This window comes from Phyllostomus hastatus, unplaced genomic scaffold (genome assembly GCF_019186645.2).
Source record: "Phyllostomus hastatus isolate PE091 unplaced genomic scaffold, TTU_PhHast_1.1 phas_scaffold_385, whole genome shotgun sequence".
In the NCBI taxonomy this organism is placed as follows: domain Eukaryota; kingdom Metazoa; phylum Chordata; class Mammalia; order Chiroptera; family Phyllostomidae; genus Phyllostomus; species Phyllostomus hastatus.
In genome coordinates this window covers 14,715,368-14,999,044 of record NW_025334026.1, presented here as the reverse complement: position 1 = coordinate 14,999,044, position 283,677 = coordinate 14,715,368, and the positions used below count along the sequence as shown (strand labels likewise).

At 51.8% G+C, this 283,677-nt stretch overlaps 3 protein-coding genes and 1 pseudogene across 4 annotated transcripts; 2 read left to right on the top strand and 2 right to left on the bottom strand.

Moving 5' to 3' along the window:
- Window positions 1-6,587: 6,587 nt before the first annotated feature.
- Window positions 6,588-11,862, bottom strand: IFT22 (intraflagellar transport 22). Its single transcript, XM_045819539.1, has 5 exons — window positions 11,746-11,862; window positions 8,596-8,672; window positions 8,377-8,466; window positions 7,906-8,108; window positions 6,588-7,090 (listed from the first exon to the last, which is right to left on the bottom strand). The coding sequence occupies exons 1-5, from the start codon at window positions 11,782-11,784 to the stop codon at window positions 6,942-6,944; spliced, it is 558 nt and encodes a 185-aa protein (XP_045675495.1). The 5' UTR covers window positions 11,785-11,862; the 3' UTR covers window positions 6,588-6,941.
- A 38,280-nt stretch (window positions 11,863-50,142) lies between these two features.
- On the top strand, window positions 50,143-226,360 carry COL26A1 (collagen type XXVI alpha 1 chain). 2 transcript variants are annotated; one of them, XM_045819488.1, is made up of 13 exons: window positions 50,143-50,437; window positions 91,871-91,993; window positions 122,743-122,840; window positions 203,296-203,357; window positions 210,672-210,825; window positions 213,095-213,193; window positions 213,784-213,936; window positions 215,935-216,018; window positions 217,698-217,750; window positions 220,951-220,986; window positions 222,200-222,247; window positions 223,987-224,071; window positions 224,788-226,360. In XM_045819488.1, the coding sequence occupies exons 1-13, from the start codon at window positions 50,280-50,282 to the stop codon at window positions 224,946-224,948; spliced, it is 1,314 nt and encodes a 437-aa protein (XP_045675444.1). In that variant the 5' UTR covers window positions 50,143-50,279; the 3' UTR covers window positions 224,949-226,360. The 2 variants fall into 2 exon arrangements, with proteins under 2 accessions (XP_045675444.1, XP_045675443.1); XM_045819487.1 differs by having other exon boundaries at window positions 215,908-216,018.
- Window positions 226,361-234,597: 8,237 nt separating this feature from the next.
- LOC123806300 lies at window positions 234,598-235,191 on the top strand (annotated as a pseudogene).
- Window positions 235,192-268,127: 32,936 nt separating this feature from the next.
- MYL10 (myosin light chain 10) lies at window positions 268,128-278,121 on the bottom strand. The gene is made up of 8 exons (XM_045819572.1): window positions 278,109-278,121; window positions 275,690-275,731; window positions 275,346-275,438; window positions 274,748-274,823; window positions 273,735-273,839; window positions 271,035-271,113; window positions 268,585-268,633; window positions 268,128-268,286 (listed from the first exon to the last, which is right to left on the bottom strand). The coding sequence occupies exons 1-8, from the start codon at window positions 278,109-278,111 to the stop codon at window positions 268,188-268,190; spliced, it is 546 nt and encodes a 181-aa protein (XP_045675528.1). The 5' UTR covers window positions 278,112-278,121; the 3' UTR covers window positions 268,128-268,187.
- Window positions 278,122-283,677: the final 5,556 nt, after the last annotated feature.

Genomic DNA, 283,677 nt, shown 5'->3' with positions numbered 1-283,677 from the left:
ACATTTCCCAGGAAGCTCAGGACACAGGCCACTCCAGGTAGTACACGCCAAAACAGTAATGAGGTATTGTTGCCAAGGAGACAACCCCGGGGATTTGGGCTCTTTGAGCCCGTGAACAGAGGAGCGGAAACTGAGAAGACTCCTGGATGCAGTGGTGAAGGACAATGGGAAATTCGGTTATAAAACAGCGTTAAAGAGCACAGCCCCTCCCGTCTACACTTTTGTTTCCATGGTCGCTCAGGGCTCGCGCAAGGGTCGCACAGCCATCTGGGAAGTGCAGGCAACGTTGCCTTAAGGACTAGGGGAAATGTAGTGCTTGATGAACGGTCACTGCTCTGAGCACCTACGAAGCTTGCTGAGCAAAGGGGACAAAACCCTTTCTTGTCCACTCAAGCACAAATTTAACTTCCATAATATTTCCTGACTCTGTGCCTTTCTCTTCATGCCAGCCCCCAGTGCTGTATCATTTCCTCAACCTCCCAGTCTTGTTGGCCTTAAGTCTGTTATCTACGCTGCCACCCAATTGTCCCTGCTGCGCTTCAGGCTCTCTAGTGGCTATCACAATCAAGGCCAGGTCCCTTGGCTGGCGTGTGTACTTGACCTAACCCACTGTCTCTCACCAGTCTCCTTGTACGTAAGAACCATTCTCTAAATCAGGGGTGTTCAACCTGCAGCCTGGGGACCACATGCCGCCCAGGATGGCTATGAATGCAGCTCAACACAAAATCATAAATTTACTTAAAACATTATGAGATTTTTTGGTAATTACATGTTGCAGTATATTTAATGTGTGGCCCAAGACAACTCTTCTACCAGTGTGGCGCAGAGAAGGCGCCAGAAGTTCGGACACCCCTGCCTAAATCATTGACTTTCAACCAGTGTACCATGGCACACTGGTGTGCTACAAGAACTTTTAAAATGTTCAATACCTATTTAGTCAGGGGCACTGACCTCTTTTCCCATAGACTGTCAAATTTTAAAAAATGACAATAGCCATTGGTTTGAATGAATCAAAATTATACCTATTTTTTCTATCAGATCAGAAAAAATATTAATTTTTTTGGAATGCCACAGAATTTTGGTAATTAGTTTATGTGTGCCAATGGATGAAGAGGGTTGCAAATCGCTGCTCTAGGTGGCTCTTTATCTCACGTGACTAATGCGTTAAAGCGATTGTAACTATTTTTTTTTTAATGCAGAGCACAACTACCTGCTTTTAACAATTGCACCCTAACTAGGGTGATAAATTCCAAGAGTAGTTGGATTTGAAAAATACTCTTGAAAAGCACTTGAAATATGTTCTTTTTAAGTACAAGACCAAGTTCCTCATACTCTGATAAAATTATAATTTTCTCTGAACAAAATATTTTATTACACGATATAGTTAACTCATACGTACGTGTTTTCTAGGCCTCTGTAAAGTCACATAAAGGATTTTGAAAGGATGGTTCTTGTATAAAGTACTTATTACAAAACTCCAGTAAGACTATAAATGTAAGATAGGTGTGTTTTATTTTGCACAACATTTTGAATGTCTAAGATCTATAATTATGCCTTATCCAAAGAGCAGTAAGTGTGGCGTGGATCTGTACTGAGACTTTGGAGAAGGGAGGCATACTTTTGTTGTTGTTGTTTTGTGGGGTTTTTTTTAGTGGCTGCTTATTGTTTATTCTTGTGCATGGCTTGGATAGTAAAGAGTGGGGCTCTTTCAACTTCCTTTTTGGTGTTTTGCTATTTTGATACAAAAGAACCCAAGTGTTTCTGCTTGCTGCGGTCCGTCTAGTCTATGGGATGGGGTGGGGAGGGGGCAAGGAGGTCTAGGAGAAGGGGTGCGTGGTGGAACTCAAAGAACCTAGTGCCTCTGAAAGTCTAGTGGCTGGCAGTGGTCACTCAGGATGACAGCCCCCCACTCCCGCTGCCAACTGTGTTGGCTTTGCCAGGCTGCTTCCTTCTGGGTTCCTGAGCCAGGTCACAAGTGGTGATGCTGCTGCGGGCCTGAGTGCTCTGGGGACTCCAGCACTGTGGCCATGAGGCAGAGAGGGGAGGCATACTTTTAAAGCCTATCAAAAGCCTAGATAGGAATGAACTGTAGAGTGCAGAAAGACAGATGAGGTGTTGCTCACTTCAAAGCACTAAAAACTTTCCTTTTGAAGTGGGAATAGTTGGAAGACACGCAATTTCCATTGGCTTTTAACTTCAGTAGGAAGAATGGCCTGTATCATAAATGTAGGAAATTATTTAACTGATAAAGCAGCGAGGAAGTAACATCAAAAATATGTTATCTATTCTTAACATTCAAAAGCAGAATTTCCTCCCTCCTCATTTAATTTTTTTGGTTTTGGTTTTTAAAACGTGGAATCATTTCTTGCCAAGGAAAGAGTACATTTGTTGAGAAAGCATCAGCCATGGCCAGAATCTTCATGTAATTCTCAATAATCAGGTAGGGGAGGCTAAAGTCAAGATCAAGAAGAGCCATCATCCAGAGTAATTTTCCTGAGTGGTACAAACACAGTTACCTCCTCAGTGGGTCAAGAGTAGTGCTTTTGTATTAACTCATATATATGCCCTCAGGTACTACAAAGCTCTACTCTTAGTTATAGCAATTTAGCCTGCCTACTGACATAGCAATCATCTGGTGTTTCACAAAAAGTATAGTGATCTCCAGGAGCTTCCCTGAGCAATTTCCAGATACGGGCATTCTAGTTACAACGTAAGTGAATAAATCAAGATTGTCTTTCCAACAGATAGAGCTCCAGAATACTACTTGGTCATTTGTTTGGTTCCAAGAAATATGAAGCTAGTTCTATTAGCAACATACTTGCAAACCACTTTCAACTTCAAAAATGGTTATTTGCCATGCTGTTGTTGCTCTGGGTGTGTTGCTTAACTAGATTTAGTCTCAGAGGGTGTGACACTCTTAGATCCACTTGGTGACTCTGCCCAGTTACCACAGACAGCAGAAAGACCAGGGGTCCGGTTCTGTCCCTAAAGTGCTGGGTCTGGGACTAGTTATTTGTCATCCTCTTCCCCCAAACCTGCCGCTGCTTTTCCATTAATGCCTCAGTGAATGGCACCTGTATTAGGCTGAATACTACCCCTTCCTCCAAATACCTGGTCCTGATCCCTGGAACCTGTAAAGTTTACTTTTCTTGGAAAAAGTCCCTTTGTAGATGTGATTCAGGGTCTTTAGATGGAGAGATTATCCTGGATTATCCGAGCGGGCCCTGACTGCTGTTGTAAGGGTCCTTATAAGGTAGTGAAAGGGAAATTTGAGTCAGATACACAGAGAAGGTAATGTGCAGAGGGAGCAGAGATTAGAAGATTCTGGCCTTGAAATTTGTAGTGATGCCACCACGACCCAAGGAGTGACAGCAGCCACCTCCATTCTGGTGCTTTCAATCCAGCACTCATGCCGCCATCAGAAGGTTTCTCTAAAACAGAGATGTGACCATGCGAACCTGCAGTGAAAGTCTTTCAGTGGCATCTGAATGCCTGGAAGATAAACCCCTAACTCCCGAGAGACCCTTCACCATCTAACCCGTTTTCTCTTGCTGCCACTCCCCTCCCCTGCACATTCACACTCACTCCCCTCCACTCCCCTCCCCTGCACACTCACTCACTCACTGCTCTGCACATTCAACTTGAGTCATGCTGAACCTCTGACTTTCCCATATGACTAGGCTACTTTATGTGTCTGTGGCTTTCAAGTGCATTGTCACATCTATGACACAAAGAAAGAAATCTTATGGCTAACATATGCATGGCAAAAATCATTATTCAGTTAGATGCCCTGGCTGGTGTGGCTCAGTGGATTGAGTGCCGGCCTGCGAACCAAAGGGTAACCAGTTCAATTCCCAGTCAGGGCACATGGGTTGTGGGCCAGGTCCCTAGGTGGGGGTGTGTTAGAGGCACCCACACATCGATGTTTCTTTACCTCTCTTTCTCCCTTCTTTCTCTTCTCTCTAAAAATAAATAAATAAATAAATAAATAAATCTTTTAAATAATCATTGTTCAGTTAGAAAACAGTTCTGTGAAATCATAATTCAAAACTAGGATGCCAAGGCCAGCAATCTTAGGTTACCCTTCCCTTGTGGTTGAAACCACATCCCTGAAAGTCCAATTTAAACACACACATATATATATCTCAAATCATGGTTTTTAAATGCCATTAAAAATGTCCATCGATAAGAATATATTTCAGCTAGTTATTTAAAATATCTAGTATAAAATGCCACACCATCAATGGTTCTGTGAAATATTATGCAACTGTAAAAAAACAAGGCAGCTCTCTATACATTTATACAAATCTCCAAGATAAAAAAAAAGCGACTAGTTTGCCACTGTGTCCATTAATAAAACACATGTGTAAATGCACAGACTGGCTCTGACAGAATGTGGGGGGTACGGGTGGGTGTTCCTGGGAGGGGGGATGGAGCTGAGGGACACGGAAGACAGGGAGACTTCTCAGTGAATGTCCTCTTGTATCTTGCGCGTGTGTGGCCTATTAAAACTGAAGACATTTTTCTCAGTTCAAAGACTATCAAGGGTTATACTCTGGCCATTAACATCAATGAAAGCTGCCAGGTTAATTTTCTGTTGAGCTTTGGGATAATCATATAAAACCAGATAATAATAATTTAGTTTTCTTTCTGAGCTTGTATTCTACAAGATCAATTATTATTACTTAGGCTATTATGTAAAGACAATTTACCTCAGTCTGCAGTAACATTATTGTGTGTTCTTTGCCTGTGCCCCAACTGAGAGCTGGTTGGACAGAAATGTAAGGAAATTCACCTGGGCTGAAACTGTGCTGGAGGACAGCCCAGGCGGTTCCCTAAGAGTTGACTGTAGTTCAGCTTAACATTACCAGGGGGTCGTCACTGTCTCCAAATGCCACACAGCGACATTTCAGCCTCCCTCACTGTCAAGTGAAATACCCCCAACCGTATTTATTCATCTCAAGCACCTCTTCTTTCCTCTGACTCTCAGTTGAGAAGACCTACATCTAATTTTTGATCTATTTAGTGTATTTTCAGGTTAGCTATGTAGAAAATTACAAATATAAAATTATGAATTAATAATAATTCCTAAGATTATTATTAGACAAACTTGTTTGTACAAAAACTACAAACTCACCTTTGGTTTCAAAAATTAGGTGTTATTACAACATTATATTGCTTTTATTTTATTTTTTAGAGAGAGGGGGAAGGAGGGAGAAAGAGGGAAAGAAAGATCAATGTGAGAAAGAAACATTGATCATTTGCCTCTCATGCACACCCCAACCAGGGACCGAACTCATGTGTCCTGACCAGGAATTCAACCAGCAACCCTTCACTTTGCAAAACTGAGCCACACTGGTCAGGGCTATGTTGCTTTTTAAAAATTATATGAAATAATATTTAAGAACTAAATTCCCCTGAGGTCATAAATTACTTTTTAGAAGATATATATGTATTCTACTTTGTGTAGTATCCAGATATCAAGGATATCTAAATAACAGTGAAGTATTAGAAAAGTTAAATGGTATTATTCTTCAAAACATCTTAGGTGAACTGTACACCAATGTTCCTAGCAAATTACAACAGCCAAAAGGTGGAAAAGCCCCAAATGTCCATCAACAGATGAATAGATAAACAAAATGTGTTCCATACACACAATGGGATAGGACTCAGCCTTAAAAAGGAAGAAAATTCGGACACTGCTACAACATGCATGAGCCTTGAGGACACTATGCTAAGGGAAGTAAGCCAGTCACCAAAGGACAAACACTGTGTGATCAATCCCACTCATGTGAGCCACCTAGAGTGGTCAGATTCACAGAGCCAGAGAGCAGAACGGTGGCTGCCAGGGGCTGAGGGGGTGTAGAATGAAGGATTAGTGTGGAGTTTCAGTCTGCGACGATGAAAACATCGTAGGGATGGAAGGTGGTGATGGCTGCACAATAACAGTGTGAATTTACTTAATGCCACAGAATGTACACTTAAAAATGGCTAAAATGGTCAATTTTATGTTATGTACATTTTACAATTAAAAAAGGATCATGGTATTGTGAAAATTTTATAAATATCCTAAGTGTTTAGGTAAACCTTCTTGTAGGTTTATAATGAAAGTATCATTGCATTTCCTACTATTGTAATGGGGGTAGTATTTTGAAAATATTCACCTGCTATATTCTTAATACCCGCCCACCTCAAATCATGTTTTTCTCCCAGTAAGCTGAGCATGGAGAAATGACTGGACAGGTCAGCTATGGCACAGGGTAAAGTGACCCTGCCGTACAGACACAAAGAGACCAGGGATGGGTGGGGGACACAGATGGCTCGAGGACATGTGCAGGGCCAGCCCCAGCCAGGATGGGGCTGACTCAGCCTGGGACTGCTGGTTCCACGGGGACAGCCCAAGCCGGCCTTGCCAGCCTTGCGCCCGGCAGGAGATGCCAGTGGGCAGCCACTGACATCTTGACAGAGGTCAGAATGGGAACCAGAGGCCCTGCCCTTGCAACAGCTGCCCCACCCAACAAGGGCACGAACACTGTCCAGACACCCTGATACTCTGTTAGTGCATGCAGGGGAAGTGGATCATAATCTTGAATTAATTAAATATTTATTAGAGACTGAACTAACCTAAAATCATTTAAATTGCACGAGACGGAGATACAGTGGATTCCCATTATTCGTGGTCATCACGGTCTACAAAGCCACCGCAAAGACTGTATTAGTAAACACCGAAGCCCTGCTCCTGGGGAAATACGGGGCTAGGCTCAGACAGAGAAGAGATGGAATGATTCAACTCCTTCGGTGACTGGTACCTCCAAGCAGGCAAAGAAAATTTCTTCTAGAGCCACGGGAGAAGAAATATCAGTACCCGGTAAGATTTCAGACCTGCACTGGGGAAGAAGCTGACCTCACTTGGGGTGAGGAAGAGTCCAGATGAAGGCTAGTTAGGTAATAATTGACATCTCCTCACGGTCTCTGCTCTCAGACATGGAGTTGATGATGCTTTTTAAATACTTCATGAATTCCATCCGGATCTCTTCAGGGTCATCCTCAAGATTCGAGTGCACCAGCTTCAGCTTGTTCAAGGGTGGTGCTTAAAAAGGAAAATAAGGCAATTAGGCATGAACTTTTACTGGAGGCCATTTCTAGTTCCAAATGGCCACAACCTTATAGAAGCCAATTTGCTCAACTTTCTAAAGTCCAAAAATAAATTGTGTCTTGCTTGACATGATTTAACACAGGAAGGTTTCGCCACACGGCCACCTGACAACAGGATAACTCTATAAGCCACTGCCAGGTCCTCTTCGTTCTTATACCAGAAAGGAAGACATTGCTGAACATTGTGAGTTATTTTCTATGATCACACTGTCACATCTGTAATGGTGTGTGTCCCGTGCAGATTCAAGTTTTTCTTGAGAAAAGGCCAGTTAGGAAAGAGTGACCCTGGTAATATTGATGAGCAGCTAAAACCAGGTGTTTCCCCTCTTGGTGTCTACCTGCTTTTAAAGTGTCTATACCCTGGCCTGGATGGAATGGCAGACCTTCCAGTCTGGCAATTCTGATTTACATGGTGAGAAAAACAAATGCCTAGGACACACCAGATGCTCACTAACTGCACACAGATACTGCTTTCAAGGACAAAGCCACGGCTGGGTAGCTTAGCTGGTTGGAGCACCATCCTGACAAACCAAAGGTGTGAGTTCGATCTCCAGTCAGGGCACATATTAGAATCAACCAATGAATGCATAAATAAGTGGAACAACAAATTGATGTTTTTCTATCTCTCCCCCTTCCTTTCTCTCTCTAAAAATCAATTAAAAAAAAAACAAAAAACAAAGACACAGAGCAATATACAAATGCCCGGAACATTGAAGACAAAAGAAGAAAGGAGAATTGCAGTCTTCTTACACAAAGACAGGTTTCCTTTCTCACTGCCAGAGCCTGGTTTGTGGTGTGCAATTAACAGACACTGAGTATCCTGTAGGAACTGCTGTTGAACAAAGCAGGAATACCACATCTCGATTTCCTTCAGGTGGCTTGGGATGTCAGCGTTGAAGACAATCACCACCCCGTGACAGTCCTTCATCAGGGCTGGCCAGCAAGATTCAAACCTGCAAGGCAGCAAAGAATTCACAGTGAACATTAGGTGGTTCCGGTTTCTAATGGTGGACTTTAAAAATAGTATCTTACTATTGCTAACTGGTGGATGACTTCTCACTGTATTGAAACCCAATCATTAAAGTTTCAAGAGCAATGCATGTTCCAAACAATTGACCAAGCCCCTAATATATGCTAGGAAGTGTGCTAGGCCAAGGTGCCTGGTGGGAAACTGATTTTTTAAATCATTTGATGAAGAAAATCCTCTTAAAGGAAACATACTTTGGATCTCCGCCACAATCCCACAGCTCAAATTCGCACCCCGTGCCTTTGTTGTTGCTGGCAACATGTGGGTTCTCAAATTCCAGGATCCTAGAAACAGAAACAACAGCAACATCTCTTTGGAAACATTATGCTTTTGGAGTGCCATCAGCACCCAAAGCAGATGGTGGGTGACAGACAGGGACTCTCTGGGACACAGATTCATTTATCAGGGCTCACCTCACTCCTTGGGTTGGGTTGTATTCAGTGATGTCAGAAGATTCTGTCAGGAAGTTGGCCAAAACGGTTTTTCCACTCTGAAAGTGAAGGTAATAAAAAATCTTTTCTAACAAGCAGGAGAGTAAACCATAAATGAGCCCTCCAGTAGCTGGTTTGGAAGCAGATGTGATGGAGTGCAGGCCGCAGCCACCTGGGATCACTGGAGCAGAGGGCTGCTCTGGTTGGGTGGACCTCGCTGACTTGGGCTGCATGGTCTGCACAGTCTGCTCCAGGGCCCAGGAAGCAGGGATTCCAGCACTGGCTCTGCCTCGGGGGAATTTTACCTACATGGATTTCCCTGGCTACCCCTCAGTTAACTCATTCAAGAACAGCAAAAAAATTTCATGTGAGCTTTTCCTCACTTGCTCCTCTCCACATTTTTAAGAAAAACCACAGTCTGTCACAGCTCATTATGAACCCACTGAGGCCAAGAAAGGGGAAAGGAGCTCCTCTAAGTCAAAGAGAAGTTCACGGTCGGAGCTGGGCCCCAGGTGTGAGGACTCCTGGCTGGCTATGCCACACTCCCACGTAGAGCTGTTTCTCCCTCTGCGTAATACGCACTCTCATTTTTAAAAAATGAACAAACAGCCCTCCTGGTTCCTCCACCCAAACCATCCATCTGTCTATCCATCCCACACCCTCTCCAAAGGTAACAACAATGATGTTTTTCAGATTTTTTCCTACACATCTGCATCATCCATTTAATAAACACTGTATGACCACATGTAAAATTTTTTTTTCTCCACCCAAATTATTCCTCAGAAGGGGAATCTCTTATACTTAAATCCTTATTGAAAAATATCTCAAATTATGCTCTGCAATTCAGTACAGCCTCCATCGATGCCAATCTGGGAGGCTTGTGCAGGTCACCAGCTGGAGTCAGGAAATAGATAAATAAAAGAGGGGGAAGGACTTAACATTGTTTTAGTAACTTTCTCTGAGAATTTGGTCTCACAAATCATCACTTAACAATAACACAGTAAGTGGTCATGTTAGAAGTCATGAATATTTATCTACAGGGTGAATGAATAAAACAAATGGCTTGATGTTATAGGAATAGTTCCTTGAGCTGGAATACATTTCCAGGAAGAGGTTCATACTCAGACTGAAAAAGTGCTGTATCCTAAACTACTTAGGTGGTGTGCTTTGTTAGGTGACTCAAAAAGTGGCTCTAATCATAGATGACTTTGGTGTCAAAGGTACAGGTGAGGGGCTTGAATAAAACTGTCATGAAATACAAGAATGGAATAAAACAGCATTCCTAAATTAACATAAGCTTAATGTACCTTTAAACGTGTATATAGCTACACTGATACATAAAACATTATAAAAGCATACTTGTATATTTCATTTATGCCACTAAAGTTTATATATACTAGCTGGCTAAAACCAATTTTTTAAGGGGGTGGGTTCTTATGGGGAAATGAAGAAATTGCCTGTTAGGCTCATAAGACACTTATTTTGAAGTGTCTACCTTGTGCCAGGTGCTGTTGAATAAATCAGAAAGAGATGAAGTACTGATAGGTACCAGGGTAAAAATTAAGCAGAGTGATGTGATAGAATCTTTGAATTGGGTAGTCAAGGAAAGCCTAGACGAAGTTTAAACTGAGCTTTGAATGAGTCGACTGAGGCTTCCAAGCAGAGGGAACAGGTGTTTCAGAGGCACCCGGGCGGGAATGGGCACAGAATGCTGAAGGAACAGAAAGTCAGCCAAGTTTGAAGAGTACAGAGGGAGATGGAAATGTATATGCAAAAATGTATTTCGTTGTTGAAGCTGGGTGATGGGTACTAGGAATTCATAGTTCTTTCTCCCTTGTATATGTTTGAGAATTTCCATTAAAATGATATCTATGCTTGTTTTGCTTTTCCTTATTCTCTGCATATTGTTATTGTCTATTTCACTTAATAATTTGTGTCTTGGATTCTCCATGTCAACACACAGACTTGCCATGTTTTGTTTAACTGCTACACAGTCCTCCAGAGTAAGAATGGACCTTAGGTTATGTAGGCATTTTCTTACCGATGGCATCTAGGATGCTCCCAACTGTTCACTATCAACTGTTCACTATGACTCATGGGGAACATCCACAAGTATTCAGCTATTGTAGATTCTGAGAAATGTAAGTGCAGCACTAAAAGCTAAGCACACTTTAAATATTAATGATTTGATCACCAAAAAAGCTGTTATCATTTTACAGCCCCAACAGAATCCTAGAGTACTCATTTCCCTATAAGCATCCGAACACAGGGTATTAATCAATCTTCTAAATTTTTCTTATCCAATCTGATGGGTAAACAAATGTCATCTTTTTGTTTAAAGTTGCATTCCTGTGACTGTGAAGCTGGGCATCTTTCTCACACTTACTGATCAGGTGGATTTCTCTTGTGCAGAGCCTTAGCTCAATTTTCTATTGAGTTCTCTTTTCTTTCCCAGTTTCAAACTTGTGATCTAGCTATTAAGTCTTTGTAATGTATTTTGCAGATACTTTTCCCAGGCTTTAACTTCCCTGTCATTTCTTTTAATCCTTCTTCATTTTTGTGTTGTGCTTAAGAAGAACTTACCTATTTTAAGATTAAAAATGTATCTTTCTATATATTCATCTACTACAGTGGTTCTCAAAGTGTGGTCCCCGATCAAACAGCATCAGTAAAATGCAAATGCTCATTCTTTTACTACTTCCAAGTTCGTTTGTTTTTTTTTACACGTTTAGTTTTAGTCCATCTGAATTTTATTTTTTTGCATGGTGTTAAGTACACATAAAGGCTTAACCCCCCCGGCCATCGTCACACATACATTAATTGCTAATTGTTCCAAAACCAGGTTATAGTCCAGTCTTTCCTCCTGGTTTTCTCGTACCACAGACATATTCATTAGGGACAACCACGAATGCAACGTGAGATCTAAGTTCTGGCTCCAAAACGCCACTCACTATATCTTGGGCCTTGAGGCCTCAATGAAACAGGGTCAACGCCTGGAGGCTCAGCGTTCTCGGTGAGGCGGGCGGTGCACACCGCCTGGGCGGTGGGACTCCGTCCCATTTCCTGGGGGGCACCGGGAGCACCCCCGCCAACGCTCGCTGCGTCCGAAGCCACACCCGGCCCCGGCCTCACCTCGCAGGGCCCCACGAAGAGTATCTTGGCCTTCAGCATCGCGGCCCGCCGACTGCAGGTCCACCGGAGCCCACTCGAGCGTTGTCTGAGACCGCAGGGCTGTCGGGGAGGAGCAGCGGAAATCGCCGCGTGGATTGGCTGCCTTTGTTTCCATGGAGACAGGGAGCGGCCCGCGGGGGCCGACGGGAGTGAGCGGGCTCAGGCGCGAGTTCTTGGTGCTTGAAGGTGCTGGTGGGACACGGTGACCCCGGCAGGGTGGTGTGAGCTTCAGGCTGAAAGTCGCCGTGCAAGGCACAGGGACAGCGTAGGAGGGAAACAAAAACCTCTCTTCTGAGAGGACCGGGGGGGGGGGAGGGGGGAGCGAAGAAGGGGCGAGTTTGGTTTCTTTGTCGAAAGGTTGGTTGCGGGTCCTTTTTAATTTTAATTTTTTAAGATTTTTATTTATTTATTTAGTTTCTTCCTCCCTCCTTCCCTCCTCCCCCCCCCTTCTTATTTTTTTTTTTTAGAGAGAGGAGGAGGGAGGGAGAAAGAAAGGGAGAGATGACCTGGCCCTCAACCCAGGCAGGGGCCCGGATCGGAATCTAACCTGGCAGAATCCTAAAGGTTAGGCTACTGTTCGGTTAGCAAGCGGACGCTCAATGCACCGACCCGCACCAGTCAGGGCACTTTGCCGTCCTTGATCTCCCTTATTTCTCGCTGTTAACTGGACAGCTCAGACAAGCCATGCAGCTGGTGAGCTGGGGTTGGAACCAGCCCTCTGTCTCTTTTTCACTGTGGCATGATACTGGCCACGTTGAAAACGGATTTATCATATCCCTGGCCCAGTCTAGAAGAAGTCAAGGAAAAAACGATCTTCTGGTCTCTGTAAAGGGATTCATCGCTCACCTCATTTGGGCGATTTGGAAGGAACCAAAAGGATAATGCCCTGACGTGTTCAATGTCAGTGCAGTGTCTGGATGCATTGCTGTTAAATTCATTCATTAGGTCCGTCTTAATTACAGACCCAGTCCAGAATTTCGAGTGAGGCCAGGAAATTAAGCGTCTGTGTGCTAAGAGTGCTGATACAAGATATGTTAGCCCACAAAGGTGCTCGCATGACTAAAAATACTACAACTCAAGCTTTAACTTTTGGTAGGCTAGTTATATAGTTTCTGTGTTACAAAGAACTTGTGAGTGAACTATAAGGAAGAGTCTGCTTCAATATCAAGATGTCATTAATTGATTGATTGGTTAAATAAATATTTTCTGAATGCCTACTTTATACCAGGCACTCTTCTAAGTACTAGGGATGTTCCTGTAACTCTTGAATCTGCCATTCCAGTAGAGTAGATGGATATTCATTAAACAAGTAAATATTGGGTTGGCCAAAAAGTCCATTTAGTTTTTTTCTGTAAGATAAAAGGCACATTTTTTCATTTTCATAATAACTTTATTAATTTGGATATTTTGAGTATGTCAGCTATCTCCCACTATTGGATTCTAATGGGTAGAGGCCAGGGGTGCTGATAAACATAAGACATGCATAAGACACAAAGCACCACTTGGCCAAAATGTCAGTGAAACCAAGAAACTTCGCAAACCACTTTGACACATTTGACTGTCACAGCACCTTCTCCATACACTGCACAATTTTTTTTGCATTTCAGTCATGTTTTATCTTTTTGAAATAAAGCATAATATGCCAAAAATTTGTGTGTTGTCTTCCATCTTCAATATTAAAATGGCTGCACAAAAATTCACCAATTTTGATGAGTTTTTTTTGTGCACACTGATATGACAGCTGTCACAATACAATCCAACAAAATTGTTTTGAATGAAGTAAAAGACAACTAAGCGCAACTACTAGAGCCATCGTGTGGAAAAAACAAAATGAACTTTTTGGCCAACACAATAAATAACATACTCTCAGGTAGAGACAATTTTAGGTAGTGGTAAGTGCTATGAATAAAAATAAATCACCGAAGAGTTAAAGTGTGAAGGAGCCAATTTTGGATGAAAGGTTAAGGCAAGACCTTGGTGCAGAGGTGACGTTAGAGCAGAAAGCTGAGTGAAGAGAAGGCTCAGCCAAATAATGTGAAAGATCTGGAGGAAGAGCTTTCCAGCAGAACAGCATGAGTAAAAATGCTGAGGTGGAGATAAACTTGGCATGTTCCAAGATCAGCCCAGAGGGCCCATGAGGTGGGTGCAGGGAAAACAGGGAGGAATGCATGTAAGACTTTGGGAATTTATTATATGGCGGTGGGAAGCCTGTGCCAGGATTGTATTGTATTTGGCTCTGTGTAGTAGAAACTTCACCGCAGCAATTTAACCAAGTGAGGGATTTACTGTTTTCTCACCTCACAAGGAATCAAAGGATGAGCACATGAGAACTGATGCAGCTGTTCAAGGAACAAGATCCATTCTCCCTTTGTGTCCTGACATCTTTGGCATGGCTGCTTTACCTTCGTGTTTTTTGGTTTTTTTTTTGTTTTTGTTTTTGTTTTTCTTTTTAGGCAGGAACAAAGGAAAACAAATGTCAAAGGTTGTATAGCACTAGAGTCTCCCCTTTTCTCAGGAAAGCATAGTTTCCTTAGAATCCCTATTCAGTGATTTTTCCTATGTCTCATTGGTTAGAATCCGATCATGTAGCCTCCCTAACTGCAAGGGAATCTGGGACATGTAGGTTGTAGTTTTGCATGTTGCTTTCCCAAGAATGAGGGCAGGGGTGGTGAGGGGAAAGTTGACATTGGCTAGGAACCTGGTGAGCCAAAAAATCATTAAGGAGAGTTTTTGAACAGGGGGTTGTCATGAACTGATTTATGTTTTAAGCATCTTCCATTATTAAAATATTTGCTCATTTTTCACTATAGGCAGTTCACACATGGCAAAAATATTAAGCAGTTGGTTTTAGTGTGGTGTATAACTGCTGTATATCAGTAATTTTTACAAGGTTTCATCCTAAACCTCAAGTCATGTAATTAATAATTTGTTTTATTTATGACCTAATTGTCTTTTATTAGTAAAGGCTCATGGAAAAGATCTTTTATTAAGTTGGTGACTTGACCTACATTTAATTTTCCTGCAGCATATGAAATATTGTACCAGTGTGATAAAGGATGTGTAATATTTTATTGATACAGCTATCTTTCAAAAGGAATACATTTTAGGATTTTGATTTGAATCATGTACATGTTGATAATATGCACTGTTTATAATACATTTAGTGTTTCAAGAGATTTATTTAATTGCCTTTTGCCCACATATATTATGTAGTCTATTTGCAATTATTTATTTATTTATTTAAATTTTAAACTATGTTTTATTGATTATGCTATTACAGTTGTCCCATTTTTTTCTCCCCTTTATTTCCTCCTGCTCTGCACCCCCCACTCCCACCAGCATTTCCTACCCTCCACTTAGTTCATGTCCATGTGTTGTACGTATAAGTTCTTTGGCTTCTCCATTTCCTATACTATTCTCAACCTCCTCCTATTTATTTTGTACCTACTATTTTTGCTTCTTATTCCCTGCACCTTTCCCCTCCATTCTTCCCCTCCCCCTCCCCACTGATAACCCTCCATGTGATCTCTATTTCTGTGATTCTGTTCCTATTCTAGTTGTTTGCTTTGATTTTTGTTGGGTTTTTTTTAGGTTCAGTTGTTGATAGTTGTTTGTTGTCATTTTACTGTTCATAGTTTTGATCATCTTCTTCTTCTTAGATAAGTCCCTTTAATATTTCATATAATAAGGGCTTGGTGATAATGATACTCCTTTGACTTGACCTTATCTGGGAAGCACTTTATCTGCCCTTCCATTCTAAATGAAAGCTCTGCTGAGTAGAGCAATCTTGGATGTAGGTCCTTGCCTTTCATGACTTGGAATACTTCTTTCCAGCCCCTTCTTGTTTGTAGGGTTTCTTGTGAGAAATCAGCTGATAGTCTTATGGGAACTTCTTTGTAGGTATCTGTTCCCTTTTCTCTTGCTGCTTTTAAGATTTTCTTCTTACCTTTCATCTTGGGTAATGTAATTAGGATGTGCCTTGATATGTGCTTCCTTGGGTCTAGATTCTTTGGGACTCTCTGAGTTTTCTGGACTTCCTGGAAGTCTATTTCCTTTACCAGAATGGGGAAGTTCTCCTTCATTTTTTTTTCAAAGAAGTTTTCGATTTCTTGCTCTTCCTCTTCCCCTTCTGGCACCCCTATTAGATGGATATTGGAACATTTAAAGTTGTCCCAGAAATTCCTAAGCCTTTCCTCATTTTTTTGAATTCTTGTTTCTTCATTCTGTTCTGGTTGAATGTTTATTTCTTCCTTTTGGTCCAAACCATTAATTTGAGTCCCAGTTTCCTTTCCTTCACTGTTGGTTCCCCATACATTTTCCATTATTTCTCTTTGCATAGCCTTCATTTCTTCCTCTATTTTGTGACCATTCTTTTGACCATTCTTTGTGACCATGCTCATTTCTGTGAGCATCCTGATTACCAGTGTTTTGAACACTGCATCTGATAAGTTGGCTATCTCTTCATTGCTTAGTTCTATTTTTGGAGCTTTGATCTATGCTTTCATTTGGGATATATATATATATATATATATATATATATATATATATATATATATATATTTGTCTTTGCATGCCTATTATGTAGTAAAGGGCAGAGCCTTAGGTATTCACCAGGGTGGGACAACTCACGTCACTGCAGTTGTGATGCTGTATGTGAGGGAAGGATCCCAGAGGGAACAATGCCATTTGCTCAGCTCTCACCCTGCTTTCAGTCACTTCTCCCACTTACCCACAAGGAGATTGTGCTCTTCTGGTGCTGATTCCTGGATGGGTGGGTTTGTATATGGTCTAGAACCCTGTGAGTCTCTCCATTGAACTCTCCTGTGAGGCTGGGAGTTCCTACCACTGTCACACCCCCTACAGGTCTTTGTAGTCAGAGGTTTTGAGGCTTTATTTTCCCACGCTGGAAACCTGGGTTGTGGGGTCTCTCTTGCTCCCCAGTTGTTCCTCCTGGTTTATCTGCACACAAATGTGGGACTGCCTGGTCCACCAGCCGCCTCCTCGTCCTCTCTGGTCCTTTAGCTGCCACCTTGCCATGAGTCCTCTCTGTCCCTGTCCTCCCCTTCTACTGGCCTGGGTGAATGTTCCTTCTTTTACTCCTTGGTTGTTGGATTCTGTACAGAATTTTGCCTTTGCTTTTCCTTTTGCTTTTCTGGCAGTTCTGAATATTTTTTGTTTTTAAATTTGTTGTTGTCCTTCTTTTGGTTGTGCAAGGAGGCAAAGTGTATCTACCTAGACCTCCATCTTGGCCAAAAGTCTATTTGTAATTGTTTTTTTTAAAAGAGAATAGTTTTTGTAGAGAAACATTAGTGGGTGTTAATTATCTCCCCACCTGTATTTATGGGTGTTAGTTCAGCTGCTTTGCTAGCTGCAGAGCTGTATTATTAGAGTAAAAACATATTTATAAACAGTATGGGAATTAAAAAATAAAAATAAAATCATTTTCTTATAAAAAGTAGTGATCACTGGCTGCTGTGTGGAGCAGAGTGGGCAACAGTGGACATGCAAGTGCCAGTGTGGAGCATCCCCATGTAGCTTAAGAGATGAATGATGATGTTAACAGTGGAGGTTGGACTCGGGACATATTTTGAAGGTAGAGCTAGCAGAAATTGCTGATGGATTAGATGTCAGGTCTGAGGGAAAGAGGAGTTAAGGATGACTTCCGGGACATTGACTTATTTGGTTGTGTGAGTGAGTTTTTCCATTACCACACCTGGAAAGGCTAGGGGAGGAGCAGGGTTAGGAAGTGGGAGACTAAGAGTTCTGTCAGTTTTGAAATGCCTATTAGCAGTTGAGTGACAAATGGGATATAAGATTCTGTACCGTATGGGAGAGGTTAGGACTAGAGATAAATCTGAAAGAGATATCAATCAGCATATGGTGTGCCATGAAAGCCATGGACTAGACAGAATAAGTAGGGAGTAAGTGTAGGCAGAGACGATAAGTGTACATGGAGTGCCTTGGGGCACTCTGCTATTTAGAGGACAATCCAGCACAGGAGGCTGAAAGAGAACATCCAGAGAGGTGGGAGGAAAACTACAGCGATGGCATCATGCGAGTCAAGTGAAGACAGCCAGCGTTGCAGGAGAGGGAGTGACTCCTGTCATCAAAGGTTTCTAAGGGATCCAGTGAGATCAAGAAAGGTGACCCAGAATTGACCATTGAATGTGGTAACATGGAAGTTCTTGATTGCTTTTAAAATATACTTTTCACTAATATCTTTTTAATGTTAAGTTTTGAATTCTCATCCAAGGACATGTTCACTGAATTTTAGAGAGAAGGGAAGAGAGAGAAAGAGAAAGAGAAAGAGAAAGAGAAAGAGAAAAACATCGATGTGAGAAAGAAACATTGGTGGATTGCCTCTCATACACACCCCGACTGGGATGGAACCCACAACCTATGTATGTGCCCTGACTGGGGATCAAACCCACAACCTTTTGATGTATGCGAAGATGCTCCCACCTACTGAGCAATCCGACCAGGCTGGTGCAATCTCTTTTTTTCTTTTTTCTTTGGCTTCCTTACTTCACCCTTGACCTCTCCCTGTCCCTTCTTATTCCTTGAAGTTTTTGTTCCAGTGAAGAAACAAACAACAGGTAAACCCCAAACAGAGAGTCCATGCTAACAACCTTGGATGAGTGTTTCAGTTTTTTCATATACCTTATATATCCCTATGTAGAGCTATATTCAACATAGCTCTATATACATACAGATCCATAACAGTTGCCAAAACGTGACTCTTCTGATTTTGGCTGAGGCTTTAAAGGCTTGTAAAACATGTTAAGTGTCTTCCAGACTTTAGTCCATTTCTGGAGGACTTAGCACGTCACCTGGAAGTTATCAAGAGTCTTGAGGTTGATGAGGGAGAGGGAGGATTTCTTTGGAGAGTATGCTGTTTGCTCATCTTGGGTCAAGTGAGAAATGGGGCTTCAAAGAACCTTTGGCCCCTGGAATTTGGGCAGCATGAGGACAGGCTTGAGAAGCTGTAAGGAGATCTGGTCCAAGGCAAGAGAGCAGGGAAGGAAGAGGGTGCATTGGGAGTCACCAAGGATACAAGAGCTTTCCCTAGGGACCTGAGGTGGGAGAGAGTGGGCTTTGAGTCATTTTGGGTTTTGCTTGTGAGAACCCCCTGGAAGAGGTGAATTTCCCAGAGAAGGTGGACTACCGGATTTCTGGGCTTAGGGAGGACATTGCAAGCCTTTACCTGGAGGGAGTACCCTATAAGGAAGCAGTAGTCAGAGCCTGTGTCGTGAAGGTCCCAGGAACCCTTAAAAGTTCCCCAAAGATAGCAAATCAGCATGGGGCATCCTCTAATACCAGAGGGCACTAGTGCCTGATTATATCTGTACCTGTTAAATAAGACATTTTCTCTCCCTTCTCCCTCCTTCTCCTGCCTCACCCCAAACTCAGCTGTTCAATAGCCTGAAGTAGCCTGGAATGAGAGTTGGGGGAGCAGGAGTAGAAGATCAAGACTAGCAAAGAGGAAAGAAGATGGCCATGTCTCTTCCTCCTTCAGTCCTATCAGCCTGAAGCTGGCCTGGGGCTGAGGGTAGGGATGGGGCAAAGGGTGGTGGTGACTTTGTCTTTGAACAGAGTTTTGATTAGTACAGTGAACAAGACATTTTCAATAAAAGAGATTATTCTTGGAGCTGAAGGTGCTAGGGTGACTTATTGTTACCTGGGATTGACTGAAAAGCTATGGAAAGTGCCTGAGATTTCATCTAAGAGGCGGGTAAGAATGAGTCCACAGAGAATGTTTGAAGGAAACAGTTGGGGGAAAGAATAAAGCTGTTTGAGTAAATAAGTCCGTCTAGTTCATCTTCAAAGTGGTTCAGCACACACACATATACACACACACTTTTTTTGGTCATTGTTTTTACAAAAGTGGGATCATGTCCTAAATACTACTTTATACTTTGTTTTCTTTATTTAACAATACCTTGCTCCAAGTCCCTTATTGTAGTTTTATTAGAGTTTTTAAGGTTGTATGCTTTTTATAGTCTGAATAATACGCAGTTAGTCATACATTTTCTTAATGATGGACATTATAGCTTAGGGCCACAAAAAGCAATGTATGGCTTTGTATACTGGTGACTTTACCTCTATAGAATCTATGGAACAGGAAGAGGATTGCAGGGTCAAGGGATATGTGTGTTTTAAATATTAATAGCTATTTCCAGATTACTTTCCACTTGTCTGTTTTAACAGTGTTTCACCAGCATTAATTTTTGTCAGTAATATATATTTTCATGATAGTTGGGGATCTTGATAAATGGTCTCAGTGGACTGATGAGGAAGAAAATCTGAATATAGGTTAAAAAGAGAATGGGAGGTATAATAGTTTTTTTATTGGTATGTAACTTAGTGCCTTAAAACAATAAACATTTAAATCTCACAGTTTCTATGGGCCAGAAATCTGGACATGATCTACTAGTGTCTCTGATTTAGAGTTTCTCACTAGGCTTTAATCAAGGTATTGGCTAGAGCTGCAGCCACCTTAAGGCTTCAGTGGGGGAAGATCCACTTCCAAGGCCACTCTTCTGGTTGTTGGTAGGATCCAGCTCCTGAGAGACTCACTTCCTTTCTAGCTATTGGCGAGAGACCACCCTCATTTTCTTGCTATGTAGGCCTCTCCATAGGGTGGCTTGTCATATGGCCGCTGGCTTCTATAAGAGTGAGCAGGTGAGAGAACAAAGGAGGGTGAACAAGATGGAAGCCACAGTCTCTTATGACCTTAACCTAGGAATGACATGCCATCACATTTGCTATATTATATTCTTCAGAAGAAAGCCATTAGGTCCGGTACACAGTGAATAGAGGGGATTAAATAAGGATGTGAGTACCAAGGATTGTATATCATTTGGGGCCATTTCAGAAGTGGATTCTAAAACACTGTCAATAACTTTTCATAAAGAAACAAAACCACTGCCATTTTAAAAGTACTTATTAATTACAAGGAAGAGTTCGTGCTTTCTGTAAAAGTGGTCTAGATAATTTGTTCCAACGCTTCTACTGTGTAACAAATAAAACAGCTAAAATATTTAAAAATGATTTGCCTGGAAGCACCAGAGAAAGAACAGGACAGGGAAGTTTTACCTGATCAGGATCAGAGGAGGGTGGAAGCCCAAGGAAAGGAGCCCCAGGTTGGGGGCTGGATTTCCCTTAGGTGTGCTTGCCCATTTCAGAGGGGATGGCCGAGGGGATGGCCAAGAGGCTGAAGGGCTTCCCCCCGAGATGCAGGTACGGTGGAAGTAAACAAGTCTGACAGGCACTGCGGCTCAGTCTCAGGTCTTCGTAATTCTCGTGTCTGTGTAAAGGTGATCCCAGATTGTGAGTGCTGCAGGTACCTGAGCAAAGGAAACGTATATCCTTTCTGAAGAAAGATACATCATCCTGGGCCATAAATTACTTACACAGTTTCATACTTACCATGTCTGGCCTATAATGAAAGTAATTAGATACATGAAAGACAAAGTGACACAGAAAAAAAAATATCAAGGAAGGACTCCAAGTTATTGAATTATCAGATACAAACTTAAAAATAAATATATCTTCTATGCTTAGTATACTAGATAAAAATAGGGTTTTTAAATATATATAAGATTAAATAAGGAGATAAAAATAAGTGTTGCGCGTGGGTCACCGGCCAGCAGTGACCACGGAACGCTGCGGATGGCTCGCCAAAACACACGCAAGAAAAAACACCACATGCACAGAGACAAACTAGTTTCTGTGGGGAAGTAGGGACGGAATGGCCACCCCCCAGTGGGGAGCGCGCTGATTTACCGTCCATACCTGCTTTTATTAGGCTCATTTTGCATAATAATTCAGGTAAAGTACAGTACTCATTAGGGGGAAGTAAGGAACTATAGAAAACAAAGAACTCTGCCGGGTCTATTGAGTTGGGGTCAAAGAGCTGTAAGATTAAGGAACAAACTAACTTCCTCCTTGGACCCTTCTCATTCAACTGAGAGCATTCTAAACAAAGAAGGTTTCACAGTAATTTACATATTCTTTCTTAGGCCTGATCACCCTGGGTAATCCGCACTTCTCAGTACCGAGCTGCACCACCCTGTCATTGTTTCAGGCTTAGGTGGAGCAAGGGAACTAGGTAACCAAGAGATAAGGAGATTTTCTCCCAGACGATGAGAACTCAGGCTATGTCAAAGCCAAGGAGCGAGGGTCCATCACCCCCCTTTTGCTGCAGCCCCCCAAGTCCTTCTTTTGGGGGGGGCCTCCCAAAGTGATCGTGCCTGGCTTAGGTCATTCCCCCGTGGGGAATCTTACCCGTCTTTGGCTAACCGACCAAGCTTTTTGGGGGTTCAGTTATGAATAAAGCAGCAGAAGCAGTATTCCTGCCAGGAAGACAAGCTTTTGTCTCCTTGCTGGCTTACAGTTCCAAGGGCGTTCCCTTAGCCTTAGCTAGGCGGGGGTTTCAGCCTCTGATACCCGTCAGGGCGGTTCCCAACAAATAAGCTTGAGAATTTTAGCAGAAAACCAGAAACGATATAAATATATATTTAAATGTACATAACATATATTCATAAATAAAAGAAATAAAACAGAAACTCTATAACTGAATTTTTTTAAAAACCCAGGTTAATAAATAAACAAACAAATACATAAATAAATTGAACAGCTCATTGGAAAGGCTGAAGAGTGAATTAGTGACAGGGAAGATAGGTCAGAAGAAAATATCCAGCCCTGGCTGGTATGGCTCAGTGGATTGAGTGACAGCCTGCGAACCAAAGGGTGCTGGTTTGATGCCCATTCAGGGCACATGCCTGGGTTGCAGGCTGGGTCCTCAGTTGAGGGTGTATGAGAGGCAACCACACATTGATGTTTCTCTCCCTTTCTCCCTCCTTTCCCCTCCCTCTAAAAATAAATAAGTAAAATCTTTAAAGAAAAAGAAAAATATCCAGACTGAAGCACACAGAGAAAAAAGAATGGAAAATCAAAAGAAAGGAAAATACATAGAAGACATAGTGAAAAGCTGTAATAAATGTGTAATTGGAGTCCCAGAAAGAGAGGGAGAGAATAGGGTGCGGTTATGCCAGAAGAGCTCATCGCTGAGATTTTGTCAAAATTGATGAATGATATCAAACCACAGACTATTTAAAGAAACCCAAATAAAATCCAAGCAGGACAAATAAACAAAACAAAACAAAACACTATACTTTGGCAAAAAACAGTAAAGCTGCTGCAAACCAAATTCAAAGAAAAAACTTCAAACGTAGCCAGAGAAAAGAAAACACATTGTCTTCAAAAGTGCAAACAATAGACTTTCAGCTGACTTCCCAATAGAAGCAATGGAAGCCAAAAGACAATCCAATGGCATTTTTAAAGCACTGAAAGAAAATAACAGTCAGATTAGTGTTCTATATGGGTCTTCCAGTCAAGGCAGAGGCGTAGGTAAACAAAGCCCACCTCCTTGAACAACAATGTTAAAATTGCCCCTGGCTGGCGTAGCTCAGTGGATTGAGCGCGGGCTGGGAACCAAAGTGTCCCAAGTTCGATTCCCAGCCAGGGTACATTTCTGGGTTGCAGGCCATAACCCCCAGCAACCGCACATTGATGTCTCTCTCTCTCTCTCTATCTCCTTCACTTCCATCTCTAAAAATAAATAAATAAAATATTAAAAAAAAACAATGTTAAAATTACAATTAAACTATAGAACAACCATTGCTCAAAATGATAAATTGAGTTGAATGGAAGTCTGACAACTATGGGATTAAAGAACCACATCCATTCAGACTGATAGGAGGGGTGGGGATACAGAGATGAGGCTTGGACTGGCTCCCTACATTCATGTGAGGTGGATAAAAATTTGGGAGGGATACGGGTCTCAGCTCCACACCAGGCACTTCAGCCTAGGATGCCAGTGCCAGGAAGATAAGGCCCCCTAACTTCTGGCTATAAAAATGAGCAGGGATTGAGTAGGTGGAAAAAACTGCTGGATTCCCAAACATTTCTCTTAAAGGACCCCCGCACAGACTTAGACTCAATCCCTCTGAGCTCCAGTACAGGTAGCTGCTTGAAATGCACCAGTGGCATACAGAGAGGAACTGAAGTGGCTAACATCAGGGTGAGAGCTGGGAGACAGCTTTCTCCCAGATAGAATGGTGGGTAGAGGCCATTGTCCCTTCTCTGAACTGTCCCTACACAGAGCCAGCAGGCAGATGCCATATCTGAGACTCTGTCAAACTGGCTCACACTGTTAGACCCACCCTGGTGATAGTCTTATGGGTGATAGTCTCAGAGGCTCCACCCCACCCAACTTACGGGCACACCAAAGCTGTTAACAGAGGCTTTTCCATATAATGGCTGGTTTTGTCTCATGCTTCACATTGCATTAAATCCTCTCAAACAAGCAATAGCTGGCCTCAGCAAGCCCCCCAAACCCCCTATCTCTTGCTGGTCCCAGGTCTAGCACTAGCAGCGGCAAGCCTAGGTTCACAGTTTGGATTCACCTGGGAATCTCCAAGCCCAGTACAAGTAGCAGGCATTTTCAGATTGCTTTGTAGCTCATGCTGGGTGGCCCCTGGTGGAACACTGGTGGTGGCTGACCTAGGCCTGAACAACCTTGGAAACCCTAGAGCCTGTGCACCCAGTAGATAGCTATACACCATGTCAGAGCACCACCACCCTGCCCCTGCACAGCTGATCCTGCATGTGTAGCAGAGGTTAGTGGTCAGTGATCATAGCCAGTCCTTGCAGCTGACTGCCTGGGTAAATCCATCCCATTGACCTGCCAATAGCAATCAAGGCTCAACTACAAGAGTGTGTACCCAGCTCACATGGAGGGTACACCTGGAGTGCTGAGCTTGGATGACAGGGCAGGCTGTGCCACTGAACCCTACAGGACACTTACTACATTAGACCACACTACCAAGACAGGGAGTCATAGCAGCTCTACCTAATACATAGAAACAAACACAGGGAGGCTGCCAAAATGAGGAGACAAAGAAATATGGCCCCAGTGAAAGAACAGATCAAAACTCCAGAAAAAGCACTGAACAAAATGGAGATGAGCAATCTATCAGATGCAGAGTTCAAAACACTGGTTATAAGGATGCTCAAGGACCTTAGTACCTCACAGGTATAAAAAATATTTGGTTAGGCCCTGGCTGGTGTAGCTCAGTGGATTGAGCGCGGGCTGTGAACGAAAGGGTCACCAGTTCAATTCCCAATCAGGGCACATGCCTGGGTTGAGGGCCAGGTCCCCAGTATGGGCATGTGAGAGGCAACTGCACATCGATATTTCTCTCCTTCTCTAAAAATGAATAAATAAATATTTTAAAAATATTTGGTTAGAAATATAGAATACACTAATTAAAATAAAGAACAATTTACAGGAAATCAATAGTAGAGTGGATGAAACTGAGAATCAAATCAATTAAATGGAACATAAGGAAGCAAAAAACAACCAATTAAAACAAGAAAAAAAAGAATCCCCTTCCCCCAAAATGAGGCTAATGTAAGGAGCCTCTGGGACAACTTCAAGCAGTCCAACATTTGCATCATAGAAATGCCAGAAGGAGAAGAGAAAGAGCAAGAAATTGGAAATCTATTTGAAAAAAAATAATGAAAGAAAACTTCCCTAACTTGGTGAAGGAAATAGACATGTAAGTCCAGGAAGCACAGAGAGTCCCAAACCAGATGGATGCAAACAAGCCCACTCTAAGACACATCATAATTAAAATGCTAAAGTTAAAGATAAAGAGAGAATCTTAAAAGCAGCAAGAGAAAAGCAGTTAGTTACCTACAGGGGAATTCCCCTAAGACTGTCAGTTGATTTCTCAAAAGAAGCTTTGTAGTCTTGAAGAATTTGGCAAGAAATATTCAAAGTCATGAAAAGCAGGGACCTACAGCCAATATTTTTCTACCTAGCAAAGCTATCATTTAGAATTAAAGGGCCGAGAAAGAGCTTCTCAGATAAGAAAAAACTAAAGGAATTCATCATCATAAAACCATTATTATATGAAATGTTAAAGGAACTTATTTAAGGAAAAGAAGATCAAAATCATGAACAATAAAATGGCAAAAAATACATATCTATCAACAACTGAATCTAAAAAACAAACTAAGCAAACAAGGACAGAGACAGAATCACAGATATTGAGAGTGTTTTGATGGTTGCCAGATGGGAGAGAAGTGTGGGGAAATGGGTGAAGAAGTGAGGGGATTAAGAAGTACAAGTAGGTAGTTACTGAATAGCCATGGGGAAGTAAAGTACAGTATAGGAAGTGGAGGAGCCCAAGAACTTATATGCGTGACCCATGGACATGAACAAAGGGGTAGGGATTGCCTGAGGGAGCATGGGGAGCTAGATGGAAGGGGGCAAAGGGAGAAAAATTAGGACAACTGTAATAGCATAATCAGTAAAATATAATTAAAAACACAGAAAAAAGTTCTATATGTAGCAAAAATATCCTTCAAGAATGAGTTGAAATAGTTTCAAATAATCAATATGTTGGTTGCCAGCATCCCTGCTCTAAAAGAAATAATGAATGTCTTTTAGGCAGAAGGAAAATGGTCTAGGTAGAAGTTTGGACATAAATAAGAGCACTGAAAATGTAAATAGCTGCATAAACTTAATAAATATTGACTGTATATTAATAATATCTTACTGGATTTAAAAAATATATTTTTGTATATTAGATTTGCATTAATGTTGTAACTAAATACATTATATATGAGCTATAAAACAAATATATTACACATACTATAATGTATATATGTTACATATATGTTTATATAATTAAATATAAGTCAGAAGCTGGGAAGATGGAGTTAAAGTATTCTGAGTTCCTTGCAACATTCAGGGAAAGAGTGACAATCACTATTAATACTGGACTTTGATAAGTCTAGAATGCATGCTTCAAATACTTAGGGTAGCTATTTAAAGGATATAAAAGTGTATAATTTATGAGGTGATGGAGGTAAAAACAGTATGTTAAAAGTAGTCTAGACTTCTAATTAGACATGGCTTAATATGTTAATATTCACTAATCAATGATGCTGCCTATTTTTATCAGGCATAGAAGTAATTGGTTTATGACACGAGACAAGTATAATGCTTGAAAGGTCCACATGAACTGGCTACTACCTGCCTATCCAGTCTCATTCCTGTCCATGTCTACTATGGATTCTTCCCTCCACGCACTCATCATCTCTCAAGGCTTCTATGCTGTTTCTCAGGCTGTTCTCCCAACTCTTCTTGGCCCTTTGGATTCGCCATGATGCCATCTGGACTAAGATAGTTACAGTAATCTTGAGGATCAACATAATTGACTTCACTTAGCCCCCATTTTCAAAATGCACCTTTGAAGATTATGTGCTTAAATCCTTGGTTTGGGAGTCTGGAGAAGGGGGAGGGATGCATTCTCAGTCGATGGAAAGTGAAGATGAAGTGAAAATAATCTGGATGGTGGGGCTTGGTATTTTGATTGGGAACTAGTTTGACTGAAATAACAAAACCCTGTAACCGTGGCAACAAAGAGGCCTGGAGCCTGACGGCCCAGGGATGGTAGGGCAGTTCGAAAATGGCCTCAGGCACCAGGGAGAGGAAAATGGCTGTTCTCATCTTTTTTTCCTCTGCTATCCTTAGGTTTAGTCTTTGTCCTCACGCTTATTACATCCTAGTCAAAAGGTAGCTGCTGTGCCTCCAGACATCATGCCTGCAATTAAGAAAGAGAAGGAGGGAAGAACAAACACTTTGCTGGTTGAGTCTTCCCTTTTTATTTTTATATCATCATTATTAAGTTTTAACTAAATAAATTTAAGCATAAACATACATTAAAGTATACCTATTTTAAATGTTCTTTGAGTTTTAAAAGATATATAAACTCAATAACTACTATTTTACTCACCCAGTAAGTTCTTATGTTTTACAGTTAGCTTCCTCCGACCCCTGGCCCTAGGAACCCTCTTTTGTACATTTTGTTGCTATAGCTTAGTTTTTCCTGTTCTAGAATTTCATATAAATGAAACCACACAACATTGACTGGCTTCTCGTGTCTGGCTTCTTTCACTCAAGATAATATTTTTGATATTTATCCACATTGTGTGTATCAATAGTTCATTCCTTTTTATTGTTGAGTAGTATTCCACATATAAATATACCATCATTTATCATCCATTTTCCTGTTGAGTGACATTTGGATTGGGCCATTTCTAGTTTTTGATTATTATAAACACAGCTGCTAGAAATAAAGCTTTGTATGGACATATGTTTTCATTCCTCTTGGGTAAATACATTGGAGTGAAATTGCTGGTCATATTTCTCTCCACCCCCGCCCCCACTGCCCCAGTTCCTGATTTCTTATTTTATTCACTTGGTTTTGCAGTTGACCCTTGAACATCATGGGTTTGAACTATATGGGTCCACTTACAAGCAGATTTTTTTCGATAGATACTTGTACTATTTTCAATCAGCATTGGCAGTTTGAGGATGCGGAGGGCCAACCATATGCATTGATCTGTGCCATTTTATGTAGGGGACTTAAACATCTGCAATTTTGGCATTGGCAGGGGGTCCTAGAAACAATATCCTGCAGATACTGAGGGTAGTTAGGTTTTGGGGCAGTTGAAAGTCATACGTGGATTTTCGACAAAGTGGGGTGGGCACTCCTAACCCCCCCCCCCCACCGTGCTGTTCAAGGATCAACTGTAATCTGTTCCCATTGTTGCTTACTTTGATGCTCAAATTGTCCTAGATTTAGCCATTGGGAGAAATTTTAAGCTGGTTTTTGTGTCCTTTTGAAATCTCTCTGTCCTTCTGTGAGCTCTTTCTTACTTTTTGGCACCATTAAATGTTCCCAGGTGGTTATTTTATTAATATTACTTCATAACCGTCAAATGTTATACACATTCCTTTGTATGTATTTAAAAATTAAAAGTTTCAAAAGTCCAGGGAATCTAAAAAAGTTGTTCCTTTTCACATCTGGAAAAATTTGAGGGGATTTTGCCTCCTCCCACTTTTTGACATGAAGTCTACTTAGATTTCTGTCTGGGGCTTTGGGAGAACCAGTGCTGGGTGCTTGGGTGGGCTCTGGGTTCCCAGATCCATCTGCATGGTCCCTGCTCTCAGGGAGCTCCTCCTTTAGATGGGAGACCAACCTATGTAGTGCTTTTCACCTTCTCAAGTGCCTTCCCATATATAATCTTATTTTAATTTACAATAGGAGCTATTACTAAAAGGCAAATGATGTGTTCAAGCCCTAAATTGATGTCAGGGAGAAGGCAGGAACCACGACGAGTCTTTACAAACAGCTCCAGTTCTTTCTATGCGAAAAGATGCCACGTCTCCTCTGCGCACAGAAATGGCTTTGCCTCTCTTAGTCAGCCCCAGCTGTGGGGTCCAGACTTCCTGGACCTGGGAAGGCCCAGGCTTCCTCAGGCCTGTATTTACTTTATCGAGCTGGGTGATGTTACATCCTTAACAGCCTGCGACTTCCTGAAGGGTCTCCTTCATGTTTGTGTCCACTGGACCTAGTTCAAAGCCTGGCATACAGTAGGTGCTCAATAAATGTCAGTTCCCCCTCCCTCTTTCCCAGCACACACGCACAGACACACACACACATCCTTTACTCTATAAATATTCAAGTTAATGAACGTTCCCTTGGACTTGCCACGGCCCTTCAGTTTTGTTTCCAGGTGAGAGAAATAAAAAAAAAAGTGAACTGATTTACATTTCTTGGATATATACACTATATAAATTTGGGATTATTATTATTGTAGATTATTGAAATACTTTGCTTTATGACTTTAATTTTAATTAGAAGAGGTTGACTTCAGACGGCTTAATACCCGGCCTCTGGTCCTGAAGGGAGCAATATGCCATTGGCAGGGGCCAGGGCTGGATGACCTAAGAGTAATTTTTCTCCTGATTATGTGACTCAATGCAATAAAATCTTTCACTTGAAAAAACTTAAAGAAATATGTTTGACATATTTCAAATCCTTTCTATAAATTGTTGAAAAGATTTAATATAACCGCCAGTCATAAAATCTTTAATTTGAGTTGACCTTCCATGGTCCCAATTCTTACACATGCAGTTTTTATTACTAAAGAATAAATGATGGATTTTCTATTATTTAAGGGAATAAAAATGCCCTTCAATCACCTCCTCATACAACACAGAGAGCTGAACATACTCAGTTCAACTCTCAAAAACAGGAATGATCGTGAAGTGATTTGCAACCTGGAAATATTTTGTCCTCTATAAAAACAGGCATCCCTTATTTTTTAAAAAAAGCTTTAGCCAGGGATGAAGTCAGCAAGTTTGGTTTAGGGCAAAATCAATAAAGTAAAATTATTTTTCATCAATTTCCATGAGAAAGCTTGAGCTATGCTCTCAATATAAAAAAAAATATTTCCCAGTGGATTGAAGATAAAACTTCTGGCAAAAACAATGAAACAGGGATGTGGCTTAAGCAGGACCTTTTGTCTTCATTTGGCCGTGTCCTGCATGCAGACTTTGGGGAGGCGATGTGCAGCAGAAAGAGTACTGATTTTGGAGTAAGGCAGAATTTGAAATTAGCTGAGTGACCTTTAAAAAGCTACTCAAACTCTTGTGCTCAATGGAAGCCAGCATCCAAGAAGGCCGCAATGAATTTTACCTCTTGGTAGTTATACATTTCTATAGTCCCCTCTTGCATTGAGTAGGGCCGACCTATGTAACCAATAGAAATTTGAGGGATGTGTGGCTTTTGAGGCTGAGTCATAAAAAGACTTTGTAGTTTCTGTTTCCCACTCCCTTGGATCAGTTACTCTGGGGCAAGCCAGCTGCCGTGTCTTGAGTACACAAGGAACCCTGTGGAGAGCTCCATGTGGTGAGACAGTAAGGCCTCCTACCCACCAGCTGGCACCAACTTACCAGACATGAGTGAGCCATCCTGGGGGCAGTCCTCCAGCTCCAGTCCAGCACCCAGAGAATGCAGCCCCAGCCAACATCTCAACTACAACCTCAAGAGAGTTCCTGAGCCAGAATCACCTGGCTAAGCTACCCACAAATTCCTGACCCATGGAAACTTTAAACTGCTTTAAGTTGCTAAGTCTTGGGGCAGTTTGTTATGTAGCAATAGCTGACTAGCACAAAACTTTAGTTTCCCACATAATCGAAATGGGGCATTTAAAACATCCTATAGGGTCGTTAGGATTGAACAAGACGAGACATATAAGCAATTTAACTCAGTTCCTGGTGCATTAGGTGGTTAATACCTAGTAGCTATCAACACTTCTAATGCTCTTGGGCCTTTATAACACTTTTGTGATGCTTTTAACTCACTCTCTCTGCCGCCCTGATCCCAAGAGTTTTCCTATCACACCAATTGTGTATACCTTTTACACATTAAAACTTCCTTGTCTTCCTTCATCTTTTCGTTTCCACTCCTTTTCTTTTTCTCTCTTTTTCTTTCTTTCTTTCCTTACTTTTCCTTCTTTTCTTCTTCCTCCCTTCCTTCCTCTTTCCCTTTCTCTCTCTCCGCCCACCTCTTGGGGGGAAGCATTTATATAGTATATGTTTAACTTATCACAAATAAGTTAATGCCTCTGACTAACACATGATGTATTTCTGCTAAAATTTCTTTATATATAGCTATTTTACTTTTGCTAAAGTTAGCTAATGTCTTGCTCTTTCAACTCAGCTTACTCCAATTTCTGTATATTTGCTTAAAATGTAGGCTACTGTACACTAAGTGGGCAGTTCCAAATTCCAACTGCACTCATTATCTTAAGAAGTCTTCCTTTACACATCTTCCACACTGTGTTTATGTTCAGGAGCAAATTAGATCATGCAGGCATGTGAAACTGCAGCTGATGACACCTAGGAATGATGGCAATATACCTGTGGATTTCTAGGAGATTCCGCATTATGGAGCATGCTATCTTTATGCATTCATGAAAAAGACTTACTTTCCAAATTCGACTTCAAATTTGGTGCATTATCTGCTTTTGGGCCAGGTTTTAATCTGAAATTTAACCAACATAATTTTAGAGCCCTCTTTTGTGAATAAATGCCACCCTCATATAAAGCTGTTTTGAAATGCAGGCTCTGCTACTCTTCAGGTATGGTAAGTCCAACAGCTCAGGAGATGACTGCCATTGAAGAGACAGTTTGTTACAGTTCCCAGGAGGACGTGCACGTCCCCGCCTTGGGGGGACGCTCATGGGGAAGCACCAAGGTTGGTCCCAAGACAGAGGAATCAGGGAAAATGTGGGTAAGAGCCTTTATTGGGGTTTCCTCAGGAAGAAATGGGAAGAGTGGAGTTGGCAGCTTTAGATTTAGCTAGTTTGCGTCATTTCAGCAGGTTCTGAGGCTGTCTTTAATTGTTGGCACCTGGCCCTTGAGTGATTAGGGCAGAGTCGGAGAGACCAAGAAAGGAAGTGATTGGGACACCCAATTGATCAAGATTGCTTTATTTGCATATGAATACCGTGCTCAGCAGGCTGTGAGTTTATTGTCTCTAGGAATAGTCCTGGAGGGGCCGTCTCTCCAGAGTCATGCAACACAGGATTAATACAAAAGCCCATTAGTTGATACTGGTTAATATATTAAAACATGTATTTTTTTTCCAAGAGAGAGGAAGGGAGAAAGAGACATTGATGTGACCAAGAAACATCAACTGGTTGCCTCCCAGACGTGCCCAGACGGGGGGCGGAACCCACAACATAGGCATGTGCCGTGACTGGGAATCAAACCTGTGACCTTTTAGTTACTGGACAGCACTCCAACCAACTGAGCCACACTGGCCAGGGCAGAATATGTATCTTTTGACTTTCAAGAAATGTAATTATCTTTATAGACTTTGTTTTTACCACTTGGTATGGATTGCAGAGGATATTGTTTTACTGCCATATATTTAAACCTTTTGCCAATAGGATGTATTTGGAAGCATAATTATTGTGCAATGAAGTTCAGGAGAACTCAGTTCCACTTTCACAGGTGGGAGAGCTGTGGTCAGGGAAACCCTGCACTGCCCAGCACCCTGCACAGTGTGGGGGTGGGGAGGGGGAAGGAGCTGTGAGCAGCTGTGTTCTTGTGGTGGTGCCTGTACGCCAGGCCAGGCTCAGAATACATAAAAATGCCCTAGCCAAAAACCCGAAAAGAAAGGAAGAAAAAAAGAAAAAGAAAAGAAAAGAAAAAGAAAAATAGCCGGAGTCACTGTTTCTCCAGACAGAAAGGAACATTTTTCTCCCTCCTATGACACTAGATTGCGTTGTCTCCTGAAACAAGTATTATTTAACTTAGAGACTTGTGCTTGCCTGTGAATAGTCAGGGAAGGAATCAGCTGGCTGGTAGGGAAACGGGAGTGGGGCCCCCAAAGCCTTCCTCAGCTTTCCCCTCAGACTAGTCAGGGCTGCAGTAGCCCATGGACAAAGACTGAGTCTCTGGAGACTGCAATACACAAGAAGGGAGAGGAGGGTGAGGTCTCTTCTCCCTGTGGGGAAGGATGGAAGATTCCGCAGCAGAGGTGGATCGCTGGAAGGCTGGGTGAAGGAGGGGATGGAGGAGAGAAAACTCGGGAGAACTTGGGACAAGTAGGATACTCTGATATCTGCTCACTAACTTTCATCCATAAAACTCAAGACTAAATTTTGTTTTACTTGAGTTTTAAAATAGGTAACAGATTCAAAATGGTTCAAAATGAGAATGTTAGAAAAAGAGTAATCCTGAAGAAGTCTTTCTCCCACCCTCCCATCCACCACATTCCCCACTTTCTCCCTCAGGTAGATGATCACTTTTATTAGTTTCTTACATGTCTTGCATTGTTCCTCATATAAGCAAATATGATACATGATCTTATTTCTCTTTATTGCACAAAGGCACCATATTCTATACATCCCGCTTAATGCCTTTCTCTTCTTCACTTGACAGTGTAGCTTGGAGATCTTTCTATGCTTGTACATGAAGAGCTTTCATCTCCTTTTTACTGCTGCATACTATTCCACGGTGTGGGTGTACCACACTTTAATCAGACCCATTTCGATGCGCACTTGGTGGCTTCCAGCAGGATACTGTTGCACACCATGTTGCAGTTAAGCCCGTATGTACCTCAGTTCTGATGTGTGCTGGTGTATAGGTGGCATAAACCCCCAGAAATGGGATTGCTGACTCAAAGGGATATGCACTTTTGATTTGGATAAATAGAACCCGAGTTGCCCTCTATTGAGGCTGTGTCATTTTGTACAACACTTCTGCCAGCAATGGATGGCAGTCCCTGTTTCCCTGCAGTGCCGTCAACGGGCGTTGTAAAACTAACTCATGAAGTTGCCAAACCAGTGATGCCTATGGTTTCAGATAGGGATATTTATGTTGAAAATATCAGCTAACTTCTGCAAAGTGTTTCTGCTCTTACTTGTCAACTGATAATCCACATACTACCGGCCCAGTGAGCACAGGTGTGCAGACACAGGCCGGTGGCCCTGGGAGGGGAGGAGTAGACTTGATCACGGAAGGGGTTGGACCAGAAGTCCTGGGATGTTCCTTCCATCCTAATGGTCTGGTTTGATAATATGTCTCATTTATGCATCTTGTTTTCCTCTCCCCCCGATGAAACGTGCATGTTAGGGTCACTGTCCGAAACATTTAGTAATTGTCCTTCACCGAAGGGACAGTTTGATGGCTAAGTGCATGCCAGTGTCTCTTGGCCCTGTCTGTAGTCGAGCTGACTGTACAAGTTTCCTTCCCCTGGGTGACAGCCAAGCTGAAGGCAGATATGTTTGGGTGTGGAGCAGAGCTGGGCGACTTTGGCAGCTCCGGTAGGAGGCTCAGGAGTTGTGCTGGGAAACAATTCCTTTCTCACACAAAGCAGCCGGGCGATCTGAGAGCAGACCCCCTCATTGGCTTTAATCTTGTCTGAAGTCTCCCTGGAATCAATCCAAAAAACAAACACAGGGTGTTTCCTCCATCACTTCCCTTTAAAACACTTTGCTCCCATTATCTAATCCATCTCAGAGCCGGCTGTGGAAAGGAAGAGGGTTTTCCTCCTGTGTCCTGTGCCTGCCGGTCAGGACGGCACAGGGCGATGTGACGAGGAGCAGAAGGCGGATTTCCGGTGGCTTTCCTCCTGCTGGTTGCCTGTGGGACAGCCCCACTGCAGGTGGCCCCGCCTGCTCTCTGGACGTCCTGGTGGATGTTTGGGGCTGGTAGTCTGTGAGCTGAAGGCCCTTGCCCATAGTCATTGGCAACGCAGGCTTCTGAACTCTGTCTAAACGCTAGCAATGTGCCTTTAGGTAAGTGTAAATATTTTTTTAGCTTCTGTAAAATAAGAGTAGTAAGCTATTTGTCATGGGATTCATTAGGAAGATAAAATGAGTTAATGGACATGAAGGTGCTTGGCACATAGTTGCCATTAATTCATCCAGGTAAAACTAACCAGCTAACAAACCAATGAAGTAACCAACCAACCAACCATACATCATCAGCATTATCATCATCATCACCACCACCAACAACAAAATAGTTCAATCCAAGCAGTTCAGTGGCACCTGAAACACATCACAACACATTGGAGTGCCGCTGTCCCTGGCTGCTGTCAGACGGGTGGCTGTGCGGGGCAGTGATGGGTGCGCAGGGTGTCTGGGCTCCACAGCTGTGCAGCCTGAGTTCAAAGCTTGGCTCCACCACTTCCCAGATGTGTGACCTGTAACTGGCTACTTAGCCACTTTGTGCCTCAGTTGTCTTGCCTGTAAAATGGCCATAATAATAGCACCTGAGTTGCAGGACTGCTGTGAGAGTAAATGTGCTCACTCACCTAAGGGACTTGGCTTAGCTCCTGGCTCCTGGGCAGAACTCCACCACTGTCAGACTTTGTAACTGTGCAAACCCAGCCCAACCCCAGTGTAGTGCTGCTGCACATACCTGTCTTTCTCTATAGGCACTAAAAGGTGCGAAGACGGGCACTTTGGATCACTACAAACTAGGAGGCAGGAAGTGGTTTGATTGTGTTGTGTGGTGCCGTCCACTGCACACTGACTAGCTTACATGCCTGCCCTGCACAGAGCAAGTGTGCATGTGTGAGGTCACTGTATCAGGAGAAGGTTCCTTTAAGTGCCCCTCACAAGCTCTTGGCCCAGGACACAGCTCTGGTGCGAAGGCTGGATGGTGCTGGGCTGCAGAATGGCAGGGCTGATCACAAAGGTGTGCTTTCTTTTACCTCATGGCAGGAAAACCTGCCCAGTGCCACGGGACAGACATGGGGCCCCTGGGAAATGGGGCCCTGAGGGTCAGCATCATATTGATTTCGTCATCAGCCAAGTTGTAAGGAAGCCTGGAGAGGCTGGGCAAGTTCTTATTTGAAAAAAGATCTCTTTGACCCAACTGAAGGCTCCCAAAGTGGTGAAGGGGATTAATCAAATTGTTTGTGACAAAGACCATGAAAACAAGAGAATTTAATTTGAAAATTAGGAGCATGTGAAAACTAAAAGGCACAGTTCTGGCCGAATGACTTGAGGCGATTCTCAGCGTTCATGTGGGATGTGTCACACAGCCAAGGAGAGGCTGGAAAGCGAGAGACAGAGACGCTTCGGCCGCTAAGTTGTAGCGGGTGGGGAGCGGGGCACTGCCGGGATGAGGGGAGAACTGTCCCTTCACGGTGGTGGAATCAGGTTACAGTGTTGAGTCCTTAGTGCTACGCCCAGCTTAAGTACTTTGCACATATCAACTCATCTACAATTCTCAACAACCTAATAGGTAGGCACTATTATTACTTTCTGTAGCACAGGAGGTAGAATCAAGGCGGAGACTAACTTTTTGAGGTCATCCAGGATTTGAATGAAGACTGCCAGATGTGATGCCAGGACCCGAATCCCCGGCACTGCCCTGTACTGCTACCTTCGTGGTGCCATCGTTAGGGTGGGAAGTCTGTCACTTGGTGCCTTGGCGGTGAGCTGTACTCGACCAGAAAAACAAGGCAAGCTGGTGACCAGACTGTTCATCTCAGGGGGAAGCCTCTACACCTCTCAGTGGGGAAGGGTGCACGCAGACTTCCTTCTCCTGCTTCCCTTCCTTCCTCTTCCTCCTCCCTCTTTCCCCTCCTCCTCCTCCTCCTCCTCCTCCTCCTTCTTCTTCTTTTCTTCTCCTTCTCCTTCTTCTTCACTTGTTAATACAGACAATTTAAAGTACATACCCATCATCTGTTTCAACAGTTATCACCCATGTTCAGTCTCATTTTGTCTACCATCATCACTTTGTTTTTCTGAGTGTTTTAGAGCAAGTCCCAGACACCGTGCCGTCTCCCCAGTACATACAAGTGTTTAATGGAGAGGGGCTTTCCAAAAGCACAACCACCTGCCATTATCTCACCTAATAAGGTGAACAACAGTTCCTTAACATCGTCTAGTATCCAGTCCACCCCCAAATTTCCCTGATTGCCTTTGAGATGTTTTTACAACTGATTTGTTCAAAGCAGGGCCCAAACAAAGGCCTTCCATTCAAAAAAACACCCATAGTATCTGGCTGTTATGCTTTTAAAATCTCTTTAACTTCTTTTTAAAATAAGATTGGTTATTTTTAATTTTTTAAAAGATTTCATTTATTCATTTTTAGAGAGAAGGGAAAGGAGGGAGAAAGAAAGGGAGAGAAACATCAACATGTGGTTGCCTCGTGGTTGCCTCTTGTGCGCCCCCACTGGGGACCTGGCCTACAACCCAGGCATGTGCCCTGGCTGGGAATCAAACCGGTGACCCTTTTGTTCACAGACCTGTGCTCAATCCACTGAGCTACACCAGACAGGGCTAACTTTTTAAAATTACCTTTTAATTGTGTAACAGTTTCAGATTTGCAGAAAAGTTGCAAAGCCAACACAGAGCTCCTGTGCACCTCCATCCAGTTTTCGCTAATGTCAGTATCTTACACAACAAGGGTGCATTTGTCAAAAGTAAGAAATTAACATCGGTACACTACTACTAACTACATTTCAGAGTTCATTCATATTTCATCAGTTTTTCCACCAATGCCCTTTTTCTGTTCCAGGATCCAATCCAATGTGCTTGGTAAGTCTCTTTTAATTTGTAACAGCTCACCTTCTTTTTTCGCCTTCTCACCATTGATGTTTGGAGAAACCAGGTCAACTGGCTCAGAAAATGTCCTGCGTTTGGGCTCGGCTGATGGCTTCCTTCTGCTGTTGAATTTGTTTCTCTCTCTCCTGTATTTCCTACACACTCATGGTTAGATGCAGCAGTTTCATTAGACTGAGGCTCCATTTCTTTTTCAGACACGAATTCTTCACGAATGGCCCTATTAAACCACATCGTGAGGCACGTAATGTCTGGAGGCCCCACTTGCAATGATTTCTGGAGGATCTTTTCTGACCTCACATTACATATTTGTTTTATCTGCGATTGCACTTTTTCAAAGCCCAAGTTTTTCTCTCTTTGGGTGAGTATTCTTTTTGCACTCCCTCCTATCATTAAAGCCTGCTTCGGTATCACCTCTTCCTGGAGGCCAACCTCCACCTCTTGATCTAAAGCGCAGTTCCCCAACCCTCACAACACCCGACATTTACAAATGGAATTCCTGTTGTTTTCTTGTTTAGTGCCGGAAGCCTGGAGCAGAACCTAGGTGTCCTGAGAGCAGGGCCTTGGTTTGTGCTGTTCACTGAACACTCGGCATGTTCCTTTCCAACAGTTTTATGTAAGCAGAGAAATCTCTTCCTCCCCCAATTTAATCTGCTTTGTTAGGGCTTTTCTTTTAACTGATTCTCCTGCTGCAATGAACACATTCTTACAGTGAAGTGCCTTGTATGTTCTAGGCACTCAGTAAATATTAGTCCAATGGGTCAGTGAGTTGATCCTGTCTAGGTCGGGGTGGGGGTCGGAGGTGAGGGCGGTGGGAAGGAGCCCGGGCAGGCTGAGTGGGGAGCGGTCTGGCCAGGCTCCCTCCTGGGCTCCTTGTGATCCGCTCCATGACTCCACAGTCCGTCTCCCGCATGGATTTGCCTCCTGAGCTCTAGGTTTGTCCCTTCGGTGACCTCCCCCCACAAAAAAATCTCCTTGGATATCCTAGAGGCCCCACATCCAATGCATCCCCAGATGAATTCCCTTTTTCCACCTGGCCAGCCTGCTCCTCCCTCCCCAGGCTTGGTTCACGGCATTACAAGAGGTGGGCAGTGTTTGTACTGACTACGGGCCTGGACCCTGGTATCAAATGGCCCGGGTCCAAATCTCAGCTCTGCCCATGACCTCTCTGTGCCTTAGTTTTCCCATCTGTAAAATGGAGATAATAGTGGCACCCATCTCATTGGGTTGTTGGGGGAGTAACAGGGTGTATAGTTAAGGTGCTTGGGCAGTACCTGCATCCCAGAAGCCGGGGCTGTGCGTGCCACACATCGTCGCCATTATTATCGCTCTGTGTCCTGGGGGGGGACCCAGAGGCGTCTTAGATACTCCCGCCCGCTTTGCGGCCCTGCTCACCCAGCCCTGCTCAGTAGAAACGTCACGTCAGCTTTAGAGGGGATTTTGAATTTTGAAAAGCCACATTAAAAACATTTAAGAGAATTAAAGAATGTTAATTCTAACAATTTTATTTAGCCCAATATGTAAAGATATGATCATTTCAACATAGAAGAAACATGAAGGTTATTAGTGAGATATTTTACTTTGTTTTTAAATTTTGGAACTACATCTTCAAAACCTGGTGTGTGTGCTATACCCACAGCACATTTCACGTTGGACCGGCTGCTTCTCAAGAGCTCGGTGGCCGCATGTGCTGGCGGCTACGGCCTGTGACGGTGCAGGTCTGATCAGTCAGCAGGATTTGTGGATCGTGCTCCCTCAACACCATGCCCACTAATCTTTAAGTTTTGGTCTTAGCACTTCTCTGCAAGAGCCTCTGAACTGGTTGTCCCAGCCTCTAGCTTTCCCTGCTCCTGTTTGCTTTGCTTTCTGCACCCAGAGAAATGTTCCCAAAAATGCAAATCTGATTATTTCTTGTTTCAGAGGTGCCCCATCCCCTGTAAATGGGGCAGCTTTGGCCTCCCAAGTCCCTCATGGTGTGTCCCTGTCATCCCAGCCATATGGCCTCATTTTTTGTCCTCCCCCTCTCGGCTTGGCTGCCTTCTGTGCTATTCCCTGCTCCGGCTGCTCCCCCTTCTGACACCCTCCTCATTTTCTCGCCAGTGAACTCCTGCTCATGCCTAACGCTTAGCTCACATAGGTTTCTTCTGAGACACCTGTAACCCCCAGAGGCTGACCTAACGGTCGGGTCCTCTCCTGGCAGTTCCTAAACACCCTGTGCACGTTTCCGTCTCAGCAGGTGTCATACTGCTCACACCTGTGGGTTCGCTTGTCCGTCTTCCCAGCTCCCGAGGACAGAAACTGTGCCATTGCCTCTGGGTCCTGGGCTCCAAGCCATGTGCAGTCTCAGCTGCTGTGATTTCCCAACCCTATAAATACGGCTTGTCTGAGATTTATGTACGTGAATGGGAGTGGTGAGAGATAATTTTAGAAAGGTAATTGGGGCCAAGTGGTGAAGGGCCTTGGACTGCCAGGCCAAGGAAAGTTCAGACTTTATTCCGTAGACAACAGGGAGCCGTTGCAGGTGTTAGAGGGCGAGCGGCTGGGACAAGGGATAAGGCCAAGAGGGCATTTTGGCCTGAGTGTCAGGTTCAAAATGAGATTAAATCCTTATGCTTGGCACCCTCTGGAAAGGCCTGGAAGGGGATGAATAATCTACATTCTGAAACCATGTTTTTTTTTTTAAGATTTTATTTACTTATTTTTAGAGAGAGAAGGGAGGGAGATAGAGAGAGAGAAAGAGAGACATCAATGTGTGGTTGCTGGGGATTATGGCCTGCAACCCAGGAATGTACCCTGGCTGGGAATCGAACCTGCGACACTTTGGTTCGCAGCCCACACTCAAACCACTGAGTTACGCCAGCCAAGGCTTTGAAACCATGTTTTCTGAAAGCTACTACTTAGGGATGGTGGCAGAGAGGAAGCGAAGTAACACACTTTGAGCTTCTATGGGCCAGGTCCTTTTCTGACTTTGCGTGTAGGAATGTCTGTAGGGACGAATTTTCCTAGTGACCTTAGGGGAGGGCATTCTTTCCACCTGACAGAGAGAGAAGGAAACTGACGCTTTCTTAACCGAGGTTAAGAAAGTTATTCAAAGCACCCAGAGACAATGGTTCAGCTGGGGTCCCACTGGGCCTAAATGCTTGCTCGAGAGGAGCCTTGGGGTCGCAGAGGAAGACCAGGGAGAGACCCCCACGGGACCAGGTGGGCGCCGAGCCCCAAGCCCGACACCTGCAGAAAGGGTAGCAGCCTCTGGGTGGCACCAGGAGGTGTGTGCTGGACTGTGGGGCGGCTTCCCCATGGCCAAGTCCCCTGGGTGGCCCTGGGAGAGTGCACATACCAGACTGAAAGTGCCTTTGAGTGGAATCAGACAGCTGCACAGGGCTTTGAATCAAAATGGGTTGCTTGCTTTGTGCCCCTCATCCCCATGAGATTTTGATTAAATTGATGGGGGCTTCTGGTTACAACAGACACCTTAGCTTTAATAATGCCTTGATTTGAAAACCCTTGGAATCATTTTTGGCTCTTTTAGCATGAAAAGATTTCCCTCCAAAGCCTTTAATTCTGTAGGCCTCCAGTTTTCCAATCAAAGGAAAATCCACAGGACTTTCATGGTCTTAATTAATGACTCTCTAATCAGAGTTCCATTCTGACTGCCTTTTCTCCCCCCTCCCCCCACCTTTTTCTGGTTTCTCAATGAAGGGCTTATCTAGAACTTGTTTCAACTTCAAACAGACACTTCATAATAGTAAATTGCAATACGGTTTTACCAAGGGGAACGACCCTTCATTCTCTCCCTTTCTTCTGGGCCTCGGTATCCAAGCCGCCCCTTAGGGGACATGGTCTGCCTTCCCGTCTGGTTTTCAGCAGGACACGCCTCTGAGAGCTGGGGGAAGGTGTTTCAGATTATGTACCGTGGAGACCTCCACGGTCAGTCCTTGTAAGATGATGGTGGGCTGACATTCATGAGGCTATCTGGAGACTTTTGGTTTGAAGATTGCACCTGACAATGCTTTCTTAAGCGCTAAATTCAATAATCTTGGACGAAGAAGCGAGCAGGGCAGGCACCAGTCCTTCTCGGAATGAACGGCACGTTCCCTCCTTGGTCTGGCCATCTACAGCACTCACTTAACATTTTCATTTGTGGTTCTCTCTTTTTTTGCCACATACCAAGAAATAAGAAGCACAGTTGTGATGGTCAGGGCCCATCACTTTAATGCATGTCTTCCAGACGCCACCCCTTGGGAGGGCAGTTCGGCCCTGGCTCTCCTCGTCCTGGGGTCCTGGGAGAATGAACTGAATAATTCACTGACTTACCCAGATATCCAGCTAACGTTTATTAAGCTTTGACTGAAGTGATCTTTATGTCAGGAGGTGTGACAAGTGGGAAATTACCTTTGGTTTTGGTGTGTGCAATGTGTCGTGGGGAAGATGACAAATGTGTTGAGAGAAGTAAGCATGGCAAGGGGAAGTGGGTCCACAGAGAAGGCTGTGGAAAGATCTCTGGGAGCACAGAGTGGGGTTTGGTCCTGTCGGAGGGGCTGGTGAAGACCTAGATCCTGAAGAAGGCTCACCAGGAAGAGACAGCAAGAGTGGAAGAGTGTCTTAGTTTATTAGGGCAGCTGTAACAGAATACACGGACGGGGGGACTTATCAACAGCAGACATTTATTTCGCACAGTTCTAGAGGCTGGGAAGTCCAAGATCAAGGTGCTGGAAGATGTGATGTGGTGAGCACTTGCTTCCTGGTTCATAGACATCCATCCCTTTGTTAGGGCAGAAGGGTGAGGGAGCTCTGTGGGGTCTTTTTTATAAGGACACTGATCCCCTTCAGGAGGGCTCCACCCTCGGGACCTAAACATCTCCTGAAAGGCCATACCACCTAATATTACCATATTAGGGATTAGGATTTCAACATATGAATTATGGGTGGGAGGGACAGAAACACTCAGTCTTTGGCAAAGGGCATTCTGTACAGAGGGAGCAGTCTGTGCGCCCACGGCAGTGGGGAAGATCTTGGCCCGTGGAGGGACGCCCAGTGCTGCTCTGTGGTTAGATCGTGGGGAGAGGGTGTAGGGAAGGGGAGAGGGTGAGAGAGTCCTGTGCGTGTTTGAGGGGAGAGGATAGGCAGGAAGACAGGCCAGGAAAAGGTGGTAGATGACTTAAGGACCCAGTCAAGGAGGAGGACGGGGAGCCAGCAGAGGTCTGTTTCTGAGAGTGAGGGAATCATGCTGTATTTTGGGAGGAACTTTCTGGCAGCCACACAGAAGAAAGGGTAGAGGGAGGGGACACAGCAGGCAAGGGCACCTTTTGGGGAATTATTCCAAAAGCCGTAGAGGACCTGACAAAAGCCAGGCAGGACACGCGCCTTGGCAGCTGTCGTGAACGCTGGCAGGGAGGATGTGCACAGGGAGAAGATCCAAGAGTTATCTGTAGTGGACCGGGCGCGTAGACCCCATCAGATACGGGGCAGGGGGCGCTGGATTTCATTCTGGGTGGTGGGCACGTGGAGGAAGAGCCCATGTGGGCGGGGGTTGGCCCACAGGGCTGAACATGCCCTGCTCACCTCCGCAGCGGGGTGAGTGGGTGCTGACATCCAGCCTGGGCTCTGTGGGCTGAGTGTACCCGGGGCTGTGTCCATCCAAATAAAGGGGGCACCTTTCTTTAGCTTGCACAAGTGTGGGCAGGCAGTGACCCTGGAATGGAGTTCAGCTCTTCACCTCTGAGTCTGAAGGCCTCTGGGAGATGGGGACAAAGATGTCCGAAGGGTGGTCTATGGCAATAGTGCAGGGCACTGAGAGGATGGGGCGTTCAGAGCCACAGGACCAAGCAGGGGCAGCAGCACTACCCTGTTGGTGATTGCCCAGGTTGAGGGCTGGTTCCCTGTCATACCTGAATTTTGCACACATTTTGTTCCGAGTCTGTAATCCCCACCCTACTCAGCTCTCTGAGTTTGGATCTTGACTCCCGGGTCAGACCACCTCTAGCCTGAGCCTGGCCCCCAAAGTCCCACAAACAACAATTCCTCATGAGTTTAGCATGAGCCATGAACTCCTGGGTGAGCTGGGGGTGAGGGTGAAATTCTAGAGTCAGGGGTAGAGGGAGAAAGGTGTGAGGGGACAGACTGCATCACAACGCAGAGCCCTCACTCACCTGGACAGGTGAGCCCTCACTCACCTGGACAGCTCCTTTGGGAGATGGTCTCTCTCAAGCTCTTGTTTGTGCCTGCAGGTACATGCATGCACCTGGTGTGCACAGGTGTGTTGGGAGCACCTTCTTAGCCATTCCACTCCCCAGCCCTTCCCACCCAGCACATAATCCTGCCTTCGCCCCTTTGCCATGCTCCTGCCCAAAGCACCACTGGACTTTCAGCCTCCACTTGCTCCTCTGAGCTGTTAACTTTGGATTGTATGGCATTAGGGACAGTGTCTATTTGTACCCTTCCTAAGGATCCTGTAAGTCCAACTGAGGGCAAAATTATGTCTAACCTGACTGAGTACCACCAGGGCCCATGCAGTTTGGCTTGTCATGGATGAGAGTTTGCTCAGTGACAGTGAAAGACACAACTTGGAAATGACCTAGGTCGTGCAAAAGTGCAGATGGAAAAGCATCAAAAGGTCCAACTCTGCCCTTATGAGGTCATTTCTAACAGCTTCTGCAGAGCAAAAGGCCACCTTGCACCAAGCCACCAAACCATGTGTATGTGATGCTGCAATGACAACTGACATCTCAAAGCAAAAGATGTCCAATGCTAGTTAGAGGGCAGAGTGGGTGGAGTTGTCGTCTGCACTCAGGGACCCAGGCTGACAAGGGTCCAGCCCAGGGAAGGTCTGCTGTGACAGGAACGAAGAGAACCTGGAGAACCCATACTCTCTCTTCTCTCTTTGGCTCAAAAGTGGCACAGGGTCTTTCTGCTTATAATCCATTGGCCAGAGCTAGTCACATGGCTCTGCCTGCAATGAGGAGGTTTCTGAGGGAGTCTTCTCCGTGTCCAGAGTGGACAGAAGACCCAGGCATTGGTGGGTACCAGTGGAGTCTACGATACTTATTCATGCCTGTTTGGGGGAAATTCTACAGTTGTTTAGACCCCTTTCTTGCCTTTGGGGGTCTAGACTCACAGTCTAAGGGCCATTGGAAGTGTTTTCTGCTTAATTACAACGTTTCTACCAGCTGTTACCTGACTCTTTGCCTGGGTCCCTCTAGTGGTGGAGAGCTCACCGCTTGCCACCCCGACCCCAGCTGCCATGCAGCACAGTCCAACCTATTACAAAGTTCTTCCTTATATTCAGTTGACATCGTTCATCCATTGGCCCCCAATTCATCCTCAGACAAGTTTAATTCTTGTTTCCTGCCTGGCTTGGAAAAGCTGGATCACTTCCCCCTAGCCTCTCCTTTTCTAAACCGAACATCCCTCTCCCACCTGCCCTGGCAGCTCTCCTCTTCACTCACTGGTGGTTTATTTCACCACTGGCTCTGTGGTAGGAGCTCCCAGTGCTGAACTGCAGAACTGGGCAGTGAAGGGGCTGTGGAGAGCTGGGTGGGGGAGTGCTGGGCACTACACTGGGAGCGCCTCACTACAAGCCCTCAGCCTGAGGCACTTTCAGGTGGGACATCATGAAGTGGATTCACTATCTGAACCTCCTGCTGCCATCGTGCCTGTGGCAGGGTAAAGCTTGTGAAGTTGGCATCGCAACACCCCTGGGCGTTGCTGCTTTTTTGTTCTATAGCGTTAGTCCCCTGAAATGGGCTGCAAGATTGCGTGAATCCCCCACTTCCCCATGCATATGTGGAGGCCCTAACCCCCAAAGTGATGGCATTAGAGGGCCAGGCCTTGGGGAGGTAATTAGGCCATGGGGGTGGAGCCCTCATAGACGGGATTAGTGCCCTTACGAAAGGGAGTCCGGGGAGCTCCCTCGCCCCTTCCACCCTGTGAGGACACAATGGGGAGGCAGCTATCTATGAACAGGGCAGCAGGCTGCCACCTGACACTTAATCTGCTGTTAGCTTGATCTCAGCCTTCCAGGCTCCAGAACTGTGAGAAATAAATTTCTGTTGTTTATAATTCCCCAATTAATGGTATGCTGTTACAGCAGCCTGAGCAAGCTAAGACACGCCCTTTCATCATTTATCACCAAGTAATCTCATTAAGATCCTGGGGAGGCGTTTGTTTAGCTGTGGCTACATTAGCCAGCAGTCAAACTTCTTATCGCCACATTTTAGTTGGGCTTTCAGCGTGGGATGTTGGGCACACTCCATGTCTTATAGCGTGTTTTAGGTTTTGCTTTCAGTACTTTTCTTAATTTCTGTTTAAGATCACGGGCTATTTTGTAATAGCCACCTATTTTGCTGTCTTCTGGATGCCTATTTCGCTGGCAATGCTTGGACAGACAGGTGGGCTTACACTTGTAGGAATGCTGAGCAAAGAAGAGTTCCCTTTTATGGGGCCTGGGCGGAATTTGGGGGGTGTCAATGTAAAGAAAATTCAGGGTCAATCGCCAAAATATCCATGTTCTGTTCATATTTAGCCCTGGTCAAGCACAAGTTTGGAGCAGAACAAAGCAGCCCTTCTGTCGTGACCTTCCCGCTACCTTGAGTCAACGCCAGCCCGTTTCTGTACGGCCCTGGCATCAGAACAGCCGGGTACGTGGGCTGCTGGAGAAATCAGCATGAAAATCACTCTGTTCCTACATTGCCTTCCTGAACTTCTAGGAGAACTGCAGAATCCATGTCCTATAGGGCAATGGGGGTTGGGAGGGGGGGCGGATTTCTGTTTTAGATTAACAGGAGGATTTATCACGCCAGAAGGTCAATATTTACCTTGGCTCCAGCTTGATGAGTATTTACTTCTTTGTTCGGTGGCTCTCTCTGCTGACTTCAGCAGAAGCGAAGATCTGCTTTTTGTCTGCTGGAGAGGATGCTGACTGATCTTTTCTTATCAGAAAGGCCTGGAAACACGAGTGCAGAGGAGCCCACTCCTCTGGTGGTGACGGTGGGGGGTTGTCTTCTTCCACCAAGAAATCTGATCCCTCTTTGTAGAAACAACCTCGGTTCTAAGGTGCCTTTGAACTTACAGAAAGCAGAGAGCACAGGATCCTAGAAAAATCACTTTTTCTCTCACCTCCTCATCTGGAAGATCCGGATTTTGAGAATGCCTGCCTGTCTGCATTTGAGGAAGTAAGGGTTGAGGAAGTAAGTTAGTGAAACACACCCGACTCTTATTTGTCCAGTTTTTGTTTTACTGAAGTGTCTGGGGTTCGGTGATCAGCACAGGTCACCAAGGAACTGGGGAAGAAGGTGCCAGCTCCACGACAGGGTCCCAGCTCCAAGCCTTTAATCCTCACTTTCTTGGGCTCTTGGGAGCAATGGTGTCTGCCTTGACTGAGATTTACACATGTGTTGAGGGAGCGTGGGGGGCGTGGTTTGCAATATAGAGACAAGCACTGTGTGGAGGGCTGATCAGAGGCGAACCAGGGATGCTCCTGTTTGAAATGCTACCGGCCTGCCCAGAGTGCAATCACCCCAGTGTTTCCAGGGCTGCTCAAAACTTCCCCACTCTTGCTGCCCACCACCAGTGTGTTTTCCATTGCAGAGTAATATAAACGGCGCACCCTACCCAGTAACATTTCACTACAGTTCCATTTTAAAATGAAGTTTTGTTTTAAGTTGTTGACCACGGAGTTAAGAGGTATCACGTTATCCTGGGACTCCAAGTCTTTTGAGAAATCTCTGAGCACTTCCAGGTATGAACTGACTGGCTGCCCCAACCCTGGGTGTTTGAGAAAGGTGTGTTCTTTAAGTCTATCCCTCACCAAAGCCTTGCAAATATTCAATAATAATAATTAAGCTCATTGATCATCACTATGTGTCAGGTGCACCATTCCAAGTACTTGATATGAATAATTCACTGGATTCTTTTTAGCAAATCCATATGTTAGGTGCTGTTGTTGTTATTATTATTATTACAGATGAGGATGCTCAGAGGGGTTAAATACCTTGTCCACAGTCACACAGCTGGTACTTAGAGTTGGACTCTACTAACTGGAGTTCTGGGTGGTGGTGGGGAGTTTGCAGTGTGGTGCCACAGAATCTTTCTCCGCTCTTCTTGGCTCCCGTGGCCCTGCTGAGGGTGCTGCAGTGGCAAGTCTTGCCTGCAAGAGTGACCGTTTAGTAAGGTTGGGTATATCCACCGTTGCCTTGGAGATGGGAGTGGAGGATGAAGGGAAAGGAGAGTTACAGAAGGTCAGAACTGGAAAGGTCTTCAGGGACAAGCCAATCCATTCTTCATTGTTTACTCCAGGTCACTCCATAAGTTAGTGGGGGAGTCAGGAGCCGACCTGGGTCTTCTTGGTGTGGGTAATGTGGGTAATAACACATCTCTTGATTTTATGAATCTTTGTCTTTTATCCCTCACCATCTAAATGGAACCAACTCCTGTTTGCAGACCATTTGTCCATATTGCCTACTGCCTTTTGAAGGGAAAAAGGCCATTTTAATGCCTTCCTAAAGAATAGTATAAGCACCTGTAGGGTGAGAACTATGTTATTTGCTTCTCTAAGAGCCTTCACTGCGCCTGGTCCAATGCTGAACACACAGACATTTCTTGGTCCATGTTAATGGGGACAGAATGAACTTAGAACCCTGGTGTGAAGAGGAGGGCCATACCTGGACAACTGCCTCAGTCCCGAAGTTTCTGGGATGGATGCATTCTTTTCCTAGAGCTCTCTGTTCTCAGAGAATCCTGCCATATGCAGGGTAGTGTTCTCCCTTCCTCTCTTTGGTCCCTCTAGCTTGGGCGCAGCCCCACGCATTGGAAAAGTGGATTTAAGATAAAAAACAAACGTCTTGTTCCCTTACTGTAATGTCTGCAGCATAAGCCAGTTCACAGCAATGTGGAATTTTCTGGTCTTTAAGATCTCATTATGCAAGTAAAGGAGGGGAAGGAGGAAGACAGAATGCTTACAAATTCCTGGGTCGGGGGGGATGACCTCACCACTTATTGTGTGTTGGCCAGCTGCCCAAGGAGCACAGGGCAGATTCTTTTTGGGGCAGGCACTGTAAGTCACTTGATAACCAAAATTCTCCAAATCTTTTAGGCCTTGCCAGAGGGATGAAGAACGAGAGTAAGGAAGTGGTCCTCAATTCCTGTTGTGTTTCCCATCAGGGGCCGTCCACCCTGAGATGGGCTCTACCATCCTGATGCCTAGACAGAGACTCTGCGCTTGGGAAGTGTGGACGTTTCATTTGAAAGGCCCTGGTGGGATCTGAGGGAACTGAGTGGATGAGGATGGGTAGTTGGGGAGAGGTAGAATGGGTTGGGTATGGCATCCTGGGATGTGTACTCCAGGGGTACCTATGGGACATGAACATATGGGGTACATATCGGAATATGCAAACAAGAGGGCAAAAGCCAATGGAGTGTTGCAGGCCATTCAGCACTTCCACATTTGATGCTTTCTCTCCAGTCCCACAGGTATTTTACAGACCGTTCCACTGTTAGCAGGGGCAGAGCCCGCCTCAGGGCCTCTGCCAGCCCCTAGGATGCTTTTGGCAGGATTAGAAAAAGACTCCCAACTTGGGGAAGGAGGCACAGGATGGGTTCAGATCGCATCTGTCTCAGGCAGGGCAAAGAGCCCTGGGGATCCTGCAGCCCAGAGAAGACCAGCATGTGGCAGAGGGCCCATGTGTGAACTGGACCTCAAGCCTCTTCATCTGTAAAAGGTGAGAATGTCCTACACCTTCCCCAGCATCTTGCCAGATTGGATGCCTCACGCATCTGAGATTCTAGGGACCAATTTTTCCCCAAATTGAGAGCTTCTCTTATTCCCAGCTACTTCTCACCTGAAGAGAGAGCTGTGGAGGTAAGGGCTGAAGGTGAATTCAAGCGGGGGAGACTGAGTGTGCAATGGTTTGGTCCAAAGAACCCTGGACAAGGAGCGTGTATTTTTATGGCTTAATGTTTTTGAGCCTCAGTTTCCACCTCTGAAAAATGGAGAGAGCCTAACAGAGCAATGTTGTGGGGATTTAAACAACTTTCCCAGGTGAAGCTGCCAGGCAAGGAGTGGGTGCTCCACAAGCGTTTGCAGACCCGGAGCGGGTTTGGTTGGGAAGGTTCTAGAGTGTGTGCGCGGGGACCCTGGTGCACGGTCTGGTTTTCAGGGCTTTTCGGCTTCTGGGACTCGCAACCGAGTTCGAGCCTCAGTTCCGCGGCTACTGCCGCCTCCTGGGCCCCGGGCCGCCGAGGGTTAATGAGAAAGCCCCACGCCCCCTTTGACGGCGTAGAGCCCACCTCGCTGAATTTTAAAAGGCGGCCCCGGAGAGGCGTGGGCGCCCCCCAGACACTTTCAGCTCGGACCCGGGCTCCGCTCGCCGGCTCCCTCGCTCTTCTCCGGCGGGGGCAGGGCGTTCGGCCCCGTCGCTGGTGAGCTCCCCGCTGTCCTCCCGCCTGGGGCTGCGGGTCCCCGCCGGCGGCCGCGCAAGATGAAGCTGGCTCTCCTTCTGCCCTGGGCGTGCTGCTGCCTCTGCGGGTCGGCGCTGGGCACCGGCTTTCTCTACCCCTTCCCGGCGGCAGCCCTGCAGCAGCACGGCTACCCCGAGCCCGGCGCCGGCTCCCCGGGCAGCGGCTACGGGGGTCGCCGGTGAGTATCGGGGCCAGCGGGGCCTGGGGACGCCGGGCGGTCGAGGACGGGGGGGCTGGGGACGCGGAGTGGTCGAGGGCTGAAGACAAGAACAGTGGGGGCTGGGGGAGCGGGGCCTCGGGGCGCGGGCGGTGGAGGTCGGGGTGGGGGGTGGGGCTGGGGACGCCGGGTGGTCCGTGCCTGGGGACAAGGACAGTGGGGGCTGCAGGCGCGGGACCGGGGGACTAAAGGTGCGGGGCCCAGCCTCTCCCCTCTTTTCCCTGCCCTCCCAACCTCCTCCCCTTCGGCTCCCGGCTTCGGGTGGAGGTGGCTGAAACCTGAGGCAAGGCCAGGGGGAGGCACCGCTGGCTGAGCGGGGTTGGATGGCTCAGTCCCGGGACGTTCGGCGACTCACGTGGCGCCGCCGCGCTCACCTGCGCGACCGCGGCTTTGTGTTGGGCAGCAGGTTCCCGGGTTGCCAAGGCCGCTCGTCCAGGTCCCCCGCCTCTTTTGCAGGCTGCACAGGGGCACCGAAGGGGCAATTCTGTCCGATCTTTGGGGCTAGGTCCGCGGAGGAGCCTCGGTTGCTGACGCCGAGCCACCGGGAGACGTGCAACCGGCTAGGAGCGGACGGATCCGCGGTGGGTCTGAGGAGGGGCCGGGTCACAGAGCCCGCGGTGCCGGCGCCCACGGCGGCCTCGTTCTCCGCCGGCAGGTGGCGCCCTGGCCACCCCAGCGAAGATTAGGGCAGAGTCTCCTGTGGCGGTCGAATTCCTCTAGAAAACTCGTAAGCACGCAAGTAAAAGTTGCCAAACACCTCACTTGCACAAATCAGTCGAAATTAGCTTTCTCCCACTTAATACTAATTACTAGTTACACGGCTGGAGTAGTTCTCTAGAACGCACAACCTGCATTCGAAGCATCCATTTCTTTTGATACTAAAATCATTCCAGGGTTAACGTTTGGAGTATTATCTTTCCTTTAACCAAGGAAACTGAGGCCCAGAGGGAGGCCCCCAGTTCAGTGGCAACTCAGGGCTGATTTCCTGTGCTTTCTGCACCATTCTGCTTATTGCTCTGGAGGAAGGCGAGAGACAGACCCCAGGTCTTTTCTCCTGGTATTTCCCAAACCTGGGAGGGCAACCACGATGAATTCTGGCAATTTCGTGTAGGAAGGAGACAGGGATATTTTGTGCTGGGAAGAACATACAATGAGTGGCTGGATAAGAAGGTGAGACTCAGAAAAGCTTATAAAAATACTTCTAGGAAGCCTTGCATGTACTCTTATTTCCCATATTCTGTTTGGGAGTACTTACCCAAAGGTTCTCTATTCTCCAAACATCTACGGTAGTGTGGCCTCTGCACAATTCCATGTGAGAATAGTCTGAAAAATAAGCTTTTCATGTTGCAGAATGATATGTATAGCATGATCTCATTTATGAGAAAAATTCTGATCTTTGTCTAGGTTTATAAGTGCCTAGAAAAAAAGTTTGTAAGAAATCATTTTCTATGGTTACTTATATGGAGAGACCTGGGGCTGGGGTGGACAGAAGGGAGAGAGTAAAAGAGAAGTTTGATTTTTTTCCCTCTGACTGCATCTTGTTTGCATAAGAGTGTATATTTATGCATTACTTTTGTAGTTAGATAGTGTAGAAGGAAAAAATGGTTCCTGCAGCCTGGAATATGCATGCTGAGAAGAGCTGAAGGTTAAGTCCACGAAGAGAGTGAGTGAGTGAGTGAGTGAGTGAGTAATCACGTTCAGGGAGGATCTGGATGAATTTGTGGAAAACGGATTCCCAAATAGAATAGTAGGAGGTGTTACGGAGGCTTGGGGCAGCTTCCAGATCTGGAGGCTGATGCTCCAGAGTGTAACTGAGCCCTTCTACGCAAAGCCCCATGTGGGCATTGCAGGCTTCAGCTGGCCTGGTAGCCCATTTTTCTGTTTCATCAGTCACAGGTGGCCTGTGTCCTTGAAATTCAAGAGCCTCAGAAGCAGAGGGCGTGGGGACAGCGTTTGGAATGGTGCACTTCACGGCTTTGGCTTCGTATGCTTGTTTATAGTGGCTTGGTCTCAGCTGACAGGCAAAGCAACAAAACTGTTTTTGATAGTCTTCCTTTATTTCATGGTATTGCTCCTGCTGGTACCTGATTTTTGGACACGGCTCTCATCTGTGTGTGTGTGTGTGTGTGTGTGTGTGTGTGTTTGCTGGTGCCTACCCCCCTGGGCCAGGCGTCCCATCTGACATGTGTTAGGGGCATCTGCCTTACTCAGGAGTGCTCTGCTCTGGCTACCTCCATCAGAAGTCTTTTGTTTAAGCCATTGTGGCAAGAAGAAAAGGACCCCAATTCCTCAGAGGGCTGTTTCCAGTAGAATTGTTCAGAGTCGTTCAGATGCCAAATAAAAGCTGAGGGGAAACTCGACATTAACTGACTGCAGAGCTTGCGCTATGGATTGAGCCCCCAACTCCCCGTCCCCACCCTGCCCCACACCGCCCAGTGCCCCAGTTCTTCCATTCTAACCGATAAAGAGCATACATTTGGGACACTCTTTAAAGTATGCAAATCTCACCCTCTTCCCTCACTCCCTCCCACAGATATTTATTAAGGGTCTCGTCTGTTGTCTCCTGTTCATCTCTATCTCCAGCCTGAAAGGGACAGGAACAGCAGCAGGTGATCGGGGCTCAGGGCACGAGGCGTAGGACCAGAGAAGGGCCTGACCCCATCCGTGGTGCACACCTCCCAGGTGGAGGAGGAAGGAGTTTTACTTTAGATAAAAGGTAAAGTTTTAGTATTAATTCTTAGAGAGTACTCTTCTCAGGGGAGTCAGGAGAGCTGTGGGACCTGCCAGATTTCAGCAGAGGTGGGAGTGAGTATGTCCGGAGAGCGGGTTTGTGGGCCAGGGGACAAAGGACAGTGCTGCTCTTTGCTTCTCCCCTGAAGAATGGCACTCATTCCATAAACCACTTGCTCCTGTACAGGGCCTGGGGCCCAAGGACAAAGGGAAGGCACTTATAGTCGGGCTAACTATCTAATGATGGTTAACTAAGTAGGCTAAGTAGGTTCTGTTGCCAGCCTCGATGAGCATGCCTTCACAACGACTTGGCAAGCCAGGTTCATATGAGGAGTTCTTAGATGCCTTAGAATTCTGCTCTGGAAGATGTCGAGGGAGAGGGCTGGCACTGGCCCATCTTTTACCCTGGATGCCTCTCATACTGTGAGGGTTATGCACAGGCTTACAGACCCCTCAACCTGCATGTCTAAGTTTAGTTCACACCCCTTATCCTCAGAAGGATGGCTTGGGAGACACGACCCTGAATTTGGACTTGGGGACATTTGGGTGGGGAACCTGAGTCCCCAAAGCTGGGTCTAGAAAGAGGCAGGTGATTGGGTAGGTACTTCCTCTTGGCCCCATAAACATGTCATTTTGTGGGAGGGACACAGTGAGAGAAGGAAAGAGCAGGGTCCTCTCAATGCAGGACCCTAGGAGGGGCCTCTCTGGGGGTCTGAGGGCCGCTGCTCCTCTTACTGCAGTGGGGCTGGGGCTTCTGGCTCTGCCCTTAATTAATAATATGAACTTGCCTGTATTCCTTGACCTCCCTGGGCCCATTTCCTGATGAGTCCTCCATGGAAACCCGGGTTCAGGTGTGAGGCTTGCTGGGAGGGCATGCGTACAAGGTGTGGAGAGCAGAAGGGAGTACACAGATTCTGGGTTTGCAAACTGCAGATCTGCCCAATGAACGGGCCTTTCTCAGCTGCCATAGAGGCCTTTCCTCTGGTTAAAACCCTCTGGTGGTCCGCCATCTCCTACGTCAGCTTGGCAGACTGATTTTAACTCTTAGGTCAACTCTCACTGATTGATAGGAGCTGCCCAGGTCAGTGTGTTAAGAAGGATTCTGAGGTGGACTCTGGGCTCAGTGGGAAAGACGGCCAGGACAATCAAGTGATGTCACCATGAGTGTGGGACAGGAAAATGCAGGCAGGTGCGGTGTGTTTGCGGCTCTCGCCTTCACGATAAGATCCACCCTCCCCAGCACAAAGGCTGTCTTTTAGGAGCCATCCTCTGTCTCTCTACACCAGCTACACTGCATTCATTATTTTTCTCATGCCTCTGTTTCTTTGCATATGATATTTCATTTGCTTGGGATGCCTTTCCCTGATGAGCTAGATTCCCTCCATGAGCACCTAGAACACTCTGCTTACCTTTATCTCGAGGTTTCTGAAGCTTCGTGACCTTGATATATGCGCTGGGTAGTCTGCTGTGGGGTTGTCCTGTGCATGGCAGGGCGTTCAGCAGCAGCCCTGGCCTCTGCCCACTAAATGCCAGGAGCTCGCCCCACCTCCCAACTGTGTCCAGACACTGCCTGATGTCCCCTGAGAGGCAAAATCAGAGGGAACCATTGCTCTCTCTGAAGCCAAACATTTTCATTTGGGGACATTTAAATGTATTGCATTTAAACTTTTCTCAGTGGATATTTTCAAGCCTGTACACAAGTAGAGAGTAAAATGAACCCTCAAGAGCCCTCACTGTTTTTGCTCCCCTTAATTCACCCACCCCTGAACACTCCTTCTGTGTGTGTGTAGCATTTGAAAGCAAATCCCAGACACGGCATTCACTTCACCAGTTATAGTCACTACACCTGATTCCCTCCCCCAGGCGGGCCGGTACCACATCTAACAAACTGCAGTCACTCCTTCCTGCTGCTCCTGCTACTGTTACTTTTTGTTCCTTATTATTGATCTAAAATCCAATTTACACTCATCCTTCTTCAGTTGCCCCCCAAATTTATTACTGTTAGTTTGTTCAAATCTGGATCTGAGTAAAGGCCGCGTGACGTTGTGTCTCTTTAGTCTCCTTTCACGCAGGAGTGCCCGCTCTCTGGAAATGGAGCGCCTCCCCCAGGACGCCGACGTGCTGGGAGATGGCCAGTTGTCCTGAAGAAATGCCCGAGTTCTAGGTTTGGCTGATTGTTTCAAAGTGGTGTATTTAATTTGATATTCTGCTCCTTGTATCTCTTCTACATCAGAGATTAGATGTAAAGGTTTGATTATATTTAATATTACTTTGGGGGGAGCAAGAATGCTTCATAATAGGTCCAACTTATATCACATCACATCATATCACATCATACTGTGTTATAAAGTGAATGTTGTGCTTTCTGAAAATTCGTGGATTGACTTACCCCCAGTGCAATGGCACTTCGAGGTGGGGCCTTTGGGGGGTGCCTAGGCTTAGATGAACCCTAGGAGGGTGGGGCCTCGTGATGGGATTAGCATCTTAATCTGAAAAGGAACAGAGACCAAAAGCCCACACCCTTTTCCCTCTGCCGTGCTGGTGTGGGTCAGTGGGTTGAGCGCTGGCTGGCTGGTGAAGCCAGGTTCGATTCCTAGTCAGGGCACATGCCTGGGTTGTGGGCCAGGTCCCCAGTGCAGAATGTGTGAAAGGCAACCACACATTGATGTTTCTTTTCCTCTCTTTCTCCTTTCATTCCCCTCTAAAAAAATAAATAAATGGAATCTTTAAATAAAAAGTGAAAGAAGAAACTCCAAACCCTAAAAAAAAAAAAAAAAAAAAGAACCATCCTAGGAATCCCACAATGCCTGGTCATTGCTCTTGCTTGTGACCGGTGGATGGCCTTTGTCTACAACATTATTCCAGGAGGGCTGCAGAGTGGTTCTAGTCTGATCCTGACATTTCGTTTTCATTTCATTACTGGAATACTACTGTACATGTAACTTCACTGTTATCCCCTGTTCCTAGGCAGCCGTGTTTGGACTGCCTCTTTTTGCAGATCTAGGCGTGCCTGTATCTGTCTCCTCCTTTTCTTGCACGGAGGTGGCGCCCTGGCTGTCCTGCCCCGCCCTTGGGGTTTTTTGCTTTACTCTGTGCTACGGAGACTGCTCTACATCAGGGCATAGTAACATGAACATAAAGCATGAACCTTCTGCATTCATGTTTTTCTCTCGATTTAAAAAATTGTGGTTAAAGTGCATGTAACAAAATTTTCCACCTCAGTCCTCTTTCGTGCACAGCCGGAGGTATTAAACACACTCAGGGCACACGACTGTAGGCTCCGCCCACGCTCATACCTGCTCCTGGCTCCCGCCCTCCGCCCTCCGACTGTCCTCCCAGCTCCGCCTCCTCTGGGCCGTGAGTGGCTGCAGTCTATGGCTCGTCCCTTACGGAGAGACACTGGCACATTCTAACCTTTTGTCACATATAATGCCACATTATATGTCATTGTGCATTATTCATTTTGTGTTTATGCAAACTCATCTTTAGTATACATTTTTTTGAAGTGGGTTTTCTGCATGGAAAGGTACATGCCTATGTAATTCTGTTAGACTCCAACCACCCACCGGAGCAGTTCTGTCCTTTTACATTCGCATCAGCAGTGTTTCCTAGGAGGTACATTTTGAAGCCACCTCAGGGTGCTGGGCCGAAGTGGCCTTACGGGGTGAGCGTCAACTTCTCGGGCCTGTACCACCTGCGAGCTTGGGCCACCCCTAACATTGGTGGGGCCCGGGTCTAGGGTACAGATGAAGGCCCACGTACCATATGTCTAACTGTTTAAAAGTTATCAATCAAGCTTACAAACGGTTAAAATTTATTCTGTCATTGACCCTGACGAGCACACCCTCCTAAAGACCCTGGGGGCCAGGTTCACGTTTAGAACTGGCTTCCTTGAATTTTGTGCTGGCCTCAGTGGCTCAGGGCGAGCCACCCTTCCCTTTCCTTCTCGTCCTTCCTGGCCCCTGATGTGCACACGCTGTGGACGCTCTAGCCCAGTCCCAGCTCCTCCCCTCGCCTCAACAACAGCCCCTTAGCCATACCTCGGGCTCAGCTGTTTGGGAAGGGAGTCCCAGGCCCCTGGATACCTACTCTCGTTCTGCACCAACGGAGGGAGGACGTGTGTGCTCCAAGTCCTTGCCAGTTGGGTGACCTTGTCCCAAATGTCCCCAGTCATAAAGGCTGCATCACAGTGACCGAGGGAAGTTGTCTACATCCAGATGTTCTGTTCTCATGTCTTCGCTACCTCGGCTGCTCTTCGTGTCCCAGCAGACGGGGTGCCAAGGGGGACATCACTCACCCGCTTGTTTGGGGCCCAGCCCAGCTCTTGGAGTAGAGTTGGGCTTCGTCCTTGTGTTGAGCAAAGCAAATCACATCCACCAAAGACCCGCCGGGGCCATGAATGTGGAGCGGCTGTGGGTCCCAGCACAGGTCACTGTGCAGTCGCGGCTGGTCCTGGCCCCGGCCCTGGTCCTGGACACACAGACCCCTTCAGAAAAGACAAGGTGCACCGTGGGGGTGGGGGGAGGCCTCCAGGGCTGTCCATGGGAGCTTTTTTTCCTGTTCTTCTCAGAACACAGCTGTCTTCTGGTCTGATGTTCAGGATTTTACCCGTTTTCAGATGATTCTAAGAAGCGATGGCATGGAATTCAGGACTTGGGACTGCTTTTTGATTTCCACTTAGAACCCCCCTGGCCAGTCAGTTTTGGAAAGGGCCTGACCCCTTTGTCCCTGCCCTCTTCTCCCTTCCCCGGCTTCTCCGTCTGTGCCCCACCGCTCTCCTCCCTTCGGGCCCCCTCCTCCCCGCCCCCCGGGCAGGACCCCGTTTGGTCAGTGCAGGGACTGGGGCCTAACATTAAATGGCCCCACGCTTAGGATTTAATGCTTTGTGCTCACCATTTTGAAATTCTCAGTCCTCTTATCTTTAACTGTGTGCGCTGTGAGCGAGGTCTGAGGGGACAGCGGAGCAACGTGGGGACGTGATCCTCAGCCTGTGCCACGCCCCACCTCTCATTGCCTCTTATCACTGCTTCCTGACCCTTCCCGGGGGGGGGGGGTTCTCAGCTGTTTGCTCCCCACCCTCTGGCACCGCAGGTCCACTGGGCCTGCCTCTCTGTACCGCTGCCCCCTCTGCCTCTGGCTAGCGCCTGGGTGTGGCTTCAGGGAGGGTTGGATTGGGTGCATGCACCCTGGGACCTCCTGGAGTGGGGCATGGCGGCTGCAGTCTCTGCCCTGGTCCAGCAGGACCACAAAATGTTAAGTGGGGTGACATGGCCAAGGAGATCCTCTTGTCATCCTGGCTCCTAGTGTGTCTTGAGGCAGAGATGGGAGTGCCCTTGAGGGTTGCCTGTCTGCTGCAGGTTGCTGGGCCCTCAGGAAGGACCTGGCCTGATTTCCTGCCTCGGAACCCGCTGCCGAGTGGGGCACCGAGCTTCCGTACTGTGGCTGGTGGGAAGGGCTGCACACGAGCACGCTCGCACACCCTGGAGATGCAGGGAGGGGTGCACTTGCCCCCTGGGATCCCCGTGCCCGAGGGAGTGCATGTGAAACAGCATACAAATAACAGGTCAGGAGAGAGAGGCTCAAGAAGCAAGGCGGAAAGCTCTGTAGTTCAGTATTTTCATGACACACTTTTCCCAGCTTTTTAAATGAGAGGTCCTGCGTTGTTGTTTTGTGCTGTGCTCCACAAATTAGACAGCCCGTCTCACTCCCATGTTCTGGGAACAGCTTTCCCTGAACAGCAGAGCACTGAAGGACTCGTCAGGGTAAACCGGGGAGATAAGAGAATTGGATATCCAGACCTACCCTTGCCTCAGGAAGTCTGGGGCCTGGAGATGTGTTTTAATGGCTTTCCAGGTGCTTTTTTGGGGTGCAGCCAGGTTTGGGAAGCAGTGTGCAGAGAACGAAGTTTTTTGAGAGTCTTTCATCATGACCCGTAAGAAGAAATACCTTTTATATGGGGACTGAGGACGCCTGCCCGAGCAGGCATACACACACATCTGAAACAAGTTCCACAAAATAATGCTTACTGTTACCATATGTGATTCTCTCTGTTTTATTGTATTCTATCTAGTTCATAAAGGAGTGCTTGCCAAGACTCAGCAAATTGATTCCACAGACCCTGTAGGTTAAGACCTGCAGTGGGAGACCCCACTCCCTGGGGGAAGGCAGGGGTCTCTTTGCCTCCCGCGCCTTCCAGTTTCCTCGCCTGGCCCTCCAGACTCTGGCTCTGGGGTCTTTTTCTTGTTTCAGTGGAGCCCAGGTGCTTGGTGTGCCACTTCCTCACCCCCAAACGCCTCTCCCACACCCGGGCTCTGCCCTCTGCCGCCACAGCCTTCCTTCAGGAAGTCTTCCTTCCGGACTGCTGCTCTGTCTGCCTCTCCGCGAGCAGCTCCCCGTGCTTCTCGTGTCGTGACTGATTGTGGTGTGGGTGCTGAGCGCTCACGTCCCACGTCCCCTCCCCTCCCTGTAGGTGGAATCATTTCCCCTACCTGTTGCTGCCCTAGCACAGCCCTGACCAGCCCACCTGGGACATGAGTGCACGAGCCTTTGCTGCCCACCACCCATCCCTGCCTCTTGGGCTTGGGAGCTTATCCAGGGCAGGCAGTTAACTGCTCAACTTTCACTGGCCCACAGGAGGCAGGCTGGAGCTGGGGGCTTAAACGGAGGGCAGGGGCCCTGCCCCGAGACCTGTGCAGGTACCCTGATGCCTTACTTTCAAGAAGTTACTCTTGAGCACCTACTGTGTACTTGGCACTGAAGGTAGTGAGATGATTGATAAGTCAGACCCAGCCTCGGCCCTTGATAAGCTCAGAGACCGGTGGGGCAGGCAGACCCGTGAACGAGTGTGGCATGTGCTGTGACACAAATGCGTGTGAAGTGGTGGAGGGTGGGGCAGGCAAGGGGCGTGTGTGTAAGCAATTACTGGTCCAGGGGAGTTAGGGTATATGGGAGTTTGGGTCTTTGTACCTCAGTTTTCTCCTTTGTAAAATGGGGATAATCAAGGTATTTACTTCATAAAGTTGTTCTAGGGCTTGAGTGAGTTAATAAAGTGCTTAGGAAAACATGTAGTCGACACCATTAGGGCTAGCGATGTGTAGTGTGCCAATGTGCCTTTCAGAGGTGGGGAGGATGGCAGATTTCATGACACGGGAGGTCATGGATGGTGGTCCAGACTCCACACTTTGGGAAGCACTGGCCTCGCGGGTTGGTCTGTACGCCGAGGGCTCCCCAGAGGACTCCTGCTTTCAGTGGATCCTGTGGGATGAGCAGGGTGTTCTCAGCGGTGGCTGGGGAGTGCATTTTGGGTGAACAGAACAGCTGAGTAAGCGCTGGGAGAGTGGCAGTGCCTGACCTGTGGCCAGTGCAGTGGAGTTAGGGAGGACGAGAGTGTGGGCTGCAGGCACCTGGGGGTAGGGGTGCAGGCTGGCTTTTAGAGCCTGCATGCAACGCGCCTTTTCTGTCCCACCCTAAGGAGCCTGGGCTTTACGTTGAGTCAGGATCATAGCGGGACTGGTGCCAGCTTTGCTGGTGGGGAAGATGGGGCAAAGGAAGAAGAGCCAGAGGAGGCAAGCGAGCTAATGGTGTCAGGAGACCTGAAGCTGGGCAGAGGTGGGGTGCTCTGTGGGGTGTGGCAGCAGGGAGAGGAGTTCTCGGTCTTGCAGCTGGCAGCACCCGGCCAATGTGGGCCAGGACAGGCAGGGAAGGACTGGGGCTCCCGGCCCTTCCCAGTGCTCCAGGGATGCTGAGGGCCAGCCTCTTTGCTCCTTGGAGCATTGCAAAGACTCTGCCGTGTTTCTCAGCTTTGAAAAGACAGCACTCTGTTTTTATAAAATACTTGTGTTTTTCTTCCATGGGTTTTGAAGCCTAATTTTAGTATCTAGCACCCAGCTTGCACATATCAGGTGTTCTGTGACTGCTTGATGAATGAATGAATGAATGAATGAACAAATAAATGCCTTAATAAGTCTCCTCTTAGAAACCAAGGCCGTGGCCTCTGCCCCCGGGCAGGTCTGTTGCTCTGAGGGGTCCTGGAGAATCATCCTTGTCTGTGCTTTGTCCCCACCAGGCTAGCTCTGGAAGCTGCATTTAGAGGAACCAGGGATGCCACCCACTTTAGAGGTTCCTGATTTTTCCTTTGAAGTAGGAGTGGGTGGAAAAGGGGGATTTTTCCTGAAAATCACACTGAATGGCCTTTTTCTAATGCCCCACGGTTTTCTGAATCTCCTTTCCCTTCATCTGTCTATCCTCTCCCCCCCAGCCCGGCTTGTCTGTTATTTTAAAATCCATTCCCAGAGAAACAATCCCTATGGCAATAAGAATACCACTCCAGGCTTCTCTTGGCTTGCACTGGCCCGACACTTCATTGCCGCTGCGAGAGTGTGTGAGCTGGACCCTAACCAGCTCTGCCTGGGGCTGGGGAATAGAGCAACAATAACTAACTGTTAGAGGATTTTCGGGAATCCTGCGGCCGGTCCTGCGGAGGCAGACACATGGCACACTGTTCTCCTCTCAGAGGAGTCAGGGGTCCCGGCCTTTCTTGCCTGGTCTTCCTTTTCTTGCCGCCCAGAAACCAGGGTCTAGATGTTTCTCTTTGGTGGCCTGTGTGAGACCACCTTGAAAGGAGCTGGACCCAGTCCAGGTTAATTCTGTAACACTCAGAGAGAGAAGTGTGGGTTCCCACCACCCGCGCCTTGATGTCTGCCCCACCCCCAGGGGCCTCCAGAGTGATCTGCAAAAGGTCAGAGCTGGCCGGGCTGCCTGCTGACCTTTGCCAGCTCCCCCTTGTCCGGAGAATATCCGGAGCGTGTTCTGTCAGGTGTTAAACGGGAATTATGAGAAAGAACCTTGTGAGCCAAATTCAGGAGTTTCCTTAATAAAGAGGGAGGGTGTGAAGAGCAGGCTCTGGGGCCAGGCTTCCTGAATCCCTGCTCTGGGTGGCCCGGCTGAGTCACCTGACCTCTGTGCCTCAGTGTCCCCATCTGTAAAACAGAGTGATCATAGTATTTACTTCATCATCGTCCTGGGGCTTAAATCAATTAATATTTCAGGAAATGCTTATACCAATATCTAGTAAACACGATGCAGTCTCATAAAATGAGGAAGGCTTTCTCAGAGTGGGCGGTGTGCTGACGGGCCTTGCCTGCCTGGGAAACGGGGAGTCTCACAGACGTCTGAGGCCACCAGGTCCTTTTCCAGGGAGTGTTTCATTGAGGTGGTGTTCTAGACAATGTGCCCTGGGAAACTGGCCCAGTGGGTCAAGGTTAAATGCCTCAGTAGTCATAGTGCCCTTTGCCCTGTGGGAGTGGGCACCATGGGAGTGGGGGTGGGAGCTGGTCTGAAACTCCCCCCAGGGTCATTTTCAGCCTCCTCTTGTAGTTGCTCACCCTGGTACGTTGGCGGAGCCAGAGAAATATAGAACCCCAGGTCCTTCTGGTTTTTCTGAATCCCCTCCTGGGTTTCAAGGCTTCCAATGAGGGGTACAGCTGCCCGGGGATGAGCACAGGAAGTTGCCCCCAGAATTTGACTGGGGAGCAGGTTAGAGGGGGTTTGGAGGCCCTGAGATGCCCATAGTGAGGTCAGGGGTCAAGGAGTTCTGACGAGCTTTGTGCCCCATGGGGTATGACCGCAAAGGAAACCCCAAGTACTTCTTCTGACGCATTTCCTGCAGCCAGCCTGTCGTGACCCACAGTCAAGCCGGCACTTCCCTCCATTGACTTGGTGCCTCACAAGTAACATGAAACTAATAGGATTGGGCTGAGATTAAATGAGGAAATGGGTTAAACATGCAGACTAATTATTACTCAGCGGTTCCTGCTCACTGGATGAGGGCCCTGCGTTACAGCTCCCTGGCCCCACTTACCTCTCTGAACAAGGTGGGGCGGGGACAGCAACACTTGCCAGAGGATGTCTGTGCTTGTGTTTGCAGCCCAAACATTTTATGTCTTTGTTTGAAAGTATCTGGTGCCACCCCCGTCCTAGTTCTGGAAGGACAGGGATTGTGTAGTATCTGCAGAAAAGCACCCCCCCCCCCACCGCTCCCCACACTGTTCCTGGCACTAGGAAGCCCAGCAGAGGGTCCTCCTTGCTCGGAGCCCTTGTGGAAGGCTCAGACTTTGCTCTACCACCTGGGTGTAGCCTCTGGAATCAGGGACTGCGCCTGCCTGCAGGCTCTGCCACCCGGCTGGCCCTTGGATGTGCCAGGGCCTGCCTGCCTGACACCCAGCCTCACTTGGAAAGCCTTTGAGAGAAGGTGGCGGTTTCCCTCTGATTTGGCTCCTGCCGCCTGTGCCCTGCCAGATGCCTCTGGCATCTGACATTTTTGTCATTCCTGCTCCCCTGGAAGGCTTATCTAGGAAATCAGCACTTCCTCTTCCTGCCTCTCTGTGATTGACTTGGCCACACGGCTGATTCTAGGCTGATTCTCTGGCTCTCGGAGGGCTCAGCCTGCCCAGGCACCCCACATTGCTGGGGTGATGAAATCCTGGGCCTCTGAAGGGTTTGCCAGGCTCTCCCTCTCTTCTGTCCCACAGCTGATGATAACCATTAGCTCGGACCCTGAAACTTTTCATGCAAGAGCTCTGAAGGCATGGGCCTCCCTGGAGAGGCAGCTGAGTGGGTGGGAGAGACTCCTACCTCGGGGGCCTGGAGGGAGCTCTGTCCTGGCTCCTTGTTTCTCTGGGTTCCCTGCGCACCACCAAACCTGCTTTTTCACCTCAAGCGGCTTCCTGCTCTGATCAATCTTTGTTTTTCTTTTGGGGTAGCCAACTTCCGCTCAAAGCTCAGAGATCAGCTTAAATATTACACCTTTAGGGAAACTGTTGCTGTCCCCTGAGGTAAGGTCAGGCCCCTTTGTTAAAAGTCCTCAGAACTCCCCATAACTGCAAGTCAATCCTATTATCTGCCCCAAGGCCCTCAGTTCTCTGAGGGCAGGGACCCCACCTGTCTTACTTGGCCTGCATCGCCAGGTTGTTGCAGAGTGCCTGGCTTACAGGAGTGAGTGCCTGGGGAGGGACTGACCACTTTGTAGGCTGTGTTAGTTTCCCATTGCTGCTGCAACAGATGGCCATAAACTTAGTGGCTTCAGACAACACAAATTAATTTTCTTACAGTTCTCTAGTCAGAAGACGGAATGGATCCCCCTGGGCTGAAAGGTATTCAAAGGACTGAACCTTCTGGAGGCTTCAGGGAAGAATCCATTTCCTTGCTTTTTGTGGCTTCTAGAAGCTGCCGGCATTCCCTGACTTGCAGCTCCTTTCTTCTCTCCCGATGGCGTCCACCAGCCCCTTTCCATTTCCTGTTTCTCTGCCTGGGATCCGCCTGCCCACCGCCTGATGAGGACACTAGTGATTAGGTTGGGCCAAGATCATCTCACCTCAAGATCCTTCACTTAATCACAGCTGCTGAGTCCCTTTTCTCAAGTAAGAAAAGGTATTCACAAGCTCCAGGGATTAGGATGGGTGTGATTGTTTAGCCCACCACAGAAACAGAAACGAGAAGGGAAGCCGCATCGGATATCTGAGGCCTTGGAGAGTCAGGCTGATCCTAGATTTCAAACAGTGTGAAGACTGGAAGTGGCTGTGAGCATCAAAGGCCTGCGAAGACTCAGCCTTGTGTGAAGAATCTTGATAAAGCCATGGCCTCCCATCCAGGTTTTTACACAGGCTCTGAGGTAGGGGTTTAACTCAAGCTTTTTCCAACCCTCCCTCTTACTTCTATTGAATAAGTCATTCTTTCCCATTAATTTGAAACATCACTTTAATCGTATACTAAATTTCCCTATGTACATGGTCCTTTTTCTGGTGCCAAAACCACTCTTTTTTTTAATCGTCATCTGAGGACATTTTTCACTGATTGAGAGAGAGGGAGAGAGAGAGAGAAACACTGATGTAAGAGGAACATCAATTGGTAGCTTTCTCCTAGGCACTCAGACTGGGGATCAAACTCACAACCTAGATACGTGCCCTGACTGGGAATTGAACCTGTGAGCTTTCAGTTATAGGATGATGGATGCTCCAACTAACTCAGCCAAACCAGCCCAGGCAAAATTACACCAACCATCTTTTAATTACTATATCTTTATCATATGTTTCCTTAGCTGATAGAGCAATTTCTCCTTCACTGCTCATCTTTATCAAAATAAACTTAGCAGCTTTTGTACATTCTTTTTCTCTTGGATGAGCTTTAGAATCATCTCATCTAGTTCTAGCAAGCACGCTATTGGGGTTTTGATCTAGGCTTTGTTGACTTAATGGATGAGTAGAACTCAATGTTTATAATATTGGGTGTTTTCAGGAACCATGTATATGCTCCTTTTATCCAGATCTTGTTAGATTTTCTTAGGCATTTTATAGTTTTCATTGCTATCGTGAGTGAGTTTCTTTTGCTCCTTGACGTTTGTAAATGTTTATGTTTGGCAAATAGGAAAGCTGTTGACTCGGAGCGTGTTGGTCTTATATCCAGCTACCTTCGTGCATTAAAACAATTACTTTAGTGGTTTTTCAGATGGATCCTGAGGGTTTTGTGTGAGCTGAAAGGGAGGGGCTTTACGTGTCTTACAAAGGATGACAGAGGTAGAGGGCTCTGAGGGGAGAGAAAGGGGGCCCGGAGCATGCATGGTGGTTTGGTCTTTTGTAGTCATCCTCCTCCTCTCCTCGCTCCCTCCTCACTCACTCCGAAGGGGGGCAGATGTTGTCTGTGTCCAGGACGTGGCGAGAGGATGCTGATATCTTTGCCTCACTTCCTGGTCTGCAGATAGGACATTTTTTGGCACCAGCGGACCCTGGATTCGCCAGCCTTTCCCTCCCCTACCTCCTCCCAGTTGGTAACTAAAGTGGGTTGTGGTTCCTAGACTCTGTGTAGGGCTAGTCATTCCGAGATGAGGCTATATTATTTCTGCCACCATCACCCATGTGTTCCTCTCTCCTCCTGCCGTCAGCAACAGCTTATTCTCCCTGAAAACAGCTCTGGACTAGACCATGAGCTGTCAGCTTCTGTTTGTTTTTTTTTTCCTTTCTCTCCAGCATCTATTTGAGGGGTTCTGAATGCTGAGCTGGGGGTGGGGCCAGTGAGTTTCCTTCCTCCCCCTGGTCAGCTTGTCCTGTGTTAGGGGACAGAGTGGAAGTGAAAACCAAGGGCCATCTTGATGAGCAGAGGCAAACACATGAGCTTGTGTCCTTCTACACAGGTGTCCCAGGTAGGTGGTGTCCACAGCCAAATTGCAGGTGGCCCAAAGCATTCCTAAGAGTGAGAACAGTGTCTCAGACTAGCATGATGTACTTCTATAGGCTGATGCTAGCTAGATCTTAGTCCGGGTGTCAGCTGCCCCTGGGGGCCTGACCACGTGGGTTGGCTCTGGTCCTTCCGTGCCTGTTGGGGTGCCTGTGGGGGAATCATAGGGACGGCTAAGATGGAGTCACAGTTGTGTCCTAGGGAACACAGAGGGCCAAAGTCATGTGTGCATGGAATCTTGGGACACCCTGGCAGCGAAGCTTCTGGGGACGGGGAATTGTCTTCCTTGGTAATCGCTATACCCCTGGCATCTGCCAACGTAGAACCAAAATTAAGTTCAGCTGGGTGGGCATCTGCCAGCCGTGCGTAGGTGGGCGGGTAAGTTTATAAAGGCTTGGCCAAGTTGGGTGCGGTGGGTGGGCCTGATAGCACAGTTCTCATACTCAGAACTTTGGAGTCAGGCAAATTTACATCAGCAACTTGGCTCCCCCTCTAGCTGTGGGCAAGTTACTGTTAACATGCATCTGTTTACACATCTGTAAGGTGGGACTAATCAAAGCGGTTCCTGTGGGAGCACGAGTGAGCCGTTGGAATCAACTCTGTGTGTTGCTCTTGGAATCCAGGGTGAACAGTGGCCCCTGGAGCTGGCTGTGCTGCGTTCGCATTCTGTGGCACCTGGCCGAGTGTCTGCCGTGAGCCACTTCCCCCGGTCCTGTCCTGGCTTGCTTTCTTCTTGTTTCATGCTCTTGTTCTGCAGCTGGGCTGCATGCCCCCTGGGGTCAGGAGCCCCGTTCTAGATGGCTTTGTCTGCCACGGCAGGTGACCCAGGGCTGAGCATAGATTATGGGCTAGAATAATCCCTATTGATTCAACCATAATAGGACCAACTGGGACGCTGCTGTGTTTGTTTACCTTTCAGTTGGAGAAGTCCAAGTTGCTCAGGAGCTCATGAGCCTGGAGTTGCATCCTAACCTGGAATGAACCAGGGAGCGAACAGGGAGTGCAGTGGATCCTAATGCAGTGTGAGGGCCCAGGCAATTGCACGAGCAAGGGGTTTGGCAGGAAAACCCAGTTTTCTGCCTGGTCACTGGCAGGGAGGTGGTAATGCTGGAAGTCGTCTGCTTGTTGGCCTGGAGCAGCTGCACGTGGGGACAGCTGTCTCAGCTTCGGACATAGGATCTGCCCTGAGATTAATAACAGAGCCCGTGGGGAGCAGAGAGGGGCTTGGGTTACTACGCCAGGAAATTCGCCTGCCCTGCTGACAGTGGGTGGGTAGCCTGCAGGATGGATGGCTCCAGGGCCTGGGGGTGTCTGGGCAAGGCAGCTCACCTCTGGTGGAGCCAAATTCGCCCCCTTGGGATGCAAGCCGACCCTCCCAAGGGCTGCTTTCTTTCTGCTAGACCTGCAACCAGCAGGAGCTGATCTCCAAGACTTATGTGAAGAGTTGAGAATGGAAACCAAATGTTGGTGTCAGGTAGAGAGAGCTGGTGGAAGCCCGCGGCCCAGCAGGCCTGAGAGTGTGCAGGCTTGGGCTCCCAAGGCCGGTCCAGATGTTTAGGTAAGAGGGGCCTGGCACATTTTCTTTAAAATAAGTGTTTTGTTTTTTAATTATACAGATCATTTGGGAAATAGGGAAAAGTGAAAAGAGGGAAAACATATTTCATTTTGTAAGTTGTAAGTTTTTTATTCTTTTTATTGTGGTAAAATATACACAGTGTAAAATTTACCATCTTAACCACTTCTAAGTGTACAGTTCCGTGGCGTGAAGTCCATTCGCATTGTTGTGTTGTCATCACCACCATCATCTCCAGACTCTTTTCAGCTTTCAAACCAGAAACTCATACACATTAGACACTGACGGCCCAGCCCCCTCCCCAGCCTCTGGCGGCCACTGTTCCACTCCCTGTCTCTATAACTTGGACTGCACTAGGCACCTCCTATAAGTGGACTCATGCAGTATTTTCACCTTTGTGACAGGCTTATCTCACTCAGCATAATGCCCTCAGTTCCTCCACGTTGTAGCACATGTCAGAATTTCTTCAGAATTTCTGAAGGCTGCATGGCATCCCATTGTGTGCAAACAGAGCTGCTGTGAGCGGGGGTGCACAGATATCTCTCTGAATCCTCGCTTCCAGTTCTTTCGGGTGTATGGACCCAGAAGTGGAATTGCTGGGTCATGTGGCACTTCTATTTTTAATTTTTGACGAGCTGCCATACTGTTTTTTTGCAGTGGCTGCGCCATTTTACATTCCCATGAACAGTGCAAAAGCATCCCAGTTTCTCTGCATCCTTGCCAACACTTATTTTCTGATTCTTTTTTGGAGAGTAGCCATTGTAATGGGTGTGAAGCGGTATCTCACTGTGGTTTCGATGTGCATTTCTCCAGTGATTCTTGATGTTAAGCATCTTTTCATGTGTTTATTGGCCATTTGTATATCATCTTTGGAGAAATGTCTGTTCAAGTTCTTTGCCCATTTTTAATCAGATTTTTCGTTGTTATTGAGTGGTAAGTATTCACTATATAGTCTGGATTTTAACCCTTCGTCAGATGTATGAATATCTTCTCCCATCGTGTTGGGTTGCTTTTTCACTCTGTTGTTTGTGGCCTTGGATGCGCAAACGTTTTTAATTTTGATGCCATCAATTTACATATTATTTTCTTTTGTGGCCTGTGCTTTTGGTGTTGTCTCTAAGAAATCATTGTCATATCCAATATCATGAAGCTTTTTTTAAAATTGGTTTTTAGAAAGAGAGAGAGGAAGGGAGAGAGAGAGAAACATCCATCGGCTGTTCCGCTTCCTTGTGCATTCATCGGCTGCTTTGCTGCGTGTGTGCCGGGGATCAGACCTGCAGCCTTGGCTCACTGGGGTGACGCGCCAATCACCCGAGCTACTGGCCAGGGCAGGGAGCTTTTGTCTTATGTTTTCATTTATGTTTTGCCCTAAGAGTTTTATTGTTTCATGGCATACATTTAGGTCTGTGATCCATTTTGAGTTAATTTTTGCATACGGTATAAGGTAAGAATTCAATTTTATTCTTTTGCATGTGGATGTGCCATTTTTTTCAACACTCTGTTGAAAAGACAGTCCTTCCCTGTCATTCCATTTTTGAGAGTCATATCTCCTTTTGGTCTTTGCTCTGTGCCTGCTTATCTCTGTATTTATCTATCTATCATCTGCCCATTATTTTTCAGAGTTGAGATCACATAGGATATATTAAGGAAGAAGGTCAGTATATTTAGTTTTGAATCCTGCCTTTTTTTAGAAACACATTTTCCCAGAAGCCTCAGTGAAGTGGTCTTCATTCATTCTACGGATATCCCAGATGCCCACAGTTCACGAGGGACTGGCTCAGTTGTTCAGGGTGCAGAAATGATTCAGAAGGGGTCACTGCCCTAAAAGTCCGATAGAGGCGAATAAAGGAACAATGAGCACAGGAGGTAAGGCAGAGAGGGGAAGGCCGAGAACAGGGAGTGAGCCAAGACCCCACGTGGGGGTGGCAGAGGGCCCTGCATGGCTTGGCCCAGGCTTCTGAAAACACGAGGTGGGCAACGAGGATGGAGGTGAGTGTGAGCCGTTCAATGGGGGGCCTGCCCTGTCAGGTGGAGAAGTTGTGGCTTATCCTGGGGACCACAGGGAGCCTTTGGAGGCCTGGAGGGAGGGGAGGGACACGGGCTGCCAGATGTGATGCCTCCGTTGTGCAGACAACGGAGGACAAAAGCAAGGCACAAATAAGTGAATGCATGAGCGAGTGCCTGACCCGCTGTCCCTTGGGGAATGGAGGCCCTCACCTTCCTCCAGAGCAGGTCTGTCGTTTCAGCGGGGTCCTGGGCTGGAGCTTTTGTCTGTGATTTGTTCCACCAGATCAGCTTTCCAGCAGCCACTTTAAAGAAGCCATGGAGGCCACCAGCTTTAGGGGTCTTGCTTCTTACTTTGAAGTGGGAGTGGGTGGAGAAAAGGAAGTTTTCCAGAAAATTCCTTGAGACAGCCTCAATGTAAATATCTGGTCCGGTCTCTCGGGAACTGGGAACCACTTCTCTAAGGCTGGGGAGCCAGGGTTTGCTGCAGGGGGCTGTGCGGCCTGCCAGGCTGTGCGAGGGGGTGGGGGCTTCGCCCACGGGCCTCCCACAGACCCTCTCTCCTTCCCCTGTGGCCTCAGGGCTCCCGCAGCAGAGCATTCTCCCTCTCAGGTCTCCTCTTTGGCCCTTGCCCTTTGCCTCCACCCTGCCTCTCAGGACTGACCTGCTAATGAAAGCCTTCTGTGCGGAGGTCAGCGCAGCCTGGCTGTGGTAACAGAGGCCTCGTGGGGGACAGGGCAGAGGAAGGAGAGGGGGGAGGGGGAGGGCCCCAGCCTTCAGAGCAGGAGCAGATGGTGAAGAAAAACATGGGCTTGTTTGTTTCTCTGGGGGTCTGGTTCCTGTACAAGGTGGAAGTTTCTTTGGTCTCTGGAGTGTGCTCACACACGAGCACACGTGGGACTGTGTGGGGGGTGTGGGTCACCCCCTTTATGCTGGAGGTGCTGAGGCCTGAGGGGGATTCTGGTTGTCGTTTACCTTTCCAAGCGCTTGACTTTGGGGTGTGAATTCAGCCGAGGCAGGGCTGCTGCGCCCCGTGCCCCGCACACCCTGGTGTGTCAGCAAAGGGTCCTGGGGAGAGACAGTCGGACCAGGAGGTTTCGGGCAGAAAGGAGAGTCTTCATCTTCCTTGTCAGTCCTTGTAGGTCTTCTCCACGGCCCTCGGGAGGAGGGTCCTCTCTGCATTTGGACCCGATTTTAGAGGCCTTTCACGTTCTATGGGTGTCGGGTTGGGGATAAACGCTAACCTTTCTAGTTTTAGGCTGACTACATGTGCCTGGGTTTGTTCCTAATTTTAGGGGAGGGTCTTGCCACCCCCCCGCCCCAGCATGGGGAAAAAGGCTGGGAGATGAAAAGGGCTCGGATCTGGGTTTTCTGGCTTCACATGCAGCGTGCTCTGCATCATTCAGCTTACGGCCTGTGTTTGGGTGTGGAGCGGCGGGTGTGATAGAACGCAGTGTGCTAACATACTAATAGGAAGAGTGAGGCACAGGTGTTTACTTCACTTCCCAAGGGGAGGGGCACGCTGAGCCACACAGGGCCGTGCAGGGAAGCACAGGGGCCGGCCAGTCCGTGTGCAGACTAGGGGCAGGCGGAACAAGCAGGTTGGGACGGGCGGGTACGAACAACTTCAGTGCGCTCTGGACTGTGAAGGCTGTCCCTAGTTGTCTGGTACCTGGTCCTGGGTGTTTGGGGCAGGTGGGTAGTTCTAAGTGTGGGAGCTCCATAAAGGAGGTGCCTGGGGTGTTATCGCTACACACCATTTTGACTCAATAATTAATTATTTGATGAATTATTTGTTTAATATCCATGTTCTCTGTAAGACTATAAGCTTCCTGAGTAGAGAAACCAGGTCTATCCTGCTCACTCCAGTGAGCAGGAACATCCTAGATGCCTAACTACAATAGCAGGCACTTAGTCAGTGGTCACCATGTGCCACAAGGTAGTTGAAGTGTGTTAGGTACATTAACTTATTGATGCCTCACAAAGGAACCCACAGGTTAGGTGCTATTATTATCTTCCCTTTATAGGGAAACCAAGGCACAAGGAGGTGGACCACCTTGTCCCCAGTCACACAGCTAATAGGGTCAGAGCCAGGATTTGAACCCAGGCCATCCATGTCTGTGCCCTTAATGCTGTGCTACCCCACCTCTCGGAGCCTGAGAGTGGAGGATGATCGGTAAAGGATGCACAGATGAGGATGGCCTGGTCCTTCCGGTTGGGGAGGGCCCTGTGCTCCTGTGTCTGCTCCCATACTGGGCCGTGGGTGTGCATTCTAGGAGTAAAGCAGAGCAGTGTGGGGACACAGAGGAAGGTGGAGTGGGTACAGGGAGTGGAGGTGGGCCTGAGAGGCAGGAGGATATAAGCAGCTGGGGAAGGAAGCCATTCTGGGCAGAGGAGTAAGACCTTGCTGTGGGTTTCACGGCAGAGCTGGGACGGAGGAGCTGGTGCGGGGGTTGGAGGGGCTCTCCAGGTCGGGGGAGCGGCAGGAGCAGAGGTGCCCTGTGGGTAGGCAGCGGGTCTGGCACTTCTGAGCCATGCACGCCCACCACCTCGTGCACCCTACCCACAGGTACCTTTGCGCAGTTTCTTTTGGCATCAACTGCTTTGAACCACACGTCCTCTGTATTAACTACGGACCAAGTTTCCAAACATCAGGCTTGTGGTGACCTCTGGGGGCCCCGAAAGGGTGATGAATGTTTCTGACCCAGTTCCCACTTGTCTGAACTGTGCCTCCATCCACAGGCCCAGTGTGGCCACCTCCCGGCTGTGTGGCCTGGGGCCAGCCACGTGTGGGAGGCAGAAGAGTGGCCCCAAAGATACCCACATCCTAATCCCCCAGTCTGTGATAATGCTACCTTTTGTGATAAAATCACTTTGCAGATGTCATCAAGTAAAGATGCTGAGATGGGAGATATTCTGGGTCATCCCGACAGGCACAACCTAATCACAGGGTCCTTATGAGCGGGAGGCAGGAGGGTCAGAGGGAAAAGATGTCACGAAGGAAGCGAGAGGTTGGAGTGACGTGAGGAAGCGGCCCCCAGCCAGGGAAGGCGGGCGGCCTCCAGAGGCTGGAAAAGACAAGGAACAGGATCTCCCCCAGAGCCTCTGGCGGGACCTGGCCCTGCCAGCACCGTGACTTCGGCCCAGCGAGACTTACTCGGACTTCTGACATACAGAACTGTGAGATAATAAATATTCGTCATTTCGCATCACTAAGTTGGAGGTAGCTGGTCACAGCGGCCACAGCTGTTGCCGGCACTGCGCGCCACTGTCACGCAGGTGCCCACCCATGAGCGGGTGATTAGATAAAGAAAATGTGGTGGTTACAGGCAATGGACTATCATCCAGCCTTAAAAAGGAAGGAAATCCTGTCATTTGTGGCAATGTGGATGAACCTGGAGGAGAGTATGCTAAGTAAAATTAGCCAGACCTGGAAGGACAAATACTGGGTGACTCCAGCTGCAGGAGGCAGGTAAACCAGCCAAACCCATAGATGCAGAGAGTGGGACTGCGGCTGCCAGGGGCTGGGGGTGGGGTGGAAGTGGGAGGTGCCAGACAAAAGGGTACAGAGTGTCAGTCAGTCAAGACCAGCCAGTCCTAGAGATCTGCGGTGCAGCGGCAGCCGGTGGTTAACACTGTATTCAATGCTTGAACACTTGCTAAAAGGGGGATCTTATGTTAAGTGTTCTTATCACAGAAATTATCGACAATGCATAAGAGGGCAGGAGGAGACTTTTGGAAGTGGTGTATACGCTTACAGCACAGACTGCGGTGATGGTTTCACAAGTGTGCACGTGTCTCCAAACTCATCAAGTCGTGTCCATTAAATACGTGCAACTTTTTGCGGGTCGGGCCTCCCTCAGTCAAGCGGCTCAGGAAGAAGAAAGCAGGTTTCCAGGCCTCGCTGTCCCAGGGTTCCAAACGTCCTGTTGTGAGGTCCCTTCTGGAGGGGAGACAAGCTTATCCTGAGGAATTCTAACCAAAAGCTCAGCCGTCCACCGCAGGACTGATTAAAAGAAACCTTCCCGGGACGAAAACTGCAAGTCATTAGTTTGCAGCCTTTTCATGTGTGACCGCGGGGTGGCCGGGTTCAGAGCATTCTGCAGCTTGCGATAGATTTCGTTTTTCTGTTTTGATCCCCTAGCGAAACCATAAACAAATAGCAGCACATTGGCTGGGCCCCCTCGGGGCAGCAGTGCTCCCGGGACCCTTGGAGGTTCAGGACCCTGGAAGGTTTGGGAAGCCCACCCTCCAGACGGCCCTGGGAACCGCCTGTCTGCAGGGGTTACAGGGTGGGGGAAGCAGCTCTGCAGAAACACACCAGGAACTTGAAGTGGTGTCTCCCCTGGATGCCAGGGGGGAGCTGTGATTCCCCTCCTGTGAGTTTGTGCCTTCCTTGTGGCCAGATAAGAGGGGCAAGAAATGTGAGGGGCAGGTGGGCTGCCTGGCCAGAGAGACGTCTGCCTTTAGTCACAGCAGAGAACGAAGCGGGGTGAGGAGTTGCATTCGATCAGGGCAGCTGGGGTTCTCTGGGGGCTGCAGCCTTCAGGGGGGATCTCAGCCCCGAGGTCCTGAAGGAAGGGGCTGCTGGAGAAAACCTTCTGAACTTAGCTCTGTTCACATCCTGCCGTTGCTTAGAAACTGCTCTGATGGCTCCCCAGGTTTCAGGCTGGGGCTAGAACCCCGGGCGTGCCATTCAAGGTCCTTTGTGGCCTGGCTCTTCCCAGTCCAACATTACCCTCAGCCTCCCTTCACGCAGCCCCACAGAGCTGCTCCTCCGGCAGTTCCAGCGCTTTTAGGACTCGGCGATGCCCATCCTCCTTATGAACGTGCCTCGGCCCCGACTTGGGGTCAGGCTGATGCTGGACGCTGGGGAGACCCAGAGCTGAGCAGGATCTGGCCGGTCCTTTCTGTCCCTGCCCTCAGCCAGTGTGGGGGCCTGGAGGAAGCACAATTTCAGCGTCCTGGGAGAGACCCGTGAGGCCTAGACCACCACGGCAGGAGTGAGAGGGGTAGGCAGTGGCCATGGGGTGCTGAGGAGAGGGCGTGAAGCTGGGACCTGGGCGACGGGCCTGGGAGGAGCTGCCTGGAGACCGGTGCTGTTTGCGGAGAGAAGGGCCATGCGAAGGGAAGCCGTTTTTGCATGTGGGACGCTGAGTTTGTGTTTGAAGCTGGAGACCGTGCAGTGCTAGGGTGTCCTGGTGAAGATGTCCGGGGGCCTTTGCTGTAGAGGCCTGGAGTGGACAGGCTCCCCCAAGGCAGGCACAGAGGGGAAGGGGAAGGCTTCGTGGGACCGGGGGCTGCAGCCTCCAGGTGAGGCTCAGGGAGGGAGGAGGAAAAGCAGGTGCTGCTGGAGCTCAGAGAATCTCGAGGGGAGACTTAGGAGGCCGCAGTTGAGAAGTGTTATGTCACCAAGAGGCCTGGGAAGAGGACAGAGAAGAGGCCCCGGCTGGACAACGCAGGTGTAGTTGGTGGTGGAGAAGCGACAGGAGGCCTGCAGGTCAAGGGGCGAGTCCAGGCAGGAAGCTGACCCCGTAAGTGTGGATTCCTCTTTTGAGAACTGTGGCAGGGGCACAAAGAGCAGGGGCACGAAGCTCGGGAACCAGGCTTTGACGTGAGAGCCAGGAGCATCCTGATTGCTGGAGTGAGGGCCAGTGGAGCACATGGGGGTTGGGGGCCGGGGTCACAGCAGAGCTGGGAGTGCTCTCCTGCAGGCTCAGTGTCCCCAGTGGTTTGGGAGGTGGTGCTGCGTGTAGGCAGGGAGGAGCGGGGTAGGGGGGAGCCCAGGGAAGGCCAAATGGCCACCAGCATGGAGGGGCCTGTCCAGACAGGGCTGTGGCTTTGAGGGGGCTCCTCACTGTGGTTGGGGGTTGTTCCCTCTGTAACCAGGCCTGGGGAGTTGCTGGGTGGCCCGGGCTGCCAGGCCAAGAGGCAGAGGAGCAAGGAGTGAAGACAGATGGGGGTCTGTGGGTGCCCGGGGTGAGGCTCTTTGGGGTCAGGGTCCCTGTGCTGTGGAGGGTTGACCTGCCTGTCCCTCCCCAGTGGAGCCAGGCACTCCCCCTCAGGGCTGCCCCAGCAGCCCAAGTGCTCGCCTGTGCTGGTCACCTGCCTCCTATTTCGGTGGTGTTGTGTGTCATCTGCATCCTCTCCCCAGACTGCAGGTCTCCTTCCCAGCGTCGTCAGCCAGTGGCCCTGCAGCGTCTGGGGTCTACAGGGCCCAATGGATGTTAACTGACTAAATAGCTTAGATCAGCCCCGTCCTATGTTTTTTAAAAGTTTTTCCCCAAAGCATCACTGAAATACAGTAAAAGGCACAAACTTAACCAGACAGCCTGATGGGTTTCTCTGCAGGTGCACTCTTGCATGACCGCCTCCCAGACCTGGGGAGGGAGCACTGCCAGCGCCGGAGGGCTCCTGCGCGCCTGCGCCCGGCAGCATGCCCACCGGCGACCGCTTCTCTGACTTTTCCTTCGTGGAATAGCTCTGCCTGTTCTAGTTCTTGTTTTTCTTCTTTTAAAAAATTTATTGATGAGAGAGTCCTGGCTGGTGTGGCTCAGTGGACTGAGCTCCGGCCTGCAAACCAAAGGGTCGCCAACTTGATTCCCAGTCAGGGCACATGCCCGGGTTGTGGGCCAGGTCCCCAGTAGGGGGCACACGAGAGGCAACCACACACTGATGTTTCTCTCCCTCTCTTTCTCACTCCCCTCCCCTCTGTCTAAAAATAAATAAAATCTTTTAAAAATGTATTGATGAGAGAGAGACAGAGACAGAGGAAGTATGTGAGAGAGAAAAACATCAATTTGTTGTTCCACTTATTTATACACTCATTGGTTGATTATTGTATGTGCCCTGACTGGAGACTGAACCTGCAACCTTGGCCTATCAGCACAATGCTCTAACCAACCGAGCCACCTGGCTAGGGTGCTCTGTCTGCTCTTATAAACAGAATCATACAGTATAAACTGTTTTGTCTTCTTTCATGAACATTATGTCTTTGAGACTCCCTTATGTTGTTGGGGTCAAGTTTATTCTTCTGCTGTGTAGTGTTCTGTTGTGTGAGTTCAACACTTTATTCATTCTCCTCCTTCTCGCTGGACATTTGGGTAGTTTCCTGACACCCATTTCACAGTCTCTTGGTGAGTAAGAGCTGGAGAGTCTTGGTTTGAACCTGTGATTTTCCAATGAGGAGATTGAGGCTTGGAGATTTAAGAGTTACCCCAGGTTACCTGCAGAGTTACAGGTAGAACAAGTGTGAATCCCCCATTTCCTGACTCACAGGCCAATGCTTTTCCCACCAAGGGGCAGGAATACAGACCCCAGAGCTTCCTCAGCAACCAAATCCAGTCGGGGCCTCTTAACTGGGTTTGGGGCGGCCAAATCCACACGCAGGCAGCTGGGTGCTGGACCAGTTAGTGCCCTGGGCCAGCCAGCAGGTCACAGAGGCCCGGGCAGCCCCCAGGGGTCCGAGTCCCACAGCCTGACCAGCAGGAACAGCAACAGTCGGCTCCGGCTCCGGCAGCCACCGCGGTGACTGTGGGCAGGCGGGCAAGGCCTTCTCCGCACTGTTTGTTCTGCCGCTCCCGCTTCCTGGTCCGTCCTCCGTGCCAGGGAGGTGGGTGTCAGTTTCCTCCTTCATTGTCCTCACTCCCCACAGCGGGGATAGAGTCCTCAGAGGGTCTCTGCAGGGGAGGGGTGTGGACAGCCCTGAACTGAGGTCTTTCATCATTAGGTCATAATGGGGGGTCCATCTGATTAGATCAATTGCCTGGCTGGAGCGGCTGTGCCAGGAGGGGCAGCTGTCCCAGGGACCGTGGGGTACTCTCCCCTGGGGGTGGGCGGCGCCCTAACACGCTCAGCATGGTCGGAATCTTCCAGATCAGAGCTGACAACGTGAGTGTAGAGCTAACAGAACACAATGGGCATTCAGATGAGTCACCACTCGGTGCCCGGTCACCGTCCTGGGAGGGGACGAATGGGTGTGGGTGAGACTAGCCACCACTACCCGTTGTTCTGGGCCCCCGCAGGGCCTGGTCACTCCACGTCACAGCAGCCCTTTCGGCACCGTTATCCTAATGTAGTGCGTGGGGGCGAAGCACAGAGAGGTTGGGTCGGCTGTCTAAGGTGCCTCAGGTCACACCTGTGCTACAGGTGAGGGGAGTGGAGGTCGGGGAGGGAGGGACCTGTGGTCCTTGTCTCATTTTTGTTCGCTGTAACCTGGCTCCTGAGGGTGCCCTCGGGGTGACGCCTGGTCACATGAGAGCCAGGAGCCGGGGGCCCTCCCCGTGTCCCAGCCACAGACACACGTCTTCCTCAGACACACCTGTGTGTTGCACGGGGCGGCATTTCTTCTCTCATGTTATATACAGTCTCTACATGTGGGCACATATTTGTGTAAAGAATCCTGTTTCCAATGGACTTCCATTCTAATTTTATGTATTATTATTTTTTAACATTCTTTTTATTGTTGTTTGAGTACAGTTTTCTGCCTTTCCGTCCCACCCCTCCCCACCACCCCTCAGTCTAATTTTAAAGATGCTTTCCTATGGGAAATAATCTGATGGTTAAATACATTAGAATTTGAATGTAAAAATCCTAAAGTTGCTTCTTCCAGGACACAGTTTATGTGCATTCAGTTCTGCCATTGAACTCATTCATTCGAAGACGTTTCACCTGTCACCCACTTGATCCCAGACAGTGCCGTGGAGACACAAGCCGAGAGGGTTTCTGCTCTCAGACTAGAGAGATGGAGACAGTGGTAGGAGCCACTGAGTGCCCTGGGAGGGATAGTCGTGGATCTAATTGGGTGGACGGAGTTGTGGGGACCGAAAGGAGAGGGTCAGGCTTGTCCAAAGGGGCAGCATGCATCTGAGAGAGGAGGGGCCAGGTGGGGAGGGCGGGAAGGGGCTTCCTGGAAGAGACTGGCTCCCGGGGGCCGGAAGCCCAGATAGGGGATGGCCTGGGTAGGGGCCCACAGGGCCCGTGTTCTAGGGGAGCTGGGGAGGGGCTACCAGAGGGCTCTCAGTTATGGAGACGCTCAGCGGATGGCAGCTGGGGGTGGAGTTTGGACCTTCCAGACCACAGTCCACACCAACTCCGCACCTCTTCATTCGTTCATTTGTTCGCTCAATGCACAGGTGCTGATGTACACCGTGTGCCACATTCGGACCAAAGGCAGGGAGACCCACTGAGTGTCTGCCTCTGGAAGCCGGCAGTTCAACGGGGCAGGTGCACAGCTGTGCACATCTGCACAGGACATGCCTCGCACAGGTGGCACTGCTGTGTCGGAGATGCTCACCGGGCCCTGGCTTGGGGATGACTTTGCAGGCCCAGCTGCTGGCAAACTACCTGCCCGGAGAGGTTGTAGGGCTAAGGCTTTCCTGATACCTCCGGTCCGGTGGGCGTGGAAACCTGGCCCTGACCGGCTGGAGGGCACGAAGAGGCCACTCACTCAGCCAGTCCGGTTTCCCAGCTGTCTGACTTCTGGGGGGAGGCGGTGTTTGTTGCTCTGGCCCCTCTACTGTATTGTACTGTGTCGCTGCCGTTCCTGTGTTCCCGCTCCATCTGCTGCAGAGGAGGTGGAGGCCCAGAGAGGGACAGGCCCGGTGTGAGGTCTCAGCCGTTCCCACCCAGGGCTCTGGAAGCTCTTGTGAGGAAGAGCTCTGGAGCCCACTGGCTTGTCTCAGAGGGAAAATGCAGTTCCAGCGGTGTCTAACCCACCTTTTCTCTGCCTGCTAGGGGGTCTCATTAGCAGGCAACGATTAGTGCTGGTAGCAAGGTACCTCTAAGAGGCGGGAAGAGAAGGCAGGTTTGAGGAAAGAAGGAGACCCCAAAGAATAGGCAGGACTGAATTCGGAATGTCACGTTCGTTCTCCAAGAATCAGTCCCTTGGAGTCCTCGGTGGCTGCCCTTCTGGGGGCCTGGGGAATTCCTCAGAGGCTCAGACAGCTGTGGGTTGCAAGGCGCCCTCATTCTCTTGGGAAGGGATGCAGGTCCAGGGGTGTCCCGCTCACAAGAGAGTGGCTAGGTCACAATTGTGTGCGACCCTCTGGTGGGTATCAAATGCCAAATTCCACAGCCAGCCCCTCTCAGCAGTCACATTCCTCAGATTGTTATCAGGGTTTTTATTTTTATTTTTTTACCCCTCAAGTGAACATTGGGAACCCGTCGCCCCACCGACAGCAGGAGGGTGGGAGAAGATTAGGAGCACTGGAGTCTTGGCTTTCTTCCCGGCTCTGCCACTGGCTTGACTCTGCCCCCGGCTTGACTCTGTCACCAGCTTACTGTGCCACCTTGGGTCCCCTTCTCGGGGCCTTGTTTGTCCACCTGTAGAAAGGGCATTGGGGCAAGATGCTCTCTGAAAGGCTCCTTGCGGTGCAGAGCTTTCACAGTTCTCCATCTGAGCCCGCAGCAAGATGCTTCCTGGAAAGTGCACCTGAACAAAACTCTGAGTGCTTCCCAGAGGGGAGCTCCCCCGGCACACCAGCGGCAGCATGGGAGTGGCGGCCTTTCTGTGTGTCCCTCCCTCCAGGGGAAGTGTCCCACCCCTGTTCCGCAGGCTGCAGCTGAGACTCAGAGACTGGCATTTTGTCTGCCCAGGGGCGGGGCCTCAGTGGGTTTGTACCTCCCTGCCAAGCAGCCCACTGTGTGGCCTGTGGCTATACCTGCTTGCAGTAATAACCACACCAGTGACTATCACGGGCGTTCTTTTACCAGTGACAGGCTACTTAACCCATTCACTTATTTGTTGATCTCAGGTTGCATGCTTTTCCCGTTTTATAGATAAGGCAATGAGGCTCAGGCTTGGCAAAGCCCATTCAGCTAGGCAGAGTAACACTGGGCCGGGAGGCTGGCTCTCTGGCCCCACCCATGTCCTGTGCCCTTTGTGGGAATGCTGACTGATGCCACCTTGGCTGGCTGTCTGCGGAGGGAGGCATGGGGCACGTGCTGTGGTGAAGTTTATGGAAGTGAAACATCTTCAAGTCAGAGCAGTGAAGATCCCCCCATCCCAGGTGACCCCCACTGACCCAGGTACAGGCTCTGAGACTGTCCGTGAAGGTGATCTAGTGGAGAGACAGTGCAGACACCAGGTGGGTGAAGAGCACATTCTTCTTTTCTTTAAAGAGAAGAGACTGAGCTGGTTCAGGATTGTGATTACATTTCCATTATGAAGTACAATCATTTAGAGTTTAATAGTAACCCATCCTATCTGTCTAGAACTCTGCAGTCCACAGATGATATTCACACAGTTGTTACTGCTCTTGAGACTTCCGGTAGCCCTGTGAAGTTGGGCTCCCACTTTGCTGATGAGGAAACTGAGGCTCTGGAGTTAAGACTTGCGCAAAGCTGTGTAGGCCGTAAGTGGTGTAAGAAGGACAAAACTCGGCCTCCTGGCCTCACGTTCCTGTGCCGTTGACGGCAGGTTATTTTGGTTAGAATGCTTTCTGATGTGAGTTGTAAAAACCCTGCTGACGTGGGCTTAAACAACAAGGTTTAATGTTACACATATTAAGAAATGGGTGTCCCAGAAGGGTAAAAGGAGTTAATGTTCCCATGGGGTAGACTTTAACCACTGAGAGACAGGGAGAACCCAACAGATACATTGTCCTTCATCCAGGAAGGAAGGAAGGGAGGGAGGGAGGAAGAAGGGGTGTTTTCAAGATTGACTAATTTGACAGCATCAAATGCTCAAAGACCCTCATTTTGCTGTGCCTTCTCCAGGCTGTCTTCCCTCATGGCTCTCATGGCTGCCATAGCGCCAGGCATCACATCCTCACACAACTGTGCACAGAAATAAAAATGAGCTTCTGTTCTTGCAACTTCCCCTCCATCCTGGGGGATAATGTTTTCCAGATGCCTCTCAGTTGACTTTCTTACTTATCATTAACCAGAACTGAGTGAATATGCCCAAACCTTGATCTATGAGACTGTGATTTTGCCCACCTTTCTTGAACGTACTGATACCCAGAGTGTGAAAACTGGGGCTCTGTTAGCAAGGAGGGAGGAGGAGAAGTTAACTGTTGGGGGTACACGTGTCATATGTAGGAGATCATTTTGCCCCTGCTTCTCTCACAGTCTGTCCTAACGGCACGGAGTGCCTACTGCAGGGGGCCCGGGGCCCCTGTTTTGTGCCATGTGACTTACCTCACAGCCAACTGACCCAGGGGTGAGCGTGTGACCCAGAGCAACTAGGCCTGCTGGGGCCTGGGCTGGACAGGGGAGCCGGGCCATTCAGCCTCTCTGTGTTTCAGGAAATAGAAGTGGGAGAGAGCGAGGTCCCTCCAAGTGTGGTCTGCAAGGGAGTAAGGAGCTCGCACCAGCATGTTAACCAACCTCGCCACTAAGTACACATTTTTCCTTTTCGGGGGAGTTCTTTAGCCTGTCTGGCTCCTTCTGGAGCACGGGCATGTGATAGTCTTGACTGCAGGTTTTTACAGGGACTGGGGGGCGGAGAGAGGTGTCAGAGGCTGCTGCAGAGCCTGGCACGTCGCATGTGCTCAGTGAACGTCAGAACTCATGTTTCTGCCCGACTTCCATGGGTGGACGGGATCCCTGACCTTCCGCAGCAGCGTCCCGGGGAAGCCTGTTATGCGTGCGTGCCCTGGCCGGTCCCCGCAGGACCCGAGGCAGCGTTGGTTTTGAGAGAGGGGCTGTGAAGGACACAGCCGCTGGGCCCTGCCCTGCTCCTGGGCACCTGAAGCTCTGGTTCCTGCAGAGGCCACGCTCTGAATGAATGCATCACAGGCCGTGCTGGACCCTGAGGACCGTCCTTGGTTCAGAACAAATGTGAGGCTCCTTACTAGGTGAAAGTGCTGGTCGGTTCCAGTTTTGGTCCTGGGTTCTGCGTAGCCAGAGTGTTTTCTAGCACCTGGTCTCCCTGATGGGGTGGGGACGCTGGTCCCACGGAAAGCACCGGGCACCGCCCTCTCACCCCTTGCCGACCCCGCACGCCTAGTAGTGGAAGTTGCTGCGGGCAGCTACTGAAATGCTCAAACCTGCGCGGTCCTTTCGGCCAAATCACAGCTCCCTTAGCTGCCCCCATGTGAAGGGGAAATTCAGTCCGTAAGGGGCTGGTGGTCCATGCAGGGTTCTTCCCACCCTTCCGTCTGGTGGGGGAGGCCTCAGGAAGTCCCCACGGTGGCAGGGGCTACGGAGTAAGTGCAGTGGGTGGTGACGTGGGAGGAAGCTGCGAGGCTGCCTGCGGCACGGCTGTGCTCCCTGGGGTGCCTCGGCCCTCCGTCTCCCACAGACACGAGTCCACACGTCCCTCCCTGGGGCCTCAGAGCTGGACCCCGGAGCCCAGGGCACCACCCTCCTGCTTTGACGGAAAGATTGGGTCAGTTCTGTGAGGCTTTCAGATGAGCGCCCTTTCCTGCTAAAAATCAGCAACTTGAAATTTACCTAAATTCCTCCCCAGATTGCCTCCCAATGGAAGGTTCCAGTACACACAGTTGGGAGGAAATGCAGGCAAATCTGTCTGCTTCTGCAAATACACCTACTGGTTGTTGTGCCCTAACATCTGAGCGGGACTCCGTGTGACGTGCACTCCGTTACTCCTGCCCAAACAAAACCGCACCTCTGAGTGGCGGTCGGGTGGGGGAGGGATGGAGGGAAACACCAGGCACAGAGAGAGACGCCTACTCAGTGGGGGAGACCGTGTGGTGGCCAAGGGTTGGCCTGACTCGGACCCAGGGTGCCCGAAAGGGAGACAGATGGTGGAGAAAGTCATTGGGGGGGGGACTGTGGCCATGAGTGCGCCCGTGAACTGTGGACTGTGTCCATTTACCCCAACTGGGCTCAACTCCCGGCCTCTGTCCGCCTCTCCCCTGCCCTGGCCACTGGAGGGTTCCCCGCTAGTCACACTTTCCACGTGTCCCCTTTTTTTCCAGCAGTGTGTGTCTGCAAGCTCCTCACGGGTCAGTGGTGGGTTTTAAAAATTTTTTCAATGACAGTTGACATTTAATATTGTATTAGTGTCAGGTGTACAGTATGGTGGTTGGACATTTATATAACTTATGGAGTGATCCCCCAATAAATCTAGCGCCCACCTGACACCACACATGGTTATTACAATATTGTCGACTGTATTCCCCATGCTGCACTTCATATCCTCTTGACTGTTTTGTAACTACCAATTCCCTGTACTTCTTAATCCCTTGGGTATCTTCCCCCTCCCTCCCTCCCCCAGTGGGTGCCCAGCCCTGCTCATCCCTCCCAGGACGCGGCACCCACGGCCACCACTGTGGGCAGCTCATTGCACCCACGGCCGGCTCGGCTCTCCCAGGAGCCGGCTCCTCCTGACCTTCCAAAGGTTCTGACCTGACTCTTGGCTTCTGGGGCCTCGTGAGCAAGGCTCGTCCGGTTCCCCTGCCGGTACCTGGCGAGCGGGACTCCCAGAGCTGCCCTCTCCCTCCACGGTTCTCAGCTTGTTTCTGATCGGTGTAGTGGAAGGACCCACTGCCACAGTCCTCCCCTGCAGGGGACCGCAGATGCGCCTCTGAGGGCTCGGGGCCTTCCCGTCTCCCCCCCCCCCAAATCTTGGGCTTCTGGCTCGTCCTCGTCCCACAGATGCTCAGCGCTCCGCAGGCCAGCCCTTCCTCTCACGGAGCGCTGTCAGTGGCTCGCAGGACGGCCCACACAGCCCTCTCCTCCAGTGCGCTGGATGGTGGTTTGTCTTTTTTCCTGCTGGGGCTCACGGCAAATACCAGGCCCGGTTTCCAGGAAACAGACTCTGAGGAGGGCTCCAACATGGAAGATGTGCGTTTGGGACGGCTCTTAGGAGTGAGGCCTGTGGAAGGGAGGGGACAGAAGCAGGAGGGCATAGAAGGAACAGCTGAGGCCCAGTGACAGCTTCCAGTGGCCTCCTGGGGAGCTCTGCAGCTGGGAAGGTCCTTCAGAGTTGCCCTGACAAGCAGGCACTAAGTGAGGACCACCCTGGGAAGCGCCGGTCTTGGGAGAGCTGCTCTGGGCAGCTGAGGCAGCCCTGGGAGGGGGGCTGCTGGCAGATGCCTGCTGACAGCCCGTCTGGCAGCTGGGGCTGAGGGTTCTTCCTTGAAGGGGACCTGGGTGGCACAGCCCGGCGTCTGCCACACGTGGCTGGCCAGAGGGGAGGGAAGGGAGCAGGGGTGTTCTCCGTGTTATGCTGTTAAGATGGTCTCAGATTGTCTTTGTGTTTTGGAAGCCACAGCACACACCGCTGACTCACACCGAACTTATTGTTGGCGCGAACCTGTACGCCCCATCTGGGGCTTGTCGGCTGGGTTTCGGGGCCGCGATGTCAGACTCCGAGTTTGCCTGGTCAGGTTTCATCTTGTTAGATTTGGCTCCTTGCTCGGGGCTGGGGAGATCTAACTTGGATCCTGACTCTCTCCCAAGACCCAGGCTCCCCTGTGTCTGCCAGCTCCTGGTCTTCCGCAGTTCCCTTCAGTGGGACCGCCCCCATCTCCGTCTGCTGCTCCCACCTCTCCTGGTGCCGTGGCTGCACGTGGAGACCCGGACACTCTGGCGTGGACTTCAAGTCAACCTGGCCATGTAGCCAGGTGGCTAAGGGCTGGGCTTGAATCTTGGTTGGCCACTGACCTCTTGGGCAGCCTTGGTTATGTTATGACACTTTGTCCTGTGCCTCAGTTTCCTGATCTGTAAAAGTGGAATAATAACCGTCCTTACTGCCCGGGGCTGTGTGAGGGCGAATGAAGGTCTGACTGAGGTAGCTGCAGAGGGGAGAGGGCAGGGAGCAGGACCAGCTCCAGGCCCTCACCAGGAGCCTTGCTGTGGCCTCCCCTGCCCTCGACCACGACAGAGTGGTTTCTCGCGTGGGGTGGGGACAGTTCCTTTTCGTTGGGCAAGTGAGAGGGCCCCCTGAGGGACTGGCTGTTCAGGGCCTTCCAAGGGGGTGTTGTGTTTGCTCTCTGACTCCCACAGACCTCACGGGCAAGCTGGGCGCAGCACGGAGTTGGGAATTAGAAGTCTGAACTTCGAGACCTAATCAGACCACTAACTCATGGGTGACCTTGAGGCTCTTCTAGAGTCTCAGGTTCCTTCTCTATAAAGTTTCTACCTGAGAATGTTGAGAGGATTAAGTGAGGTCACACGTGTGTGTTAGTTTACTGGGCCTGCCACAACAAAGCTCTACAGAGGGGGCGGCCTCCCCAACGGAAACTAGTTCCCTCACAGTGCTGGAGGCTGGGCGTCCCAGATCCGGGGGTCAGCAGGTTGGGCTTCTCCTGAGGCCTCTTCTTGGTGGGCAGGCGGCCTCCTTCTCCCTGTGTCTTCGCATCGTCTGCACGTATTTACTTCCCAGTGTCCTCTTTTTATGACTCCAGTCATGTGGGATAAGAACCCACCCTAAGGACCTCATTATAACTTAGTTATCTTTTTGAAGACCCTGTCCCCAAGTACACTCTGAAGTACTTTGGGTTATGGCTGTAACATGACCTTGGGGACACATGGTTCTGCCCACACCAGCATGCGAAACTGCTCTGCTAACCACACGCCGGGTCCGGAGGGGCCGGCCTGGCTGACCACTTGCAGGGGAGGGTCTCTGTGTGATCAGGAGCGGGGCTGGCTGTTCGTGCCAGTTACTCTCTCCTCAGTGGGGGCTGGGATCTGGCTCCTCCGCCTGCATCTCCCTGGAGACCGGCCGAGGCAGCATGGGGTCTGCTTCATGGGTGTGGCCTCAGGCATCTGGAGTGCCCTTCTGGGACTAGGGCTTGGGGTCAGACCAGCGCACCTGCAGGAGGTCTGCCCCCAGCCTGCCGTCCTTGGAGCCTGTCTGTAGTCTTCTGGCATGACAAGGGCTAGGACGGGTGTGTGCACAAGGCCCTGTGGAGCATCCTTTTCTCGGCCAGGGGGTCAGGGTGCGCTTCCTGGAGGGGTTGGAGCCTGCACGGAGACTCGTAGGGTGAGTAAGAACTGGCCGAGTGGAAGAAGGTGGGATGACATGCCAGGGAGGACAGCGTGACAGTGTGCATGACAAGATGGAGCATGGCGGGAGGTGGAACCTGGGAGGTGGGTGGGAACCGTAGAGGATGGGGAACAAAGAGTTTCAAGGAGGAAGATGGCAGGGCCAGATTTGTGTTTGAGGGAGCGCCCTCTGGTGGCAGGTAGAGGAGAATATAGGGAGACCGGCAGGGGCTGAGGCTGAGGGTGAAAGAAGAGCATGCGAATCAGGACCATGGGAAGAGCGGGGACAGGGAAGGGTGCAGAATGTACACTTGCCTGGCATGGGCACTAACTGGCCACAGGGAGTGAGAGGGGAAGGAGGTGGAGTCTGGGGCAATGTGCTCCTGGGGGCAGGGTAAGGGGACCTGGAGCTCAGTGGCGCTGGTCACCAAGATGGAGCGACTTAGGGTTGGATAGTGACGGGCTCAGTATTGGACAGACTGAAATGGTGGGACTTGAGGTGTCCCAGGGGCTATGATGAAGTGTGAGCACAGCACAGCAAGTGAGGCACCTATGAGAGGGAGCACCGAGGTGACTCCGTGTGTGGGTGGAGCAGAGTGTGGGACACCGGTGGGGGCAGGCTGGGGAGGGAAGGCGTTGTCAGAGCGCTGGGGCTCGGTTTCGGCTCAGAGTGCAGGGTCCTGGGGATGGAAGGGAAGCATAGGATGAGGGCCCAAAGCAAAGCTCAGACAGGAAAGCTGGGCTCAGGCACTGTATTGGGGGGGGGTGACCAGGGCCGTGGGCAGGAGGGGCTGCTGCAGTGGCGTCTCCCTGGGTGGCAGGCAGCGTCGGAGACAGGTTGGTTAGTTGTGTTCAGAGGTGGGCATGGGCCAGGGGTGTCCTGAAAGCTCCTCCATTCCATTGTGACATAATTTCCCGAAGCCACTTAGCACTTGTTTTCCCAAAGGACCCTAAATTAAGGATTTCACTGCTCCGCCAAGCCAGGGAGCCAAACACTTAGCGAGCGAAAGCTGCTGCGGGAGCGGCCGTGAGCCTGGCAGAGCACGGCCGAGTCAGTCACTCCTTCCCGTCCGGAAACCGGCCTCTTTTGTGAGGAAGGGACCTGGAGGGGAGCCGGTCTGTCTCCAAGGCTGGGAGCGAGGTTCCCATCCCGGACCCTTCTCGGGAGCTCAGCCGGGGAGGGGGAGGGGAGATGATGGGGAAACATCGCTGAAATGATGCCCGAAGCGGATGCCCATCCCCTCCCATCCTCAGGCTGCTGAGGAGGGCGCCCTCGCTTCCTTGGCAATCAGGGCCCAGCCCTGCTACTCCCAAATTCTGTGCTTCGGGACCATCCTTCCAGGGGGGTCGTAAAAGGGATGGACGTCTCCTGCCAGGGGAGGCTCTGGGTAGGGTGATCTGCAGCCCATACAGCCCTGTTCCCCCACCGCTGATGGGTGCGGGTGAGCACGGCGGCGGCATGATGTCACCCTCCAAACAGAGACACACACACACCGCGCCGGACGCAGGGGTCCTTGGAGGTGGCCAGATTTCCCAGCCTTGGTGCCTGCAGGTGAACAGGGTTTTGAATTCCATCTGAAAAGCCCCGGAGCCTTCTCTCCTCTTCTCTGCCTGCCCATTTCGTTGTTTTTGGCCAGGTTTTGATTTGGGAAGCCATTTACAGCCCATTAAAAGATCAAATGTCTGGAGATGATGAATTGAGGCATTCGAAATGTTTTAGACTTCACAGCTCATTTCCCTATAGAAAGCCCTGGCCCAGTGTGATTCAGAGATGGCTGAACAGCCTGTCTGTCCCAGACCGCCAGGGGCAGATCTCGGGGGGAGTGAGTGCTCTCCTTGGATTGGACAGAAGTTCATCCTGAAGAGACTCGCACGGAGATGGTGCTGATGCTCCCCGGTAGGAAGGAAGGAAGGAAGGGCGCAGGCTTCTGATGCCTCACACAAACTCCAGACTCAGTTTCCCTGAGTAACCTGCGGAGGCAGGAGTCTGGGGTTGTAGGTGGGACCCTGCTATTCTCCCGGGCAGACGGGCTGGATCCCCTTCCTAGCTTGGCCTCCGATTTCAGCTGTGGGCAATGAGGTTTAACCTTCCTGTGCTTCCTTTGCCAGCTGCAAAATAGGAAGGACCAGCCCTAGGCTCTTACAAACAGGGCGGGGTTTCAGTAGCCAGCGCATCGATAATGACACCTCGCTGTATGTAGTGGTGCATGGTTTGCATGCCACTGAGCTGGCTGAGCGAGTTAAGAACTCACAATACCTGGAAAGGTAGAATTTTTCATTGAACTGTGGCAGAGAGGGGAACATCACTTTGCCCCAGTCACACAGAAGGTCGGTGGGGAAACCAGGTTTGGCATGAAGTCTCCTGGTGCCTCTGGGGACAGGCACTGACTCTGGACTACATTTTTGTTTTCTTCTGTGGCATTTTTGGCTGTGCCAGTATTGGTACTGTATATTTTTCCCAGAAAGTTGTCAAGATTTCGGTACATTTTGATGTAAGATCATACATCATATTTACTTACAATTTCTAATCTCTTTTGGAATTTTTTTCTTTTTCTTAATGTCTATGTCTTTTGTTTGTTTCTCATTAAAAATTGTCTATGCTTGGTCTATTTGATTTTTTAAAACCTTTTTTTTGTTTTGTTGATTCGCTTTTTAAACGATTTCATTCATTTCTGCTTACATCTTTCTTAATTCCTTTCTTCTCCTTTCTACTCCATGGCCTTCTAGTTGCTCTGTTTTCTGTAGCTACTTTCTTGCCTTTCCAATCTTTTGTTGGGTTTATGGAATTTTCTGTTTTCCTTTTTTCTTTTGTGGTTGGTCAGTTTTGTGTCTTCTTTCTTGCCTTGACAGTATTTATTTTCAAATTCAAGATACATATTTAATTGTACACTTTTCTACTACACTTAAAGTCTAGCTGCTTCTATATCCTTTCCTTGAAGAAGACAAAAATCTCAGCAATTTTGGGTTCCCTCTGTCCCCCATACAACCATCGTCCATTTTGCAGTCATCTTGGGTTTAGAGCTAGGCTGTTATTGTTTTCATGTTTCTTTGTTCATAATTGCTTCTCACATTTAATACATTCCTCTTATGTTTTTCATTTTATTTTGCTACATTCCATCCTTTAGTAATTCTTTGAGAAAAGGTGACTCATAACTTTCTGACTTCCTGAACATCTGACAATGTCTTTATCTCACCGTTGTCCTTGAAGGAGAGTCTACCCGAGTGTAGAATTCTGGGTTCTAAATATTTCCTCTAGGAGCTTTGAAGTAATTGTGCCAACTATATTCTTGATTCTGATGTTGCTGGTAAGAACTCCAGTTTCAATCAGTTGTAAGTAATTGGCTTTTCTTTGGTTCACAGGCCGGTGCTCAGTCCACTGAGCTACACCAGCCAGGGTAATTGGCTTTTCTTTCTATAGCACTTAGTTTGTCTTCATCCTGAGTGTTCTGAAATTTCACCACAATCTGTCTGTTTTTCTTCCTCTTGCTTAGCACTCTGTGGGCCCTTTCAAATGAAGGACCACACGTCTCTCTTTAGTTCTCAGAAATTCTCTTCATTATTCCTTCACGTATACACTTCCCTTTGTTCTCTCTGATCTCCTCTTCTGCAGCGGCTGACAGATACATACTGGAATTTGTTCTGCCCTCTAGGTCCCTCACCTTCGCCCCACATTTTCCATCTCGTTTTTCCTTTGCAGCTCGTCTTTGCAAATTTTGCGGCTCAGATTCCCAGCTCGTCAGCTCACTCTTCAGTGGTGTCCATTCTGTTTTTCAGACCATTTGTTGAGCTTTTCATTCTCATAGCTATACATTCATTTACGAGATACCTAATTTTTTCATTTCATAGTATTTTTATAAATGAAAAGTTCTCTTATCTCTTGGAAGACATTAATTATGCTTTAAAAATCATTTCCATCTATTTGCTTTATTAACTGTTTTCCTCCTGAGGTGGGATTTATTCTCTGTCTTGTCGGTGCCTTTTTTCATGATCTTCCCTTTTTTCTCAAATAATTTGAATTCCTGGTATTTGGGGTTTTCCATTAGCTTATCTTTGTTTCTCTGTTTACTGTGACTTTGCCTTTTGGAGTGTTGGTGGCATAGGTGCAAGGTAGAGAGTGTTCAAGAATTCATTGTCTGACCTTGAGAGGGTCCTACTTTCTCCTGGAGGTCATTAGCTTTTTAGACAGTCTGACCCCACCTGTCTCAAAACAGGTGAGTCCCATACCTGATTCTTGATACCAGCAGGGATGAGGATCTGGGTCCTACCTGTCTGGCTCCTTCCACTGCAGTCCTCTGACAATAACCTGAGGCCAATGTGAGTCGTTTCCCTGCTCAGAGTCCTTCAGTGGCTTCCCGCCGACTCCTTCAGACCCACATCTAGCCTGGCAGGTACCGGGCCTCTTTCTTTACCTTGGCTCCTCCCCTTCCTACTGCACTCAGGTCCTGGTGCGGTAGCTGCTCTCGCGGTCCATCTCACTTCCTTGCTTCTGCTCACACTGCTCCCTCATCTGCTGATGCCACCCGCCCTCATGTCCCCACACTTCTGGTCAGCTGATGCCTACCTTTCAGTATGCAGGTGGTTGGCTTCCTTAGGACCGGGACCGGGTGTCCTGCTTTGTCCTTGTAGCTCCCTTGCTCGTGACGTGGTTGAACCTGTGACCCCCTGATCCTGTGGGTTGTAATCCTCTCCTCGTCTGTTTTTCCCACTGGGGTGGGATTTTCCGGCAGGCAGGGCTACAGCCTTTGTCACTGATTCTGCGTGGGGCGTTTACGACTGTGATGATGCCAGGATTTGGTAGCCAAAAGGGGTGGCGCTCTCCCTTCCCCTTAGACCTGAACAGGGGGTCTCGGTGGGCCCCTTACCCAGGAGGATGGGCGCCCAGGCTTGTGGAGGGGACTTTCGACCAGCAGTTGGCACCCCAGGAACAGTCAGTGCTGACGTGACTGTTGTTCTCCCCACAGGCACTGGTGCCATCACACGGTGACACGGACAGTGTCCTGCCAGGTGCAGAACGGCTCGGAGACAGTGGTCCAGCGCGTGTACCAGAGCTGCCGGTGGCCCGGGCCCTGTGCCAACCTTGTGAGGTAAAGGCCGCAGGGCTGGCTGGCTCTGCCCTTCTCTTCTGCTCCCTCGGAAGAATCCAACCCAGCACAGCTGCAGGGGGCGGCGGGTCGGTGCTTAGAAGCAAGAGTCAAGCATGCATTGATGGGGCACCTTTTGTGTGAGGGGGCTGTGGGTGTGCAAAAATGAAAAGGATTTGCTCCCCATCTTCACAGAACCTCACAATCCAGTAGGCGTTTGTTTGATGGGCAGAAACTCACAGTGGTCCACGGGTAGGGCGAGGGGATGGAAGAGGCGGGAGAGGGCCAGTTGAGGCTGGAGACGGAGCCAGCCGGCTCTGGCGTCTGCGAAGCCCTGGCAAGTCCAGCCCGCCTCCAGCCCGTCTCTCCCCAGCCCCACCCTGGACCGTAGCTTCAGGGCTCTCAGCATTCACAGGGAGGGATTTCTTTTTTCTTCAGTTTTTAAAAATTAAAAAAAATTCAATTATGGCTGACACACAATAGTATTAGTTTCAGGTGTACAATGTATAAACGAGACATTTACATAACTTACAACATGGTCACAGCAGCAGGTCCAGCGCCCCTGACACCACACAGTTGCCGCAGCGTCACCGACTGCGTTCCCCGGGCTGCACTCTGCGTCCGGGGACTGGTTTGTGACCAGCTGTTTGTGCCCGTCCCCTTTCCACCCACACCTTCAGCCCCTCCCACCTGGCAGCCGTCAGTTTGTTCTCCGTGTCTATGAGTTTGTTTCTGTTTTTTCGTTAGTTTTATTTTGTTTTTTTTTTAGATTCCACATATAAGTGAAATCATATGATATTTGAATTTCTCTGTCTGACTTATTTCACTTAGCATGATGCCCTCTAGGTCCCACCATATTGTCACAAATGGCAAGATTTTATTCTTTTTCAGTGGCTGAGTGATATCTCATTGTGTACGTGCACACACACACCAACCACACCTTCTTCACCCAGTCACGCACTGACGGACACTGAGGCTGCTTCCGCATCTGGGCCACCGCGAGCAACGCTGCGGCAGACACAGGGCGCATGTCTTTTCGAGTTGGTGTTTGGGTTTCTGTTGGATAAACACCCAGAAGTAGAGCTATGGGGTCATGTCATAGTTCTATTTTTAATTTTTTGAGGAACCTCCATACTGTTTTCTATAGTGACTGCAACAATTCACTATCTTGCCGGCAGTGCATGAGGGTTCCTTTTTCTTCATGTTCTTGCCAACGCTTGTTGTTGTCGATTTGTTGATGATGGCCATTCTGACCAGTGTGAGGTGATATCTCATTGTGGTTTCAATCTGCATTCCCCTGATGATTAGTGACTTGAGCATCTTTTCCCACGTCTATTAGCCATCATCTGTATGTCCTCTTGGGAGAAATTTACATTCAGATGCCTCGCCCACTTTTTGGGTATTTTTTTTGGGGGGTGTTAAGTTGTAATGAGTTCCTTATATATTTTGGATATTAACTCCTATTGGACATATCATTAGCAAATAGTTTCTCCCATTCAGTAGGTTTTCTTTTTTGCTGATGGTTTGCTTCGCTGTGCAAACACTCCAGTTTGATGTAGTCCCATTTGTTTATTTTTTCTCGTTTCCCTTGCCTGAGAACACATCTCCAAAAAAATATAGTACACCAAGTGTGACATCAAAGAGTTTACTGCTTATGTTTTCTTCTAGGAGTTTTATGGCTTTGGGTCTTACATTTAGATCTTTAATCCATTTTGAGTTTATTCTTGTATATGTTGTAGCAAAGTGATCCAGTTTCATTCTTTTGCACGTATCTGTCCAGTTTTCCCAGCGTCATCAACTGAAGAAACTGTCTTTACCTCATTGTGTATGCTTGACTCCTTTGCCATAGATTAACTGACCACACAGGCATAGACTTATTTCTGGGCTCTCTATTCTGTTCCATTGATCCATGTGTCTGTGTTTATGACAGTACCATGCTGTTTTGATTACTATGGCCTTATTGTGTAGTTTGACATCAGGTAGCATGATGCCTCCAACTTTGTTCTTTGTTCTTTTTTTTTTAGATTTTATCTATTTATTTTTAGACAGAGGAGAGGGGAGGGGTGGGAGAAAGAGAGGGAGAGAAACGTCAATGTGTGTATGTGGTTACCTCTTGCACACCCCAGCCATGTTGCCTGACTGGGCACCTACCTGGCCCACAACCCAGGAATGTTCCCTGACTGGGAGTCAAACCAGAGACCCTTTGGTTCATGGGCTGGCGCTCAATCCACTGAGCCACACCAGTCAGGTTTTTTTTTTAAGGTTGTTTTGGCTATATGGGATCTTCTGTGGTTCCATATAAATTTTAGAATTATTTGTTCCAGTTCTGTGAAAAATTCCATTAGGATTTTGATAGGGATTGCACTGAATGTATAGATTGCTTTGGGTAGTATGGACATTTTAATGATGATAACTCTTCTTATCTATGACTATGCTATACACTTCCATTTATTTGTATCTTCTTCAGTGTCTTACAGTTTTCCAAGTACAGGTCTTTTACCTCCTTGGTTAAATTTATTCCTAGGTATTTTATTCTTTTTGATGCCATTGTGAATGGGATCATTTTCTTAATTTCTCTTTCTGATAGTTCTAGTTCATTATTGGTGTATAAAAATGCAACTGATTTCTGAATATTAATTTTGTATCCTTATTTTCATTTTTTTAAATGGTAGAGGTTCTTACCTTGGGGTCTCCATTGTAAACAAGTGTTTTTACATAGCTTGTTTTGCAAGGGAAATGGCTAAGTAAATAGATACATCTGCCCATTTTAAATTATAAAACAAAAGACTGGTTTTAAATGCTGTGTTAGAGGCACGGTCACTGGGTCAGTAATGGTGAAAAGGAGGCTGAACTGCCCCCTACCATCTCAGGAGGGGTGCGGAGACCTGCCGTCTCCCCCCACACAGCACCCCCAGAAGCAGAACCTGAGGCTCTTCTGCCCTTCTCATCGGCGGGGAGCTTCAGATGACCAGGTGACCCCTTCATTATCTTGGGAACATCTTCTGAGAAGAAGAGTTCTTGGAGTCTGGTCTGTAAAGGACCCTGACAGGGTAGCCTTCAGCTCCCAGCTCACTTCCAGAGGGGCTGCCCTGCTCTTCAAACGGAAGCCGGCTGCCCTGGAGCGAGGCCACGGAGAGCAAGGCTGTGTGTGCTCCAGCCCACCCCTCCGACTCCTGCTGCTCTCGCTGTGTGCACTGGGTGGCGGGGGTGGGGGTGGGGGGGCAGGGGGTGGGGCGGGCAAGCTTGGCAACGGCTATTTTCAAGATCGGGAATTTTGACTTCAGCAAACTAATATTGTCTTCAGAGTCGAGGCATAAACATGAAGAGTTGTGTGTTTCTATTTTTTCTACATATTTTAGCCAAATCGGGTGTTAACTACAATCCCATGTGTTGGGTGCACACTGTAGTCAGCTACCCGGGTGGAGCAAAAAACGTGCACGTGTGTACACATACACACACATGCACACGCACCATTGTGCAATTGAACTTGGGTTTGAACGTGAACTATTAGGATTTTCTTTACTGGGAAACCTTGGAAGGACAGGAATAGGGGCTGGCTTTCAAAATTTCAAACTGAAGTTGTGGTTTTTATCCTTTCTACATATGGCAATACACCTTTAAGAAAAGCTGAACAAGCTAACTATTGAATCGCTGACCTTGACTTTAAACATTTGCAATGATCATTACTTTTCACAACTGCCTTTTGCTTTATGACCTAAGCAATTATCTGAACATTGTTTCAGAAGCCTCAGGGTCCAGTGCTTGGTCTGGGGGCTTACGGGCCTTTCAGAGAGGTCTCGCCCTCTCCTCGGGTCAGGACCTGAGAACAGGGTGTTCAGCCAGAGCAGACGTGCATCTGCCACAAGCCTTCCCTTTGCAGCAGGGACTTTGCTGAGTAGAACATAATTTTCATTCTTTTAAAGGAATTCCTTACTTCTTGTCTTCATTATCATCGCTACTTTTATTATTATTACTAGTTAAGGGAAGAGGGGTTAATATACTTTTCTTTCTCATCAGTAACTCATCTTTGAGTTAGGATTGGGGTACACCCCGTCTGTGGTCTTGGGACTGCTGGGTGGGCAGGTGGAGGAAGGAAGGCAGGCACAGCTCTGTTAGAGAGGCAGAGTGACCTGTCCAAGGTCACAGGGATGGTCACAGCAGATTGGCTGGGCTTGACTCTGGTCCGTCAAACAGGCTCCATCCAGATGCTGCTGAGGTTTCAAGGGCCAGCTCCCTTCCTTCCACAAATAAACAAACATTTGTTGACCTTCTGCATGCAGGCCCCAGGGAGAGTGTGGTGTGGAAATGCAGACCAGTCCCTGCGTGGGGAGCTGACAGTCCAGGGTGGCGGGGGGCATTAATTAAACCAGCACAGAGACAGGGGCACGGGCGTGTCTGCCATCACTGCTGTGTGAGAGCACGGCACCCTGAGAGTGGGATCCAGACGGGGTGGGTGGTCTCTGTTTGCCGGGAGGGCCTTCCTAAGCAGGGGGCATCCCATGGAGGGAGCATTTACAGAAAAAGAAAAGGCTCAGGATTGTCTAGCTCTGTCCCAGTACTCTTATTATGCTTCTTTGTGTAGTTTTTTAAAAGCATAACTTTACAGTTTTCTAAAGAGCATGCCTGCTGCGAGAGTGAGTGTGTGCGCCTGGCTGATGCCTTGAGCAGAGCCTCAGGGTGGGAGGGGCTGGGAGGAGCAGGTTCCTGGGAGCACTTTCAGGTAAGGACCTTGTCTTCTGGGCCCGTTTCTCCCTGTGCCACAACGCTTCGGGCTAAAAGCAATAGATGATATTACCAAAAGAGACTTTGATAATGGAAGTCTATTAATCTCAAAATAAATCTTGGAGAGACACTTTGTAAGAAGTGCTCTGAGGGTCTGAACTGAGGCCGGGCTGTGGCTGAGCTATGGAGCAGATCTCAGGCCAGTGGCCCGCAGGCAGCTCCTGGTGGGCGTCCAGGCTGGGGCAGCTCTGAGCTTGTATTTCTCGCCCTGACGTTCAGGTGACGAACCCCAACCGAGGCCAGTGGCCACCTTGCGCCATACGGTGTTGCTTACAGTCCTGGCTGCTTGGCTGTCTTGCCTCATTTCAGCCTCCACATTTACATGGGTTTTACATGGGTGTTTCTTGTCTGTTTCCCCTCACCATTCTCTGAAGCTGTGTGGGTCCCAATTCTTGCTCCCTTCATCCTTTGAAAATTTTTGGATGCTTTAGAATTTCTGTTAGAATTGAACTTCTGCAGGGAAAGCCTGATGGCGTCTGATCATGGTGTGATTGTCAACTGCCTCTCCCAGTTCTCCTCTTCCTGTGACCCCGCTCTTAAGCTGGTTTAACCATCGCTGCACTCTCTGGGTCATGGATATAGCCTAAGTTTCTTTTCTTGTTTAGAACCGATGTATAATTGACATATAACATTGTATAAGTTTGAGGTGTGCAACCCGTTGGTTTGATACATTTATATACTGCAGCGTGATGGCTATGGTAGCGGTAGCTAGCGCCTCTGTCGCTTAACTATCTAGATTTCGTGTCATGACCACATAAGAAAGAGAAAGAGAAAGAGGAGAGACGACTCGTTTTCACGAAAGCTGGTGCAGATTTGTCAGGACCCCCGTGGTGTGTTATAGTTCAGTGTGCGCAGGCGCGCACCAAGGGCGCCATCTGAGATGAAGACGTGCTCGTGTCTGCGTGGAAGTCAGTCGGCCTCTCACTGGGGAAGAGAAAGGCTGACGACCTCAGCAGCACCCACTGAACTCAGGCTGCCCCTCGCCCCCTTTACACTTCTCTTGTTTCCTTCTTCATTTCTGACTCTCGAGGAAGGAGTTTTCCTCTCGGACCTGGGAACAGTTCACTCGCCCTCTCTTTCTGTGGCATTCTGTTCACACTTGTTCTATGTGTGTCCCGTCTCCCTGCTGTCCTGACTGTTTCTCCAGCCTGTTACGGTGGTGGGACGTACACAGCGAGGTGGGCTTTGGAGGTGTCCAAAAAAAAATACAGCAAGTGGAGCCACTTTGAAGTGGAGCCAGAGCTGCCGTGCCAGGGAACTACGCTGCATGTGTGTGTCTCAAACTCTGGGACGTCAAAACGGGGCAACACGACCTTTGGGCTGTGCCTTAGCAGTCTGCAGTACAACAACAACAACAACAACAAACCAAAACACTGTTTGCAAAGATAACAAGAAAATAGCTATTATGACTACTGATGGATGATTACTGGACTAAGAATTAAAAACACTGTTTAGGACTAACTTCCCTGTGTTATGTTAATCTGCACCAATAGAAATGTCTTTTTAAAAAATTGATGTGATTGTTTCCCATCCCTTCCTCATAAATACCTATTGCCTTTGTCTCCTGATGGGAACAGCATTTGAACTCCTGCCTAAATCAGTGCATCCGGAATATGCTGTTCTTATTGATCTCACTAAATGCTTGTTCCCGCTCCCTTTGAAAGGTCTTCTGTTTTTAGGTGAGCGGAGCCAAAAAGACCAGCTGTGTGACTTTGAGTAAGTTACTTACCCTCTCTGAGTCTATCTCTAAAACAGGAGCTGATCTCACAGTGCAGTTGTTAGGATTCCAGGGAGGAAGGTGCTGGTTAGTGAGTGTTCCTGGTGTGTTTAACTCTTGGCCAGTGAATTCCCTCTTCGACTCAGAGGTCCAGCTGCAGCCTGCCCTTTTCGAAGCCACTGCAGCCTCCCAGGCAGAACTGATCAGTCCTTCAGTTATGTCCCCCGGAATCTTACTTGTCCTCTTCTAGGGCACAGCTGGACTTGCTTTTTGCTTTAGGTAATTGTCTGCCTGCCCTTTTTTTCCTGCTGGAGTCCCTCCCTCCAGGGCAGGGGGGGTTTGTTGTCTGTGTTTAGAGCCCTGGTGCTTAGCAAGTGTCTGGAGAGGACAATCCAAACTTGGTCAAGGTCACTCACCTCACCCCTCCTTGTTGCCTCCACTCCCCCACTTCCTGGGGTGCTCCCACCCTGCAGGAGAGGGCCTCTCAGCTGGGGGCCTTGGCCAGAGAAGCTCTGTGCCTTAGGGGAGTTCGTATTTAACCGAGGGCTTTGGGACCAGGCCTCCCCAGGCCTGTGTGCACCTGTGGGCCTTCCACCTGGAAAGGGATGAACAGGAAAGCTTGGAGAGCCCCAAAGGGCCTTTCGATCTTCCTTCTTCTGGCCCTGTTTGGAAAAAGGGCTTAAGAGTGAAGGTGGCCCCATCCCAGTTCCCTCCTGTGGCGGTGATGATGTGGACAGAGGGGGGACCCAGGCACGGCCTGGCTGTCAGAAGAGAGTGGCTCCAGAGCGTGCATGGACAGGGTGGGAAGGGTTTCAGGGATGAGGAGTAAGTGGCTGCTGGAGTTAGGTCAGAGTGGGCATGACAGTGGCCTTGACTCCAGGGGGCAGCTTTTGGGTGCGAGCCTGTGGAGACAGCCCTTGGAAGGAGGCGTCCACATGGTTAGCCTGTCTGTGCCCAAGGGCGGAGAGCCTGCCGGTGGGGAAGGGCCGGCGGTGGGTGAGGGCAGGAGTGAGAGCGAGGGGAGGCGCTGCTCTCCAACCTGTGTGTCTGTGTCGTCGGGAGCCCTGGGCTCGCCGGGCCCGTGAGTGGCCAGGTCGGGAGTGCTGCGCCCATCCCAGGCTGTCTGCTGCCCTCCTGCCGTCTTCTCAGTTCGAGTGTCTGCACCTGGGCCAGGCCCCAGCCCCTCTCTCTCCCCAAGTCCACTCACTCACCATAAGCTGCACCAAGGAAGTGGCCTGGCACGGAGTTGTGCTTATAAATGGTTCTTGACGGACCCGCTCAACCACCTGGACACCACAGGGTGCCCTGGGTGGAGTTGTGGGGGTGTCGGGACCCCTCCCGGGGCACAGGGCTGCACTGCGTTCCCACCACTCAGGATGGGCAATGGCTGCGTCACCCCTGTTTCTCCTACAAATGAGCTTAGCTTTGCCTCAAAATACGTAACGTGATTTTGGGGTGCTAGGAAAACCCCCTCCCCCAGGAAACCCTCCAGGGTACATGGAATATCTTACTTGTTTGTTCACTCACCATTCGTTCATTCACTCATTCACTCACTCATTTCCTTTGGAGTCTTGGTTGCATGACAGGTCCTGGCTAAATGAGGGTGCACCACTGTCTGTCTGTCTGTCCTTGAGGCGATGGCACCCCAGGGGCAAGTAAAGGATGGTTTCTAAATGATGGCTGCGGTCCAGGGTAAGCCAGTCTGCTTCGAGAGGTCCCTCATCCTGAGGGGGGCTCAGGGAAGGCTCCTGTGAGGAGGTGACGTCTGAACTGAGGCAGGGCCTCACCGTAAAGGGAGGGAACAGTTGGGGAATGGGGACACAGGTGGCCATGGAGGGAGGGGTTCAGGGGCTCCTCCAGACCCTGGCATGGGGTTGGGCCGTGGTGGATGGTGAGGATAGGTGAATCGGGAGGGGCCACAAGGCCTGTCACACAGGCCCACTGCACTCAGACGAGGGGCTGGGGCTTAGCTGGCCACTCCTCTGGATTCTGCAGTGCCCAGTCCGAAAGCCTCCAGTTAGAGGGAATGATGTCCCCACCTGTCCTGCCAGCTGACTCCCTTCTCCCCATGACGGGAGCACCTTGGGCAGCGAGGGCCCACAACAGCGTGTAGGAGGCACAGAGGGGGTGAGGTGGGAGTGAGGGCTCCACCACCTGTCATGCTTGTGCCTGGGAGGGTCCCTGCTTGCTTAGAGCTCTGGAGTTTCCCAGAGGGGCAGGATTGTCACACTTAGCCATCTGTGGAGCCATGAAAAGTGGAATGGTACTTGGCCATGACCAGGAGCCTGCCTACCGCCGAGTCACAGATCAGCGTTCTTAGGGTCTCTGACCTTTCTACCCTGCAAAGGGAACCCTTGTCTTGGGCCTTGCCCTGTAGCGAGGCCACTCTCGCCCTCCTCTGGCCATGCCCACCCTGGAGGGGCAAAGAGTCCATGAGACCAGGGGGTGTGTCCATCTGGACCCTGTGCCCCTCTTCTAGACCTGGGCACCAGGCTAAACAGCCCTGAGTGGCCTCAGGCCTGCACTGGCCTCTTCCCGGAATCTGGGGCACTGTGCCTGTGGTGGGCACATCCCGAGCCCCAAGGGGCAGGAGAGAGGGCTGCTGGCGAGAGTGGGGGCTGTGGATGGAGCTGGAACGCACAGGCTGGTCCACGCACAGTGTGCGGGTGGGAGGTGGGGGTAGGAAGAGAAGAGGTTAGGGTCTCACTTGTTTTGATCATAAAAATGGTGATCGGCCCCACCTCGAGAAGCTCCTGGGGATTCAGTGCCTGTGCTGCGGCATTTCTAGGCTGGTGTCTGGTTTGCGCTAAGCCCTGTGAGTTGGCTGTGACTCTGAGAAGAGATAACAAACGTCAAGTGCGCACGCAGTGGCTGGTGAGAGGACACCAGAGCTAGTTCGCTGCCCAAGTGCTTGGGGCGCCTGCACCGGTGCCCACCTGCCGCCCGCCCCTCTCAGTGTTAAGTCCGGGCGAGAGCAGGGAGAGGGGTTTCTGCATAGTTAGATTTGGGGACCAGAGGGGCCACAGTCCTTGGTGGGGCGTCTCTTTGCAGAAAGCTATGATGTCAGCATCATCTCATTACATTTTGATGATATTTTTATGACAAAGTGTGCAGGTGAGCGAGGGGAGGGTGTGGTTGTGTAACAGAGTCTGGCCACACTGAAGCCTATCTGGAATGCACTGAGGGCCTCGCATGTACCCCAAACCCCTCCTGTGCTCCCTCCTGCTCCCCCAGGAGCCCCATGTGTACGTTTTGCTTGCATTTATTCATTTGCTCAACCTTTACAACAAATATGTATTGAGAGTGTACTGTGTGCAGGAGTGGGGTGAATAGGATGGAGAATTAGACCAAATCCTTTCTCATACACAGTTTATATTCACCCAGATATGAAGACAAGAATACCTCCCACATAGCAAGTACAGGAAGTTAAAGCAGGGTGACGTGATTGAGCATGAAAAGGGGGCTACGTCGGAGGAGGTAGGAGAGAGAGGCTTTGAAGAGATGACATTGATGCTGAGCAGCGAGTGAGGAGAAAGAGCTTCCATGTGGAGACTGGGTGGAGACAGCTAGTGCAAAGGCCCTGGGGCGGGGAGGCCCTGGGGAGCGAGCAGAGAGAAGGTCGGTGTCCAGAAGCAGTGCAGCAGAGGAGGAGGGTATAGGCAGAGCTTAAGTTTGAAATTTATTGTAAGCGTATTGGGAAGCCATTGAGGGTTTGAAGTAGAGATGAAGAATGACCTGCTTTAGGTGTGTGTTTTTAAATTAAACTTTTTAATTTGAGATCATTGTAAATTCACATGTAGTTGTAAGAAATAAAACAGAAAGATCCCATGTCCTTTTTCTACCCCGTTCCTCTCAGTGGTAACATCTTGCAAAACTACCGTACAAAGTCGCCGTCGGGATGGACCTTGACGCAGTCAGGAGCAGAGCCGTTCCTCCCCCACGAGGACCCTCCTGGTGCCCGTTCATAACCTCACCCCTCCCTCCTGCCCCTGCTGCCTCCTTAACCTCTGTTAAGACCACTCATCTTCTCTCCATTTCTATAATTTTGCCATTTCGAGAATGGAATTAGTATATAACCTTTTGGAATGGGTCTGTTCATGCATCATACTTTTCTGGAGATTCATCCAGGCTGTTGGGTGTATCAGTGGATACTCCTCTTTATTGCCGAGTAGTACTCCATGGCATGGTTGTGCCATCGTTAGTTTAATCACCCCTCTGTTGAAAGACATCTGGGTTGTTTCCAGTTTGGGGCTCTTGTGAATAAAGCTGCTATAGATATTTGTGTATAGTCAGGGTTTTGAGCGAGCCTTAGTTTTCATTCTTCTGGGCTAGTGCCCAGGAAGGAGTGCGGCTGTCGGGTCATATGGCAGTTGCGTGTCTAGTTTTCTGAGAAACCGCTGACCTGTTTCCAGAGTGACCGGACCATTTTACATTCCCACCAGCAGTGTCTGAGTGAGCCAGTTTCTCTGTATCCTTGCCAGCATTTGGTGTTGTCATTGCATTTTATCTTAGCCATTCTGCACAGTCCATTTCATTGTGGTTTTAATTTGTTGAACATCTTTTCAACAAATTAATGCTGAACATCTTTTCATGTGCTTATTTACCAACTGTATATATTCTTTGATGAAATGTGTCTTCATGTCTTTTGCCCATTAAATGGGCCATCTTTTGCACATTTAATTGGATATTTGTTTTTTAACTGTTGAGTTTTGAGATTTCTTTTTTAAAATTTTTATTTATTTATTTTTCAACAGAGGGGAAGGGAGGGAAGAAGAGAGGGAGAGAAACATCAATGTGTAGTCACATGCAATGCAATGAATATTTCATTGCAATGAATATTTCCTATTCATGCTCTAGCATAACCCCTACTGGGCACCTGGCCCACAACCCAGGCATGTGCCCTGACTGGGAATCGAACCAGCAACCTTTTCATTCACGGACTAGCACTCAGTCCACTGAGCCACACCTGCCAGAGCTTGAGATTTCTTGATATATTTTAAATATTAGCTCATTATCAGTTATTGGTTTGCAAATATTTTCTCCCACTCTGTGGCTTCTCTTTCCATCTTCTAAAGAGTCTTTTGCAGAACAAGCATTTTTAATTTTAACAAAGTCGGTTTTATCAGTTTTTTTCTTTTCTGGATTTTGCTTTTGGTGTCAAGTCTAAGCACTCTTTCTAGCTTTAGATCCTGAAGATTTTCTCCTATGTTTCATATTTGACATTTAAGGCCACGATTCATCCCGAGTTCACTTTCGCACCGGGCACAGAGGTTCGGGGCGCAGCCGCATTTCTGTCTGCTGCTGTCCCAGGCGCTCCACCGCCACTCGTCGAAAGGCCATTCTCCCACTGTCTGATCGCTTCTGTGTATTTGTCAAAAGGCATGTGGGCATGTTTGTGTTAGTCCGTTTCTGCGTTCTCTGTCCTGCTCGCTGACACGTGTGTCTGCCCTTCCAACCCCACAGAGCCTTGGTTTTTTTGTGGGGGAGGGGGCATGGAATGGTTGAACAGACTCATCTAGATTAAATCATGCCCAGTATTTAAGGAGTTGCTAGGTGGTCATGAAAAGTCTAAAATAGGCCCTCTCAGACGAACCGAGGGAGCGATACAAAGTTCAGGGCTCTAACAAACCACCAGTGTGACACTGCGGACGGACGCGCAGGGAGCCCGGAGTCGCAGCGCGGCCTGACAGAGGCGGCCGTTCAGTCGCGGGAGGGGCTGTGCAGAACCACCCGGAGCAGCTTCTCAGGAACCCAGAAACAGAGACTTTTATGTGACTATTTGAATGTCCTGGTTTTAATTGTTGTTTAAAAACAGTGCAGCACTCCCCTCCCCCCTTCTCCCCACGCACCCAAGTCTGTAGGCTGAACAGGCCACCAGTTTCCAACCTCTGCTTTACAGTATTCTTAAAAAAATTTATTTATTTATTTATTTATTTTAAGAGATAGGGGAAGGGAGGGGGAAAGAGATGGAGAGAAACATCTATGTTCAAGACAAACATCAGTTGGCCGCCCCTTGCACGCCCCCAGCCACAGGGCCTGGCCCACAACCCAGGCGTGGGCCCTCGTGGGGAATCGGACTCCCCTTCGGTTTGTGGGACGACACCAGCCCCCCGAGCCCCACCGGTCAGGGCTCCAGTATTCCTGGAACACCAGTGGTATGCCAGAGGGACCAAACTGAGATTAAAATATTCAGTAGCTAATTTATTTTCCTTGCCCTAATACAGAGCCCTAGGAATTAAGTCATTACACTTTAAGTGGCAAGCAGCCTTTCACGATCATCTAAATTTGATTCACTGATATAATCAATAACTGGGACCATCTTTTAACCCATATTTATAGTCAAAGCTCCAGAATGAATCGGCAGTTATTTCCTATATTCAACCTTATATGCTATTACATTCCATTTCAAATGTTGTACTTTTATTCAGTCTAAACAAGACATATTTATGAAGACAAAAAGTTCAGGTTAGGGTACAGATCTAGAGATAAAAAATGAAGCTCTTGAACTTTAAATCTGCATTCACCACTGGTTTTCCTGTTATCACTCAGGGAGAAAAACCAATGTACTCCTTCAAAGTAAAGGGGAAGACTTAGGGGAAGATCGTTTCTCCCCCTAAGAATAAAAAAGAAATTAGTATAGAACTAAAGTCAAGTTTGCATTTCTCTTTTATAACACAAATTACCAACAAGGTCGTGACCTAGCAGTCAAAAACTAAATAAAAGTCCAGAATTTGTGACCAAGAAACAAGCTAAATCCCATATATTTTGATCAAGAAACTAATATTGAGATAGTACCCAAATCAAAAAGTATACACACGCCCAGTTGTTGCATCTCGCCTTTCAGAGAGGAGGCATGAAGGGTTCAGGCCGTGAGTTTGTTTACAAACACATCTAGTGTCAAGTTCAACAGACCGAAACATTTCCCGAAGTGACTGCCCCTCTTAAAACGCTCCTCTTCATAGCTGTTTCATGGACTAATGAAAACATCCTTATTTTTTAAGCAGTTTGCCTCTTACCATAAAGAAGGGTGTGGCAGTCCACATCCAGAGTACCAGGTCGTCTTAGCTAGTAACCGCCGCTTGTTTTCCGCGGGAAATGGCAAACTCTGCCCTGAACCCCCTGCCTGGTAGCTCCTGGGGACCACACAGACTGTGAGCCTCCAAATGCTGTGTCCCGACATTTTGCTGTTAAAAGCCCTGCGAAAGGCACGGAAACAAAAGTGGAAGGAATGGCCGTGTCACACGCAGTCCTTTTTCTCAGGAGCCTGCCCCCACCCCACCCCCTGTGCGAGACCGGCCCCCAAGCCCCGAGCGCTGCGGCCGGGGAGCCGTGGGTCCGGAGGCCAGGTAGGCTGGTTTTCCTCACTTCATTCTTCTTCTCCAAAATTGTTTTAGCTGCTACAGTTCCTTTCTCTTTCCGTATAAACGTTAGGATAATCTTGTCCGTATCTACCCAAATATGGATGAGATTTTTTCAGGAATTGCATTAACCTGTATCGCCACTTGGTATTGATATTTTTACTATGTCGGGTCTTCCAATTCAGGAATGTGGCGTGTCTTTCCACTCAGTTAGATCTTTTTAAATTGTTTATCTTTCTTCATTGATTTCTTATAGTTTCCAGCATATAAGACCTGTTCATTCTTTTTTATTAACTAAATTTTGGGGGGTAAAATTTTAAGTTTTGATGTCTTTGTGCTCATTGATAGTATAGAGAAGTTTTTGTACGTTTATCTTGTATCCTTGGACCTTGCTAAACTCATATTAACTCTGGGAGGGGTTTTTTTGTAGATTCCTTGAGATTTTCTACAAACAGAATCATGTCATTTATCAATAGAGACAGTTTTGTTTCCTTTTTTCTGATCTGTATATTTGCTATTTCCTTCTCTTGCCTTTTCACTGGCTAGCATCTCCAGCGCCCGCTGAGTGAGAGTGGGGAAAGGGGAGAGGATGCTTCGTTCCCAGTTGTTTGGGGAAACATTTCACCGTGAAGTACCATGTTTTGTAGGTGTTCCACGTCTAGTTGGATGCTAAATTTTGTCAGTTGTTTTCTTTTGTATCGATGAACATGGTCGTGTGAATTTCTTTTCTTTAGACTGTTAATATGGTGATTACATTAACTGATTCTGGAATATTGAACCAGCATTTCATCCATGGAATAAAGTCCATTTGGCATGGTCTAGAATCTTTTTTTATACTGCTGAAGTCTGTTTGCTGATACTTTGTTAAGGATTTTTATGTCTATCTTCAAATGATGGATATTGGTCTGTGGTTTTCTCTATGTCTGACTTTGGTATCTAGGTCTCATAAAATGAGTTCAGAAGTACTCCCTCTTACATTTTCTGGAAGAGACTGTGTAAAGTTAGTATTAATTCTTCTTAAAGAATTAATTTGGTAGAATTCCCCAGTGAAACCATCTGGATCTGGAAATTTCATTTTGGGGAGTTTTTAAGCTGCACATTTAATTTCCTTAATAGTTATAGGGCTAGTCAAACCATATATTTTGTATAGAGTGAGTTTTGGTAATTTGTGTTTTTCAATGAATTGGTTCATTTCCTCTAAGTTGTTAAATTTATGCAAATAATGCTATTCCCAATTTCATTCCTGATTTTCATAATTGCTGTTTTTTTCTTCTTTTTTCTTTGTCAGTCTTGCTAGGGGTGTCATTCCTTTTCTTGTATTGTTTTTCTATTTTTAATTTTATTGATTTCTGCTGTCATGTCTACTGTGTCCTTCCTTCAGCTTGTTTGGGGTCTAATTTTCTGTCCTTTGTGGAGGTTCCCGAGATGAGCTGACGTAGGTTGTGAAGAGACCACTGTGTGCTGTGGGGAAGACGGGCGCAGGCGTGAGACAGGGGAGGCCCACGCTGGGTTGGGGCGACAGCTGGGACTGCGGAGACGAGGGGGTGGAGTCACAAGGTGCCCAGGCAGTGGAGGTGACAGGACTGTCTGATCACTCAAGGGTAGAGAGCCATCAGGGATAACCCCCAAGTTTTCACTGGAGTAGCTGGCTGGCCAGGCATGTCATTTCACTGAGTTGGAGACACTGGCAGGAGGTCAGCCCTAGGAGGTGAAGACCAACAGCTCAGCCTCGGCCAAGTGAGGTTTTCGATGCCTGTGGGGCGGCCGTGGGGAGAGGGTGCAGGTAGGAGGCTTAGTGAAAAAGTCTGGCATGCCGGGAGGACTCTGGGGCCTGGGCCGTGTTGCATTTCGTTCTAAGAGTTCCTTGGTGGGAAGATGTGCATTAACCAGACTGCTGCTAATTAAATCATAGCACAGCATTAACTGTAATAGGCGTCAGAGACGTTACACCGTAAGCACACATCCATATTAGAACTGAGGGAACGTGTGGTGCAGAATCATGAGCGCGTGGACGCTGTTTAAAGCTGTAGGATGAAGTGAACGCAGGGATGCACACAGGGAAGGGGTGCTGATTCTGGAGCAGCCCTGGTACCCTAGCCTTAGACGTGGGCTAAGGAGGAGGGACCCACTGAGGAGCAGCCAGGGCGCCAGGAGCATCAGAAGAAGTCATGTCCTTGGAGACGAGTTTCTGGAGGGGGAGGGAGGGAGAGGAGGATGAGTCTCCCAGTGCTTCTGGGATGCTGGTGGGATGAGGGCCAAGGAGGGACCACCGGACTTGGGGGCGTGAGGTGCCCGGGCACCCTGGCGAGGGCAGTTTTGGGGAGTGGAGGGGATGGAGGCTGAGATGGCATGGGTGGAGGAGAAAAACGAGAGGTGAGGAAATGGAGACTGGAACATTCTTTAAAGAAGTTTGCGTCTATAGTATTTCACTTCAGACATTGTGTTCCTCATTTCTGCCTGGTTCTTATTCATGCTTTCCATGTCCTTTTTCATGCTGCTGTGCGGGGGGCTGGGTGGAGCGGGGCAAAGGGAGGAAAATTGGGACAGCTATAATAGAATAACAATAAAAGAGATGTAATAAAAAATAATAAATTAATTTTTAAAAAATGTGCAGAGAAGGAAGCATGACGTGAAATGAGCCCAGAAGCCGAGGGCAGCGAGAGGTGAGTGGAGGCTTTGGTCTGGTTAGTTGTTTCTGAGACAGGAGACGCACTGCCAGGATGACCTGGGAGGATAGTCGGCGGCCGGTGGGGGCGGGCTGCAGGAGCGAGGTCTGGGGGACAAGCCTGGGTGGGCGGACCTGGAGTGGGAGGGGAAGGGGGACTTGTCAGAGCAGCAGTAGGTGGGAGGGCTGAGATGGGGGCACTTCCCTCCTCTGCCCCCCCCCCCCCCCCCGCAGGCCTGCCCACGTGAAGCTGAGACGGCCGGGTTTGAGGCCGACCCTTTTCACCAGCCCTCGGTGTCTGGGAGCAGGGCCACGCTGTCCTCATTCCCTTACCTCCAGGGCTCAGTGTGGGCACGGCACAGGAGGTCTTAACGTCATGCGTTAGAGGAATGCATCCATCTGTTGGTTAAATGAAAAAAAAAATTGTAACTGTATCCTGTGTGGATTTTCGAATTCTGTGATTTTTAAATTGGATTTTCATTGTGTGTGTGTGTGTGTGAGAGAGAGAGAGAGAGAGAGAGAGAGAGAGAGAGAGGGAGGGAGGGAGGGAGGGAGGGAGGGAGAGGGAGGGAGAGAGAGAGAGAGAGAGAGGTGGGGATGAGAATGACACCCCAAACTAACGTTAATGAACCAACATGAGGCCAGAGAACTGTGCCAGATGCCCATCCAGCTGGCAGCTGGTGTGGAGAGAGGGTGAGGGGTTCTGCGGGGCCCGGCCTGGCCTCTGGGACTGCAGCCTACCTGAGGTTGCTCAGATTGTGTCTGGTCGCTCCATCCTTGTTGAGCACCCAAGAGCCAAGGACACAGCCCCTCCTCCCCCCCAGCTTGTGGAGGGGGTCATGTCAATCATGGACTCGCAGAAATGGGCATGTGTCCCTGTGAGGCCAGGTCCTGGATTCCCTGTGGGAAACATTAGAGCAGGGATTTGGGCGATGAGGGGTTTCACCAGGAGAGGGGGTGCAGGTGGGGGAGAGGAAGCAGCCTGTAGGTCCGGGCAGGAGGCTCTGGAAGGAGCCCTGGCCTGGGGGCAGGCGTCCTGCCAGCCCCCTCCCTGAGGGCTTCTCCAGCCAGCCCTCAGGGAGGGGCCCGGACCCGGAGAGTCCCCGTGAGGGGCCCTCAGACCCAGCTCAGGACTGAAGGAAAGTGGGAGGGACACCCCATGCTTCCCCTCTCGGTGCCTTAGTTTTCCTTCCTGGGAAATGAGGATAAACCCTGCTTTGCTCTGGGGTCAAAATCCTGTGGCCTTGGGCCTTGTTCGCTGCAGCGGGATGTCGGGCGTTGTTGACGTGCCTCTTGCCCTTCGGGGCCCGGTTCTGCTGGGGGAGGGCAGGGGGCCAGGTCTCGGGGCCAGGGCTCAGGGCCGGCAGATCCGGGAGGACCAGCCCCAGGGGCTCCGGGGCTAAGTTTTCCTCACCCGCTTCCCTGCCCTCCTCTGTCTCCTGCCCCTCAGAGCCCTTTGATGGCGCTAGAGCCAACCTTTTCCAGATGTGCTGAGTGGAGGGTTTTGCCGGAACTCTCCGGGGCTTCATCTGCCTCCTTCGAACCCCTCCTCCAGACGGCCCCCTGCCAGCCGGCCTCTCTCCTCTGGTCGGGTTGCCTGCTGCCCGCAAGGCCACACGAAGTCCTGGACTGAGCACTTTCTCAGAAGCGTGGCCTTCTTTCCTGCCCCTCCTCCCTTAGCTGGCCCCTGTGGGTCGGAGAGCTCTGCGAGGCCGCCACCCCAGCGGTGGGAGCTGGTCTGGGCTGCGCCACCTCCCCTGGACTGGCCTCCCAAGTGGTCTGTGGTCCTGGTCCCGGCTCTGGGTGGGAGGGGAGGCCTGAGCAGACACTACCCACTGGGCTTCATGGTTTCCACCTGGCATTTAGGAATGACTAGCTTGGATTCTGAGGAGGCCGGAGGCTGGAGACCCCTTGCCTCCTGCCTCAGCACTGCAGTGGGACAGCCCCTTCCTCTCCTGCCAGCCCTCTGCTATTAATCAAGAGATTAATAATCTACTGCCTCCTTCTCAGAAACCCTCGCTCCCACTTCCTGTTGAGTCTCCAGCCTGTCTCGGTACCTCCCAGTCTGGTCCTCCCAGCGGTGGTCCCTGGTCAGGAAGTGGGGCCGGGGCAGGAGCAGAGGCCTGTGGGTTAAAGTGCCCAGGGAGGAGGGGGCACCTGCTCCCCCAGGCCCGGTCTCTGGGCTGGCAGAGTCGTTCCCTGTCCTGGCACCCACCAAAGCGCCTCGTGGTGCTTGGGAGACATTGGCTTTGGAGGCCAAAGAGCCATGGCCTCTGCTTGCAGACCTCCGGTGATGGACACCTTGCCCCTCCTGGGATCCTTGTCTTCTGATGCCCTCTCATGTGACTCCGTGAGTCCAGGGCACCTTTGGGCATGCACGGGACACATCGGCACCTTTTCTGGAACCGTTATTGAACAGCTGCAGGGCTTCAGCCGGGCCCCTTGGAGACCTCGTGACCTCAGCCCTGTGTGCTCCCTGGAGCGTCTCGGTGCCCCCAGAGGGTTAGGCCCTCCTCCAACTGCTCGGGGTTGGGGGTGGGCAGCTCCCGTGCATTGCTGAGTGGATGAGAGTGTGCCAGCCCCATAGGGAGGCCTGGTGCCGTCCGACCACTGCCACTTTGTAACGGGGAGTCCGACCCTCAGCTCCTCCTTGGTCGCAGTCCCCCCAGCAAAGTGAGGCCATTTGTCCTTGCTCTGCCCCCTTTCTCAGCCAGCAGCTGCCTGACTTCCATCCCTCCCTTCCCATCCAGTGGCCGTGCAGCCACAGGCAGGGTGTCTCTTGAAAGCAGATCTGATCACGGCACTGCTCAGGCTACGGTCCCCACATGGCCTCCCCTGGCAGGAGGGATGGGATCCCAGGGGCTCCACAAGGCTTTCTGTCGCAGGTTGGAAAGTCTTTTATTTTTTAACCTGCATAAAGTAAGAGCGAGATTAAACTGTACAGATTTTTAATATATGCAGAGACAGTGAGTAATACCTATATGCACACATACAAACATTAATATGCATATATCGTGGGCTCCACAGTATGTTACTGATTGGGAGCGCTGGCCCTCGCGGTGCTCATAGACCTTGTCCGAGCTCTGCGCCTGCATTCGAGGCTTTCGCAGCCTGGCAGCCCTGGAGCACTGCCTTGTCTGTGCCCTGGCTGCCTGTCAGAGCCTCTGCTCCCAAACACACCAAATTCATCCCAAACAATGTCCTGGCTCTCCTGGTGCTGGCTGCCTCCTCACCCCGAGGTCCCCCAAGTATATACCCCTGAGGTGGGGGGCTTTTCCTGACCCCTCCTGGTAGAACTGACCATGTCCTGCCCCCCATCAGTTTCCAAGGATGTTCCCCAGCCAGACACCCTGAGCTCCTCCAGGGAGCCACCACGTCTTGGTTAGCTGTGCAGCTCCCAGCCTGCGACTCCATCTGGCACACACTGTTTATTGATTGTTTCACTCGTTCCACCAATCTTTATTGAGTGCATATGATGTGCCCCGCCCTGAGCTAGGCCTGGGGTGCAGCCAGCAGCTTCGTAGAGGAGATAGACATCAGACAAATGATTGCCTGATGGGTGTGTAATTATAAGGGCGATGAGTGTTTGGAAGACAAGTCAGGTCTCTGTGACAGTGTAAATCGAGGGGATCCAGCTTGCAGGGGTGGGTGGAATTGAGAGTGGGCTGCTCGAGGAGGGCCCCTCAGAGGAGGGGCACTCCTGGAGAGCCCTCGGGGCTTTGTTGGAGTTAGTGGGTGTCTCGGGCCGATGGAACAGCAGATGACAAGCCCTGATATGGGAAGGAGCTCTGCTGGGTTTCTGAGCGGAGTTGGGGGAGGGGTGTGTGGGGAGGCAGCCAAGGTGGACAGAGGCCAGATCTTAGAAGTCCACATGGTCATAGTATGGATTTGGGTTTTGTCCTAAGATTGAAGATAAGCGAGGCAGGGTTATGGAGGGAATTTGTGCTTTACAAACGTAGCTGGAGCATCTGTGTGGAGCCTGGAATACTGGAGGTGGAAGTGGAAGCTGGGCACCAGTCAGGGGCCGTTGCTGCTGTCTGGGAATGAAGTGGCAGGGGCCGGCCAGGGCAGGTGGAGGGAGAGCAGGGGGCTGGCAGGATTGTTGTGTATTTGGATGAATCCAGGGTGTGGTAGGGTCAAGATTTTTGTGGCTATTGAGTGAAGAGTAACCCCCAGGAGGACATATGTCCTCGAATTTGCAAAATGACAGTGAGGGAAGCCCCAGGATCCTCCAACTCAAGGGAGCAAATGCAGAGTGATAAGAAGTTTCTAGAAGTAGCTGTCTTGGGGGAAAACCAGGCTGGTGAGGCGGGAAACTCCAAACTGCGTTTGGAGACTTTCAAGTTAGGAAGGGACTGGTCGTTGCATCTCAGCTCGGGATTTACAGGGGCTCAGGGAGGACTCACTTGGCGCTCACAGATGGGCAGAGATGCACTGGAATCATCTAGAAACAAAGCAACGGGAAAGCCCTGTGCTTGTCCTGCCTGCCTGCACTGCTCCTTTCGGGCCGAATTGGCCTGGACTGTCTTTGGGGGGTCACCTGGCACCCCCCCAGGGCCTCACACGCTATGTCCCCATTGCAGCTGGGCCAAGGGGACCGGAGAAGCCTCATCTCACCCTTCAGATGTGTCCAGGGTTGGAGGCAGGTGGCAGCTGATGGACAGACAGAGGTCTGGGGACGTGCGGTTGAGGGTGGTGAGTGGGTCGTGGCTGACCCTCTACTTCCCGAGGGCATGGCTGGCTGGGGCTCTGCCGCCCTCCAGCTGCACGGCTCGGGCAGGGCTCCGTGCCCCCTTCTGTAAGCGGGGCAGCCACACTCTCACGCTGCGGGCAGGCTGAGCTCCCCGGTGTTCAGTAGATAAAACCAGCTATCTTACATTCCCTTCCTTTTCTGAGCTGATCTTGCCATTTGTAAAGTGTGCATATATAGCACTTTTTGTGGACCAGGGAGGGGCTGCCCGCCTTCAGCCCATTCCCACAGCCGGGTGGCCAGGCCAGCAGGCTGCGGAGAACTGCCGTGTCTCGGGAGTCCGGTCCTCGGTCAGTCAGTGGATACATAGTGTTACCCATCTACTGCGTGCCAGACACAAACAAGGTCCCTGTCGCCCTGGAGCTCGTGGTGGGGCAGAGATATGGGCATCAATTAATAACCACACACAGGGATATAGTTTGCAACTGGGAGTAAGTGCTATGAAGGCAGGGCACAGGGAGCCAGCTGGAAGCGTTGATCTAGTTGGAGATGGAGACTTCAGGAGGGCTTCCTGGAGTAGAGGGCCTTAATTGGTGGGGGAGATGCACAGGCTCTTAAGGTGGCTGGAAAATGCCAGTGAAGGGCACAAGGGGTGCTGGGGAGGCCTGTGGATGCTGGGCCAGAGCTCATATGCCACGTGGTGGAGTTCGCTCGCCAACCCATGTGGACACCGCAGCACCATGAAACCAGGAGGAATTTGGGAGGGTGGAACATCTCCACTTTGAGGGGAATTCAGGCCTCAAGGGGCAATCTTGTTTCTCTCTCCAAGATCTGGAGGTTGTCAATTAAAGCCTTGGTGGTGGGGGGCACTCCCGGTTCTACATGCCACACCCCCCTCACTCCCCGCCCTGCCCAGTACCTCCTCCTTGGCCCTCAAAGCTGCTGCCCAGGAGCGAGGCTGGCACCACCCCACCGCGGGTGGAGTGCGCCCCGTGCAGGGCGTGGCCCCTCTGCGGAGCCTTGGGCCAGCTGCCTTCTTCTCGGAGCTCAGGGTCCTCAGCTGAGAATGGCCTCAAGGCTGTTGGGGGTTAAGTAACGTCTGCAGTCACTGGGTTGGTGGCTGTTTGTCCTATTTGGCCTGGGGGCTGTTCTGCTCTGAAAGGGCTTGCTCCCTGGGGTGAGGGGTGGAAGAGGGGCAGGAGTCCCCTCTGCCCCTTGAATCAGCCTTGACTCTTGTCTCACATGGACCTTCAAGATTCTGGGTGTGTGTGTACTTGTGTGTCTGTTTATATTTGACAGATAAAAATTGTGCGTATTTAAGGTGTACAGTGTGATGTTTTGATATCTATACTTGTTGTGAAATGATTAACACAGTCAAGTTTATTAACATATTCATCACCTCCCATAGTTACCGTAGTTACCATTTGTGTGTGTGTGTGGGGGAGGCTACTTGGGATCTGCTCTCTCGGCACATTTTGTCGAGTGTGCCATGTGTTGTTATTAGCCAGAGGGGCCAAGCTGGACTCACTTCTCTCATAACTGAAAGTTTGGGCCCTTTGATCCGTATCTCCCGGTTCCCCCGCCTCCTAGCCCCTGGTAACGGCTCTGCTACTCTTTGTTACTGTGAGCTCTACATTTTTTTTTTCGGGTCCATATGTGAGATCATGACATATCTGTCTTTCTGTGTCTGGTTTATTTCACTTAGTATCCTGCCCTCCAGGCTTGTCCATGTTTTCCCAAATGGCAGGATTTCCTTCTTTTTATGGCCAAATAATATTCCACTGTGTATATGTGTATATAGGTCACATTTTTTACACAATTTTAAAATTTACGTTAATCGGGGGCTGCTTTTTTATCCCTTCATCTGTTGATGGACATTTAGGTTGTTTCCATGTCTTGACTATTGTGAATAACATTGCAAGGAACACTGATTTGGTTTCTTTTGGATATATTCCCAGAAGAGGGATTGCTGGATGGTATCATAATTCTATTTTAATTTTTTAAAGCAAACCTCCATCCTGTTCTCCACAGTGGCTACACCAGTTCATAATTCTGCGACAGTGACTTTCCTTCCTCAGTTCCAGCACTCAGCTCTCTGGGAACACGCCGGCAGCCGCGCTCAGAGACAACGTTGCGCCTGCTCTCAGGCCTCCCTCAGCTCAGTCAGGTGGACACATCACACTAACCATCATGACAGGCAACATTTGTGAACTCGTGCACCTCCTGGGAATTGTGTTAAACACTTAATGTAAATCTGTACTAGTCTGGTTGGGCTGCTGTAACAAAATTCTGTAGACTGGGTGTCTTAAGCAACAGACATTTATTTCCCACAGTTCTTGAGCCTGGCAAGTCCAAGATCAAGGTGCTGGCAGGTCGGTTCCTGGCGAAGGCCCCCTTCCTGCCTCACGGACGCTGCCTTCTGAGTGTGCACAGGGAGGACCAAGAGAGAGAACTGGGATCTCTCTGCTTCTTCTCCGTGTTATAAGGACATTAATCCCATCTCGGGACCCCACCCTCCTGACCTCATCTAAACCTAATACCTCCCAGAGGCCCCACCTCCACATACCAACACTTTGAGGGGTAGGGTTTCAACATATGAATTTAGGGGTGGGGGGGAGACATAAACATTCAGTCCATAATAGCATCATCTGTTTTTTATTTAGAATTTACTTTTATTCTTTTCTGAGTGATTTAAAAGGCACAAAATTCAAAATCCAGAAAGCATTAAAGAGTATAGGGTAAAAACTAAAGCCCCCACCCACCCTGGAGGTGATCCTTATTAATCAGCTTCTCATGTTTTTTTCAAGAGATAAAACATTCCACCGCTACCCCTTGTAAATACAGATGTAAAAATTCAAAATGAAATATTAGACAATAGAATTCTGTGAGATAAAACAAGGATGGTCTGGTATGACCACATGGGGTTTATCGCAGGAATGCTACAATATGTTGGTTTGACATTTGAATGTTAACTAATGTGATTCATCAAAATAACAGAATAAAGGATAAAGTTATACGATCATCTCAGTAGATGTAGAAAAATCATCTGACAAAATTCAGCGCCCATTCATGTTTAAAGTCATTCTCTCAGCAAACTAAGTGGAGAAGGGAATGTCCTCAATCTAATAAAGATAACGACACAGCTAATGTCGTACTTAATCGATGAAATACTGTACAGATTCCCCCTTCGCTTGGGAACCAGGGAAGGATCACTGTTCTCACTTCTATTCAGCATTGTACTGAAGGCAAAAACACAAGGAGGAGAAATAAAAGGCATACGGATCAGAAACAAAGAAGATATAAAGAAAAGAACTCTATTCACAGATGACATTGTATACATAAAAAATCTAAAAGAATAGGCAAATATAGTGGTAGGACTTATAAATGAACTTATTAAGGTCACTGCGTACTAGTGTTCCCCCCCTCCAAATTCATATGCTGAAATCCTAACCCCAACATGGAGGTATTTGGAGAGAGGCCTTTGGGAGGTGATCAGGACAGGGGGAGGAGCCCTTGCGAAGGGGCTTACTGCTCTTGCAAAGGGCACTCACTCCACAGAGCTCCCTGCCCCTTCTCACCTGTGAGGACACAGTGCCTACGAACTGCGGGTGAGCCCTCACTAGTCATGGAATCTACCAGCGTTTTGCTCTTGGGCTTCCCAGCTTCCAGAACCATGAGAAATGAATCTGTTATCTGTGAGCCACCCAGGCTATGGGCACTGTTACAGCGGCTGGAATGGACTAAGATACAAGGTTACTACAAATAAGTGAGTAACTATACTCATACAGTAGCAGACACAAGTGGAAAATGAAATGGAAAAAATCTCATGCACAGGAAAATGAAAAAGCATTAGCTACTGTTAAGGGGTACATGTTTATATCCCCCCCCCCATTCGTATGTTGAAGCCCCCGATGTGACTGTATTTGGAGAGGGGTCCCTAAGGAAGTATTGAATAACTAAGGCTAAATGAAGTCATGAGGGTGGAGCCCTGATCCAATAGGATTAGTGTCCTTATAAGAAGAGACACCAGAGACTGCTTCCTCTCCCTCCCTCCCTCTCTCTGTCTCTCTTTCCCGTCCCCCCCCAACACACGCGCACCCTGAGGAGAGTTCCCTGTGAGAACACAGTAAGAAAGTGTCTTTGTCTGCTACCCAGGGAGACAGTCCTCCCCGGAAGCCAAATTGGCTGGAATCTTGATCTTGGACTTCCCAGCCTCCAGAAGTTTGAGAAAATTTATTTCTACTGTTTAAGACATTCAGTTTTTGATATTTTGTAGTGGCAGCCTGAGCAAACTAAGACGCATACGTAGGAGTAAATTTAACAAAAGATGTGCACCCTGCTGAGAAAAATTAAAGATCTAAATAAATGCAAAGTTCTGCCGTGGATAGGAAGACTCAGTATTATTAAGATGTCAGTTCTCTAGAAATTAATCTATAGATTCCATGAAATCTTTGTCAAAATCATAGTGGGATTTTATTTATTTTTTTTTGCAGAAATGAAGAAGCTGACTCAAAATAGGGGAATGCAACAAACCTAGGTATCTAAGACAGTTTTGAAGGAGAACAAAAATGGAAGGCTTACATTACCAGATTTTGAGACTCACCATAAAGCTACATTTACTAAGACCACGTGGTTTTGGGGCAGAGATGGAAAACCAGATCAATGGAACAGAAGAGAGAGTCTGGAAACAGAAAACAATCATTTGGTTGTCAGCAAGGCTGAAATAATTCAATGGGGAAAAGAAGGTCTTTTCAATGAATGATGCTGGAGCAGGTGGATAGCCAAATGAAAAACAATGAAACTTAACTTCTTCCCAACAAATGATGAAATTTTAAAAATGGATAAGTTGGACTTTATCAAAATTAAAAACTGATTATTATAAATAACCACTAAGAAAATGAAAAGGCAAGCCACAGATTGGGAGAAATCAGTTGTAATACATACATCTGACAAGTCTCCTATAAAGAATAGAGTATATAATAAAAAGACACAAAATCCAATGTAAAAATGGGCAAAAGTCTTGAACAGGCACTTCACATAAGAAGATATGCAAATGACAAGCCTGAAAAGGGATTCTTTTATTAAGTAGATAGCAATTGCAAGCTAAAGCCATAATGAAAGAGTGCTACATATACCTTAGAATGGCTAAAATAAAAATGATTGACAATATCAAATGTTGGCAAGGTTGTGAAGCAGCTAGGACTGATACATTGCTGCTAGGCGTGTGAACTGGTTTATCCAAATAGGTCATGGGAACCTGTTTATCCCACTTACTAAAGTTAACATGTATCCATCCTATGTCCCATCAATTCTATTCCTATGTGTATAATCCAGAGAAATAAAAACTCCTGTTTGCAAAGACCGTATTAGAATGCTCATAGCATCTTTGTCCATCATAGCTCCAGACTAGAAACAACCCAATACCCATCAACGGGAGAATGGACAAATGTGGCATATTTATACAATGGAATATTATTTAACAATAAAAAGAAATAAAATACTTAATATGGATGAAACTCAGACATAATGGATGAGTGGGAGAAGGCAGACACCAATGGTTGTGTGCTGTAACTTCCATTTAGTGAATGAAGTTTCAGAACAGGAAACCGGTTCTCTGGTGAGAGAGGGCGGAAGAGTGGGTGTGTCCGGGGCCGGGCAATCGACAGGAAGGGGCGCAAGGGGGCCTTTGAGTGACAGAAATGTTGGTGTACCCATGCGTAAAAGTTCAATGCGCTCAACATTAGATGTTCTATTTCGCTGTATGTAAATTACATTTTAATAACACAAGAAAAATCCCTTTGCAGTGTGAGGAGTGAACTCAGTGCTGTCCCTCACAGCACTTATCACAGCGCGTGGTCATGTACTCACCTGCGGTGTGTGATTAGGGCCACAGGCTCTGACAGCGCAGCCTGTGCCTGCCTCCCTCACTCCTGTATTCCCAGAGCCTGGCCTGCAGCAGGCTCTCCGTGTGTATCTGAGAGCAGGAACCAGAACCAGTGTCGGGGTAAAACCAAACTGTGCAAGGTGCTGCTGGGGGGCTGAGACGGGAGCCTGTCAATTCTGGCGGGGCGGGGGTGGTGAGGGTGCTTCACAGAGGAGGAGGGGTCGTTGGGGTCACACCCTGAAAGCCTTGGGAGATTTTCTCAGGCGGAGTAAAGGAGAAGAGCAAGGAGGCAGAAGAGCATTCACATGCAAAGGTGGGAGGGGCGGGGCAGGGGGCAGGGCTGGATCTAGGGCAGGAAGAGCAGCTTTTGTGCTGGTGGTAGGAGCCTTGGCTGGTGGTGGTAGGAGGAGGGCTGGTGGGAAGGTAGACAGGGCCTCATTTACTGACCTAAAGATTTAGGTCTTTAGTTTATGTGAGCCAACAAAGATTTTGAGAGAGGGCAGCCACAGAACTGGATCTGCAATTTAGAAAGATCTGGGTTTGCAGACTGGAGCCCAGCAGGACTGGGAGTTCTTCATGGATGTAAAAGGATGAAGTTCTCAGCTTCTTGCCCAGACTGAGGGAGAGGCAGTGAACACTGCTGGGCCTCCAGGTAAGACCCTAGGGGCCAGCCATGCTGAGCCCTGGCCCTCTGGGCTGGTGAAGCAGCGCCACCTGCTGGTGTGCCCTGCTCTTGGACTTCGAATGCCGTCTGGCTCCTACTGGTCCTATAGCGGCACAGGCTGGAATATGGCCTCAAAGTGAGGGGCAAAAAAAGACCTTCTCTGGGGGCCAAACTCTGCCTTTGTGATTCTGGGGCCCAAGATCAGTTCCTTGTGCAGATGTAGGGAGAAACAGACGCAAACTAGTATTACTAGGCTCTACCAATTCTGCCTGCATTTGGATCGTAGTTCTACCACCTTGAGAAAGTTACTTAACTTCTCAGCCTCAGTTTTCTCATCTGTAAATTAGGAACAGTGATAGCATCCATCTGTTAGGGTTGTTGTGAGTCAGCAAGTGTAAAACACTCAGAACAGCACCTGCTACACGGTGAGCACTCAATGAAAGCTCTTGTCATATCTACACACACTAGTATTTTTATCATTATCATCATCAAGGAGTGGACTGGAGAATGCCTGGTGCATTTGGAGGGCTCGCAGACCAAAGGGTAGTCTGTGGCACAGGGGGCCATGGGGTTGCTGTGTGAGCTGGAGCAGGGCATGCACGCGTGGCTGAGCAGGTCAGACCCTCCCGACCACAGTGGGGACAGCCGAAGGGCGTGGGCTGGAAGGAAAGAGGCCAGATCTGTGTTTGCAAACTTAGCCTCCGCGTACCCCCTTCTGCTCTGAGTGCCTCCCACATATGCCCTCCTGGGGAGCCTCGCACACCACATTCTGGTCTCCATGGGGTCCTTGTCAAGCAGACCAGGAAACGGGCTCAGGGAGGGGAAGGAACATGAGCAAGTCCACGTTGTGCTTGTGCACTAAGGCTGGAACCCGGAGCCCAGAGCCCAGGCTGCCTCTGCCCCGACGTGCTGGGGCTGTGGGAGTGATCCTGCCCTGGTGTCAGATGCTCTGGGGCAGCACAGGAGCCATGAGCCACGGGACGCTTCCTGCCCGCACGCCTGCCCCGATGGATTCGGGAGCGCTTCTGATCTTTCTCAGCCAGAGTAACCATCTTCTTCCAGGAATTAATTTAAAAACTGGCATCTTTAAAAAGTTTTTTGCTAGATAACTCATTTTTTTTGGTTTTACTGAGAAATAATTGGTGTACATTACTGTCTAAGTTTAAGGCCTACAGCCTGACGGTTTGATTTACTTATATCGTGGAATGATAAGCACAATAGCACTGGCCCCTTTTATCTAAATGAGCACTTCTCCCCTCTCCCCTCTCCCCTCCCTCAGCTGGGCCTGCTGCAGGCTGGGAGGTCTGCAGCAGGCTCGGGGTGTGAGAGTGTGAGCCTGTGAAGGAGTGTATGTGAGTGTTGAGTATGTGAGCATGTGTGTGGGTGTGTGAAAGCACATGAGCATGTGTGTGCATGTGAGCGTGTATACGTATGTGAGGTGTGAGCATGCAAGTGAATGTGTGTGTGAGTGTGAAAGTGTGTTTATGATGCAGACAGTCTATTTACACTCCTTGGGCCCAGGCTCATTAACCCACCTGTGCCCCACCAGGCCACCTGCTGTAGGAAGAGGCGACGGTGACACTGTCTCTCTGCCACCTCTTTCCCCAATGGCCTATGCCAGTTGCTTCCCCGGGTGGCTGGGGAGGGGGATCTTCTGTCCAAACCTCTCCAGATCCCGGCTGCAGGCGTCTCTCTGCGCAGACTCTGGCTCCTCCCTCACTCGACGGTTCCCACCCAGGGCTGCACACAGCAGTACCCTCCTTAGCTCTGCAGGGGGAAGCTGGTTTTCTGGAATGTTTGCGAAACACAAGAGAGCGGATTTTTTTAAAAAAAGGGAAATTAGTGTAACGGGATTTTTCGTATTTGGTGCAGTGTTTCTGAAATTCAAGATGTGACTCGTGTGTTTTCCTGTCAACAGTACATCTCAAGATGTCACGCCTGCTGCTACCAATTAATTCATAACTTTTCCACTCAGTGGTTAAGTTGCTCGGTGTCAGCAGATTCAGATTTTGTGAAGTCATGGTTTTTGTTTTTAAGAGGTAGGTGTGCCAGCTTGATCGAGCAGCAAAGCTGTAACGATGCCTGGGAAGAGAATAACAAGGCTGAATTCACCCCCGTTGTGAAATCTGGTCCTATGTGTCATACTCACTGTGCTTGGAGTTTCCCAAAATTTCAAAATAACGTTGATATAAAATAAGCATCAAACTTCTTTGTAAGAAAAAATTGAAATTTTACTATGGGTTCCGCAGCAATTTGCAGAGCATTTTATTGTTGCTGGAGCCCCACTACTGGGTTGCAAACTTTCACTGAAGTGTCTCTCTCGTCCACTAGGCTGCGATTTCTTCAATACGGGGACTCAGTTTTATCCATCTTGACCAAATATAACATGTAGTTGGCACTCAGAAAGTATTCATTGGGTGAATGAACAAAAGGAAATAAAGATTGGAGAAAGGGTTGGAGTTCAGTGACTTGCGGTGGGTGGAAGTTACATAGGTTCTGATGATGTTTTCCTTTACCTTACTCATTATTTTGGTCAATGTCTTAGCCGGAACTGCTGTAACAAGATATCATAGACCGGGTGGCTTCAACTACAGAACTTTGTTTTTTCAGGCAGCTGTCGTCTTCTGTGTCCCCACGTGACTTTTCCTCAGTGTGTGGGGAGGGGAGAGGGGAGGGCTTCAACATATGGATTCTAGGGCACACACTTCAGTCCATAGCCATCAGCGTGCAGGACGTCTTTCCACCACAGGTGGCCACACCTGCAGGCTTTCAGGCAGACAGAGCTGGAAGGAACTTTTGAATACACTTGGCACAGAGAGGGATAGCCACTTGCCCAGGGCCACACAGCCAGTGGCACAGAGCTGGGGCCTCAGGATCCACTGGCTGGGCAGCCCCCAGAGCCCGGGGCTGTGCTGGCTGGGCAGGAGCAGCGTCTGGGGAGGGGCAGGTGGGGGCCCACACTGTCCTGACGCTGCCCTTGTGTCGGCTACAGGACCCTGATCAGACCCACCTACAGAGTGTCCTACCGAACGGTGACGGCGCTGGAGTGGAAGTGCTGCCCTGGCTTTACTGGGAGCAACTGTGATGAGGGTGAGTCTCTGGGGACACGGGGGCAGGGGACTGGGTACTGGCCCTGCTGGGCTTGAGGGCTCTGCTGTGAGCGGGCCCTTCCCCACATTCTTCCCTTCCTTTTCTCATCACCTCGGGACCAAGTGTCCTGGACCAGCCAAGCTGAGGTGCGCCCCAGTCTGGGGGAGAGGATTCTACACACAGCCTATTTCTTTCGCTCTGGCCCCAACCCACCCAGAAATGGGGGCAGGCAGAGCCCAGGCAGAGCTGGAAGTTTGGGCTCTGAGCAAATGCTGCTGAGGGCCCACCAGCCTTGAGCCACATCTGCTGCAGAACGAGGCAGGTGCACCTGGTGGGTGGCAGCAGCAGGAAGGCCTCGCCCGCTGCCCCTGCGCTGCTGCCCAGCTGGTGCCCAGAGCCAGGCCTGTTTTCTGAGCCCCGGGCTGGGCTCGGCCTAGATCTGGGGCCCGAAGGGGCCAAATAGCCACGTTTGGGTGGAAGTTAGAGATGGCCAGCAGCAAGTCCCCACCACGCTCACAGCCTGGGAGAGCAGGTCCCGCCCCGTAACAGGCTTGCAGACCCCCTTGTTTGTGGCAGAGCTGGCCAGTCTTAAGGCTTAGGGGTCAGTTTTTTATTTGGAAATAGTAACTTCCCTCAACCTTGACTTTCTGACAAAATTATTCTTTCCTCTTTTTATAGTCTAATTTACTATTTTTGTTGTATATACTTTTATAGTATGTAAGGATTATAATAAACGTTATAATAAGCTATAAGTTATGTACATGCTTTTGTTATAAACTGCCTAAAGTGCTTTCAGTCATAAATGATAACGTAACAGAACTAGCCGAAATGATGAGGATGCTGCTGCTGCTGCTGTTGCCGGTGCTTCAGTGGGCTTGTGACCCACGCTGAGCTGAAGGGGGGCTGAGATGTGCAAGGAGCCAATGGCATCCCTCTGTCTCATTTGTGAGCTGCCTGATCCTGGGAGTGGGAGGGGGGGCAGCCTCTGGGGCTGGGCCACACTTGGGGGCACAGGACTGTCACGGGCCTTCCTTGGGGAGGAGCAGGAGGGAGTTCAGGGGTGAGAGGGTGAGGTGAGGCTAACCCCCAGTGGAAGTGTGGGTGTCCGGACCCTGCGCCTTATGTGTTGAATGACCACAGTGTACCCCAGTTCCCTTGCTGAGATCTGTGGTCCTCAGTGCCAGGACTTGGACCTGCGCTTCTAGTCAGTGCTCTGGTGTGGGTGAGACCTCTGGTCCCCCCCAACTGCGCAGACCGGTTGTCGGCCTTCTGCAAGGTGTGGAGAGGCAGGGACTTCCAGGAAAGTGATTGATTTGCCCTTGAGTAACTGACCAGTACTTCTCAACGGTCAGCATTGGGCTCCACCTAATGAAGCTTGGGCTTAGCCATGATTCTCACACAAGTAGGTAGTGAGCATGTGTTTCATTGAATTCAGTGAGGGAGCCAGTGGGGTGGCAAAGCCGATGAGAAAGAGGATTAGAGAAGCGGATATATAGGCATATTGGGAGGCCCCAAGACAACCCTCAGGTTTGATAATTTACTGGAAGGACTTACAGAACTCAGAAGCTGCTACACTCACATTTATGGTTTATGACAGTGAAAAGAAACAACCTAAACTCAGCCCAGGTAAGAGAGGCCAGGGGCAGAGTCCAGGAGGCGCTGCACTCAGAGCTCCCAGTTGTCCCCTCCCAGCGGAGGTGTGGACAGCGTGACCGCTCCCGACAGTGACGTGTGTCAGTCAGTGCACGTGGGGCACTGCCCGCCAGGGACACTCCCTGAGCCAGGGTTAGGTCATGCACACATCCGTGGTGGCTGCCGGCGTGGCTGGGCTGCGTGTCCCAAGCCCCTCTGGAGGTTGGCGGGCACCGTGTGCCCCGGGTGGTGTCTGCGACTCTAAGCACATTCCTAAGGTCCCGGGACAATTGTTCCCACTTGTTCCCATTGCTGCCTCTGTGTAAAGTCTGCAGATCAGAAGCACACTCTCTCCGCGCGGGTTTTACTTCTGTTCAGATGAGCTTCCCCCAGAGAAGCGTTTCTCTCCCGCTGTGTCTGGTCTTCCTTCCACGCGCCCGGGTCCGGGCCGTCTTAGGACGCTGGATTTGCCTGCGGAGGGGTAGGTGGCTCCAGCCTCGGAGGTGGCCTTTCTCTGGGCATCCTTCCTCCCTTCTTTGCTTGTCCACATCCTCCCTCCTCTCGGCCTCTTGTCCTTCTTTCCTGGATGCCCGGGAGTGCAGGCCAAAGGTTCGGGGAAACTTCCCTTCACAGATAGGTCTATCTAGGGTCAATCCTGATCATTTGCAAAGTCTGTATTTGTTCCTTGGCCTACTTGTTAACGTTTATCTGGAACCCCCAAGTCAATACTAGAGGCACTTCGTGGTCATTCACCGATGTGCACAGAGAGGCAAAAAATCAGAGCTGCCTGGTTCGCAGGCCCCCAGCCGAGGTCGAACACGGTGGAGCTCTGCCTTCTTGCTTCAGCTCTCACACTGCAAACGGGTGTTCTTTCAATGGTCTTTTTAATACCACGGTTTTCACATTTTTATGCTTTTTTGGGGGGGGGCGGGCAGAAGATCCCGTTGTTTAAAATGTCCCCAAGCATAGTGTTGTGTAGTGTTTTAAGCGCAAAAAGGCTACAATGTGCCTTACGGAGAAAGTGTGCGCTGTGAATAAGCTTGGCTCAGGCATCGGCTCTAGTGCTGCCGGCTGTGCGTTCAGCGTCCTTGAGTCAGCGGTGTGTATTCAGTACGGCCTCTTTAAAGAGAGGCACACAGAAAACAAGGCTACTCTGGGATCAGCTGACGGAAGCGTGGTGACGCGCCCAGCCACCTAGCCCCGTGCTGCCTGCGGGAGCAGCGGTTCAGTGTTGGCTGATTCGGAGTTCCCGGTGTCTTTACAGGACATAACCGCCATGAATAACAGGAGCTCACTCTATGTGTGAATCTAGAGCTATATTTACATATCTAGAAATATTTTTTCTTTTTACAAAAGCGAGTACACGTGCACTTTTCTTACAAAGCAGGAAGACGTGAAAATACCCTTTGACATTGACCTCAAGTGTTAGTTGAGTGAAACGCCTTCAGGCTGAGCTCTGAGCTGACAGGTCAGTTGCGATGAGCCTGTTGTTTGATGACTTTCTTTTTCATAGACGTTGTCACAAGCATTGCTCCTTGTCAATGTATAGCTTTCTGTAGGATCATTTGGAGTGGGGGGTTGTATTTGGGTGCATGCTTTATTAAGTAACCCCCACTGTAAGGTATTTAAGTTGCTTCTAATTTTAAATTATTACTAGCATTGCTGTAAACATCTTTTTTTTTAAACTGAGGTAAAATTTACATACACTGAAATGCACCAATCCTAAATGTGCAATTTGGTGAGTTTGGAATAACACATAAACACTTCCATCACTTCCCAGAAAGTTCCCACCACTAAACAACCACTGTTCTAATTTCTATCACCACAGATCTGTTTTACTTGTTCTTGAACTTCATATAAATGGAATCATATGGTGCGATTCTTTTTCAGGTATGGTTCTTTCATTTAACATAATTTTTGAGATGTGTTTATGTTGTTACATGTGCATCAGTAGTTTATTTGTTTTTGTTCCTGGGTATTATTCCATTATATAAATAATCACAATTTTATTCATTCATTCCCTTATGGATAGTAGTTTGGGTTGTTCCTAGTTTTGGGCTTTATGAGTAAAGCTTCTGTGAACATATATTTTTATTTTTCTGGGATAAATCTCTAGAATTGGTAGGTCATGGTGTATGTTTAATTTTATAAGAAAGAGCTCAAACTTTTTCCAAAGTGATTTACACTCCCACCAGGAAAGCATGTTCCAGTTGCTCCACGCCCTTGCAAACATTTGGTGTTGTCCATCTTTTTTCTTTTAGCCCGTGCAGTGGATGTGCAATGCTCTCCAACCGTGATTTTATTTGTGCTTCCCTGTTGACACATGATGCTGAGCCTCCTTCTGTGTGCCCGTCTGGTGTGCCTACCAGCCACTCTTACGTCTCCTTTTGTGAAGTCTGTCCAGGGCTTTTGCCCATTTTTAATTGGGTTGTTTAATGTTATAAAAGACAGCCAAACTATTTTCCAAAGAGGTTTTGACAGTTTACATTCCCACAAACAAAGTGGGCTCCAATTGCTCCATAGTCTTGCCAACGTTTGGTGACCTTAATCTTTTTAATTTTATCTGTGGAATAAAATGGAATGTATTTTTTTCTTTTTAAGGACTATTTTGACTACTTTAGTTCCTTTGCTTTTCCTTAAAAAATTTTACAGTCGACTTTTCAATGTCTGCACAAAGCCGTTGCGAGGGCTGGGATTGGGACTGTGGCACAGGGCACCGGGCGGTCTGGGGAGAACGGCCGTCCCGGGGACCGGCCTGCTGGCCCACGGCACGGCACCACACCGCACGCAGGTTGCGTGGTCCTCCGTCAGTTTTCCCAGCCGTTTCTGCAGATTTCAGAGTAGAGGGCTTGCTTGTGGTTTGTTAAGTGTGTTTCTAAATATTTGGTACTTTTGATGCTTTTTAAAAACATGAAATTGCCTTTTAAAATATGGTTTTCTAATTTTTTGATGCTACTATATAAAAATATATTTGATTTGTAAATATTGATCTAGTATCTGAAAACCATAGTAAATTTATTTATTAGTTCTAGTAACTTATTTATTGATTTCTTTGGAATTTCTACAAAAACTCATGTCCTCTGTGAATAAAGACATTTCTGTTTCTTTAAAATCTTTATGACTTTTCTCTGTATTGCCATGTTGGACTGCTTGAACTTCTAGTAAAATGTTTAATAGAAGTGATGAGAACAGACATATTTACCCTGTTTCCGGTCATGGGGGAAAGTTCTTAATATTTTACTATTAAGTACGTTGTTAACAGTATATTTTTCTTACATGCCATTTATTAGATGAAGAGAATCTCTTATATATTGTTAGTTTGCTGGAGAATATTTATCATGAATAGGTACTGAATTTTATCAAATGCGTTTTGTGCATCTGTACTGAGGTAATTATATTTTTTGTTCATAATTGTGTTAGTGTGACAAATTACATTGAATACTAGCCAACCTTTGGTTTCTGAGAGTAACGTTATTATTACTGGGAAGTATTATCCTTTTCTGTATTTCCATATCTGATGTTTATGTGTAATTTTCTTCCCTTGTAATGCCTGTCAGTCTTTAGTTCTGAGGGAATGCTGTTCTCATAAAAAGAACTGGGAGATTTTTCCTCCTCCTCTATTTTCTGAACGCATTTTAAAAATAAAGTTGGCATAGCTTTTCCCTTAAATGTTTAATAGAATTTCTTTGTGGGGAATTTTTTAGTAACAAACTTGTTGATATCAAATGAATTATAACAGATTGTATAGATACAGGGCAATCCATAGATCTAGGGCTATGCGTGTTTTTTTATTTTAATAATTATGTGCGCATTTTAAAATCAACTTTATTGAGGTAAAATTTACATGTAACTTATTACATACGTCAGAAGCGTGCAGTCAAGTAAGTTTTGGCCCCGTGAGTAATTTCACACATAATCCTGTTTTCTCTGGTATTCTGTCCACCAAATGCGCCTCAGCCTCCCTGAGCCTGGTTGCATCTCTTCAGTCCCAGGGATGCTGTGTTCCACTGAGCCCCTCTCTTTGCTGTGGTCCAAGAGGTGCCTTCAGAATTGCCTTGTTTGTTTTCCGTCTCTCAGGAACCATTGCTCCACACTGTTCAATGTCTGTGGACATTTGTTTCATAAATGTTGTCCAATTTTCTAATTGTTTATGGTGGGAGGGCAAGTTCAGAGTGAGTTAGTATGACTGGAAACAGAAATTGCACATTTTCCTTTATTGGATTTTTAGTTATACTTCTCTGTATTATTTCTTAGTTGTTCTTCTAAGGATTACACTGCCTCCTTAACTTGCTGCAGTAAACAGGGTAGTATGGGCTATTCCGGGTAAGTTAGAAGAAAGTGTTACTAGTACAGTTCTATTTACCCAGCCCCATCATCCTTCGTGCTGTTGTGGTCATGTTTTAAACCCGAATATATTATAACATTCAGAACTCAATAACATGATTTTTGAATTAACTAGCCAGATAATCTTTTTAAAGAGTGAAAGGAGAAGAAATGATCTTTTACTTATCTCATAGCTATCATTCCCAGTGATCTTTACTTCCTTCCCGGGGCTCTGCGCCTCCAGCCCGTGTCCCTTGTCCTCAGCCCCGGGGGTTATTTCCGTGGGGACTGTTGTAATAGCATAAAAATAAACCGTAATAAAAAGTAAATAAAAAGGAAGTGATTTTAGCATTTTTGTAGTGCAGATCTGCGTGCAGTAAATTCAGCTAATACAGATTTTTTTTAGTGTTTACTTGGCCTTCATTTTAATTAGTTAGTTAATTAAATTTTGGTGAAATACACAGACATAAAATTAACAACTTTAAAATGGATAATTCAGTGGCATTAAGCACATTCACGATGTTTTGCAGCCGCCCCCACTATCTGGTTCCAGAACTTATTTTTATCACCCCGAAGGGAAACCCTATACCCATTATGCCGTCATTCCTCACTCTCCCTTCCCTTAGCCCTTGGCAACCACAAATCTGCTTTCTGTCTCTATCGATTTGCCTGTTCTGAATATTTCATATAAATAGAACCATACACTATGTGGCCTTTTGTGCCTGGCTTCTTTAACTTAGCATAATGTGTTAAAGCTTCATCCAAGTTGTGGCATGTATCTGAATAATGAATAAAATTCCATTATATGGATATACCACATTTTGTTTTTTCATTCACCCATTGATGGACATTTGGGTTTTTTCCACATTTCAACTATCGTGAATAGTGCTGTTATGAACATTCACATACAAGCTTTTGTTTGAACACCTGTTTTCGATTCTTTTTGATATACACTGTAGGACTGGGGTTTCTGCATCATATGGCAATTCTGTGTTGAACTTGCTGAGGCGCTGCAGAACTGTTTGCACAGCGGCTGCCCCGTTCTGCATTCCCACAAATAATGGACAAGGCTCCGTTTTCTCCAGTCATCATCGCCAGTACTTTATTTTACATTAAGTTTTGAATAATATTTTCATTGAGTTCATAATTCTGGATTGATGATTTTTTCTTTCATTACTTGAAACAGCTTGGTTGATCCATTGTCTTTTGACATTATTGTTTCTGGTGGAAAGTCTGCTGTACTCATATTGTTTCCCTGCTATGAATGTGTTTCCTCGCCCCCTCTGGCTGTTATCAAAAATTTTTAAATCTTTGTGTTAAAGCAGTTTGACTGTAATGTTACCAGCTGGGATTTTCTTAATCCTGCTTGGGGTTCTTTGAGCATTTGGGTCCATAAGTCCATTTTTTTTTGTTTTTGTTTTTACCAAAATATGAATTTTTATTGTTTTTGTTCCAAATATTTCTCTGCCCTATTCTCTTCTTTTAAGATTCCATTTGCATGTGTTAGATTGCTTGGCATTGTCATTAAGGTTCCATTTTTTTGTTTTTGTTTCTGTGTTTTTGTTTTTTACCACTCTGATTTTTGGATTGGGTAATTTCTGCTGATCTGTCTTCAAAGTTCATTGACTTTCTTCTGATCTCTGTGATCTTCCGTCAAGCCCATCCTGTGAAATTTTCATTTCAGATACTGTGCTTTTCGGTTCTAAAATTTCCATTTTATTTTTTGTTTATGTTTCCCTGATAAGATTTTTTCCATCTGTCCAATCATTTTGACCATTATTTATTTAATATCCTAGAACTTATATATAATAGCGGCTTTTATGTCTTTGTCTTCTGTTTTCAACATTTGTATCATCTTAGGGTTTCTGTGTATTGACACTTTTCTCTTGACTTGAGTCACAATTCCTTCCTCTCTCCCTCCCTTCCTCTCTCCCTTCCTTCCTTCCTCCCTTCCTTCCTTCTTCCCATGGTAATAACTTTTGGTTATATACTGAACAATTTGACATGCCATAGAGGTTCTGGTTTCCTTGAAGAATGTTGATTTTTTGTTCTAGCAAGCAATTAAGTTACTGTAAATTTATTAAGGCTTAGTTTTAATAGCTTATCACGGTGGGTATATAAATCCCCTGGACCTGGGATATAGTTTTTACTTCTAAGGCATAGACTGTCCGTGGCTTCAAGGCCAAGTCCTAGGTATTAAGTAAATGCCCTACCTTGGAGAGACACAAGCTCTAAATCATCTTCCTTCTGTTGGGCAGAAGTTTATAACTCTGCTTAGCTTTTGTAGCCTTCCCCCTATTTTTGACTACTGAGCTGTATGGAATCTCCCATATGTATGCAATCTCCCATTTGTATGCACAGTTTAGGGGTCAGCCAATGATTTCAGGGGACTTTGCACACGGAGTTTGGGGCTCTCTGCTCTGTGTGCCTACTCCCTTACTAGATTTCTTCCCTCTGGCAGCCTTAAGCCTAAACAACTGCAGTTTTTAACTTGATTTCTGGCCACTCTGCAGGGCCTGAACTGAGGTGTGCCCTCAAAGGAAAAGTCATATAATGTAGAATTTACTCAGTGCTGTTCCCTTTTGGCAAGAGTTGAATTCCCTCCAGTTTCTGCTGCCTTTTTGTTGGTTTCTAGTGTCTTCAAATAGTTGTTTAAAAACAGAATCTACAGTTTGTAATTTTTACTTAGAGTTAGTCTGGTACAAGTTACTCCATTATTACGGGGACTGGAACTTTGTGAACATCTGTTTACCTAAAATCTTTGCCCACACCTTTAATTATTTAGGATAAATCCATGCAGCATTATTAAGTTAAGGCCTTTGAATCATACTGCCAGACGAGTCCCTAGAAAGGTTGCTGTTGCACTGGTGTGGACGGACTGAGGGGTTCTGGAGGGCAGAGGGCACCGTCGTCATCTGTTTCCCTGGTGTGCCCTGCACAGTGCCTGGCACTTAGCCAGGGCTCTGCCGAGGCTGTCGACTCACCGCGAATGGAACATGAGTTCTGCCGTGCTGATCAAAGGAGCCAGCACTGAGGCCGGGACTCAGTACGGTTACTGCACCACTAGATTTAATTTAAAAAGTAGTGCTTTGAGCCACATCCCACCAGTAGATGTCCCTCTAGTTAGTTCAGGCAGCTGGCAGGAGAGGTAACATCATCACCTTCGTCAACATCATATCATCATGCTGTTATTTCTTACCTTTGAAATGGTGCTCTACACTTAGAGCTTTCAGTCACATGCTTCTATGTTACCACGGTACAGATGCTGGTACAGCCTGCGTGGTTGTGTGTCCCCTCCCCGCCATCATTCCTACGTGGAAGCCTATTCCCCAGTGTGGTGATGTTAGGAGGGGAGTAGGTTATGAGGGTGGAGCCTTTATGAATGGGATTGGTGCTTTCATAAAAGGGAGCTCGCTCCCTCCTTCTGCCATGTGAGGACACATGAAGAAGATAGATGCCTATGGCCCAGGAACTTGGCTAAGGTCAACCAGCCGGGACGTGGCCTATGCAGAACTGGAACCTGGTTCTTTGCTCCTGATTAAGTGCTCTTCACTCTAAGCCGCCTGGGACCTCTGAGGTCTTGAGAAGTCCGACCCAGGTTGTCCGATCACAGGGGCAGGGCATGTGGACTTGGGGCTGGCCCTGTCCTGCAGCACCTGAGATGGCCTGCTCCGTAGTGCATTAGAGGCCAGATCTAATGTTGCCTTGGGTTGTGGAGAAGATCTGCCACAAAGTCATCAGGAGATGAAAAGTTTAAGTCAAGTAGGAGAACTTTCTTCTTTTTTTTTTTTTTTTTTCCAGCTGGAGTCCTGGCCAGGACAGGAAATGAACCCTCTGGGCTCCCATATAGGCACAGGCAGGTTCGGGGTGAGGTGGCTTCATTAGTGCATCCAAGCATTGAGCTGATTGATTTGAGTCCAAGATGATGTTGACATTTCACCCCTGGCTCGAGCTCTGTGTATGAGTGTGTTTGTGTTTGGAATGGCTGAGGGTTCAAAGCTAGAAAGAGTTCTCCTGGGAGGAGGCTGCAGCCTCCTGGCCAATCTGCAGAGCTCAGCATTTTGGGGAAATGCTTCTCAGTGAATCTCATGCTGTTTCTGAGACTTGTCTACCACAGCTATCATTAAAGGGAGGGACAAGGAGCAGCGCCATTTATTCAAAGTGGCCAAGTGCCTGGGAGATTCTAGTCATTGCACTAGATGCTTGGGTCACATTGATGAAAAGGGGATTTCATCAGTGAAAGCTTATGAGCCCCCAGGCAGGGGGTGTGTGTTGGGGGGAGGGCCGGGGTTGGTACTGTGGCCAGAGGAGTGAGCAAATAATCCTAATCCTATGAAATAAGGGTGTGTTGCTCAAGGCATGTTTGAGGTGCTGTGGGACCGTAGGAGGCAGGGACTCAGGCCTTCCTTCAATGCCTGGCCCTCTGCATCCAGCTTAGCTCATTTTCTCAGGGCTCCAGGCCCCTGGGCAATCCCTCTCTTCTGTGGTTTCCCTATTTCTCGCCCACTGGTCCCTTCCCGTCAGCATGTGAGCACACCGAGCACCTCTCATGTTTAAGAAGACAGTCTCAGTGATTTTGCATTGCCTTTAAGCCATGGCCCTGACTTGGGCTTCCTTTCTCAGCCAAGGTTCTTAAAAGAGCTGCCCACCTTCCCTGACTCAACTTCCTTGCTCCCTGGGTCTTCTCTGACCTGTGAGGCAGGGCCTCTGCCCCATTTTTCACGCAGAGGGTCTTCTCACTGACCCACCTCTGTGCAGGTCATATCCTTATCATACATGTTTCTGCTCCCTCAGACAGTGGCAAAGAGCCGGAACCTGGCGTGCTTTTTAGATGAATGAATGATTGCAAGGGCGTTTTTTGCCTACATTAGATAATGAGGTTCAGCGGGTGGCTGTATGAAGATCTCCATTGTACAGATGAGTAAGTAAGACGTAGAGAAATACTGACATTACTGTGTGAGACCCTGCGAGGTCAGTGGGGGAGGTGGAGGCCCAGTGCTGTGACAAGGAAGATGCCATCGTTGCTGCTGGCTGTCTGGCTGGCTGAGCTGAAGAGGACACCTCACAGGGTCTGTCCATGCGGTCACTTTCCACACCTGCCTTCTTCCTGGCATCTCCAGTAAACTCTGGGCCCTGGCCTGGTGGGGAGGACGAGCTGAGGGCCTGTCTGTTTGGCATCTGCTCTTGCTCTCAGCTTCAACAGACAGCGTGGCCTTGCTGATGAGACTCTGGGCCCTTTGATACTTCATCCCGGGCTGGAGTGGTTCCAGCTGTTGGAACGGATTTTGTTGTCAGACAGGCATCTTTCAGCACCTCCCATCATGCTGTGTGGGGCTGTAAATATCCACAGATGTCACCTGCCTTTTCTTTCTCTGGGAAGAGATTTCACAAAGGCTGGCCCATGTCGTAGGCGCATAGTTTGGCTGTTGGGCTGTCTGCACATCCAGAGGGCTCTCAGCGCTCCCCGTGGCGGCTTCTTCTCCCACGGGCATTTTATGGGGGGCGACAGGGGCCAGGCTGATGTCACTGGAGATGACTGCTAAGGTCATGAATTTTCTAGACTCTTCTGGGTCTGGATCAGGCCACCTAGAGGAAACTGGGACATTTCCCCGTTGGCCACAGGGACGGACCCTGCATCTCCAGGGCAGAGGCTCCAGATTATAAGATGAGGTTTTCCTGTCACTCACTCCAACGTGCTGGACACAGAGTGTAGGAAAGGGCGGGGCAGAGGCTGGGAATGTCAGTCTCTCTTGCCCTTGTCAACCATCTCTTTGAGAGGTCAGTGGAAGCTAGCCCAGAGTCAGGGAGCTGGCCTGTTGGAACCGTCGAACGGTGCCAGTGCTATGGGGGTAAGATGTGTGCGTTGAGAGGGTGCCGGGGGAGGGGGTGGAGGAGAGAGCTCAACAGCCAGCAGGGTGGGACCCATCACGAGAGCCCTAGAACTGGGAGGTACCAAGGAGTAGAAAACACAGGTGTTTGCGAGAAGAGTCTGAGCAAAGCAAACCAGGAGCCTCACACCTGAGCCGAGGCGGGGCTTGCAGGGAGGGTTCCCACAGTGAGCCACAGTCTTCAGGAGTAATGCAGCTGTGCACCGCCTTCTGTTTTCCCCGAAAGAAGGGTCCACGCCTCTCAGAAGGTAAAGACAGGCCACAGTTGGCAAGCAGAGGTGGGCTCATTAGATTAGTTTTCCTCTGTTAAAATGTGTTGCTATCCTGTCCCTAAGCTCAGTCTTTTCTAGGAAAGGTATGGAGATGTATTGGGATCCAACCTTCTCAAAGACTGGACAGGGCATTTTCTTACAGTTAATCCCAGTGTCAGTCAGAGAGGGCCCAGCTCTCAGTACTTGGGGTTGAGAACTTCCAGTGGAAAGCAGGGCCTGAGCCTTCCTGGTGAGGAGAGGGCTGGGTGGAGTTGACATCTCCCAGAACTGCAGAGCCAGCTGCTCTTTGCAAAGCACTGTGGGCCTGAGCTGGTGAATCTGGGTTCTCGGTGCCTGACCGTCATCCTCACCAGCCACATTGGAGCTGAGAGATGTCAGCCTGGAGCAGACCGGAGGTTTGTGCAGTGCCTCATGGCAGGAGGTGGTGGGGATGCTGGAACCCTGCGTGGATGTCCCCAGATTCCCTCTTCCCACCTCTGCAGGCTGTGTCCGTGGGCCCTGAGAAGGCACGCTGCAGCCCCACCAGGCTCTGTTGTGTGTGGGCTGGGGAAGCTGTCCTCCCTTAAGGAAGAATGGAGAGCCAGTCTCTGGACCACCTCCGTGCCCCCTGGGGAAGCTTGACCCAATTCATTTTTATGAGACGACAGCATAGTCTCATAAAAATAAATTCACACGTCCTCAATGACAAGCTCTCTTTCAATCCACTTGTCTTAGCATGGGCTGTTATAACAGAACGCCACAGACTGAGTGGCTTTACAAAAACCAGACATTTACTTTTCACAGTTCTGGAAGCCGCTGACTCGAAGATCAAAATACGGGCAGATTCAGTTCCTGGCGAGAGCTGAATTCCCGGCCACCTTCTCACCGTGTCCTCCTCCCGTGGTGAGGGCAGGAGAGGGAGAGAACTCTCTCTGGTGTCTCTTCTTAAAAGGACACTAATTCCATCACAGGGTCCCACCCTCATGACCTCTTCTAATCCTAATCACCTCCCAGGGACCCCATCTCCAGACACCATCGGGGTTAGGGCTTCCACATGAATTTCAGGGCAATGCACACAGCTGAGTCCGCAGCACAGCAGGGCTGGGGGGGAGACGCTTGGCTGCTTGGCATTCCCCTTTGCTCGTGTGTGGATGTGACCTGTCCCTGGTGTTCCCAGTGACACTAAGGGAACCTTGTGATCTGGAGCCTGTGCCCGCCCAAGGTTTCCTGGGGGCCTGGCCCCTGGCTGGCAGCCATTGTCTGCCCGCTGAGTCCCCAGGGAGTCCCCCGGTCCAAGCAGTCACTCCGGTGAGGATCTGGGTTTCAGCAGCCTCCTGAGATACCGCTCACACCTCACCCTCAAATCCACCCTGCACATAACCCTTAGGGGGACCCCGTAGGGGTGGATCGGACCTCGCTGCTACCCTGCTGAAAACCCTCCGTCATCCCCTTCCTCCGCAGGAAGACGCCCGGCCTCCTCAGGCCTGCGTCCCTCTCTGGCTTCAGCGCCACGTCTCACCCTCTCACACTTTCAGCTCCAGCAAAACCGAACAGCTTTCAATAGTCTAAACCCTTCAGACTGCTTCCTGTGTCTGTGCCTTTGCACTGGCTGTTCCCAGGTCACCAGTGCCCTTCCCCACGCCGTCTTACTGCGGAACCTCTCTGTGGTCCCTTAAACCCTTGACTGGCTGGCCCGTCCCATCCCCGTCTCGTGGCAGCAGGTGGCGGGGATGCTGGGATCCTGCACGAGGGAGAGGGAGAGAGGTGTGCCGTCACCGGTGCTGCCTCTGCACCCTGAGCCCCTGAGCGTGCGCACAGCAGGTCGGATGAGGAATTACTGAGCCCCTCTCCCACCAGCTAACTGTCCCACCAGCTAACTCTCCCACCAGCTAACTCAGGAGCTCCCCAATGGAAGGGCGTGGATCTGACCCCTCTGTGTCCTTGTGCCTGGCAAAGGGCCCAGCACGTAGGAGGTGTTCAACGAATGCTCATTAAATCACGAAAGTTTGGCTTCTTGGGTTCTGTGCAGGGAGAGCATCCCTGAGTCCTGCTCAGAAGACCCGGCCTGGGCTCTGAGGATTCTGTTCTAACAGCTGTGCAGGCGCCGCTCTGTGTCCTTATCTGCAAAATGGGGGCGGGTGAGGCCCGGCCTGGTGTGCGGAGCCTCGGGCCAGGACTGTCCTGGACCGACAGCTGACACTGAGCCTGGGCCTCTTCTTCCCCCTAACTTTTAAAGAAAATTGTGATTAAAAAAATACCATAAAATTTACCATCTTAACCATTTTAAGTGTATAGTTTAGTAGTGTTAAGTATACTCACTCTATTATGCAGCCAATCTCCAACCTTTTTTTATCTTAAAAAACTAAAACTCTATACCCGATAAACACCCCTCCACTCCCCACTGCTGCCACTTTACTCCCTGTTTCTATGACTTTGACTACTTCAAACGCCTCCGTAATTGGAATCACACGGTATTTGTCTGCCCATGACTGGCTCGTTTCACTCAGCACTCACGTTCATCTATGTTTTACCATATGAGAAAGTTCCCTTCCTTTTTAAGAGTGAATAGTATTCTACTGTGTGTACATACCACAGTTCGTATATCCATCCACCCATCCGTTGGTGGACATTTGGGCTACTTCCATCTCTTGGCTGTTGTGAATAGTGCCGTTATGAGCATGGGTGTGCAGGTGTTTCTTCAAGATCCTGATTTCTTCAATTATTTTGAATATATAATTAGGATTGCTGGATCATATGGTGGTTCGGTTTTTAGTTTTTTGAGGTATTGCCACATCGTTTTCCACAGCAGCTGTACCAATTTACATTCCCACCAGCAGTGCACAAGGCTTCCAGCTTCTCCACATCCTCACCAGCACTTGCTACTTCCCTCCCTCCCTCCTTCCCTCCCTCCCTTCCTCCCTCCCTCCCTCCCTCCCTCCCTCCCTCCCTTCCTTCCTTCCTTCCTTCGGTAAGAATCCTAATGGGTGTGAAGGGGTATTTCATTGTGATTTTGATTTGCATTTGCCTAATGATTAGTGATGTTGAGCATCTTTTCGTATACTCCTTGGCCATTGTATATTATCTTTAAAGCAGTGTCTATTCAAGTGCTTTGTTCATTCTGGAATCAGGTTGTTTAAGTTTTATTGTTTAGCTTTAGGAGTTCTTTATCTATGTTGGATATTAACCCCTCATCAGATGCAGAATTTGCAAATACTTCCCCCACACCCGGCCGCTCTAGTGGTCGCCTTTTCATTCTGTCAATCGTGTCCTTTGCTTCACAGAAGCTTTTAAGCTTGATCTCATTTGTCTGTTTTTATATTTTATATTTTAAATAGACAAATCTCATTTGTCTCATTTGTTCTTCTGTTGCCTGTGCTTGTGGTGTCGTGTCCAAGAAGTCATTGCCAAACTCAATGCCATGCAGTTTTTTCCTGTGTCTTCTTCTCAGAGTTTTCTAGTTTTAGGTCTTACAGTCCAGTCTTGAACCCACTGAGTTGCCTTTCGTATACAGTGTTGGGTAAGGGTCCAGCTTTATTCTTCTGCATGTGGATATCCAGTTTTCACAACATCATTTGTTGAAAAAAATTGTCCTTCCTCTCCCCCACATGTTTCAAATGAAAAATTTCAAACATACAGAGAAGTTAAAAGACCTTTACTGTGAACACCCCATCCCACAGCCACTATCTAGATTTTATCATTTTACTACGTTTACTTTGTGAGATATTTATGCATCTCCCCTTCCTTCCCTCCCTCCCTCTCTCCCTCCCTCCCTCCCTCTTATTTTCGGTGCATTTCAAAGAAACTGCAGGCACCCATCCACCTCTTGCTTTGGACTCTCACACACATTGTACCCAGCAGGCATTTAATGCTGGGGATCCTGGGCTTTCGTGGACGTGAGCCACACAGCCTCGGGACCACCCTGTGAGGAAGATATGGGCCAGCCTTTTCATCCCTGAGCCCCGTGCGCTCAGCCAGCACTCACACAACGGGCATGAGATGAAGGAGGATAAAGTGACCCGGCTGGCGGGGGGTGGCAGAGCTGCGACACGAGCCCCACTTGCTCATGGAACCCCAAACCCTGCACGCTGTACTCCACCACACCGCCTCTCTGCTTTCCCTGCAGACAGTTCACCCGCTCGCAGTACATCTGAATGGAAAGTGGATCCCACCGTGCAGTCCCCTGCCCCTCAGATTTGGAGAATTTCAGACCCCACCCCACCCTGCCCTGCCCAAAGAAAGTCTCCGAGTCAGTGCCGTTAACTTTTCTTCCCCAGAAGGAATCGCATCTGTGCCTGGCTTGGTCTGCACCTGGGAGGATTCGTGCACCCCACGGCCACCCTCACGTTGCTGGGGAGGCAAGGAGCTAAGAAGCGAGTGAAAGAGCTGGGCTGCTGGGGTGGGGGGGCGGGAAGGTGCTGTGCCGAGCTCCCTCCGGAGAGTCCTGCGCGTCGGGGCTCCTGGGTTCGCCCCCAGGGAGGAGAAATGGCTCGAAGAAATGGCTCCCACACCCTTGAGTCAGCTTTTTGGTTGCCCTCAGCTAGGGTGGCCCTTGGTAACTCAGGTGTGGCCGACAGCACACTGAAAACGTGGGGGCTGGGGCTGGGAAAGGGCCACTCCAGCCTCCTCCCCAGTGAGGAGAGCACCAGTGAGAGTCAGGTGTCCATTCTCACATGAGTTCCGTTTTCCAGGGGGGCGCCGGGCTGTGGTGGGAGGGCTGGGGCTCATCCGGGTGAAGTATTGCAGGATCAGATCCACACTCGTTCCCTCATCCAAAAAAATGCAGGTCGTCCTCCACCCACCTCACCTTCTGGGGTTGTTTGGGAGATTTAAAGAGGTACGATATACGATATAAGACAGACTCTGCAGAGTAATCAGTGACTCTAGTTCTTACTTAAAAAAATAGCACAGAGTCTTTTAATAGTGGGATTTAATTAGATGATGTTAATCCAGTTGTAACGGGCAGTTGTAATCATTTGGTAATGTGTTTGACATTTGAGACCATTTGGGCTTTACCAGACCCTGGCTTTCATGGAAAGAGCTGGCAGGGCCCACTAGAAGCTTGGATAATAGTAACTTTCATTTCCTCACTGTGGGTTGGAGGCTGAGCCGCTGAGGAGGACGTTGGAGGCTGCCCCCTGGTCCCTGGCTTGCTGGCCAGCTGGGGAACAGGCTCAGCAAGGAGCCCTGCAGGCCCTTCTAGACCCCTGGAATAGGAACTTCTGGGACGGTCTAGGTGTCTATGTGTCTAACAGCCTCTGCAGGTAAAATCTCTCATGCAGGTGGGGGTGGGCGATGCGGGTCCCCGTCAGGGGTGTGAGGAAAGCTGCTGTAGCCAAGCTGGCCTCTCGGGGCTCCTGATACTGGCTCTGAAGAGAAAGCCCTCAGGCACTTTGCTGCCTTAATTAAAAGATAAAAAATGCTAACCTACTTTCTGTCCATGCATTTAGTCAGTGTTCTCCAGAGGAGCAGAACCAGTAAGACATATATAGATATCTAGAAGGAGATTTACTGAGTTCTTGACTCACGCAGTTATGGAGGCTGAGAAGTCCCATTCTCTGCACCTACAAGTTGGAGGCTGGGAGCGCCAGTGGCGTGGTCCCAGCCCCAGTCAGACGACCCAGGGACTGGGGAGGACCGCTGGTGTCTGAGGGCAGCAGAAGATGGGTTTCTCGGCACTGTCAGAAAGCATATTCAACCTCCCTCCACTTCTTGTTCTATTCAGGCCCTCCAAGGACTGCATGGTGCTCACCTGCACTGCGGAAGGTGATCTGCTTTGCTCAGTCCACCAGTTCAAATGCTAGTCTCTTCCGGAAACACTCTCACAGACAAACCCAGAAACACTGTCTTACCAACTACAGGGTATCCTTTAGCCCAGCCAAGTTGGCACCTAAAATTAACCATCACAGTCCCTGAGGAAGGCCCCCACCCCTACTCACTGCGACCCAAGGCCAAGTCCGTCCATGGGGCCAAAACCTGTGAATCGAGACAGTGGGGAGGCCAGTGAGCAGTCGCAGGTTGGGGTCCCCAGCACACGGACTGTGGGAGGGAGGCTGGTGCAGGAAGTTCGCTGGGTGATGCTCTGAGTGTCAGTGCCTGCTATGGGAAGGGAAGCAAGGTGGAGATAGAACAACGTGAGAAGTGCGGCTGCAGAGCACCCTCAGTGAGGGCCTCAGCTGCCCGCGGGGAGCTCAGCATGGAAAGGCCCTGCAGAACAGCCCTGAGCCAGTGGTGCGAGTGGTTGGGCCTTTGTGCTCTCAAGCTGGTCAGTGATGGGATGTGGCTATCTTGTCTTTTGCCGAGGCACCTCCTGGAGGGGCTGACCAAGGTGAGCTGTCAGCCCGCAACATTGAGCTTCAGCTTTCACATCTGTAGTACAGGCCAAACCCTGCTATTGCACACAAGGGTATGTGAAGACAGACACAGCACAACCTCTGATTGTCATGCACTGCGCCAGGGACAAGGATCAGGACAGGAGAATGGAAGGTCCAGCTGAAGCACAGAGACCATTTACTTTTGCAATTCAAAGTGAGATAGCAAGAAACCAGGGAGGGCCTCTTGGAAAAGCCTGAGAGCTATGGTCCCCCACCCCGCCCTGAGGTTCCTTCACTGTGAGCTACTCGAGAGGAGACCTCACATTCTCAGGCCTCCTGTGGTGCTGCCCACCCCGTGGCCTATGTCTGCCTCCACTAGGAAATTCGAAGGCTGGACTGGCAGCAGCTGGGATGGAAGGGCAGGGCCTGGTGGCCCGGAAGGAGGCCTGCACCTGGGTTGGGAGGGCCAAGGGCCTGGGGGCCCCTGTGCACCAGAGGTGATTGCAGCAGAGTGGCCAGAGCGAGGCGGTCCCGGATCCTCCGCAGGTTGGCTCTCTCCTCTCGCCGTGTGCGGGGAGCTCTCTTCGGATCAAGGCCACACAGGAGCATGTCTGCCTCCAGAGAACCTGAGCCTGCAGGTTGAATGCAGTGCCTGTTCTGAGGTGGGCTGCTGTCTCAGAGGGTGTTCAGCCCAAGGAGCCTCTTCTTGGTGCTCTTCCAGCCCTAACCTCCCTGGCAGTTGGGCTTCTGCCCCCAGCCCTCAACTGCCAAGGTGACATCTCAGGCTGACAGTGGGCTTTAGGCAGGGGCTGCATGGCCCAGGGAGTCTGCTGAGGTCCCAGCCCCCACATGGATACCTGGGTCCTCACATCCTGGGTGGAAGGGTTCTTGCCTTGAGAGAGGCGGCTGCTTTTATATCTCATCCGAGTCCCACACCCTGGCCTCCTGTCTGCATGTTAGTCCCTTGTCATACAGTGTCTCTGCTCCTCTTGCTGCATGGATGCAGTTTCCCCAGCTCTTTTCCAAACCAGACAGATCACCGGGGCTCCATCCTTGCTGCTCCGCCTGGCGCCCTGGCCCCTGAGACCCAGGGTTGATGAGCTGTGCCTGCCCAGCTAAACATTTTCCTTCCAATGATACACGACTAAGGCCGGCTTGAAGTCGGGAGCCCAGAACATCGTCTCTGCGCCATTTTAACAGTCACAGCCCCTGGGCCCTGGGCTTGGAGACGGGGCGGGGAAGTTCCAGCTCTGCTGCCTGGCCAGTGTTGGCCCTCTTGGGCCCCTGCGCAGGACAGCTGTGTGGTGGTGATACAAGGCACCAGACCCTCCCTATGTGAACAGAAACTCATGGACAGAATGTGCAGGTTTTACAAACAGAACAAGCAGCCCCTGGGGGCCCACACGTGACCACCCCCCCGAAGCAGGAGAGTGCGCTAGGCCAGCTGGCACAGGGCCAGGGTACCTGGCAGCACCCTGGGGGTGGTGGCTGTCCCCCCAGCCCGGGAAGACACAGGGCTGTCCACCTGCTCCCTCCTGTTGTCGTGGGACTGGCTGACGGCCTTGGGCCTGCAGGCTCAGTGTCCCACAGGGACCTGTGCTCGGCCGGTTATCCTTTCCACCCCAGCACAGTCCGTCCCTGCTGCGGGGTCTGTCCCTCACCCAAAGGAACAGCGAGAGACCATGGGCTCACTGCAGACCGGGGGCTGAAATCCTGGCTCCATGCACTCGCTCTATCAGCAAGTTACTCCCTCTCTCTGAACCTCAGTTTCCTCATCTGTGAAGTGGGTACCATGTTGCCTGTCTTGCAGAACTGTTAATTCTCTCGTATGTCAGATGAGGGGATGTGGCACAGCCTGTGGACGTAGTGGGCCCGTAATCAATGCTTCTTGTTACTGTTATTATTCTCCCAACTTGCCCAGTGTTAGCACGATGCTATCAGAAATGCACATTGACTGATTTTGGTGTCTTCCCTTTCAGAATACAGTGCTTAGGACTGAAATAGATCTGAAAATCTTTGTAATGTCCGTGTGTGTGTATGAGAGAGAGACAGAGGCAGAGATTGATTCAGTCTCTGCTTTTTAAGGACGTGACCAGGGTCTGCGTTCAGCCGGGGTTTAGGCCACAGCGTCTCTGGGCACCAGTGACCCTCCGCAGGGTGTCAGGAGTCCCTGGCTCCGCTGCCAGTGCTGGGATCCCTGGGCCGAGGGCCAGGTGAGTGACCTCACCTGGGAAAGTGCTGTTTAGATTCGCACACAGTTTGGGCCCGGGGTCTAGCCGAATTCCCTTTCGAGGCAGTGGGTGCTGTGCCTGGAACTCGGGAAGCGGCAGGTGGCGTGGAGGGAGCTGGGGGTTAGAGGCTGGAAGTCGTGACTCTCCCTGGCCACCTGGCTGTTCGAAGTCACCTGCTGCCAGCGTCTCCTCTGGGACTGAGCTCCCAGTAGTCATTCTGCGGGGGAGGGGGCACCTTGAGGGCCGCAAGCCCTGGGCTCTGTGGCTCTGTGTTCCCCTCGGTGGGGCGCCCCGCTGCTGCAGCGCAGGGCCGCTGTAACTATGACGCTGAGCTCTGGTTATTGTAAACTTCCCGCAGAACGCAGAACGAGGCATACCTTACCATGATGTCATGTCTAGACACCCAGGTCAGGTATAAATTATGGAGACAAAGTAACATGTTCAGTGGTTAAACTGTAAAACTTTAACGAGAGATTTCTGTGACTTGAACATGTGCTGGTGAAGACCGCTCTGGGAGGGAGGAGAGGGGCTCACTTCCCTTTCCACTTCCTCTCTGGCCATCTGTAGGCGCAGGCCCGCCTCTGAAGCCAGGCCCTCAGGACTCGGCAGAGACTCTGGCCCCACATGGCGGCTTCCTCCAAAGCGGGGAGTACCCAGCGCTGCTCTCCACACACCCAGTTGCTGGAGGTGGGCCCTGCTGAGCCAGTGGATGCCGGGAATCACAGCCTTGCAGGGCCTCAGCTTCCTTATCTATAAAATGGGGGCGGGAGAGAGAATCTTCTAACACAATTGTTCCCATCGCCTGATCCTCCACGGCCTGGCAGAGGGAGTCAGTAGACACGCATGTTGAGCAGCAGGAATGCCTGTTTGAGTTTAAGACCTACCTCCTGGGGCTGCGGCGATGAGAAATTTGGCAAGACGGAGGAATGACTTTGTAGGCTGTGAAGTGTCGTGCAGACATGGGGGGACCTGTCCTGGAAATCCAGGGTCTCCTCTGGAAAGGGCTGACAGCGGGGCTGGTAGCAATTTGGGGGGTGTCTTTGTGGAAAAGACGGGCACTGTTGTGTGTGCTCTCTTTTCTCCCACACCAGATCTGTCGTTCCAACACCAGTCCTCAAACTCCTTGACACCAACGGGGTGTTCAGCACTTTACTGCAGTTCTGGCGCTGACAGCCTGGAGTTAGCACAGACCCCGCAAGTTAGGGGCTCGGCCCCCCAAGTCTGCCCCCACTTCAGACACCAGCATGAATGAGCCGTCCAGGCAGCCTGAACGTCTGCCACGCTGCTGGCCACGGGTCCGTGGGTTCCCACAATATTCCCCTCAAGTTCGATCATCGTTTAGAATTTCTCCCAGGGCTCAGGGAAAATGCTCCGAGAAGCGTGTTGTCAGGCGGTTTATCACTGCACCACCGTCAGAGGGTGCGTTCCCACACACCCAGTGGTGCCGCCTCCTGCGCACCCAGGCTCCGCGGTTGGCCTGCGCCCCGACACGCCTGTGCAGCGTGTTCCTGCACGGACAACGGGAGCTTCGGTCAGGCACAGGAGGAAACGGGGCAGTCAGGAGACTTGGGAAGCACGGGACGCATAAGGCTGCTGCCTGCACGACACGGCACACTTTATTTTTTAATAAGTAGAAAGAATACACTCTAAAACAATGAGAAAAGCAGAGTGTGGTAAATACATAAACCAGTAATGTAGTCATCCATCATCTTTATCGAGCATTATGTACTGTACACAATACCTGGTGCTGCACTTTCGTGGGACTGGCGACACGGTGGGCGTGTGCACACCAGCATCTCCACCAGCACGTGAGCAGCGCTCGGTGCCACAGAGCTCACTGGCTGCGGGTCGCTAGGCGATAGGAACTTTTCGGCTCCATTGCAACTCTGTGGGAGCACGCTCATGTACGTGGACCATCATTGACCTCAACACCATTGCACAGTGCCTGACTGTACTTGCGATCACAGTTTTATTATAAAGAATACAACTCAGGATCAGCCAGATGGGACAGGTGCAGAGGGCAAGGTGCTGGGCGGAGGGCAGCACAGAGCTTCTGTGCGCTGTTCCTGTGCTGTGTTCACCAGCCGGGAGGCTCTCTGAGTCTCACAGTTCAGGGTTTTTCCAGGCGGTTTGTTAGGTGGGCGTGGCTGATTACATCGCTGGGTCATCAGTGACTGAACTCAAGCTCCAGCTCCGCTCCTCCCAACAGGAGGTGGAGTCTGGGGGGTTGAGGCTGAACTCTCTAATCACTGAGTTGGCTCCTCTGGCACCCAGTCCCCAACCTGAAGCTACCTGGGGGGCCACCTAGAGTCACCTCATTAGCATGAACTCAGGTGCGGTGGAAAGGGGCTTGTTATGAACAACAGAAGATGCTCCTGTTATTCAGGATACCCTGAGGATTTTAGGAGCTCTGTGCCAAAAACCGTGAAAAAAACCAAATATATAAATATAAACATAAACTTCATATATATATTATTATGATGATGTCACAGACTCGAAGGCCCCCTGGGCTGAGGTTGCTGCTGCATATGCTGAAGACCCCTCCTTGGGGCGCCAGGTTCAGGGCCGGGGTGTCTGGCAGTGACAGTCCTCGGTGCCAGCAGCCGTGGGGCACAGCAGAGGGGCCAGTCCCAGACAGCGTGCGCCGCACAGCACGAGGGCTCTGCCCCAGTCACGCGCACGGCTGAGGGACAGCGGAGCATTTCAGCAGGGTGGCCGGTTGTTGCCTGACGCTCCTGCCTTTGCTGCGTAGGTGGACCCGGTCCACCCTGGGCGGCACTGGCGCTGAGGGTGTGGAACCCGCGACCCTGGTGCGTGTGGACCGGGGCTGTGTCCGCCCACCACAGGAAAATGCCCCCAGGGGACCGCGGCGCAGTTGGGATGAGGACAGCCCTCCTCTCAGCCAACTGTTTTGAATCACATTTATGAACTGCCCACATGCTCTCAGAAACCCATAAACGCTGGAATCCGCGGTGCAGACCCTCACTTCTTCCAGCTGAAGTGTTGCAGGGACCCAGGGGACCCTCAGGCTCTGTGGAGGAAGTGCATTTGGCCCTGGGTCCCCTGTTCCCACAAGAACCTCCTAAATGCTCTTTGTGGCCAAGTGTTGCTTGGAGTTTCCCTCAGGAGGGGCTGTGTTTCCCATCGTGGGCTTGGAATGTTCCAGAATCCTCGTGCCTCACTCCGCTTTGAACAGTTATTTATTGCCTGGGCCTCTCATTCAGGGCTTCTCTCACATGCTCCGTCTTCTTTTTCTTTCGTTGCGTACGTGTTTATCTTCCTAACTAGCGTGTGAGCTGCCGGAGGGTTGGATCTTTCTCTGCTGCTTTTTTCCCAGAGGAGGGAAAAAAAAAGGGGGATTCGCAGCCTCCAGGCCTGCAGGCAGATCTGGCCCCACCGCTTCCTCGCTGTGAAATTCTGGGCAAGTGAAGGGTTTCCCTGAGCCTCATGTTGCCCATCAATGAAATGGGAAAATTGAGGTTTACCCGGCCGGGGTGTTAGGACATTTAGAGGCTTCTGGACAGTGCCCAGCTCAGTGGCCAGCCCCTGGTGAGCCCTCCGGGAGTGAGCCCAGGGGCTGGCACTGGGAAGCAGGTGCTGCCTCACAGCTCACAGGGCACTGGCTTGGTGTCACTTCCTCTCACAGCAACGCCCCAGAGCAGGCAGGCCCCACTGTGCTCCCTTTCACGGAGGAAAAGGCTGGGGTGGAATGGCTAAGGGATTAGACGGAGGCCGTGTGGATGGTACGTGATTGATGCTGGACCGGACACCAGGCCTCGCCTTTGCGCAGCACTTCCCTCGCTAAACAGGAAACGAGTGAACAGACGATCACAGTGCGCGGCTGTGCTGTGGCTGCCCTGGCACTCGGCTGGGAGGGGAAGCCTGGGCGTGATGAAGAGAAACGGAGGTCGGCTGTTTGGAGCAGACTGTGCCTTCAGGGGCTCATTCAGACCAATGCAAGGGTGGGCAGCAGGGCCCCTCAGTCAAGGGCAGATTCACAGAACAGGGGTGTGTTTGCATGCATGTTGTGCATTGTGCGTATGTTGTGTTTAAGGCACGTGCCTGCACCTAGTGTGTACAGTGTGTGGTGATGATGCGTCTCATCCGTGTATGTGTAACGTTAGGGTGAGTGCATGCATGTGTGAGGGGTAGGTGTGTTAGTGCTCAGTGGGTAAGGTATTGTGTGTCTGTGCTGTAAATTATGTGTGCAATGTGTGTGCATGTGTGTGTAGCATATGAGGTTTATTTGTATGTAGTGTGTGCAGGTGTGTAGCGATTGTGTGTTAAGGGCTCGGTGATGTATTTCTTGGACTGGTTAGATTCCCCTGAGAAAGTGTGTCTAATCTCATACTTGGAGGGAGTTTGTCCATCTGCATTCTAGAAGCTGAGTTGGGGGCCCTGGCCAGGTGGCTTAGTTGGTTGTAGTGCTCCCCCCCACCGGCTGCCCGTACACCAGAAAGTTGCAGGTTCAATTCCCAGTTGAGGCATATACAGGAGGCAATTGATCAATGTCACTCTCATATCAGTGTTTCTCTCCCCCCACCCCAAAAATCAATAAAAACATATCCTCAGGTGAAGATTAAAATAACAATAATAATAGTAATAATAATAGAAGCTGAGCTGGGCGTGGGCTGGGTGGAGAATGTCTCGACATTCGGTGGATACACTGCCCTTCCCCCGCTGGCCCTCAGCCTGGCTCTCGCGCTCAGTCACTGCTGGCACCCTTCAGTCGCCCTTCAGTCGTGAGATCCTCTCTTTTCTCTCCAGAAATTAAGTCGACAGTTTTCTGCCTGAGCAGGCGTGAGGACCTACAGATTCCTCCTCCTTGTCGACTCTGAACCTGTCCTGTTTTTAGCGCCTCTGCGTATCTTTGCTCTCCTAAGGACCTGATAGGCTGTCATTTTGGGGAGGGGGTGCTGCCGTGTCGGGGAGCCCGCTCAGGCCTCTGCTCTGCTGACTTCGTGCTGAGTGAGCATTCTTGGGTCAGCAGAGTCAGCTGTCCTTTGCTCCTTCGTTTCACAGTTTCCATATTTCTGCTGCTGTTCACTTCTCTTCTATATTCTTTGTCCTTGTCCACGTACATCTTTTTTAAACAACAGCTCTTTCTGTCACTGTAGTTGCCGGGGTGGCGGTTGGCCTCAGGAGAGCGCGGTGGTGAGTGTGTACCTGCCCTCTGTGTGAAGACAGGTGTGTCCCTCTGCGGGGGTGGGCCACCACGCAGGGCCATCTGGCTCAGCTGCTCGTACTGCCTCTTGCCATACTAGTGGTGAAAGTAAACTCTGACTCTTAAACATTTACATACGAGATATTTCACACTAACTAAAACATATATAAAACACCCCATAAGATATTTACGTACCTACCACCGAAAATAAAGTTGTTAGCATTTTTTTCTTTTCAACTTTTTATTTGTAAAATAATTCAGGCCCTGGCTGGGTAGCTGGCTCAGTTGATTAGAGTGTATTCCCATGTACCAAAAGGTTGCAAGTTCGATCCCCAGCCAGGGCACTTACCTAGGTTGTGGGTTCACTCCCCAGTTGGGGTACATATGGGAGTCAACTCAGCTACACTTCTTTCTTACATCAATGTCTCTCTCTCTCAAATCAATGAACATGTCCTTAGGTGAGGAAGGAATGAATGAATGAATAAAGTAATTCAGAATGGTGTTTTTTAAAGACATAAATGTTACAGGTATAGCTAAAGTCAGGTGTGGCTAACACCCTGCCCTCCACCCCTTTTCCCTTCCCACTTACACATGTAACAGTAATCTGGAGTTGGCGTGCGTCATGTTCAGGTGAATATCTGTATTATTATTATATATATACTTGCATCTATAAGTAGTAGATGCAAGTATATATATACTTATGAATATGTGACTTATATGACTTACGTGTTTTAAAATTTTGATGATGTTCTGCTGATTTCATCATTTTAGGGTTTGCTTTTTCACTTGGGATATTTGTGCGATCTATTCATATTGGCCTTTTAACATCTAGTTCATCCATTTCAGCGGCCCTGAGCCGTTCCGCTGTTTGACTGGACGGCAGTGTGTCTCTCATGCCCCCGCCGGGAGACACGTGGCTTTCCCTTTTTCACAGGTGCAGGCAGGACCCCAGACACTGCACCCCTGGATCCTTGTGAACATGAGCGGAGGCTCGCCCAGACTGAAACATTGATCCTTAACTCTTCTAGATGGTGGGAAATTGCCCTACAAACCAGTTGCTTCAATTTCCACTCCACCGTCAGTATGTGCATGTCCCCCATCGCTCCATGTCTTAGCCAGTATTTGGTGTTACCAGGCGTGATTTATTTGAACTCTGATGGGTGAGAAGTGATATATGATTTGAAATATTTGCATTCCCCAGTCCATCTGAGTTTTAGCTTCTTTCAGGTTCTGTTCAGCCATTGCCCTCCCAGGGAACCCGCATCCTAGACATGTGCCCTGACCGGGATCAAACCAGTGACCTTTTGCCTTGCGGGGTGACGCCCAGCCAACTGAGCCACACCCATCAGGGCTCGGCCGTTACTCTTGAATGATACTTTAGCTGAGCATAAAATTCTAGGTTGACAATTAAATACTTTTCTTCTGGTCTTTGGCGATATCCCATTATCTTTTGGTCTCTTTTGTTGCTTTTGAAAGATCTGCTGAAGCTGTTTTTGGAGATAATTCAACGTTTTTTTCTTTGCATGATTGTAAGATTTTATCTGTCTTTGGTGTTTCACAGATTCACTGTGATTTGTCTAAACACGGGTCTGTTTACTTCCCTGCTAGGGACTCGTTGCTGTCCTTGAATTCTTGGTATATGGGGACCCATGTATTTTTAAATCAATTCCAGAAAACCCCAGTCCATTATCTCTTCAGATTCTGCCTCTTTACCATTTTCTCTTTTCTTTGCTTCTGGAACTCCTTCCGACACAGGGAACCCTCATTCTGCCCTGTGAGCAGTTTGTTCTCTGACCCGTTTGTTCTTTCTGTCTCGTCGTTGCACCTTGGCGTTTCGGGCGATGTCCACATGCCCAGCCTTCATCCTGTTAATCCTGCCCTCAGTAGTGTTCAGTCCTTCTTTTTACTGCTACATTTAATTTTTCAAATTGTTTTATTTCTAATTTCTACAAGTTATATTTAGTTTCTTAAAATTTCTGTCCCATTTTCAGCTTTCTTTTAGATCTCTAACATTTTAAAACACTCATTTTATATATATTTCATAGTTTTTCATTTTAGAATTATATTTTCTCATTTTTGGGGAGTTTAATCTTCTTGATTGTCTTGCTTGCTCACAGTATTTCGATTGTGGTAGCTTATTTCTCTCTTTGTTTTGTAGTTTTTTATGGTGAGCTCATCTCTGTCACGGCGTGTTCCCTCTGAGACTCGCTCGGAGCCTGGGCCCGCTCTGGCAGATGAGACATGCTTGGGTATCGCCAGGCGGGGATACATATTTATGTTAATTTCTTGGTCTGTGGGTTTCTGGATAAATTTTTGTGACTTTCTAAGATTAATGCAAACCCCAAGATCCACACAAGGCACAGGCCTGAGGTTTGGATGTAGCAGGGGGGATTTTCTGTTTAAACTCAGGTAGAAGGGAGAAGCTTCATGGTCCCCTCCCTGTGACTGGCGGACAGTCTTCTCGCCAGGCTGTCCTGGAGGGTGCCGCCCTTCCACCTTTCACGGGCCCTCGGAGCACGTGGAACCTCACAGAGCAGCAGCTCTAACTTTGGTTTCCTCCTCATTCTTGTCAGCATCTCCTTTCTTTCTTGGGGGCTCAGCTGTGCATTTAAAATGATTTTTGTTATATTTTATCCAGCATTTGTAAATGTTTGTAGCAAGAGGTCTTTCTGATTTTCTTATGCACCTCCTTGTTAGAACCAGCCGTCTCCACTTCCCCTCCTTGGTCTTAATGTCTTCATTTATAAAGTGAGAATAATGTTGCCTTCTATAAAATGTTATCAGGATTAGGGAAGGATTTACGTAAACAGTCTAGCCACATGGTAGGTACTCAATAAATGCCAACAATAATGGTTATTATCACATTGATATGATACGTGTTTTGTTCTTCAGCTAACAGTGACTATTATCACACTGATACGTGTTTTGTTCTTTATTGATGCAATATGCGCTGCTGAATGGAGACATTCTAAAAAATATACATCATTAGGCGATCTGGTTTTTGCACGAACATCACAGAGTGCACTTACACACACGTAGTGGAATGGCCTACTGCCCACCGAGGCTGCGCCGGGCAGCCCATTGCTCCTGCAAGCCTGTGCAGCACATTAGTGCGCGAACAGCACGGGACGGAGTCAAGGACAAGAGACAAGGTGAACACACGGGGTATCAGCGTATCTGTGCCAGCATGACATGGTTGCTATTTTACAGAAACCTTTATTTTTTATAAGTATAAAGAGTATACTCTAAAATAATGATTTAAAGTATAATATGGTAAATACACAAACCAGCAGTGTAGTCATTTATTATCACATTCAAGTACTGTGTGCTCTATACAAGCGTGTGTGCCATGTTTTTATACGACTGGCAGTGCCGCGGGTTTGTCTACACCAGCAGCACCACAACCATGTGAGCGATGTGTTGTCGCACTGGGATGTCATGGCAGCTGGGATGTCACTGGGTGACGGGACTTTCTCAGCGCCTCTTTAATCTTGTGGGTGACCATCGTGTATGCGTCCCATCGTTGGCTGAGACATTTGCAGTTATATGGCACATGACTGTGTTTTTGTGTGGCCTAAATGGAGGCTTTTGAAAATGAAGTAGCTAAGTTTCTCCCAGTGCAAGATGTGATCTTTAATGGTGCCGAATTTATCCTGATAAGAAGGTGGGGAGAAAGCAATGAAACTAAAAGTTAGTGTTCACGTGTCATTCTAATTATATTAATATTAACGATCTCATATCATCTCCACATGAACCCCACGAGATAGGATGTTATACGGATGGACACATGTCACTTTGGTAGCAAACAGCCCAAGATCTCAGGGGGCTAACCCAACAAGCGTTGCATGGCCGCTGCGGGCCCAGGGAGGGCCCAGCGTCGCCGAGCCGACAGGGCTGGGCGCTGCCAGAAGTGCCGCCACCGTGCAGCTGTGCTCTCCGAAACAGGCGGGGGACTGGAGTGTTGCACTCGGACTTTTCCTGCCTCAACCTCTTTTTTAAAAAATTATTTATTTATCTATTGATTTGAGAGAGAGAGCAAGAGAGGAACACTGATTTGTTGTTCTACTTATTGATGCATTCATTGGTTGACTCTTGCATGTGTCTGACTGGGGACCGAACCTGGCCAAGGTGAGCTTGCCTCAACCTCTTATAATTGATCTACCCAGACTAGTCATGCCACCATGATCCACTCTAAGGGGCTGAGGACACGTTGAGGGTACACTGTGCATTCTCTCTCAACTCCCAGCAGCTCTGCAAGGTTGCTTTGCGTACAAAGAAACTGAAGATCAGAGAGGTCAAGGAACTCATGCAAGATGGCACACCTAATTAGTGGCTGAGCCAGAATTTGGCTTCTGTCTTCTGACTCTACATCCTGTATTTTTACTCGGGGAGAGTAAAAACCAGAGACGGGCAGAAATGCAGGGAGGTCCAGAGGTCAGCTCCGGACATGTTGGCACCAAGAGGCGATGCTGTGTCTTCAAGGAGCCCAGGGTAGGGATGCCCAATCAGCCTTCTGGCTCACCTGTGTGAGGTGTTCACTCCACAGCTGTAGAAGCTGGTCCTGCCATGGCAGACACATGTGTAGTTGAGAGACATTCCACATCGGGACACGAATGCCGTGTGATGCTGTGAGTCTGGGTCCTTCGTGCCGTGTGCTGCTGTGCTGCAGGAGCCGCCAAGGTTACCCCGGGCTGTCCGCTTTGGGAGCTAATGGACCTGAGAGAACACGGTCCTCACGGTCACTTCCCTTTCTGTGCTGGTCTGTAGCTTGTCCCAACCTCTGTCCTCTAACCTGTGGCCACTTTGGGCAAGATGCTGAGTCTTCGCCTGATCCTTCTCTGTGTCCCTGGTGTCTGGGATGAGGCCTGCCCTGAAGAGGCCTCAGGAAAGGCTCATTGGTGGGACAGAACTGTCTACCCTGGCATTCCTGGGGCAGGCTGCTCCAGACCTGTAGGAGCTTGGGCTGCGGCGGAGTGGACTGAGGAGGCTTAGAGTGCATCCAGTCCTGGCCGCGGCATCCATGTGGTTTTGGGGTGGCCGTATCCTCTCCCTCAGCCCCCGACTCTCACCCCAGATGGTGGGGGTGGGAATAGTCATCAGTGGGTCTGAGATTCTCTGGGATTCTGGGATCTGCCTTTACCCTTCGGGCATGACCGAACCTTGGGAAACGGCTGGTCAGGGACGGTCATCTCTGTGGAGGAAACAGTTGAATTTTTGGTGCCACGTCCCCTCCAGAGCCCGGGGCTCTATGTGCCTCACCCCATGAGGACTCTCGGAGCCGAGTCCTGGGGTCCGCAGGCCCGCCTGCTGTGCGGGGCCGGCTGGAGACAGCCCCCGCCAGCCGGCCGCTGCCCCTGCCACTGGCAGCTGCGGGGAACAGGACTGGGCTGCATTGATCGAATTCCTGTCTGCAAAGGCCACGCAGTTGTTTTAGATTAGCATACAAATCGACATTAGTGTAGTACATCTGTTGTTAATCCTCGGCCCGGTGGAAGGGGGATGCCAACACGTCGTTTATTAGGCACGTCGATCTCATAATGTCCTTTTCTGCTGCCTTTGTCTTCTAGCGAGTCCGTAATGGGTTCCAGGATGTCTTTTATTTTGGTACAGACCACGTTTCCTCCTGCCTCACAGATCAGAACGTAATGGATTCCAGGATGTAATTTATGCTATTTTGGAATCAAACTCTGGACTATTAATTCCGAAACCTTTGGGCCGTCTCCAGGGCGGCCGGAGCCCTGCGTCTGCCCCCTTGGGCATCAGACAGGCACCGGGACCCGGAGGGGGAAGGCAGCTCCCAATTAAGGGAGTTCCAGTCAGGCGTGAGGGAGGGTGCCAGTGGGTGCTGGGGTCTGGGGGACAGAGACAAAGGAATCTGAGAGGGTGCAGGGCTTGGGGGAGGGACACAGGTGTTCTAACAACCCAGCCGTGACGAAGCCCGCGGGACTGGTCTTGGACACTGGACCATGGTCGCTGAGCTCCTGGAGGAGAGAGCCTGGACCCTAGGCATCCGGAAGGGACGGAGCCCCAGGGAAGTGCCTCCCGGAGAAGGACAAGGCCATGTGAGTAGACACTGCCCTTGGAGTCACCAGGCCTGGACCCGAGACTCATGGCTGCCCCTGGGAGGGTGACTGCCCTGAATTCCCTGAGGCGAGCATTCTCTCCCCGGAGCCATCCCCCAGCTGAGAGAGACAGATGAAGTGTTGTGGGCACATGCAAGTTCTGGAGAAGTCTGCAGATTTGTTCCTAAGGGCGGAGTGGTACTCAGTGCACAGCTTAGCAGGGCCCCGTGGGGGGGAGGCCCTTCCACCTGAGCAGGGCTGTAGCCAGCCTACAGGGTGCTTGCGTGTGAATTGGAGAAAGGCACCCAGGCCTCTGGGAGCCTGGGTCCCTGGAAGCCCTGTCCAATCAGACCCTGAGGGTGGGGGAGACACTAGGGTCTCTTCTGTGCCCTGGGCCTTGGGCCACAGACTCTGCACGTACAGCACAGGCTCTGAGCCCATGGGTGCACTGCCTGGGCAGATCTCAGGGGGCCTCCTGCCCCCAGGATAGTTGGTATCCGAAGGCTGAAGAGGAGGCATGAAGTTTTGGGTGGCCTCCACTCTGCTTGTGTCCCATCGGGCTGCGGCCACTTACTGCTATAATGCTTGGAGCGCCCTCCCTGGCAGTCCCTTCCTCACCAGGCAGCCTGGGCTGCCACCTGAACCTGCGAAGGGCTCCCCAGCCATGTGTGCCCCTTCTGCCTGCTGCCGGGCCTTGGGATTTGGGGGCTGACTTGGTCCCGGGACATTCCTTCTATGTTCCCTCAGCCTTTCCCCTTACGATGTGGTTCAGTGCCTTCTCCCCACCAGCCTGGACACCTCTGGAAGGAGGGACTCAGGACCAGCCACCTAGTTGGGGGGGGGTGTTTTTGTCTTTTTTTTAAAAAGAGCTTTTATTTATTTATTTTTAGAGAGGGGAAGGAAGGGAGAAAGAGAGAGAGAGAAATATCAGTGTGTGGTTGCCTCTCACACATCCCCTACTGGGGACTTGGCCCATAACCCAGGCATGTGCCCTGACTGGGAATCAAACCAGTAACCCTTTGGTTTGCAGGCCAACACTCAATCCACTGAGCCACATCTGCCAGGGCTGGGGGCTGTGTTTTGAGGAGGATGGAGTCCAGGGTTCCCCTCCTGCCTCCAGATGGCATGCTCAAGCGCAGACCAGAGGCCTTCAGTCACTTCAGCCACCACTCTGTCCTCAGGACCTCTGGCCACCCTTTGGGTGAGGGAGTCTGTCCCCTGAAGCTGGGTCTAGAGAGGTTCTGGGTAGAAGAGACCACTTCCTGAGGGGTCACGGTCCTTTATAACACTGGGCTTTGAGGCCACAAAATGAGCCCACAGTGCCACTGATGGGGCTATTGCAGTATCTTTTACATTGAAGACTTCTTAGGAAAATTGTGGTAAAGTATACATGAGATAAAATGTACCATTTTAACCAGTTTAAGCACGCAGTGCAGTGGACATAAGCACACCCGTGTTGTGGTGCGGCCACTACCACCGTCCGTCTCCAGGTCTTTCTCGTCATCCTAGTTAGGCTGCAGGCTTTCGGTGGGGATGAGAGGGTTTGCTGTGCATCCTGGTTGCTCAGCGCAGACTCGTCTCCACCTTCTGTGGCCTTTGAGTTTTCACCACTCTGTAAAGCTGTGCAGAACTAGGGATACTGCGGATGATTCTTGCGCATGCGTACGTAAAGCGGAGAGCGGCTGGTCCTCGCCAGGACGGGTTGTCCGCGCTCACTGCGCGCTCACTGCACGCTCGCTGCTGCATACCGCACGTGCTCCGTGTTCGTGTGGTTCTGCTTTTGAACTGCTTGCAGCGTCTCACTGGTTTATTCTCTCTTTAATTAACGCATTAAATAAAATCTTTGACACATGTTTATTTGATATTTGTACAAGAGCCATGGTTTTTCCTTTGCTTTTAACAACAAGCTTTACGTCTGTGGGGTTTGGGGGAGCTGTGGTTTAACCCCTGAACGTCCTGAAGCAAAGTCACACACTCACATGGGGTCGGAGTATATGGGCGCTCGGCTGGACAGGGTGTGCGTCCCTTACGGGTTCAGCCTCCTTCCTCACAGGAACCTGTGTGTTTGTGTCTGCCAGATGGGAAAGGCATGTGGAGGCACAGGGGAGCCGGAGTCTGAGCGGGGGCTGCGGTCCGGGCCTTTGCCCAGCTCTAGAAAGGGCACGGCCTAGGGTCTTTTCAGCTGTGAGCTCAGCTGGGGGGAGAGGTGCCAGATATATTTCATCCTTTGTCACCCTGGGAGCAAATGACAGCAATTGCACCGTCAGCCAGCCAGAGCTGGAAGGGGCTCCGAGACTGTCTTGCCAGCTCGCTCATGTTACTGCCGAGGCCCCGCAGCCAGGTTTGGGCCAGGAGGCACTTCCCGTGTGCTGGTGCCCATGCTGAGCTCATCCTGCCTGTCCACTCCGTTGGCCTTGGACACCCCTGTGCGTGTGGGCGTGAGCACCCCCTCCCGTTCAGAGGTGAACCTACAGAGCCTCAGGAAGGTCAAGTGACCAGCCCAAGGTCACCTGTGGCCAGGTGGGCAGCAAAGGGTCCCTGATCTCCCACTGACATGGGGGAGGGCCAAGAGGCAGAAGGACCCAAGCGGTCCCCAGTGGAATAAACAACATTCCTGGGTGCTTGGAACTGCTCAGACAATGAGCTTTTGTTTGGTTCAGAAGAAAGGCAGTTGTTAAAGAAAAAAACCAAAACAATAAAAAGCATTTGCAGGGGAAATGTAAATATCGCCTGCTGGGTGGCTGTTCATTTGGTTGGAAGAATGCATCTGTCACAGGGGAAATTGCAGGCTCAGTTTCCTTCCGCAGCTGTGTCTGCGCAGGGGGACTACCTGGGCCCAAGGCTGCCAGGTGGAGTAGGCCCTTTCTGGGGCTCTGTGGATGGCGGGGCTCCCCTTGCAGTAGTCGTAGCACCCTCCACATCTCTCTGTCCATCTGTCCTTCGGCCAGCTCCCGGGGTGGTTCTGAAAACAGCATACTTTTACGGGAGGCCTCATAATAAAGCAGAGACATAGATTCAGAGTCTCTCGATGTGTGGACCTGAGCTCTCTGAGTCTCATTTTCCTCTCCTGTGAACTGGGGACAGTCATGCTCTTCGCTGCAGGGTGTGGTCAGCTCTGTACTGAAGCCGCCTTCTTCTCACTCGTGAAAGCCAATTTGTGCAGATGGTGTGTTCAGTGACGTCAAGTTAGTAGCTTGAAATTGGCCACAGTGGGAGGATTTATGCCATAGAAACTGGCAAGCACTACAAATGGAGGATTGTCCCCACGGAGAGCCGGTTGTTAACCACTGGCCATCACACCACTGGTGGTTGTGCAAATGTGTAGCAGGTGTTTGGTGTGTGGCACTTGGGATGCTTGTCCCTTCTGGGGTGTGAGGAGTATACTGTAACAGGTCAGTGCAGATACTGCATTTAAGAGGGTAACAATTAAACTCTTGCCCTGGCTGGTGTGGCTTAGTGGATTGAGCGCCGGCCTGCGAACCCAAGGGTCGCTGGTTTGGTTCCCAGTCAGGGCACATGCCTGGGTTGCGGGCCAGGTCCCCAGTAGGGGGTGTGTGAGAGGCAACCACACATTGATGTTTCCCTCCCTCACTTTCTCCTTCTTTTCCCCTCTCTCTAAAAATAAATAAAAATAATTTTTAAAAGCCCTCTTGTGGAAGTAACATTTTCTGTACTCACCTCTTGCCCACACAGCAGGATCTCCTGGGAAAAGGCTTCTTAATTTTTTCTTCAGGAAAAAAAACCCAGAACATAGAAGTACAGTGACCCTTGAACGATGTGGTATTCAACCACGCACAGTTCCTGTGCTGCATCACCATGCTTCAGTCAGTGCTGGGCCACATGCATGACAGCAGTCCCATAGGATCATAGTGGAGCAGAAAAGTTCCTATTGCCTGGTGACACTGTGGCCCTTGGGAGGTTGCAGTGCAGTGTATGACTCACAGGCTTGTGGGGATGCTGGTGTCATTGGACCAGCCATGTAACTGTGGAGCACGTACTGTGCTGCCAGCCACATGTGCGGTGATATGCGGTGCAAAGGACTTGATAACAAAATTAGCCAACTACTCACTGGACTGCGTGTCTTGTTACAATGTTCGCTGTGAAACAGTACGCTGTGTTACTCTGGCACAGCCTCATGCATTCGTATTTACCTTGTCTCTTGATTGTTTCCTTTTCTCTTGTGCTTGATGTAATCTCGTGTGTTTTGTGTGTAACACTCTGTCCGGGCGTGCGGTCTGGGAGCCACAGGACACACCACACAGGGCAGGTGTGTAGTAGCTGCCCCACACAGGTTTAAGTGTGCTCTGTGATGTTCACACAACTACGAAGTCAGCTAATGACTCATTTCTCAAAGCACACCCCATCGTTTAACAGTGCACGGCTGCACAGGGGATTTTTTTCCTTCAGTAAATACAGTCGGCACCTGTATTTATTGCAAATCCACAGGTTTTACATCCACGGATTTAACCAACCTCAGATTGAAAACAGTGTTCTTGCATTCCTAACTGCGATTTCCCAACCACTGATGGAAACACTGTTTTTGATCCATGGTTGGTTAAATTTGTGGATTTGAAGGGCCGACTGCAGTTAAGGTTTTGGAGAGTCAGATGTCATGTGGGGATTTCTGACTGGAGGGGGGCGGTCAGCTCTAACCGCGGCGTGGTTCTAGGGTCAACTCTTCGTAAAAATAACGTGGGTAATGACGATGGCGACTTGTCGCCATGCTTGGGCAGCCTCCAGCTACCCGTGTGCTTAGGAAACGACAGCCCTTGTTGCCTTTGCTCCTCAAACACAGGTGGGCCTGGGTGCCCCATTTTCAAAGGGACAAAATAACACTTGGGGAAGAGTGGTCACTTTGCACAGGGGAGTCCAGTGGGTAAATGCCGGAGCTGGCACAGGACAGGGTTATGTGCCCCAGCCCAGAGCACGTCCTTTTCTGTCCTCATTGCACTGAGGAGTGAGAAGCTGGGACGGACCGTGCCACCCCTGACCTTCACCCTGGCTGCCCTCAGAGCAGTCTGCCTCCCCGCCTCAGCCCTCCCTGCCTTGCCCACCAAAATGGCCACTCTTCTCCCCCTCTTCATCCGAACTTAGGGAGAATTGCTTCCACCGCCCCCTCCCTGACTGCCCAGCAGGCTCTACTTGTCCACAAAGGCCCAGCTCAGAAGTCACCTCTTCTGTGAAGCCCCCAACTCCCCAGGGCCCGGTAGAGGCCACTTTGCTCCACAGGTCAGATTCCTTGCTCTGCTGTGTGAATTCCACCGTGCACCTCAACCAGCGTCTCTTCACTTCTGGTGCTGCGAACCCCTTTGGCTGTCGGTGAATGCTTGCAAATCCTTTCTCAGAATAATGTTTTAACATGCGTAAAATAAACTATTGGGATTACAAATTGCCACAAAATACAGTTATTAAACTGAAAAACCAAATTATAGACTAATGCATGTGCTTCTTTATTAACACAAACGGCAAGATCTAACAGTGGGCTTGACGACCCCAGGACTGGGAGGCAGAGATGAGTGTGGTGCCGTTTTGAGATGGAGCAGCCACGCCGAGGTCTGCAAAGTCCGCAGGGAACGGAGACGCAGACGGCCATGTCTCTCTCTGCGCTGCTGTTGGTGTCGTCACCAGCAGCTCGTAATGAAAAGAAATGCAAAAAGTCAGTTAGAGGTTGGCCACAATAGAGACATCGTTCTGTTTCCCATCACAGTTCACAAACTCCTGATCCGTGTCCTTGGACCTCCGCTCCAGAGTCAGCATTCCTTGCTGGCTGGGGCGGGGATTTGTGTGCACTGCAATATTTCAAGCCATGCCTGACAAGGTTTGGACCATGCAGACAAGCTGAATATAGCAAGCAGCCCGTTTGTTGAATGAGTGAGTGAGTGAGTGAGTGAGTGAGTTAAGTGAAGAAAGGCATGGTAGAGGGTCAGGCCACCCTTCCCCCAAGCGCTGGTCCTGCATCTGCTCTGCTTTCACGGTGTGAACGTGACTTGCCCTGGCCGGGCGAGGTGAGGGCGGGGCACGTGTGCCCAAAGCTCGCTGCAGGCTGAGACTCCTGCTCTGAACCCATGCTTGTCACGTGCTGCCCCAACTGGCTGGGATTCATCTCATCTCTTGGGGAGAGGGTCTGTGCTCGTCACGCCCAGGCTCCCCTACTGCTTCCAAACCTTCCTTCTGGCAAACGCAGCCTGAAGGAGCTGCTGCGGTTTTAGAAATTAATTGACCTGATACTATTCTGGCCTGGAGAAAAAAGATAGCGAGTGTTGTCTTCAAGAGGCATTACACTATCTGCTGAGAATGTCAGGCTATCAGGGAGCCGCCCGGGAAGAGGAGCCGGCAGTCCAGCTGTCCCCCGCACGCAGCGCTGCGACGTCATTGCCCAGCACGGCCCGCTGTCAGTCAGGGCTGGCACTGGGGGCTTGGGCAATCCTCGATTTCCCTCTCTTCCCAAGAGAAGTTGCCCAGCTCCTCGAGTTTCCTGGGGACCTGTGACAGCGCGATGTGGTGCGGGGGCTCAGGCAGGCACTCTGGGCAGCCTGGAGCGCAGCACCACCGCACCTGGACTTGCCAGGCCTCACACAGGCCGTCCGCACAACCAGAAAATGGTTACTCGATGTGGCCTGGCCCCCAGCAGCGCCACCACTGCTGGCAAACTTGACATTACCCTTCCTGAGACCATTCACCACCATCTGGACTGGAGCACTCCTACTGGGCTGGATCTCAAAGCGTCTGACACCCAGGCCAGCGGGGTGCCGCCAGGGCCACAGGGCCAATGGCAGGCGACACTCCCAGGGGTCATCAGGGCTCACGAGCCAAGTGACTTGGGCTCTTGATTCCCAACATGGGCCGCTTCCCTGTCAGGCCCCAGAGGCCCCATGGCCTTATCAGAGCGAGACCTAGCGGAAGGACCCCCTTGGTGCTTCTGCCCCCAAGGGGTGAACGTTTATAGCTAGCAGGCAGGAAGCCTTGCATCGCACCAACCATTTCTTTCTTCCTCTGCATCTAGTTTGTCACTAGGCTGGGTCCGCAGCATTTGAGAAGCAAAGCGAGGCCTTATCATGTGAGCTGCTGGTGGGTGAGGCCGGCAATCACTCCTGCTCTGTGTTTGGGGCTGTGACCTGCAGCCTGGGGAGCAGGAGGCTCACCTGTTTCCTGTTCTCCCTGCTTTGGCTAACCTGTGCTGAGCATCTTGCATGTCGGGCATGGGGCTGAGCCCTTTAAAGGCATTTAATTCTTCCTCATTTAATCCCTGAAACAGCCATGAGAGAATGGGATCATTTCGTAGATGAGGAAACTCATCTTGAGGGCCGAGAGAAGTGGACTAGTTTGCTGGAGCTCATCCAGCTCATCCTAAGTGCCAGTGCTGGGACTTGACCTATAACCCGTAGTGATCTGCGCCCTGAACCGCTAAGCTGTGCAGCCAGAATCTCTCTGTCAGATCCTGTGCTAAATGCTGGAGATTTTGAGGGGAGTAAGAGCCAGTCCTTGTTCCCGAGGAGCTCAGTGAGGGGACAGACACAGAGGCAGGTGGACTGCCAATATGTGTTACAGCAGAGGGGAACATGGGGCAGGGTGACCAGCTCCCCCAGGGGCCCGGGAGGGCCTCTCAGAGGAGGTGGATCTGGATGGGTGAGGAGGAATTGGCCAAACAAAATGAGTGGGAAAGGTCCTCTGAGTGGGGGAACAGCAAGTGCAAAGGCGTGGAGGCCGGTTTGGGGAGAAGCTGGTGGCTCTCCGTATGCTGTAGAGCTCAGGTGCTTGGGGTACAGGGTGGCTGGACACAGTGGTGCTGCCTGCCCAGGCTGGCTTGAACTTGGTCCTATTGGTAATGGGGAGCCCCTCAAGGTTAGTGAGCAGAGCTTAGGCCCTTATTTCAGAAATACCACCTGGGTATTCTGGGTAGAGGATTCCAGACAGGGGAGGGGGTACAGGGACAGTGGGGGCCACTGCTGTGCTGTTTCCCTCTCTCACCACTCAGCCCATTTGAGTAGTGCCATGTGGACTGGCGGGAAGGGAGACTTGGGGCTCCTGGTCCAAGAATTCCCCCACACGAATGCCCTTAGTTTGCCTTGTGGGAAAACTAAGCCTTGTTGCTTCCCTGGACAACTAGGGGCCATCAGGGTCACGCCAGCATGACTGAGGGGAGACCCAGGTGTGGGCGCAGTGGCCTGGGGTCGTGGCACGAGCACTGGGTGCGGGGCTGGGAGCCCGGGGTTCTCCTTGGTGCTGCGCAGCTGGGCGAGCCTTGCATCTCATTCCTCTAAGCCCCGCTTCCTTATCTGGAACACACGTGGTGTGCTCGAGATGCTGCACGCCAGTGAGTTATTTCGTGATGCTGGTTTGAGTTCAGAGAGGGCTTTTGGAAACAGTGTGCAATAGTGTGTTTTCCTTTATGCATCGGTCACCGGTGATGGTGAAGTTGAGGGGATGTGTTCCCAGGACAAAGGCTGTTGTCTTTTGGCGATACAGGCCGAAGACGGATTCTTTGGGGTTTGCAAAGTCGGGGAGGCGGGGAGGCCGGGCGCTGGCTCGCTGTGCGCAGCACCCCCGAGAATCTGGTCTCCATTGAGCACTCACAGGCACGGGTGTAAGCCGATCCCCACACAGCAACGGCACATTAATGAAAGTTTTGACAGAGAGATTTCATTTTGGAACTCACATTCCCTGAAGGGTTTGTAATAATTGCGCTTGAAATGGAGCCATTCAACCTCAATGCTTTCCAGATTGGGGGAGCAGAGGTATGCTCCTTCCCAGGAAGGTCAGGCTGTGGTGGGGGGTGCCATGGAGGTGCCACATGGAGGGAGCCCCCCAGCTCTCTGCGTGGACGCAGGGTCACTGGCTGGCCCTGGGACCTCACGTCCACAGCCGTGACATCCGAGGCTTCCTAGGGCAGAGCAGCTGTGGTGCTGGGACTTGCTGGGGTCCGAGTCACTGACTGAGTAGGGGCAGACTGAGGCCCCTGCCCCCTGCCCACGCCCCGGCATCCTTGCTCCAGAAAGGGGATGAGGAATGTCTGCCCCCTAGAGCTTCTGTGATCTGTCCTCAGGTGTGTGGGTCCTTTCTCCAGCTCGGTTTCAGCCCCAGATGGGGTCACCGTGGGCCTGTGCACTTACTGTTCCCTCAGCTGGACCCTCTCCCATTGTGCATGCTCCTCACTGGACTCGTTCCTTTATTCTGCTTTCTTTCTCCCCCTGGCACTTATCACCCCTCACATTCCAGTACTACATAATTGACTTAATATTATGCTAATTATCTTCTCCACCGGAATGTAGAGCCCTCTAGGGCTTTGTCTGCTATGTTTCCTGCTGGGTCCTGTGGCTCCAAAAATACTTGAGGAATGAATGAATGGATGAATGAATGAGCACATCAGGGCCAGGCATCCTGAACGGTGACCTTTTGCCCCATGTGGCTAAGGGGTCGGTAGCGGAGGGAGCGGGGAGGCCTTCCAGGGGGCTTCTCCACCCAGACTCAAGGAAGCTCGTTTCACATGTCAGTTTGAGTGAGTTTTGTGCGGTTTGTTCTTCGCTGGAGCTGACACATGGGCCTCGTGTGTCTCTCTCATCCTGTCCCCAGAGTTGCAGGGACTGGGGCATGGTTCTCCGTGTGCCTATGCATGCTCCCCTTGGCCTGGGAAGAGGCGAGGCCCGATGAGCACCCCCTTTGCAGGTGGTAACACTGAGCATCAGAGATTAAGGAAGATCTGACCCAACGGGATTAGCACTTGGGAGACCATGGAGATGACTAGTCTGCCCTCCCTCACAGCCCCTGACACGACCCCAGGATGGGGGCAGGGTACCCAAAAAGCAGCTCAGGAGGAGGAGGAGGCCAGGGATTCACGCAGACCTGGGTTCAAGTCACGATGACAACAATTCTCAGCAGTTATAAGCCGGCAGATCACTTCACCTCTCATCTGTGAAATGGAGATAATCATGCTTTGCCCACAGGACTGTTGGAAGGATAAAGTGACATTTTATTTATGGAACAGCCGTATATTGTGATGATCCCTACTCCAAAGGGAGTTTTGATGAAGGTCCTGGGCACCAGTGTGATTGCCGTGACAGGGAGGTGACCTTGGCTCTCACCAGCAGGGAGGGTTCTGCAGACAGCCAGGCCCCTGTAGGAGGGAGGCCCCTGCCTGCTTTTCTGAGGATAGTTAGATTCATCTGCGTGCTTTCAACTGTAAGAGACAGGAGGAACCTAACGCACACTAGGGGTTGTTCGACCAAACTGCGCAGGGATGGCTTGGAGCTGGCCTCGGGATAGATGGGAACCAGGGACCCTCTCCTCCTGCCCCCACCTCATGCCCTCCTCCCAGATCTCTTTCTCTGTCTTTCATCTTTGGATCTAACCCTGGAGTGTGCCCCCCTCATTCCCTCAGAGGACTCTCTCCCACCAGCACTGGGCATAAACACGAGTGAGGCAAACTCACAGCCCTACTGCCTGAGGTCCAAAAGGAAAGGGGTCTCTTCCTGGTCTGGAGAAAGAAAACCTCCCAAGGAAGGATTCTGATTGGTCCAGCTGGGTTTTGTGCCCACATGAACCCTATGCTGAGCCAGAGTGGTGGGGTTGTTTAAGAAGTTGGCAACTCACACTTCCAGAGACAGGAAGATGAAGGACTGTCCTGAAATAAGGGGGTTGTTACCTGAACTTGGGGAAAGGCGGCTGGGAATCGAGCAATGAACATGCCCTTCTCAAGGGCAGATGCTTGCTGGTATGTGAGAAGTGGGGCTCGTGGGTGTGGTCAGGAACCACCTTTATTATTGCCTCCGATGCTTTTTTAAAAATGTATTCAAGGGGGGAGCTCTGCCCCCACTCCTGAGCAGGAGTTGGGTTCCCCATGACTTTTCTGGTCATTTCACAGTCATTGTAAGTCACAAACCCAGTCTCAGTGTATTAACCAGAAAAGTCTGATTTCATGTCATAATCAAAACTCTAGACTTGGTTTAAAGTGAAATCAGCCCCCTTCCCCAGTTGGGGCTGCCATGGGTTAGCGGGGTGAGGCGGGCATTCTCACTTTCTGTCTCATGGCCACTCCATCGGCCCCACCCATCACTCCAGGGGTGGAGCAGGGGCGCAGCGCCTGGATAAGGCCAGAAGAATAGGCGAGTTGCCACTTGTCCAATACTCATTAATGGCTTCTGTCGGGGCTGCTGTGCTTAGAGCTACCTTTCTCGTTGGAGGGACACCTCTCCATCCCACTCAACTGGACAAATGCACTTCCTTCTGGCAGCTCACTGTCCAGGAATTCCAAGACCACCTTCAACTTGTCCTGCTGGGTCCTGTTCATTGAGATGCAGGGGAGCTGAGCTGATGCCCTGGCCAGCTCACTGAGTACATGGTCCATGTCTGGTCCAGGAGAACAGCCACGCAGTCTCTGCTCGGGAAAGCTGGCCTGCAATGGCCGGTTCAGCTACCAGAGCAGCCAGCCAGCTGACCTCTCACCTTCTAGATTTCCAGGACAAGGGTCACCCGACAGCCTTCAGTGCCCTGTGGTTGCGGGGAACTCCCATTAAGCTCTACAAGTGGCCCAACCAGAACCCCATTGAAACCCTCTCACTAGGCTCTGGGAGGTGACAGGGGGGCACTTGTGAGTAGCCCAGCACACCCCTTCCTCTCCAAATGAACTCTTCTATATTTGGATGAGTGTGAGTTGGCTAAGAGGTTCTTGGTCATCTGCTTTGAACTTTCTGCACAATGGCTTGTTTCTGAATTCACTTCGTATTTGACAACTTGGTGCTTCGGTGGAAACTGCCAGCTGCATGTCCTGATTCACGGTGGAAACAATACCACAACCCGCAAACACTCACTGCCAGGCACTGTGCAAAGCACTCCACAGGCATTCTGTCTGGGAGTCCTCCCCATGCCACGAACCAGACTCTATTATTGCAGTCTATATTATGTTATATTAATATAGTCTATATAGTCTATAATATGTAATTTATAGTATATTTCATAATACTACAATATGTAATATATAACATGATAATGTATACTATTACATTACGTTGCTCTTATTATCCCCATTTACAGATGACAAAACTGAGGCCCAGAGAGACTGAGTAATTTGGTAAAGGCTACACAGATTGCAAGTGGGCAGTTGTGATCAGGCACTTGTTTACCCTCCAAGATTCTCTGCCTTGATCTGAGCGGGAGGGTGAGAACAAAGACGTGCCTCTTTCCAAAGTTCACTTTGCAGGAAGCGGTCCTGCCTGTGCATGGCCTGGAGACCGCAGCACATCCTGAGCTGTTGAGCTGCACCTTGCTAGAAGCAGCAGCGTGATTCTTACAAACCGTTTCCTTTCCTTCTGAGTCCCTGTAGAACTCAGGGCTCCATTGGGAGTTAGCATGTTTTATTTATTTATTTTTTAGAGAGGGGAAGAGAGGGAGAAAGAGAGGGAAGAGAAACTTTAATGTGCGGTTGCCTCTTGCACACCCCCTACTGGGGACCTGGCCCACAACCCAGGCACGGGCCCTAGATGGGGCATTGAACCAGCGACCCTTTGATTCTCAGGCCAGCACTCAACCACTGAGCCACACCAGCCAGGGTGGGAGTTAGCATGTTTGAGGAAGGGCGTGTAAAATTGCCCACTGGCCAACATTCTCAGAGCTTGGGCACCAGGGTTCCAGAAACCACATAGAAAGGTGGCCCAATGGTCATGAAAAAGGGCCTGATGGGCTGGGGGCATCTCTTCAAGGTCGTGATAAGCCCAAGGAGCCCGCTGCGCCTGGCCTCATGCAGAGATCTGTGATCTCGGGAGGAAGTGGGTCTGTTGACAGCAAACCCTATGATCGCAGACTCCCAGGGCATTCCCTGTGGGTGTGTCTTTGGTCCCTCCCTAACATCACTCATGTAAGCTGGCCACCTCCACACACTGGTCCGGGAGCACTGGCTGCAGGACGGAGCCAGGCCTCTGGGGCGGGGCCATCAGCTTCATTAGAACCAGATTCTTACTGCAAGGCTCAGGAATTGAGCTTCATATCCGGAGGTGTTTTATTTTCATCCTTATTAAAAAGAAAATTGCCCTGATTATCTAAACGAGGCCATTAAATATCACTTAGGTATCTGCCAACTGAAATGAGCCTGCGGGATTAGGGAGGAAATGGGTTGGTGGCCGTGAGAGCTGTTGGCCAGAAGACCTGCACGCATCCCCGCGCCCACCCTGCTCCAGCCCCCACTGCTGCCCTGGGGCCTGCAGGGGCTCCCTGCCTCTGATACGGTGGTGGGGTGAGGCCAGGAGGGGCTGTGAGCTCAGAGTTGATGCCGCATCTCTTCAGGTCCAAAAATTTTCACTCTTCCAGATTCACTGGGCATCTCTTCCAGGATGCCTTCCCTGGTCTGCCTAGAAGGCAGCCGGACTCTCCAGGAGCTGCTACTCGTTTGGCCCTCGTGCCTCTCTACTTGTTGTTTCTGTCCCAGTCACGGGTCTTTCTCTCCATTGCGTGCTCCATTTGGGTGTGGCGGTCACTGGGTTCATCCCCACAGTGCTCGGCACAGGGCCTGGTCCACAGGAGCATGTACAGGTGTGTTGGTGTGTGCATGAGCCAGGTATGTACATGTGCCTTGTGTGCAAGTGTGGGCTGTGTACACACTGTGAGTGTGGTTGAAAGCAAAGACTGTGCCAGTGTGGGCTGTGTGTACATAGTGTGTGTGTGTTTGGCGTGTGTGAACACAGGATGTGTGCTCATAGGCTGAGTGCACACAAGGGTCTGTGTATGTGTATGGTTCTGCGATCTTAGTTCAAAGCAGCTCTCTAGAACAATATACACAGGATATATCATCACTGCTGAAGCCTTCAAGGTCAATGGCCCAACCCCCTTTTTGTTTAAGTGGACAAACTGAGGTTCAGAGAGGGGACTGGACATGCCATACCAACTGGCCCCCACTCAGGAACTCCTTCAGAGGTGGAAACAGCCTTCTAAGGGACTGACGACTGCCGGGTAGGAGACAGGGCTTGGGTGGGGGTTGAGCTGGAGCCCCACAGTCCCAGGGACCCATGAATGAAGTCTTACAGCTACAGCCTTAGGGGAAGCTTGACTGGGAGCCCCCCACCCGACTCAATCCTTGGAGACAGCCCATGTACTCTTGGGGGACCAGCCCTCCCCTTTGCATGCCCATCAAGTGGCCATCCATCTGCTTCCTGGGCATACCTGGGGCAGGCACCCTGCCCTCCCTGGGCAGCCTGAGCTGTCGGCAGGGAGCATCTCCCCTGAGGGGCTGGGCCCCTTGTGGTATCTGTGCCCCTCAAACTGCCTTGTGCAGAGGAACCCCTGGGGCCTGTTCCAGTGCAGGTCAGGGTAGGGCAGGGCTGGGACCAGGCTGCATTTCTAACGAGCTTCCAGGAGATTTTGAGGCTGCTGGTCTATGGACCCCACTGGGAGTAGCAAAGGTGTTTTACATTTGTTCAATATTTACGGTGACGTCTGGGAAGGGACCGTGTATACGACACCAGCTGGCCCTTTCTCTCTGTGGCGGGCCCAGGTTGTGGGGGGCAGCCCTACATGGAACCCCTGCGTCTGCCTCCTGCGGACCCCGGCAGCCCTGTTCCCCTGGGCCCACTACCCCCGTGTGAGCCGGTGCCCTCCCCACAGCCGTGCTGTTCCTGATGCAGGGATTTCCACCATGCTCCCCTTCATAGCTGATGCTCCAGCTTCTCGGCTGTAGGGGCGACTTTGCCGCTGCTGCTGAGAACTGGCCCGGTGCTGAGGTCTGTGATTCTCAAACATCTCCCTGTGGCTGCCTCGCTGGTGCTTTGCTCGCTAGAGCCCCAGAGGCTGGCAGGGTAAGAGGGTTTTTATGACTTTTTAACTGATTCGTTATGCACACGAGGCCCCCCAGCTCAGAGGAGGTTCGTCACTTGCCCACAGTCCCCAGCCACCAAGCACCAGAGCCTTGGTTCTTGATTATCTACATTCTGTGACTCCAGCGGGGACTCAGCCCACTGGCAGCCCTCTCCACAGTGTGTGTGTGTGTGTGTGTGTGTGTGTGTTCGAGCGCGTCTGTCCTTGCCCGCTGTTCAGAATAGCCTCGGGACTGGGAGGATTATAGCAAACCACACACCATGCTATTTGCTTTTCATTTCATTTGTGCCCCACCATGAAGCCTCTTTGGCATCTATGGCAAGTGAACTCCCTGGACATCAGGCCCCAGAAAGTTCTGGTAAGCTGGGGCAAGGCATCCACAAAATGAAAGGAAGGTGAGCGGAAAGGAAGAGCAGGTCTGTGATTGGAGCTCACGCCCTGGGCCGGAGCCTGTCCTGTGGGCTGTGTGAGGCCAGGCGGACGGCCGGGGGGCGGGCAGAGCTCAGAGTCTTTGGTCCTGGGGGAAGTCTTCTGCAGACCACAGGGTTTCAGCATCTCTCAAAGAAGCAGATGTGACCTTTGGCCTCCCCCCTGAAAGAGGTCCTGTGTGCGACGGAGCCAGGTCACATGGTGCGCCAGCATGGCACTGTGACAGGTGCTTTATGTGAGTCAGATCTCACCACAGCCCCAGGAAGTGGGTGCTATTATCATCCCCACTTTGCATGTGAAGAAACTGAGGCTGGGAGACGCTAAGTGGCTTGCCTGGGATCACACACCTGAACAGAGATGAGGCTGCACTTGGACCCAGGTCCTAACCAGCCGGGCTCCCTGCTCCCCAGCACTTCTGAGTGTTATGTGCACGTCATTCGACTCTGGGCAAGGGGGCCAACCATAAAACGGGCACCGCCGACGAGGGGATGGCAGAACACGTGAGAGAAGCGTGCCAGGCTCATCTCAGGGCTCACTGCCCTTCTTCCCTCTTTCAACCCCGTTAGGGGGAGGTTAGCAGACCTTGCTCTTGTCCACGCCAGTCTGCCCATGATGGCCAGGCCTGGACTCCAGAACCTGTGTCCAGGTAGAAGCTGCAGAGTGGGGATACTGGGCCAAGGACGTGGATCTAAGGGAAGTTCGTCCATGCCCCCCAGACATCTGAAGAGCTGTCCTGGGTGGGGAAGGGGGACCAGGGTCCCTCAGGAAGGACCCACGGGCACACCTGGGGCCCAGGGACTAAGAATCTGACCCAGAGACAGGTTCTTAGAGAGGCAGTGATCTTGGAGGGGGATGCTGAAACGGAGTCAAGTGGCACATGGAGGGGGCAACTCGGCAATGTTTATGGCGCCCTCCGGCTCCCTGTAGTTGCGAGCACCCTGCAAGATCCAGCTGGGGCTTGGGCCACCCCCCAGCCCTGCCCCACTGTCCCCACACACAGAAACCAGAGAATGTTGGAGATGCCAGTCGCCCTTTGACATCCAGGCCAAACACCTTCTCTTATCGATGGGGAAACCTAGGACCAGCAGCCCAGAGACAAACGGGAACTCGAGGAAGGCAACATGGAATGTTGTTTCAGGCCAGACCCTCAAACTCCTGGTTGGAGAGCTCTTCCCTCCCCACCTTGTTCCACTCCCAATGACCTGAAGACAGGAGAAGCCATACCCCCAGCTGTCCCCCCATCCCAGGTCGCCCCACCATGCCACAGCCTTTGAATTCTCCTCCCCTGCCCTTTCCCTTCCCTCTGTCAGACCGGAGAAAGCCTTGGTTGTACAGAGGGAAAGAATACGGTGAAAAAAGACCCATTCAGAGCCTTCAGGACAAATATTTGAGAGTCACCAATTACCTGATCCTCAAAGACATGCCTTTAACTTCCTTCCTGCTCGTCTTGATTGCCGAAGCCGGGCGGCCTCCTGGAATCCCGACTGTGACAGGCATATTGCGAGCACATGTTTTCTGTGTGCAGGGCTGTTCGCAATAAACCAATGCTGAAAACCACATTAAAATGAGCTGCAGGAGAGGGAATCACTTTGTAACATGCTTTATTTTATTTTATTTTTGACTTGGAAAGAAGCATGTCTTGGCTGCTAATCAAAGAGCTGGTGGGGGCCTCTTAGCAGAAACCAAACCGATCCCCGGCCAGATCTGCCTGCCTGGCCCCCTCGGACAGCAGCTCCAGCTCAAGGGAGCTGAGAAGGGGCCCCTAGACCATGGGTGGGCTGCGTGGCTGCTCTCGAAACTGGAGGTGGGTCCTCAACACCAGCCTGGGTCTACTGCATCCAGACTGTGGGACCCTGGATCTCTCTTTCCCCTTTGCCCAGCGGCAGTGTTTCCAGGACGACAGAGCTCCATGTGTTTTCAGAAACACAGACTCCTCACTAGTAAGTGGGATCTGCAGCCCCCGTGGTTCAGGAGGCAGACAGTCGCTCAGGATCCCACTGTGGTGGGACGGAAGCGCATCCTGGCTTCCCCTCTCCTCGCTCTGAGAGCACAGGAAGATGCTGTTCCTGCCCAGGTTTTTCACAATGGCTCTGCAAGAGGCTTTGGACCACTGCAGTGTTCTCAGTAGAGTGCTTGGCATCTTGAATCCATAGCCCACGAGCTGAGGTTCATTCCTTCACCTCCAGCCACCCTCAGGACTTCCCTTTTGGATTCCCACAGTCCCCTCACCCCCAACACATCCAAAAGCCAACCCGTCCCTACTCCCTAGAACCATTTCCGATTTTCCATACTCGGTGGTGAGCACCATTCTGTCTATTGGCTGTTGAATCCAGAAACCTCAAAGCCCCAACTCTTTCCTCTCCTTGCAGCCCTGGTTCCAGGAATCCCCAGGTCCCGGGGATTCTTCTGTCTGTGTACATAGCTCTTGAACCCATCCCTTCTTCTCTGGCCCCTGACCATTTCTTAGGTTAGATCTTGCCCGCCTACTACCTGGACCGCCCCAGCTGCTTCCAGTCCAAGATGGAAATTAAACATCCCCTTCCTTGTTTGAGACCCTTCTGGATTTAAGCCAAGCAGCACCGCCACTAGCGTGTGTCGTGTCTTTTGCAGATCAGGGATAAGTGCCCCTTCCTCAAGGCGCTTGACTGCCATCTGCTGGAAAATGATTATAATAAACATACAAATCAATGACTGTGCAGTGATGGTGCCCCCTAAGGTTGTGCATGTACACTGTTCTGAATCCAACCATCTTGTGACAGGGGAGATCCCGAGGACCCTTATATCTCCAGCCCCCATTATCTGCTCACATCTTACCCTCCAAGACATTAAGCTGTTTGAGGCTCTAAACAGCGCCCGACAGTGGTGGTTAAGAGTGTGGACTTGGGAGACCGAACCCCAGCTCTGCCACATACCTGCTATAAAGTTCCTTAACCTTTGTGTTCAATCAGTTTGTTCATCTGTAAAATGGGGATAATAGTAAGAACTTTCTCATTGGTTTGTTGAACTTTAAGTGAGTTAATATTTGCAAAATGTCAAAATAGGGCTTGATGCATTGAAATTACTGTGTTAGGATTTTTCTTTATTATTATTCTCCCTCACCTCCTTTGTTCTTTCTGCTGAGAGGTCTGTCCCACCTGGGTCTGCCTCTTCCCTGCCTGGCCAGCGTCTCGTCACACCTCAAGGGTCAGGAAGCCTTCCCGACCAGGCCCAGACGGGTCTCCTTCCCTCCTCCAGGTCCCCTCGTTTCTGGGCAGCCCTCTGGCGCAGGTCTGACGAAAGCCTGGGTGTCTCTGGACGGCACACTCCCACCAGCAGGAATGAGGTGGTCTTAGGGTCTGGATCTTCAGGCCCTAGCCTAATGCTCGCCTCAGAGTGGGGACTTCCTGAAGCTTGTTGTGAAAATCCCCTCTGCTCATTTTGACTGTTTGCTTTTTAATGCTGCTTGTAAGCAAGGTAACCATTATGTAAGAGATCTCAGTGCAAAATGGTAAAGTAAATTAGACATTCCTTAGTAAACGCCGTTTACGTGGGAGGCAAGCCCTTTTACAAAAGGGAGCCAAGGCGGAAAAGTGAGTAACAACAACTAACACTAACTGACCACTAGGGCGAGCTCGTCTGTGTCCCCTCAGCACGGCCAACAGCAGCCCTGGTCACGGTCCCATATTACGGAAGAGGACTCTGAGGCCCTGGGTTAAAGAACTTGCCCAAGATCCCTCTGTCAGAACAGGCGGGTCAAGGGCTGGAGCCTGGGCTGACTGCTGGGGTGTAATCAGATCCCTGAGGGGAGGAGGTGGGGAAGCTGCTGGTCTGAGGGCTGTGGGCTCTTGCCCTGAAGTCCTAAGGACAGGAATGCTATGGTGTTGGTGGGGCTGGGAGCCCCAGGGGCAGGGAAAGGGAAAGGGTCAGGGGCCACGGGAAGGGTGGTGCCTGGGGCTTTGCCCTCTGCATCTGTGTCTTGGCATCATGGTCGGTCTGTGGAGCAGTGAGATGGCGCCCTGGGAGGCAGGAGAGAAACAGGCCTGGAGTGCCACACTGGCCTGGGCTCCAGCCCGGCCGTGCAGCCTGCTGTGTGGTCCTGGGAGAGTTGTTAGCTTCCCTGAGCCTCGGCTTCATCACGCTGACATCACACCTGCCCAGGGGTTTGCAGGCAGCTGGTGAGGAAGGCTGTGTAAAAGGGCTCCCAAGAGAAGCAGGACAGAAAGTCTCCAGTGAGCTGGGCAGTTACCTTTTTGAAAGGAGACAAATGCCTGGGATTGAGGGATTTACATTTCAAAATGGAGGTTGTGCGGTCTCAGACTGAGACCATTTCCTACTGGGGCAAAACTTTGTCTATCATTCCTGAGGCAGCGTCCATGCAGCAGAGCAAAGCCCCCCAAATGTCAGTCAGGTTGGACATGTCCTTCTACAGCTCAGCTCCAGGGAAGACTGGCGTGAGCTGTCCACGGGGCGGTGGGGGAGACTCGTTGGTTCAGGACTCCCAGAAGGAATGGGAGGTCTGTCCAACTTCAGGAAGCATGTCCTTTGGTTTATAGTACATGTTCTGGTTATTTATTTATTTATTGAGGTGAAAATTATGTAACATAAAATTAACTGTTTTAAAATGAATACTTCAGTGGCGTCTAGTACACTCATAATGTTGTGCAGCCACCACCTCTCCCTGATTCCAAACTATTTCCATCACTTTAAAGTACAGCCTCATGCCCTGGCTGGTGTGGCTCAGTGGATTGAGTGCTGGCCTGAGAACCAAAGGGTTATTCGTTCGATTCCCACTCAGGGCACATGTCTGGGTTGTGGGCCAGGTCCCCAGTAGGAGGCTCACAGGAGGCAACTGCACATTGATGTTTCTCTCCTTTTCTTTCTCCTTCCCTTCCCCTCTCTCTAGAAATAAATTCTTTAAAAAAATAAAGTACAACCTCATAACCAATTAAGTAGCTCCTCCCCCTTCTGTCCGCCCCTCAGCCTCTGGCACCAGTCAACAATCCGTCTCTGTGGATTTACCCATGATGGTGTGTCACATAAACAGAATCACAGGATGTGTTACCTTTCGTGTCTGGCTTCTTTCACTCAGCATAGTGTTTTGGAGGTTCACCCATGTTGTGTGTAGCATGCATCAGTACTTTGTTCCTTTTTATGGCTGAGTAATAGCTTTGTTTATCCACTCATCTGCGGATGGGCATTTGGGCTTTTTCGGCCTTTTGGCTGTGGTGAGTAACACTGCTGTGAGTGGAGAACGTGTGTACACGTGGTTGTCTGAATACCTGTTTTCAGTTCTTGTGGGTCTATATCTGAGTGTAGAATGGCTAGGTCATATGGTAATTCTATGTTTAACTTTTTGAATAATTGCAACTGAGCCATTTTTTCGTTCCTACCAGTAATGTACAAAGGTTCCAATTTCTCCACATCCTCACCAACAGTTGTTATTTTCTGTTTTAAATTTTTTAAAATTATTAACCCTCATAGTGGGTGTGAAGTGGTGGCTCATTATGGTTTTGACTTATATTTCCCTAGTAACTGATGATGTTCAGCATCTTTTCATGTGCTTTCTGGCCCCTCGTATATCATCTTAGGAAAACTGTCCAATCAGGCCCTTTGTTCCTTTTTCATTTGGGTTGTCACCAATCAGAACAACAAAAAGAAAAAAGGATCCAAAAAAACAAGGATAGTGTAAGCAGCCTCTGGGACAACTTTAAGTGTCCCGACATTCACATCACAGGAGTGCCATAAGGAAAAGAGAAAGAGCAAGAAATTGTAAATCTATTTGAAAAAATAATGAAAGAAAACTTCCCTAATTTGGTGAAGAAAGTAGACATGCAAGTCCAGGAAGCACAGAGAGTCCCAAACAAGATGGATGCAAAGAGGCCCACTCCAAGGGACAACATAGTTAAAATGCCAAAGGTTAAAGATAAAGAGAGAATCTTAAAAGCAGCAAGAGAAAAGCAGTTAGTTTCCTACAGGGGAGTTCCTATAAGACTATCAGCTTATTTCTCAAAAGAAACTTTGCAGGCTAGAAGGGATTGGCAAGAAATATTTAAAGTTATGAAAAGCAGAGACCTACAGCCAAGATTACTCTACCCAGCAAAGCTATCATTTAGAATCGAAGGGCAGATAAAGAGCTTCCCAGATAAGAAAAAAACTAAAGGAGTTCATTCTTACCAAACCATTATGATATGAAATGTTAAAGGCACTTATTTAAGGAAAAGAAGATCAAAACTAGGAACAATAAAATGACAACAAATACATAGCTATCAAAAATTGAATCTAAAAAACAAGTTAAGCAAACAAGAAAAACAGAGACAGAATCATGGGCACAAAGAACATTTTGCCAGGTGGGAGAGGGGTGGGGGAGGATGCATGAAGAGGTGAGGGATTAAGAAGTACAAATAGTTACAGAACAGCCACGGGGATGTAAAGTACAGTGTAGGAAATGGAGTAGCCAAAGAACCTGTATGCATGACCCATGGACATGCACAATGGTGGGGGAATTGCCTGAGGGAATACAGTTGCTGGGTGGAGGGTGGCAAAGGGGGGAAAACTGGGAAAACTGTAATAGCAGAATCACTAAAATATAATAAATAAATTTTTTGTCTTTTTGTTGAGTTATTTATATATTCTGGACATCAGATCCTTTTCAAATGTATGATTTGCAGATAATTTCTCCCATACTGTAGATTGTCTTTCCACTTTCTTTATAATGTTCTCTGATGCACAAAAGTTTTAAATTTTGATGTAGTCCGATGTATCTATTTTTTTCTTTTGTTGCTTGGTGTCATGTCTAAGAATTCCCTGCCAAATCCAAGATCATGAAGACTTGCTTTGTGTTTTCTTCTAAAAGTTTTATGGTTTTAGCTTTTATATTTCGGTGGTTGGTCCATTTCAAGTTAAATGTTGTATACAGAGTGAGGTGGGGGCCTGATGTCATTCTTCCCCACGTGCATTGTTCCCAGAGCCATGTGTTGAAGAGACTGTTCTTTCCCCGCTGAATGATTATCACATGTTGTTGGAAATTAGTCAACCACAGGCATTCGGTTCTGTTTTACCGTTAAGAGTCCGGCTCTTTCCTTGGCTCTGCCACTTCCCGTGCGCGCTGTGGGGTGGACCTTCCTCCCTCCGAGCCTCCCTTTCCTCTGTGAAGTGGACACCGTGGGTTACTCACTGCCGAGCTGTGCAGCAGCCTCAAAGGCTCCGTGTTCTGAATCGTGAGTGTCTCGCGTGGGCCGGTTCCGAGTCGGCTTCGCTGCTCTGCGGCGGGGACTGCCCCTGCCTCGCCCTCACTTCTTGTTGATCCCTCTGGCTTCCGCAGAGAGCACGTTTCCCTTTCCCTCTGGTTTAGCTACTGAAAATCTTCAGGGTCTCTGGCAGCTCTTTCTGCCGCAGATTTTGGAGTTGGACTTTCAATCTACTGTTCTGGGTGCCATGCTAGTCCTCCACACACCTCCCTGTTTATTTATACTGCAGCTCTGAAAGAATTTGCCCAAATAAGTTGGAAACGAAATCCCCAAATCAGACCCAGGTCTCTGCTGTGTTGCCAGATTGCAGCGTTGTTGGGACGCGGGGGGCGTGCTGAGAACACGGCAGCCCTGGAGACGTCAGAAAGTCTGAGCCCGAACCGATGCCCGCCCCACACCTCCGTCATTCTCAGCAGCGCCTGGTGGTGATCTGCCCTGTTCCTCTCTTTTAAGAAAGAAAACTCACATCTGTATAGAGCACCTGCTAACTCTGGGCCTGACTCCACGTGGGCACAGGGCTGGGATTCATGTCCAGTCACTCCTGTAATTCTCCCCAAAGCCATGTGAGGGCGATAGAATGGTCCACAGAACAGGTTAGGTACTGGCTTACCCATCTTTCCACCTGTTCCTTTTTTTTTATATAGTTTTTTTTTCTCATTTTACTTTTCAGTCACCGTTGACATTCAGGAATTGCCACCTATTCCTGACCTGCCGCACTGCGTGCATGTGTCAGCATCTCGAACCATCCCCCCTCCGAGTCTCACCTGCGGAAGGAGGGGTTAAACTAGACAATCAGGGCAATGGTTTCAGCAGGTAGGGTGTTTTGGATTCCCCACTTGGAGAATTGGACAAAGCTTTGGACAGTTTCTTCTAAAGCATGCCCAGGCCCAGATCCCTTGCTTACAGTTTCCAAGGGCCCAGAGACTGAATCCTTGGGAGGTAGGGGCAGGGTGCGGGGGCAGGGGAAGGGATTGCCTGATCTCTCACTGAAAAGCCTGCACCTGAGGGTTTCCAGCTGCAGTGGGAGAACAAGGAGAGACCCCGAATCCTTGCTGAGCCCCATTTCACATGGAGTGGGGGTCACTTCAAAATCTCAGGCCCCTGCCTGTCCGTCAAGAGTGGCTCAGACCTTTTTCAGCCGATTCTTCGGGGAAAATACACTTAATTCTGATGGAGCAGCAGGCCCTTCGTGACCCCCTCACCCCTTATAAGTGGGGAAGAAGCCAAATGCTCTCGGGGAGCGAGCAGTGTGCTGGGAAAATGGGCTCAGGACAGAGCCCAGCCAGCTTCCAGCCGCCCTTGGACAGGCCGGGCTGCTCCTGGCGCGCCCCCGAAGCGGGGCTGAACCGGAGAAGCCCCGGCGGGAGTGCGTTAGACAGGGAGCTGGGGTCTCCCCTTCCAGTGAGCGGACGAAAGATTCCTCAGCCTCTTCTCCCGAGTGGAGCTCATGCCTGCTTTCCCGAGCCGGGACTGAGTCACAGAAATTCTTTTATGATCCATTTTCTGGCCTTCACCCCTGTTTTTTTTGGAACTCTGAAGCAACATCCTAAATTTCCTTTGCCTAATTTTAGTCTCTGGGAACTGTAGCCAGATGATGTCAGGCTGAGTATTAGATGCGATTGGTCTTCCCAGGCCGGGCTCTGTCACCGGCTCCCTGCAGCCGCCCCGTCCCCTGGGGTCAGGTGTGGGCCTGGGAGGTGGCGCGGTCATCAGTCATCTGCCAAGAGCTGTGCTGGGGCTGGGAGGGGTGGGAACCTTTCTTCTCTCTAGGAAGCGCCCTCGGCCTTCTGTGTCCTCCTCAGTGCGAGGCTGAGAAAACTTTTCCCGAAGGGCAAGTTCTCCCTCCATCGGCAAACTTTTCCAGAACGCCCAGTGCAGGCCTAGCACCTCCCGTGTGCCTGCAGATGTGGGCGAGACCCTCCTCTCTGAAAGTGGGCCTCGTCCATCTCCCTCGCTCAGCCCAGGAGCACCTTCCAAATGCAGTTGTTTCAAAGACTATGTTTTAGAGAAGCTTTAGGTTCATAGTGAAACTGAGCGGAAGGAAGATTTCTCTGCCCCCACCCATCGTCGGCTTCCCCCACCAGAGGGGTGCCTTTGTGACAAGTGAGGAGCCTCCGCTGGCACACTGACCACTTGAGGTCCGCAGTTTACGCAGGGGCTCTTCTTGGTGCTGTGTATCCTGTGCTTGGGGCACCTTCTCACAGCCAAATCCGATCTCATCACCCGGAGGCAGATCTGGGTTCATGGGCCTTGGTGCTTATATAATTTGAGGGGCTTTTAAATAAAAAGAATACATGAAAAACACATCTGTTGAATTTTACAAAAACATGTGAGCATGTGAACACGTTGCCCAAGTTTCTTTTGGGGTCTTAATGCTTCCAGAAGCATAAGCTTCATAGTCAAGCCCTCTTTGCTTCTTACTCTCTTTAATACTGTTCATCAGCTTCTGCCTCTCTGAACACCAGGCCTCTTAGCTGGCTCGCAGAGCCCGGCCTGGTGAGACCAGGGCTGGAGCTCCAGTTACCCTGAACGGGATGGAGCGTGTTGAGCTCATTCTGTGCTTGGGGCCCTCGCCTGTGCTGGCCCCTCTGCCTGGTCTGCTTCCCTGCCATCTTTCCTGCTCGCTCCCACACCGGGGACCTCTGCCAACAAATCACACCTGGATTTGAGGCTCCCCTCCTCGTTCCCTGAAAGGCCCATCCCCACTGCCACCACAGCACATGGGACACTGCAGTAACTGCCTGACGTCTCCCCAAGGGGGCAAGGAGCATGCGGGGCCCATTGGCCACTGTGTGCCGTAGCCCTGGCCCATAGCAGGGCACAGGAAGCATCGGCTGGCTAAACGGCTGATGGAAGAATGACGATGGAAAAGGTAGGGGGACATCTGAGCTATTCCTGTCCTGCCTCGAACCCCTCACTGGCCTTAACACCATTGCCACTCACCGCCCTCCACCCCCGCCCCAGAGTCAGGCCTGTTGGCCTGGCATCTCTGCACCGGCTGGGTGTGGCTGGGGATATGTTTGGTGACGTTATCCCTGCCTTTTCAGTGAGATGTGTTCTCCTGAGTGCTCCTCCATTCCTGGCCTCAGTGTGTGGTCCTGTCCACCCCCAGCCCCCAGTAGCTGACGCAGGACCCTCTGCTCCCATCTAGAGGGAGAGGTGTGGGATGTGGCCCAGCCGTTCCATCCCCTCACCAGCCATTCCCTTCTCCCTCCTCCTTGCCAGCCCCAGCTGCTCCAGGTTCATGGCCATGGAGGCCATGGTGCGGGCCTGCTGCCTGGCCTTGTGCACCTCACAAGATGGACCAGATTCACACCCTTTCCCCTTGCAGGCCCCCAAGGGCTCCTGCTGTTCTCTTCAAGCTGCCTAGAGTCCTAGCTGGGCTCAGGCTGCTGGGCCTTCAAGAACTCATGGAGCTGGAGGCAGCCTTTCCGGGGCAGATGCTGGTGACAAAAGCCTCTCCCTTGGAGATGCTTCCTGGGTCTTCCTCCATCATCAGGTCCTAAAGCTTGGGGGTACCACCCCCCTCAGGCTTATGAGGGTTCTGCATCCTGCAGTGGGATGGCTGGCCCAGGGCAGCGATGCTGACCCCATCTGAGGACCCCAGCCCAAGCCCTGGCCTGGAGAGGCAGTTATGGGTGGAGGAAGAAGCACTGGACTGGGAGTCAGGCAGACCAAGTTCAAGTGGGAGCATGTCTTAGGTAATCTTGGCTAACTCCCACCTCCTGAGTTTCTGTTTCTTTATCTTTGATTGAGATAAACAGCTTCCCCTTCTGTTTCACATAGAAAATGAAGGGTGCCTTGGTCCGTCCTTGAATTTGCACTTGGCTTGCATTCTGCAGCCTGTGATCAAGCCCACAGCCCCCTTGTCTTATCCCAAGGGTGGGGCTACAGTCCACTTAGGAACAGTAGGTGCTAAATACAGCAAAGCCAGCCCTGCCTGGAGTATCCAGGGGCCGTGACTTCCTTGAAGCCCTCCGGGTCCCCATCTCCTGACACGGACCCCAGTCCTTTCGCGGCCATTGCTAGGCTGTGACTGAAGTGTGTGGGAGCATGGCATGCAGACAGCAGCCTCTTCCCCTCACACACTCACACACAGGCTCACACAGCACGCTCCACTCCCCTGCATACATGACAGGCCCTGACAAAACCCACGTAGGCTCACACAAACAGCCATTGTGAACACATGTGCGTGTGCACACACAGGCCAGTAGGAGTGCGTCACATCCACTCACACAAGCATGAGCATATGCATGCAACAGGCTCACACTTAGGCACACAGGCCCTGGGCTTCCGTGTCCTCCCTCTTGAGGTTTCTGGCAGCTGCTTCTGTTCATGGAGGGGGTGGTGTGCAGAGGCCAGGAGGCAGGGCAGAGCGGGGTCTGTTGGGAACTGCAGGGAGACTGTGGGGAGGGTGAGAGATGGGGAGACAGGCTGGGGAGGCACAGAGGCCACACTGGGGCCATGAAGGACTGAGGAGTTTGCACTTTACACCACAGGTGACGGGGGTCTGTTGTCTTGAGAGTCTGAGACTTCCCTTCAGAGAGCTGGTAACAGCCTGGGGAACGCTGACCAGGCTGAGACGGACGCAGGATCAAGAACTTGCAGAGGCCTGAGTCCTGCTGCCGCTGGCATGTGGGCTCCAGGCTAGCTGGCTCAGCATCGCCCTGACCCGCTGGGTGTTCTGGGGCAGGTCCTTTCCCCCTCTGGTTTGGTCTCAGTGTTCTCTAGCAGTCACCTGTGGTATAGCCCACTGGGCCTACAGGGAAGGCTGGGCCTTTCAGATGAACCCCGAGTGCTGGGAAAGGGGCCTGAGGGCAGGGGACAGATCTTGCTGCTTCAGACCGTCAGACAACTGGCAGAGCCCTGGGCAGGCCTGAGCCGGAACCTCGGACTCATGGCATCAGTCTGGGGAATTGCCAACCAAATTCGGTTTGGAAACTCTCTAATTACCACTTTCCCTCCCCAGTAATGTTGACTTGTTCTTTATATTCTGATACCACCACCCTCAGGCAGCCCTGAGTACCCCGCCCCGGTCCCTTGGCTTCTGTGGCGTGCTGTTACAGTGGTCTTGTGGGCTGTCCCTCCCGGGGCATGGAGCTGTCATGGGCTGGGCTGTGTTCTCACGCCCTGTGTCCCCAGCACCCAGGGCAGTGCTTCCTGGCTGGGTGATGGGCAGCGCTTGCCAGATGAATACCTGGGAGGCCATTTACTATCTATGGTTGCAAATATTGCTCGATGGTAAGTGCCTTTCTTCCTTAGAAAGGATCGTGTTCCAGAACTTTTCAGGGTTGCTTCCGCCTGGGGAGTATCCGGGAGCCAGGGCTGAAAGCCTGCCCCGTCCTTCACACGCAGCCTCGGCCTGCCTCTAGGGGCCGCCGGCTGTTCCCACCCGCTCACAGGCCCTCCCTTTCTAGAGGCCTGGGGAGCTGAGGGAGGGGGGTCTCACCGCTTTTGAGTCAAGTCTCAGCCTGTAATGACCTATGGGGAAGGTTTAAGGGGCCTCCATGTTTCGTATGTGAATGACAAGTGCACATGTGTGTTGTGTGTATGTGTGAGATCCCAGTATCAGAGACCTCACGCCCACTCAGAGCTTGGAAGTCAGAGCTGGAAAGGGTCTTGGGGACACACACACGCCCTCTTTTGTGACTACGTGTATAAATATGTATGTGTATAAATATATATGTATGCTATGTGGAGAACTCTGGGCCCAAGGGGTTTGGCTTTAGCCAAGAAGTAGGAGCTCTTGCTCACATGCAGGGACGGTGAGAGCCCGCGCCTCACACCCGCGCCCCCACTGTCTGGGCGCGGGCCGTCCCGCAGCACGAGAGCACTGGGAAACCGCACTGGCACCGTTGTACTTTTCATTGCCCTGAACTCCGACAGGCTGGCCGACTGGTAGGAAGAGAGCCCTGTATTCTTTTGCTCTATTCATCAGCATTTTCAAGAATCATTTTGCTTACATTTTAAATAAGACTTCAGCTTGACAAAAAAGGCAGGATGAGGCTGCCGGCTCCTTCTCCGCCTCCCCTCCATGGCAGGGGCCAAGGGTGGGGGCCCAAGCACCTGTCCAGGCGCTTTGGCCCTTCCCAGCTGCAGGGGCCCCGCAAACCTCAGAGGACAGCGGGTTCTGTGATGTGGGTGGGGAGGGGAGGTCTCGGGCACTCAGGACCAAGGTTCACCCCTGAGCCAGAATGAGGGGTGGGGGACTGAGAGCTCCAGGGTTGGAGGAGTGAGAGGGGAGACTTGGTGAAAGAGGTGACAGGAGAGCCCGCCCTGGGCTCACAGAGGCGATGAGGAAGCTTGTCCGTCTGGGCTCTGGATGGGGGAGTCGACCTGAGAAATCAAGGCCTCAGGCCTCCACCTCCCACAGGTTCAGACTCAGATTTGACTCTGACGCAACCTCCATGGCCACAAAGTCGGCTCCAGGTTGAAGTTACTCATGATTCAGGCAAAAAATCTAAAATAAAATACCAACAACAAAAAGGCCAACTAATCCAATTAAAAATGGGCAGAGGACATGAACAGACAGACACTCTTCCAAGGAAGACACACAAATGGCCAACAGATATATACAAAGGTGCTCACTGGGGAAATGCACATCAAAACCACAATGAGATACTACCTCACCCCTGTTGGAATGGCTATTATCAATGAGACAAGAAATAACTAGTATCGGAGAGGATGAGGAGAAAAGGGAACGCCACACACTACGGTGGGAATGTAAACTGGTACGGTCACCATGGAAAACACTGTGGAGATTCCTCAAAAAATGAAGAACGGAGCTACCATGTGACCCAGCAATCCCTCTTCCGGTCATTTACCTAAAAGAGTGAAAACACTCATTTGTCAGGTTGCATGTATCCCTATGTTCACTGCAGCATTGTTCACGGTAGCCACATCCTGGAAACAACCCAGCTGTCCATCCATGGATGACTGAATCAAGAAGAGGCGGTGTGTATATACAGTGGAATACTATCATCTATTAAAAAAGTGAATATTGCCATGTGTGACAATATGGACAGATCTTGAGAGTACGATGCTAAGTGAAATAAGTCAGATGTTAAAAGGCAAGAACCATATGATTTCACTCATGTGGGATATAAAACAGAAAGCTGTAGACGAATAAACAAACAAACAAACTCATAGACAACAGAAGGGAAGGGGTTGGGGGAGGGCAAAGAGCTTAAGGATGTCACTGCAAGGTGACAGAAGGTTAGTCTTCGGTGGTGAGCACACACTGGCGTATACAAATGTTGTGTTATAAAGTTGTACACCTGGAATTTATATAATGTTGTTAACCAATGTTTCCCCAACAAATTTAGTAAAACCATGAGATAAAATATTAGCTACTCAAACCCAGCAATACACAAAAAAGTAATAGATCATGACCCAGCAGAGTTTAGAAAATCTATTTTTGTAATTCAGCTCATGTACATTTTAAGAGATAAAATTCAATACCTATTCGTGATGAAACCTGCAAACCAGGCGGAGAAAGGAGCCTCTGGCTGTGTAGACACCAGCTACCGACCCACAGCCAACGGTGCCCGGCCTGAGTGAGTAGCAAGAAGGGTCCCTTGAAAGTCATGAATGAGTTTCAGAGGTAGCTATTGGGATTTCACGAAATACCGTGAGTTAAAAGAATAAAAGGTAAATAGATTGGAAAACTTCTGTAATGACAAAAGGCGTGTTGTCAAGACAAAAATACAAGCCACAGACTGGAGGGACATTTGCAATGCGCAAAACTGACACAGGGCTGGTACCAGAAATACACAAAGGACTCCTGTGAATCAATATGAGAAAGAACAATTTAACGGAAAAGTGAGTCAAGAGCATGAACAGGCATTTCACAGGGTAGGAGTGGAGAGAAATGGCTCAGAAAACAATGAAAAGATGTTTACCCTCATTAGCAATGCAGAAAATGCAAATTCAAACCACAGTGAAATAGCATTTCATACCCACTAGACTGGCAGGCTTTTGCAGTCTTGAATGGCTGCCTTTCAGGGACACTGAGGCTTCCCATTACCAGGGTTGGGGGTGTAGCGTTGGAGAACGCAGGGGATAGGCTGCCCCCCATTAGGGTGACTCATCTCTGACTCCTGTTGTCCTTCAGGACTAGTGTCTGTTAGGGTGGTGATCAGTCCCCAAGTGGTGGTGTTTGGTTCTACCCAGTCCCACCAACCCCACCCTGCACCCCACCCCAGGCACTTGGGGTCTGCCAGACTGCTTCCTGGGATTCTGCTCTTGTCGGGGCTCTCCTCCCAGGCAGCCAGATGAGCCTCCGGCTGCAGTACCTGGTCTGGTCTGCAGAGCTGGGGGGCAGGAGAGGGAGAAAAGAACTGGGGGTAACGGGATCGGATTGCCCTTCTTTTACATTTGGACCGATCTCTCTCCCATGAGAATCTGCACCCGAGCCCACCCCCATCATATCCCTAAAGCTCAGAGAGGCTGAAGGGATGCTCCATGTGCCCCACGCTCCAGTCCCGCTGTACGCAGGGAGCAGGCATCAGATGCCGAGGCCAACCTTTGGCTGTCCTCTCACCTCCCCTGCAAGGGCTTCGCTTCTGGCCCGAGTCTTCTCCCATCTGCCATTGGTGAGTCTAGCCAGGTCCTCAGAAGCCTGGGACAGGACGCTACGGATGCCAGCCCTGTTCATGGAGCAGAAGCTTCTCCCGATGCTCCCGACCAGTGTCTGGGCACTGGAAAACATGGCAACGGGGGCCCTAACCCAGGGACCACACTCTGTGTCAGAGCAGAGGGCTTCCCGTCCCCTTCCCCTAACCTGCACACAGATGGAGCTGCTGGCCAAACAGGGTCAGCATTTCTGTGTCCAGGACCACCTTTCACCTTTCTGGGCTGGGTTACCTCTCCCCACTCCTTAATTGTGGGGATAATATTATCTTCCTAGGCTGTCAGAGCAGGAGAGGGGAATGGGAGAGTGTTTTGTAAAAGTTATGCCCTCGGTGGTATTGTATGGACTCATTCTCACTATGGTGTAAATGACTGAGTGGGAGTAATGAGATGCCCACCCCAGGAGGGTGAAAAGGCTGCTGGATGCATGCCCACAACTGGGTTTCAGCTCTGGCTAATTCACCTTCTCAAATGTGTGACTGTGGCACTTACCACCCCAGAACTATTTTCTAATCTGTAAAAAGAAAGGGCCAGATGAGATAGCTCTAAAAGCCTCCCGGTCTTTACAGTTGTACGGGAGACTTGCCTTCTAACAGAATGCAGAGAACAGCTGCCTTTTCTCAGACATGCCCTCTGTGCCAGTCCTGCTTTCTCTCTAACCAGGGCAGGGCCCGAGGAGGTAGCCTTGATTACTTCCGTCTTGCGGGCAAAGCAACTGAAGTTCAGAATTAAGTAACTTCCCCAAGGTCACACAGCATGTTGGGCTTTAAGGGGGAGTAGAGGAGAGAGGTGGCTAAGCCCTAAGCTGCAAACAATCACTGTAAATCCTGTGCGAACACCTTTGTATTGTTCAAACGTGTTTTAAACTATTCCGGGGGCGGGGGGGGGGGTGGTGGTGGGATGGGAGACATGTCTCTCAGAAAGAGTCGTATTATGTCCAAGCGATCCTCCAGGCTGAAAAACACAGACGGGGCCCCATCGAGCGATCCTTCAGTTTGTGTGGCACCCTCCTCCTGCTGGCAAAGGCAAGGTCCAGATTTGAATCTGAGAGTCAGGAGTTTCTCATCTGCCTAATCCTTCTCCCCAGCCTTCTCCCAGTGTGTGACTAGGTGGGCCTGGGCTCCAGCCAGACCTACTCTGGCTAGGAGGAGTGGAGGGGGTAGCTGACCAGTGGACGGTTGCCCCTGAGAGCAGAGTGTGCAGGGAGGGGACAGACCAGGCTCAGGAGTATGTAAGCGCCAGATACTGCCCAAGGGAACTGAGCCCAGACTGCCCAATGCCATGAAGCAGATGGTAGCTTCTTTGTGGGTGCTGCACTCCCTCGAGATGTGGGACGTGCCTCTTTACATGCTGCTCCCTTGGGTGTCCGAGAACCTGGGTCAGGGGCACTGAGACCTGCCCACCCTTTGCCCACTTTGAGCCCAGGGGATAGGAGGTGCTGGCTGGGACCTCTGGGCTCCCACCCCCTGCAGTCAGAGCAGCTTCTCTGATTGGTTATCAGTCTGGGTTGCCAAGGCAATTGTGTGTAGGAAAAAGACTTCATTTTTTTTTCTTCGTGTGTAGGAAAAAGACTTGGGAACTGCCCGCTCTGAGTGCTTTTCCAACTCAAGGTGAGGCCTGTGGTGCTTACAGCCTGGGATCTGACCTCTGACTGGGAACTCTGGAGGCCCAGGAAGAGCGCTAGTGCCCCATGTTCACCTCCCAGCTCCCCCAAACAACTATCACAAGGTAGATGGCCTCATGGGGAGACCAGGTCTTCCCTGGAGCCCCCCTGGGGCCTTCGCTTCGCCTTTGGCCTAGGTACATGCTGGGAAAGGTGCAGAGCTGCTCCTCCCAGACCTCCTTCCTCTTTTCCCAGGGTTCCTCCTCTGCTCCCTGTCCAGTCCTGCCACCTGGGGTGGGCCAGTGACTTTGTCTTTAGTTCTTAAAACTCTACTACCATTTCTACCTGAAAGCCCGATGACCAAAGAGATGCCGCCCCCTGCTGGCTCCTTTTGGGCACCTCGCCTGTTTCCCTGAGAGAGAGTTCATCGCTCCCTATGAGCCTTAACCGGTGGTGCGGAGGGGGTGGCCCTGCCCTGGGTCCCAGGCCATGGGTACTCCTCACAGGCCCCTGGGATCGAGAAAGCTCCAGCAGAGTTGTTCAGCCCCCTCCTATGGTCTGGAGGACCCTGTTCAGCCAGCTTTGCTTTCTGGCCACTGGTCCTTGACCTTGGCCTTGGAGTCCTATTAAAAAGGATTCTTTCCCAGTGACACACAGCGGTGGCAGCACTGACTCCATGTGCCCCAGTGGGTCAGGGCTCACAGCGCTCCTCACCCTGGGCCGGGCTTGGTCATCTTTCAGATCCACGTGAGGCTGCCTGCCAGCTCCGTGGGACGCTGGAGATGTTACTGATGGTTTCTTTCTGGATGAGGACAAAAGAGTAAGAGTGCTTCAAATGGTGACTTCAGATTCACAACACCAGAAATCCACCCAAGAGAAGCAGCTAAATCACTGAACTCTGAAAGGGAAAATGTACGCAGAGAGGACACCCCCAGTTCCTCATTACTCCAAACGTCTACAGAGACCGGATCACTTACTTGTGTTATGAAATCCCCTTCATGGCCTCAGGGGCACTCGGAAGTCTTGAAATACTCCACTGAGCAAATTGCAGCACAGCTGCCTTCTTCATCTACACACCCCCCAACTGCGGGGACACCACTCGGTCCCCAGGCGAGGGCCCAGGAGTACTTTATCCTGCAGGGCTCTGGCCCTCCACACTCACACCATTGGTTCCTGGGGGCTCACCCCGGCCATGCCGGTTTGAAGGACAACCGCCCCACAGTCCATCTGGAACACTCGCCTGCCAGTGCCCACTATCACTTACCCGTCCAGAGGTAGGTTATCCTTGCCCCCAGGCAACCTGTCCAGCAGGTGATGCAGCCACAACAGGGCCTGAGCAGCCTCAGAGGGCCTCAGGGACCAGGCACTGAAGCTCAGCCACCCGTCTCAGGTGCTGTTACTGACGGTAGGGTTCTGACGCCTTTGCTTGTGAGGTAGCCAAAGCAACCGGGAACTGGGAATCGTTTGGGAAGAACGCAGGCTTTGGAGCAGGTGCTGCTCCTGCCGGTGGGGCCTGGGCAACTTCATAACCACTCCAGGCCCCCCATTTCATCATTTGTTCAGAGGAATCAAAAGGCTTTTGTGAGGGTTCCTGATGCTCAACTGTGAAGCCCAGGAAAGAGCTAGAGGCACCCAGGCAGCACCGCTCTTATTTACAAACAGCCAGTGGGAACCGAAAAGAAAGCACCTGCCGAAGGCAATTCGTGTCAACACGCTGGAGAACTCCATAAACCCAAACCTGGAATCCAGGGCTCAGGAAGCCCGGCAGTTAGTGGGGGTGGAGAGAGGGTTTGCTGTGGAGAGGGGTATTTACTTGAGGGGTGGGTGAGCTGCCCTCCACGCCGGGGTGCCCCTGTGAGAGTTTGGAACAAGGGGCGACTGTGAACCTCTGCTTGAGAAGATGGGTGATTGGGTGCTTCTCAGATGAGTTTCTCTCAAAAACGGTCCAAATATAAAAGCCTCCACTGGGCAGAGGATTGGCCCTTTGTCACCTGCAGCCCCGGAGGGTCCTCAGAGCCCCCCGTTCTCCCCAGTTGTGCTGCCCTGCATGCCCAGACAGTTGTTTTTGGTGGCCTTGCCAGAAGCATCGCCTGAGCCCCTCAGACCCCCACCTTCAGCCCCGCCTGCATCCCCTGCCCTTTGGTGGTGCCCTGACCCTCTGGGCCACTGATGCTGCCCTGAGGTCCCTCCCCCAGTGCCAAACCCTCTGCCGCTGAAGCCGCCACCCCATGCCACTGCCAGCTTGGGTGTCTTCTTACTTGGGCCCAGCCTCCCTCTGGGTGAGAGGGCAAAGGGAACGTGTCAGTCCCACATAGCAAATGGACACAGCTGACTTTGGGGAGGGGTCTCATTTCTTAAAGAAATGCATTTCTTTAATTCCTGCTGTTTCCCAGCAGAAGGTGAAGACATTATGTTTCAGAAAGGAAATGCCACAGTGCCCTCAGCTGGGGCTAGGGGCCAGAACGACATCTGGGCAAAGGCTGTGGAGCCCATCCCACAGCCTGCTGTGTGGGGGCAGGAATTCCAGAGGACAGTGGGGGTGTGTGTTTGGGGGGGGGGGCGCTGGACAGGGAGGAACCATCAGGGCAGGGCCCTCTGGAACGTCAGGCCAGTTCCTGAGGCCAGCTGGGGTGCTGGTGCAGAGCCAGGCCCTCCCACCCCCACCCTCGACGGCCTCAGTTTGAATCCAGGCTGTCTCTTACTAGCTGTGTAACTCTGGGCAAGTTACTTAACCTCTCTGTGCTTTGGTTTGCACATCTATAAAGTGGAAGTAATAGTGGTCCCTACTGCATTAGGTTATTGTGGGAATTAGATGAATTTACACGAAAACCAGCGCATCAGCATAGGTCTAGCCTTTCCAGCAGTGTCTGGCACACGGTGAGTGCTCCCTGAATGTAAGGCCACATCGTCTCCTTTTGATCATTATTATGACCTGCATCGCTCCACATGGGCCAGACCCTTTGCTCTTGTGAAATCGGAAGAGAACGTTTCCTCCCTTCCTCCCCTCCCATGGTGACTCAAGCCAGAATGTAACAAACTTCAGCATTAAAACGTCTTCCTAATCTCTACCTTAAGCCCCTTCCACTTTTTCCATCCTTGGTGGAAATGGAAAGCAGCTGCTCAGGGGCTGCGGCACTTCCCGTGCACAGTGAGGAAGCTCCTGGCACGGAGCCGCCTGCCAGGGTGCGTGGGCAGATGCCCTGGGTGCACACCTCCCCTGCAGGAGAGCAGCCCCTCTCCCCTTCCCGGTCCCCTGAGGTCTTCCAGGGTGGGCCTCCTGCACACCCCCACCCTGCAAAGACACCTCCCGAGGGTACACACGAGCATCTTTGCAGCCCCACGTGACAGTACAGTGTGCCTCCCCCCATTATTTTAGAATACAAGAATGGCTGACACATGGTCCCTGCGTGGTCAAGGGTTTCACAGCCCACCTGGAAGAGGGATACCCAAAACGTCATCCCACCCGGAGTGGTCAAGGAAGGCTTCCTGGAGGAGGTGGTGCTTAATAAGGAGTTAGCTTATCAATGAAATGGGCTGGGAGCCATTTCTAAATGAGATAAGTTAAGCAAAGTCCAAAGGCCTGGAAAAGTGAGGAGCTCAGAGCATGGCAAGCAGCCCTCACTGGTGGGGTCTTCCCTCAGGGTGACAGGGAGCGTGAGAGGGTGTCATGTCCGACTGGTGGTTCAGAACGAGCAGGAGAACAGTGCATGCTTTTCACAAACTGACTGCACCTGGGAACCAGCACCCACATCAAGAAAGAACGTTTTCATCATTTTAGTTAGAAGCCCTCCTCCTGCGTCTTGCAGTAACTGCCCTCCCCCAGGAAACCACTGTGAGTGCCGGCCCCTTAGCGCTGCTTGGCCCATGTTGGAGCTTTTGAGAAATGGAGTCACACAGTGTGTGCCCTTTGGGTGTGCCATCCCGGAAACGCAGCCTTACCCCTGTGAGGCCCACCCACATACTGCATGTGCTTGTGCACACTTCAACTGTGTCGAGTTCTGTTTTATGGCTGCTCTGGTTATTGATCTAGTCGCCCATCATGGGAATTTGGGTTATTTATAGTTTTTGGTTACTGTGACCAATGCTGCATGAACATTTCCGTACGTAGCTTTTGGTGACCACATTTATTCATTTGGTCAGATTTATATCTGGGCGTGGCATTGCTGGGTCACAGAGTGGCTTCTAATCAGCCTCATTAGAAATGGCAAACGATGTTTTAAGTGGCTATACCACAGAAACTCCATTTACACAGTGTGAGAGTCCCAGGGCTCCCATCTGATGTTTTATGTGGTACTCAGTGGTGGTAGTTTTTTTAATTTCAGCCATTCTGGTGGGTGTGTGGGAGCATCGCATTGTGGTTTAATTTGCGTTTCCTCGTGTGGCCGAGTTGAGCCCGTCTGCATAGGACCGTTGGCCAGTAGGATATCTTACTTTGTGGAGGTAAGTACTCCAAGAATCCTCTCGGTGGTGGGCCCCTTTGTTCTCTTAATGGTGTCTTCTGATGAAAAGGAATTCTTAACTTTAATGCAGTCCCCTTATCAAAGTTTTCTTTAATGTTGCTGCTTTTTGTGTCCTGTTCGAGAACGCCTTGTCTATCCCGAGGTCGTGAAGGCAGTCACCTGGGTTTCCTTCTAAAAGCCTTGTTGTTTCATCTTTTACGTTTAGGTCTACAACCCACCTTGAATTGACTGTCACGTGTGGTGTGCCTTAGGGTCCAATTCTTTAACTTTCCTTTTCCACGGAGATGTTCGCTCGCCCCAGCCCCGTTCCCTGAAGAGCCTCACCTTTCTCCCCTGTGCTGCATCTGCGTCTGTGTCTCCTCCCCACAGGGGCGGAGGGGTGGGGGCAGGAGGCTGTGTGGCCATGAACCGACCACACGGTGCCTTCGTCACTGCGCTCTTACAGTAGGTCTCAATTCTGAGAGTGCGCCTCCCCTGTGCCACCTATTGTATCTACAAATAACAGGGACATTATTCTCTGGATCTTCAAGGTGGCCTTGGCTATTCTTAGACCTTTGCATTTTCATGTACATTTTAGAATCAACTCTCCAACACACACACACACACACACACACACACACACACACACACACCCTCTGAGGTTCTGAGTGGGGTTGCAGTCACTCTGCAGGTCAACTGCGGGAGAAGTATCGTCTTCCGGTCTTCCAAACAGTGAACATAGTTTACCTTTCCGTTTATTTACTCCTTTAATTCCCCTCAGTGTTGTTTTATGGTTTTCAGTAGATTTATTTCTCGATAATGATGGTTTTGTGAATGGTATATTAAATTTTTATTTTTCTGTTTATCACTAGTATATAGGAATAGGGTTGATTTTTGTAAACTGTCTTTGTATTTTAGTGACCTTGCTAAATTAATTTAATAATTCTAATAGTTGCTCTTTAGACTTTGAACTCGGGGCTAGATCTGGAGGTGCAGAGAGGGAGAAAGACAGACTGAGTGAGCCAGGCCAGCAGAGAACCCCTAGGGCTGGGGTCACCGGGGCCACATCAGCCTCGAGGTTACCTTCCAAGGGCCGAATGTCATTCTAGGACTGTGTAAATGTAACTACTCCTTAACAGTTAAGTGAGAGCTCAGTGCTGCCACTGGGTAGAAACAAGGTGCCAGGCTGGATAAAACAAGGTGGAGGACCTTGTGTTTGCCGCCTGTGCCCTAGGGCCATAGCCGTGTACTGAGAAGCCTCAGGCTTTGCCCAGGCCCAGCTGGGGTGCAGGCTCTGTCTTCACATCAAGGTGGAGGCTGCTGCCCTGGCCAGGGCACTAGCTCAGCCCACCATGGCCTCACGGGAAGGGAAGCGTGGGTTCTGATTCTGGCCTTTAATCGGCAGTCTGTGTGACCTCGTGTATCACTGAACCTCTCTGAACCTCATCCTCCTCGCTGGCAGGGAAGGAAGGGTCTCTCCTCCACTACTGTCTGATAAGCACTGGTGAACTGGTTTCGCTCACCAGTTATCCCTTTCCCCCAGTGTTTCTGAGCACTGCCAGAAAGTTCCACAGTCCGGAGGCTGCTGGGGAGGGTGCCTGCCGGCCACGGGGGTGGAAGTGGCCAACGACCACTGTATTCTGAAAAACTTCAGTCTTCTCAGCCAGCCTTTGGGGACCGGGGTTTCTGCAGTGAAGACACCATGTGAGGCTGCCCCTCTCCAAGCAGGAACTCAAGTTACTCTTCAATAAAAGGCTTGGCAGAAGTTCCTGAATAATCCTGCCTTCTCTGTGATCCCTGACATGGAAGAGGATGGAATTTAATTATTCTGTCCCGTCCACGAGCCTTATGGCTGGGTCTGGCGGGCAGCCACAGCTGTCTGACCAGCAGGCTCCCTGGCCCCCGACGGGGTCCATTGCTCTGGTATGTGTTGGGGAGCATAGGGGAGGCACAGGGCAGGGCCTGTACCTTCAGCCTGACCTTGCTCTCTTTACCCTTCCTTTTGGGGTACGTGGCTTAGAGAGATCCAATCTGTGATGACCTGGACAGGTGGCTCTCTAGAGTTCACTGGACAGGTAGGTAGCTTTCCAGGCACAGGGTCTCTCTCTCTGCTACCCATGGAGCTGGGCTCAGAGCCCAGAGGGCACCTTAGAGCTACAGGCTGAACTGGAGACACCAGGGGTGCAGAACTCTAGAATTATCATGCCCTGGTTGCCCCAGGGGCCCCGTGAAGCCTCTGCAAATCCAGCCTGCAGCTGGCTTGCTTCCCCCATCCCCTAGCTGTCTCCAATCCTCATGGCTAATTGGATTCCTACCTGTTACAGAAGCTTAAGTAGGGGCTCGAGTGAGGTCCATTTGGGCAGATTGCCAGTGCGAGGTCAGGCAGAATCTCATAAAGGTGAGCAGTGGGGGGCCAGGAGGAGACTCTGGCACCTGTTTGTATGGTTTCTATTGGGCTGGGGGATCATCATCATCGATCTGCTTCCTCCCCTGCAGGCGGGAGGGACAACTGGGTCCCGTATGGGCTGATGCAAGGGTTTTGAGTGTCAGACATGCAGAGCCCCAGCACCGGGCCTGAGTGGGGCAGGTACGTGGTGAACACCAGCACTGTTATGTCAGACCTTAAATAGTTCAGGGATTAAGAGTGGAGTATGTGCTCTGGGTCAGTTTCTAGCTGGAAGACCTCCAACAAATCTGCCTGACCTCACTATGTCTCGCTTTTCCCGTCTGCAAAGTGGGATAACAGTCTAGTGCCTGCCTCAGGGCTGCTAAGTGGCTTACATTGAAAGAACCGGGTGTAAAGGGCTTAGGTCAAGGTCATTCCCAGAACAAGTGCTCAGCAAATGTTTTACTAGCAGCTGTCCAGGCTCAGGTCCACCTCCTCAGGAAGCCCTCCTGATCTCCCCTAGCTGGGGTTGGCCCCATCCTGCACTGGAGAGGCACACAGCCCGGCCCTGGCCCTCAGCAAGGTTGCTCACATGTCCAGAGGCCCTTGAGGGCAAGGCCACTTATCCCTGGGTCCCTGTCACAGAGAAAGCGTATCTGTAGAAGGAACAAAGTACTAAGCAGGGTCGCTAAAATTTTGTGTTTTCATTTGCTAAATCTGGGCAGCCAGAGCTGAATCACGGAACCCTCGTAAGAGTCTGGGAGAAGCTGCCCTGGTTGACACATCTGGTTAGGACCTGTTTGTGGGTAGGGCCTGTTTCATTCAGGCTCCTCGGAAAACCGGAGCCAATAAGATGTGTGTCTGTATCGCTACATGTGTTTATCTACCGAGTTCTCTCTATGGACACGTATTAAGGAGCTGGCTTGTACAGGTATGGGGGCTGGCAAGGCCGAAATCGGTAGGGCAGGCCAGCAGCAGGCTGGAAAGGCAGGCAGGATGCGGTCTCGAGGCAGAATTCCTGCTTCTCTAGGAAACCTCAGTTTTTGCTCTTAATATCTTCAACTGATTAGACGAGGTCTACCTACATTGTTTGGGGTAATCTCCTTTACTTCAAGCCCACCGATTGTAGACAGGAACCACATCTACAAAATGCCTTCCCAGCACCGTGGGCCCAGAGTTTGGTGGACAACAGCGCCGGGGCCCATCCAGGCTGACACATGAAGTGCAGCCGCACGGGCTCCAGCCTCCCGCCAGCCGTCAGTCTCCGGGGTGCAAACCCTCAGGGGCCACGGGTGTGGGGGGCCCGGCCCCTCTCGCCCCCGGCCAGAAATGTGAGCCTCAGAGCCGTTCCCCTCAGGCACTTTGTGGTGTGTATTCCCACTGATCTCTTCTGAGACCATCACACTTCTCAGCGGTAGGTCAGGGAGAGAGTGTCAGGCCCATTTTATTGATGAACAAACTGAGACTTGATGTTCAGCGACTTTGCAGAGGTTCTGGCTTGGCAGTGGGGCCAGATCTTTACATTCTTCACCTTCAGGACCCATGCGAATCTCTCCTCATAATGCAGGAAACCCCCAGTAAACTGAGGATGGGCTCATGGTCTGTGGTCAATGGTTGGGCCCTAGATGGAGGGAGCAGACCTGGGGCAGCTCATCTGCCATGAGGCCGTGAACTTGGCCAACTCTCTTTCCTCTTTGGGCCTTGGTTTCCCTATCTTGGAATGATTTGCAATGTCTTCTGCTCTGTTCAGAGTGTAAAAATTATTCAATCCATGGATATTAAGAGCCTACTGTGTGCCTGCTATTATGTGGAACCAGAGGTGGGCTCATGCAGAGGGGAGCAGAGGCCACCAGCCCCACATGGGCAGGGAGCTGCTCTCAGCGTGGTCATGGCCCTGAGGGGTGGGGTGGCCTAGCCAGGAGCTGAGCATTGGGGGACATGAGAAAGTCAGGGGCCCAGGGGCTGGGTGTCGGAAGCTGGGACAAAGGGACCGGGGTAGGCGGACACCACTCCCCCTCGGTTTTCCCACCCCCACAGCAACCCCATCTAGGTAGGGAAGGTTGGCCACATTTTTAGACCCAGAAACTGAGCCAAAAGAATAAAATACCCCCCAGAAATTTTACAAAAACGAGGACAAAACACCCATAATCCTACCACTGCAACTGTTTCCACTTTTCCAGCTTCCATTCCTTGACTATTTACCTCTTATATAATTATAAACAGAATACAGATGCAATTCTGTGTATTTCTGACATAGCATCACGAGCACACCTCTTGTCTTTACCCAGTTAAACATTTAATTATATTTTGCATATTAAATGTGTTTTTAAAAAGGCAAACAGTCCTTTAAGGCCTACAGTGAGAAGGAGCAGCCCCCTGTTCCCCTCTTTACTCATGATTTTCATTCCCTTTAGTCAAGTACTTTTTTGGGGGGGCGGGGTGTGGCGGTGCTTACCTCCATAGTGATGACTAACATTGACACATTGCTGTTTCTCATGGTTTTTAATCCTAGAGATTCTCTGTTGACTTCTGCCTGTGCAGGGATCTGGTGCTTTTGTTCACCCTGATCCATCTTCCAGGTCGCCTCCTCCTCCCCAGCTCCTGGATGATTGTTTCACAGTTTGAGTTAGATCAACAGGCAATGAACAGTGTTATAACAAAGCAAATGCTGGTGCAGGTAGTATACCAAGGCACTTCTCTTTGCTTTAGACTTCATTTTTCTGAAAATTAATAATTAATTTTTTTCTTGCTTAGTTTTTTAAGCCATATCATAGAGGCGTGTCACTTGGAACGTCACTGATTCACCCCAGATTTTCCAAAAGAAGTTTAGTTCTCTCTTCCTCACATTCGCACACATCAGGGGCTCTCTCCCTTCTAGAATCACCTGTCTCCTGGTCCAGCGTAGTTGGCTTTCGCTCCAGCCTACCGCACACTGTCATTCCTTCATTTCCCTTCCTGGGATATCCCTTTGTCTCTCTCCCGTGTTGAACTTGTCTTTGTTTTGGGTACTTTCTCTAGTTTTCTCCTTTGTTTTGACAGAGCACACCCTTCAACATCTTCCTGGGGAGGGGGTGCCGGAGCACAAATATGGGAGACCACGCATGTCTGCAAATGCCTTTATTCTCCCCTTGGACCTTGAGGGATAGTTGAGCTGGGTATAAAAACCTTAGGCAGAAAATATCTCCTCAAAGCAACACCTTTGACTTGAAGACTGGAGAGAGGCTGTGGGCTTCGGGGAAAGCCCCGGTGGTGTGTCCTGGCAGTTGGAGGCAGTTGGCCTGGCCTGGATGGGGGTGTGGTGGTGAGAGTGCAAGGCAGAGACCAGTGCGGGCTGGCTAAGCCCAGCTAAGACAAGGACGTTTTCCCGAGAGCGGTGGGAACTGCTCAGCATTTCTGACAGAGAGTGAGCTGACCAAAGCTTCACTAGTGGAGGAGGGTCTTCACTGACCTCCAGGCCTCAGAGGGAGGCACTGGAAGCAGGTGTGGCCCCAGGCTAACCTCTCGGGAGGAGCAGGGCTGACGCTGTGTGTAGTGAGCCAGGAAGGTGCCGCATGGGTTTGTGCTGGCCCAGCCCATCTCTTGCCCCACCTAAGAAACTGAGGCCACTCGGGACCTCCTTGTCCCTGTGGTCCCCCGTGATCATTCGTGACCAACCTACCTGGCCTGCCCTGCCTCTGTCCCCACAACATCTGACTCCACTGACCTCCTTGGAACTTTCTTCTCCTAATGGGGCCTAAGAGTCTTGGCTAAGGTGAACGGTCCCAAGGGGATTTTAAAGGATCTCCTCCAGCTGAGCCATGTTGTGCTGGCCTTCTGGTGACATCCACCCTGTACATGTACCCTCCCTGCAGACCCCTCTCTAAGACCTCTCACAGAGGGAGCTGGGTTTCTGGGGACAGGACCACCTATGCGCCCTGGTTCTCCCTGTTGGGGTCTCATGGCCCAAGGCTCACAGTGTGCTCCCCCTGCCTCTTTACATTCCTCTGGTGCAGCCACCTCCTACCCTAGGGATGAAGCCCCTCTCAGGGACCAGGGCTTGGGAGTCGGCCTCATGCAGGAGGCGGGCCCTGGATTCTGGGTGCAGAGCCATCACCAGCTGCACTGCCAGCCAAAGGCACATGGCAGGTGGATTGGCAACTACCTTCTTGCTGTAGGTACGCAGAGCCCGGCCGTGAGAGCCCAGGGCGAGGGTGCTGGTGGCAAGAGCGAGAAGTCCAGGACTCTGAGGGCCTTGGAGCAGACCCCGTGCAAACCCCTGTTACAAAAGGGGGAAACTGAGGCGCAGAGAGGTGAAATGAGGGCCTCTCAAGCCACAGAGTGAGTTAGTTGTCTCTACAGAGTCCCCTTTCCACTGACCACACCAAGGAACTAGTCTCAGTCTCTCTCTCTTGCACACGCACATGTGTGCGTGCACACACACACACAGGTTTGTCTGGCACATCCACACTTCTGATACACACATACTGGCAAAGATTTTCTGACAAAAGTTTCTGCACCTGTGTCCTAGACACCAGGAAATGTGCGGGCCTGGTGCCCGTGGGCCTGTGTGGTCGGGAAGAAGACTGGGGACACGGGAGTCTGCAGAATCCCAGGAAGTTAGAGCCCTCGTCTCACTGAGGGAAAACCAAGGCCTGGGGCTGGGCAGGCGGGGCCTGGTCCAGCCAGAGCCGGTCAGTCCCATCATGCCGTTTCCATGTTTCCACCGCTCCATGAATAATTACAGAAAGTTAAACAAATGTACTTTAATTGCCTGTCCATGACAGAATGCCAGGGGAACCATAAAAGCCTCCTGGTCTCAGAGTGCCTGCCAGGGCAGGTGGCACAGGGAGGCCAGGCTGACGGATTCGCCCTTCCCTGCCCGTTGGCCAGGCCTCCTGGGCCTCTCGGCGGCTGGGGAGCTGGACCCCCTGTGCCCACCAACAGCCAAGCAGCTCCTCACTTGCCAAACAGGGTGCCTGGTGCCAGAGCAAACTGGGCCTGGGCCCAGCACACTTTCCAGAAATAGGTTCCTGCAAGAGCCCTCCCTCCCTCTGCTGACCTTCCCCCCTGCAGGGAGTCCTGTTTGTTGCCTCGGGCCCTGGAAACACTGTTCAAGGTCTGTAAACACTGCCGAACTGTTCCTTGGGTGGGGCTGGGGCTCTGATTTACAACTTACCCACATCTATCCTCCCCCTGCTTTTCCTGCTGCCCAGGGCGGCGGGGGGCGGTGTTGTGCCCTCCTGGTGCAGGGCTGGGGGAGCTGGAGCTCAAGCAGCCTGCTCCCCACAAGACGTGGCTGCTCAAGACAGTCCGGGCCTTTGCTCCGAGGACAGGTGCCCTCACTCTCACCACCCTGCCGTCCACCCTGTCAGCAGTAGCAGGTGGCCAAGGGGCTCATGGGCCCCCCGTGCCTCCAGGTGGCTGAGGGTGCAGTTGTGTGGTGGTGGGGAGGTTGGGTGGGGTGGAGGGTGGTTGGAGAGACAAATGGGACCTTCTCTGCTTTGATCTGTCTTCCCCATGAAAGGCTTCTTGGGGAAGGCCTCAAGAGGCCCAGGCACCCTGAAGTGCAGGGCTGTCTGTATTTAAGAAGGGGGCACTAAAGCCACCTTAGACTCTTTCCTTGGGGTTTGGCCTTATTGACTGGGGGCCTATGGGGCCTCAGCTATTTCCCCGAGGGGCTCCCCCAACGTCAGTACCTACGGGCCTTTCTCCTCAGGGGAGTCCCTGTGCCCAGGCAGGACTCCTCCCCTCTCCCACCTGCGGCTGTCCCAGCCGGAGCAGCGAGCCTGGAGGGGATACCCCCTGTGTGTTAAAGAGGCTGGGCCCCGGCCCCTGGCTGCGCTTCATTTACCTGTAGCGCCCGTCTGCAGAGGGTCCCCTCTGCCTTCTCTTTGCTCTGCGGGCTAACCTTTTCCCTTCCTTACCACGCCTTTCCCGGGAGAAACTAGAGGGAACCCAGTGTCTTTAATCCCTGCAACCCGCCCACCCCTTTCAACCAGAAACCACGCCGTCTCTCTGGTCTCTGTGAAGTCGTGCCCCGACCCAGAGCCAGACAACTGTGTGCATTCTTCTGGTTGAGTTAGAGTTTCGGTGTTTACACCTCCATTTTTAATTTGTTTTATGTGGTGAGGTTACGGACGTGGTTTCTGGCGGGGGGGGACATTCTTTTCCTAAAAAATGCCTATAAGCCGCTGGTTGGGCCCAGCCCAGGGAACAGGGAGGAACCAGAGACCTTACAGACCCAGACAAGGCCGGGGAGCAGAAAGCAGTGGGTGTTAGCGCTTCTGGCCCTGCGGCCGGGCACCCTGGGAAGGACACAGCCTGAACCACCTATTCCCACGGCCCGTAGATCCCCTGGCCATCCCCCCACGCCTCTCACGGAGCAACCACCACTTTAGAACTGGGATTTGCTTTCAGTGACAATGAGGGGACCTTTCCAAGGACAGGCTGGCGTGGGGCCTCTGGACCCTGCTGGTGGGCGTGCAGGCCTCACCACAGCCCAGGGGCCTCCACACACCCAGTGGGACCTAGTGAGTTACCCACAACCTCTCGTGTGTCTGCGTCTGTTTAACCAGAATGGTTCCCGTAGGGTAACACTTGGAACTGAGTGAAGAATTCAGGTGTCCCCTGACTGGCAGAGCAACAGAAGCTCTTTAGAACAGCTTTGAACCACCTATTTCCTCACTGCGAGCTCTGGTTCTCAGGGGGGTCAGACGGAAGCAGATCATCACGGCCCAGGGAGATGCGAGCCTGGGGGGTGACCGTTGCTGGTGTCCTCATCGGGCTTCCCACACCCCTCACCACCACTGTAAACTTTGCTGCCAGAGTGAGCTTTCAAAAATGCAAATCTGACCATGACCTTCACCCACTCCAGCAGCTGCCCATTGGCTGCAGGGGCTCTTCCTGCCGGGCCTCCGTGCTGGGGCTCCCGCTGCAGCAGTGGTGGCCCCCAGGCGTGCTGGGGTTTGTCCAGGTGGCTGGCAGACCCATACTTTTTTTTTCTTTTTGCTAGAATAGGTTTAATAATTGATAAAAATGTACAAAAATATTCAAGTCAGAAGTGCTTTAGAATGCTGACCACGAAGTCAATACTTCCCCATGAGTAGGGAAGGTAACACTTCCTCAGTGCCGGGGTGGGTGGGGAACCAAGAAAAGATCAGATTTAAAAACAAAGACAACTGTGAAAGAAAACATTTAAGTCAACCTTGATTGTGTTTTAGACAAAGACATGGCAATGATTACTTAAAATGTGGTGACACTTTCTTTAGTAGGTTCTTAACACAATATATTTAAATTAATTTACAATTGATTTGATGTTAACTTTTAAAAAGTCACCTCAAAATAATGACCTCATAATAACCTTTTAAAAAGCATTCAGATACTTCACAAACAGTGGCGGTGGCTTTATGACAGCAGCGCCCACTAGCACCGCTGCAGTTCCGGGCCCCCAGGCTCCCGTTAAGGACCCTATTTCTGGCTCACCATGGACGATCAGCTGAGCTCCGTCTACTTGGGTAGTGCACAAAAAAGCAGTTTTATCAGTTGCTGGTTCCCCTCCAGGCCTCAGTACTTGTTCTTCCCTCTGCTAAACCTGGCCTTTTGATGTGGACACTGGCCTGCAGTGTCCACGGCATTATGGATGTTACGAAATAAATTCACACGGACCACCAAGTCCTGTGGAAGAAAAGGGACAGTGCAACTTCTCTCAAGGGGAGAGCAAGCCTCGGAGCGCCTCAGCCACCCTCTCAAGAGGAGAGCACCCCAATCCTTACCTTGAGAGGCTTTTATTGGATTCAATTTGCATAGGAATACAGGGTGTATACGTAAAGCTCATTAAGCATTATCAGGCAGTAAGGATCAAACAATAGATAACATACAAGAACTCTGAGGGCCTATTTTGAGTCAGGGTCAGATAGCTAAAAGGCCATAAAACTTTGGGAAACAAACTCACTTCCTGCTTGGACCCTTATCATTTAATTGAGAGCATTCTAAACAAAGCAGGTTTCACGGGGTTTTACATATTCTTTCTCAGGCCTGATCACCCGGGGAGTCCGCCCTTTCCAGCACAGGGCTGCACCCACCTCTGTCATTGTTTCAGGCTTAAGTCAGGCAGGGGAAGTAAGGCAGCCAAGAGATTAGGAGACTTCTCACAGACAGAATGAGGACTCAGGCTATGTCAAAGCCACGTGGCGAGGGTCCATCACCCCCTTTTGCCATAGCCCCCCAAGTCCTTCCCTGGGCCTCCCCACCATGATCTTGCCTGTCTTAGGTTGTCCCTCCCTTCAGGAATCTTACCCATCATTGGCTAACCAATCAAGCATTGGGAGCCAGGCAGGGTGAAGTAAAAGGAGCAGAGGCAGCACCCCTGCCAGGGAGATAAGCTTTGTCTCCTTAGTGGCTTAAGGTCCCAAGGTTGCTCACTCAGCCTTACCCATGGGGGTGGTTACAGCTCCTGAAACCAGGCAGGGCAGTTCCCAACAGCCTTTCCCCACTCTCTCACCTGGCCAATCACTACATATCTCTTGGGCCTCATTTTAGATGCCATTGCCTCCAGGATGCCCTCCCTGACCACCTACTCCTCACTTCAGACTGGCTTTGGCATCCCCCATGACACTCTCTTGCATGTTCTGTTCTTAAAGCCCCAGCACGGACCTTACCAGCTGTGTCTTTGAGACGATAGTTCTCAAAGTCAGGGAGCACATCTCATTTACTATTCACTCATCAACTCTCAGGTCTTTTGAGTCCCTGCTTTTTTTGCGCCAGGTGCTGAGATTCACGGGCAAACAAAGCAAAGACCCCTGCCATCGTGAAGCTCACAGGCTGACGAGGCATCCGGGTGCTGGCTCAGTTCTGGCTCAGACACTCTGCTGAGTACACAGATGGTACCATGTGCTGCGGGTGCTCAGAAAGGAGGTTCAGAGGTCAGACAGGCCGCATGCTGGAGAGGATGCTTAGGATAATGCCCTGACGGGTGGGCAGGAGTTTTCCAGGCAAACCAGTCAAAGGTTTCCCTGCCTGCTTATCCAGAAGCCATCCCAGTGGCCAAGTTGCTCCTCCCCCGGGATCTACACTCCATCCTCACCTGGGATCCTCTTCTCTTTCAGAATGCATGAACTGTACCCGGCTCAGTGACATGAGTGAGCGACTGATCACGCTGGAGGCCAAGGTCAGACGGACTGGGGAGCCTGGGCCCGGAGAGCTGGCTGTGGGGAGGGTGCGTCAGCCACCTGCAGACTGTGGCTGGGGAAACCCCAGCCTCAGGGAGCCCAGCAGGCCTGTGCAGCCCAGTCCCAGGGATTGGGTGCTGCTGGGGCCTGGGTGGCCCTGGGTGGCCTTCTCTAAGCTGGGCCAGCCTCCTGGAGTCAGGGAAGGGAGTGGGAAGAACAAGAAATCTGAAGGTCCCGGGTTAGCCCATAGGCTGGTCTGTGTACAGGCCTTGGGGGCTGGGAGACTGGATGCCCGGAAGTTGGCCTCTCAGTAGAAAGGGGTACTGTCCCCAACTCTGGCTCCCCCCCTGCCGTCTGGCACGGGGCTGGGCACAGAAGAGCCAGCACTAGCCAGCCCTCGGCCTGTCTACCTGGGGAGAAGCAGGTCACCCCAGAAGCACTTGAAGGACTTGATAAAGCGTAAGTATTTCTTTGGGAATGGCCCCGGGGGGCATTGGGGAAGAGAGAGGAAGTAGGCCAGGGAAGGGAGGACATTGGAGGTGCAGGTGTGTTGCCGGGCAGGTTACCTGTGAGTGCCCCTCCGGGAGATGGGGAGAGCACGTGCTGCAGAGAGGGCCCTCGAGGGGCCGGGATGTCGCCCCCTCACTGGGCGAGGCATCTGGTAGGTGGTGTTCCCTGTCACTCTGGTCCACCCCCAAGTTCACTCATGGCCAGAGGAAGCCCTTGGCAGGTACAGGCAGGCAGGAGGCAAAGGAGTGGGGGCCATGGGCTGTGCCCCGGCTGGGCTGCTCTCCCGAGAACCCCAGAGGTCAGAGGACTGACTGGAGGGGCTGGCCTGCGGGAGGACTGACCCCTTGGGGCAGCAAGACTTCAGGGGGAGGGATCGCCTGGCCCAGGGCAGAGCCAGCACTGGGAGGCTGGATGTACCCGAGCCTGAGACAGAGCTCCCAGCTGGGGCAGGTTTAGCCCAGGAGAGGGTGTCTGACCAGCGAGTGGTATGATAATGGCCAGCTACCAGGGAGGCCGGAGTGAGGACAGCGCCCCGAGGTGGGCTGAGGGACCCCCAAGGCAAGAGCCCTGAGAGCAGGCCCAGGAGAGCCTGACAGGCAGGTGCCCCCCTGCACTTGCATGCGTGTGCGCGCACACACACACTACAAACACATGCACACGGATACACATGAGTGCACACACACATGCACACACACATGCACACACACACAGACACACATACACACGTACCGGGCCCTTGCCAACTCCACCTCGCCTTTGGCCTTGCCCCCTGCCTTGGAAGCTTGACCACGAGGGCACCTGCCTGGTCAGACGGGTGCTGCAGGTGACTGTCACCTGGAGTCAGACATACGTGGGACCACCACGCGCCTGCTAGGTGACTTCAGCCAAGCCCCACTTCCTCAGGTGTGGGATGGGTTAAAGTGCCACCTCACAGGGCCAGTGGCTTTTTGGGGGTGGGGGTGGAAGGCTTCAGGGAGCAGCTGCCGCTACCTGGGCCACACTGGGGCTGGGGCAGCCCTGGAGCGGTCTGGTGCTGGGTGAACTTCTGGCACCCGAGAATCTAGAAAAGGCAGGGTCCCTGGGCCTGCTGCCTGACGGGCATTTTCCAGGCACCTGAGGCCTCTGTGTGGTTTGGCAGAGCCTCGGCCCGCAGCCTGCCCTGGCCCCGGCCCAGCACCTCGGGGTGTTAAAAGTCACAACTCCGGGGGAGGACTGGCACGCTGTCCCCGCCCACCTGGCCTTCGCTCTTGCCCTCCTGCCGTGAGCAATTCCTGCCCACGGCTTCCCAGCCTGACACCTCCCTCCCACTGGCCCCAGCAGCACAGCCACGGGCAGCAGGCTGGTGGCCAGGCTTGCTCTCTGGCCCTGAGCATGGGGATCGCGACCCCCCTGCAGACTCTGGGGGGAGGGACAGCAGGATGTGCGAGAGGAGCCAGGGCCACGGTTCCTGTCCCGGCAGTAGCCCTGCCTTGGCACGTCCCTTCTTAGCTCCAGGCCTCATTCTGCCGCCCAGTGAAACAAATTGAAGGGGGCACTTCTCTGCTCCTCACTGGGTTGCTCTGAGGCGGATGTACAGGCGGAAGCTCAGATGGCTCTTGAGTGGGGAGTTGGGGGAGGTAGCTTGGGTCTGGGGAGTGCAGAGAGGTGGTCGCACTTCCTTGTGGGAGCCCAGTTCAACAGCCCGCCTTCTTCCTGGTTCCCAGGTAGGGGCTGCAAGACTCCTGTCTCAGCTCCTGTGCCTTGTTTGGGTCACCTTCTAGATGCCCACCTGCCTGCTTCATGCCCGAGTGTGTCCTAGAGAGACAGGGCTGCTAGGAGTTGTGTTGGCCTGGGTCAGAGGGCTTTGAGAGGCGGTGGCCTGGGTAAGGAGGAAGACGCAATTTGGGCAAGTTGTCGGGACAGTGAAGCAGCTCAGGGGCTGTACCAAGGTCAGGGGAGCCTGCAGGGGTCAGACAGCATGGAGCCGGGGTCAGCCAGGCCAGAGGCTGGGGTCCGGTGGCTGACGGCAGAGTCAGGCAGCCAGACCCCAGACGGGCATCAAATCAAGCAGCTGACAACAGGGAGCAGCAACCCAGAGGCCTGAAACCTGAGCCTCCTCTTCCCTCAGACAAAAAGCCTATTTTGGTTTTTGGGAGGAAGGCCCCTGGGTGTAACAGAAATCCAACTACTGGCAGGGCGCTCCTTAAGGGTGCTTATTGTTTCTTCAACAAACAGTCCAGGAGCAGGTGGCTCTGGGGTTGGCTTGGTGGCACCACATTCCTCGCAGCCTTCCCCTTCACCTCATCAGCGGTTCACCCTCTGTCCTGATGGTCCATGACTCGTCATCACAAAGTGACGACTGCAGCTCCAGGCATCACGTCCTGACGTCACATTCCAGGGCAGTCGGTACCCCCCAACAAACCCATTATGTCTCGTTGGCCAGGGCTACACACCTGCCTCCTGGCTGCAAGGGAGCTGGGAACACGAGTACCTGGGCCATCTTGCGTCTTTCCCCGGGCAGTCGGGGTCCTGGAGCAAGGGGCAAAGAGGCGGTGGGGTCCAGACAGCCACCAGGGCCGGCGCCGTCTTTGCTGACCAAGGGCGGTTGAGTTGCCAGAAGACCCAGACCTCGCAGCTGATTTGGGACCTTTGCCACCCTGTCTTCCTGGGGCAGCTGGAATGGCTGCGGGGGGATCGAGAGGCAGACAGCCAGCAGGAAAAAACTCTCTGCCTTCCTTCCTCTCCTCCCCCTCAGTTTAAACTCTGACTTCATGGACCACAAGGAGTGGGAGGGAGCCCAAGGGGACTTCCCTGCATGAGGGTCACAGAAGCCTCAGCGTTCCGCTGGTGTCTGGTGCCAGTCGGCCAGACCACAATGACGTCTTTAGGGCCACTGCCCTGGAAGGCCGTGGTCTGGTTTCCTTGGGCCGAGTCCCCACACCCATTGCTGTCTGCCTCGGGAGCTCATGCCCCGCAGGGGTGGGGTCAGTTTCTGCAGGAGGCTGGCCAAGGCCAGGCCAGGAGGGTTTGGACTCCCGCCAGGGCTGATGCTAACTTGGCCGTGATCACGCCTCTGCCCTGGTCTGTGGGCTCCAGGGGCCTTGTGTCTGTGTGGGAAGTGTCCCGGAAAAAAGTGAGTCAGGCCTTTCGTGTGGGGACAGGTCCCCTCAGGGGAGCCTGCAGCCTGGGCACGAAAGGGGATGCTGGGATCTGCCCCCAGGAGCCCCTGTCAGGCCCCCCTTGGATCCCTGCACTTACCCCGACTGACTACTCCCTGTTAAGTGTGTCCATGTGCCGGTTCCCCCAAGACACTGCAGCTGAACTCGCCCCCCACAGGGTCACCTTCACTCCAGTCCTGCCCTCTCCCATGCCCTTGTTTGACTGGTGGCCATCCCACTGTCCTTGGAGCCAGGCCAAAACTGGGAGAGCCACTCCCGCCTGCACCTACCCCCTTCCCCCAGGCCCCGGGGAACCGGGTCCTGCCTGTGCTCCTCACCCCCATCCTCATGCCCACCGTCCTGGGTCCCCCTCACCTGCCACTGGCAGCCAGCTCCGTCCCCCCCACCCCGTCCCTGGCTCCTCCGCTGCCCCAGAGACTCTGACTCTGAACGTCCAGCCAGCTTCCCAGTGAAAACTGTGGCTGAGGCAGGTATCATAACCCTCACCTTCCCGTAGGGTTTCTGGGGTCAGAAGACTGGGTTCCTCCCCAAAGGCGCTGTGTGACCCGAGCCAACTGGTTCCTTCTTGCCTCTGTGAAGCTCCGCCATGGCCAAGGCTGTGGCCCAGCTTGGGGAGGTGGACGAGGCACCACATGGGGCCCCTCTGTCTGCTCGCTGAGCAACCTTGGACGAGCCACTTGTGGTCTCTGAACCTTTATTTCCACCGTGCCTGTGATGTGGCCACCATGACCCTTCCTGTCCCATGGGCTCTTGTGAGGGTCAGATGGGGGGGTGGGGCTCAGAAAAGCTGCCAGAGGCTCACAGGGCAGGAGCCCAGCCCTCCAGCACAGATGGAGACCCTGAGACACTGGTTCCCTAGTATCTTCAGGGACTCTGTCACCCAGCCCCAGGGACACTGCAGAACTGGTGGGGGTGGGGTTGCTCACAAGGACCCTTTGCCACACCCTTGGGAAAACCCAGCCTAGCCCAGGCCTAAGTGCTGTGAAGGCAGCTTGTTATCACCCCAGTTTTGCTGATGGGAAAACTAAGGCTCACAGAGGTTATTGTGCTTGCACAGGGTCACCCAGCGGCCACATGGGAGAGCCAGGATCAAGCCAGTCTGCATGGTCACAGGGCCTGAGCGCCCCCCATCAGGTGGCACTTATCCCATGCTGGGCTCTGGAGACCAGGAGTAGGAGGGTGCCCACTCCAGGTGGCCCAGCTGGTGGCATTGCCCACTCTGGCTGGCTTTGGCACAAAGCAAGTGTAGGGGGATGGAGAGGAGGTCCCCGCTCTGCCCAAAGGGTAAGATAGACAGTAGGGAGGAGGGGGTGGCCTGGTGTCTCAGGATCTTCCTTGGGAGGGAAGGGCAGGGCTGGCAGAGAGCCCTGCAGGAGCAAGAGGCTGGAGCAGGGCGTCTTGAATCAGGAGGGGCCCTGGGGGTCATTCAGGGCAGGAACAGAGCAGAGTGAACGAGCTGAAGCTGAGGCCCAGGAAGGCCAGGGCAGGGCCGAACGGCACCGTGCAGGCACACTGGAGGCCCGGAGCAGGGCCCATTTGGGCTCTGTCTGCAGGAGGCCTTCATTCCCTGCTGTGCCGGGGATGGGGTGGGGGGAGCCCCAGGAGGGGAGGGAGAGCAGATGGAGGCAGGGAAGGCCAGAGGCTGCTGTGGAGCCTGGGGCCACAGGCCAGGGGGGACACACTGTGGCTGACCGCAGGCTGAGGGGCTCTGGGGTGCAGCCCGGGGAAGGCCAAGTGCATAGGCCCTGACCCCCCTAGAAGCGGAGAGATGGAGTCCCAGGGTGGCCCCAGGACTCTGACGGCAGAGTGGGTACAGGATGGGACAGGGTAGGCGTTCGGGCCCCGCGTGGGGTTTGGATGCCTTTGGGAGGCAGTGCCTGTGGGATTAGACAAAGATCATGGTAACGGTGGGCCCTCCAGGCAGGCCCACCCTCACCACCCCCTGCCCCAGCCCAGACCCCTTAGTCACAGCAGGGGGTGGCAGTGTCTAGTACTCCAGCAGGCTCCCAAGAGCTAGAGGGGACTTGAGACACCAGACTGATTCCTCCCCATCAGGCAGATGGGACGTAAGACCAAGGACACACCGGGGGGGGGGCGGGGGGCAGAACATCAGACTGTGTTTAACGCGACTGAGGGACCCCAGAGCTCCTCATCCTCCGCCCCACCTCCACCCCCTGGGTGGGCCTACCTAGGTTCTTGGTGCCTGCCCACCCACCCTGCATTGATCCTGGGCATGCAGTGCCCCCTGCTGGCCTCTTTGGGGGCAGCGGGGCTTTGCTGAGGCCACTGAGGCCTGGCTCCAAGTTCAAGGGAATTAAGGAGGGAGTTTCCTTGCCCAGGCCCTGGGTCTTTGCAGTCTTTGACCCTTGATTCCCTCCAGGGGAGAAGACAGGGTGCTTTCCAGGCTGCCCTTGAGTGACTGTGACCTCCATTAGTTTTCTTGGAGCTCCTACTAAAATTCATGAACCAAACCAGGCCCATTTAGTTTTTTCTTCCCTTCCTTCCCTTCCCTCCCTTCCTTCCCTTCCCTTCCCTTCCCTTCCCTTCCCTTCCCTTCCCTTCCCTTCCCTTCCCTTCCCTTCCCTTCCCTTCCCTTCCCTTCCCTTCCCTTCCCTTCCCTTCCCTTCCCTTCCCTTCCCTTCCCTTCCCTTCCCTTCCTTCCCTTCCCTTCCCTTCCCTTCCCTTCCCTTCCCTTCCCTTCCCTTCCCTTCCCTTCCCTTCCCTTCCCTTCCCTTCCCTTCCCTTCCCTTCCCTTCCCTTCCCTTCCCTTCCCTTCCCTTCCCTTCCCTTCCCTTCCTTCCCTTCCCTTCCTTCCCTTCCCTTCCCTTCCCTTCCCTTCCCTTCCCTTCCCTTCCCTTCCCTTCCTTCCCTTCCCTTCCCTTCCCTTCCTTCCCTTCCCTTCCCTTCCCTTCCCTTCCCTTCCCTTCCCTTCCCTTCCCTTCCCTTCCCTTCCCTTCCCTTCCCTTCCCTTCCCTTCCCTTCCCTTCCCTTCCCTTCCCTTCCCTTCCCCTTCCCTTCCCTTCCCTTCCCCTTCCCTTCCCTTCCCTTCCCTCCCCTTCCCTTCCCCTCCCCTCCCTTTCTCTTTCCCTTTCCCTCCCTCCCTCCCTTCCTTCCTTCCTCTTTCTTCTTTTTTCTTTCTTTTTCTCTGTCTTTCTCTCTCCCTCACTCTACCTTTTTCCTTTCCTTATTTTCCTCCCTCCCTCCCTCCCCCTTGCATCTGTCCACACACCCACCCACGTACCCACAAACACTCCCTGACCATGCTGTTTGTGCCCCGAGTGAGGCAGCATGGGGGACAAGCACACTAGCCCCCGCTTTTGAGGAGCAGTGAGGTGGAGGTGGCAGTGGTCATTGCTCAAACAACCACAGGTCTCCAGGCCCAGGGGTGGCCGCTCCAGAGGAAGTGCACAGGACTCTGCACATGTCCCCTGGGTACCTGCTTGAGCCTGAGGCCCAGGAGGGCTGCCCTGAAATGGGAAGCAGAGAAGGGGGGGAGGAGCATTCTGGCAAGGGAGCTGTGGTCCCGCTGAGGAAGGTGACCACCCAGGCCGGCAGCGGGCAGCTGAAGGTCTCACAGGGGCCGTCCCTGTCCCCGTGTGTGCCTGGTCTGGCCTGGGCCTGACCCTCTGCCCATCTCTGGCCCAGGTTCTCCTGCTGGAAGCAGCGGAGCGGCCCTCGAGCCCGGACAATGACCTGCCAGCCCCCCAGAGCACCCCGCCCCCCTGGAATGAGGACTTCCTCCCTGACGCCCTCCCTCTCGCCCACCCGGGGCCCCGGAGAAGGCCTACAGGGCCAGCCGGTGAGTGCAGCCTACGGGGCAGGGCTCGGCCAGCCAGAGAGGCCCTGGAGTGTCCTCCCAGGGGTCCACGGGTAGGCCACCCACCAGGCCTCTGAGTCCAATGTGCCCACATGACATTTAAAACAATCGAGCTACAGATATCACATAAAAATCAGGATTTCTGGCTTCTCTTAGGAAAATGGAAGATCTGACTTTCAGGGCTGGCAGTCGGTCATGGAAACAATGGGCTGCAGCTAAGTCATGTTTGCTCCTTCAGATTTTGTCCAAGCTCTGCAGTTTGCCACAGTCCCCACCATTCCTTATTGTACTACAGTCCAGCTACTGTCCTCGTGAGCTGCCCTGATGCCCCTCAGTGTCTTCATTTAGGCCCTCAGCCCAGCCTACCCCTTGGTTGGGTCAATGTACAGCAGCCCCTGTCTGCACACCCCCAGAGACAGGGAGCTGTCTCCCACCACTTTCTGGGGGGTCCTGTCTAAGCTCTCCAACTGGAGTTGGAGGACCTCTGCCGCCCTGTTATTTTCTCCCTTCCCTCCACTTTTTAGAGTCAGGGATAAAATTTACTTTCTGCAGCTTCCATCCGTTGGTCAGAATTCTGTCCCTTGAGTCTGCGAATAGCAATAGTAACTGGTGACAGCAGCTTGGATTGCTGGATGCCCGCCTCGCACCAGGTGCTGTGCGGGGCCTTCACCTGCCTGGGCGGTCAGCTGGCGCCCATCAGTATGGCCGCACTCAGGTTTAAGGCTGGTGTCCCTTCTGACTGGCCAGCGTCCTTGCTGTGCCAGTGAGTAAATCTTTTTATGTCACTCAGGCTGGACCGATGGCCTCTCTCATCATTCTAGTAAGCTCTTAAAGCTTGGGGTCAGAGGAGAAAACAGGCTCAGAGAAGTGACCCCTGGGGTTAGCCAGCAATCCAGGGGCTCTTTGTCCCCACGATTCTTGGTCCCGCTAGAGCCCTTAGGAGGCGATGGTCTCCCTCCCCTCCTCTCTCCCAGTGGGGCCCGCAGCTTCTTAGCACTGCCCCGGTGGCGGCGGTGGCGGCAGCGCAGCTCCGAGCGCATGCCCGCCCCTCCCCTGCTCCTCTGCCCTGTTCGCACCTGTGTGTGTTGCCTGTGCCCCTCCAGTTAGGAGCAGAGTGGCAGGACGACCCAGGCAGTAGGAGGGCCGGCTTCCTGTGGCCAGTCCTGGGGCTGGGAGCAGCAGATACTCTGCACTCTTCTGAGGGGCTGAGGCTGTGGGGGAGGGGGGAGCTCAGGCTGCCGTGGGTGTGGGGGAGCCTCTCCCCCTGGGTCCCCTGACCCAATGCTCTAGCCACCATCCCCAAGGTCTCACCCTAGAAGGCTGCACCACACCCACGTTCTTCAAATCCTTCTCAGAGACTCAAAAAAAAAAGGAGGCCCCCCATCCTAGGCTGGGGAGGACCCAGGTTCTGACCCGTGGCGGGTGGGAGGGGAAGGCTGGGAGGAGATCTGGGTCTTTCCGGCCAGACCTTGCTCCTTCTGTGAGAATGTGCAGTTCCAAGGAATGGCCATCAGGTGGCGAACAAACCCTACAAATGGTGACCAACTCAGCTTCCTCCTGGTATCCCAGAGAACAGGTGGAGTCTCCCCAGAGCAGCAGCCTGTAGAGCCCTTCCTCCCGGGTCCTGGACCACAGCCACTGCAGACAGAGATGAAAGGGTGTTAAGAGCCTGCGCAGGTCCCTCCATCAGTCCAGCAGGTCTCTGAACACCCTCTCCAGGCGTTCTGGAGGGAGAAGGGGCTGTCCCCAGGCCACAGGGCAGGCCTCTCACCTCTCTGCCCCTCTCACTCGTCCTTGGGGCCCAGAGACCCTGGAGGTGGGCAGGCATGTCCTCTGGGGCTCCCTGGAGTCTCCAAGGAGGACTTAGAGGGAGTTCTTTGCCATAAGCCCCGTTCCCAACTCTGAGCAGGGAGACAGAAAGAAGACTGTGGGGAGAGGGGACCTCACTCATCTGCAGCCTGGCTCTGGGATCCCGAGGGAGAGCCCACACCTTCTGGGGCCTCAGTTTCCTCAGTTTCTCCACCCGCCAAAAGGAAACAAAAGCAGCACTTGAGATCACAGAGGTTAATAGGTGCAAGTGGTGTGTAAACTGCAGTGAATGACGAGCTGACCGTGGTCCCTTGGTGCATTTGGGAGCCCCAGGTGGACAGGGCTGCTGGGTGCAGGTCTGTGCGGACGACGCAGATGGCCAGGCCTGGAGCCACCAGCTCAGCCCACAGCATCCTCAGCCCTCATCTCACTCTCTCCCCAGGACCCCCCGGGCAGACAGGCCCACCAGGGCCTGCAGGACCCCCAGGCTCCAAAGGTGACCGGGGCCAGGCAGGAGAAAAGGGCCCAGCAGGGCCTCCCGGTAAGGACACTGACTTTGTCCTTTGTCCCCTGGGGAATGAACGAGGGCTGGGGCTTCTCCCCTCTCTAAGCAGATGGGTCGTCTCATGCACTCACCAGCACCCTAACTGCTGCCCATCGCAGCCACCTTAGGGTCTGCTCTCACCCTGGGCTGCAGGAGGGAGAGAAGGCTCTGGACCTGGGGGTGTCTGCCTGGGGGTGGGGTGCCAGGGGCTGGAGGGTGTGCTCCGTTATGTAAATACCCCCAGGGAGCACCCTGGTTCCTCCAGGGAGTGACCCCTCAGCTGGCTGGCTGACACCCTTGGTGCTCCTGCCTCGGAGCTAAAGTCCCTGGAGGGGTCAGAGGGCATCTGGCTAGAGCCATCCCTGCTTCCTAGTCCCTGCCACCCAGCTGCCCCAGCAGACCCCGGGCATGGGGCCCGGAAGGGGGAAGCCATTTCACTTACATTCCAAGACAGCCCTCCAGGGAGACCATGGTCTAGAGGCCACCACTGACCCTTGCCAACCCTGTCCCCTTTAGGGCCCGTTTGCTGTCAGCAACGTTGGCCGCCAGGCCCAGCTCTCACGTGACTCCTCTTCTCCCCATTGCAGGCCTCCTGGGGCCCCCAGGGCCCCGCGGGCTTCCTGGAGAGATGGGGCGCCCTGGACCCCCTGGCCCCCCCGGCCCGGCAGGCAGCCCAGGCCTCCCTCCAAATGGCCCCCAAGGTGTCCTCTACTCCCTGCAGCCACCTACCGACAAGGACAGTGAGTGCTGGCCTGAGGGTGGGGTGGGGCCGGCCTGGGCCACGCAGTCTGCTGAGGGACTAGCCCCCCCCCCAGAGGACCTTGCAAAGGGACCCATCAGTGAGTGGGGTGTCAGCTTGGGAGTGGGCTTGGACAGGCGGGGGTCCCTGGTGGACCCATACTGACCCCCAACCTCACTCTGGCCCCAGCGTGACCTGTCTCTTCCTCGGTGCTCAGCTCCTGCCCCTCAAAGGTCGCTCTGCGCCTTGTCCTGGCCACAGTTTCCCTGCCTGGTGATGGCAGTGCCTTGAGGTCATCTGTTCCCCATCTCCTCGTCACAAGTCCCCTTATCCGACGAGTGTTGACTGAGCACCTACTGTGTGTCATCACTGGGACACAGCCGTGAGCACTCCTGTCCCCCAGGGACAGAGGCTAGTGCAGAGGGCCCCTGTGAGCCCCAGAAACACCGCCTGCACTCGGGGAAGCCCGGGGAGCGGGTGGCAGCCCTGGGCCTGAGGGGTGGCGGTGCAGCGCCAGCCGGGCTGAGGGAGCCTCAGCCCACAGGGAGCGTCATGTTTGTGAAGTGCAAACCTAGGGCACTTGAAAGGAGGGTTTTGAAAGAAGCAAGTGACAGGTTTGGCTTTAAGTGTTGAGGAGAGGGGGTGGGTGGATGTCGTGTGGGCACTGTGGTGGGGGGACCCTTTGTCAGCGGTCAGAGGAGCAGGACCAACCCCTGTCCTGAGGGCGCTCTGTCCCCTCGGGCAGCACAGGTCTGGCCTGAGTGGTAAGGCCTGGACCTGAACTGCACTGTCCCTCTCCGAGCCTCCCTTCTCCCGTCTGTAAAGTCGGGGTGGACTCCTACCCCATGTTTCTTGATGGAGCTGCTCTGGGCCTTTGAAATAGCCCCCAGCCATAACCTGCCCCAGGAGGGAGGACTCACTCCTAAGGGAACTGGGGGCCCTGGGCTGTCCTCGGGGAGTGTGGGGGCCAGGCCCGCAGCCCAGGGCCTGCGGTGGGTGGGGGGGGGTACTGGCTTTCGCACGGGGCATCTGGAGCAAACGCTGACACACTGCACACCCGGCTTTCTCACCCAAGTGTGGGCTCAGAGATGCCCCCTGTGCAGCGAGAAAACGGAGGGTGCTTGTGACGCCCTTGGGGGTCTTGGGGCTCAGCAGCCCACACCCTGGCCCATGAGGAGCCGTCCGAGGGCTGCGGGCTGCCCTGGCCTGGGCACGATGCCACGTGCCTGACGCTGCCCACCCACCGCCTCCAGTGCCCAGAGCCCTCTTCGAGCAGGACCCTCCTCTCCTCATCCATGGGGCCCTGAGGGAGGGCGGCCTTTGGGGTGTGAGCATTTGGGAAGAGCGGGGATGCCCCAGTGGGGACAGCTGGTGGAGACTGAGCACCCACAGGGGCCCCGTCTGCTGTGAGGCCAGTGGCTTCCATGTGTGGAGGGAGGAGCAAAGGTAGCCACTCCCATCCCAGATGTTTCCTGGACCTGGCTGCTCTTGGTCTTGCTCTGGGGACAGACAGGGTGACGTCACATGGGGCTCTCTTCAGAGGAGCCCGGGCCTTGGGAGATAGGCTGTTAGACAGACCCTCACCCCAGCCCAGGGCCCTGATGGAGGCAGCTCAGAGGGGTGAGCAGGGAGGACTTCCTGGAGGAGGCTCTGAATGAGTGAGCCAACTGGGTATATCAGGACAGGCATGTGGGCTGGAGCCTGGATGACAGTGCTAGCCTGGGGCATGGGGAAGAGAGTGGGACAGGCCAGAGGCTAAGAGTCTGGAATGTTCAGGAAGGACTTTATCTTCATACGAAGCCCTCTGAGCTCTCACTGCCCTCTGACCTGACCTCCATGCACCCTTCTGAGCAGTGGGATGATAGCACCCATTTGCCGGGCTGCTGTGAGGCCCAGTGGGGTCCGGGTGCCCGCCCTGGCTCTGGGGGACCTCAGGCCCAGCCTCCAAGCTCTGCCGGCCCCACCCTGCCAGGTCACAGGCCATCTGCTCTTCCCGCAGATGGAGACTCACAGCTGGCTTCTGCCGCCGTGGACACGGTGCTGGCGGGTGTCCCAGGGCCCCGGGGTCCCCCCGGCCCCCCAGGTAAGTGCAGAGGGCAGCAGCACCGAATGGCCTGGACTGGGTGTCCTCCCTCTCATGTGCTTTGCCTGGGCCAAGGGGCCTTGAGGGGGTCACTTGGGGTCCCATGGCCTTGGCAGGATGCTGGGGACTAGGCCTGCCCCAGCGGCTGTTTGGCAGCTCAGCTGTGGGACTGGATATAGGAGCCCCAAGTTGTGATGGGGCCCTGGAGGAAGGGTGGCCATGGGACTCAATGGGCTGAGCCTAGATCTGGCTTGACCCCCACCCTCCCGGACCCTCACTGGAGAAGGATGGAGTTTGGGGCCAGGGCCACCGAAGCCCAACCCGCCCAGCTGTGGATGTCCCCGGGCCCGGAGCCCTCCCTCCCTGTCGTTTATGTACGCTCTCACAGGCTCAGCGAACATTCACTGAGCCAATCCTACCTGCTGGGCAGTGCTCTAGGCCCCTTCACAAAACGAAGGTTAATAACGCAGAGGTTCCTGTGCTGGTGCTGCTCGCACTGTGGTGGAGGGAGGCAGCCTTGCTCAGACACCGTGAACGAGTCAGGTCCGTGGATCTGAGGGAGGGGCAGGTGGAAGCAGGGCTGGGTGAGGCCCGGCCAGGGCAGGCCTCGTTCTCGAGGTGGCGTTTGAGTCAACGCTCGGATGAGGTGAGGGAATGAGCTTTAGAGCACTTGGGGACCCCGGGTGCTTTGCTCTGACCGGAGGAAGGGGGTTGTCTTTGAACTGAGTGCAGGTGTGTGCCCCACCTGGGGTGTGCTTTCCTGCAGGTGCTCCTCGAGTATGGGGGCACACTGGTACAGCCCACCAGGGAGCTCCCTGCAGTCCCAGAGGCACAGGCCTGTGCAGGCCACCAGCGACAGAGGCCTCACTCTCCGTAGCATGCTGGAAGTTCGGTCAGGAACGCCCTTCCTGTGCTGGACACACGTGGCCCTGCCTGACCCTCTGGGCTTTCTCTGACCCATGAGTCAGCCAGACATGTAGACTGATAGCAGCCAAGGTTAGTGGCTGGTCCATGTCAGAGGTTTGCCTAGAGGAGAGATTGGGGCTGGGTGCTGGGGAGGCTTCCTGGAGGAGGTGACGCTCAGTCTGAGACTAATAGGGAAAACCAGGAGGAAAGAATTTGCAGGGATGTGGAGAGAATGGAGAAGCTCCAGGAGGAAGGACAGCACTGGCAAAGGCACAGAAGCAGAAGAACTTTCTGTGAGGGCATCTGGGGAGTGAGAGTGGAGGGCTGGCTGAGGGATTTTACAGAGCATTTGCTTTCTGGGTATCCACGTGGAGGGTGGATGATGAAGAAGCAGTTGCAGTTACCCAGGCAAGAGGGAATACCTGGGAGGGGTCTAGTCTGAGGTTCCAAGGAGGGGCAGACGTGGGAGAGATTTGCTGGGGCCCTGGCTGGCTGGGGGCAGGTTGTCGAGTGGCCCCGGGATGTGGCAGGCTGCGGCACAGCTGCACAGAGAGTGGCTGGAGGCGGGTGTCTGCTCTGAGTGCAGGCCGAGGAGGCCCGGGGAGTGCGTGCTCCTGTTCCCCCACCGCCCACGCACCAGATCTTTGTTTGTTGCCCATGGAAACAGGCCCAGGGCAGGGGCTGGGGTGGAGGGTGGGAATGACCCTCTCCAGAACTGATGGGGGTGGAGGGTTTCTCTGGCCCCGGGTGACCACCTGTGACTCTACCAACAGGTCCCCCGGGACCACATGGTCCCCCAGGACCCCCAGGTGTACCTGGATCCCAGGTAAGGCCTTTTTATTTCTGGCGGGTGAGGGGGCATTGGCTTCGTAGGCAAGGAGGAGCTGGGCTTCTTGGCTGCAGGAGTTGCTCAGGAAGGAACCAGTCTTCTTGGGCGGTCCTCACCTGGGCCCTCACCTGGGACTCGGGGGCAGGTGGGCATGGGATTTTGGTTTTATTGGTGGCAGTGTCCTTCCTTTGCTGCTCATTTCCCCTGTGCCGGAGAGGTATTGGCGTCGTTCCCATTTCACAGGTGCGCTGGGGTCCTGAGAGGCCAACACCACAGCCTGTCACCCCTCCTCCCCAAGAACCACCGACATGGGAGGGGACGCCCCAAAGCCCGACTGGGTGCTCCAACCCCCGCTTGCTCTGCCTTTGCAGCTGTGGGGCTCTGGGCTGAAAGGCAGCCTCTCTGGGCTCTGGCTCTTAAAATGGGAGCAAGAGAGAAGTGAAGCACCTGGTGGAAGCACCTTGTGTTGCAGGAGCCCGAGGGCTTGGGAGGAAGAACACTCCGAGGATGGGGAAGGGCCCGGAATGCCTGGTGGAGGCAGCAGGGGTGGTGCTGAGTGCTTCCCGCCAGGGTAGAGCTTCTGGCAGCCCCGTCCTGGGCCTTGCTCGGTCAGACCAGGGGCTCGAGCTCGGCTGTAAGGTGGGGGGCACTGAGAGGTGGCCCCCACACTGTGAGGGACGTGGTCCAGGCCTTGGCCCTGTGGGCACGGGGACCTGGGGAGTCCCGCACGTTCGTTCATCCCTTTAGTACTTGACAAACACCCCCAGTCTCTGGGAGGGTGCCCGTCCCCATCTGATGGCACAGGCAGCACCTGAGGCCATAGTCCAACCCTTAAAGCTGACATTCTAGATGCCAAAGAGCCAGTGTCCCTCGGCTCCGACCTGCTCCTGGTTGTCCCCACTGTGTGTGTTCGCACCAGGAGGACGCGGCGTGGAGGAGGAAGGCTGGCTAGTGCACAGACCCTGGGGAGGGGCAGACCAGAGCTTTGTCCAGGCCGCGCTGTGTACAGCATAGGGCGGGGCAGGAGGGGGTGAGGCTCACACCAGGCTGGCCTGCAGAGGGGTCGAGAGGTCCCCAGACCTGATCAGCTCCTGAATGGTGGGGGGTGGGGGGGGCCCAGGTAAGCCGAGAGTCTAGGTTATCCAGAGCCAGGCACCCCCGGAGTACCTCCTTGCCCGCCAGGACCCATCCACAGCCCTGGAGAGAAGGGCTGGGGAGCAGGCCCGAGAATGACGGTGATGAGGGGCAAAGAGGCCCAGGGACCCACAGCAGACCACGTCTTCCTGGGGACCCAGGTCTGTAAGAGTCTAAGGAGGTTCAAGGGGACAGAGTCTGAGCTGCTTGTCCAACTCCTCTCGAGAGGGTGTGACCAGGCATCAGCCTGAGGGGGCTTCAGGTCACTGGCATCTTGACCCTTACCTCCCTACTGTGGCTCTTCCCTAGGGCTGGGGGCCTATGGCCGGGGCTCGGATGCCAGAGGGCATAAGGCCCACTCCTGGCTCTCCAGGGCCGCAGTGGGCGAGCCCCTCCCGGGACCCACTGCCAGGGCCTGTCCAGGCCCCCACATAGCCAAGGTTGGCCCGAATATCAATACCAGAACGACCACCAGCCTCCTCTGCTCACCACAAAGGGCCAGACTGTGGGCTCACTGTGGGTGGTGGGGCCAGTCTGGTGGCCCAGCCATGGCCTCCTCCTTTGCCAAGGAATCAAGGCCTCTGAGAATTTGGGAGGGGTGAGAGTCCCCCTAGACAAGGGTCAGATAGGAGTGAGGGGGACCGGGTAGCCCCTATTCTGTCCTCTGAGCAGGACAGACAGACCAGAAACTAGCTGTGCCAGTTTCCAGCTGGTGACCCCGGGCCTCAGTTTCCACATCTGTGAAATGAGGATAAAAATCCCTGTGGGGCAGGTTTATTGTGAGGAATCAAGGGGATCGAAGAGGGAAAACGGCAGGCCCTCAGGGGACCCCTAGTAAATGCTGTTCGTGAACTGAACATCCGAGGCCTCGATTGTGTCAGGCGCCGTACTGGGCACAAGAACCAGGACACGCGACCCCCGCCCTCCAGCAGCTCATGGCCCAATAGGGTAGGCAGACGATGGAAGGCGAGGAAGTGTCAGGAAAGAACTGAGTGAGGTGATATGGCAGAGGGACTGGGGAGGAGTCCGCTGCGACCGGAGGGGAGCAACAGAGGTGAGGAGGGGCACTTGGCTGAGGCCCCAGGGCCCAGAGCAGCAGCCGTGTAGAGAGGCCCAGGAAGAGCGCCCGGGTCGGAGGAAGCGTGACTGCAGAGGCCTGAGGCAGGGCCAAGGCTGGGGCTCACCGGACTCACTGAGGGAGGGAGAGCGTATTGGGAAGGGGAGGAGGTGGGGTCGGGGCAGGGACTTACCTGCGGAGCTGAGGGCTGGGTTTTTGTCACAGTGGAAAGGGCACTCTGCGTGCTAGCGGGGGCAGAGCCTGTGATCTGATTTGCATCTTTAAGGCCCCTCGGCTGTTGTGGGGGGTGGAAGGTGGGGGTGAGGGGCAAGGAGACCAGGGAAGGGCCACAGCAGAGCAGAGGGGGACTTGAGAGTGACTTACAGGTGGTAGTGGTGGAAGCGGCCAGGTGAATGGACATGTTTAGAAAGTGGACCTGACAGGTCTGGCTGATGGAATAAATGTGGCGAGTGAGGCAAAGAGAAGGGGAGCTCCCAGGAGTGTGCTGGAGCAGCCGGAGGACCGTGGAGCTGTTTCCCTGAGAAGGTGATGTGGCGTGGGGGCAGGCATGGAGGGAGACCGGGAGTCCACTCTGGAGAGGTGCAGTGGGGTGCATCGTGGTCGCTGGGGCGGAGATGTTGGAGGATGGCTGGGCGCACACGCCTGGAGCTTCAGGGTGCCTCCCGGGTGGGCATGGCACTGACGGAAGTCTACGTGTGGTGCCCTCGATATTGCCATTGCCGTCACTCAGTGTCTGACTTCGGGGGAGAAGATGCGGACTCTGCCATCCATTTCCCTTTTCTGATTGCCCCATTTTACAGACGAGAAGACCGAGGGCTCTGCTGAGGTTCACTTAGGAGCCAGACAGAGGAAGGTGGCTGTAGAACCTGGGAGGTCCCCAGGAGTGGCCTTCCTAGTTTTTAGATCCAGTGCAGGGTAGGGGAGGACTGAGGGGTTGGTGGGGAGGGCGGGCGAGGACTAACCTACTGTATTTGGTTTTCTGCAGGGCCTGGCTGGAGAGCGGGGTGTGTCAGGGCCGTCTGTAAGTGTGGGACTGGTTAGGTAGGCCGCACCTGGGGCAGTGGGCTCTGGTGCAGGCCCAGGGCGCCAGGTGGGCGGGAACTGTCCCGGGTGGTGTTACCTGAGCTCAGGCCTACACAGCCTTCCCAAACATGACTTTTTCCGACCTGGCCAGGACGGGGCAGAGGAGAGAGGAGCAACCTGGGCGCAGCCCCAGATGCCCAAGCAGAGAAGGGAGGCAGGGGGCCGCCTCACTGGGAGTGTGAGTGAGACTGCAATAGTCTCCTGTTAGAGGGGGTTGGTTAAGAGTCCCAGAGCCTCTTCCAGGGAGTCCAGGGCCCTGGGCTGACATGCTGTGGACCCAGAGCGTGCCTTCCCTTCCCTGGACCTCTCTGAGTATAAGAGGCTTGGAAATCAGATTTCTGGTTTCCATTCTTGGAAACACAGATTTATGAGCCTCAGCTCCTGCCCCTAGGGGCAGAACGTCCTTCATGCCCAAGGCCTTGTGGAGGGGTGGGGAAGGGGATGGGGCCCTGCAGGAAGGGTGGATCTTTGCTGAGTACCTACTATGTGCTGGCCATGGTGGAGGCGTTCCTCATCCATAGCGTATTTAAGCTTCCCAGGGACCCCCAAAAGACTATGCTTTGTTATCCCTGTTTGCCAGAACTGGCAACTCAGAGACTCATTAACTTTTCCAAGGTCACACAGGAAGGCAACCACAGAACCAAGATTTAAACCCAGGTGTGTTAGCCTCCAGAGCCGCGCCTCCTCCCAGGCTTCCGTCTAGTAACCCCTGAGGACACTCTCAAAGCACCTTTAGGTGCTAGGCTCCAGTCGAGCTTGTTATCATGTTGATTCACTTAATCCTTTTAACAGTCCTCCAAGGTAGATACTATGAGAACACTGAGGCACAGAGAGGCACTTGAACTTATTCAAGTTCACACAGGAGGCGTAAGTACCAAGTAGGTATTACTGTGAGGCTGGCACCACTTTTGAGACAGAGAAGCAGGGTCCTAAGAGGCAGGGTCTTGATTCCTGCAAGATCCAAGACATGAGCTCAGGAGGTTCCCAAGAAGCAGAATTAAGCCCCTAAAGCCAACTTTAGACCCCTCCCTCCCAAGTGAGGCTGTGCAGGTGACCAGGGCCATGGCCTTCCACTGCTCTGCTCACCCCAGATGCCTGCCCATCCCCCCACCCCCCAGCGCTGGCTGTTGACTGCATGCTTTCCTCCCTAGGGTGAGCCTGGCAGGAAGGGGGAAGAGGAGGAAAAAGCTGCCACAGAGGTAACTGTGCTGTTGGCCCCTGCTTCCCTCCTCCGATTGGCTGTGTCTTAGTGGGAGAGCGGGTCCCCAACAGATTTGTGCTGGCACCACTTGGCCCCGCCCCCAGTGCTTCCTGACCGTGGGGTGAATGGGGTCCCGGCTCGGTGTGGGAGACAGATGAGTGAAACCTGGAGCATAGGGTGAAGGTTCTGCTGTGGGGGCAGCACAGACGGGGTGACTGGCCCAGGGCAGGGGCCAGGGGAGAGCCTGCTGGAGAGGACGGGAGGAGCCACAGACCCGAAGTGGGGGCTTCAGGATGCGGGGGTGGGGGCGCCTCTCCCAGGACAGGACTTTCTCATGGCCAGTGCCTGGTGTGCTGATGTGCCCACAGGGTCACGGGCTGGTGGACAGATGGCTGGTGGATGTGAGAGAGGAGGAGGAGGGAGTGAGAATGGGAGTGCACAGTGGCCCAGAGGATGGGTAGGGAGGGACATATTGGGGTGAGGACATGGCTGTGGGGACCCTCTATCCTCTGGGAGCGGGAGGAGTGCTGGTGGGGACTGGGGTGTTGGATAAAGGGGCCCAGGGCATGGGGGCCAGCAGGGGAGGCCGTGCCTGCTGAGAATGAGAGTCTCCCCTTGGGTGAGCAAGCTGGGGGAGGTTCCAAGCAGGGGGGTGTCTGGGGAGGTGGGCTGGTGCTGTGGGACCTCCCAGAGGACCATGTGGGACTGGAAAGTGGGGAGGATGCTGGAACAGAGCAACTGTGGGGGGCTTGGGAGGCAGCGGGAGGAAGACGGGAGTGCCGGGGTGTGAACCCAGGTTCACAGGCCTCCTGCAACGCCAGACCGAGAGGGTGCCCATGACCCCCCCCGCCCCCACTTCATAGGAGCTCGACCTGTGGCCCAGGGACCCAGGGTTTAGCTGGTCCCTGACAGAGGGGCCTGGACGCCCTGGCCCTCACTGGGGACACCCCGTCCCAGATATTGTCCGCAGCACAACGCCTGGTAGACTTCGGTTCCTTGGTGGGAAGAACTCCTCTTGTAACCCAGTGGAATGCCTTTTGGTCCTCCTTTGTTTTGTTTTAAGCTGAATTATTCTGAATGTCACGGCAGCTGTCATGTTACACAAGAAAAAGGTGTCCTTTTTGCTGCTGACTCCGGGCAGGCCTTGTCCCTTCAGCATCACTTTTCAAAGTGGACTTGACACCTGTCCTCTCAATAAATCAGCTCATTCACGTGTCTCAGCACATGAGGTCCTTGGCCCAGGTACAGGCCAGGTGTCACAGTGCAGACTCACCACCATCCCTCACTCCCGTTGGCACCCTGGAAACGGTGGCTCCCCTCCTCCTCCTCGTTCGGGAACGGGCTCTCCAGCGGGCAGTGCCAGGAGGGAAACCGGCAAAGCTCCCCGGCCCATGAGCCCGTGTCAGGTGCTCTGCAGGGTGTTTTCTGGAAGAAGGGCGCACAGGGATAGCAGGCAGGCCGCTGTGGAGCAGGAAGAGCCCAGACTGGAGGGAACAGGCCTGGGCACGAGGCCCCGGTCGGCCACTGCCAGGCTGTGTGTCCAGAGGACTCTCGTTCCCCTCTCTGTGCTGCGGGTCCCTTGTCTGTGAACAGGAATTGCAGCCCCACCCCTGGCACGGAGTGGACGATGGCTGTCGTAGTGACGATGGTAACGGGGACGAGGTGGGAGTGGGGGAACGGGGACGACATGCCCACTGACGCGGAATGGCCCTGACCCTGGCTGCTTCCTCCCGCCAGGGTGAGGGGGTGCAGCAGCTGCGGGAGGCCTTGAAGATCCTGGCAGAGAGAGTCCTCATCCTGGAACACATGATCGGGATCCACGGTGAGCAGCGGCCAGGCCCAGGGGCGGGAGGCCCATGGCCGGCCACACAGTCGGGAACCTCCCCCTGCTCCTGCCTCCCGCTCCTTGCCACCCTCGTGACGGCCGCCGCTGCCTCTGGTCTCCCTGCCTCCATGTTCCCTTTGCCAGATAGTTTTCCCCGAACCCCGGCCAGACCCTGTCCCTCCCCCGCTCAAGGACTCTCATTGACACCCTGCCAGCCATGACTGACATCTAGGTCCACCTAGTCCCAAGTCCCTCCCTGGCATAGCCTGGTGCCCAGTGACGCAGAGCCACCACCTGTCATCTCAGGCCCCTCCCACCTCCAGGCCTTTGCTCGAGCCCGACCCTCCACCTGCTAAACACCAGCCCCACTCCAGGACCCGCTCCAAGTTCTCTGCCGTGGAGCTGACCCCCTCCTTCCTCGCAGTGCTCTGCACTGTCTCTGTTTCCTCGTGGAGTGGGTTTTCCACGTCTCTCCTTGGTGGCAGGGTGGTGACTGGCACCTCTTCGGGGCCTGGAGCCCAGCCCTGGTCATCATTTGTAGAAGAATGAATGAATGAGTGAGTGAATGAATGAATGAATGAATGAACAAATGAGGCATGCATGAGTAGAGAGCCCTGTCCTCACTGGGCACAGCGCTCCCTTTGCTGGCCAGGGAGCAGAAGGGAAAGCGCCTGTGAGTGCTCCTAAGGCCCACGCTCCTGCTCTCCTTCCAGATCCCCTGGCCTCCCCTGAGGGGGGCTCCGGCCAGGACGCTGTCCTGAGAGCCAACCTCAAGATGAAGCGTGGTGGCACCCCACCCGATGGCTCCCTCGCTGCCCTGCTCGGCCCCAACCCTGTGCAGAAGAGCACTGGCCAGGCCAGCAGCGGGAAGTAAGGGCCCAACTCTCCAGAATAAGCCCCACCCCACTGGACACCCAGCCCTGAAGCCTGTGCCAGCACTGGATCTTGAAGGCACCCCTAATGGGACTGGACTCCAGGCATGGACAATCATGGGGACATCGGCTCCCACGGCTCTGGGGCCTCGGGGACTGATGGCACCTCCAGGGACAGGGTCCAGAGGTGCCCCGCACCCTTGGCAGAACCCTGCTGTTGTCCCTGTCCTCGCCCACCCCTGACCCCCTGCAGGAGACAGAGTCTGGGTGGGTGGGGAAGGGTATGAGAATAATCATAATACTTATCATTTACTGAGTTCCTGAGGCGTCTGGGCCTGTCCAGGGAGCTCTTCCTTCGTTGTCTCATTTAACCCTTAGGAGGTAGGCTTGTTATCCCCACTTTACATGGGGAACAGAGGCTTGGAGAGGATAAATAGCCTGCAAAACCACCAGACCGTGGAGGACTGGGGCAGAATTTGAACTCAGTCCTTTCTGTTCCTGAGCTCTCCACTCGGTCATCTTCCTCTCTTCATGGGAAACTCAGACAGGGCGATGAGCGCTGGGCTGGGGAGGCTGGGCTGCCCAGGGAAGGAGGGCGGGGCCCTGGGTCTCCTCCCTCAACTCCGGGGCTTAAGCCATCCCAGGCTTAAGGCCAGGGAGACCCTGAATAAGCCCACGAGAGTCACGTGGACCTCGGGAATGAGAAGGAGCCTTGGGATGCCAGGGCCCCCAAACCAAATTGGTGTGGCCCACTGCTGCCTCGGTCTCCCTGAGCCCACCCACCCCTACCGGGTCCCCCGCCCCTGAGCCGGAGGACAGAGGATTTAACGGGAACACGCACCCTCCGGGGGCTTCACGTGCAGCCCTGCCCGCTCCAGGTCTCCCTGGGAATTTGTTGGCTGGCACTTCTGCACCACGTGGCAAGTCCAATGTCCTTTTGAAGCAGAGGAAGGAGGGCTGCCAGAGTCCCGGCCCTGCTGGGGGGAGACGCGCCTGCCCACAGGGCGGTGGGCCCAGGACACCCCACAATAGCCCCCACTCCCCCGGTGCCCCAGACAGAAGAGCTCAGTCCACAGCCCTCAAGGCCATTCAAGACCTCTCACCCGTGCCCAGACGCCCTGGTGCTCCTCTCTCGCTGGGCCAGGATCCGCACTCAAGCGAGGGCAGCAAACTCAGATTCACAGGTGCTGGCGCCACCCCGAGTATGTCGCCCCTTGTAGCAGGAGCGCTCCGTCCCCAGCACTCTAGGTGCTCCTGGGAGGCCGCGGCCTGCTCCTGGACCCTGGTAACCTCCCCTGCCCTCAGGGCCCCAACCGCCCCTCGCCAGGAAGGTGCAGCCTTCCCGCAGGCCGCCTCGCAGAGGGGTGGTCACAGGTGGGCAGGAAGTCTGTAACGCTCTGACAATAAAGGTGCTCTCCCCACCGGGGTCTCGTGTCGTGTAGCTGCGGCTGCACAGGGGCCTGGTGAGCCCGGCCACTGTGACCCCTGGGTGCTGCAGGGAGCCGTCCTCAGAAGGTGCACATCTCGCTTCACTGTGACTGGAAGTGAGGACAGGGGAGTCCTGGGCAGTGTGACACATGTGGCAGGGGTGGCCTGGGGTCACACAGGCACAGCAGAGGGGCAGCAAGTCGTCAGGGAGCGTGAGGAGGGCCCATGGAGGAGAAGGGGGCCTTCAGGGGTCAGCGGGAGTCAGCCACACAGGGAAGGGCTCTGCGGGCAACGTGGGGAAAGGCTGGAAGGGAGAAGGAGGGTGGCTCTCTGGTGGCCCCTCAGGTAAGACGTACACGGTGGCTTGCAGGGGTACAGAAGGGAGCGGATGGGCCAGACAGAGGCGTGAGTGCTTCTCCCAGACGGCTGGGCCCCTTTCTCCTTCTCCAGGCCACCCTCAGGGCTCCCTGGAGCCCTGCCCCCATCCTGCCCCAAGCACCCCTTGGAACTCCCACTGGACCTGATGCCAGCTGACCAGCGAAGTCCTCAACCCCTTAGTGGAGCAGCCCAGAAGGCATTTCAGCCTCCCAGACCCCTTGGCAGAATGTGCTGCCCTAGTGCCCCCCAGCCTGGGGTCCGCATGGGCTCCTCCCCGTGAATATCTTAAAGGCAAACCGCATCACCACCGGTAACTGGTTCTTCTTTGACCGGCGGGGGGCGGGGGGGGGCGGGGCGCTGCTGTTTGGGGGGTGTGGACTGAGCGTAGGTGTGCAGGTGGCGGTCCACACATGTGCATAGGGCCCCTGGTGCAGGGCAGATGCAAGCGGTGGTTGGGGGCGGGGGGTTGGGGAAGTGGGGGTTCAAAGGGCCAGGGGCTAGCCTTCCCTAGGCCATCATGTTCCAGCACACAGCTCTGCAAAGTCACAACCTGAATTCAGCCTGATCTCCCAGGTCCTTACAAAGGACATTGTAAAAGTAGGAGCACAGAGCATGTTTTATTTAAGTTGGTTAGCTCCACACATGACTTTAAAATATTTAGACATGTGGGGCCTCCATTTGTCCCCTGACCTTGGATCCTGCATGGTCGGGGGGGATCTAACAGAGCTTGGAGTGAGCCCCCCAGCGTGGGAGCAGGATGTCCGGGTGCCCCCAAGCCCACCTCAGAGCCACTGGGGATGGACGGGGGTGCAGGAGGGAACGCACTCCCCAGGGGAGGTCCCTGCCAGCCGAGAGGACAGGCCAGGTCCGCAGTGTGCTGAGTTGGGCAGGGCAGCAGGTGTGGACCCCAGAGGGGGCCTCAGTCACCACAGGCTGGGGCTGTGAGACGGTCTGCCCAGGGAGGTGGACATGGCCTCGTCCTTCATAAGGATGAGTTCAGGGCCCCTGCTAAGTGGCCTGCAGGCCTCACCTCCCTTCAGCTTCATAGCCACCTTCCCCATTGTGTGGAGGGTCAGCTCAGCCCCAGAGAAGCTGAGTGGCTTGCCCATGGTCACATAGCAGCCAGTGCTGAAGCTGGGTTTCAGACCGGGTCTCTGGACTCAGAAAGGCTGTGCCCTCAGCTGCTGACTTCCGGAAGGAAGAGGAGTCCACGTGAACCGAGGGACTGAGGGATGGCATTGCAAGGGTTGGAGGGGTGTGTGAGTGGAGGCCAGCAGCACAGCAGGGTAGCGTGAGGAGCAGGAGTCCTCATGGGAAGGAGACTGAAGCAGCTTCCAAGCATCAGATCTTGGAGGACCCCGAACGCTGGAAAGAGAGGAAATTGACCCATGGAGACACGCAGCTTCAGCAGGTTCTCACAGTCAGTCTGGCCTCACCCCTCCATCTGACCTGATGATCTTTCTGACATGCAAACCTGACCGCACGCCCCACTTACACATTTGCAGCGGCTTCCCTGTTCCTGGCCCCCAGCCTGGGCTGTCCCCCCAGGCTCACCTCAGACTGCAGGCCCATAAAGGGCAGCACCAGGCCCATAGCTCAGGCCCAGAGCTTCTCATTCCCATTGGCTGGCCTCATCGCTGTCCAGCCTGTGGGTGCTGGTTGAGGTGGTGGTGGGGGCCTGGGGGATTGGCACAGCCCTTGCAGAAGCACATTTCCTGGCTTTGGGCAAAATCCTCAGACATGTCACCTTTGCTGACCCCCACAGCCCGACTGAGTCAGGTTGGAACCTTCTGGAGAACCTGAGTGTCTCTGTGCCCATGTGTGGAAACTCTGGCTTGCACTTTGGTGTTCAGCTGACAGGGCCCAGTGGTGACTCGGAACGGTGAGGCAAATCCCCTGGCCCCCCTCAGCCAGGATGCCATTACTGGGCCTCCAGAGTACAGCCAACCTCAGCTGCCGAAAACTGCCCTTATCCTCCCAGCTCCTGGGGAGGGGGCTCAGGAGGGTCAGCCCAGGAAAGGGAGAGAGCAAGGGCATCCCTGAGCTTCCACCCTTGCACCTGCCTACGTGGGCCATCCAGGGGTTAATGAGGGAGAATTAGCAGAGGCTCACCCACCCTGCCCCAGCCTGTCTCCTCCCTGAGTCTGCTCTGCTCTGCTCTCAGTCCCCCACCGCCCGAGGGTACTCCCAGCCTCTTGTGAGGTGCTGCTGCCTGCATACACTTCTCCTTGTGCCCCAGTGTCCAGACTAAAACCCAGCATTGCCTGTCAAATGCCAATGGGCTCCAGGCCCTGGTGCATGTGTACATGTGTGAGTGTGCAACCATGCACATGTACTGGTGGGCACACACATGTGCATGTGTGTGCGTGTGCTCACGTGTGTGTATGTGATGAGACAGGGGCTGATAGCCCCTCACTTAACACCTGCCCTTCCAGGCCCCTCCTTCGGGGTCCAGAGCAGCCACAGCCCTTCTTCCCCCAAGGCCCTAGTCCTGCACTGTCGGCTCCACGAGAGCCTCTCTCCTCACACCCCTGCCCATGGGAACCTGGGGAGCAAGGCCCTCACTTGAGCCTTTCAGCTCTCTGGATGGGGGAGGGGGTCAGGGTCTCCTGGGCAGGGCAGGTGTGGGGCTGAGTCTGGATGTGAACAGGGCTCCTCAGCCCACCGCAGGGAGCTTCGCCTGCCCCATCCCTGCTGGCCAGCAGCCAAAGCAGAAATTCGGGGATCCCTTTAGTCAGTGACTTCTGGCAAGTACCCCAGTGTGGCAGCCCGGTGGAGGGAACTGAGACTGGGCTGATGTTCATTGGCTCCCACTAGGGCTGCTGACTCTGCTGTTAAAATATGAAACACCCCCGTATGACCGACCCCAGCTCCCCATATGCTCCCCACCATCCCAGCCCCTCCTAAGATCCCCCACCAATCCAGTGCCCAGAGCAGGATCTGTTGCAAGTGGTGGGTCCTGTGCTACACCGTCCATAAAGTCCTTCTAATATCATTCCCAACATGGGCGATGAGAAACTGAAGGAGGGGCTGGGGTGAGGGGTGCGCTTTGCCTCAGCCAAGGAGCACGTCCTGGCCTCGGGCAGAAGCCGGCTGCTGACCCGCTGCCTTGGAATGGAGAACGCCACCGTGAAGGGCAGGTAGGCTCAGAAGCAGCTGGGAGCCCTGGAACGCCCAGCCTTGGTTCCTAGTCTAGGGCATTCCAAGAGGACCTCACATTTCCTGGTGTAACTCCTTGGGGCTACAACTTAAGAAAACTTGTTTCTGGCTCAGCTGGCCTGAGAACCAAACGGTCACTGGTTCAATTCCCAGTCAGGGCACATGCCTAGGTTGTGGGCCAGGTCCCCAGTTGAGGGCACATGAGAAGCAACCACACATTGATGTTTCTCTTTCTCCTTCCCTTTCCCTCTCTCAATATAAATAAATAAAATCTTAAAAGAAAAAAGAAAGGGAGAAAACTTGTTTCTGGGGACCAGGAAGGAATTGAGGTGTGGCTAGAAGTTTACCAGATACTCCGTCCCCAGGGTCTCAGGAGCCACTTCCGAGCGCCGCCCCTCCCAGCACGCCCTGGGTGCGGGTGGCCCACCGCAGGCTGAGCAGGAAGGGCATGCTGGGGGCACGTTCTTCTGACCTGAGCTTGGGGTGTCCCACAGGCCCACCTGGGGCCATTCTGCATGGGCAGGAACCGCCTGATTCTGGCCAGAGGCATTCCAGGTGCCAGTGGGACACCCCAGCCTCCACCTCCCTGAATCAAAAAGGCGCTTCTGCATCTCTGTCCCCATCACGGGGCTGTGCTCTTGTGGGCAGGGCCGAACCTGCGTCCCCGGCTCCCAGCTCTGATCGTTGCTGTGGGTCACGGGACATTTCCAATAGGAAAGTAACTGCTTCCAGACTCTAAGAGGCTGGGACGAGGTGGTGGGCAGGGTCAGGCAGGCACCCAAGAATGGCCTTGGGCAGAACGGAAGTCCCTCCCCACCCCGACCACCCACACCGGCAATCCCAACCACCCCGGAGATTTCTGGAACACCTCTCTTCCAGACCTGTTTTATGGATTATAAAAAAAAGAGAGAGAGAGAGAGAGAACTTCATGAGGCTTTCAATTACTTGAATTCCAGGGAGATTTATTTCCAATGTTATTAATAAATTCTAATGTCACCTGTAACTTTCAATTGCCAGTTAACGGACTTGCAATTGATGCATTGTAAAAGGCAAATTAAATGCTGTTTCAGGCAGGGGCTGACAAATCTAACGAGCGGGTGTGGCTGGAGGAGACAGCCAGACTCCAACTGCCCAGGCTGCCCGCCTCCACACTGATGGGTGTGTGGCACGGGCAAGCGACAGCAGGGCCTCAGTGTCCTTGTCTATGAAAGGGGATCGCAGAGCCCACCCCTGGAGCCTTCATGGTAACTGGGGTTGAAGCTGTTTTTATCCACAGGTAAATGCAGTGAAGGGGTCCCAAGTGATCACTGGAGTCCAGAGTCCTGGCCCCGGCGCCGTGGGCCGAGTGGCTGCACAAGTGTCCTGGAGCTGCTGGAGGAACTGCCAGAACTGTCTGCTCTCAGCCCCGGAGGCTGGAGTCCGAAGTCAGGGTGTCGTCAGGGCCGTGCTCCCTCTGAAGGCACTGGGGAGGGCTGTGCCTTGCCTTGTCCAGCTTCTGGTGGCTTCAGGCGTCCCCTGGGCTTGTGGCCACATCCCTGTAACCTCTGCCTCTGGCTTCGCCTGGCCTTCTCCCTGTGTCTGTCTTGTCCTCTGTGTGTCTCTTACAAGGACGCCCAGTCAGGTAATCCAGGATGATCTTTTCACCTGAAGATCCTTCACTTACATCTACGATCACCCTCTTTCCGAAGGTGGCCCAGGAATGAGGACTTGGACGTACACTTGCAGTGCAAGGCAATCTTCAGCTTAGTACAGTGACTTTGGGCAAGCCATTCAGCCTCTCGGGGCTTTCACACTTCACCTTATCCCACAAAGCAAAGGTTTGCTTCCCTCAACAGTGGCCTGTGCGGGCCGGGCTCTGTTCTGAGCCCGTTGTGTGCGCTGCCTCACTTAATCTCCACGCAGCCTGACGAAGCAGGTGCTTTCCTTGTCTCCATTGTGCAGGTGGGCGCAAGGAGGTTATCCACACAGTAAGTGGTAGGGTCAGGATTTGAACCCAGGCCATCTACCTCTGCAGCCTACATCCCTTTTCTTAAAACTGAGCTTTTTTTATTGAGCAATGATTCACATACTGTTCAACTTGCCCATTTCAAGTGTTCGATATAGTGGATTTTATTATATTCAGAGTTGTGCAATTATCACCACAATCAATTTTAGAACATTTTCATCACCCCCCCCCCAAGAGAAACCCTGTATCATTTATTAACATCCACAAACCTCCATTTCCCCTACCCCTAGGCAACCAGTAATCTGCTTTCGGCCTCTGCAGATTGACCTGTTCTGGACACTTCATACAAATGGACTTGTACAATGTGTGGCCTCTTACATCTGGCTTCTCTCACTTAGCATAACAATTTCAAGGCTCACCTGTCTGTGGCAGGTAGCAGTGCTTCGTTACTCCTTAAGGCCCAGCTGGAGCCTGCTAACCACTGTGATGACTTGTAAGGCCCTCGGCAGCTCTGTGGGATCGGCGTGTTCCAGAAACCTCAGCCAAACACTGAGGCTTGATCTGTGAGGATCCTCTAGGACGTGGGGGACTGAATCTTACCCTTCTGCCCACAGTACTGTCCTCTCTGCAAGATTCCTGGCACAGCAAGAACCCCAGTAATGCTGGCACCAGCGGGTGACCTAGAGTGCCAGGCACAAGGCTTGGTCGCTCCTAAAGCCGAGCTGTTCTGCCCTCAACTGGGGTGGAGCCCCCTGACCTTTCTCACATTACAGGTCACAGGGAGCAGGATGTTGGCACAGCACTGGGGATAAATAACCAGGGCTGCAGCCAGCACCACCCCAGTAGCACCTTCAAGGGCCAACACCTGAGCCCACCTGGAGCCCGCCCACAGCACAGGGCTGGGAAGGGCTGCTGTCAGGTGGCAGGGCCTGCGCCCAAAGGACGCTCCTGTTGGAGGTGAGGAGGGAGAAGATGGGCTGGCTCTTCACCGACCAGGCCTCAGGCTGACGCCGGTTGAGCAGAGGGAGGGAGACATAAGAGAAAAGACACCTGGACCAGTGCTGTGGTGGGCCTTGGTCCCCGGGCCTCAGGGAGCAGCAGAGAGGGGTGACTGGTTAAGACTGGAGATCCTGGGCCCAAAGTGCTGCCTGCGGACATGCCAAGTGGAAGGCCAAGAGCGCACGGCCAGGCCCCTCATGCTGACTGGGATATGGGCTGCTTTGATTATAAGCAAGAGAAACCTATTTTAGTGTCTCAAGTAATAGGGGCTAATGGCAAGGCTCCAAGGATCTCAGGGGACCCCCAGGATAGGCTGGGAGTAGGGACAAGCCCCAAGGCTAGAGTGCCAGCTCTGATTCATCCCCGGGGTCTCGGCAGCGGGAGGAGGCTGCTGATTAATCACAGTTCTGGGTGAGTGCGTCCCCCGCTCTCACTGCCACCGGTGTTCTGTCTCTGACCTCAGAGTTTGTGTCTGCTTGTGACTTCTGTATCTTCCTACGGCTTGCTGTGACCTCTCGCTCACTCTCCCTTTGCAGGAGATGGCTTCGTAGTCACCCGCTGTTCAAAGGGGTGGTCAAACGTCTTCACTGTCTCTCCCTCTGGTGCTCAGGCTCCCTGGGACTTCCCCAAAGTGAGAAGGTCTCCCCCTTCTCGGCAGATGAGCACAGGCCCAGGTCTTGTCTTCCCCCTGCCCCCCAAGATGGGACACAGGCACCTTACAAGGAAAGAGGACTCCATGGACCTAAGGTGAGAAGCTCCAGAGAGAGGGAAATGTGGACTCTGCTGCCTGTGGGTGGCGGAAGCTGCCGTCCCAGAAGGGGAAGCGATGCTTCGGACCTCAAGCTGGGCTCTTGCTGGGCTGATGGAGCCGTCTGTGCCTTGTCCTACATCAGAGCTGCGTCCTCCAACACAACCATCCTACCCTCACCCTCCAGCCACTCAAGGACCTTGATGACGTCCCTCCAGGTTCTCGGGATGCAACGGGAACAAATCACTGCCCGCTTTCTCACCTGGGTGCCCATTGCCTCCCTTGCTCCCACCGCCCTGGCAGGCCCAGCTCAGCAAATTGAGCATGAAAGTGCCTTGGCCTTAATGTTCTTTCTGCATCATGGCTATAAAGGGAGAATTTTTGAAAAACACAAAACCAAAAGGTATATCTTAATTAGGGAAGATGTGCAGTGAGGCCAGACTAAGCCCTGCTGGGCACAAGCCCTCCACTTTGTGCGAACGAATGCTTTTAACGCGGCCCCGTTACCATGGTGATTACCAAGTCTCAGCTGACTGAGGTGGCATTGCAAATCTGTGGGGAAAGAACAGGTTATTCAATAAATGATGCCGGGACATTTGCTTAGCTATTTGAAGGAAATAAAATTAGCTCTTTCCTTCACACCACACTCCAGTATAACCTTCAGAGGATTTAAAGAAGTAAATGTGAAAAGGGAAATCATAAACAATCTAGGAGAACCTGGAGACAAACATTTGATCTTGGGATGAGTAAAGATTTTCTACACATAAAAGCAGTAGAAAAAATGAGAAAGAATAAGAGAATTTAACACATACAAATTTTAATCTCTATGTTTTAAAGAGCCATTCAATGAAATTTATTGAGGAACTAAAAAACAAAGCACAAAGTGTGACAAAGGGTTAACACCTCTAATATATAAAAAGCAGTTATAAAACAATGAAAATAAACATTCCAATAGAAAAATGGTCAAGCTCTCTTCACTGCATCTACTGCAAGGATGAAGACCGTTCTGAGCAGCCAGGCCATCGACATCCCAGAAAATGCCGACATCACTCTGAAGGGGCGTACAGCTACTGTGAAGGGCCCTGCGGAGGACTTCAGTCACATCAGTGTAGAACCCAGTCTCCTCGGAAAGAAAAGGAAGAGGGTCTGGTTGACAAATGGTGGGGCAATAGAAAGGCACTGGCCACTGTTTGCACTATCCGCAGTCACGTACAGAACAGGATTAAGGGTGTTACCCTGGGCTTTGTTTACAAGATGAGTCTGTGTACTCTCGCTTCCTCATCAAATGATGTTTTATGCAGAGGGATGGTTTTCTTGCTCAAATCAGAAATTTTTTGACTGAAAAATACATCCACAGGGTTCGGATAAGGTCAGGCATTGCTTGTTCAGTATATCAAGCAACACTGAATGTGTATCAAGCTCAGCTGCTTTGATTCAGCAAGCCACAACTGTTAGAAACAAGGAAGTCAGAAACCGTTTGGATGGTAGCTATGTTTCTGAAAAAGGCGCAGCCTGGCAGGCTGAGTTGTCCAGCCCTAGTAACAGCAAGATGCCGAATGAGTCCTCAGACTCGTCTGCGATGTTTTAAAGATGCGTTGAAAGCCATGCATTGATTTGAGGGAAAAGAAAAAAATAGTCAAAAGGAGATATACAAAAGAAGAAATAAAAATATGTAATCAACATTTAAAAATATTTAGCTTCACTGGTAAAGAAATGCCCACTAAAGACACCAATGAGATTCCCCCTTTGAGGTTATCAAAGACTGTTTAAAATTTTATTACTCAATCTTGCTGATTGGAGTGAAATTGAACATTCTTACCCATGAGGGTACAAATAGGAGGGCACAAATTAGTATAAAATTTCCAGGAAAAAATTGGCTTTTCACCACACGAGCTTTGAAATGTCCACACCACCAACTTGACACTGTCACTCGTAAGCCGGCCCAAGGAGAACTGAAGCTAAAAATGTAACAACAGTAATATTCATTGCTGGTATTTAACAGAAATCTATAATTTATTCAAATACTAGGTCATAATTTAAAAAATGTTGGTACATAAATATGATGAAATATTGTGCAGCCATTAAAAATGTTTTGAATAATGTTTAATGCATGGTACTATGTCTGTGATATAATGTTAAGGGGAAAATAGTATGTCCATCAGGGTTCTTAGCTGCAGTCAATCGAATCCCACTCTGCTTGTCTGGGGGAAGCAGAAAAGACATTCAGGGGGAGGGTGTGGGAGGGCTCCGAATCAGCAGGAGCACAGGGGAACCGGACTGAGAAAACTGTCCGTCAGCAGGACAACCACAGACAGCCCAGATCGGGAACCTGCTGGTGGGTGGGGAAGCTGCTCGAGTGCGGCTCTGCAAGGAATGCTGCTTCCTGCTACTGCTTCCTGCCACGCTGACCCTGAGGTCTGAGTGGTGAAGTGGCGGGAGGCCCGCTTCCCTCAGAGTCAGAGCGCAGAGGGCAGCACCGGACAGGGGAGCTCAGTGATTCCAGTGCCGCCCACACAGCACAAGCTCTGGGCCAGGTCAAATGGCCGGAGACTGGAGCTTTTCGGGGAGCTGCTAGACCCGTCACAAAGTGACAAATCCCTGGGGGTGGGACTTTTCGGGGAAGAGCCAAACCTGTTCTTCCCTTTCTGTTGGCTTCCGGGCGGCTGGTTTCCACAGCCACCAGACTTGGGAGGCTATCACTTTTCAAGCCCACAACAGAACTGTGGAGGGAGAAGTGAGAATAAGGCAAATTAAAACTTCACAAAGCTTGCTGTTCTCACTGTAATTAAAAAAAAAACAAAAAACAAACCACTCCTCAGATTATTGCAAGCCTTTGGTCATGAGAAAGTTGGTTTTGACACTTTTTGCCAGCATTCTCATTGTTTTTCTGAAGGGACAGTGTTTGGGAGTCCTTATTCCGTCGTTCTGGAGTGCAGCCCCCCACCTGTTTGTGTAAAGAAACTTTATTGGAACACAGCCGTGCCATCCACTTATATATTGCCTGTAGCTGCTTTCAGACTTTGGTTGAAGAGCTGAGTCATTGTGACAGAAACCATCTGGCCCGAAAAGCCTAAAATGTGTACTCTCTGGCCTTCACAGAAAATGTTTCCAATCCCTACAGTAAAGTGAGAAAATGATGTGAAGATTGGGAAGGAGACAGTAGATGGCCACTGTTCCCAGATGAAGTCATTTTGCATTTAGAAGAATTTTAAGTGTGTGAACCTGCTAGGATGAATCAGTGAGTTTAGCTGGGTCAGTGTGCTACACACACCCCACCATCATCGGGCCTCCAGGTCCAGCTGAGACAGTGTGATCGCGGTCCACCTTAGCTCTCCCGCAGATGACAGTCAAAACACTACTTAAAGGAAGAATATGTAAATGGCCAGGCTAAAGTCCTGCTAGCTAAGGACTCTGAAAAGTAAATCTCAGGAAGTAGGCTGGGGAGGGGAATCAAAACTCAAAGAATAACTGAAATAGCTGTGAGCTCCCTGATTCGATTGTTTTCCTCCGCATTTCCAAGTTCAACTCTATCACAGCCCAAATGCTGGGACTCTGAACGGGGATGGAAACTGAATAAGCTCTAAGAAAGGCTCTGTCTTTCTGGCCACAGAACCAGGAATGGGGTATCTTGCAGGGCTGAGAGCACAGATGGAAATTCTAATTTTTTTCTTTCATTTTTTTAAAGATTTTATTTATTTATTTTTAGAGAGGGAAGGGAGGAAGAAAGATAGAGAGAGAGAAACATCAATGTGTGGTTGCTGGGGGTTATGGCCTGCAACCCAGGCATGTACCCTGACTGGGAATTGAACCTGCGACACTTTGGTTCGCAGCCCGCGCTCAATCCACTGAGCTATGCCAGCCAGGGCCTTTTCTTTCACTTTTAACTGACGTTGTCCCGAGACAAGCCCCAGGCAGGAATCTGTGGTCCCGGGTGACAGCAGCCCATGTGCTCCTAAAACTCTGAGAGCAAACATTTCTCTCTGGTCACCTGGGCACGGGGCCCTTGGATCCGAAGAGGATGGGGAATCCTCATATTTTTCTCTTTTTTCTGTTGCCACTTTTCCCTAAGGTGGACTCGGTTGTAGGAAGTGCGGCACAGCAAAGACTAAAACCCTGGCTTTCTAGTGAGAGCACTGGGAAAGAGTTGGAGTGTCACAGGTCTTGTGGAGGAGGGAGCTAGAGAAAGGGACCCTTTTTTTTTTTTTAATTTTTTTTAAATATTTTATTTATTTATTTTTTTAGAGAGGGAAGGGAGGGAGATAGAGAGAGAGAGAAACATCAATGTGCGGTTGCTGGGGGTTATGGCCTGCAACCCAGTGTTGCGCGTGGGTCACCGGCCAGCAGTGACCACGGAACGCTGTGGATGGCTCGACGATAAACACGCGAGAAAAAACACCACATGCACAGAGACAAACTAGTTTCTGTGGGGAAGTAGGGACAAAATGGCCACCCCCCCCTAGTGGGGAGCACACTGATTTACCGTCCATACCTGCTTTTATTAGGGCTCATTTTGCATAATAATTCAGGTAAAGTACAGTACTCATTCGGGGAAGTAAGGAACTATAGAAAACAAAGAACTCTGCCGGTCTATTGAGTTGGGGTCAAAGAGCTGTAAGACTGAGGAACAAACTAACTTCCTCCTAAGACCCTTCTCATTCAACTGAGAGCATTCTAAACAAAGGAGGTTTCACAGTAATTTACGTGTTTTTTCTTAGGCCTGATCACCCCGGGAAATCCGCACTTCTCAGTACCGAGCTGTACCACCCTGTCATTGTTTTAGGCTTAGGTGGAGCAAGGGAACTAGGTAACCAAGAGATAAGGAGATTTTCTCCCAGATGATAAGAACTCAGACTTTGTCAAAGCCGAGGAGCGAGGGTCCATCACCCCCTTTTGCTGCAGCCCCCCAAGTCCTTCTTTTGGGGGCCTCCCAAAGTGATCGTGCCTGGCTTAGGTCATTCCCCCGTGGGGAATCTTACCCGTCTTTGGCTAACCGACCAAGCTTTTTGGGGGGTTCAGTCATGAATAAAGCAGCAGAAGCAGCATTCCTGCCAGGAAGATAAGCTTTTGTCTCCTTGCCGGCTTACGGTTCCAAGGGCATTCCCTTAGCCTTAGCTAGGCGGGGGTTTCAGCCTCTGATACCAGTCAGGGCGGTTCCCAACAACCCAGGAATGTACCCTGGCTGGGAATCGAACCTGGGACACTTTGGTTCCCAGCCCGCGCTCCATCCACTGAGCTACACCAGCCAGGGCTAGAAAGGGACCCTTCAAGTGTGTGGGAACAGTCCCAAGGCTTGTGTTATGTCTGCGTGAAACTGACCTGAAACAGCATAGCCGAGGCCTTGACGACTGAGGACAGACAACTCTGTAAGGGACCAGATAGTAAACATTTTAGGCTTTGTGGGTAACATGTATTCTCTGTCATGTATTTTCTTCCTCCCTTCCTTCCTTCCTCCCTCCCTCCCTTCCTTCCTTCCTCTCCCTCTCTCTCTCCCACCCCCACACCCCTTACAAATATAAAAACCAGCTTTATCTCTTAGGCCTTTAAACAGCAGTCTGCAGGCTGGACTGGGCTTGTCGGCCATACTTTATTATCCCCTAGTATGGACCACCACCAAAGTCCCAAACTAGCCTCTAGGGAGTGCACACGTGAGGTGGACCAGAATAATGTCACAAAGGTTTTAAAAATGTAACTTGTACTGCAGTTGAGGCTCAAAAAAGAAAAAAAGGATAAAAACTTGGAAGCCAAACCCGGCTGTAATGATTTCCTTCTTTTAACAAAAAATCATTTATCAGAAGATTTTAATAGGACCCAGAATTCCCTAACATAATGTGCAAAATTCCAAGATAAGATCTAAAGTTACTCAACATATTTACAAAGAACCAGGAAAAAGTCAATGGTTCTCAAGGGAAAGGATAATCAATGGGTGCTATATTAGTCAGGGTTCTCCGGGAAAACAGAAGCAGTAGGATATATGTATCCTGCACGGTAGATAGATCAATAGACATTTATTATGGAAATTGGCTCATGCAGCTCTGGAGGCCGAGAAGTCCCACGGTTTGCCATCTGCAAGCTGGAGAACCAGGAAAGCCAGTGGTTTAGTTGAAGTTGAGTCTGGGGGCCTGAGAGCCAGGAGCCCTGATGTCCAGGGGCGAGAGAAGATGAATGTCCATCTACTCCAGACACGCATTCGCTGTCTCTGCCTGCACGCCTCTGCTGGCACCACACACAGGCTTAGAGAGCGACTGATTCTCCAACCTGGAATCCTGCACACCATACCTTCGGCCAAGACGCCTATTTTTACAGCAAAGGAGGGACAACGGGCACATGACAATGGCATCCATGTTCCTTCCTACTCTCATGATCACCTGGAAGCAGTCAGCCTGGTTGATCATGGGAACTGCCCACTGACGGAAGGCTCAGTGAAAAAGTGCCAGTTTGAGGAAAATGCCCAGCAGGGGTGGGAGCTTCAGTTAAAATGTACTTGGGATTTGTTTTAATCAGGTATGGCGAGGCCAACAGATCAGGAGGAGACTGCCATGAAGGAAGGCGCTATTACTCACAGTTCCCTAGAACCAGGAGCCATGGCCCACCATGTGGGTCCACAGGGAGAAGCCCCTGGGTCAGTGAGTAGGCACAGAGAGCAAGGACGATGCATGAGCAAAGGCTTTGTTGTGGATTTTAAGAGAAGGAATGGGTAAGGCAGGGGAACAGGCTGATTAGATTTGAGACCGGTTAGTTTGAATGACTTTAGCAGGCTCAACAGTGTAGGGACTGTCCCTACTTGCCTGATGCCTGGCCCTGGGATGATTAGGGCACAGACATATTGACTCGTGGAGAGTAAAAGCCAGATAGAGTGGGTGGCGGAGCTCTGGACTGGCTGGTTTGCGTATCAGAGGCATGCATGAAAGCAAACCACTTACTATCCCCAGATATTAGCCGGAGCGCTCCATCTTTCCACATTAACCCATCTGTGTCTTTGGATCTGAAGTGAGTCTCTTGTAAGAAAAAAATACAATAAAAATAAATTTAAAAAATAAAAATAAAGTGAGTCTCTTATAGACCATAAATAGTTAGAATATGTGTTTGATGCAGTCTGCCAATCTCTGTCATTTGGTTGGAGAGTTTAATCCATTTACATTTAAAGCAACTACTGATAAGGAAAGATTGCTTTTCCATGTGACTTATAGCTTTTTTGTCCCTCATTTCCCCTATTACTTCTTTTATGTTTAATTAATTTTTTGTAGTAAAATGATTAAATTCCTTTCTAATTTTCTTTTGTGTTTATTCTCTCTGTCTCTCTCTGTCTCTCTCTCTCTCTCTCTCTCTCTCTCTCTCTCTCTCTCTCTATATATATATATATATATATTCATATTTTCTTTGTGTTTATCACGGGGATTACATTTAACATCTTAAAGCTATAACACTCTATTTTGAATTTACACCAGCTTAACTTCAATAACACACAAAATCTGCTCCTTCACAGCTTTGTTTTTGCCCTTGTCAGGTGTGGATGCCAGGAAATTACATCTTTATGCCTCTGTTGCCAAAAACATAAACTTGTAATTCTTTTAAGTGCACTAATCTCCTAAATTATGTAGAGAACAAGATTTGGAGCTACAAATCAAAATTACAGTAATACTAGCACTTATACAAATAATTTTCAATGTGTTAGTCTCTCAAATCACATAGAAAGCAAACAAAAAGTGCAGTTACAAACCAATGTTCTAAGAATCCTAGCTTTGCTAATTCCCCGTGTATTTGTCTCCACTAAGATCTTTATTTCTCTGCACAGCTTGAAGCTGCTGTCTAGGATCTTCTCATTTTACCTCCCAGGTCTCCCTGGAGCGCTTCTGTCAGGGCAGGCTTGGTGGTCAGGGACTCCATCAGCTTTTGTTTGTCTGGGAAGTCTTCGTTTCTCCCTCACCCATGAAGGACAGTTTCGTCAGACTTAGGATCCTTGGTTGACAGTTTTCAATATATCAGCCTGCTTCTGGCCTCTGAAGTTTCTGAGGAAGAATCTGCCGGTAATCTTACTGAGGATCCTTTCATGCGATGATTCCCTTCTCTCTTGCTGCTTTCTCCATTTGTCTTTTGAGAGTTTGATTATGTCTCAGTGTGGGCATTTCTGAGTTTATTTCACTTGTAATTCATTGCATTTCTTGAATGTTTATATTCATGCCTTTCATCTCATTTGGGGGGTTTTCAGGCATCATTTCTTCAAATAGCCTCTCTTCTTCTCTCTCTCTCTCCTTCTAAGACACCACAAGCTGTATGTTGGGCTGTTTCATGGTGTCCCACAGGACACTTCATCTCTGATCACTTTTCTTCAATCTTTTTTCTCTCCATTCCTCAGCCTTGATAATTTCCATCGCCTTATATTCAAGTTCACCAGTTCTTTCTGCTGTCTGTCTAAATCTGTCTTTGAATCCCTCTAGTAAATTTTTAAAATTTAAGTTATACTTTTTGGGTCTAGAATTCCATTTTGATTTGTTTTTAGGTTTTCTATCTCTTTATTGATATTTCCAACTGTTCTTTGTATGTTGCTTTTCTTACTTTCTCCACATCTTTCTTTCTTTGAGCATCTTTATGACAGTTATTTTAAAGTCTTTGTCTAGTATAACTGCCATCAGGTCTTCTTTAGGGACAGTTTCTGTTTATTATTTTTTTCCTTTGAATAGATCATACTTTTCTTCTATTTTGTATGCTTTTAAAATGTATTTATTATTATTTTTTACCCTGTTCTACCTTCCCCCACCCCCTTTTCACTCTGGTAATGACCACACTGTTGTCTGTGTCTATGAGGTTTTTGGGGTTTTGTTTTGCTTAATCTCTTCACCATTTTCACCCAGCCCCCAAACCTGCTGCAGTCTGTTCTCTGTCTCTATGACTCTGCTTCTATTTTGCTTACTAGCTTATTTTGTTCATTAGATTCCACATAGAAGCAAAATCATATGGTAAGTTTCTTTCTCTGACTGACTTATTTCACTTAGCATAATACTCTCCAAGACCATCTATGCTATCACAAAGGGTAAGATTTTTTTCTTTTTTAGAGCCGAGTAGTTTTGTGCCACAGCTTTATTATCCACTCATCTACTGATGGGCACTTGGGCTGCTTTCAAATCTTAGCTATTGTAAACAACACTGTGATGAACATAGGGGTGCATATGCTCTTTTGAATTAGTGTTTTGGGTTTCTTCAGATACATTCCTATAAGTGAAATCACTGGGTCATAAGTCAATTTCATTTTCAATTTTTTGAGGTATCTCCATACTGCTTTCCGCAGTGGCTGCACCAGTCTGCATTCCCACCAACAGTCCACAGGGTTCCCTTTTCTCCACATTCTTGACAACATTTGTTGTTTGTTGATCTATTGATGATAGCCATTCTGATGGATATGAGGTAATATCTCACTGTAGTTTTCATTTGCATTTCTCTGATGATAGTGAAGTTGAGGATTTTTTTCATCTATCGGCCATCTGTATGTCCTCTTTGGAGAAATAGCTATTCAGGTCCTTTGCCCATTTTTTCATTGGATTACTTTTTGGTGTTGAGTTGTAAAGTTCTTTATAAATTTTGGATATTAACCCCTTGTCAAATGTATCATTGACTAATATGTTTTCCCATTCAGTGGGTTGTCTTTTCATTTTGTTGATGGTGTCCTTTGCTGTGCAAAAACTGTCTAGTTTGATGTAGTCCCATTTGTTTATTTTTTCTTTTTTTCCCTTGCCTTTTTTACTTTAAAAATTAATTTATTTTCCAATTATAATTGACCTACTTTAACTTCTATGATTTTTTTGTAATATTTTTGTTGTAAATCGAACACTTGGATCTAGGCTGAATCCAGTTGAATACCAAATGATGTGGTAACTCTGGAAATAAGTTTTTTCTTCTTCCTCAGGATTTAAGGGTTTTTTGTTATTATTTAATGTTTTTCAATTATTTATAGGACGTTTCTGTGCCAAGGATCATCAGCCTAACACATAAACATAAGGTCTTCCCAGATCTTTACTGAACCTTTCCCTGGATGTGCGTGGTCACTGCCTAATTTTCCCCCCATGTGGGTTGTTTTGAATGTCTTAGTTTTCAATGTCTGTCTCCCAAAGAAAAAGCAAAAAAGGAAAGGGGTGGGTGAAAGGATGTCAGGTCCTTAAATTCCCTGGAAGTCACCTCCGTTAAAGGGGGAAAACCTCACAACAGTGGGGAAGTGCAAGCACAATGCTGCCTGCTTCTTTGTCCGAACCTCTGCAACCAAAAGCCATAGTCCAGGATCAAAGCCCAGGTTCTCAATCCAGGGGTCCTGGTGGAGGGTGATCAGGGCACAGGAGAAGCGCTTCAGTGTTTAGGGTGGTTGCTGTTTACTGACACATACAGAGGAGACAGTCATACTAGTGTGTACTGGCAGAATATCAGCTTCCGAGCTTAGTAACTGACAGAGTTCTGAACTTGGTAAGTCATGTGTGTGTCGGAGACTCGAGAAAGTTAAGTCATTCGTAACCATTTCTGTCATGTATTCATAAAGTTGCAATGTAAACATCCTGTTTTGGTGGTTATCTGACTGCCTGGGCCTACCTCTCTTGTATCCAGCATGTAGAAACCAGGTAGGTAATCATTCTTCGACTGAATGGGGTTTCCTTCAGCCAGAAATTTGTCTTGTTTGGTTTGGTTTGATGGTCAGGTTCTGACAAACATTGCATTATCATGCTTAGAGTGATAGTAGTGATACTAACAGAAAAATAACACTTATGGGCACTTACTGAATGCTAGGCATTGGGGTAAGCACTTTACATGCAGCATCTTGCATGCCTCCTAATTACTCTCTGGGATAACCATCATTGTTTCTTCCACCTTCTTGAAGAGGAAACTGAGGCTCATAGAGAGAGGTTAAGTAGCTTGCTTGGGGTCACTCAGCAGTTAAGGGACAGAGCTAGTATTCTCACTCATCCTCTGGGCTGCCTCTGAAGTGACCTCATGAGAGCCAGCCCCTGGCTCAGTGCCTGGCACAGTGGGGTGCAGGCAGGGCCCTGTGAGGCAGGTTCATCTCTGCATATCGGCTCCAGTGCAGGGCCCAGCTCAGCGTGCCCATTGGCCTGTGTCTGCTTCGTGGACCTGTGCACACACAAATGAGTCCAGCCACTGCTGTCCCTGGGCAACTAAGAGAGGCCTTGAACTCCACTCTGGATCAGCCCTTCTCAGTGCTGATATACTGCTATTGATGTTCTTTGGACATAATTTTCAATGAGACAGGATCATTTGGAAAGCCATAAATACACATTCAGATGTATGTGATGGATAATAAACTCAGCTCCAATGAGTCACTTGAGCCCTCATAAATCTTGGCTGCATTTTCTTGCCTGGTGCCTGTAAATCAGGCCCTATCTCTGCCTTCTTTTCCGTCGTCTTGATGGCCCCAACCTGCCATCCATCGTGCTGCAGGTGCACTGTCTGACAGCTGGCCCCGCAAGCTGCCCTCGTGCCTTGTGTTCATCCTACCACATGCCTGGGCGGCCCAGGCATCTGACCAATTTTAGGGCTCCTCTGTGCTTTTCTGAACAGCAGCTGCCTGCATATCATGGTTTGCATGAGCCTGATGGAATTTTAACACCATGCAAGTTTTTAAAAGCAGGTTATAGCTGTCCTTGCCTATTCCCTGTTGTGTCCCTATGGCTGTTTCAACATGCTGATAATGCAAGGGGCAGGGAATACCTCTCAGTGTCTGGAGCCAGTCACAGGGGGCTGCAGTGGTTCTCTAACTACAGATTGCCCCAAGTCCCTTTTCTGGACCTCAGCATGCTCATCTGCAGGATAGAGACCCGAATCCCTGTTTGCCAGGATTTTATTACTCAGGGTGATAACACTCTGGTAATCAACATTAGAGCAAGTCTCAAACCTCAGCTGTTTAACCCAATGCAAAGGTTTAAGTTTGGTGTGGAGGACTTCCTGCACCTTACACCATTATTACCTGGAATGTGTGTCCCTCTAAGATTGCTGTGGCAGGAAAAGAGAGAGACAGAGACAGCACATTGGCTCCTAATTGCTTCAGCCCAGAAGTGACACGGTCACCTCCACCGACATCCTATTGGGCAAAACGAATCACATGGTCCAGGCTAATCATAAAGGATGCAGTGCAATAGAGGAGCACATGGTTACTTGGTAAGCACTTACATTCCTGCCAGGGTGGTTGAGTGTTTAAGTGAAAGTCACAAGAGAAGGCAAGCATGGGCTCTGGCAGAGCCTTGAGATGTCAGAGAGGAATCCATATTGGGATTGGTTGATGGGGGATTGACGCCCAGCCCTCTTCAGATGGTTGTCCCTGCTCATGGGCAGAGGGTTCACCATCAGGCCTCTTCGGTTGCCTGGTTATAAAGGTCCCAGAGCCAGGTTTCTAATAGGCACTCAGGAAGTGGGGTTCATCCAAGGCCTTAGTGTCTTCTGATAGAATACATGCTCCCTGAGGGGGTCAAGCTCTGTCCCCTTCATATTCCCACCACCACCCTTCCTTCCCTTGGACCGGCATCTTAGCAGCACCCATGGCCTTTCTCAGACCCTAGCTCTTCCAAGTCTCTGTTGTGGTTTCAGGCTCTCATTACTTGAAAAAAATGAGAGGAAGGCTCCTACCAACAGATGGGCCATACCTGCAGGAAGCCCTCTGGTTTTCCCAGCTCCTGTGAGTCTGGGGAGAGCGTGGGTTACTTGCAGCCCTCTAGGCTGTGGCTGGATAGGGAAGAGGAATCTGGCATATGAAGGTCTTCCATGTCTTCGGGCCCACCTGCCCAGTGAGCAGCCTCCCACAGCTAGACCACGTGGTTTTATGACTGGAACTTTTAATGCATGGTCTGCCCCCCTTCAAGCTTAGAAGCAGCAGATCATGGTAAGGAGGGGAAGCAGGAAGTCCAGGAAGGCAGGGCTTGGTGTGCTTGGAGGAAACGGACTGATATGGTGCCTTCTGCTATGAGGGCTGAGGTTGGAACCGCCCAGGGCCACCTGTCCAATGGCTGACGACAGCTGGGCTGGAATGAACCAGCCTAAACTGCGGGGCAGATCCTCCAAGTTCTACTCCTCGCCTGGCTGCTAATTTAACATGCAGCTGTAAGCCAGCCCTCTATGCCTGGGCCTCTGCTTGCCATCTGTAAAACAGGGTTGTATTTATCCTACCCACCTTGCAAGGTTAGCTACAAAGCACTTAAGAAGAGGTTCAGGGTGGGGACGAGGATGGGGGTAAAAGGTGGGTGAGCCAGAGGGACCCTCCCTTTGGATCTAAAATCCTGCCTGTGACCAGCTCTGGGCTGAGGCAGCAACTCTGGCTCCTTTGGAATCTGGGTGATGCCCAGAGGTCAGCATTGAACCAGAGGGTCTGTCCTTCCTCTCCTTCCTCCCACCCCAAGGGTGGAATCTTCTGTTTGTCCCCTGTGGAACTCTCTTTTCCCATCTCCCTTCCTCAAATGCACCCCATAAAACACCAAAAATAAACACTGTGCATGGCTTTCATTTGGACAGGGTTTGTCTTTCTACTTTTATTACCTCTTACCATGTCATACCAGCCTTTCATCTTTGTGCACCCAGTTCAGTGACCCCGGGAGGCAGGCCAAAGGCAGCATGTCCAGGCCTGTCTGGCCAAATGAGGACTCCCTTCTTGGAATGTTCGGGTAAGCACAGGGGGCTGCCTGAGTGAGGCAGCAAATGCTAAGCAGATGAGGAGGCACAGGGCCTGGGTTTTGGAGGATGAGTAGAAGTTTGTCAGTGGTAAAAAATAGGGGCAGAGCATTCCCAGCAGAGCAAACAGTACATGCAAAGGGGCAGAGAGAGGAGCAGCTGGTGTGGGAGCAAGTGGAAGTCCGGTGAGGCCAGACAGCGTGGTGCCTGAGGGAGGAGATGGTGGGCCCACAGGGCGGGGGGGCTGCGCTCTGGAGGCCTTGCATGCCAGTCCCAGGCACCCAGGCTTTATCCTGAGGGCTGTGGAGAGCCGAGGAAAATGTAAGGGAGGTGAGGATGCCCTGGGACACCTGCCCACGGGGCCAGCCTTTGTGACAGTGCCGCTGCTTCTTGTGTGAATGGGAGGCGGTGCGTGGCACGCTGGCCCTTCTCCTCCCAAATTCAACTTCCTGAGCAAAGGAAGTCCTGAAAGATTCTAAAAGGAGACACCACATAAAATGACTCTTTTAAAAGTTAACATTTCCGTGATTTTGTAGAAATTAATCAGGAACATATGTGTTCTATTTTTCATAAAATGCAAGGGATCAAGCGGGAAGGAAAAATCTCTTAGGGTAAAAGACAATGTGGGTTCCATCACCAGTGCAACACCCCACACCTCTGGGAGCACGGGCCTGCCTTCCATGCAGTGTCCCCCGTGCACCCCTGTGGATGTGGGCCCCGGGCTGGGTGTGGGACACGGAGGGGTCCCAGACCCCGGAGGGCTCCTGGGTGGGAGGGAGTGCCAGCGAGTGTGGGGCGATAGCAGTCAGTGCGGCCAGGGCAAGTGGGGCTAGAGGAACCCAGAAGACACTTCTAGCCCAGGTGTGGACAGACCTGACAAGGGTCAGTTGGAGGGGAGGCTGGAGAGAGCTGGGGGCGGATCAGGACTGTCCTCAACGCCTTCCTAAAGACTCTGGGTTCTCCCTGCACTTTCCCCACAGCTGTCTGAGGTCCGGGGCCTGGGGCAGAAGCTCACTTCAGCCCAGCCTCCCTCTTGCAGTGGGATCTATCCTCAACCTCGCCCCTCAATGCCCTCGCTGTAAAATGGGCATAATAATGAGGCCTATTTCCTCCAGGGAAGCTGTGAGATGGCAGGGGCCTCTCCCTTGGGCCTCTGTCACCCTGGCCTCAGCCGTGCTGTCCTCACCTGGCTCTGCCCAGGGGGCCACAGTCAGGGGAGCGAGGGGCCCAGACTTCCAAGGCCCCCACACTCCTGCATCCACGCCGGGCCGGCAGGAGCCTGCCCGGGACACCCCGCGCTGAAGCCCGTTGTACTTCAGCCTCCGCACACCGGGTCGGGCCTCCCTCCACCCTCACCCCCTGCGCCGAGCACCCTCGCCGGAGCCGAGCAGCGCCCGCCCCCGCGGCGGGCGCCGAGCCAGACCTGCGGGCGGGCTGAGCTAATCCGGCTAGACGGGCTGCCATCTTGGCACGGCCCGGGGCGCCGCGGGCCGCGGGGAGCTTCAAAAGGAAAATTAATGTCTCTTACTAGCAATTAGAGGAAATTATTTAGATAGAAATCTTGTTTTATATCTCCTCGTCCTTGTTTTTCAATCCCCAGCCTTTGATTTCTTCCTTCTTCGGGGATTCTCAGAAAGACACTGCAAGCCGGCCTCGCACCGGGGCCTAACGAGCGCCCGGCGCACCTGGCGCGCGGAGGCAGCTGCAGGCGCGCGGGGCCCCCTCGACCCAGCCCTGGGGTCCCCCAGAGCGGCGGGCAGCCCCGTGGTGGAGAAGGCCACGCTCCTGGGGTGGGCAGTCGTGGGTGGGCCTCGGCCTGGCTGGCTTTTTCACTGCCCGAGGCGGTGGCTCTGCCGCCCAGGCCTGGCTGAGGTCAGAGCATCTGGGGGTGGCATGGCGCCAAGCGTGAGCCCGGGGCGGCGGTGGGGGAGAGGGCAAGAGACAGCCTGGGTGAGGGCCAGCGCTCTTCTTCTCTCAGCAGGAAGACCCCTCGTTCCCCATGGCCTCGGATGAGTTCTCAACTCCGCAGCTGGAGCTCAAAGTTCAAAGATCCATCCGCACCTCCTTGCCCGCCCTGCCCCCTCCACCATTCATCCCCCACTTCAGCTGCCCAGGACACCTGCTTGTCCCAGAGGGGAGCCGAGCTGCTGTGACCCAGGGTCTTACACGGCCTTGGCCTGAAACCAATGGCCTTATCTTTATCCACCTGGCCGCCCCCTGCATCTCCTTCCCCGTCCAGCCCGGCCTCACCACCTCAGAAATGCTGACTTGGAGCCCCCCTCCTGGAATGTCTGGTGTCCCCAGCACTTAGCCCAGGCCTGGCCCCAGTCCCACCCGCCCAGCTAATCATGGACTTGCTCCTCTGGGAGCCCCCTGAAGCCAGGGCTCGGGTCTGCTTCACAGGCCTCGGTCACTTTTACCCTGTTTGTCGTGGAGCAAGTTGCTTTGCCAGTTTTTTACTCAGTGATCAGTTCTGTAGGTGGGATTAGTAGTTCTAGCCCTGCCTTCCAAACGGAGCTGTGAGGATAAAACAAAGTAAATGAATTGAGAATGCTTTGCAATTGTATTAAAGGGCCATGCACTCCCCTCCCTCCCTTCTTTTCTCTACCTACACTCTGCTCACCCATCCATTCACCTGTCTAAGTATCAGCCATCCATCCATTCATCCCTCCACCTAGCTACACACTCATCATTCATGCCATCATCCATTCATCAACTCACCCATCCAGTTACCCATCCAATTATGCATCCATCCCAACACCCATCATCCACCTATCCATCCATCCATCCATCCACCCACCCCAACACCCATCATCCATCCATCCATCCATCCATCCATCCATCCATCTTCTTGCTCATCCATTTAACAGGCACTCACTGAGACCCTCTATGTGCCAGGCTTGTGTTGAGATCAGGGGGACAGAGAGGGATCAGAAGCAGGACCCGCCTCCAGGACCCCCCTCCCAGGGAGAGGCCATCAGTGGCAGCAGAGAAGGGGAAGGGGAAGGCCGCTGAAGGGGAAGGCCGAGTCCCAGAACATTGCTGCTTCTCCCCGCCACTGATGCATCTGCTCCTCTTAAGCTCAGCTTGCTCTGGGAACCCTAGGAGCCCAGGAACATTTCTGCCAGGAGTCCAGTTAGGAGGGCACCTGGAGGGCATAGAGGTGAAGGTGGAGGCTAGGAGGCAGAAAAACCCAGGCACAGAGAGGTTAAGAAATTTCACTGTGTGACTAGGAAGCTGCTCAACTGGACATTGGCCTACAGCCCCATTCTAGCCTTTTCCTTGTATTGGCTGGTCAACAGCCTCACTACGGGCCCTCAAGTCGAGTGTCTAGAAAGCTTCCAAACAGTGACTGTGCAGCATCTGCCTACACGCTTCCTCTAACAAGAAGTTTACTGCCTTCTGAGGCTGGGAGGCTCCTCTATGAACAGCTCTGACTGTGAACTACTGGTTCTCAGCGGGAGGTCCATGTTGACCTTAGTTCTGCCCTCCGAACCCTGTGTGTTCCTGCTGCCCCAGAATGTCCCCGCAGAGACGCGGAGAAAGCAGTACTGTCCTTCAGCCCTCTCTTCTCCAGCCTGGATGTCCCCAGACCTTCTCACCTCTCAGCTGTCAGCCTGGCACAGAGAGCCAAGTTCATCATCGAGGCCACAAGGGAGGGGAGGCACTCAGGATAGCAGAAGAAAATAAGTACTGTGTGCATTAATTTGGGGTCTTAATCTCACTCCTGGCTTTGCTCTATTCCTTCCAAATTATTTCATCATCTCCCAAACTCTTCTTTATTCACCCTATCTTATTGCATTGTCTTCATTGCTATAAAATGCCTTGACTCTGTTCATGGGAGAGAGTGGAGATGAATAGATAAAGCAACCCCCCCCCCGCAGAGTTTCAAGGGATGGCCACATGCAGGTCCTTTCTCCATGGTCACTGGCCCACTTCTCTCACTGTGCACACCGTGGATGTTCGGGTGCACCCACCCCACTCTGCCCGGCTCCGTGAGTGGGGGGATGGGGGTAAACACCCGCTCAGTGGTGCTGGGACCTGCGCATGTCAGCTCTGAGAACTGATGGCTGATTTCTCCGTAGTTGCAGTCCAGCTGATGTCATGATACCTTGACATCAGAGAGCATTTCTACAATGGGAATTGGCAAATGCTACAAACTGGGGCTTTCCCCACATTTTGCAGCACACAGCTGAATCTTCCTCCCTCTTTCCTCTACCCAAGGACTTCTAGACATCGAGTGAGGAGGGCCCTGGGTCTATCGATCCCAGAGACCCCAGTCCTCCCACGAGGCAGACAGGGGTCCTCAGGGGACTTTCCCATTGCCAGCCCTTCCTCTGGGCACCCGCTGTCCTCCTCTGTACTCTCTCCTCAGGGCTGCGGGGGCTCGAGGCTGCGTCCGTTCATTCACACGCTCGATATATGTCAAGCGATATTATCTTCCAGTCACTGGACTGGGGATCCAGCGATGGGACAGAGCTGCTGTCCTCTGCCAGCTTGGGGAGGGGGAGCTGCTGGGCTCCATGCACAACACACGTCGTCTTACTTCATCTCACAGCACCTGGGCCCATCTTACAGCTGAGGAAACTACGGAGCCTGGAATGCCAAGTGAGTAGTCCCCACCTGTCCAGCTCCAAAGATCCAGGTTTAACACTCCAAAATGATGGTGGTAGTGGTTTTCTTTTTCTTGTTTGATCTTCATTATAGCTCTGAGATGAAGCCATTATTGACTCTATTTGCCAGTGAGAAACCTGAAGCTCAGAGAGTCCATCTTGCAAATTTTAATGAAGATGCAGAGCTTTTGGGGAGGGACCTTGAGTCAGGAGCACTGAGTCCTTTTCTCAGCCAGACCCACGATGCTGGGATGACCTTGGACAAGGCACTTCTCGCCATTGAAGCCATTCTGCCACACTCGCCCTCTCCCCAACGCCACCCCGGCCAGCCCCGAGATCCCTCTGAGCTGCAGACCACAGCACACCCGGGCTTCGTCATGGTGTCTCGTGGACACTGCAACTTATGTTTCCCAGGTAGACCTCTCTGAGCCTCTATTTCTAATCTGTAAAACTGCAATAACAACAGTGTCTGCTGCACAGGATATTATGAGATACAACTATATTGTATTTTCAATGCACCCTCAATCAATGTACTCAATAAATGTTAGCCCCTAACTGGCTAGAAACACATCCCCACCGCTTGGCTGGCTGTGGCGCTTGTGTGTGTGGTCGGCAGACACTCGGGCATCCTGCAGTCCCCTGAAATCCACACCAGTTCACCCATCTACCTGTTGACCTTGAAAGGTGGTACTGTGGATTGAAGATGGCCACAGATTATTTGTCATACCGTTCAAGGGATCTCTCCATATTTTCCCTCCCCCATAGTCTTAGCTAACCTGTGACTGCTTCATCCACAGAAAGCCGTGGAAGGGACATAGTGCCAGTTGCAGTCCTAGACTTTAAAAAGGCTGATAGCTGCTTCTCTCTCTCTCCTTCCTCCACTCTCAGTCTTTCTGTCTCTCTCTGAATCTAGCCATCACACTCCCAAACATGTGGAGAAGCCACATTTGGGAACTCTGGTTGACAGCCCCCCTCAGGACTCAGCCAACATCCAATATCAGCTGCCAGTCACGTGCACAAGACCCCTGGAATGTTCCAGCACAGTCGAGCCCCAAGACGGCTGTAGCCCCAGCGAAAATCAGAGGAAGCAGAAGAACCTCCCAGATGAGCACAGTCGACTCAGGCTCACAAGGTTTAGTGAGGCAGCTATTGCTTTAAACTACTAAGTTTTGGCAGCACTGGGTAACTGCAGCAAATGGGGTACCCACTCACTGGATGTATGTGCATCTCTGCGTGGTCATTTACTGTTCTCAGAAAGACTAACCGCTCTACGCTATAGGACAGGAGTTAGGGAATGACAGAGAACAGCTGCTGCCTGGTTTTGCGCAATATGCAAGGTAAGAATGATTTTTACATTTTTAAACGGCTGTTAAAAATCAGAAGGACATCGTTTGATGACTGATGCAAGAAAATTATATGAAATTCAAACTCTGGTCTCCATAAATAACGAGTGCCCGGAACACAGGCAGGCTCATTCATCGGCGCGCTGTCCGCGGCGGCCTCTGCACAAGGGCGGCTTGTGTGGCTGTGGCAGCGACTGCGCGGCTGCAGCGCCTGAAAGATTTACTGTCTGACCCTTCCCAGGGAGTGGCCCACCCCTGCCGCAGAGCATTAAATATGTATCACTTGGAACTTAAAATACTGCCTGAAAGGATTTGTATGTGTTTCTGAGTGCTTATTTACTTAGTCCGCTAAGTTAAAAAAAAAAACAAAACCCACTGTGGTTTTGCTGACTTATTTATTTGTTTGTTTGGTATTTAAAAGTTTGAAAGTTTTAAGAAGTGTAAAAATGGTCAAACAGTGTGCAGACATTTAACAAATTATGGGAGAAATGTCCCAAGAGCGTTAGAGGAGACGTCAGATGCCACTTTCTGACAACGGGGAGGGAACGAGGGCCCGAACGGGAACCAGGGCCAGGAGTGGGCCCAGCTGTGCAGGAGCACTCCCTCAGGCCCACACGGCATCCCTACTGCTCGCCTCCTCCTGCCCCCGCCCCCACGATCCCTACTGTCCTGCCCTGGCCAGTGCTCCCGGCCTCATGCCTCTTACTGGGGGGCTACAACAGCTGTCTCTCTCCTTGTCCCCTGCCTGCCTCTCTGTCTTCCACCAGGGCCCCATGGGCCTATGAATTGGCCAGCCCCCATCTGGCACAGATTTCTGCACATGCTCTCCTCTCGCCCCTCCCAGCCTCCTTTTCCTGCCTAGAAGTCTAGGCAAGAGCTGGTGCCCCCTCCCACCCACGGGCCAGCATTCGCTCCCTTCTCCGAGCCCGTTCCTCCAAGATCGCAATATGTGCTGTATTGTTCAGACTCACTGGCTTGTCCTTCTGCTCCCTGGGCTGGAAGCACCTCGAGAGCAGTGGCTGGACCCCAGGGGAGGCGTCAGAGCCCAGCTACTGAAAGAAGGAGCCCCAAAGCCCTTGCTGAGTGTTTAGATATCAGAAACTGCAAGGATGCTGAGTGGGCCAGACAGCTCAGGCCCCGCTGTGATGCGACACCCTTCCCCCATGGCACACCTGCTAGGCCCTGGAGTGCAGAGCGATCAGGATCCCCTGACTGGTGGTCACGATCAGGGTCAAGTCCGAGCTGCTCGGATTCTTGCTGCCCTCGCCTGGCCTCTAGCAGGGCCCCTTGCTTGGCAGCAGCAGCAGCCAGCAGGCACCCACCCTCTTGAGAAGCCGGGCACGGACAAGCAGGTCTGTAGAACAAGTGGCCCATTCAGGGCGCAGGGCTGGGAGGGCCCTGCTTTCAGGTGCATGATCTCACCCCGTGGAAACCCAGTGGGTCTGCCAGAGGGTCTTGTAAAGCCTTTGATGACCCAGTGTGGGGAACACAAATCACAGGCCCCAGGCCCCTCAGGCCTGGCCGACACCCCACTCCGTGGACAAACATTTAAATCCAGATGGTTGGGACCATAGAGTGTGCAGGCGGACAGCAGGGTGCTCACCACTGACAGCAAGCCCAGGCCCGACTGGGGCCCAGACCCGCCAAGTGCCCTGAGTACTTGACAGGGCAGGGCCAGCCCAGCCTCCAGCTCCCTGCCCTTCAGGACACAGCAGCCCATTTGCTCTGGTCCATTTGGGTTTGGCAAAGCTGACTGGTGACATCAGGAAGACACACACCACCCCAGACTAGTGGCCCTGACACGCTGGGCCCAGCTGGGGACTGGAGCAAAAGGGCCTCTGGGTCTGGGCTCTGTCCCCCAATGACCATAAGCTCCCTGTGGGAAGTGACCAGCCAGGGGGACCAGCTGTTTCCATCTTGGATGCAATCTGCCAGAATCCTTGGTCTGCAGCTCATAGGGGGCCCTACTTTTCTGTGAGCTCATGCGGCGTGGCCTGGGAGCCAAAGCTGAGGCAGAGGAAATGGAACTTAGATGGCCAAAGAGCGCTGCCCTCTGCCCTCCTGGCATGCCTTCTTGGCTCCATCTGTGAAGACAGGGCAGCAGCCTCTGGCTTCCCCAAGTATTCACAGGGCTGGAGTCCAGGATGGGGCGCATACACCTCTCACTGTGCCCCACCTTGTATCCAGCAGCGGCCTCTGTCATCACTCTGGGGATGACAGCCTGGCCTTTCCATCTATTCCCCACAGGGACGGCCATGCCGGGGCCCACAGTGCCCAAGCCTGGAGGGCAGCTTCCAGTGCCCTCAGGACAGCCATCTAGATCTGGCTGGAGGCCCAAGGCCCTGCCTGCCGCCTGACCCTCAGGGGCCTGCCTCCCAACCACCCGCAGAGCCTGGCTGGCTGTGGCCTCCCGAAACTCCTCCTGCTCTGGCCAGCCCAGCTCCTCAGTGCCTGGCCTTCTTCCTCCGCCCCTGGCAGCAAGGGCTTCTCCCTTCTCCAGGCCCCATGGGATGCTGTGGAGCCCATGCCCTGGGCTGTTTATGCGAGCATCCACTGCTCCTGGACACGGCTGTTCAGAAATGGAGGTTGAGGGTGACCCAGCCCCACTTTCCAGAGGCCAGCACAGGACTGGCCAAAGCAGGCTCCCGCCGGGGGCTGCAAAGTGACTGAAGCGCTCAGGAAGTCTCTGGTCAGCAGAAGCCAGCCTGGCCACGGCCTTGGAGCATAAAGATGGCACACTCTGAGGGCAGGTAGCCCTGGGCATCGTTGGCTATGTATGGGACAATGTCTGAGCTTCTCTGTGCCTCAGTTTCCTCATCTGCAGAATGAGGATACTGGCACCACCTTCTTCATTTTAGCCATTTGGTGGGTGTGCACCTTGCCGAGATTTTCATTTGCGTTTTCCTTATGAGGAATGAGGTTGAGCATCTTTTCAGTTCTTTATCGGCCATCTGGATATCCCTTTCTGTCACCTCCCATTTTGGGGGCTGTTATCTTGTCATTCTTGATATGTAGGACATTTTTTTTAAAGTTGGAATATGAGCTCTTTGTCAAGATCTGTTATTGCCGATCTCACAGGGCTTCAGGGAGGTTTCAGAGACATCGTCCTCATGGAGCCCAAGGCACAGGGCCCAGCAGGCAGGTGCTCAAAAACCGCCAGTTCCTTCTCCAGCTCCAGGCATCTCCCACCACCTGCCTTTCCATCTCTAGTTCATCTAAAATGGTCCTTCCTCTTAGGCCTTTACCCTGTTGCAGTGTCTACCTCAGGACCCAGGACCAGACCCACTCCCAAGCTGCAACAGCCCCAACCTAGAGCACTCTCTGGGGACCTGCGTCCTCTGGGCCCAGCCCCCAAGGAGCAGACCAGAGTCAGGGGCTGGAGCCAGAGCTCTCAGCCTTGGCTTCTGGGGTTTACTTTGCCACTTCCTGCCTGTGTGTCCAAAGGCAAGCTGCTTTTCCTCTCTGGGCCTCAGCTGTAAAATGGGCTCTCCTGCTTGCCTGGCCCACGCCCCAGAAAGTGGCAGGCCTGAACCTCAAGGTGGATGTCTAAGAGCTATGGAGATTGTCAAGGGCTGCGTACCAGGTGGCATGGGACCCCCAGCACTCAGTGACAGGGAGCTCCCCCCCTCACTGGTAGGTTTGTGGAGGGACAGCGTCTGTCCAGGAGTGCCTCCCTGCAAGGTGGTCGGTCTGCTGAGTGTCCTCAGCCTTTAACCAAGGCTGCTCTGGGCCCAGCTGGATCTGTGGTCCCATTCAAAAGTCTCCCCACCCGGACAATGGGTTTCTGGGGTGCCCACTTCCCTTCCCATCTTATTTGCATGTGCTCAAGCTGGCTCAGGACTCCAGCTTTTACAGCAGACTGCTGTCGGCTGGCCAGCAGAGGTTGACAAAGCCTGGGGGCGAGGCAGGAAGAAGAAGAACCAGTAATTACAGAGCTGAAGTGGGCATTCCTGGGAGAGGCATTGCACTGAAAGAGGGTAGGCTGGGTCGGAATGGCTGTCTCCAGATCCTGAGCCTTGTGGCCCGCTCCTTGGCCCTGCCATCACCCACAGTGGCCACTGGGAAGAGGCTGGCTCCCACTGGGGGAGCAGGGGTCACATGTCACAGACAGGCTCTCCGCAGCAGAGGTGCATGGAGGCCTAGAACCCACGACCTTTGTTGATCCAACACCTGACAGACATGCTGAGGGGGGGAGGAAAAGGTTGGGGGACTTTTAGAGCTGGGAGTGGCTGGAGGTGTAAGGTAATCCTGTGTGCAGACCAGGAAACAAGGGGTCTCAGGAGATCACGTGAGATAGAGGGTGGCAGACAGTTCCCCCCACCCCCATCACTGTCCTGGGAGGCCCCCTCACCCCCACTCCCACCCCGTTCCCAAGTAGGTGGTTGGGTTAGGCTACACAGAGGGTCCCTGGAGGCTCACAAAGAGAGGGACCTCTTCTCCCAATGATTTGGAGGGAGGTGTGAATCAGGCTCCAAAAGGTGGCCCCTACAAGTCTGCTTCTACCTCCTGTTGAGGCCCTGGGGTCCAGGAAGGCTCCCCTCTCTCCCCTGGACATCAGAACCAGAAAAAAAAATCCCCTTTTCTCTGAGCAGCCCTCACCCCCAATTGCCAGCCTTCTAGCACCTGAGGGACACAGGACCATGGCAGTGTGAGGACTGCTTCAGGGACCACCCAGTGCACAGGGGCCAGCAGGGGCCTGCCTGCTCAGAGCAGGGACAGCGCTGATGCGTGAGAACAACAAAGAGACTACTGTTGCCAGGTGCTGTGTGCCTCTTCTGCGGCTCATCTCTGACCCTTGCACCAAGCCACTGATGAAGATACTGAGGCACCAGGCATTGCATGGCTTGCCCAGATCCCACAGGAGCCAGGACCTGAACCCAGAACAAATCCTGTGCTGGAGTCACCATAATGAACCACCTTGAGCCAAGAGTTTCAGCCAGATTACCAGGAGTAACTCTTACCTGCAGTCCTGACAGGCAGCTAGCTACACCAGCTGTGTTTTAACCTATGGTAACAAGTAAGGGCCAAGGAGCCATGCTGCTTGAGTTCAAATCCCAGTTCTGCTACTTACTGGCTGTGCAGCCTAGGACCAGTGTCTTACCCTCTCTGCCCTCAGTGTCTTCATCTATGATAACAATTGGCATCCTGTGGTTGTTGGGAGACGTGTGAATGTATATAATAAAGCACAGTGGGTACTCTCTGTCTGCTGTTGCCTTTTACAAGAGTTTAAAAAGCTTACTTTGTCATTAAGCCAGAAATTGAGGCAGCTTGTACTCACATTCAGACTTGTCTGCCCTCAAATTGTGCTTTTAACCTTTGCCCACAGCTGTCCAGAAAACGCCCAGCCCAGGCGGCTTTGGGGAAGTCAGAGCCAGGCACAGCCGCTCAGCTGTCAGTAGGTGGCGCTGTGGGGCCACAAGGGTGGCCCTTGCAATGAAAACTTGTGCTCCGACACAGGCACGGACTGCAGTCTCCCAACCCTGGGCCAGGCCCTACACCAGATGCTGCCTTGGGAAGGAGATACCGCTCATCCTGTTTTTCTGATGAAGAATGCAAGGGCCCAGAGAAGCTAAGCCACAAACCCAAAGTCACACAGCTGTAAGCGGCTGGGGCTCCCCGACACCAAATGCCCCCACTGAGATCTCCAACCCTGCCCTCATGCCACCTGCCTCATCTCCACAGCCCCCAAGAGGCCACAGTTACTCTCTGGAGCTTGATGGGAACCAGGCATCCCCATTCCACCCCCACCACGGCTGGACATTCCAACCAAGCTGCCGGCTTTGAAGTCAGAGCTAAGCCCCAGATTAGGGCGGCTCCAGGCTGGCCTGTCCCTCCAGCCCCTTCTCCGGCCCACGCCCAGGGCCCCAGCCCCACCCCCACCCCCAGTCCAGTGTCCTCGTGGCATGGAGACGTCTGGGGCCTGGAGAGATGAGGATCTGCTGAGCTAGACACAGCCCCTCTCCTGGAAGCCCTCTCCCTGCCAACTAAGGGGCCCCAAGTCCCTCGAAAGACTTGAATTCCCACCTTACAGCCCCAGCATCACCCAAGAGGCTGCATGTTCATGTGTTCCCCGCCCTACGCCGTCCCGCTGACATGCACGCCCTAGTGTCCATGACCCCAGTAACAGGCCTTGGACAGGAACGTGATCCTGAGCATGTTCGGGTACATGGGTTGAACGCAAAGGCGGCGGGTGTGCGGGGGGAGCAGGACAGGGAAGTGGCTGGGAAGGGATATCTCTCTCCAAACCGGGGCTCCCTCATCTGTTCACAGAGCACTGTGCATCTCAGACACCCCACAGGGTCCTTCTGGGTCAGCCTGCTGTGGGCCCTGATTCTGGCTGGGCCACACGGAGGCTGTGGGGTGGGAGAGGGATACCACTGCATGCCAGGCTGTGGGCTGGCCGCTTTATGTACCCCTATCGTTCTGCCCTGGGTGACTGTGTCTCTAATAGCCAGCCTGTCCCATCTCTGGCATGTGGCCATCAGCTCCAGCTCCCATGCCTCCAGTCGTGGGCAGTGTACTCCCTACAGAGGCGCCTTTCCACACAATGGCTCAGGTTGGCAGAAGGTTCTTCCCTAGAGCAGTCCACAGGCTGGGTGCCTGTCACTCCCAGACACCTGTCTGGCTGTACCACCTGGGACACCTGAGGAGCCAGTCCAACCTTCTGCTTCAGGGTAGGGTACCCCCACCCTGCTTGCACAGGCCCAGCTACTGCCACCCCCACCCCCACGTCATTCTGGCCTCTCCCTGTTGGGCTTGCGCCTATCCGATTCTGTTCCCCAGCAGTCAGGGTGCGGGTGGGTCCAGTCCTCCTGGGGCAAGCAGGACCGTTCCTCCATGGTCCTGGCTGAAGCCTCTCCATGAATCCCCCTGCTAAATGACCTCAACTTCTGGTCAGTGAGGCCTGCTGACCCCAAGCAGAGGCTAAGGTCACAGCACTGATGGCTTCTGCCTGCAGCAAGCAAATTTGGCTGGGTGGTCGCAGCTGAAGCAAGAAGGGAGCTTTGAAATTTCATCTGCTGCACCCTCACAACATAGGCATCAGGCAAGCCGGGAACCCTGTGGCACACCAGCTGGGAGAGGCAGGGGTGGAGCGACAGGGGGAGTGGGCGTGGAGGGCACCGCCCTGAGCAGGCTTTAGGATGGTGCCAGGGTGCCGCACCCGTGGGACCGAGCTGGCTCCTGAATCACCCACTAGGTTTGGCTTCAAGATGGCCAACTCCAGGCTCCTGTGCGAGCCTGGCACCAAACACTCGTGAGGCGGGGAGCCTGTCTGTCTGTCTGTCTGTCCGTCTGTCAATAAGCAGCCCCATTCCCTTGGCCCCACCTTACTGACTTGGGGTTCGGGTTGGAGCCTCTTTGTTCAAGGAGATTTGGACGTAAGACTGAGAGCTGACACTTTCAGCACAGGGGCTCTGGAACCCGTGTTCCAGAGAGTTCGGGCACATTCGCTTCCAGAACAGTCTCTCACAGCCTCTTCAGATCCAGTTCTTCCCAAAGCTGAGTGATTCCCATCCCGTATTCATGACTTTTGCCCCTAAATATTGTCTACATTAGTCATTTTCCTTAAATCAACTTATGTACACACATTTACTTTAAAGAAAGCTTTCCTAGAAACCTCACTGCCTTCACTGAACCTTCACTGAAATGAAAAGCTAGTCTTACGTGCTGTAAACAGAGGGTGAGCGTAGAAATGTATCAAGTGAAACAAAGTTGTGCTGCTCAATTCTAGCTGCTACTGGGGCCAAAGGGTGGCTCTCGGCCTGTGGTCCGCCCCCTGCTTGTTAAGAACATCAACGGTCTGGCCAGAGACTCGCCAGCACCAAATTGAGCCTCTCTGCTTGATGTGATCAGGAATGGACTTTTCTGGAAGTAAACTCCCTTTTTCCATCTTTCACCTGGAGGCCCGTCATCATCCCCTCTTTGCCTACATTTCTCCTGGTCATTCTTAAGCTTATTACCTCCTCCAGGAAGCCTTCCAGGCTGGATTAGGCATCTCCTCTGCACTTCCTCAGCTCCATAGGCCTTTCTGGACTTTGCATTTGTCACTCTGGGTTATGAAGTTGCATCTGTGATCATGTCACTGTCAATGAAATAGAGGTGTCCCTACTCTTGGGATAAAACTTTACTATGGCCTACACAGGTGGCCTACTCCCTCCCCACCTGCACCTGGTCCACTGTCCACCTCTCTACCCTCTTGAGTCCTTCTTGCATCACGGTGTTGCCACTGGTCATGGCATCTGCCTTCCCCTGGACGTAGGCTCAGCAGAGGTCCACGTGATGGATAACGCCTGTCTATCCACTTTTGGATCCCTAACCCTGGCTTTCATGAAGGCATGAACTACCCTGTGAGGTTACTCTATCCTTATTATCACTTTCCAAGAAGGACAACTGAGTCGCAGCAAGGTTAGTGACCTGCCCAGACGAGCTGGAGCCAGGTGCAAACCCAGGCCTCTGGCTCCAGAACCTGCACAGGTCCCCACCACCTCTCAGTGTCTCCCTTGCGTAGTTTTTCTGCCTTTGGCAAGTGAGAATTGAGAGCTTTATGTGTGAGACAGACAGGAAGAGACAGACAGACACAGAGAGACACTTGGGGGTCCCCGGAGGCCCAGACTAACCCTCAGCCAGACCGAAGTCTCGGCCCAGCCCAGGGTTAAACTTGCAGCAGGAATGGAGTGGAATTTCCCACTAAACAGACTGTGGCTACAGGGGTCCCTTCATAAACTCGCCAAGTTTGTTCACCGCCCCTGAGGCCTAAAATTCCACCGGGAAGTTTCATTGCTCTGAGGTTTAGTGTCCCTGGCTGGGGACCCCATTGACAGCCCCCCTGCCACCCTCCCCCACCACCACATCAGCCATTTCCTGGCTGTGAAAAAGAAAAGGTGCAGAGTCACCCCCCAGGGCGGCCACAGAGACATAGAGCGATGATGAAACCACGTCAGGCAGGGGCTCTGCCACAGCCACGGTCCTGGGGCGGCCCTGCCCTCCCTCCGTCAGCAGAGGCTCCCCAGGCGACTCCCGCTCCCGCCCAGCCGGCTCCAAGCCCCTGGGGTCTGTCCTGGAAAGACCTTCAAAGGACTTGGCCATTCTTGAGTGAGTGCCAGGAGGGAATCTGCTCTCAGAGTCAATTTAGCCAGCCACATGGGTGGAAGGAATTTGCTGTTTCTCTTAACAGCTACCCCCTCGTGATTTATACGGGGCCACGTCCGAAGGCCCCGGCTGACGGATCACAGTGGAGAATGAAATGCCAAGACCCAGGCGGCTCACGGGACTAATTATCCTCAATGAGACCCAGCTGTCTGGGGGAGCCAGCGAGGCCAGGGCAGGGCCGGATCCCTGGGGACACCGAGGTCCGCTATGGCCATGCCTGGAGGTGCTGGCCTCTCACCTGTCAGGACCGGGTTGGGGCCACCAAGAACGCTGGTCTGGCCAGCTCATGGGACAGGTCACCTTGGGTGCAGTATAGCCAGGCAGGCCCAGAGATGGTGTCCTTGCGACCCCAAGAGCCACAGGATCTCTTCTGCTGGGGAAACTAAGGGCCAGACAGACAGGCCCAGACCGTGGAGCCTGAGGGACGGCTCTGGACTGGCTGAAGACCCTGGCCTCACCCTCTGGCCCACAGCGCCTCCTCGGAGGCCCAGAGCATGAAGCAGCTGGTTGTGGAAGCTGCCTCCAGGGGCCTCTGCAATTCAAGGTCGGCTCTCTGGGCTTCCTGGTGTTGGTTCAATGTCTCCCAAGGGTCTACTAGGTGCTAGGCCCTGTGCAGGGTGCTGGGGGTACACCAGTGGACAAAATCCAACCTGATCCCATGCTTACAGCCTTATGGGGAAAGCAAACACCACTATATATCCCCAGCTAAAAGTGTGTGGTGCCCTGAAAGTGCACAGAAGGGGATTTGGCCTATTCCAGGCATCAGGGCCTAGGGATATGATGCGGAGTTGAGAGCAGAAAGCTAAGTAGAGAGTAACTGGGCAAAGAAAGGGGCGGTGCCAGGTGGGACAGTGTTCCAGGCAGAAGGCACAGTGTATGCAAAGGCCCTGTGTTCCCTCGGGAAGGAAATGTAGAGCACTCCAGGAACTGAATGAAGCTGTGCAGCAGGGGCCCAGACCCAAGAGGACAGTGGTATAGGGGAGGTTAGGGAGGCCACAGGAGTTCTGGTCCCTTTACAAAGGTGATTCCAGACGTGACTCAGGAGAGGTGAGGTGTCCGCCGGCGTGTGTGCTCTTCCCAGTGTTTCTCTGGCTGTCAGGAGCCCAGCCCCTGCCCCCCAGAAGGGGTAGCTCTGTAGACCTCCCCAGCTGCCTGAACCAGAGGTGGGTCAGGGGGACTGCATCTGGGGATCTTATGAAGCCAGTCCAGGAATCCCTCGAGAATCCCTCTAACTATCCTTAGAGAGTCACAGAGACTGAAGGCAGTGGTGGTGGGCCCAGTCAGGGGCAGCCGAGGCCACCAGTGACCCGCAGTGCGGGGGAGAGGGAGCGTGAGCAAGCAGTGCTGCAGAGATGCCCAGAGAGGCAGAGACTCAGGCCTTGGAGCCACCAGGGGCCTCACAACTGGCCCACTGTGCCCCTCCCAGCTGGGTCACTGAGGCCAGGTCACAGTGTCTCTCCTACCCGGAGCCCCTCGAGGACCTGAAACAGAGGCAGTACAAGTGGATGGATGTCTGAAGGATGGAGGAATGAAGGAGCAGGAGGATGGCCCCCAGTCTTCTCTCCTGACCTGCACAGAGGCCCTCTGGCCTTCCGCACTGGTGGCCCCTGTGTCCTCCCGGAGGTAGGCATGCAGACCTAGTTCCGGGGGGCAGGGCAGCCGGGAGCTGCCAGGCAGGGAGCCAGGCAGGTGAGCCGGTGCCTGTGGCACCCACTCCCTCCAGCTTGGCTCTGGCCTGGTTCTTTGGGACACAAACAGGTCTGATGAGTTCCTGGGCCGCTGAGTCCTTGCCTTCCAGGAAAGCTGAACTCTTGGAGAGCAGAGGGAGGAGGCCTGGGCAGAAGGAGGCCTCCTTCTGAATATTCCCCCTCACCCTCGGGCCCCACCCACCCCGGCTCACAGAGCTTTTTTCTTGGGTCCTGAGCAGGGCAGCTGCGGGCTGATGAGGACACCTCTCTTCCCACCTCCCTGAGAGGGAACGAGGAGCTTAGGAGACGACGGACAAGGAACGGAACCTCCTTTTTGTAAATTCAGTCCCTGCCCCCGGACCCCGGACTCTGGGCGGTGGTGTCAGGGAGCCAGGCTTCCTGGGTTTCACGCCCAGCTCTGGCCCTCGGTCTCCTCTCCTGTTCTCACAGGGATACGACGAATAAGAGCACACGAGGACCTTAGCCTGGCGCCTGGAGCACCGGGTCCCAGGTTGTTGGCATTTCTCTGCTCAAGTCGACCTCATGGAATCTTACAGCCCTCAGGTCCCACCGGTCAGCCAGCTTACTACTGACTCGGCCCGGCGTTCCTCCTGCTCTGAGTGCTCGGGCTGGTCTGTGGGTTCTCGTCCCACCGCCCGCTCTCCCTGCGCTGGTGCACAGGGGCCCTGGCTCTCTGTCCCACACTGGCTGCTGCTTCCCTAGCATCCACCTGCCTCCTGGACAAGCCCCCAGTGGAAAGGGGCCCTTTCCCCAGAGCCCCTTCCCCTGAGTTCTCTGCCCCAGGGCATCCTGCCGTCAGTCACCAAAGCCAAGTCCCCTCCACACCCATTTTCTCCACCCTACCCTCTGATCTTGCTGTCTTTTCTCTTTTCCTTCCTTCCTTCCCTCCCTCCTTTCTTTTTCTCCTTCCTTCCTTCCTTCCTCTTTCTTTTTTCTTTCTTTCTTTCTTTCTTTCTTTCTTTCTTTCTTTCTTTCTTTCTTTCTTTTCTCTTTCCTTCTTTCTCTTTCTTTTTCTTTTCTTTCTCCTCATCTTTTTCTTTTTCCCTTCCTTTCTATTGGAATATAGAACATAAATATAGTGAAGAGTATTACTGTATTTTTCAGACCATAAGACACACCTAGGTTTTAGAGGAGAAAAATAGAAAAAAAGTTTTAAAGCAAAAAATGTGGTAAAATATTTAATAATGTAAATAATATAATATTTCACCAATGCAAATGTAAAAGAACTCAACAGCAGCATTAACAAGCATTATTCCTCCCAAATCGGCAGGGGGTAGTCCAAAAATATGGTAATTGCACAAATATTAATGGTTCAGCTTGGTCATCTTTCATATATGTTTACACCCGATACCCACCACCCAGATCAAGACAGTGTTCCCAGCTCCCATAGGGTTCTCTCTCGGCCCTCCCCTCCCCCCTTCACCTCCCTCCACCCGGAGCCCAGAAGTAACCATTATTCTCTCTTCTGATATCATAAGTTAGTTTTGCCTGGCTTTGAATTCCACATAAATGGAATCAGAAAGCATATACTCTTAGACATGGAGATCAATGAACTAGAAATGAGAGTCCAGAAATCAACCCCATACATCTCTGATCAATTGGGTTTTGACAAGAGCGCCAAGACGGTTCGATGGGAGGAAATAGTCTCATCAATAAATGATGCTGGGAGAATTGGATAAAGAATAAACTTGGGCCCTTACCTCATGCCATAAACAAGAAAATAACTCAAGATGGCTTAAAATCCTAAATTTGAAAACTATAAAACATTTAGAATAAAGGAAATGCATAAAAGAACACTATCGAGAAAGTGAAAAGGCAACCCACCGAATGGGAGAAAATACTTGCAAATCACATATCTGGAGAGAATCTTCTCTCTAGAATATACAAAGAACTCTTACAACCCAACAGCAAAAAAGACAGCCCAATTTAAAAATGGTCAAAGAACTTGAATAAACATTTCTCCAAAGCTGTACGAATGGTCAGCAAGAAGATGATCAGGTGCTCAGCATCAGTAATCACTGGGGAAATTCAATGCATAACCAAAATGCGACACGACTTCACACCCATGAGGATGGCTGTAACTTTTAAAAAAAGGGAAGAAAAATAGCAAGGGCTGGTGAGGATGTGAGGGAAGTGAAACACGTGAACACTACCAATGGGAGTGTAAAATGGTGCAGTCACTTTTAGAAAGTGCTTTGAAAAGCAGTTTAGCAATTCCTGGAAAAGTTCAATGTATAGTTACTGTATGACCCAGCAATTTCACTCCTAGGTATGTGCCCGAGAGAACCAAAAACATGTTCACACAAAAACTTGTTCATGAATGTACATAGCACTTTTATTCATAATAGTTAAAAAGTGGGAACGTCCCAAATGGCCATCAAGAGATTGAATGGATAAACAAAATGGAATATAGTCAGACAATGAAATGTTAGGTGTAAGACAGAATAAAGCACTATAACACAGACGCACCCTGAAAGCATTATGCCAAGAAGCCAGACACGAGAAGCCCTGTGTTGTGTGATCTCCTTTATGTACATTGTCTGGAAGAGGCAAATCCACAGGAAGAGAAAGATGGGCGGCTCCCAGGGGCAGGGTGCCGGAAGGACGGGGGTGACCACCAATGTGCTTCCTCTCCAGTAGGTGAGAACGTTCTATGTACAAACGGGGCGATGGTTGTCCAACCCTGGGAATGCACTTAACTCACGTAGTGCCACCGCATTGTTACTTTAAAGTGGTGAATGTTATGGTATGTGAACTGTACCTGAATAAAAATGTGTTATTAGAGTATGCTCCCATAAACAAATTTTAAATAAGCTAAGTAAGCTCTCTTGTCTGTGTCTTTTGTGCAGTGTGACACGTGAGACCGGCACCATGCTGTGCTGTGTGTCTATAGTTTATTCTCATTGCTGCACAAACATATGATCATTTATCAATTCTCCTCTTGATGGAGCTTGTCTTGTTTCCAGTTTGGGACTCTTATGAATCTATAAAATCTTACACATGTCTTTTGAAAGATGCATGATGGACATTTCCGGCCATACATATCTAAGACGGAACTGCTGGTGCAGGATATGCGTGTATTTTAACTTAAGAGCCACTGCCAGTGAGTGTTCCAAAGGGGTTGGCCCACTTTACACTCCTGCTACCAAAATCAAAGAGTTCTGTTTGTTCTGCATCCTCATCAACACTTGGTGTTGTCAAGCATTTTACTTTTAGCCATAGTGGGTATGCACCTGATGGAGGTTTTTATTTGTATTTTTCTTATGGGAAATGAGGTTGCACATATTTTCAGGTCTTCATTGGTCATTTGGATGTCCTTTTTTGTCATCTACTTTGTTTGTTAGTTTGTTTTGGTGATCTTTCCAGTATCAATGTGTAGGATTTTTAAAAAGTATATTTGGAATATGAGATCTTTGTCAAAACTTATCACTGCCAATATCTTCTCCAGCCTTTTCGTGTTCTTCATATTGTCTTTTGCTGAGCAGGAGTTTTAAATTTTGATGAAGTCCATTTTACGCACTTTTATTCTGTGGTTGGTGCTGTGTGTGTCCTGTTTAAGAGCTCTTGGCCTTCTCCTTAAACATGCCCTAAATCAACCCCTCCTTTCCACCTCTTTCGCCTCTGCCAAGCTCCTAGCTTCCAGGCCTTTCCTGGACTTGCTTCCCTCCGCGTCCCCACCCCAATCCCTGTCCTCCTCACTGCATGACCTTCCTGCCCAGAACAACACTGGCTCATCACTGTGTCCCTGGGACTGGCAATGATTCTGGCATGTACTAGGTGCTCAATAAAAGCTTCATAAATGAAGGCAGTATCCTGTGGCCCAGCTGGAGATCATTAAAACTGTCAATTAGTTCTAAACACTAGCTCATCAGGAACATTTGAGCAAAGCCAGGGAAGTAAAAAGTTTTGGAAAAACCAACAACACAGGAATGTTTAGCTTTCTCCCCAGCAGGAGTATTAATCACAAAAACTCAGAGCTTGTTAGCATTATTTATTCTCGCTTTGCACCCCACCCCCAAAGCAAGGGGAGCCTTTCCTTAAACATGTTGGTCACAGGAGCCCCCCACTGGCTGCCCCGTGTTTGCTGCCTCTGACCGCGGGGAGGTCCATGATCCCCTTCTAGTCTTTCTCTTCGCCATGCGTGATGACGTAGCATAGGTTCCTGTAGTCCAGGTTGCCACACACGTCTGGTGGGAAAGCCGCAAACATCTGCTTGATCTGGGGAAGGAGCAGGGAGTCAGCCTGGACCAGGACCAAACACCAGGGTCACCCAGGGGTGTCAGCGCGCAGATGGTGATGTGGCGGTAGAGGGCACAGAGGCCAGGGTCCCACAGCCACCCCCACCCCAACCCTTCTGCTCTCATCTGAGGAATCCAGGGAGGCGAAATCTCAGCACCTAAAGAAGAGTGGTCTGCGGTGGGGGGAGGGGCGGGGGTCACTCCTGAGAAGGGCAGGGCTGTGCCCCCAGAAAGACTCTTAGCAGTGCAGAAGGGTTCCCTAAAAAACCAGAGCTTACCTCCTCCTCGCTGAACCGGTCTGCCTGGGTCATGAGCTTCTCTTTGATGCTGCTCAAGGGAGAGAAATGGTCATGTTCAGGGGAAGAGCCACCCTGTGAGGGGACACGCAAATCCCAGGGTGAGGAGGACAGGTAGCCTGGGGGAGGAGTCCTGGCCCAGGAGGACACCAGTGAGGGCCAGGAAGGGGATGGGGCTGGCCCTGCAGCCCCCAGATAACTATGGGCTCAGGCGGACACTTTAGCTCAGCCCCAGTTTCTTCCTTTGTAATGTTGACTCTCCTCCCAGCATCAAGTGGGGACCAACTATAATGACCTTGGGACTCCAACATGACCTTGGGGGCCACTCTGATGTCCCATCGTGCACTAATAACCAACCTCAAGGTTACTGAGGGCAACCTCTTTGCCTTTGTTCTGCTGCTCTCCCTGTGCTACCATCTGCAATGGTTGCTGACGTCTGCATGGCGCTCTATGGCGTGCAAGGGGCTTATGCTCAGCCCAGGGGCGGGAAGGCCCATCCAGGTGCCTATCCTCCCGGGCCTGCGCAGATACCATTTGCTCCTCGTGGCCCTGGGAAGTGAGTGCCATAAACTCCCTTTACAGAGAGGGAAACTGAGGTTCTGGGTGGGGGGTGATCTGTGGTGGCAGTGTGGGGCCCGTCCCCCCAGGCAGTCCAGAGCAGCTGCACACAGGAGCCAGAGCAGCCTGGGCCTGCAGGAGTGGCCGGAGATGAGGCATGGAAGGTGAGTCTGGGGCTGTGGGGACAGACTGATGCTTTAGGAGCTGGGGGGAGGACGCCCAGAGGGCTCTGGGGCAGCAGAGGGCAGGCGTGGGCTCAGAGGGCTGCCCAGGCCCTGAGCACCCAGTGCCCTGTGGTGCCAGCCACGGCAGGCCCCACGAAGGACCGACACACATTTTCCATTATTTATGTTACTACAGGACAGTCACAGTTTCCAACTCTCCAAGCTGGGGACTTTTCACAGACTCTGTTTCAACCAGAGCCTCCTCTGTGGCCTGACTGGCGAGCAGCCACATCTTCCTGTCCCCTATCCCTGGGCGGTGCCTTTGGCTCCCAAATTGGGTCCCCAACGTGTTCCTCCCAGCCCTGGCCTCATGCTGCTGGGAGTGAAGGTGCATGGCGGCAGAGGGGCTGGTCCAGGCCACGCCGGGGGCCACCCCAGGGTCTCCCCCAGGTCTCCAAGATGGGGGTGGGAACCGTGTGCTCTCAGGGAGCGGAAGGAGAGGGCTGCAGCCTGGAGGAGTCCTCATCACCCACCCCCTGGAGAGAGTGACTCACAGCTTTGGGGAGTAGAGGACGGTGAAAACGTCTGAGAGACAAAACAGACCCTCCCCACTTCCCCCTGCCCCCTGCCCTCTCCCAGCCCTCCTCCGTTAAGGGATGATTCTAATAGGCAGCAAAACTAGTCTCAAAGCCAAGGCCTGAGCATCATAGTAATTGGTCAGAAAGCCTGTGCCTGGAGAGGAAATCTTGCCGACCCAGGATCACCCACAGGCCCAGCGAGGCCTCGGAGGCTCTGAAGGGATGGCCCAGGGACAGGTCAGAGGTCAGTTCAGTGTCCCAGCCCCTGAACAGGTGGCCACGCCCTGCCTGCCCCTGCCCGCCACCCTTAGCTCTCGGCGCCGAGCTCTCGCTGGGCTGAGGCTCGCAGGCGCCAGTGCCCCCACCTCCATAATGGTGGCCCAGTGGCCCACTAGATGGCTGCCCACAGCCACCTCACCCTCTATGTCTTCCCAGCTGGGCTGTTCCCTTCCCACGTGCCCACTCCCTCCCGGATCCACTCAGGCCCTGGCTAACCTCTGCCCCATCCTCCCCGCGGAACCCTGGATCCCATTGTCTTTGGCCTCTGGTGTTTCACTTACCCATCCACTCCCCTCTATCTCAGTGACGGTGGCTGCGACCCTCCCCTCTTCTGCTCCTTGCTGGCCTCCATGTTGCCCCTGCCTAACTCCTTCCCAGGCCCTCCTGCACCCCCAGGGCAGACCCAGGGTCCAGGGCCTGGTGAGTGAGCTGCCCCCTACAGGCCCCGCCTGCCCCTCTGTGCTCAGTGTCCCCCACTCACACCCTCAGCCACAGCCCACTCCTCCTCCTCGCACACGCCAAGCCCTGGCACTTCACTCGCTGTATTTCTGCATCTGGAATACTCCCTGCCTCAGCCCAGGCACCTTTAGTCATCCTTCAAGGCCCACCTCCACTGCCCTGCCCCCCACCCCTGGGAAGCCCTCCCTGGAGACCTCCTACTCCCTGCACACTTCCGCACAGAAGCGGGGGCGCTGAGGCCCAGAAAGGGGGAGGGACACCGAGAGATGGATGAGCCAGGCTGAGTTCTGGGCAGAGGAGACTGGGCTGCCGCCCGCCCAGACCCCACACCAGCTCCTTCATACCTGAGGCTTCGGAGAAAGGAAAAACAAAAATGGAGGACAGAGGGACTTACAAATCAGCCTTGATGACACCTTTCCCTTCAGTGTCGAACACCTTGAAGGCATGGAGGATGGTCTCCTCTGGGTCCGTGCCTAGACGCAGTGCACACAGGCAGAGAGAGCACCGAGGTGAAGAGAACGGGCAGGGGCTGGAGAAGAGGTGTCGGGGGGCCTGGAGGCAGACCCCATGGCCCCTACAGAGGGCAACGGCTTGGGGGTTTCTTCCCCAACTCCCACCCCACAGTGCGGGCCAAGCCCACTTGAAGCAAGAGAAGAGAGGTTTTGGGGGAAGGAGGAGCAGCAGCGGTAGCCACGGCCACTGCATGCAGCTGTGCATGCCTGCCCAGCTGTGCACGGAGACCCGACGAGGCACTTGCTACGTGTCTAACCTCCTGCTGACTGGCCCAGTTTCACAGGCAAAGAAGATGAGGCTCAGAGAGGTTGAACGGCTTGTCTGAGTTCTCATGGCTGATGCTGCCGTGTGATTAGTGAGGTGGGAGGGCGACTCTGGCGCTTTCTCCTTACCCAAGATGTGACGAGAGGGTGTGGGGAGAGAGGGAGACGTGCGCACTCGGGGGCCGAAGGCCGGGACTCGGGCAGTGGCATTAGGGGGGCTGCACGGTTGTCTTGGCCAGAGGCAGGGCGGTGGGCCAGCAGGCTGGGGGGCGGGGGCCGTGGGGAGGAGCAGGTGTGGTTTCATTGCTTCCATAGCATGGGCTTCAGGAGGAGAAGTCTTCAGAAGAAATAGCTGTGTTCCCACAGCGAGACTGAATGTCCAGGCCCCTGGCTGTGCAGGTGGGGAGCTCAGGCCCAGGAAAGAAGCCTTGCCCAAGGCCTCACAGACTGTGCGGATGACAGCAGGTGGCCAGGTGACCCGTATGTGGTGCTCTTTCACCTCTGTCATACTGCCCGCCCACTCACTGTGGACCAGGGATGTCCCCTGCCTTCTTTAAGGCTAAGCTGTGTCACTGTGAAATGGAGAAAAGGACGGTGTTTGCTGCCCGCTTCCTGGAATCCGTTATGATGATGCATCGTTAATGGTGAAGATCTGGACGAACACTATTCCACCGCAGCTGCACGCACACCTGAGCACTCTGCGCCACGCTCCACCCTGCAGCTTCGCTAGTTTATCCCCTGGAACCCCCAGAGCGCCTCACGTGGTAGGTGCTAATGTCCCCAGTTTGTCAAAAAGGAAACTGAGGCTCAAAGAGGCCTGAGGTCCCCACTAATAAGGGGAGGAAGGGTTTGAAGCCAGCTCTTTGGATGTCCAGCGCACCCTGCTTGTTCTGCCACTCTGGGCTCCAGCCCATCAGACTGGGTGAGGGCCAGCTGTGTCTTCCCCATCAGACTGGATGAGGGCCAGCTGCGTCTCCCCCATCAGACTGAGTCAGGGCCAGTTGTGTCTTCCCCATCAGACTGGGTCAGGGCCAGCTGTGTCTCCACCATCAGACTGGGTCAGGGCCAGCTGTGTCTCCCCCATCAGACTGGGTCAGGGCCAGCTGCGTCCCCCCATCAGACTGGGAACTCATCCAGGACAGGATGGTGTCTGGGTCATTAGGCATCTCTGAGCTGGTCCCGAGTGACCACGCCTGGCACTGTGCTGACCCTGCAGCCACTCCGCTCTGCAGACTTTGAACCTCATCAAAAGGGGACAGAGTGGCTACATCCCCCCATCACTGGCAGGAACCTCATGACGATGTGTCCTCATGATGGTCAGGGGGCAGAGATAGTGCCTGCCCAGCCGGCCCCAGCCCCTGTTACCCGCACTGGTGGAGCAGGCAGACCCAGCCCAGTTCATGAGAGAGGACATCACTGTTTGTCTGAGCCACCAAGTGCGTGGTCACTTGTTGTAGCAGCCTCAGGGAACTGCACTATGCCCACTTTACAGACAAAAAATGAGGTGCAAAGAGCAGAGAAGCCTTGCCCAAGGTAACCCTGGGGTCAGTGAGGGGCTAGGTATTGAACCCAGAGCCGGCAGAGGAAGGGAAAGCATCAGGCAGGGGCACCCTGAGGGTGGGGTGGCTACAAGGACCACCTCCCAGGGCCGCTGCAGTCCAGCCTGGCCCTTCCCTCTGACCATGGCGCCCTCAAGCCCAGGGGACATCATTAAGGGGCAGGGAGCAGCTCCCACAGCCTGGAGAGAAAGGGACAGAAATGTCCCGAGTCCCATACCACCCTGCCCCCAGGCCTGGCGTTGCATCTTAAGAGGTGCAATGGTTAGAACCAGGAGTCGGGGTTAGGTCCCATCCCTGCCACTTTGGTGCTGGGACACCTGTGGCAGTCGTGGGGTCCTTTCTGAGCCCAAGTCTTCTCACTTGTGAATGAGGCCCCTCCATCCTTTCCCTAGGGCAGGAACTGTGATCGGTCACAGCAGCTTCCACCCCCACCCCCTCTCCTCCCCTCCCGTGGCAGTGGGCAGTGAGGCCAAGCAGGCACATTGAGCCCCGGGGGGGGGGGGCGGCTGAGGCGGAGTCCTGATGGGGGCAGATCTTTCACACTGACTGTCCCGCTGGGCCCCTCACCACCCTGCAAGCAGGGGTCACTACAGTTACCACCTCTCTGTGATGCAGGGGTGGAGACTGGGGCAGGGCTGTGAAGGTGGGTGCTCCTGCATCTGGGGTGGGCATCAGTGGGGGGCATGTGTGCACACAGGGCCCAGCCCGCCCACACCCACTCCCCCCTCCCTCCCCTGGGCCACCCGGGGCCTCACTCACCCTTCAGCTTCTCCCCAAACATGGTCAGGAAAACTGTGAAGTTGATGGGCCCAGGAGCCTCCTTCACCATGGCCTCCAGCTCCTCATTCTTCACATTGATGCGGCCTGGGGGGTGGGGACACCAGGGAGCACAGTGAGGGTCAGAGGGCACACTGCCTGCAGGCAGCCGTGAGAACACAGTGCAGGACCACAGAGCCTCCGGTAGAGTCTCCCGGCTCTCCTATCCACTGGTCCCCCGACTGGACCTTAAGGCCCCGCCCACCTGCTGGGGACCTTCCTCGAGGGAGAGGCTGGTGATGTGCACAGGTCTCACGGGTTCCACGCCTCGGCCGCTGAGGGAGGAGCTTGCCCTGTCTATAGCCCAGGGAGGGGCTGAAAGGGGCCTCAGGGCCTGGGTGGGGGGAGGGGCTGAGGTTGGGGGGAGGGGACAGAACCAAGTCCTGTCTGAGCTGAGCTTTGAGCTCCAGGAGATCTGGTTGTCTCCTGGACCCATGAGGAATCCCAGAGTCCCAACCTCCTGGCAACCAGTTGCCCCCCTGGGGACAAATGAGCCTGAGGCCCAGCTTTTCCAGCCCCTATGCACCTCGGCTTCAGTTTCTTTGAGCCTCCATTTCCTCATCTGTAACATGGGAATGACAAACAACTAACTTGCTCTCCCTTTTCGGGAGGCTGAGGTGGTGGCGGTGGCAGTGAGGCTGGGGGCAGCCTCGAGCTGACAGGCTGAGTGTGCTTCCTATCCTCCGTCCCCCAGCAGCCTTCCACCCCTGACGTTCGCACAGGCCGTTCCGCACCTGAAATGCCCTCCCCGTGAGAGGGCACCTTCCCTGGCAAGGTCTCCTCGGACAACTGGGAAACCTAGGCCTTCTCGGTAGCAGCCATGCCCTCCCTGCACCCCCAAATGACACATGAGCCCCTCACAGCCACTGATGCCCTGGCCCACCCCCAGCCGCCCACGCTTCCTGGACAGCCTGCTCTGCCCCGAGCCCCTGCCTCTCCAGCTGCTGGTCACCCACCCAGGGCAGCAAAAGTGTCCCTCAGGTCCTCCTTGTCGATGAAGCCATCCCGGTTCTGGTCCATGATGGTGAAGGCCTGGCAGAGACAGGGGCACTGAAAAGTCACCCTCCCACTCACCCAAGCCCAGCTTCCTTCCCCGGAAATCCCCCTCCCCCACAAGAGTCCATCCTCCTGCACACTGCTGCCTGGTCACCCTCAGTGCAGGCCCCTCGGGCTATCAGGCTGCCCAGCTCCTCAGGACACCAGCATGGCAGCGATGACCAACCAGCGCTGAGCTCCTACTCTGTGCCAGGACGCTGCTGGGGCTTCGTGCCTGTCCCTCCTTTCACATTCACAGCAACCCCCTTTCACAGAGGGCGAAACAGGCTCAGAGCGAGGAAACACTTCCCCGAGGTCACACAGCAAGCAGAGGCTCAGACAGAAAGGGGTCAGGACTGCAGTCACATGTGGGGACAGCAGTCACATCTGCAGGTTCTGGGGCACACCGTGGCCACTGAGAATAGTGACATCATCACCCCTCAGGGACCCAGGGCTGAGCCCACGCCTTGCTGCTCCCCCAGTGAATCCCCTCGGGGGCCGTCAGGAGCAGTGACCAACCTCTTTGAACTCCTGGATCTGGGACTGATCAAACATGGAGAAGACATTGGAGCTGGCTCCGCCTTCTGTTCTTTTCCGGGCTCTTCTCGGTGCCTGTGAGGTACCAGGTAAGGCCTTGCCAAAGCCTCTTCCTTGGGAGGCCAGCCATTCCGCAGCCTCCCAACCCTCACGCCTCATCTCCCAGGGTCGTTGTCCCGAATGGCACACCCACCACCCTCCAGCGGGGAGCAGACAGGCAGACAAAGCTCCTAGTAAAGCCTTGCAGACAAGCAGGGTGGCTCCCCACCCACAGCCAGAAGCCCACAGGAGCGCCCACCCCACAGGCCAGCCAGCTGCTTCCTGACCTGGGCCCCTGGGCTCCGGAAGGCGGGTGGTCTGCTCCCAGGCTGTGAAGCAGAGAGGGGCGTCTTTTCTAGCAGCAGACCTCAGATGGGGCCCATCTCCTCGCCTGCCACCACCCCAGGTGCTCTCCGCACAACATCTGGGCTCCTCGGCCCTGCAAGGTCTGTCCTTTGTCTCTCTCCCGGAACTTCAAACCGCAGCCTCCTGGGTCCCTCATTCTGTCCCAAACCTGCTTTGAACTTCTTCTCGCCCAACATTTGCTTCTGCCATTCCCACTACCTGGAATACCTTCCCGGCCTTCCATCTCCCAGAATTCTTATCCTCCAGGCTCAACTTCTCTGCCACCTCCTCCGAGAAGCCTTCCCTGACCTCCAAGCTAATTAGAGCCCCCCAGATGCTTCCCTCCCCACCAGTCCAGCTCAGCCACGCCCCATTGCATGACCACGCTGTCCTGCTGTGTCTCTGTGTCTGCTCATCTCTGAGGTCCCCTGTCCCACCCTGACTCGGAGTGGGGATCACTTTGGAAATAGGGCCCCAAAGCTCAGGGGCGAACTCCCCAGCAAGTAGAGCAGGCGACCACCCACATGGGATAATTCCAGCGTTTCTCTCAGGATGTCACGGTGCCTGGGAGTCCTCTACTGAGCATTCACTGAAAGCTCTCAGTCCTCAAGACCCTCTGAGGAGGAGGCCTTGCCCTCCTCAGCATCCATCGCTAGGGCCCCCCTAATCAAAGGGTCCTCGGACTGGCTCAGAGAGTTGGAACAGAAACGGGCTTCCTGCTCCCATCCCCCACCCCCAGCTCCGGCCCCGTCCCAGCCTGCACCGCCCTCCTGCCCAGTCCTGTCTGCCCATCCCCAGAGCACGTGCCCCCCACCCTGGTGCTTGTGTGGTCTCCCTTCCCCCAGCTCCCTCCTGTCCTACCACCCAACTTCCCCCACCCCTGCACTCGCCCCCACTTCCCTCCGGCGCCTGGGCTCACTTCAGGAGCAGCAGCACGGCTGACTTATAATTAGCTTTTACTGGGTGCTTTGTCTCCACTAATCCTTTGAAAGGGGGGCTGGCAGGGCAGCCAGGACGTTATGATGCCGTAAAACCTCTGTAATATTTATAAATCCCTTCAGACATCATAAAGAAAAGAACCTCCCTGCAGAGTTCATCTCACATAATTACATATACATTTCCCTCTGATTAATAAAAACGATCACTTCCGTCTGTGGGTAATTCTGCCCTTTCTCTCCTCAGACCTGCCCTCGGCCTTGGCGTCACCCACCCCGGCCCACCCCAGCCTTCCGCGGCCCCCTGTGATGCCTTGCCCTATTGTGTGCCGGGCCCTGTCCTGTCCCGGAACCCCCGAAGGAGGACTGTGGGTGTGGGGGGAACTGGCCTCCCAACCTGGTCCCTTGGCAGCCCGGCTGTCTTGGGAATTCCTGTTTATAATGTGCCCCTAAAAAATAAAAATCCCCTGAAAAGAACACCTCAGGGCAGAAGGGGCTAGCCCACACCTGGGAGCTAACCCTGCCGTTACTGCTCACAGCCTCTGTGATGTTCAGAAAAAGCAGTTAGAGGCTCTACGCCTCGGCTTCCCCGTGTGTGCCGATCTCAAGGCATCGGGACATGTATTAGGTACCTGCTGACCTCCGGCCAGGCCCTCTGCCTAGGCCCAGGCACCCAGAGCTGAACCAGGGCCCATCCTTGTCCCCAAGGAGCCCACGGTCCAGCTGGGAGACAGACCGTCAGTTGAGGGTGATAGAGGGAGGGATGGGCACTGAGAATGCAGAGAAGCCCCTCTGCCCCGGGCACTCAGGGCAGGCCTCCCAGAGGAGGTGGCTTCTGAAATGGAGTCTGATAGCTGAGTCAGAGTTTCTCAGGCCAGAGGGCCTGACTGGTGTGTGTGAGATGGGCCTGCAAGAACAGAGCCCTTGCGAGCACAGGGGCAGGGAGGACAGCAGGGCAGGCCCCACGGGGGCTGAAGGGCCTCCAGGCAAGGCCAGCAGGACCCGGGCTGTCCTGGAATCCCACCCTGACCCTCACAGGGGTCACGTCCTCTCAACAGGAGCAGAGCCCCACACCTGGTTTGAAAAGTCTAACACTGACCCCACCCTGCCTTTCTCCCCCTTCCTCATCCTCCCCTTCTCCTCAGCAGCACCCCCCCAATCCAGGAAAGCAGACCCAAATCAGGGCCCACATGGACAGACTGGCCCCCCATCAAGGGCAGCCCTGGATGGGCCAGGTGCAGGCATGACATCAAGGGTGAAGAAAAGGTCAGGACCAGGGATATCAGGTCAAGGGCAAGGATGTCAATGAGAGGAGCAAGGTCAAGGTCAGGGTGAGTTCAGGCAATGAGGTGAAGGTGAGAATCACAAATGAAGTCAAGGTCACAGGATGAGGTCAGGGTCAGGAGTCAGGGCAACCCTAGCCTACCATGGTCTGGAGTGCTCCCTCGCGCTGCAGCAGGGCTGGGGCAGCCCAGGCACGGCTCTTTAAATACTCTTCCAAGTCCGGACAACAGTTTGGAAAGCGACAAAGGACAGGATGGAGTGTTCCCTGCCAGACACCTGTCCAGGGCCATTCAGAGTGGGTGGGGTTGTCAGATCCAGAGAGAGTCCAAGCCACGAAGGTCTCCACCAGCCCTGGGCCAACCAGATCTTCGTAGCCCTGGGCCCAGAGCCCAGGAAGGGGCTCTTGGGTGAAGATACCCAGTAAGGTACACAACTGGGGAGACTTGGCCTTGGACCGTGGCAGGGCAGCAGAACTCTCAAGGCAGGGCCACCCACACCAGCTAGGGGAATCTGTAGCTGCAGTGTGGCCCAGCCCCTCAAGCTGCGTGACTCTGGGTAGGACTCCATCCTCCAGAAGGCGCAGTCCTCTCATATGAAAAGTGTGTAGTGCGTGACGCCCCCTTGGTCAGTTCTTGAAGAGGGTTTCTGCCTCAGCCTGGCCCTGTGCTATGCACCACCACCACCTGCCCCAGCCTGGTCCTCCTCAGGGAGTGGAAAAGCAGAGACAAAAGAGAAATGGAGGTGATTCTGATAAGGGAGAGTGGAAAACTCAGATCTCCATCCCACTCTGGCCCCACGCACATATCTGGACAGGCCCCATCCTCTCCAGGCTTGGCCCAGCCCAAGAGTTCTCCAGGACATGTGCCGAGGTGAGCCTGCGTCTACCCCAGGAAGGGCCCCCGTGTGTCCACTTCAGCCTGGCTGCCCCATCTGTCCAACCGAGTCAGCCCCCGATCGGTCTGATCAGCTGCCAGGGCCGGCAGTTCGGGGCTCAGGCAGTGAGCTCACTCATCCCCAGGCACAGGACGGCTTAAGTGTCCCTGGAGCTGGCCGGAGGCCTCCACGCCGGGGGAAGGCTGACCTCCTGCCATGGGGGCGGACACGTAATGACGACGATCAGGAGAAGAGTAGCAAACACTTCTTAAACCCAGAAAGTCGGAGTGTGTTCTAAAACATCTTCACACTCCATCCTTACCTCATTGCCCAGGTGAGGAAACTGAGGCACGGACAGGTAAGTTGGTTGACCAAGGTCCCTCTTCCTAGTGGTTCCAGAAAGAAGTTTTGGAATGTTCTGCCTGTGCCAGTGCTGCCCTGCCAGAGCCATCCCAGGCTGGCTGACTGTGACCAACACCTCTGACATCCCTAAGGCTGGTGATGGAACCCTCCCCGCTGAGCTGGAGCCAGGCCTTGCCATGCTGACCTCCCTCAGGGACCAACTGACCACAGCAGACCAGGGTGAAGGGCAACGGACTCCGGGGCAGGAGCCTGGATTCCAGCCCCAACCCCTCCTCAACCCACTTCCGGAGACTGTGTGAGCCAGGCAGGGGCCTGCCCCTTCTGGGCCTATGGGGCGGGACAGGTGGCCACTGTCTGCACCAGCCCTGGAGAGCAGCCTTTCCCTGCCCTGTCCGTGAGCTTGGCCCAGGTTCTTCTGGCTCCGGCCTTGCTGCGCAGGAGAGATGATGCCATCTGAGGCTATACCTCCTGCTTCCTGCTGACCGGAGGCCTCCTCACACAAAAACAGGATGCCCCTAAGCTCCTGCCTCCGGGCATCACAGCCCAGGACCTTGGAGGGGCTCCTGAGGGCCAGGACAGCCCCGAGCCAGCCAGCCTGCAGAAGGTGGGAGGGAGAGAAGTGCAGAGGGAATCACCATGAGGTGCAACTAAGTCACGGCGGCAGAGTTCACAAGCGCTTGGCAAATTAGTCCTGACAGCTTCCTGCCCCAGCCTCCTTCTCCTTCTCCTTCATATCATGAAAGAGCAGGAAGAGCTGGTCAGAAATCTCCTGGAGCTCATGGAATCCCCGGAGAAAGAGGGCTGGAAAACGTTTGTCCCTAGAGCACAGGGGGCAGGGGTGTGCGGAACACACAACAACCCTGAGAAAGGGAAGCTCTGGGCGCTGCCCTCGCAGTGGGACCTTCACTCCGAAACACACAGACCCTCAGCTTCTACATTTGAGAAACAGTGCCAGCCACCCAGCACCTTGGCCCAGTGCCGTGGGAAGGAGGTGGGCACTGAAGTCAATGGCCGGGATTTGGAGGGCAGAGCCCCCGCGTGGATGGGGCCCTTGAGGAAACCTCACTGCCGCAGTCCCTGTCAGCTGTGCGGGTCTGCGGTGAGCCTCTAGCCATCGCTGGGTCACTCTGTTCAGCTCAACTGCCTACTGCACTGAAGTGACTATTCTGACAGCCAATTCTTGGGGTCAGAGAGACCCCTAACGGGTCTTCATTCCCAGCCAGGGGCTACTGGGAGCAAGTAGCCTCGGAACTGAAATTCCAGGTTGGCTCCAGTGAGTCAGAGGTGTACTTAGCGCCCTGTGAAGAGCACCCCACTTTCCAGACAGAGGGCAACCCAAGGTCCCAGGTGTGACCAAGCCCGTAAGTGAACTTGAAAGAGGCCAGGTATCTTAAGATGCAGCCACCTGCCTGCCAGGTGATCCCTGTCATCCAGACCATTTGAGAAAAAGCTGAGGCAGTCACCCCTCACCTGTCACCCCTCCCTCCTAGTCTCTTGCCACTAACTCATGCTCAGCAGCCTGTCCCCTGCCCTCTCAGGCCCACAGCCCTTGGTCCCTGCCCCAGCCAGTTACCACCTTGACCTCCACTGTTCACACATACTTCCCTCAATCTCCTTCCTCAAAGCCTTTGCCCACACTCCATGGTCCCTCCAGTCCCCTCGCCCACCGGAATCACTCCCTCTTTCCAACCTCCACCCTACAGAGTAAGAATGACCTGTGTGTCCTTAGCCTCGGGCCTCACCACCATTGCTCCACCGAGAGGCCTCCAACCACCTGGCCTCTAGGAGCACAGAGGGAAATCCATCGGCCCTCTGAGTCCAGCCCTGCTAGACCCCGAGAGTCTTTTGCAGCTTCCCCGTCAGGTAGCCCTTGTTTGCACACCACCTTTGATGGAGAGATCACTATTTTCCAAGCAAAGGTAATGTAAATTGGCAAAATGCTTATTGACTGTCTACTGTAGCCTTACGCTGGGTATTCTGAGGGATGAAAAACTTGTCCTTGACAGTCCCTGAGTTTGGGCCATTTAGTAACCCTATCAGACAGTGTATGCTCTTATTCATTCATCAAATATTTATTGAGGACTTATTGAGTGCTGGGCACTGCAGACACAGCAGTGAGCATAATGGGTGTGGTTCTGAGTGAGGGACCCGGACGAAAAGAGCTACCACTCATTTACAGGGGGCATTATGGGGTGGGGTTCAACCAACTAGACCTTTAAGGACGAGGAGGACGTAACGGGAGCTCTCGTTGCTCTGGGGGAGGAGTGGGTGAATGTGTGCAATATCCTGGGGCACCCACGGAGCTGCGCAGTGACGTAGGCGCGTGGTGTGAAGGCCCAGGGCCGGGCACAGGGGCGCGAAGAGTGGACAGGGCTGCTCGGCAGTGGCATCCACACCACCGAACGGTGATCCCAAAGGCCTAAGCAGGACCCAGCGGAGAGTTCTCAGACCCGGCTTAGGGGCTCCTCTTTTCCTGCTTTAGGGTGACTTTCGGCCTGTTGAGAAGACGAATCCTGCCCTTTCCCTTCCTCCAGCCATGAAACCCACAGCTATTTTTACAGCAGGATGCTGCGGCCACAGGCCCCTTGAACAGGGTGCCTCTCCTGTGCTTCTGCAGAACGGATGCCTTCGCCAGTGCTCTTGGCCACAGCTTATAAAACAGGCAGGATGCATTCCGGGAGACATTCTTCCTAGCTTTAAAGGCTTCCTTGTCTTTTCTAAGTGGCTCCAAATTAGAGGAAGGCTCCAGACAGGGGCGGGCCCGAGGAGGAGGGGACCGGGGGAGTTTGGGAAAAGACAGACCTCCTCCTAATTGTCCTCAAAATCTCAGTTGTCCCATCTGGTAATTAGAGAGTTGACGGACAGGAAAGGCAATTTCCTTTGGGATAAGAAGGAGAAAAAGGCTAATTGGCTGTAAGTCCAAGCTCTGCCTGAAATATTAACTGCAGGGCGTGGGCTGCTCTGGCCTGACACACTTGGGAGTGGGGGATGCTTCGACCACGAGAAAGGGGTGCTCTACCAACAGCTCGGGTTGGGTGTCCCTGGGCTCAATGCCAAATTTACTGGTCCGGATTCTGAGTGGAGAAGGTCGCCTTAGGGAGCATTCACCTCCCTAGTGGTAGGGTCCTGCCTTCCAGGGCTCATTTGGGGAGTCCCTCAGCAGGAGGGGACCTTCCACTTAGCCCAATCTCTTGCTGAGGAAGCAATGGGTAGGTAGGAGACGGTGTAAAGCAGGTGTCAGAACCCAGACCTCCTAAGCCCTGGCCTGACTCCCTTCTCCTGACCACTAAGGAAGATCTTTTCCACGTGATCCCATTGCCGTCCTCAGACCCGCGTGACTGCAGAGGTAGGCAGGGTATCTGGTGACGAGGCCGCAGCCAGGAGGGTCGAGGGGTCCAGGGGTGGAAGTGGGGGTTCTCAGTGCAGCGTCACCTCGAAGGCGACCTGGCAGGCGGCCACCCTCTCCACAGCGGGGAAGGCCTGAGTTGGAAGGGGCCAGAGCTGGGACCGAGGTCAGGCCTCTTCTTCCTCCTGAGAACCACCTCAGTGGTAGGCCCAGCCTTCACCCCCTGCCAGCCTCTCTCCTCAGCCCGGAGCCTCTGTGTCCCAGCGTCTCCATCTGCCTTGCCCAGGCCCTGAATGCTGCCTCCTCTCATCTCACACTTCTCGACAGCTGGGGAAACTGAGGCGCAGAATGGTTAAGGGGTTTCGGGACAACAGTCTCACCACCTTCCAGCTGGCTTCAGCCCCTGATCTCTCTGTCACATTAGACCCCTGCCTTCCATGAGCCGGGCAACAAGAGAGAAACAAGGGGCTCAGGTCCATGCATCCTCCCGAGCCCCACGGGGCATTTCTGAGGGCGCTCAGGGCAGAAGAGACTCCAGTCAGCCTGGAGGAGAGAAGGGACAATTGGAGCTATGTGGATGATGGGACCAGGCTCCCTGGTTCACATCCTTTTCTTTCTTCCAAGAGACAGGCAGCCCCTATCCCATGGAAAGCTGAGGAAACTGAGGCCTGTGTTGAGGAAGGGCTGGTTCAAGGTCACTGTAAGACTTATATCCACACTCACAAGGAAACCTGAGCCAAGCTGGGGTAGTGGGGGGTCCAGATGGGCCCCCGCTGAGATGTGGGCCTCCTGCAGCAGACAGGGGTCAGGCAGTATTGGATGTGGGGTCCTCCCAGGGGCCTGGAAGTCACCACGCAGGCCCTGTTTGCTGAGCTAATGTGTGCTTTCAGCTGCTGGGAGCCTCCTCACACCCTCTTCTGTGGGCAAGGCCATCGGCAACAGGGCAGACTATAATTATTTCAAGCCACACCCTGTTGCCCTGGCTTAGCAATTAGCCAGGTTGCCCAGCATCCAGCAACTTCCACTCCAGCCTGGCTTAGGGTGGGGTCAATGAGAAGCTAGGGCTGGGGGTGGATCACTTTTAAAACCCTCCACATATCCTCCCCACCTGTACCAGAAATGAACTTGC

Excerpts from the sequence above, each read along its gene's own strand:
- IFT22 (XM_045819539.1), bottom strand. The coding sequence starts at position 11,784 with ATGCTGAAGGCCAAGATACTCTTCGTGGGGCCCTGCGAG. Across the intron at positions 8,467-8,595 it reads AACCCAACCCAAGGAGTGAG|GATCCTGGAATTTGAGAACC; the intron begins GTGAGCCCTGAT and ends TTCTGTTTCTAG. Across the intron at positions 8,109-8,376 it reads GATTGTGGCGGAGATCCAAA|GTTTGAATCTTGCTGGCCAG; the intron begins GTATGTTTCCTT and ends GCTGCCTTGCAG.
- COL26A1 (XM_045819487.1), top strand. The coding sequence starts at position 50,280 with ATGAAGCTGGCTCTCCTTCTGCCCTGGGCGTGCTGCTGCCTCTGCGGG. Across the intron at positions 122,841-203,295 it reads TGGGAGCAACTGTGATGAGG|AATGCATGAACTGTACCCGG; the intron begins GTGAGTCTCTGG and ends CTTCTCTTTCAG. Across the intron at positions 203,358-210,671 it reads TGATCACGCTGGAGGCCAAG|GTTCTCCTGCTGGAAGCAGC; the intron begins GTCAGACGGACT and ends TCTCTGGCCCAG.
- MYL10 (XM_045819572.1), bottom strand. Across the intron at positions 273,840-274,747 it reads GGACACTTTTGCTGCCCTGG|GCCGCATCAATGTGAAGAAT; the intron begins GTGGGTGACCAG and ends CCCACCCCCCAG. Across the intron at positions 271,114-273,734 it reads GTTTGGGGAGAAGCTGAAGG|GCACGGACCCAGAGGAGACC; the intron begins GTGAGTGAGGCC and ends CACTGCGTCTAG.